At 43.0% G+C, this 288,358-nt stretch overlaps 4 protein-coding genes across 8 annotated transcripts in view; 3 read left to right on the forward strand and 1 right to left on the reverse strand.

Annotated features, from left to right (window-relative positions):
• The first annotated feature begins 3,293 nt into the window (after nucleotides 1-3,293).
• dnajb12a (DnaJ heat shock protein family (Hsp40) member B12a) lies at nucleotides 3,294-51,691 on the forward strand. 2 transcript variants are annotated; one of them, XM_063070567.1, is made up of 9 exons: nucleotides 3,294-5,011; nucleotides 26,812-26,992; nucleotides 32,184-32,329; nucleotides 35,552-35,737; nucleotides 42,318-42,394; nucleotides 45,088-45,197; nucleotides 46,355-46,527; nucleotides 50,407-50,560; nucleotides 51,331-51,691. In XM_063070567.1, exons 1-8 carry the CDS (start codon nucleotides 4,879-4,881, stop codon nucleotides 50,526-50,528), a joined length of 1,128 nt encoding a protein of 375 aa, XP_062926637.1. In that variant the 5' UTR covers nucleotides 3,294-4,878; the 3' UTR covers nucleotides 50,529-50,560; nucleotides 51,331-51,691. The 2 variants fall into 2 exon arrangements, with proteins under 2 accessions (XP_062926637.1, XP_062926636.1); XM_063070566.1 differs by having other exon boundaries at nucleotides 3,296-5,011; nucleotides 51,287-51,691.
• Nucleotides 51,692-56,763: 5,072 nt separating this feature from the next.
• anapc16 (anaphase promoting complex subunit 16) lies at nucleotides 56,764-61,460 on the reverse strand. The gene is made up of 3 exons (XM_063070573.1): nucleotides 61,257-61,460; nucleotides 58,103-58,177; nucleotides 56,764-57,144 (listed from the first exon to the last, which is right to left on the reverse strand). Exons 1-3 carry the CDS (start codon nucleotides 61,378-61,380, stop codon nucleotides 57,029-57,031), a joined length of 315 nt encoding a protein of 104 aa, XP_062926643.1. The 5' UTR covers nucleotides 61,381-61,460; the 3' UTR covers nucleotides 56,764-57,028.
• A 109-nt stretch (nucleotides 61,461-61,569) lies between these two features.
• On the forward strand, nucleotides 61,570-152,244 carry ascc1 (activating signal cointegrator 1 complex subunit 1). 4 transcript variants are annotated; one of them, XM_063070569.1, is made up of 10 exons: nucleotides 61,570-61,671; nucleotides 63,580-63,748; nucleotides 67,970-68,069; nucleotides 77,135-77,232; nucleotides 81,865-82,043; nucleotides 91,608-91,744; nucleotides 129,075-129,194; nucleotides 135,925-136,049; nucleotides 138,622-138,701; nucleotides 147,140-152,244. In XM_063070569.1, the coding sequence occupies exons 2-10, from the start codon at nucleotides 63,637-63,639 to the stop codon at nucleotides 147,254-147,256; spliced, it is 1,068 nt and encodes a 355-aa protein (XP_062926639.1). In that variant the 5' UTR covers nucleotides 61,570-61,671; nucleotides 63,580-63,636; the 3' UTR covers nucleotides 147,257-152,244. The 4 variants fall into 4 exon arrangements, with proteins under 4 accessions (XP_062926639.1, XP_062926641.1, XP_062926640.1 ...); XM_063070571.1 differs by lacking the exon at nucleotides 61,570-61,671 and adding an exon at nucleotides 61,684-61,776; XM_063070570.1 differs by lacking the exon at nucleotides 61,570-61,671 and adding an exon at nucleotides 61,808-61,878.
• A 32,676-nt stretch (nucleotides 152,245-184,920) lies between these two features.
• spock2 (SPARC (osteonectin), cwcv and kazal like domains proteoglycan 2) overlaps nucleotides 184,921-288,358 on the forward strand; it is a 112,172-nt gene continuing 8,734 nt past the window's right edge. The window contains exons 1-8 of the mRNA XM_063070574.1: nucleotides 184,921-185,199; nucleotides 227,447-227,492; nucleotides 263,778-263,892; nucleotides 267,441-267,546; nucleotides 274,942-275,056; nucleotides 279,031-279,141; nucleotides 281,156-281,374; nucleotides 285,601-285,663. Of these exons, the coding sequence (XP_062926644.1) occupies nucleotides 185,032-185,199; nucleotides 227,447-227,492; nucleotides 263,778-263,892; nucleotides 267,441-267,546; nucleotides 274,942-275,056; nucleotides 279,031-279,141; nucleotides 281,156-281,374; nucleotides 285,601-285,663 (943 nt within the window). The 5' untranslated portion in view covers nucleotides 184,921-185,031. The remainder of the gene's footprint in view (nucleotides 185,200-227,446; nucleotides 227,493-263,777; nucleotides 263,893-267,440; nucleotides 267,547-274,941; nucleotides 275,057-279,030; nucleotides 279,142-281,155; nucleotides 281,375-285,600; nucleotides 285,664-288,358) is intronic.

Below are 288,358 nucleotides of genomic sequence, written 5' to 3' on the forward strand. Positions count from 1 at the left end.
AGCCATTCCACTATCCATGCCAGTATCTTTCCTAGAACGCCATAGGATTTTATCTTGTTAAGCAGTCTTGCATGTAGCACCTTATTGAACGCCTTCTGAAAATCCAAATAAATGAAACCCACCACCTCTCCTTTGTCCACCCTGCCTGTTACTTCCTCAAAGAACTCTAACAGATGTGTTGAACAAGATTTCCCTTTACAGACGCTATACTGGCTTTCACGTACCACAAAACCTCAGCTTTAAAAATAGACTCCCAACACTTTCCCAACCACTGAGGTTAGGCTAATTGGCCCATAATTTCCTTTCTTTTGCCTTCCTCCTTCTTAGAGTGGAGTGATATTTGCAATGTTCCGGTCCTCCAGGACCATGCCAGAATCAAGTGATTCTAGAAAGATCATGAGCAATGCATCTTTTATCTCTTCAGCACCTCTCTCAGGACTCTGGGATGAGTTTGCCTCGCATCTTTTCCCTTCGTAATAGCAATAGCACTCACTCCTGCTTCCCGACACTCACAGTCCTCTTCCGCACTGAAGTACCCATTACATTCATCTACCATTTCTTTCTCCCCCATTACTACCTCACCAGCATCATTTTCCAGTGATCCAATACTCTCACCTCCCTTTTACTCTTCATATAACTGAAAATACATTTGGTACCCTGCTTTATATTATTGGCTTGTCTGCCCTCGTATTTCATCTTTTCCCTTCTTATAGCTTTTTTAGTTGCCTTTTGTTGGATCTTAAAACCTTCCCAATCATCCAACTTCCCATTCACTTTTGCTACCTTATATGCCCTTTCCTTGGCTTTTATGCAGTCCTTAACTTCCTTTGTTAGCTACAGTTGCCCACCCCTGCCATTTGAGAACTTCTTCCTCTGTGGGGCATATCTATCTTGCACCTTGTGAACTTAAGCTATCTCTACTCTACTGTCAGATATGATGGACAAGCAACGTGCAAGTGTTCTTTGATTGACTGTAAATGAACGAAATTAGCGCAGACACCTAGTGCAGATAATGGACTACCTTCATACAGTGGTTTTGACAATTGCATCCTCCAAATCTTCATTTTCATTGCAACATTCAAGATAATTGTTGATATCTTCAAATCCTCCATAGTTCCTAACTTGCTGAAGTAGTGAAATCATTTCATTTTCACTCCTGGCCGTTTTTGATCTCCAAGCCTGAATACTTGAAACCAGAATGAGCAAAATGATTCTAAATTGTCTTACTGCTTATTTCTCACCAACTATCAGTGATAAAAATCACTGCTTTTTGAATGCAACTGAAACTATTTAAAAAACTACAGAATTCATATTCCTGTCCACTTTAGCCATTCCTGGCTGCAGAGAAAGTTTTTGGTGTTTGATTTATAGACATGTTACAGAATCCTGCCTCATGTAGATAGGAACAGACTGGATAACTTCTAAAACTACGTATTTCATGGACTGGCAAAAGACAGATTTTGTCTTGAATAAATCTCTTTATAAGAAACTAAGCAATATTCCACCTTACAACATATCTAGATGGCACTTCAAAAAACATTAATCAGAAAATTCTGCTGGAAAAATTATCAATGATAATTTATTTGATTATGTTTACAAATACATCAGAGATGTTGTTCATCCATTGTCGTTGTCGATGAAGACCTCGATATCATTATGATGATGGTGTCGAGACTAGCGCATGATTTGGATTTAAGTGAGGGAGAGTTGCACAGCATCAGCCTCACTCTCTCTTCCCAATTCCCATCTGGATCCAGTGGCAAGACAGTCACGATGACTGGAGATGACCCAGATGTCTTCTGTGTCTTGTCCTGCTCTACACGTTCCACGATGCATGCAGAGACCACCTTCTTGACCGTTGGACCTTCCATTAGTCTCATCCGCTCAATCCGCCGGAGTCTGTCTTCACATGCTGGGATAGACAACTCCCTATCTCACTGAAGGTTTGAGACCCGTCAGCTACCCTCACCTGGTTTAGCCGACTTGTCGAAGCCGTTGCCCGAGGTGTGGCCACTGTCGCATGCAAACAGCTACGGGGAGCCACAGGGGAGAGCTGAGTGCCAGGTGGGGACCCAAGGTGGACTAACCGCCTTGAAAAGGACACGACATGTTTCCCCACCAGAGGTGCTATCCCTCCCTGACACCCCATACACCCCACATCAAAGATACTACATTTTTCAATGCATGGTCTTTTTCCCAGGACTGGAAGATAAAGAACCAGAGTGCATAGGTTTAAGGTGAGAGTGGAGAGATTCAGTAGGAACCTGAGGGATAACCTTTTAACATAGGGACTGATACTTATATGGAATGAGCTGCCAGAGGGAATGGTTGAAGCAGATAAAATAACAACATTTACATGATATTTTGACAAGTACATTGATAATAAAGGTTGAGAGGAACATTAGTCAAATGCAGGCAAATGGGACTTGGTTAGGTTGCCATCTTGCTCAGCAAGGATAGTTCCATGCAGTATGACTTTACATACTCGAAACATTCTTCCTCTGTTCACAAGTGCTGCCTGGACCACTGAGTGCTTCCATATTGCTATTTTTTATTTGAATAAACTATCCAGTCTTAGTCACATCATTCTTTTGAAAAAAATGTATCTCACCCAAGCTTTGAATGTTCAAACTGGCAACTAAACAAATTAAAAATATCCCGGTCATACAAAGAGAAATCTAGTTAAGGAGGAATCACAGATTTTTACTTTGTACTATAAACATAAATGAAGGGTTATTAACCTGAAACATTAACCTTTACTTACTTACCACAGATGCTGACTGACCTGCTGAGTATTTACACATTTTTTTTAAAATCTCAGACCTCCAGCATCTGCTGTTTTGAGTCCACCCAAACAGAAATGTCCTCCAAGAGGAGCATAACCTTGTCATGGTTTGGAGGCTTGTTTGCCTCACTGACCCGGAGAGCTGTGTTGGCTGGAGTCAGGGCTTTATGTTTTGGTAGTGGGGGTCACTCATGCCTAACAGGTCAAAGCGTAGAGGATGGACTAAGAGTAGTCCACTGGTTATCCAGGTTCAGGGTTCAGCTCAACACTGACTGGTAAAACAAAATTGTTATGGAAACAGCAATGAGGAACTGTTCTACATTTGAGTGCGGCAACATTCCTGAGTCTCCACCCTGGACCTGTGTGACTGACAGTAATGAAAACAGAGAAGATGCCACTGACACAATGAAGGAAGCCATTAAAACCACCAGAAATGGAGGACCCTAAATGCCAATGGTGTAACAGGCAGTAAGTAAGTGAGTACAAGAAAATGTAAACTTTTTGGCTGCATATTTATTTCCTCAGCCCTCGGAACCAGATAAACATGGAGGAGGTAAATTTTCAACAAGGTAGGATGCTGAGTTTATTGTCAGATGTGCGCACAGGTGCAATGACAACTTACTGAACTTGCAGCAGCATCACAGGCGCATAACATCATATAAGCAGCATTCACAAGAAAAACAAACATAATTTTTATAAGAATTAGAATGAAAAATAAATTTGCTGATGATACAACTATTGTTGTCAGAATATCAGATGGTGATGAGAGGGTGTACAGGAGTGAGATTTATCAGCCAGTTGAGTGCGTGAGTGGTGTTGCAGCAACAACCATGCACTCACCATCAGTAAGAACAAAGAACTGATTATGGACTTCAGAAAGGACAAGACAAGGGAAAACACACCAGTCCTCATAGAGGGATCAGAAGTGGAAAGAGTGAGCAATTTCAAGTTCCTGGGTGTCAATATCTAACCTGGACCCAATACATCGATGCAATTACAAAGGCTATATTGACAGAGGCTACATTTCATTCGGAGTCTTGGAAGACTTGGTATGTCACCTAAAGCACTTAAATGTCTACAGATGCACTGTGGAGAGCATTCTAACTGGCTGTGTCACCGTTTGGTGTTGGGGGGTGGGGTGACTGACTATTGCACAGGATTGAAATAAGTTGTAAAATTAGTCCCCTTCATCATAGGCACTAGCCTCCATAGTATTCAGGACATCTTCAAGGAGCGATGCCTCAAAAAGGTGACATCCATCATTAAGGACTCCCATCACCTAAGTCATGCCTTGTTCTCATTGCTACCAACAGGAAGGAAGTACAGAAGTCTGAAGGCACACACACGATTCACAAAGAGCTTTTTCCCCTCTGCCATCCAATTTCGGAATGGACATTGAATCCATGAACACTACCTCACTGCTTTTTAATTTCTACTTTTGCACTACTCATTTAACTACTTAATAAATATATATATATTTATAAATATATATATTTATTACTGTAATTCATGTCTTTCTATCATTAGGTATTGCATTGTACTACTGCAGCAAAGACAACAAATTTCACGACATATGCCAGCGATATTAAACCTGATTCTGAAAACAGTTCATTTCAGTGCAAAGTGACCAGAGTGGTGATAATGTAGTGATTAAGGTTTTTACGCTGGTTCAAGCATCGAATGGTTGAAGGTGATCGTTGATCATGGATTTAGCTTAAATACACAAAAATATTAAACGACTATCATGCAGTCTCAACAGAGGAACACAGCAATAAGAGCTCTTCCAGCATTTTGTGTGTGTCACTCTGGATTTCCAGCATCTGCAGAATCTCGTGTGTTTATATCAAGCAGTCATTACAATAGCCACAGGCTGCATTCTCACCGAGCACCAGTTTGCTGCTTTCTACGATTAAATGTCACTATTGCCGCTTCACAGTTCCCAGAGAGCATGCGCCGCACGAACGTCCCGAATGGGTTCGGATGTTTCCGTCGCTGACATCGCCGAGCCGATGCCGAATGCACTCGGGTTTTTCCGGCCACGAATGAGACTACTTTGAGAGCACTGACCGTGGCCGTTCAACCCAAAGCCCGGAATGGAAGGAAATCGAGATGAGGCGGAACGCTGTACGGAAATTGGTTTGAACGCGTTGAAACGTGGTAACAGGGAGGAGGCACTCAAGTTCTTGCGGAAAGCTCAGAAGTTATACCCGACGGATAAAGTTAAAGGTGAGAGTGGTGGCACTACGTGAGAGTGAGGATAAACTGCGGCCTGTCTGAGCGAACCGGCAATTCAGTGCGCATGTGTTGGAACCGAAATGGATTATAGGAGTTGTGGTTGATTTTATGTTAGGTGATGTTGTTCGGCCAACGTGTAGAACTACAACTCTCGAGATGCATCCTGGCACCCCTGACAACAAGCCCCCCCTTCCAGATAGTATCTCAAGTGTAATTACAGGGCAAAGGGCTGATGATAAATGTAGGCCGTAGATTAAGAGTTGATGCACTTTAACTTTCAATATAAAAGGAATCCCCAGGTAAATCACGTTTGACCAGTGACATTTAGTCAGTCACTTTATTTTGGATTTAGGATGTAGTTGTCAGTATCCAGATACAAAACTGTTTATAATCCCATGCTCTAATACTTTCGTCATCTTTTGGCATTATGTACTAAGCTTTGCGAATGATTTGGGAATGAATGTGATTCAGATTGTAACATTGACATGGGGTATAGATGGAATTATTGACCCCTCTCAACAGTGCCACTATGATCATAAAACCCTCAGATGATTGGGATTGGGGGTCCTTGATGCCATCCAGATGTCACTATGGGTCCTGAGCTGTTTATTCTTTAGGTTGTACAATAAAAGGGAAAAACAGGAGCAAAGCACTTAAGGCATTGCCCTTATTCTTGTGCTGAACATGTTGAGGGTGTCTTCTTAGAATGCCCCCACGTGTGACTTAATTCAGTTCAGTCCACTGAGTCTGTGCCAGCCATCAAGCACCCATTTTTACACTAATTCTCTCCTAACCTATTTTATTCTCCCCATATTCCTGTCAACATCTTTAGATTCAAATGCTCTGTCGGAAAAACATGCAGCAGCCAATTGACTTACCAATTTACATCTCAAAGTCTGCGAGTCTGGGTTGGGGATTGGAGGTTGGAAGTCTATTGTCAGACTGAATTAGAGACTTGTCAGTGTGTGTGTGAGTGGGTGGGTGTGAAGGACAACATGGGCTTGTTTTTTAGTTGTTGCTTGTGTTGTTCGGCTAAACGTTGTGGGCATGCTATGTTGGCTCCAGAATGCATGGCGACACTTGTGGGCAAATGATGCATTTTCCTGTATATTTTGATGTACTCTCAGTGGCTACTTTATTAGGTACTCCTGGGTATCTGCTTATTAATGCAAATATCTAATTAGTCAATCATGTGGCAGCAACTGAATGCATAAAGGCACGTTGACATGGTCAAGAGGTTCAGTTGTTCAGACCAAACATCAGAATAGCGAAGAAATGTGATCTAAGTGACTTTGACCATGGAATGATTGTTGGTGCCAGATGGGGTGGTTTGAGTACCTCAGAAACTGCTGATCTCATGGGATTTTCACACGCAACAGTCTCTAAAATTAAAAAAAGAAAGGCACAGAAAACAAAAAAAAACACATCCAGTGATCAGCAGTTCTGTGGGTGAAAACACCTTGTTAATGAGGGAGGTCAAAGGAGAATGGCCAGACTAGTTTAAGGCGACAGTAACTCGGATAACTACACGTTACAACAGTGGCATGCCAAAGAGCATTCCTGAATGCACATCACCTCAGACCTTGAGGTAGATGGAGCACAGCAGCAGAAGAACATACTGTCAGTGGCCACTTTATTAGATTAAGGAGGTACTTGATAAAGTGGCTAGTGTACATGTGATAAATAAGTGAATGTGAATCTGAGCTTGCATGATTTTGGGATGAGGAAGGAAACAGGCCTGATACCCTTGTTTGGTGGAGGAACAGACGACATGGGAGCTGTGTAGCCTTGATTGTAGCAAGGACTAGGCCTCAAGCCCAGGGCTTGCCTGCTGCTGCTGCAGACCAGGTGAGAGATGTGGAAGCATTTACAACGTGGCGTCCGAGCTTGGCTGGGGTGTAGCCTCCCCTGTTGGTGCTGCCCTCTCATGTTTGAGTGGTGGAATGACAGGCTGGATTGTGTGCGTGTATCTGTACAGTGCCGGGAGACTGTACTATTGCTGGTCATTGTCGTTCAGAGTCTTGGACTATACATATGTGTTTTTTTTTTGAGTGGATATGCTTCTTTACATGCTATTTTGAATTATGTTACTGCTATTTTTGAATATTTATTTGCTATTTTGAATGTTTTACACCTTGGCCACGGACGAATGCTGTCTCGTTCAGCTGTATCTATGTATGGTTTGAATGATAATTAAACTTGATTTGATTGTTTTGAGACAGATGTGCATAGAGAGAGCATCTGATGTTGCAATTGAATCCGGATGATTGGAGCTGCAAGGCAGCAGCTTTACCAGCTGTGCCACTGGGCTGCCCTGTTCTGTTACACAGTTCGTAAAACAAAGCAAATATTAAATACTACTAACACTTAGAACTGTAACCATGAATGAAGTGAGATTGTATCTGTTACTTGGTTTAGGAAAAGTAATCACTAATGAAAGGATAAAAATAATAGATAGATAGATAGATATACTTTATTAATCCCGAGGGAAATTTGTTTTCATTACAGCCGCACCAACCAAGAATAGAGCGTAAATATAACAATACAAAAAAAACCCAACAATCAAACAACAAAATGCAAACTATGCCAGATGGAAAATAAGTCCAGGACCAGTCTATTGGCTCAGGGTGTCTGACCCTCCACAGGAGAAGCTGCATGTTCGATGGCCACAGGCAGGAACGACCTCCCGTGCCGCCAAGTGTTGTATCACGGTGGAATGTGGCCGAAGTCCAACAGTAAAAAGTTCAATATCCAGTCTGCAAACACGTTCCTCGATCGTAATATGCCCCGGATTGCACCATCTGTTGTTAGCCAGAACAGTAAGCACCCAATTCCTTTACGCTTACCGCTGTCAGTGCACTTCCGGTCAGCTGGAATGGTATTACCCACCGAACTCCTCTTCTCCAAAAGTCTCTGTTGTCTCGACCCGGTCCTCTTTCCTTGGCTTTGTGATCCCCCTCTGCATCCTCTGTGTGTTTTCCTCCGGATTTCAGCAGAGGTGTCCGCCGCTCTGCTCGCTAAACCAGCCGGTATTTGCTGGTCCACGGAATACACAATGCGACCTTGCTTCTGTCCCGCATGTCGGGATGTAACCATTTCCAGCGCTAAAGAAAACCCAAATAAAACTCTCTCTACCAGCATGTTAGGGTGCAGCTTTGACGTGTTACCGTGAGAAAAAAAAACAAAAAATAACGTAAGTTAAAAAGTAAGAAGAAGAAAGTAAGAATAGATCGGAACGGCTTTACCAGGCTGCATTCAAAACCGGCGCATGTGCACTCTCTCTCTCATGCGGGGGGTGGGGGGATGGTATAAATGCTTCCAAAGGCAGAGTCCAAAAAATAATATAGATAAAGCATTGGGACAGTACTGAAGTGGCTGGTTGGTAGTGGCAGTTACATGCTATAGGCTGCTTTCTAAACAGGGAGAAAATTCAGAAAATGGAGGTGTAGAGAGACATTGGAGTCCTTCTGCAAGTCAAGGTTAACTTGCATGTTGAGTTGATGATAGGGAAGGCAAGTACAATGTTAGTATTCATTTCAAGAAAACTAGAATATAAAAGCAAAGATGTAATGCTGAGGATTTATAAGGCATTGGTAAGGCCACACTTGGATTATTGTGAGCAATTTTGGGCCCCTTATCTAAGAAAGATAAGGAGCTTTGGAGAGGGTCGAGAAGAGGTTCAAAAGAATGATCCTGGGAATGGAAGGGTTAACATATGAGGAGCATTTGGTGGCACGGGGCCTGTACTTGCTGGAGTTTAGAAGAATGAGGGAGGTTCTCATTGAAACCTGTCAAATATTGAAAGGCCTGGGTAGAGTGAATGTGGAGAGGATGCTTCCTGTGGTGGAGGAATCCGGGACCAGGGAGGGCAGCCCTATAGAATGTCCCTTTAGAACAGAGGAATTTTTTTAGCCAGAGGGTGGTGACTCTGTGGAATTCATTGCCACAGACAGTTGTGGGGGCCAGGTCGTTGGGTATATTTAAAGGGGAGGTTGATAGGTTCTTGATGAGTAAGGTGTCACAGGTTATGGGAGAAGGCAGGAGAATGGGATTGAGAGAGATAATGAATCAGCCATGATGGAATGGTGGAGCAGACTCAGCAGGCACAAATAGAGTGGCTGCCATTTGCACAATATGGCTTCAGCAAAGCCTGACGAAGGGTCTCGGCCTGAAACGTCGACTGTACCTCTTCCTAGAGATGCTGCCTGGCCTGCTGCATTCACCAGCAACTTTGATGTGTGTTGCTTGGCTTCGGCTGTCCTGATCAGCCACTTCTCGGCTTATCTAGCTGGATTAACAGGTTTCGCTCTTCATATATAAACAATATTCACTGTTTTTAAAATTCAAAAATCTTAAAAGGTGTTTGGAGCTTGTTGCTTCTGCTTAGAAAAATAGAGTTTAATAGCATGAGGCCAGCTGGCATCATTTTATTGAATTGATAACTTACACATTCAGCAAGTTGTGGGCAAGTTGAGTGCTGTAAGTGCAGGTGCTACATTTGCAATTCAGTAGATGGCTAAAAGAAACTGGGGGTAATTCACAATAAGGTTGTATTATCATAAAATAAGAGCTAGGCCTTTTGTTAGTGAAACAGTTTTTCCCACAATGCACAATGGAAACCTGGAACTTGCTTCCCCAAAAGACCATGACTGCTGAGAAACAGATGGATCTTCAAGGTTGAGATCAATTGATATTTGTTGATGAATGATTATCATCACGGGGATGTTTACTGGATTGAGGAAATTTATTGTGTTAGTTTCTACCTCTGACAATTCATTTAATGTGATCACCGTAGAGTCATGGAGCAGTACAGCACAGAAGTGGGCTGATTGTCCCAACTCATCCACGTTGACCGTGATACCCATCTGCAGAGAGGCTTTTTAATCTGACTCAATTCCATTGAAAGAGATGCTGGCAAGACCTTCAATATTCTCAACTAGTGAAGTGATGCCTAGGTGCAGAATAAAGTTTTTTATACATATCTGTTTTGATATTTAGCCTTGTATTTGGATTCATTGGTATTACATTGGTAAAAGTGGCACATGATGAGATAGTGTTAACGTTTACTGCTTTTCATTTTATGAAAGGCAAAGTCCAAGGCCAATAGCTGGAACTAGGAGCGGTATATCTCCAAGCCAGTATAGTTTATTCATAGTTTGACTTAGAAAATATGGCTTCAAGCTCCACTGCCAGAATTAAGCATCTTGTTCAAGTACAGAAGCTTCAGATATTTATTTGGGACTTAAAATAATTGAACAAACAATTTACACTTGAACCCAGTTGATTATTCTCAGAGGATGGTGGCTCTTGCAAATAATTGATAGAGTTTTGGTATGTAATCTAAAAGTTTGAGTTGTACTCTACACCCTGCACTAAAACCTTTTGCCTAAATTTCTTTCCTGGTGATTTTTTTTCTGTAAACCATATTTAAAAACTTGCTCCAATGCAGTGTTTTTGTTGCACTTCTAGTAACCTGCCCAGCTTTTCCAGATCTGGTTGTGCATTTTATCTCTCCCTCCAGAATCAACTTGCTATGTTGTACTTTAAATTAAAATTGTTAGTGACTTGGCAAGGTACAGGATCAATAACCTGAACTGTAACAAATACAGCAGAAATTACTTCCACTGCAATTTGCATACTTCTACAGCACCTTTAATATAAAATACTTGAAAGCAAGGTGCAGCAGGATTAGGTAAGATGGATAAGAATCTAGGCAGAGTGCTGTATACATTAGCACTGGCCAAGTTTGATTTCAAAGTTCTTTTCTTTGAGCATGAGCCTACCAATTATGGCACTGATCTCTGGTTTTGGTCTTTAGTTTCATTATGGCAAGTTGGGAAACTTAATTTATGTTTGGTAATAGAAAATAAACCATAACATCTGTGTATTAAAAGTATTTAAATCAAATTGGTTAACCATTATCATGGACAGGACCCTGCTGTCTTGACAGAGTTGGGTTATGTGGCTGAAGTTTATTGTCCTTGGGCCACTTGGGTTGGTCAAAAAGTATGAATTCTCCAGTGTTACTTTTGAGAACAAAGTGAGTATTTGATAACACTGTGCTTGTATTCACTGGAGTTTAGGAGAATGAGGGGGCACTTCATTGTAACCTACCGAATATTGAAAGACTTAGATAGAGTGGACAAGGAGAGTATGTTTCCAATTGTGGGGAATTCTATTACCAGCGGGCAGAGCCTTAGAATGGAATGATGTCTCCTTAGAGCAGAGATGAGGAGGAATTTCTTTAGCTAGAGGGTGGTGAATCTGTGTAATTTATTGCCACATTTGGTTGTGGAGGCCAATTACTTTGGTATATTTAAAGTGGAGGTAGGTAGGTTTTTGATTAGTAAGAGTTTCAAAGATTATGGGGAGAAGACCAGGAGAATGGGGTTGAAAGGAATAATAAATCAGCCAAGATGGAATGGCAGAGCATTTGATGGGCTGATTGGCTTAATTCTGCTCCTGTCTCTTATGGTCTTAACTGGAGGATTTAAGTTCTTTCAGTCTCTGTGGCTGAACCCAGCCACTTATACCCTCTATCCTTACAACTCTTGCCCCTTCTATATTTTCCTCTGCCTTCTGATATTCTTCTGATGTAGGGAATCTCCATAGAACATCTTCTGATCCATCCTCTAATAACTTTTGTATTTTGAGGCACCTTGGCTTGGAACTCTTTTGTGTTAAATATATAGCATAAATGCAAGTGATTGTTTTTGTGAACTGATCATCTTTAGTGATGTCTGTGTACTTTGAAAATGGTTTCAAATAGATCAGGCAGTTTTGTGTGTGATGAAACCACAAGTGTTATTGTTGGTGCACCTATGGTATTTGCTATTTTATCAATCTTTACATCCACTGATGCAGCCGTGTAGTTAGCTTTTTGTTCAATGATTTCATGCAGTGGTAACACATTAGCCAGAAACTGTTACAATTTATATTGAACTGCGAGTACCTTTGTTCAGCTGCTGTTAACCACTTTACAACAATATGTATCACAGCACCTCAAAGATTGAAACAAAGTATTCAAAACTGACTCCCAGTCCTGATGAAGGATCTAAGCCAGAAACATCAACCGTTTATTCCCCTGCATAGATGCAGCCTGACCTGCTGAGTTCAGCATTTTCTGTTGCTCTGGATTTCCAGCATTGCGTGAACCCAGGGAAATGCAGTGCAATATCAGTTGTTAACCTGTATTGTTAGATGCTACATCTGCGTACAATTCAAGTGGCATCCTAGATTCAGTGGTGCCATTTGAATAGAGACTTCTCCACACTTCAGCTAACAGCTTCAGAAAGAGTCAGAACAGGTCTTTAATGTAAAAGATTTTGAGTTACTAAGACTGGAATGCCTGGAATTAGAAATTTGTTCGTGGTCACAAACTAAATGCACAGTGGCTTAACATATTCAGTGGAAGAAAATTTCAGTATCCAAGTTCAACCGGTATATTTATTGTATTACTTATTTTGTCACATGCAATCAATTGTTGATTTTCTATCCTCTGGTCATTTTACCCTTGAAAAGGTGCACTCATAAGGTAAAGACCATTACAAGTAATGAACAGGTTTCTTTTTCTTGGCGTCCATCAATCAGAAAAAAATTCTTTCTGGTCATATCATTGTGGTGAATGTGTTGTTCCACTGATGATAAATCTGAACCTGAATGGCATCAAAATGCACTTAAGACTGATCAGAAAGAACAATACTGGAAGGAGGGAGGGAGGGAGGCTGGCTTGTTCATATGTAGGAGTGTCCATAAGACATAGGAGCAGAATTAGGCCATTCAGCCCATCAAGTCTGCTCTGTCATTCCACCATGGCTGATTTATTATCCCTCGCCACCCCGTTCTCCTGCCTTCTCCCTGCAAGCTTTGATACTCACTTTAAATATACCTATAATGACTTAAGTTGGGTGTTTGTAACCTGTGTATAAAATAATTACAAGCACAGTATGTACAGGTAAATCCAGAATATTAGAGATATAACATATACAGAGATACAGTGTGGAGTCGGCCCTTCCCGCACTTCAAGCTGTGTCACCCTGGCAACCCTTCATTCAACCCTAACCTAATCATGGACAATTTACAATGACCAATTAGCCTCCCAATGTTGGAAATGAACTCAGAACTCCGATGCCCCAAGCTGGAATACTTCATACTTTATACTTTATTGTCGCCAAACAATTGATACTAGAATGTACAATCATCATAGCAATATTTGATTCTGCGCTTCCCACTCCCTGGATTACAAATGGATAGTAAATATTAAAAATTTAAATTATAAATCATAAATAGAAAATAGAAAAGGAAAAGTAAGGTAGTGCAAAAAAACCAAGATGCAGGCCCGGATATTTGGAGGGTACGGCCCAGATCCGGGTCAGGATCCGTTCAGCAGTCTTATCGCAGTTGGAAAGAAGCTGTTCCCAAATCTGGCCGTACTAACTCCGATCCTACTGTGCAACTTTCTGTTCAGGTTCAAATACATCAGTCTTAAATTCATCCTCCACTTTGAGCAACTCTTCACGCAACATATAATCGACTCTTGGATCAGATTTCCTGATAAACAAAACAAAAATAGAATAACAGTAGATCTTTTCCTTGAACCTGTTCCACCATTTACTTGGATTGCTATCTCTGATATCTATACATGTATGTCCTCATCCAATTATTTCTATTCTGCAACCATTCAGTGGTGCATTTCTGATTTCCGTAAATTTGTTCCTGATTTCACTACTGAATTCTGTAGTTTTCATCTTAAATTAATGACATATATCTGAATTTTCTTTTGATGGAATCATTAATTCTACATTGACCCTTATTTTATATACCTTAATTAGAATTTCCCATAAATTTTGAATCTCTGTGAACACAGTAATTTACAAATCATATTGCAGCATCTGTGGAACGAGAGCAGAATTAATGTTTTGGTGCATTGTTCTTATTTAGAATAAGACATACAAAATGCTGGAGGAACTCAGCAGGTCAGGTAGCATCAATGGAAAGCAATAGACAGTTGACGTTTTGGGCTGAGATCCTTCATCGGGACTGGAAAGGAAGGTGGAAGAAGCCAGAAAAAGAGGGAGGGGGGAGGGGAAGGAGAACAAGCTGGAAGGTGATAGGTGAAGTTGGGTGAGGGGGAAAGGTGGGTGGGGGAGAGGGATAAAGTGAGAAGCTGGGAGGTGATAGGTAGAACAGGTAAAGGGACGAAGAAGCAGAAAGCTGATAGGAAAGGACATAGAAAAATGGAAAGGTGGATGGGCACCAGGGAGAGGTGATAAACAAGTGAGAAGAAGAGAAGAGGTAAGAGGGGAGCCAGACTGGGGAATAGAAGAAGAGAGACGGAGCAGGAGGGGAAAAATTACTGGAAGTTGGAGAAATCTGTTTTCATGCCATCAAGTTGGAGGCTACCCAGACTGCACACTGTACAGGCAGTCCCTGGGTTATGAACGAGTTCCGTTCCTGAGTCCGTCTTTGTAAGTCGGATTTGTACACAAGTCAGAACAGGTACATCTGGCGATATTTAGCATCAGTTAGTCAAATGTTTGTCTTAGTATATAGTATATATTTTACCTTTCTATGCATATAAAACACTTAAGAAACGTATGTATTTCAATAATGAAATCAGTGCGTTGCTTAGTAATAATTGTAGCTTTCATCAGGACAGGGCCTTTCACATGCTCCATTATTCTCACTTTATACTTTATCCTTTAAAGTTGTTCAGATCGCTGACCGACTATAGCTTAGTGCTTTTCCAGTGACCGATGGCGTTTCACCTCTTTCCAATGGCTTTATTATTTCCACTTTATTTTCAATCATAATCGTTTTCCGTCAGCAGAACAGGAGCACTGCGGATCCAGCCGTGGGCAGAGAGTCTTGACCTGAGCTCCCCGGGTCCTAAAGTCCACCCACACTGAGGCAGGTTAAATGGGACAAGTGGGGGCAGTGCTGACTGGAAAAGTGGGGGGGAGGGTCAGAGTGAATCTTGCTAAGAAAAATTTAAGCCAAATACAAAGTTACATACTCAACACAGTTAGCGGCAACGACTTAAAATGGCGGATGGCGTCGTGATCTGATTTAAAATGGCAGACGACGTTCTCCTTCCTCTGTTTGTAAGTATGAGTTGTTCGTAAGTCAGACATTCGTAACTTGGGGACTGCCTGTATTTCTCCAACCTGAGAGAAGTCTCATTATTTCTGTAGAGGAGACCACGGATTGTCATGTCAGAATGGAAATGGGGATTGGAATTAAGGTGGTTAACCACCAGGTAATCCTCTTATTATGGATGGAGCGAAGGTGCTTGTTTAGCTTTATCTGGTCTTTTTTAGCACTTGAATTATAAAAGCCATGGAAACACAAGAAAAATTTGCATTTATATAGGACCTTCCCAAACTCTGAATTCTCAGAATAACTCATGAAGAGGAATCACTGTAGTAACGCAGAGTTCACAGCAGCCCATCTGTACACTGCAAACTGCCATGGCTGTAAATGTGAGAATTTCTGGATAATTTGATTTAGAGGCAATGATCGCATGATCGTTGGTACTGCAGAGTTAAATTCCCAGATTTTCTTTAAAAAATTGTTTATTTTTCATCTTTTACTCCACTTGAGAGAATGAGTGGGACATGAGTAAACCTGATTCACTGAAAAGATCACCCTCCTTCAATACTATAATGAATTTTTAGTCTCTGCTTTGGAGCTTACAGCCACATGCATCTGACTTAACTGTGACACCTGAAAATGCTGTAGAAATGCAAACATCTTTACTTTTGTTAAATGTTGGGACATATACAATGCAGTACTTAAAATATATGAATATATAAAAAATAAATAGTGCAAAAAGAAAGCAAAACAATGAGGTAGTGTTAATGGGTTCATAAACTGTTCAGAATCTGATGTGGTGGGAAAGAAGCTGTTCCTAAAACACTGAGAGTGTCTCTTCAGGCTCCTGTATCACCTTCCCTCTGGCAGTAATGAGAAGAATGCATGTCCTGGATGGTGTTGGTCCTTCATGATGGATGCTCCCTTCTTGATGCATCACCTTTTGAAGATGTTCTCAATAGTGGGGAAGATTGTGCCCATCTGCCTGAATCTACAATCTTTTTTGTACAATCTACAATCTTCTGCAGCTTTTTCCAATCCTGCTTTGGTGCCTCCGTGGCTTTTATAATTCAAGTGCTAAAAACACCAGATAAAGCTGAAGAAGCACCTTTGCTCAATCCATAATAAGAGGATTTCCCAGTAACCACTTTAATTCCAATCCCCATTCCCATTCTGACATGTCAATCCATGGCCTCGTCTACAGAAACAATAAGCCCGCTCTCAGGTTGGAAGAGAAACACCTTATACAGTATGCAGTCTAGATAGCCTCCAACTTGATGGCATGAACACGGATTTCTCTAACTTCTGGTAATTTCCCCCCTCCTCCACCTCGTCTCTCCTTCTGTTCCCCAGTCTGGCTCCTCTCTTACCTCTTCTTTTCACCCGTTTATCTTCTCCCTGGTGCCCATTCTCCTATGTGATGCAACAGTCAGTATTCTCTCCGTGATATATCTGAGAGATATGAGGATAGATCCTCAGATGTTGACACCCAGGAACCTGAAGCCGCTTACCCTTTCCACTGCTGACTTCTCAATGAAAACTTCTGTGTGTTCTCCCGACTTCTCCTTCCTGAAGTCTACAATCAGTTCCTCAGTCTTACTGACGTTGAGTGCAAGGTTGTTGTTGCAATACCACTCAACTAGCCATATCACTCCTATGCACCACTTATCACCATCTGAGATTCTGCCTACAACAGCTGTAACATTGGCAAATATATGGATGGTGTTTGAGCTGTGCCTAGCTAATCTGTCATTGGTGTAGAGCAGAGGTCTCCAACCTTTTTTGCACTGCAGACCGGTTTAATATTGACAATATTCTTGTGGACCGGCCAACCGGCGGTGGGGAGAGTGGTGTTCAAATGAGGTTAAACTCACCTCAACATGTCTTTTACAGTTAGGGTTGCCAACTTTCTCACTCCCAAATAAGGGACAAAAGTAGCAGTCAAATCCCGGGACACTTGTGTTTACCCCAGGAAAGACTACCATGACCATGATGCCTTGCGCGGGCACCTGTGTGCGCATGTGTGTACGTGCCGGTTTTCTTCCACAAATTGGAAGAATTGGCTTAATCTTCCCTACTATACTGTGCATACATTATTTCTACTTTATAAAGGCTGTGTATTTATCATATGATTCCTGCTTTTACTATATGTTAGTGTTATTTTCGGTTTTATGTGTTATTTGGTATGATTTGGTAGGTTATATTTTGGATCTGGGAACGCTCGAAAATTTTTCCCATATAAATTAATGGTAATTGCTTCTTCGCTTTACGTCACTTCGGCACGAACAGTTTCATAGGAACGCTCTACCTTAGCGGGGGAAGTATGGGACAAGGGCGGTCCCGTATGGGACAAACCAATTTAGCCCAATATACAGGATGTCCCGGCAAATACGGGACAGTTGGCAACCCTATGTTCAAGTTCAACAGTGTGTGACAGGGAATGAGGAAAGGTGCAGCTGACTCATATCGTTTCCTCGCGGCCCGGTAGCAAATGCTATGCAGAGAGTAGAGCAGTGGACTAAGAATATGTACTTGAGGTATGCTTGATTGTCAGCAAGGAGTAAGAGATCTAGACTAATAATAGGGTTTCAAATTAAATAGTGATGCATTAGCTGCTTTCATCTGAAGTCATGATATTTGCCTTATTGCAAGGCTTTGCTCTCATTATGTGGGCTGTACAATCTACAGAATCTGCACTTGACGCACACAGGATGCTGGGAATATGTCAGTGTTTGTCCTTTATTTTGGAAACTCTAAAACCTGAGCTAAAATTCCAAAATTAATTTTTAGGCGTAGTTTTTTTTGTTGTAAATGGATGGGTGTATGTATAGGTCAGTAAGCATAATTCATTTTGTTTTTCTATGTCTACAAGGCCCTATTCAATTAAGTCTGGCTTAGATTGCACACATAAGTCAGTGAGTGACTGTGATTGTTTTTACTTAATTTTATTTTTGGAAACCACCTCCTTCATTGAAATCTAGAGCCTCAGTTGCACTTGTCAAAGGTAAGGGAGATTTGAGTACAGTAGGTTCTGGTTAATTGGGACACATTTTGACCCAATAAAGTGGCTGCCCAAATTAGCCAAAGTTTCTTGGAAATTGTTAAAAAGGAAAAAGGTATTTAAAAAACAAGACTAACTAATTTTGCATTTAAATGAAATACAGAACAATACCAATACTACTACAGTACTATAAAACTGTGTATTGGTTCCTAATAGTTATTAACAGAGGAATTCATTCAGTGTATGTTCCTGTGTTCTTTTGATTGACTTTAAATGAACAAAATCCACACGGACACCTGTGCAGAATACAGAGTGCCTTCAGACAACGCTTTTAATGAATGCATCTTCCACATTTTCATTTTGATTGTAACATTGAAGGTGATTGTTGATACCTTCAAATTCATCATAGTTCCTAACTTGTTGAAGTAGTGAAATCGTTTCATTTTCACTCCTGGCTATTTCTAGCATCTCCAGGCCTGAAAACTTGAAAGTGCAGTGATCGAAACAGTTCTGAATTGTCTTACTGCTTATTTCTCACCAACTATCAGTGACAAAAATCATTGCTTTTTGAACACAAACACACACAACTGATGCTATTTATAAACTGATTGCTATAAGCACAGTGTAGTGTCTAATGGCCACACATGTGCACACAGACTCACTCTAGTCTGAAACTGTTGGGCAACTGTCTCCTGTCCCAATTAAGTAGCATATTGTCCCAATAAATGAAAAGAACCCTGGCTATTTTCTCTATTAGTTTTTGTTCTTTAAGAGTTGTCCAAAATAAGCGGCTGCTCCAATTAACCAACCAATGGCCCTGTTAACTGGAATCTACTGCATTCAGATCTGCTAATGATCTCTGGCTTACAAGTATTCCTGGCAGTGAGGCTCAAGCCTAACCATTAAAAATCAGATGAGTATGTTTGTCTGATCACTAACTATTGACTGCCGCACACATGCTCAAATATCTTGCTACTTAGAGACCATGGTTTAGTATCCATTTTCTAGGCTGTTCAGGGTGCTGCTTGAACTATTCAACTTCTGACTCAGTCAGAAGTGCTTATGCAAGCAAAGTGCCTATTCCTGCATATATAAATGCTGTTCCTTCAAGAATCGTTTTATATATGTAATTTATATCTATCATAGAAAGCACAACAGTGCCCCTCCTTCCTTAGGAATCTGCGGAGATTTGACGTGTCATCAAAAATCTTGGCAAATTTCTGTGGAAATTGTGCTGACGGGCTGCATTATGGCCTGGTAGGGGAACACCAATGCCTTTGAGTGGAAAATCCTACAAAAGGTAAAAACCTTCCCAACCATTGAGCACATCTACGTGAAACATTGCCTTAGAAAAGCAGCATCCATCATCAAAGATGCTCACCAGCCAGACCCTGCTCTTTTCTCACTGCGCCATCAGGTAGAACGTACAGGAGCCTCAGGACTTGCACCATATTCAAGAACAGTTACTAATTCCCAACCATCAGACTCTTGAACAAAAGAGGATAACTACGCTCACTTAAGGACTCTTGTTATTTCATGCTTGTTACTTATTGCTATTTATTTATTATCTGCACTTATACAGTTTGTTTACAGTTTACAGATCTTGTTCATGGTTACTGTTCTATAAATTTGCTAAATATGCCTGCAGAAAAAGAATCACAGGGTAGTGTGTGGTGACATGTATGAACCCTGAAAATAAATTTCATTTTACTTTGAAAGACAGTCTTATTAATTTTAATAAAGCTACTTATGAATTGTAACAGTTTCTGGCTAATATGTTAACACTGTACCATAAACATCAAGCAGAAAACAAAACCTTCCAGTGAAGCAAAATGTCTTATATAGGAATTTGGCCAAACAAGGTTTGATACCAAACGACAAAAGCTGATGTTAAGAGAGAGGACTAGAGTGATCAAGAAACAGCTTTTAGTAGTGCCTTAAAGCAGGAGAGAAAGGAAGGGAGGGAGGGGGAGGGGTTTAGGAAGGGAAATCTTGGAGCTGGTGATAAATCTGAAGATAGAACAATCAAATCCATAGACGACTGAGATGTCAGTATTGGAGACAAAAGTGTAGCATAGCGGTTAGCGTAACGCTTACAACGCTAGCGATCTGGGCTCAATTCCCCCTGCTCCATACCAGGGCATAATGCAGCCAGTCAGCACAATTTCCACCAGACATCTATAGAGTTTGTACATTCTCTCTGTGACCATTTGGCTTTCCCCTGGGTGCTCCAGTTTCCTCCCACATTCCAAAGATGTATGGGTTAGTAGATTAATAAGTCACATGGCTATAATTGGATGGCATAGACTCATTAGGCCAGAAGGGAATGTTACTTTACTGTATCTCTAAATAAAATACTCTCACTAGGTTGTAGGACTACATGAACACAGCAACTGGGACCCTATTGTTGATCTATTTTAAATCTATTGTAACGTATTGATTGTGTAGTAACTAACTCACAGCTTTGATAACATGCTGTATTCACTATACCCTTTATTCTAATGAAGCTACTTTTGAATTGTAATATTTTGGCTAATATGTTAGCCAAGTGTTAAATATAGCGAGGAATCCAATTATCAGGGATCCAGTTTTGCTGTGGAACCTTTGCATTGTTCTAAGCTTTACAATGTTACAGTTACAATCATAAATGCCACGTAGTGTAGCAGTCAGCGTGACGATATTACACCTTGGGGCATTGGAGCTCTGAGTTCAATCCTCACATCCTCTGTAAGGATTCTCTGCACGTCCTCTCACAGTACAAAGAAGTGCCAGGTAGGAGAGCTGGTCATTGTAAATTGTCCCAAGATTAGGTTGGTGTTAAATCGGGGTTGTCAGAGTCTGTGGGGTAGCGTGGCTTGAAGGGCCAGATGGGCCCATTCCTCACTGTATCTCTAAGTAAATAAATGTTTTGAACTATTCATATGGTATGTTTTAGCTCTGAGCATATAACTTAAGAATTGAGTGCAAATTGTAGTTCGAACCCAAAGCAGGGTTTCAAAGATGATTCCTTTTGGGATTACTTTTACTGTCTGCAGTTTTGATAGTTTATCTTATATCTGGTGCTTTCAAGAGGGAGCTGAGCGTTCCACACTGTAGAGATTTCAGCAATATGTTGAATAACTATTAAGTGGTAATGATCTAGCTGTAATCTCTATGGTGGTCCTTGCACCGAAGTACAAAAGCTATTCTTCCTGATCTTTTCACACACACCCTTCATTCTGAAACCCCTACCATTTCTCCCTTCCCATACTCAGTTTCTTTTCTCTCTACCACTTGCTTCCATCTGCCAGTCACCCACACACAAACTATTGGGGCCCTATTCCTATATCTTATTATCCCCATCTGCTCACCATCTCTCCCCGATCTAGTTCCACTTCCTTTCTTATCAGATTCTATCACCCACAGCCCTTTGTTACCACTTTTCTGCTCCTAGTCTCTCCCTTCCCTTCCTCACCAGTCTTCATCTGCCCATCGATTCCTCCTCACCTGGATCTACCTATCACTCGCCAGCTCCTGACTCACCCCTCCACCCCCCCCCCCAGCTGGCCCTTTACTGTCTGTCGTAATACTGGGTCTGAACCCAAAATGTTGACTATTCCACTGTCAGACCCATTGAGTTCCTCTAGTGTTTTTCTAAACTCCGGATTCCAGTATCTGCAGAAAGAATAGTATTGTGTTTTCACCAAGAGAATTATTAAACGCCCCACTCCTGTTGTTTTGTATGTCTAAAAATAGATTAGGTGACTTTTTTTAAAAAAAAAAGTAGGTCAGATATCATAGTTGTTTTGTGGTATGAGATTCAATTTCAATTTTAAAAATTAATGGGAGAGGTAATTTATTACCTTGCTGAGAATTCCACAAAGGCCAAGATTTTCCTTCCTGGACCTCTGTGATTCTGATGTTCTAACACACAGAAGATCCAGACATGCCAGTAACGGTCGGTGGTGTGCATGCGCAGCAGTGATTTTGGTCATTATCTGCATGTCTGGGGATGTCCGAGGCTGTTGAATGTCATGGAGAACGCTGGGGGGTGGGGTCTGATTTGCTTCCTCATCGAGACCATGTACCTTGAGGCTTGGTTCTTCATAATTACAGGGATCTGCCTGTACTGCTTTCTCTACTGAGTATATTACCATGTGCTGCCGCAAGAATGCAGCATCCATCATCAAAGACCCGCTCCCCCCCCCCATCCAGGCCATATCCTCTTCTTATTACTGCCATTGGGCAGGAGGCACAGAAGCCTTGGGTCCCACAGCACCATGCTCAGGAACAGTTATTACCGTACAACAAACAGGCTCCGGAACTGCCATGGACAACTTCATACACCACTGCTTTGAACTGATTCTATGACCTACAGTCTCACTTTCAAGGGCTCTTTGCAACTCATGTTCTCAGTATTTTTTTATTTGCACAGTTTGTCTTTTGCACATTGGCTGTTTGTCAGTCTTTGTTTATGTATAGGTTTTCATAAATGCTTTTGTATTTATTTTTCTTCCTGTAAATGCCTGCAAGAAAATGAATCTCAAGGTAGCAAATGGTAGCATATGTATTTTGATAATAAATTAATGGGCCTAAAGTCTGACAAGTCTCAAAATTCAAGATTGTATACAAATGTAATGGAGAACCAAATAATTGTTATTCTATATCTGACGCAGCAGAGGGGAAAAACACAAGGTAAAGAACACAATAATATAAAAAAATACAGAGCCTATAAAAAGTATTTACCCTCCCCCCCCCGGGACATTTTCATGTTTCATTGTTTTACAACATTGAAACAGTGGATTTAAATTGGGTTTTTTTGACACTGGTTAACAGAAAAGGCTCTTTCATGTCAAAGTTAAAGCACATTTCTACAAATTAGTTTAAATTTATTACAAGTATTAAACAGAAAATAATTGATTGCATAATTACTCACCCCCTTCAAGTTAGTAGATGCACATTTTGCTGCAATTACAGTCTTGAGTCAGTGTGATAGGTCACTGTCAGCTTTTCACATCTGGACACTGCTATTTTCCCCATTTTCTTTACATACCTGCTGAAGCTCTGTCAGATTGCATGGGGATTGTGAGTGAACAGCTCTTTTTCAGTCCAGCCACAAATTCTCAATTGGATTGAGGTCTGGACTTTGACTTGGCCACTCCAGGACATTAACTTTGTTGTTTTTAGCTTTGGCTTTTATACTTGGGGTCATTGCCTTGCTGGAAAACAAATCTTCTCCCAAGTCGCAGATCCCTTGCAGACTGCATCAGGTTTTCCTCTAGGATTTCCCTATATTTTGCTGCATTCATTCTACCTTCTATCTTCACAAGCCTTCCAGCACCTGCAGAAGTGAAGCATCCCTACAGCATGATGCAGTCACCACCATGCTTCACAGTAGGGATGGTGTTTTTGATGATGTGCAGGGTTTTTATGCCAAACATAGCATTTAGTCTGATGGCTTAAAAGCTCAGTTTTGGTTTCATCAGACCATAGAACCTTCTTCCAGCTGACTTCATTTGCCTTCTGGCAAACTCCAGCCGAGATTTCACGTGAGTTTTTTTTCAACAGTGGCTTTCTCTTTGCCACTCTCCCATAAAACTGCAACTGATGAAGGACCCAGGCAACAGTTGAATGCACAGTCTGTCCCAGAGACTGCTCCAAGGTTGTCAAAGGTCTCTTGGTGGCCTCCCTCACTAGTCCTATTCTTACATGATCAGTCAGTTTTTGAGGATGGCCTGCTTCAGGCAGATTTACAGCTGTGCCATATTCTTTCAATTTCTGGATGATTGACTTAACTCTACTCCAAGGGATATTCAGTGACTTGGAAATTTTCCTGTATCCATCTCCTGACTTGTGCTTTTCAATTATCTTTTCATGGAGTTGCTTGGAGTGTGCTTTTGTTTTCATGGTGTGGTTTTTTTGCCAGGATACTGACTCACCAGCAGTTGGACTTCCTGGATACATGTGTATTTTTACTACAGTCAATTGAAACACCTTGACTGCACACAGGTGATCTCCATTTAACTAATTATGTGACTTCTAAAACCACTTGACCGCACCAGCGATGATTTGGTGTGTCATGTTAAAGAGTGTGAATACTTGTGCAATCAATTATTTTGTGTTTTATATTTGTACTTAATTTAGATCACTTTGTAGAGATCTGTTTTCACTTTGACACAAAAAAGGCTTTTTCTGTTGGTCAGTGTCAAAAAAGGCCAAATTAAATCCTCTGTGATTCAATGTTGTAAAACAATAAAACATGAAAACTTCCAAGGGGGGAGGAATGAATACTTTTTGTAGACAATATAAATACATAAGATAGTTTATATACATAAATTGTTTGTATGTCCATTAAGTGATGCTTGTTAAAGGAGGGGACTGACAGGAAATGATAAACGCAAACACGAGGAAATCTGCAGATGCTGGAATTTCAAGCAACACACATACAAGTTGCTGGTGAACGCAGCAGGCCAGGCAGCATCTCTAGGAAGAGGTACAGTCGAAACGTCGTCTGTACCTCTTCCTAGAGATGCTGCCTGGCCTGCTGCGTTCACCAGCAACTTTTATGTGTGTTGCAGGAAATGATAAAGTAGTGGTGGTTGGGGGTGTGGAGGGGAGGGCTAGTAGGAGGAGGTGCTGATCAGCTTTGGGGAAAGTACACAGTAACTGTTTGAGTCTAGTGGTTCTGGCATGGATACTACAGAGCTTCCTCCATGATGGGAGTGGTAAAATGTACTTGCATTGAAAATTAGTTGACAGACAGGCAACATGGTATGAATAAGCCGCCCTTTTTCCAGATGGCATAAAGTATCCTGTGGATTCCTGCAGAGATCAGCACATGTTCACCATATACTCTACATTAGGGTGGCAGGGTGGCGATATCTGTCTACCACAGGAGGTGTAAGGTGCTCCTTCTGTCCGCTAGCCTGCAGGTCACCCTTGGGCAAGGTGTAGCACCTGCTTATCCCCCAGATCAGGGTCACATGAAGCCATGGGGACAGGTGGTGGATCGTCTGTGAGCAGTTAGTGCATATCACAAGTTGTGCTTATGCGACCACTGATGCCAGGCAGACAATCTCTGAAGAGTATTGATGAAGGCTGGGTTCACCCGTCTTGTAAAGACACTGCTCAGAGGAAGGCAAACCACTTCTGCAGAAAAAATTGCCAAGAACAATCATGGACGATCGCCTACGTCATACCAGACGGCACATTACGAACAAACAAACTGTACGTCAGTGATTTGAAATGGAGAACAAAATTCAGTTTACCGACCACACAAACATCAGTGGGGAAAGTGATCTGTACACAGGATGCAAAGAGATTCTAATTGATATGTATAGGTTGAGTGAATGGACAAATGCAGCTTAACATTTATAAATTGAGGTTATTCACTTTTGCCCTAAAAGCAGATAAGTTATTATCTGAATGGTGATAAATTTGGAAAGAGGAATTTGCAGCACACCTTGTACAGTTGCTGAAGGAAAGCATTCAGATGCAGCAGGTAGTTAGGAAGGCAGATATTATGTTAACATCAATTGAAGAAGATTTGAGTACAAGACAGCATGGCAGCATAGCAGTTAGTGTAATGCTATTACTGCCCCGGTGACTTGGTTCAATTCTGCCACTGTCTGTAGGGGGTTTCTACATTCTCTCTGTGACTGGGTTTACACCGGGTACTCTGGTTTCTTCCCACATTCCAAAGACAAACGGGTCAGTAGGTTAATTAGTCACGTGGATGTAATGGTGCAGTGCAGGCTCATTGGGTCGGAAGGGTGGTGCCGTGCTGTATCTCTAAATAAAAAAAAAATAAAATAAAGACCGAGGAAGTCTAGCTCGAGTTGTAAAGGGTTGATGTGAGAGTGCATCTGGAGTTTTGTCTCTCTTTATCTGATGAACAATGTTTGTACGATTAGTGGGAGTGCAACAAATTTTATTAAGCTGTTTCCTGGGATTAATGCACTGAGATATGAGGTGTGATTAAGTCAGTTACAACAATCTTCACTGAAAGTTCACTGAAAAATTCGAGGAGTTCTCACAAGAACCCTGTAAATGCTAACAGGAGCAGGCAGATTAGGAACAGTGAGAATATTTCTGATGGCTGGGGATTCCAGGGTAGGGAGTGACATCTAGGATACAGAATATACAGTTTAGAATTGAGGGCAGGAGAATTTTTTTCAGCAGAGATGGTGAACATGTGGAATTCTCTGTAATAAAGGGACTGGAAGCCAAATTGTTAAATTATTCAAGAAGCAGATTAATGTATTTCTTGATCCAAAAAGGGTTATGTGATATGGGAAGAAGGTATTGAAGTGGACAGTTACTGATGGAGCAGGCCAAAGGGCTGAACAACCATCTCCTGCTCCTTTTTTTTTTAAGTGTATTAACATTACCCTCAAAGAGCACTCATAAAAGTCTTGTTCACACTGCATAAAAGATAGCTACTCAAAAATATGATTTAACTGTCTTAATGCATTTCATTGTGACTTCAATATGGAATAGATCAAAGGCCTTGAGTTTAAAAATCATTTGTTTAAATACTGACTGAAAATCATAGGAGAATAATAGAACGCAGTTATTTTACATTCATTTTTGACTGAACATAATTAACCTGAATAATCAGTCATTTGAACTGCCTGTAAGATACTCTGCCACTTGAATGTGCAATGTTGTGGAAAATGTCTTCTGACTAATACCATATTTATTTTAATTGTCTTTGCAGAGTTGATAGAATCTTTGACACAGAATGGCTATCCATCCAGTAACTTCACACCACCAGAGGCTGCAGATTCAACAGAATGTCACCAAAGGAAGGGAAGCAAGTTCACTGGCTCCAGCTCTGGAGAGGCAGGAGGAGAATTGGGTAAAAGCTATACCACCGAACAGCTTGAGGCTGTGAAAAGGTACAAGGAAGGAAAACAACCAAGGGGAAGGAAAAGCCTATGGGCTGGTTACTTTTTGGCAAACAGTACAGAGGGTTGAGTGGTGGGGTGTGGGAACGACCAGGAATATCTCACTGAAGGCACAGACGGGTGAGTCCAGACAGAAGATGCTGTGCTCTTTTTCAAGCTTGCTTTGACCCTCACTGAACCAGTGCAGAAGGCCAGAGGCAGAAAGCTCAGAGTGGGGGTGGGATGGAGAACCAAAGTCAGGCAACAGGAAGCTCAAGGACACTCCTGTGGACTGAAGGTTTTTGTTCCATAAACTTTAAATCACTTCTTATCTTTCTTACTATTGGTATCACGTCTCAGATTGAAATGTTATCACTGTTTAACTTTGTAACCTATTGAGTGTTTTGTACTTATTTCGGTTTTCCAGAATCTGCTATTTTTAAAAATTAAACAATGTGTTATGGAAAAGGCTACTATAGACCTTGTCGCAAGTAGTAAGGAAAATTAACGATCTCTTGTCATTGATGGTGTTTAGTTTGAGAAACTTTGGTCCGAAACTAGTGACTCAAACTTAAAAACAACCACAAAGATATTAAGGTAGAATTGGCTAAGAAGGTTTTGGAAAAGTTAGATGTTTGGTAAACTGTGACAGAAGGAGGATTGGAGGGTAGCTCATGTAGTAAGGCCTTTGACAAGGTCCCACATGGGAGGTTAGTTCAGAAGGTTCAGACACTAGGCATCCATGGAGAGGTTGTAAACTGGATTCAAAATTGGCTGTGCGGGAGAAGACAAAGAGTGGTAGTGGATGATTGCTTATCAGACTGGAGGCCTGTGACTAGTGGTGTGCCTCAAGGATCTGTGCTGGGGCCATTGTTGTTTGTTGTCTATATCAGTGATCTAGATAATAATGTGGTAAATTGGATCAGTAAGTTTGCTGATGACACTAAGATTGGAAGCGTTGTGGACAGCGACGAAGGCTTTCAAAGCTTGCGGAGGGATCTGGACCAACTGGAAGGGTGGGCCAGAAAGTGGCAGATGGAATTTAATGCAGACAAGTGTGAGGTGTTGCGTTTTGAAAGGACAAATCAAGGTAGGACGTACACAGTAAATGGTAGGGCACTGAGGAGTGCGGAGGAACAGAGAGATCTGGGAGTTCAGATACATAATTCCCTGAAGGTTGCATCACAGGTAGACAGGGTTGTAAAGAAGGCTTTGGCATCCTGGTATTCATAAATCAAAGTATTGAATATAGGAGTTGGGATGTTATGGGGAGGTTGCATAAGACATTGGTGAGGCCAAATTTGGAGTATTGCGTACAGTTCTGGTCACCTAACTATAGTAAGGATATCAGTAAGATTGAAAGAGTGCAGAGAAGATTTACTAAGATGTTGCCGGGTCTTCAGGAGTTGAGTTACTGGGAAAGATTGAACAGTTTAGTACTTTATTCCTTGGAGCATAGAAAAATGAGGGGAGATTTGATAGAGGTTTACAAAATTATGAGGGGTATAGACAGAGTAAATGCGAGTAGGCTCTTTCCACTTAGATTAGGAGAGATAAATACGAGATTTGGGGGAACATTAGGGGGAACTTCTTCACTGAGAGAGCGGTGGGAGTGTGGAACGAGCTGCCATCTGACGTGGTAAATGCGGGCTCACTCTTAAGTTTTAAGAATAAATTGGATAGGTACATGAATGGGAGAGGTCTGAAGGGTTATGGACTGGGTGCAGGTCAATGGGACTAATGGAATAATATTTTGGCGCAGACTAGAAGGGCCGAATGGCCTGTTTTCTGTGCTGTAGTGTTCTGTGGTTCTAAGGAGAATTTTCTTAATTCTTAACAAAAGCAGATTTCAGTGAAAAATAAAGACTTAATGAAATAACAATCCATCAGTTCTTAACCAAGGAAGTTAAGAATTGTATTAGATTGAAATAAAAGGCATACAGTGTTACAAAGATTAGTGTTAGTCCAGAAACAATAGAAAATATATTATGAGAGTAAGGTGACATGAAATATAAAAGCAGACAATAAGAGTTTCTGCAAGTATTTAAAGCAGAAGAGTGGGAAAAGTAAATGTTGGTGTTTTGAAAGATGGCACGGGGGGAAATAATAATTGGAAATTACAAGTTGTAGAATCCATGAATAAATCTTTCTTCATGGTTGAAGACAAAAAAAATTTCAATAAAGTAAAAGTACATTTATTTTCAAAGTACATATAATGTCACCATATACTACCTTGAGATTCATTTTCTTGCAGGCATTGACAGAAAAATAAAGAAATGCAATAGAATTTATGAAAAACTATACATAAAGACTGCCAAACAACCGGTGTGTAAAAGAAGACAGATTGTGCAAATAAAAATAATTCTGAGATGAGTTGTAGACTCTTTGTAAGTGAGTCTGTAGGTTGTGGAATCAGTTCAGTGTTGAGGTGAGTGAAGTGATCCACACTAGTTCAGGAGCCTGTTGGTTGAAGGGTAATAAATCTTCCTGAGCCTGGCAGTGTGGGACCTAAGGCTTCTGTATTTCCTAATGGTAGCAGTGAGAGGAGAGCAGGGCAATGAAAAGTAAAATATCCAGTAGGGGGAAGGGAAGAATGGATCTTAAAAAATCACTACATTAGAGGATAAATGCACAACACAACCTATTGGGAGTAAAGTCTGGTGACTCCCTTGGACCTGATGGCCTGCGTACTAGGGCTTTAAAGAAGTAGCTTTTATTGAGTCCTGAAGTTACTACTTTAGGAGTTATTTCTAAAGCACTCTGGATTTTGCTGAGATTCATTGGTTTGGAAAACTTTCTAATGCCCAAATTCATGAAAGGAGGAGATTCCAGGCCCAGCTGGCATGACATATTTTTATCAAAAACTGCTAACACCCATTATTAAGGAAGTTATAGAGGACATCAAGAAAGTAAACATACAATCAGAATCAACATAAAAGGAATATTCTGTTCCACAAGTTTATTAATTCTTTTAAAAGACCAATATGGATAAAAGGAAAGCAAAAGGTGGAATGTATTTGTATTTCCAGAAAGTATTTGATAAGTTTCAGTATAAATATTTACTGCATATAGTGAGAGCTCATGGATTTGGGGATACTGTAGTGACATGGATAAAGGATCGACTAAAGAGCAGGAAATGGGGAGTTAGAATAAATGTTTTGTTTTCAGATAAGCAGCTGTAACTAGTGGAGTGTCACAAGGGTCAGTGTCAGTGTTTGCAGTCTATATAAATGATGTACACGAAGGAACTAAGTCTATTGGAGTTGAAAGTGGGATTGGTTTATTATTGTCATGTACTGAGGTTGAGTGAAGAGCTTATCTTGTTTACTGTACATATGCATCAAATCATTACAGTACATCGAGGTAGTACAAGATAAAGTAGTAATGGAATGCACCATGAAGTGCAACAGTTACAGAGAAAGTGCACTGTTGTGGACAATAAGGTGCAAGGACGCAATGAGCTAGGTCGTAAGGTCAAGAGTCCAAGAACCATTCAATGGTCTGTAGCTAATGACACAAAGAGAGATGAGTAAGCAAGATAAGAAAGGAATGCAAAAAGTCTGCAAAAAGCTGCAGAAGAGTTCAGTAGGGACCAAAAATTTGGCAAGGTAGAACAAATAAGGGGAAATATGAGATAGTTTCTTAAATAGGAAGATTAGAAATGCACAGTATTGTTTTAAGTGGAGAGAGACTAAATAATGCAGAAAGAGGAATCTGGTTGACCCCGTACATAAACACAGGATGTTAGCATGCAGGCAAATCATTTTGTTAGAAGGTAATTGGATTTTTTTTATTGGAATGAGGTGTAAAAGTAAAGAAACCTTGCCACAGCTGTACTTCGATAATGCCACATATGGAGTACAGTGATCAATGAAGGAAGTACGTACATTAGAAATATTTCACCTATGGATGACAATATTGATTTTTAGACAATGGATTATACAATGACAGATGGGTAGGCTTATACACATTAGAATTTAGAAGAATGAGAGGTGATGTTTTTAATTCTTGGTTCTGAATATCACTATTAGATCATCTCTTAATCTTCTTTCTTCTCAGAACAACAATCCTTGCTTCTCTACTCTCTGTACTTTACATGAATCCCACAGCCCTGGATCTGTTAGAGGAAATCTCTTGAACACTTTCTCTAAGCTTTGACATATTCACCGAAGTGTGATGATCACAAGCAAATGCAGTATTCTAAACATATCCTAATAATGACCAGGGTGGGAAGGGTCTTTGATTATATTGTCTGCTTTCCCAAGGCAGTAGGAAGTGTAGACAGTGTCAGTGGTGGGGTGTCTGGTTCGCATGATTGGAAAAAGTCTGCAATTTTTTATAGTTTTGGACAGAGCATTCACAAAACTAAGCTGTGATGCATCTGGATAGAATGCTCTCTATGGTGCAGCTATAAAGATTAGGCAGGGTCATCCAGATATTTCCTTAACTTTCTGAGTAGCTGCAGCCACTGGTTTTCCTGCTTTTGCATCAGGGCAAGTTATCAATAATATTCACACCTAGAAACTTGAAACTTTCGTCCATCTCCACCTCAGCACCCCTGATCATTCTCTCTTCACCTGCCTTCCAAAGGCAGAAGCTAAAAAAGTTGAAAACATGCACTAACGAGCTCAAGGACAGCTTATATCCCACTGTAAGAAGACTCCTGAATGGACGTCTTGTATGATAAAGATGAACTGTTGATCTTTCAATTGATGCATACTAGGGCGTGTATCAATTTGATACTTCAACCCTGCTTCCTGAAGTTAATGACCATTTCTTTTGTTTGCTGACATTGAGGGAAAGCTTGTTGTCTTGACACCATACCACTATGCCACTTCTTCTCCTTCCTCTACTCCATCTCGTTTGAGATTCTGAAAACTTGTGGATGAAGTTAGAGCAGAATCTGGGCATACGGTTGTGAATGTATAGGGAGTAATGTAAGGGCTATGGATGCAGCCTTGCAGGGCACCAGGGTTGAGGATAATTGTGGCAGAGGTGTTGCTGCCTAACCTTGCAGATCTGTTTGTCAGGAAGTCAAGGATCCAGCTACATATGTGGTCTAGTGCTTGGGAGATGAATTTGTACTGCCTTTCCTATAAAATTGCATCATTCCTATCAAAATGATTTTGTACTTCACATTGAAAAGGGAATTGTTTACTTACTGGGAACTGACAGATTGCTGTGCTTTCTGTCCAATGTACAGAATTAAAAAATGCAAAGATTACTATGAAATCCTAGGACTAAAAAAAGATGCCACAGAGGATGACTTGAAGAAAGCCTACAGGAAACTAGCTCTAAAGTTTCATCCCGATAAGAACCGGGCACCAGGAGCTACAGAGGCATTCAAAGGTAAGTCCTGTGGCACTGGGACGTCACACTGGCAACTAAATTCTGTTGTAAATTGTCTTAGGAAAACAGAATATAATATGCATCTACTGAACTGACAGGAAAACTACAATTTGATTTGTATTTTGTCATGTCTCACAGACATTTCACACAGTGAATTAATTGGACTATTTATTATGGACTATCAATTATGACGGAAGCAAATGAGGCATTGTTTTTCAGAATCTTAAGAAACTGGATCAGGACTAAGCCAGTTAGTACCCAAGCCTGCCTGAGCATTTATCACTATAATCCTTAACTCCATCTTGAACATATTAAATGACTCTGCCTCCATAACCCTCTAGGGTTGAAAATTTCAAAGAGTCCTTCTCTCTTTCAGATTTTTCTGAGAGAGAAATCCCTCCTCGTGTCTTAAGTAGGTGACCACTTATTCTGAAATGATACTCCCTGGATCTAGATACCCATACTAATGGAATTATTACTGTTCACTGTGTTTTTAAAAAATCTTATCCCACACATTGCCTTTATACTCCACCCCACCCTTAAAAATATGTCCTCTGGTGTTTGACAGTTCTACCCTGGAGAAAAGATATTGACTATCCATGCGTCTCATAACTTTAAAAGCCTCTATCATGCCTCCTTTATATATTATAATTATTTTTTTCAATAAGATCATCTTCCATTTTTATAAGCAATATGTACAGATGTATTTTGCTAACAGGCTTGCTGGAGGGAAGTTCTCAGAGCACTAGGAGAACTCCCTGTTGCTCTCCTGATGGTGCTGTAGAATTTTTTTCATTCACAAGGAACAGACAGGAGGGCTTTTGTTGCACTTGGATCAGGAGTTTGATCCAAGTGCAGCATCTCTGACATTGCAACATTTGAACAGTATTTGGCAGGACTATGCTAAAGTCATGGAGTGTGAATCAGAAAGAACTTCATTGCCAAGTGAATTATGTTGGCACTGAGCTACACTTCTAACCTTGCAACACATGTTTTCGGTGTCATGTAGCGTACAATGAAAATACTTTCTGGCGAGAATCATTTTTAAAAAATCTACAAGTCAGGCTTTTACACAAATGTTCTACTGACTGCCCCCAGGAGCGGAAATGGAAATCTTGCTTAGATTTGAATTGGTGGTGCCGGTTCCAGATATTGTTGCCTGTGACACTTTAGGAGACAGGAAATCTCAGAGATGGGAGCATGATGTAGTCTGGAGAACAAAAAGGAGGTCGCAGTATTACTGATGTGGGATGAGTATTTTAGTTTGGTTGTTCTTTTCCCCCTTCACCCCTAAACTGAATTATCTGTGTGTGAGTGATTATTGGAAATATACAAATTGCTGGGTGTAAAACAGTCCAGGCTTTACCTCCTGCCATATTATAACCTGGTACAATAATAATTGAGGTGTTGAATAATCACAATAATTAGTGTCTATTGATGAGTGTTTATGAGTGTTTAATATCATGAGTTGATATTAACCAGTCACCCTCATCACCCTCCCCTTACCCAGCATTGGAGAGTTTGAGAGCTGCTGAGCCAAAGTTACCTGTTGCCATTAAATGCACTACTCAAAGTGCACATCCTTACTCAGACTTACTGAACCAAGGCCATATTTCATCTGTCAGAGGAAATATCTTAAAGGTTTGAATTATAAGCACATTTTTAATGATGCATTTTAAGTACTACTGCTCAACCTCATTAAAACTTAAGAGAAATTAATTGCCTTCTCCTGAGACATTTACTCATTTCAGTTACAAAATGTTAAAGCAAGCAATTACCAGAAATCTTTCCCTCAGGCTTTTAGGATTTGCTGAAAAGAACCAATGACATAAAGAATATTTTATTTCCAATGCTCTTGGTGACACAGGGACTTTTGCTCCTTGTTTTTGCCCTCAGGAATTTTCTAATGTAGCAATTATTCCAGGAAATAAATACTTGACCCATTAGTTCTCACTCTTTGCCGTGAATGAGCTAATGACAGTCTGAACGGAATTTCCAGTTGTGAAAAGTCCTTATATATTTCCTGTGGAAGAAATACGTGATACTGAAGCAATTCTCTCTGTATAGAGCAGCAATGCCAGTCTTCAAGAGTCATCTATGTGGAGAATTTCACTGGAAATTGCTATCCTGTAGTTTTAGAAACAAATATGTTTAACTACTCCTTAATTAAGAAACTGTTAGATGCCATGAGATGGGACTTAAAGTTAGTTCCTTTCTTATTTATACCCATTTTATAACATGAAACAATGTTTTCAAATTTTGAGGTTCGCTTTCTCATTTTATTGGAAAAGAGGCACCTGGACAACTTTGTTCCATATTTTTTCCATCAGTTAAACTGTAAAGTAGATTTGTTTGATCTTCAAAGAACATAAGCTTGTGCTGAAATTCAATATGGTTGTGGTCAAATATCACATCCACTCCACTTTCTTCCCAATTCCCTTAGAACCGAAGGATCAATTAGTGAACATAACATCTGAGTATGAGCTATTCTGTGAAGTAAAACTAATTTAAAAGCTTATTAGTGCAATTAACAGTGGCATACTAACCTGCACATCTTTGGCATGTGGGAGGAAGCTGGAGCACACAGAAGAAAGACATGCCTTCCCGAGAGAAGGTGTGGCCTCTACACAGCACCAGAGGTCAGGATTGAACCCAGTACAAATGCAATCTATGAAGCAGCAGCGTCACCACAGTACTGCTCCTTTGTAAATCTCGCCCTTACTCTCCTTCTGCCCCTCCTCCTTCCCTTTCTTCCGTGGTCCACTGTCCTCTCCTATTAGATTCCTTCTTCAGCCCTTTACCTCTTCCACCGATCACCTCCCAGCTTCTTACTTCATCCCCTCCCCCTCACCTGGTTTCACCTGCCACCTGCCAGTTTGAACTTCGCCCTCCCCAACCCCTGACCACCTTATTCTGGCTTCTTCCCCTTTGCTTTCCAATCCTGATAAAATGTGGAATGTTTATTTCCCTCTATATATGCTGCCTGACTTGCTGAGATCCTCCAGCAGTTTGTGTGTATTGTCAATTTTGTAAAGGTTTTTATTATGTACCATTCTGATGTGGTGTGCAAAAATTCATGCTAAATGATAACACATTAATGGGATGTTTTGATTTGAGTTTGTCTGGCTGAATGCTGATGACAGGCTCTCCAGTGGCATGATTTCCTCTGAAGGCCCTGTACTATTTCTTGCACTTGTTCTGATCCTACCCCTTTTCTCCCAGCCATTGGAAATGCATATGCAGTGCTCAGCAATCCAGAGAAGAGGAAACAGTACGACATGTATGGCGATGAACGACAGGCTGCCAGCCGGCACAGTCACGGCACATCGGACTACCACAGAGGGTTTGAAGCAGACATCTCACCCGAGGACCTCTTTAACATGTTCTTTGGTGGTGGATTCCCCTCTGGTATGTTACATTTTTGGTTGAGAAAGTATTCCCAACAACTTCAGTAAATAAACTTACTTATTTGTAACTAGTTAATTTGTAAAATATTTACTTAACTGGTAGACTTCCAAGCAATTAGCAACAGTACCCTATCACTGCCTGTTTGCTTTTGATATTAGTTTTAATCACTTTATACCATGAGATTGAAGTTTCATAAAACATGCACATTGAAGTTAAGCTCACTCCATTAATCAGTCACATCCCCTCCAGGACCTACTGAATAAGCAGTGGAGCACACTTTTGAACTGACTCATTCAGCTCCACTGTCACAAGGATTGTTACAGAAAATCTTTCCTACCAAATGCAATAAGCATCTCTGTGTGACAGGAGATCACACATCAGAGTACAATAGTCTGTGTTTTATTATTTTGTACATTATTGTTGCACATTATCGTACATTGGTAATTTATTATTGAGTATATTATTATTCTGTACATTATTATTAGTTAAGGCTGCACACTGCTAAGTGTGTTTTTAAATGTTGCTGCTGTAACAAAATAATTTCCCACTTGGGATCAATAAAGTACTACTTATTATTATTATATAATTGAGTTTGGCCCACTCATAGCTCCTGCTCATTCAAGAGTGGTACTGTAGTAGAGCTACTAGGACTTGATGCTTCAATCCCTATGGTAAGTTGGCACTCTCGCTGTTGGCAGTGGGTTTGGAGTGGTGACAAGGAGGGAGGGTAGGTACGTCATTGGGGTCATCAGGTGGGCACCCTCCTTCATTGACGTTTTGTTGATAGGCCCACGACGTCTCCAGAGGGCTCAACGGTGCTACCTGGCGTCCCTGATACACCCCCCTCAGTCTTCATCTTGCAGCCCAGTTGTTGTCTTTCCTTTTAATCCAAATCCAATTGCTGCTTTCTTCTGCTGCATTTGACAAGGACTTGATTGCTTGTTGGAGGGAGTGACCCCTCACCCCCATCTTCTTCAATAGACTGGTCGTAGACGTAGCAACAAATCCCCTGCATCCCACTTCTACAGGGAAAATTTTGGTCTTCCAGCCATTCTGGGCAGCTTCAGTTGCCTGTTCAGAGTACTTGGTCTTTTTCCTCTCATAAGCTTCTTGGACATCATCTTCCCATGGTACTGTCAATTCCACAACATATGCCAGCTTGGCTGTTGTGGACCACAGGACCTTGTCTGACTGGAGTGTTGTAGCTGCAACGTCTGGGGGAAACACAAGCTTTTTTTCCAAGTCCATGTCCATTTTCCAATCCCGAGCAACCTGCAAAATGCTTACATCTTTTGATGTTATATGGTGCTCTGGAGGTTGGCCTGCTGGTACAAATCGTGTAATGTGGACATTTCCTACCGATGTTTGTGGGAGTGCATTTGTGATGATTCGCCTCTGTTCCAAGATTGATGCCAGCTGTCTGAGAACTTGGTTATGCCGCCAAGTGTATCGCCCCTGGGTGAGGCTCGTGGTGCATCCTGTTAAAATGTGCCTTAGTGATCCGGGTGCTTGACAATGAGAGCAAACGGGGTCTTCTCCCCATCACTGGTTCAGGTTCTGGGGTGTGGGTAGGAGGTCATAAGTGGCTCTGATGACAAAACTTAGCCGAGATCCCTCCATCTCCCAGATGTCACACCAGCTAAGTTTCCTCTTTTCCAGGCTCTCCCAATTAGTCCAGTGGCCCTGCTTAGTCATTGAGACGGCCCTGGTGTGTTGCTCTGCCTCCCCCTGTCTTCTCAACTCCTCACCACAAGTCATCTCTTCTGCACTGATGTTGCCTTGTGCCATGGAGGAACCTTTGAGACAAGCCCCAGCCCGGCTCTCCCATGTTGGACTTGGCCAACCACTTTTATTATTTATTGATTGTTATTGATGTTTATTCTTTAATCCCAACTAAAATAACTAAAAATAGAATGTCAAGATACATTTTGCATCTTGGGGAACACCATACAGAGAGGAAGAAAGTTAATACTTCAGGTTGATAATTTTCAAACAGAACTAGAAAACGTTTAAAATGTCACAAGAGTTGAATGTTACAGAGGTGGGGATGGATAGAAAGAAAAAGGACTGAAGGCAAGAGGGATTCAATAAAAAAAAGATGAGAGGACAAAGCAAAAATGATGGTAATAGGATATGTTAAAAGTCAGCTGATGATTCGAGAGGAATTGCAATTATGAAAAACAATCACTTATTTGAAATGATTGGAGTTTATGAAGGCTGAGAAGATGAATTGCCTTTGTGTTGTACAGTAGGGCAGCTGGTAGAGTTGCTGCCTCACAGGACCATTGTCCTGGGTCCAGACATGGTCTCTGGTGCTGTCTGTGTGGAATTTGCATTTTCTCTGTGTGACCATGTGGGTTTTGCCCCAGTACGCTGGTTTCCTTGAGCATCCCAAAGATGTTCCAAAAGCAGTTATATACAGGCCTCCCAACAGTAGCTGGGATGTGGATCACAGATTGTAACAAGAGATAGAAAAGGCTTGTCAAAAGGGCAATGTTAAGATAGTGGTGGGAGATTTTAATATGCAGGTTGATTGGGAAAATAAGGTTGGTAATGGATCCCAAGTGAGTGAGTTTGGTGAATGCCTGTGAGATGGCTTTTTATAGCAGTTTGTCATTGAGCCTACTAGAGATCAGCTATACTGGATTGGGTGTTATGTAATGAACCAGAGGCGATTAGGGAGCTTCAGGTAAAAGAACCCTTACGAACAAGTGATCACAATATGATTAAGTTCAATTTGAAATTTGGTAGGGAGAAAGTAAAGTCTGACATAGCAGTATTTCAGTGGAGTAAAGGAAATTACAGTGGTATGAGAGAAGAGTTGGCCAAAGTAAATTGGAAGGAGCTGCTGGTAGGGATGACAGCAGAACATCAATGGTGAGAGTTTCTGGGAAAAATGAGGAAGGTGCAGGATAGATGTATTCCGAAAACAAAGAAATACTCAAATGGCAAAATAGTACAACCCTGACTGACAAGAGGAGTCATAGTAAACACAAAATACTCTGCAGGTGCTGGGGTCAAAGCAACACTCACAACACGCCGGAGGAACTCAGCAGGTCGGGCAGCATCCGTGGAAAAAATCAGTCAACGTTTCAACTCACAACACGCTAAACTGATCGTTTCCATGGATGCTGTCCAACCTGCTGAGTTCCTCCAGCATGTTGTAAGAGAAGTCATAGCTAGCGTAAAAACAAAAGAGAGGCATACAACAAAGCAAAAATTAGTGGGAAGATAGAGGATAAGGAAGCTTTTAAAAACCTATAGAGAGTAACTAAAAGAATCATTAGAAGGGAAAAGGTGAAATATGAAAGCAAGCTAGCAAACAATATCAAAGAGGGGGAGGGGAGAGAAGCGAGAGGGAGAGGGAAAGGGAAAGGGAGAGACTTCAGACTAAGGTTTTGGAAGCTGTAGTCCTAAAAGTCTGGTATATATCTGTGTTCCTCCTTTTTGTCATTTTTACTATTTTGCCATTGTTTTTCACTGTAAATATTTTTTGCACTTTTTTCTGAAAGTTTTTCGCCTTGTTGTGCGCATAAACACCTTTGCACCAAATATGCTTTTGCGGCCTTTCGTCAGATTTGTTGAAGTCCACACCTTCATGAGGGCACGCGACCCTCACTAAAACTGGATGTTGTGACATGGGGAATTGCTGGGCAGCCTATTCCACACTGTATGTCAATGAATAAATAAATAAATGTTATATAAATGGTAGTAATAATACCAGAAGAGAAATGGGTTCAAATCTCTTTTAAACGGTGAAAATACAGAATTTAAAGTAGGTATTTGAGTTTAAAAATTAGTTACTTGTTTTTCAGAATTTGAATTGCAATGCTGAAAAACAAACTGCTGAAGGAATTTAGTTGGTTGAAATGCATCCCAGGGAGGTGGGTGCGGGGAAGAACTACTAACTTTTCAATTGAAATCCTGCATTAGAACTGAGATTGGAGAGAGGGACTAGCTGGTATAAAGAAAATTAGAGGGATCAGACAGAGAACAGAGGCCAGTAGGTGGACCAAGGAGGGGGGAAAATGATGAGAAAGATGGAATGAGGTGGAAGAAGGGAGAGTGAAGATGGAGACAGCTGCTGGAGGGCAATAAGCAGGAACATCTATAAGTGCTGAGATCTGGTGAGTAAGGACGGTGATAATGGAAACCTTTCAGGGAGAGATGAAGGGCAGACAGAACCAGATAGGGAATGGGTGAAGGAGGTGGGTTGTAGGTGGACAAAACCAGGAGGGGGTGAGAGATGAAAATGGCTAATGGGGGCTGGAGGGAAGAAAATTCAGAGGATTGGAGATGGATGGGGAAGAGAACAGAGGTCCGTTCCTTTTTCCATAACACCCAACTCATTCAGACCCCATCTTCATCTACAACTACCCATAGATTTCATCCACTAGACCTCCTTTCCCCATCTGGTTCCACCTGCCCTCCATCTACCCTGGATGGAGGTAAGAGAAGGTGGAGCAAGAATTGGTGCACCTCCTGCGGTTGCAGGGGAAGGTGCCAGGAAGCAGAACAGGGAGTCGCAGAGGGGATGATCCCTGCTGAAGGCAAAAAGTGGTGAGAAGATGTGACTAGTGGTGGGATCCCATTGCAGATTATAGGAATGACAAAGAGCGATGTGCTACATGTGAAGACCAGTAGCTTGAAAAGTGAGGTCTAGGGACCAGAGTAACATGGGATGAAGCAGTAACATGGGGAAATGGAGAAACATGAGAGGGGTCCATTGATCACAGTAAAAGGAAAGCCAAGTTTCCTACAACAGGAGGACATTTCAAATGTTCTGGAAGGGAAGGTCTCATCTTGAGAGCATTTATGGCAGAGATGGAGAAACAGGGGAAAAGAGATAGAGTGGGAAGAGGTGTTGTCTAGGTAGCTGTGGGAATCAGCAGGTTTATAGTAAATATCAGTGGGCAGTTTGTCTCCTGAGATTGAGACAGAAAATTTCAGAAAAGTGTCAGAAATAGTCCACGAGTTTGAGGATGGGGTGAAAGTAATGAAGGTGATAAAATTGATGTTTCATACAGTCAGGAAGCAATGCAGTTGTCAGTATAGTAATTCCACATATTGAATTGTAGGTCCTACTTCTGTCAGTATTTTGGTTTGTTTTTCAGGTGTTACTTTATTTTAGAGTTGACCAGGCTTTAGTATTCAATTCCAGTTATTTTTTCCTGCATTCAAAATAATTAGCCTCTTCTTAATAAATATAGAGTCTTTGTCTCTTTATTTCACAATCTCCTTATTTCATTCCCATCACTTCTTCTGGCCTCTATGCATCTAACTTTGAGCCTCAACTCATGAATATTTTCTACTTCTCAAGGGGCCATACCTGAATTGAATTTTGAGTAGTCTTACATTGGTTTCTAGGGAATGCAGGGATTTAGTCTGAACCTGTCCTTGTGCTGATTGGCATCGAGTTGGCTTTGTGACCTTAGGAAGCCTGGGGACTTGCAGAGTGGAAAATAAAAGAGTAGCTGTTGTTTTATGATTGAAGGAGCTTTCATGGACACGTTTATATGGAACAAAAAATTTCACGTCATATGTCAGTGATGATAGACCTGATTATGATTCTGAAATATGGTTGGGTGGATGGACCAGGGTTTTGCTGTATCTGAAGTATGATTCCTTGATGCTGTCACTGGCTGGCAAAGCTAGGTATGTTTCATTACCTGGCACTACTGGAAGAGCATGAAAGGTTATTTAAAATGAGGATACCTGAATTACTTGGAACGAGCTGCCAGTGGAACTGGTGGATGAAGATTCAATTTCAACATTTAAGAGAAATTTAGATATGTACATGGATGGGGAGGGGGTGTAAAGGGCTGTGGTCTGGGTGTGGGTCAGTGGGACTAGGCAGAATAATAGTTTGGTATGGACTAATTGGCTGAGGGTCTAGTTTCTGTGCTGTAATGTTCTATGATTCTTTGACCTAATGTCTTTGATGCTGTTCTGTTTTGTCGTAAAGCTTAAAAACTTGCATGTATACAGCACCTTTTAAGTCTCTGCAAAGTACTCAAAGCAGCTTTTACAGTGATTACTTTGAACTATAGTTGTGTAAGACAATCTGTTGTACTGTTTCTCTCCTATGTGTCCTTCCTGTCCTGGTCTTTCTCCTCACTCCTTGGCAGTGGTTATATGATAGAAATCATGCAAATTTTGAAAAAATTGGTAGGGGAAGGGTTGATATTTAACAGAATGAGGCACTTTTCATGACACCTGTTTTGAATATTTTGAGTAGGATTAAATTGCCTTGAATGTGCCCTAAAGGAACAGCAGCATCATTTTCTGCAGCGTGACTTTAACAAGCAAAATAGATTCTATAACTGCATTGCTGAAAGTCAAGCCATAACCCTGTGAGAGGAGATGCCATTCAACTAGCGGTCCAGTCTCTAATAAAACAGGATCAGAAGTAGGGATGCTTCTTCATTTGTATCTAATATAAATATACGTTAATTATGCTTTAATTTTATTAATAGAGGAATAATCACTCTAATCTCACTGCACATCTTGGGAGGCTGAATGTCCTCTTCATATTGTAATTAATATTTTTCCATCCACCCCTCCCAATCCCCACCCCCAGGTAATGTTCATGTATATAGTAATGGGCGAATGCGTTACACGTACCACAGACCCGAGCGACGAGAACAGCATGGTGATGTGAGTATATAGAACTGTAGAATGATGCAGCCACTCATCTTTTTGTGCCTGTGAGAGCTGTTCACACAGTCCCATGCCATGCCATTGAAATATAGCTTTAAATCCCATTTTCATCCTATCTCCTTAGACAGATTTTGACCCCACCACTACTTCTGAGTGCCAACAATTCTCTGCATAAACAGAATTATACTTCTCGCCTCTCTCTTCATTCTTTTAAATTCATGCCCACATTAGCTCCCTGACCAATGCTTTTATGTTTGAACTCATAATTTTAAATAGCTGTATTGTCCACAGAATTTGTTTACTGTGTGTTGCCTTGGAATTTGATTAAACGCCAGACATAGATGTTTTTGTCTTTAGTCTTTGGACCACTATTCAGGAAAGACTGGCTATTAAGTTAAGGCAATGAAATCCCACATTATGCAACCTATACGTATCATTGCATCCTTTTCCTGGCTCTTTTCCTTCCTCCGTAGAGAGGCAAATCCCCCATTCAATTTAGGAGAGACAAAGTGGGCTATTTACTCTGAGTCCAGAAGGTGATGGAGCAGACTGCACTACATCACCATATGCCATCATCTCCATCAGCTCTGTGTATTTAAAACTTAAAGGACTTAACTACAATTTTAATATAAATATTCTGTATCAGAAATAATAAGGCAGAAGCTAAGTTATAACTTGTAGATGACAATTATACTTCTCACCTGTCATGTGGTAAAGCTGTTTCTGCTATTTGGCATGTATTGCCATTGTAAGGATTATTGAGTTGCAATTACAATCCTTCTAGAATATTTTCAATTTTTCAATTATCAAACAAGTTCCTACCTTACTTGGCAGTGATGAGTAACTTTTGCATTTACCAGCAGCGTTTAACAATGTTCTGACCTAAATGATGGACAGAATTAAATGGTTTGCCTAAAAGGGGATTCCGTTTGTTGTGGATTTAGGTGAACAGAGCATGTGTCAAAATGCATTTGTTTAATGTGATCTGTACTTTTATTTCTTAAAAAGCCTTTGACTGCACTTCATTGCTTTGTTTTTACACTGTACATGGAGATCTATTATTGGGCTTAAGAATCTGCATTTCCCAACCTGGTGCCACCAATAAAATACCATAAGGACTATGGTGGCTTAAGTAGATACCCCAGCTGCACTACCATGTCCTCAAAACGATGAGCAACCTGTGTTCAGTGACCCATCCCCTGGGTGGATAATACCCATATAAATATGATCTAATCTGAGAGGCGTTGGGTCACCAAATGAGTAATGCTGTACAATGGTAGTACACTTATCTACATATTGCAAAGTCTGGGTTTTAATTATTAAAGTGTAGGTAAATCTCACAACAGCATTCCCTCTTGACTGGATGTTTCTTGGCAGTATGGTCATGGACAAGCAGTTAGAGTTATTGAACAAATAATCCAGTGGCCCAGACTAACAATTTGGAGACCAAGTTGGTTTTGGGAACAGAATTTGCATGATATTGGAGAAAACAACAACCAGATTTAATAATGATGTCCATATAAACCACTGAATTACCTTAAAATCCCATTACCGATGTTGTCAGAGGGGAGAAGTTTGCCATTCTTACCCACTCGAGACCTGCCCCAAATAGTTGATTCTTAAATAGCATCGTAAATGGTGGTAGACCACATAGTTCAGTTAGAGGCAATAAATGCTAGTCTTAAACAAGATGTTCAGATCCTGAAACGTGAATTTTAGAAGAATCTTCACACGTCACAGGAATTATGGTTTTATTTGTTTCCTTTAATTATTTCACTCATGCTCTTTTTTGAAAGAAAACAGTACTTGGCATGAGCTACATATGAATCTAGTCCCACACAGATGTGTTTGACTCTTAACCACCCTCAGGAAGAGGAACAGTTCAGTGAGCCACTCAGTCATATCAAACTCACTTAGTAATTCCAATAATTGTTTGTCTCCACAGTGACTTCCATATCCTGACAAATGAATAAAATAAATTATGTTGGGGTTCCAGTTGGAACTGCCAGAATACTATATATTCAGCAGCCACTTTATTAAGTAAGCTTGTACACTAATGCAAGTATCTAATCAGCCAATCATGTGGCAGCAACTCAAGGCATAAAAGTAGGAGGTTCAGTTGTTGTTCAGACTAAACATCAGAATGGGGAAGAAATGTGATCCAAGTGACTTTGACCATGGAATGATTGTTGGTGCCAGATGGGGTGATTTGAGTATCTCAGAATTGCTGAACTCCTGGGATTTTCACGCACAGCAGTCACTGGAGTTTACAAAGAAATCTGTGAAAACCAACAACCATCCAGTGAGCAGCAAAAATGCCTTGTTAGTGAGAGATGACAGACTGGTTCAAGCTGACAGGAAGGCAGCTGTAACCCAAATAACCACATGTTACAGCAGTGGTGTGCAGAACCCAGGCTGCGCTCCTGTGCCTATATAAGTGGCCTCTGAGTATGTTATTAGAAATGTTCCAAGCAATTACCATGGATAGTAAAAGGAGAAAATATTATATATGCTCAGTAAGTCAAGCACCATTCATTGAAACAGAGATTTAACATTTCATGCCGCCAAACTTTTGATAGATTTCTGGATACCATGTGGAAACATTGCGGTGCAGACTTTACATACAACATTTATTACTATATAAATGCCACAAAATCGATTCAATTGTAATTTTGTTTATTTTTTTCCAGGGTGGGTTGGCACTTTTTGTGCAATTAATGCCGATTTTAATCCTGGTCATTGTTTCTGTGATCAGTCAAATGATGGTGTCAAGCCCGCCATACAGTCTGAGCCACAGACCGTAAGTAAATCCTGAGTTCATGTCATGGGGTTGTATCTGGATAAGAGTGTATAAACTACCATTTTAAAAAAACATGTTTCTCCCGTGTAACATAAATTGTACATATTTTTTAAAAAACAGAGCACAATTAGAACAAAAAAGCAAAGTTTACCATAGTATAAAGTGATCAAAGTGGCCATATGCTACTTTGAAAGTTTTAATTAAATTGTGAAAACGAATTATATTTAACAGTCCTTGTGATCAATATTAATGGGAAGGAGACTGTGAAAGGAGAACAAGCTATTTAAAATGGAGCAAAAAAATCTCCTCATGAGCACCCTTGCATCTGGCAACAATGGCAAGTGGATGAATGACTTGAATGTTTCAGCTTGTCAAATGTGCCCAGTTGGGTTCTTAGACCCCTTCCCCCACCCAAAGCACACTTTGCTTTTGATTTCCTGCATCCTTACAGGAAGATTGACTAATTCCACCCGACAAAATAGGTTTGATTAAAAAATGTCTTCTCTCTCTGCTCCTTTTAAGCCACATTATAAAGTTCTACTGAGGTATGCACATAACTACCAGCAGGGTATTCCAATTAATGGTAGGCTAAAGTGAGTTCACACCCATTGATGCCCAAATTTATTGGGACTGAGTGGAGATGATATAAAAGATGTCCAACATACCTTCATAAACTACTGTATGTACTGTAAGTCCTGATGAAGGGTCTCAGCCCAAAATATAGACTGTTTATTCCTTCCCATAGATACTGCCTGACCTTCTGAGTTCATGCAGCATTTTTTGAGGGTGTTCTCTGGATTTCGAGCATCTGCAGAATCTCTTGTGTTTCCAATCATAAAATGCAATCGCTTATCATAAATCTTGAGATGGATATCAAATTCTCAAAAGGAGATTGCAAACAAAAAAGCACAAAGAAGAAGAACCTCGACTATACTTTTTTCCATAGATGCTGCCTGGCCTGTTGAGTTCTTCCAGCAGTTTTTGTGTGTGGCTCAGATTTCCAGCATCTGCAGATTTTCCCTTGTTTGTGAAAAGAAGAAAATGTTGTAATCACCAATCCAAATGAGAACATTTGTATGTACTGTGACCTGTTAGTAGTAATAACACTTTTGACATCTATAAAAGTATTCTAATCTCAAGATATTATTTGTTTCCAGGTCTGTTGGTCACATTTACAGACGGAAAACAGAAGTATTGGGAGTGAGTTATTTTGTGACAGATAAGTTTGCAGAAGAATATACAGGACAGAACTTGAAGCTGGTGGAACGGAACGTAGAAGAGGACTTCATTGCAAACTTGCGGAATAACTGCTGGAAGGAGAAACAACAGAGTGAGTAACAGTGGAGGTAGATGGGATAAGAGGAGTGATAGGGGAGTTCAACTTTAGGATGGGAGGAGGGTGGAGAGAAGAAGGTGCAGGGAAGGTGTACCAAGCAAGGATGATGTTTTTGAGCTCGTGGCTGGGATTATTTCTCCTGAGTCGGGCCATTAATGCTTCAAGATGTGTCAGACCCACTCCAGTGTTTGGAACTGCCTAATTCAGGGTGATGTCATACTTTAGTTGAAAGGTTAAATGGAGGTGAACATCTTATATTCTGCATGGGTAGCTTTTAATCCAGGGTTGTGAACATTGGACACCTACTGGCCTTTATCCCACACCATGTTGTACTGCTTTATATAGGCAATCTTTCCTCTCCCCTTTCTGCCTCATGTAGGGTCTTGACCCGAAACACTGACACCCTGAGTTTTTCTCAGCATTATAGTTTTTGTTCCAGGTTCCAAATCTGCAGTTTCTTTGTCTAAATGAAGGTTACATTTACCAATTTTGATAGACAATAAAATTTCCATATCACTATTTAAAGAGCTATAACTTGTTCCACAGGTTTGACTTGTACTCCTCTTGTAATCAAGGCCACACCAACTGTTGCGCACCTTTGTTGTAGCAACTACCTTCCTGCAATTAATCCTGAGCAATACACACAAAATGCTGGAGGGACTCAGCAGGTCAATGTTTTAGGCCGAGACCCTTCTTCAGGTCTGGAAACAAAGAGGGAAGATGCCAAATAAAAAGGTGGGGGGAGGGGAAGAAGGATTAGTTAGAAGGTGGTAGATGAAGCCAGGTAGATAGGAAAAGTAAAGAGCAGGAGAAGAAGGAATTTGATAGGAGAGGAGTGTGGACCGTGGGAGAAAGGGAAGAGGAGGGGCACCAGGGGGAGGTGATAAGCAAGTGAGGAGAAGAGGTAAGAAGCCAGGGTGGGGAATAGGAGAAGAGGTAAGAGGCCAGGGTGGGGAATAGAAGAAGAGGGAAGGGGGAGGGAACAAATAAATTACCGGAAGGAGAAATCGCTACTCATGCCATCAGGTTGGAGGTTACCGAGACTCCACCCTGAGAGTGGCCTCATGTTGCAAAAGAAGAGGTCATGGGGATGGGGATAGGAATTAAAATGGTTGGCCACCAGGAAATACCACTTTTGGCGGATTGAGTGGAGGTACTCGACAAAGAGTCCCCTATTTTACGTCGGTCTCACCAATGTAGAGGAGGCCCCATTGGGAGTGCTGGATATAATAGACAACCCCAACAGATTCGCAGATGAAATGTTGCCTCGCCTTGGGGCCCTGAATGGAGGTAGGAGAGGAAATGAATGGGCAGTTGTAGCATTTCTGCCACTTGCAGAAATATGTGCCAGGGGAGAGATTAGAAGGGAGGGGCAAATGGACAAGGGAATCATGGAGGAGCAATCCCTGCAGAAAGCAGAGAGTAGTGGATAGGTAAAGATGTGTTTAGTTGTAGGTTCTTCTTGTTGAAGGTGGTAGAAGTTGCGGAGAATAGTGTTTTGGATGTGGAGGCTCATGGGGTGGCAGGTGAGGACAAGAGGAGCTCTAATCCTGTAGGCAGTGGGAAGATGGAGTGAGTGCAGGTGTCTGGGAAATGGGGAGATGCAGGTGTGGGCAGCATCATTGGTGCAGGAAGGGAACCTCCATTTTTTGAAGTAGGAGGACATTTCTGATGTCCTGGAAAGGAAGACCTTATCCTGGAAACAGATGCAGTGGAGGCAAAGGAACTGAGAAAAAAGAATAGCATTTTTACAGGTGACAGGGTGGGAAGAGATATAGTCAAGATAGCCATGGGGATCATTAGGTTTATAAAAGACAGTTTGTCTCCACAGGTGGAGAGATGTCAGAAATGAACCAAATAAGTTTAAGGTCAGGGTGTAGGTTAGAGGCAAAGTTGATGAAATTGACGAGCTCAGCATGGGTGCATGAAGCAGCACCAATGCAGTTGTCAGTGTAGCACAGGAAGTTCATGGTCTCTAAAGCCCTGATGAGGCCACACTCAGGCTGGAGGAGTGACACCTTATATTCCATCTGGGTAGACTCCAACCTGATAGCATGAACATTGATTTCTTGAACTTCCAGAAATTGCCCCCTCCTCTCCTCAAGCATTCCCTGTTCCTGCTTCCCTCTCTCACCTTATCTCCTTACTTGCCCATCACCTCCCTGTGGTGCTCCTCCTCCTAACCTTTCTTCCATGGTTTTCTGTCCTCTCCTATCAGATTCCTCCTTCTTCAGCCCTTTATCTCTTTCACCAATCAATTTCCCAGCTTTTTACTTCAGCCCTCCCCCTCTCCCTGTTCACCTATCACCTGCCACCTTGTACTTCTTTCTCCCCGCCCCAGTTTCTCCCCATCTTTTCCAGTCCTGAAGGACGGTCTCGGCCCGAAATGTCAACTGTGTACTCTTTTCCATAGATGCTGTCTGACCTGCTGAGTTCCTCCAGCATTTTGTGTATATGGCACAGGAAATGTTGGGGAGCATTACCAGTAAAGGCTTGGAACATGGACTGTTCTACGTAGCCAATGAAAAGACAGGCTTAGTTAGGCTTAGCCATTGGCCTAGTTCTGCCAGATGGAGATCGGTGGTGGTAGAGGGGAACTGGTTGGATCTTTTGTTGAAAAGAAAGCAGAGAGCTTTAAGGCTTTCTTTTTGGGGGATAGAAGTGTATAGGAACCGGACATCCATGGAGAAAATGAGGTGGTCAGGGCCAGAGAGTTGAAAGTTGTTGAGGAGATTGATAGCATGTGAAGTGCCACGGATGTAGGTGGGAAGGGTCTAAACCAAGGAGAATAGAATGGAGACAGTGAGTTCTGTGGGGCAGGAGCAGGCAGAGACAATAGGCCTACCTAGACCATCAGGTTTGTGGATGTTGGGTAGAAGTTGGAAACGAGCAGTTTGGTTTAAGGAAATTGAGTTTGGTGGCAGTGGATGGGAGTTCTCCAGAGTTGATGAGGTTAATGTTGGTGTTGGAGACAATTTCTGATGGTCCTGAGTGGGGTCCTTTTCAAGGGGTAAGTAAGAAGAGGTCTGTGAGAGTTGCCTTCTGGCCTCGGCGAGATAGAAGCTAGTTCAACTGCAACAGCGCCCCCTTTGTTTGCAGGTTTTATGGTGAGGTTGAGGTTGGGATCCCCCCTCTGTGATCTTTGCACTTAATCCTGTTTATTTGCCATTCTTGTACAATCAGTTAATTTTAATACTGATCCATCTTTGGCATAGTAGTCCCATGTATTTCAGATCTTTTTCTTGTACACCATTCTACATGGTGCATGTAAAGGCATCCTCAGTAAACCAAGGTCACCATGTTATGTGTTCAAGATGCTCTTCTGCAAATCACTGTTGTAACACATGGTTATTTGAGTTACTGAAGCCTTCTTGTCAGCTTGAACCAGTCAGGCTATTCTCCTCTAACCTCTCCCATTATCAAGGCATTTTCGCCTACAGGTCTGCTGATCTCTTTTTTTTGTTTTTCACACCATTCTCTGTAAATTCCAGAGACTGTTGTGCATGAAAATCCCAGGAGATCAGCAGTTTCTGAAATACTCAAAGCAGCCCGCCTGGCACCAACAATCATTCCACAGTCAAAGTCACTTAGATTTGATTTCTTCCCCATTCTGATGTTTGGTCTGAAGAACAACCGAACCTCCTGACCATGTCAGCATGCTTTCATGCAGTGAACTGCTGCCACATGGTCGGCTGATTAGCTATTTGTATTAATGAGCAGGCGTACTTGATAAAGTGGCTTCTGAATATATGTAATTTCAGCACCTTTTTATGATCTCAATATATAGATAGAAGTATATTTATAGTTCCCAATTTATAATGGATTACAAAAATAGATATTCTCTCTCGACTAAGTTTATTTCTTTTTCTACAGAAGAGGGATTACTGTATCGTGCCCGGTACTTTGGAGATGTAGATCTTTATCAGAAAGCCCAGAAAATGAGCACACCGAGCTGTACCAGACTTTCAGAAGTTCAGGCTTCTCTACCCGGATAGGACAGCCTGCTCCAGGAATAACCAGAGACCAGGTATGTCCAGTAGACTCCATAATTCATTTACTGTCATTCCTTTTATCTAGGTGAAGTATCTGACATACAGAGGAAAAAAGATTAGCACACTGAAAAGCCTCCAAGCCAAGTCACTGAGGAGGTTACTCAGAACAGAAACAGAAAATGCTGGAAGCAGTCAATGGGTCAAGCAACAAATGTGGGGAAACTTTTCCTTTCCACTAATGATGCTTGACCTGCTGGAGTAATTCCAACATTTGCTGAGTTTGTTTTAGATTTTGAGAGTCTGTAGTTTTTGTCTCCTGTTACTGAATCACCCTGGTCTGAAACTGAGTATCTGCCCTTCCCATTTAGAAACGTACTGGTAAATCATAGATCAGGCAGTCTGTCGCTGTTCAAGACTCCATTGTTACTGAGCTCCATCTGCAAATTAACCAACTTCAATTTGGAAACACTCTGTTGCCAAAGGCAAACAGCTTCTATTTCCTTTTAAGTTATACGTTCTTTGCCAGCTGTGTAAAGATTGGATCAAAATATTGTAACTTGCGATAGGCATTTTGTGCCCATCTGTGATTATAGAAACACTGGTAGAATAAAGAAGTGGTGTCTTCAACAAAAATATTTAAAGGAAAGAAATGAAAGAACAGTTTTTTATGCAAAGGATATAGTTGATCTAGATTTGTTGGCCAAAAACTGTTATATTTTTAAATTATTTATTTTCCTTTTTTGTCTTCTCACTTAATTTAGCGATAGACGATTACTAAAAAAAAATCTTTGAAATTTGTCTTAAGACTGGATTTTGATTAGCCAGCATCAGTGCTGAAAATACTCACAGCCTATGAGCACCCTCCTTCTGAACTTTTTCATGAACTGGATCAAAAGCCCCTGAGGTCTCTTGGGCAGCACCCTGCTGTGTAAGCTACAATACACTGGATTCGGTCAGAGACTGAGACAACTGAAAGGAGAGGCAACATGACGCATGAACCAAGTTTGTACATGTGCACTAGTCACTTCTAATGGAACAAATAAACAAATGTGTTAAATTAATGATTTGGGAATTATTTATAGTTGTATATACATTGTACTTTATGCAGGGGCTGAAATCAGTTGTAACTTATTTTGCTCTTCTATAGAAATAAATCTGTACTGTGACAAATACCTTTGTCTCTGCATTCATTTGCTCACAATTGTGGCCACTTAGTCCTTTGAGCCTGTTGTATGATTCTGATTGTATTTTACCTTCATTATCCAGCTTAGTTCCATAACCCTAAATATTATTACCTAACAAAAGATATATCGATCTTTGTTCTGAAAATTTTAAATTTTCCTTTTAGTTTCAACAGGTTTTGAAGGATGTTAATTTCAGCTTTCCAATTCTGGTTGCGTGTTTCCTTTACATTATTTTTGAACAAATTGGTTCAAATTTGGTTATGCTTTCTCTTCATCGGAAATATTTTTTATTCAAAGGAATAAAGTTTAACTTTCAAAATAAATTTATTATCTAAGTATGTACAGTACATGTCACCTTATACTACTCTGAGATTCATTTTCTTGCGAGCATTCGCAGTAGAATAAAGAAATACAATGAAATCGATGAAAAGCTACACACAGAGAAGAACTGACAGACATTCCATCTCTCCCAGAAGTTCCGGGAGTCTCCCGCATATTGATAGTGGCTTCCTGATGTCCACAAATTATATACAATATCCCAGAAATCAATTTTTTTTGAGAGTGAGAGAGGGAGAGCGCCATGACAGAGTGTTCCAAAAAAAGAAAATATAAAACGTCTGTCATCCCTGACTACACTAAAGTGTACCCCTGCCTAATAGGGGTAAAAAATAATGACTGTTGCTTGCTGCACTGTTTGCAACAGTGACTTTTCTATTGCCCATGGTGGGTTAAGACCGTAAAAAATATGTTGAGGTGAGTTTAACAGGTGTCATTCATTCATTAGCATAGCTAACGTTATTTAAACTAGCTGGCTAGCTACTAAGGAACTACTCTATTGCAGACATCCCACCTCTCCCAGAAATTGATGGTGCTACCTCCCTGAAATGAGTTTTTGCAGGGTGGGATGTCTGGACTGACATACAAAAAAGGGCTGGTCTCCACAGACTCCACAAAGAATATGGAATCCTTGGTCTTTATTGAGCGATGTAGAGAGTACAATAGGAAGGAGACTTTTATCAATCCCTGCCTGATAAGGCCTCAGCACAGTTGTAGGTACTACTCGCTGGAATGTCAATCGAAACCAGAAAGTGTGCATACGGATTTACTAGAATAGTCTCAGGGATGAGAACTGCAGAAGAGACACATTCAAAAAAGAGATTGGCTGTTGACATTTAGAAAGAGATTTGAATGATGTTCAAAATCTAAACATTTTTGATAGAGTAAATAGAAAAAGAAATAGCAACAGGGGTAGTAACAAGAAGACACAGATCTAGGGTGATTTGCAAAAGAACCAGATAACACATGGAAACCCTGAACTGAAATGCTCTGGGGGGGACAGTTGATGGAAGCAAAGTAAATTGTAATATTAGAGAGGGAAATGGGCAAATACTTTAATGAAGTAATTACTGGAGTTTGAGGATTGAGTGAGGACAGGGGTTAATTGGATTCTTCTGTCAAAATGCTGGCACAGCCATAATAGGGAGGACTGTCACTGCCTGTAAGGAGTTTGTACATTCTCCCCATGACTGCGTTGGGTTTCCTCCGGTGCTCCGATTTCCCTGATTTCCCCCACAGTCCAAAGGCGTGGGGTAGCAGATTGATTGGTCATTGTAAATTGTCCCAAAATTAGGCCTGACTAATTTTACAAGTTTCTGCAACTTACTTCAATCCTGTGCAGTAGACCCCCTGCCCCATATCAGATGGTGATGGAGCCAGTCAGAATGTTCTCCACAGTACATTTGTAGAAATTTTCACCAATTTTAGTTGAGAAACCAAATCTCTTGAAATTCCTAATATAGCCACTGACTTGCCTTCTTTATAGTTGAATCAATATGTTGCGTACAGATTAGGTATCCAGAGATATTGACGTGTAGGAACAAAATTGCTCACTCTCTACAGTTCTGATTCCTCTATGAGGATTGGTTTATGTTACCTCGTCTTACCTTTTCTGAAGTCCACAATCAGCTCTTTGGTCTTGCTGACGTTGAGTGTGAGGTTGTTCCTGCGACACCACTTAACCAACTGGTATATCTCGCTCCTGTACATCCTTATGTCACCATCTGAAATTTTGCCAACAATGGTTGCATCATCAGCAAATTTATAGATGGCATTTGAACTATGCCTAGCCACACAGTTATGGGTGTAGAGAGAGTAGAGTGGTGGGTGAAGCACACATCCCTGTGGTGCACCAGTGTTGATAGTCATTGAAGTGGAGATATTATCACCAATCTGCACAGATTGTGATCATCCGGTTAGGAAGTCGAGGATTCAGTTGCAGAGTGAGGTACATAGGCCTAGGTTCTGTAGCTTTTCGATCATGACCGTAGGCGTGATCTTACTATCTTCATATCATCCACAAACTTGGCTACAAAGCCATTAATTCCGTCATCTAAATCAGTGACTTGCAATGTAAAAAGAAGAGGTCCCAATGCCGACCCTGTAGAACACCACTAGTCACTGGCAGCCGATCAGAAAAGGCTCCCTTTATTCTCACTCTCTGCTTCCTGCCAACCAGCCAATACTCTATCCATACTAGTATCTTTCTTATCCATACTAGTATCTTTCTTGTAATATCCTGGGTTCTTGTTAAGCAGCCTCATGTGTGGCACCTTGTCAAAGGCCTTCTGAAAATCCAAGTACATTACATCCACCAATTCTCCTTTGTCAATTCTGCTTGTTATTTCCTCAAAGAATTGCAACAGATTTGGCAGGGAAGATTTTCTCTTAAGGAAACCATGCTGATTTTAGCCTATTTTATCATGTGCCTCCAAGTATCCTGAAACCTCATCCTCAACAATCTCCCAATCATGGAGGTCAGGCTAACTAGCCTGTAGTTTCCTTTCTTCCTTCTTGAAGACTGGAGTGACATTTGCAATTTTCCAGTCCTCCAGAATCTATTGATCCTTGAAAACTCATTACTGATGCCTACACAATCTCTTCAGCTACCTCTTTGAGAACCTGTGACTATAGTCCATCTGGTCCAAGCAACTTATCTACAGTACTGTGCCAAAGTATTAGGTACATATGTATAGCTAAAGGTGCCTAAGACTTGCACAGTACTGTAGTTGTCAACATGGAGCAGAGCAAAGAATGTTGAGAATGGTGAGGGTGGAACACCATAGGAGTGGTATGGGACAGGTGGCACAGAAGAAATGCCATGGGCAGGGGATGTCATGGGTGCAGACACACAGCCATGAGACACCAGGCAAGGTCATTTGATTCTGAACAATTGGTTTATTGATCATTAATGCCTCTCTGGTGTTTCCTGTTTCCTCCCCTGTCCCTTCCTCTTTTCCCAATCATGATTCCCCCTCCCCTATGCCCCCTTCCCGTTCTCCATCCACAATAGAGATCCATAATCAAAATCAGGTTTATCGTCACTCACATATGTCATGAATTTTAATTTTGCGGAAGTACAGTGCAATACATAAAATTACAGTATTGTGGAGAAAGTCCTAAGCACCCTGTGTGTGTGCCTAAGACTTTTGCACAGTACTGTACCTTCTGTGGACAATGTTGTACATCAGGTGCAGGTAGGTAAAGTGCCTTTATTTTGCAGGTAATGAGCATTGTAAATTCCCAAGATTGAGGCCCTAGCGTACTCATTTGGTTCCATTGGATAGGTCATACTGCTCACCTGTCTGAAACACAGATTAACTTATCTGTTCATGGGAGGAGATTACCAGGTAGACAGAGGAAAAGATTCAAGGATGTAATCAAAGCCTCTTTGGAGAAGATTGCAAGATCCCCACTAAATCTTGGGAATCCCCAGCCAATGACTGTACGATGTTGAGAAGTATTATTCAGGATGGTATGAAGAACCTTGTGTCCATGCATTGGGCGCACACAGAAGCCCTGCAGAAATACCTCACGATCTTTCCAGTGTCCACTCTGTCAGGTACCTCCTGTCCTATTTGCGGTAAAAGGTTGTGGTTCCCACAGTGGTTTTATCAATCCAGCAGAACTCACTGAACTAGAATTTAAGCAAGCCCTCTTGCAATTATGGTCAACATACCCACTTGTTTCCCTGATCGGGGAGGCACAGTAGAACAGTGGTTAGCGTAGCGCTATTACAGCTCTTGCGACCTGGGTTCAGTTTCCACCACTGTCTGTAAGGAGTTTGTGCGTTCTCCCCGTGACCATGTGGGTTTCCTCTGGGTGCTCTGGTTTCTTCCCACACTCCAAAGTAGTACAAGTTAGTAGGTTAATTGACTACATAGGTGTAATTGGCTGGTGCGGGCTCACTGGGCCAGAAGGGCCTGTTACTGTTCTGTACCTCTAAATAAAAAAATAATTGCATGCTGTATTTTATGCCAACTTTCAAAGTATAAGGACACCTATGGAGCTCACTCAAACCAACACTTCAATCTCTCACAAATTACAAAAGTACTTTTCATTTTTTTTTCTGCAGAAGTGGATGTGTTCAACTTATCAACCCATATGGATTGCTCAATACAGACAATACTGGATGTTAGATTTAACTTGGTTCCCTGGAGCTGTAGCAGCAGCTTTACCAGATGTATCAATATTCATAGTATCCTGTCTTCCAAATTGTGTTCCATACAAATTTGGAAATTGTGCTCTGAACAACCAAATGGGACTAACTTAGGTGGGAATTTTGGTTAGTATGGACCAGTTGCACCAAAGTGTCCGACTCTGTGCTGTATGGAACTGACTTCTGGGGAACTATACTGTGTACTTTTCTCCAGTCTAATTAACATTCCATTACTGTTTCCTCTTAATTGGGCCAATTCTATCAATGGAGAAAATACAAAACTATCAAGTTAGAGAGAGCTTGCCTTTAACAAATCCCTACTAGCTTTCTCTAATCAATCCACATCTTTTCCAATCTTGCTTCTGGTTATTGTTTCTAGAACCTTTTCCATCACTGAGTAGCCTGGAGTTGCTGATAAGGCTAACGGAGTCCAGACGGCCTTAGTTTCGAAGATGGCTTTCCTTGATAACTTAATAGAATGTCAGCTCAGATTATACATTTTTTGTCAAGTTTGTATTCAAAATCTTCACTCTACTACTGTTGTATTTAATTTTAAAAGGCATTAAGACCAAGAAATTAGTCTGTAAAAGTAAGGCCAAAATTTATTACACAGTTTAACATGCAGTTCCGTGTGTCATGAAAAAAATCATTTCAAATATATCTATTTGAACGTAGAATTCCATGTACAGTATGTCTAATAAAAACAATATTCAAAACACGTGTAGTATTTTACAGATGTAATGTCGGTATTTCTCCCAGTTTTAATCTGCCAGGAAGCATAAAGCTTTCAGCTATGAAATAAACACCATGAAGAAGTGGAAGTCTTATCCAGAGGAAGGCGTAAATCCCAGCAGCTGATCAATTGGTTTATAGCGCCATTCATCTGCCTCCAATTCATCAACCAAACTGGCAAGCTTCTCCATCCGTGAGCACTGCTGTTCTAAGTGGGGAAGAAAATTACATTACAATTAGAGTGACACACATCAAATCCTGGAGAAACTCAGCAGGTAAGGGAGCATCTTTGGAGGGAAATGAACAGTTGACATTTCGAGCTGAGACACTTCATCGGGAATGGAAAAGAAGGAAAGGGGCTGAAGTAAGAATAATGTAGTGAGAGGAGTACAAGGTGATAGGTGAGACCAGGTGAGTGAGAAGGCAGGATGAAGTAAGATGCTGGGAGAGGATAGGTGAAAGAGGTAAAGGCCTGAAGAAGGAATCTCATAGGAGTGGACAGTAGACCATGGAATAAAGGGAAGGAGGTGAACCAGAGGAAGGTAATGGGCAGGTCAGGAGTAGAGAAGAGATGAGAGGAGAACCAGAATGGAAAATGAGAAAGGAGTAGGGGAGTAAAAAGTGAGGCAAGGAGTAATAACCAGAAGTTAGAGAAATCAACGTTCATTAGAGAAATGTTTCATTTGTAATTTCATGATACAGAAATGTTTTATTTATAGTTTCAAAGTGGTTCCCATCAGGCAACATCATTCTGCTGACAGAGGCTGGATGTCGGGATAAATCTCTCAGCTTAATATATCAATATGCTTGAGTTACCTCTTCAAAGCCAATCTTAAATCCACTAATTTTTTCCAGAGAATCCTACTATCATTTCACGAGAAAGATGCAGTCCTACCGCCACTTTATCAATGAGTGAGTTTGTGGATATTTTCTAGGTACTCAGAAGTTTCAAACTCATTTTCAAACTATATGGAACTTGTGAAGTGAGAATAGAAAGTGTGGTATAAATTAAGTCATGGGGTAAGTTTCAATAACAAGGATATTTTGTCTAAAACAAAACTTACGGCTGTAGCATCAGATTATTTTCTTCAGAATATGTAGTGTACTGTTCTTGCTCTTTGTACTGCAATTCCATAGTTGCACTCGTTTTTGCACTCGTTGCTTACCTCGTTTTACCTGCCTTAACGTGTGTGCCACTTGATAACTGAAAACTGCTTCACACAGGAATCTCTCTGTGGCATCTGTAAAAGCAGAAACAAAGTGCTTAAAATCCAGTCCAGAGTATTTAAACAACACATGCATTATACTGAAAATCACCCCACTTGTATTTTTTTAAATTATTTCTCACTTCATTCCTCAACTAAGTTATTTTACAACAATGGGAAGCTTTATGGGTTGATAGCATACAGTCCACCCAGAAATAATGCACTTAAGCTTCAGACTGTGGTAATCAAAAGTTTGGTTATAAAGTTGATGATTTTAAGCAGAGACAGAAGGGGTTAATAAGAAAATTCCTCCTCTTAATCATAGAGCAAAGCAGCAGATACAGGCTTATCAACCCAATGGGTCCATGTAGCCTGCCCAGCTAGTCCCAATTTCCTGCATTCAGACCATATTCCTCCAAGCCTCGCCGCTCTATGTACCTATCTAAGTGCTTTTTAAATGATACTATTGTACCTGCCTCAACTATTTCTTCTGGCAGATCGTTACATATACTCACCAACCTGTGTGGAAAAGTTAGCCCTCCGGTCCCTTTTAAATCTTTCCCCTCTCATTCTAAATCTGTGCTGCCTAGTTTTGAACTTCTCTACCCTGGGAGAAAGACTTATCTTCCACAGTATATATGCCTCTCATCATTTTAAACATTTCTATAAGATTGCCTCTCATTCTCCTATGTTCCAAGATCTATCATCTGACTCTGCCCATAACTCAGGCCCTCTAGTCCTGGCAACTAATCATAGTACAATCACAATACAAGTCCTACACAGAACCCTCTCCAGTAACTTCTCCACCACTGATGTCAAGCTGGCCTGCCTGTAGTTCCCTGGCTTGTTCTTACGACCTTTTATAAATAACAGAATAACATTAACCACCTTCCACTCTTCAGACACTTCAGCAGTGGCTAATGATGAAATAAATATCTCCACAAGGGCCTTCACTACTTTCTCTCTAGCCTCCTACAAAGTCCAAGGATGCACTTCAGGCCCTGGGGATTTATCAACTTTAATGCACTGTATGGCTGCAACTACCACCTCCCTGACTATTCTCCAAAACATCCCCACTTGCTTCCCTTATCTCTTGAGCAACCATGATTTTCTCTGTGGTGATCATTAAAAATCTCACCTATCTCTTGTGGCTCAAGACCTACTCTGTCCCTAGCCACTAAGGGAACTTACTCTATCCCTAGTCTCCCTTTTACTCTTGAACTTCAGTTGCTCTGATATTTTGAAGTGTTCGTCTTCATTACAACTCGCCATGAAGTGCTTTGAGAGACTAGTCCTGAAACACACTGGCTCCAGTCTTCCAGGCAGCTTTGACCTACTGTAACTCAACTACCACCAAAACAAGTCTATGGCAGATGCCATCTCCCTGAGGCTACATCCATCTCAGGAGTATCCGGACAGTAAAGCTCCTGTGTCATATTATTATTTATTGACTATAACTCTGCCTTCAACATTATAATTTCAGGCAAACTTGTCACCAAATTCCAGGACATAGAGTCAATGCCTCCCTCTGCAAATGCATTTTTGACTTCGTCAGTAACATACCCCAATTACTAAAGATAGGCAACAACACCTCCACCAGGATTATTCTAAACACTGGTGCTCCACAAGGTTGCATCCTCAGTCCCCTGTACACTCATGACTGTGTGGCCAGATTCTGCTCCAAGTCCATCTACAAGTTTGCGGATACCACTGTAATGGGCCGTATCTCAAATAAGGATGATTCGGAGTACAGGAAGGAGCTAGAGAACTTAGTCGCATGGTGTCAAGACAACAACCTGTCCCTCAATGTCAGCAAAACAAAAGATCTGGTCATTGATCAAGAAAGGGAGCACTGCACATTCTCCTGTCTGCGTAAATAGTGCTGAGGTTGAGAGTTTTAAGTTCCTAGGAGTAAGCATCACCAAGAGCCAGTCCTGCTCCAAACTCATAGACACCATAGCCAAGAAAGCTCACCAGTGCCTCTGCTTCTTCAGGACACTAAAGAAATTTGGCATGTTCCTGAGGGCTCAACGATTTTTTATCAATGCACCATAGAAAGCAGCCTATCTAGAAGCATAATGGCTTGGTATGACAACTACTCTGCACAAGAAAATGCAGAGGGTTCTGGACATATTTCAGCATATCACAGAAACCAGCCTTCCCTCCATGGACTCGATCTATACTCACTGCCTCAGTAAAGCAGCCAGCATAATCAAAGACCCCACCCACCCGGTGTATTATCTCTTTCCCCCTCTTCCATAGGACAGAAGGTACAAAATCATGTGTCACCAAACTCAAGGATAGCTTCTAACCCACTTATTAGACTATTAAATAGTTCCCTAGTATGATAAATAGGACTTTTGACATCTCTATCCTACCTCGTTATGATCTTGCACATTGTCTATAGATATTAACACTTTACTCTGCTTCGTTATTGGTTCAGCTTGTTCTACCCTCAATGCACTGTGCAGATTTGGACGCACATTATACAACACATTTTCATCTGACAAGAATAAACCGATTCCAATTCATTAACCTTACCTGCCAGTCCCATCTCCACCTTTCCCCTTCTGATTTCACTAATTTCAAAGAAGATTGCTAATCTTTTTATAATCAAAGTTTAAGAACTGTTTGCCAATGATAGTGTTAGAATCTGATATACGCAACATTTCAGCTGTCAGGATGACGCGAATCGACCCGAAACGTCGACCTCCATAGATGCTACCTTGATCCACTAAGATCCTAAAGCAGTTTGTTGTTTTTTTTGGGCTCTGGATTCCAATTACCTGCCGTCTCTTGTGCAACAGTCATTCGGAATACTGGAGAGGAATGAGAGATGCAGGGGAGTGAAAACAGGGTCAAAGTTTTTAAACCCCCAGGCACATCTCCTGCAGGAGAGAGTGTATATCAACAACTGAGGTGCGAAGTAAATACAGCCCGGTGCTAGTTGTGACAGGGACGGAGATGTGGATGCCTTTAGATATGGCGAGAGAATGAAGACAGATCGACCAGCAAAGTACAACTGGAGACCTGAGAAGACGCTGGAGTTGATCAGCGGGTCAGGGGTGTCTGTGGAAGGAGGAACACGTGGATTGAACCAGGCCCCTACTCTCACCTTCCAGCAGCTCGCCCGCTCCCTTGGGCGATGTAAAGAGCACCTTCCGCGGCGGCGACAGCTCGGACACATGGAAACCCCCACCCGCCGCCGAGGACGACGAAGACGACGCTGAGGCGGCCATCGCCGACACACTGCCGTAAACCGCACCGCAGTTACACTTTGCGGTGTAAGGTCCGTCGTCACGACACCCACGCTCCCCATTCTCGAAGGGAGCAGGAAGACAGGCGGACGACACACAGCCGTAATCCGTCACACTTTATGGGATAAGGTCCAATCTCACGACACCCGCCCGCCTTTCTTGGAGAAAACAGGACAACTAGGCGGTACGCTTTACGGCAGAAGGGTCGTCTTTACGACACCAAAGCCGGGATGAATTTTCTTTTGGAGTGGACCATTATTGCTGCATTTTAATGTAAGACTATTAAACATTAATTTAAAATGTATTAATTTGCTATACTAGTATATCGTGGTGGAAACATATTTGTAGAAACACTCCATAGTGTAGCGGTGTTTTCAGGTACAGTACCTGCTGCTCTCGTCCTTCTTGGTGGTTGCGGTGGAAGGTTTGTGATGGCCCGGTAGACTGTCCTGGGCGAGTGACTACTGCATTTTGTAGATGGTACATACTGAAGTCGCTGTGTGCTGGTAATGGAGAGAATCAATGCTCACGGTGATGGATATTGTTTCTGTGTGCATGATTTGTCAGGTTGTTGCTCTGCCAGTTTATATTCCAGTCAAGATGTTTACAAGGGGTGTTTTGGAAGGGCTGGGAGAGACTTTGCTGTGTCTAGCACCAGGTAGCCCATTGTGTCTGGTCAATTGTGCTAATTGCTAGCCCACTTCAGAGGACATTTATGAGTGAACCACATTGGGGTGGATCTGAAATCACATTTAAGACAGAACACATTAAAGATAGTGAAATTCCTCCCTAAAAGCATTAGTGAACCGGAACACTCACAACACGCTGGAGGAACTCAGCAGGTCGGGCAGCATCCGTGGAAAAGATCGGTCGACGTTTTGGGCCGGAACCCTTCGTCAGGACTGTAGGGGGAAGGGGCAGAGGCCCTATAAAGAAGGTGGGGGGGAGGGTGGGAAGGAGAAGGCTGGTAGGTTCCAGGTGAAAAACCAGTAAGGGGAAAGATAAAGGGGTGAGGGAGGGGAAGCAGGGAGGTGATAGGCAGGAAAGGTGAAGAAAGAATAGGGGAAAACACAATGGGTAGTAGAAGGAGGCAGAACCATGAGGGAGGTGATAGGCAGCTGGGGGAGGGGGCAGAGTGACATAGGGATAAGGGAAGGGAGGGGGAGGGAATTACCGGAAGTTGGAGAATTCTATGTTCATACCAAGGGGCTGGAGACTACCTAGACGGTATATGAGGTGTAGCTCCTCCAACCTGAGTTTAGCCTCATGGCAGTAGAGGAGGCCATGTATGGACATATCTGAATGGGAGTGGGAAGCAGAGTTGAAGTGGGTGGCTACTGGGAGATCCTGTCTGTTTTGGCGGATGGAGCAGAGGTGCTCGATGAAGCGGTCCCCTAATCTGCGTCGGGTTTCACCGATGTAGAGGAGGCCGCACCGGGAGCACCGGATGCAATAGATGACCCCAACAGACTCACAAGTGAAGTGTTGCCTCACTTGGAAGTACTGTTTGGGGCCCTGAATGGTGGCAAGAGAGGAGGTGTAGGGACAGGTGTAGCACTTGCACTTACAGGGATGTGCCAGGTGGGAGATCAGTGGGGAGGGACCGATCCCTGCGGAAGGCGGAGAGGGAAAGATGTGCTTAGTGGTGGGGTCCCGTTGAAGGTGGCGGAAGTTGCAGAGGATAATGTGCTGGATCCGGAGGCTAGTGGGGTGGTAGGTGAGGACAAGGGGAACTCTGTCCCTGTTGTGGTGGCGGGAGGATGGGGTGAGAGCCGAAGTGCGGGAAATGGAGGAGATGCGGGTGAGGACATCATTAATGACAGCAGAAGGGAAACCACGATCCTTAAAGAAAGAGGACATTTGAGATGCCCTGGAACGGAAAACCTCATCCTGAACCGGATACTGTAGTTCTTTTGCAATACTGCAGTAGATTTTGCATTATTGTACTTCCAAATTCCAAGCTATGGGTTGTTAATTGAATTTAAATTCAGCAGTTACCGTGGCAGGATTTGAACTCAGAGGCTCTATATTGTTGGTTGTTAGTCCAAGCCTCTGGCTTACTAGTCTGACAACTGCTTGCCTTGTGCAATAAATGGGCTTATTACTGAGGATTCAGTATCTTTTAATGTGAATGTTTTTTAGGTTTCTGATTTGATACCAGTCTTTTTTATTGATCAACAGAACAGTACAATATTTCACTTACTGCCAGCTGTACCTTTCGGGTGAGGAAGCATTACAATGGAAGTTCTTCGGCCGACACTCATTAATATCGATGGACGCATTTACCGCAAAAACTATGTTAAAGAACAAGTGTATCAACATGAGGAAGAAGATGACTTTACGTATTCAGGTATTTGCAAGTATTGAATATACATTCAGTGGCCACTTTGTTAGGTAACCCTATACACTTACTCTTTAATGCAAATATCTAATGAGTCAATCATGTGGCAGCAACTCAGTGTGTAAAAGCATGCAGGCATGGTCAAGAGGTTCAGTGGTTGTTCAGATTAAATATCAAAATGGGGTAGAAATGTGATCTTAGCGACTTTGACCCGGAATAATTGTTGGTGCCAGATGGGGTGGTTTGAGTATCTCGGAAACTGCTGAACTCCTGGGATTTTTATGCACAGTCTGTAGAGTTGGCAGAGAATGGTGCGAAAAGCAAAAAAAAAATCTGAGCGGCAGTTCTGTGGGTGAAAATGCCCTGTTACTGAAAGAGGACGGAGGAGAATGGCCAAACTGGTTCAAGCTGACAGGGAGGTGACAGTAGCTCAGATAGCCACGCGTTACAACAGTGGTGTGCAGAAGAGTGCTATGAATGCACACCATGTCGAAACTTGAAATGGCTGCCGCAGCAGAAGACCATGAACATACACCCAGTATCCACTTGGTTAGGTACAAGAGGTACCTAATAAAGTGGCCACTGAATGTAACTATACTTGTAAAATTGACAGACGAAATTACTGATGTTTTTATTTCTATTGACCTTTATGAAGGACTGCATCGTATTGCTGTGTATGTACAATTGAAACGAATAATAGCTGGCATCACATCACTGTTTCAGTTAATTATTTTGCATGCGCCTATAATGGTTTGCCACAACCCTGTGTCTCAGTTGTTGGCCACCCTATGTCAAAATAAGTAATTACTGACATCTCTCCCTAACTTTATTTCCCTGAACTTGTGTATTATGACAGGAGTACAAAATTAGACAAGAGAAACTTTCTCAGTCCCTATTCTGTATTTTCAGTGTTGCTGTATGATCCTTCCTAGAATTTCTTTTAAGATCAACACAAGCACACCTCAAGAATGTGTGCTAAGCCATCTGCTCTACTCTCTCTACACTCATGACTAGGTACAGCTCAAATGCCCATCTGTAAGTTCACAGATGACACCACAGAATCTCAGATGGTGACGAGGAGGTGGGAGGTAGATAATTTGGTTGAGTTGTGCCACAACAACAATCTTGTACTCAACATCAGTAAGACAAAGGAATTCGTTGTGGACTTCAGGAAGGGGAAGTTGAGAGGACACGTACGAGCCATCATTGAAAGGTCAATGGAGGAAAGAGTGAGCAGCTTCATGTTCCTGAATATCAGTGTATCGGATTCAGAATCAGGTTTAATATATGTAGCAGTACATTGCAATACATGATTCTAATAGCTATAAATTACAATGAGTTGTGACGAGAATACACATAAAATTAAGATGTTTGCTGGCCTGGGCTAGCATCAGTGGCATCAGCAGTTGGTCTGCCACCTGCCCTCAGGGGAAGGAGAGATAAGGAACAATGGAGCAGCGTCTGGAGATGTGTAATGAAGGGACGTGGGAGAGAGAGAGCTGTCTGGAGCGGCTCCCCCCTTTGAACCTTGAACTGTTTGAAGTGATGGACAGGCGATACCCCAGCAGGGGGATAAAAAGGGACAGGTTCGCTAAGATACACACACACGCCACCCGAGGTAACGAGACCCTGGAAGCGGTGCGCCTCTCACGAGTGGGTGAGAAGTACCAGACAACGACCAGGGTGGAAAGGTACAATCAGCGGGAACCCGGTGTGTGTCCGCCCTTGCCTGGGTGCCGGGTTCACTGCAGAGGATCGACCACATCTGGAGGAGGGGTCACAGTCGGTGACCTCAGGTGACATCACCAAGGACCCGCCCAAAAGTTGCTTGTGAGCAATCTCGCCGGTCTGTGAGTAAAGCCGTTCTGAATGATGTTGTTCCTGTTCTATCTCTCTCTTCCCCCACGTTGTCCATCGCCATGGCAACGATTACTGCGAACTGAACTTTGAGTCACTTTGAAATTTGGTCATTTACCCCTAGACAACGATAGAGCTTGATTGATGCTGTTATCTTAATTCTGTGCACATGAGTGGTTATCATTGCCGAACTGTTGCATTTATTATCCTTTCGATTACTGTGTTGCTTATTTCTTTAATAAAACTTTCTTAGTTCTAGTACTCCAGACTCCAACTGAGTGATCCATTTCTGCTGGTTTGGCAACCCAGTTACGGGGTATGTAACAGAGTATATTAAAAAAATAAATTAAATAGTGCAAAAAGAGAGGGGAAAATGTTGAAGTAGTGGTCATGAGTTCATTGTCCATTCAGAAATCTGATGGTGGAGGGGAAGAAGTTGCTCCTAAAATGTGTGTGTGTGTGTGTGGTGTGTGTGTGTGTGTGTGTGTGTGTGTGTGTGTGTTGTGACGGGGTCCTGAATTACCCCTATGAACTGTGCTTTTTGAAAAGAGAGAGAGAGAGTTATTTAACACCAACATGTTGTTTTGAAAAGAGAGAGAGAGAGACGAAGACTAACTGTTGGACTGTCACTTTAAGGAACGAGAAAGAACTGGTTAACTTTTGGATTTCTGCTGAGTTGGAGAGAGACAGCACCAAGCAGCTCGTAAGTTGCTATGATGACCAAAGGCGGTGTTATTTAATGGACACTCGATGTAATGATTTTCGGCAGGTTGTTGAGACTTCGCAAGGACTTTTGCCTGCTTGCATTTCTTCACAGAGAGAGGAAGGAGGAGTGATTTGAATGACAGTTGATGCTCAGTACGAGAAGATAAAGTAGGAGGTCAGATGATAGACCTCAGACACATATTTTGGACACTGAATGAGCATTGTTGTGCCTGCAGAAAAGTGGGTTTTGGAGGATCGATCAGGCGGATCGATCCATCGCTCTTGCAGTGGAAAGGAAAGGGGTTGACTGGTGGGGAGTTGTCCATGTGTCCACCCTCGCCTGGGGGATAGCTCCACCACAGAAAACCAGTCCCCTTTGTTAAAGTCACAGTCGGTGACTTTTAAAGGATTTCGAAGGACAACGAGAAGATCGACGGTGTCAGCTCACCTGAAGACTCAAATCTCTCCCTCTTTCTCTCTCCATCACTATTCAACTCAATACCACGAACTGAACTGAACTGAACTTTACTCATCATCGTAAGACTGTATCTTTTTACCCCTAAACTTAAAGAAGCTTGGTTTTTCATACATGTATTTCCACACTTACTGATATACTTACTTATGTATATAATCATTGCTAACCTGTTTGATTTATCTACATTTATATTACAGTATTGCGTAGTTACTAATAAATATTATTAGTGTATAGCAATACTGGACTCCAAACTGTTTTCCATCTCTGCTGGTTCTTTATTCCCGTCACAGAGTATGTGACTCTGTGTGTGTGTGTGTGTGTGTGTGTGTGTTTGTTTGTTTGTTTATATCCAGGCTTCTGTTCCTCCTCCCTAATGGTAGTTATGAAAAGACGCCATGGCCTGGCTGATGGGTGCCCATAATGGATGCTGCCTCTTGGAGGTATTGCCTTTTGAAGATGTTCTCATTGCCGGGGAGGCTAGTGCCCATGATGGAGCTGACTGAGTTTGCAACCCTCTGCAAGCTTTTCCCAATTCTGTGCAGTGGCCCCTCCATGCCATGCGACAAACTAGAATGCTCTTCACGGTACACCTATAGAAGTTTGTTAGAGTGTTAAAGCTGGAACCTCCTTAACTTCTTAAGGAAGTAAAGACGTGGGGGGCTTTCTTTATGATTACATATAAGGGAAAATAGACAAGTTATGTGAGTGGCAAATGTGGTTTAGTGTGGGAAAATGCTTACTTGAGCATGAAAATGTTTAACGAAGTACTTTTATAGTGAAAGATTAGTGAGTGATCTGGATTTCCTATTGTGTGTTGTGCAAAAGGTTAGAATACAATTAGGAAAACTAACAAAATGCTTTTTGCTATTAATGGAACTGAATAAAAAAGTGGAAGTTTTTCTTCAGTTATGTATGGTATTGATTGTATACAGCATTGATCTTTTTTAAGGAAGGATGCTCATGCATTTGAAACACTTCAGGTAAAGTTTACTAGACCATTGTGTGAAATAGATGGGTAATCTTACAACGAAAGGTTAGGTAGATGAGGTTTGTATCTGCTGGAGAAAGAAGGCATGTGATATTTTTCCTCCTGCATCAATCACAATTTTGGTAGCATTTCCATTGCGATTCATGGAATTAGATATCACTAACTGTGAACTGAATGTTTGCCATTTGTTTCTTCTCTCCTGCAGGAGTTGTGGACAGTATGGATGAACCTTGTGACTCTGTACTTATAGAGCAGACAGACCAGGGCTATCGATGCACCATGGATGTACCCAGTGCCCTTTACAAGTGAGCTATGGTCATTTTGAATTTAACAAGCATGTTTGTACATGTGAGAACTTTTAACTTTGCCTTTTTCACACATATTTTGGTGATGCAACAGGTAATTTACCAGACTGGTGATCCATAAACCTAGATTAACTATTGAAGAAACTGGTTTCAAATTCCACAATGGTAGCTCTGAGATTTAACTTTAATTCATTATATGAAATTTCAATTGGTTCTATGGGTACATATAATGTCAGAGAAATGTATATAATATGCATCCTGAAATTCTTTTTCTTCGCAAACATCCACGAAAACTGAGGAGTGCCCCAAAGAATGAATGACAGTTAAATGTTAGAACCCCAGAGCCCCCCCCAGCTCCCCTCCCTCCCATGTATAAGCAGCAGCAAAGCAACGACACCCCCCCCACCAGCAAAAAAGCATCGGCACCCCCCACCAAGCACTCAAGCCTGCAGCAAAGCATCAATAAAGACACAGACATGCAGTACCCCAGACTAATTGTTCACCTGGTAATTCGACATACCACAGGTCTCACACAGCCAGGTCACTGCTTCCGATCTTCCAAATACTCCCTCGACACACCAGGCAGTGGCACCGGCCTTCAATCAGCCCTTCTCCAGACCCACGAAAATCTGGCACCCTGAAGGTGCGCTAGTCTTCCGGGCCACGCCCTTGGCATATTGAAACACTGCCGATCGTGAGGCCCTGAGAGTGGGTCCCATTTCCGCAAAGAACTAAAGTCAGAGTGTAACTCTAGGTCAGCGTCTTCAAAAGAACTTTGAAAGGGTAAAAAGGGTCATCAAGGGAATGGCGGCGTAAGGAAAAGGTCTCTCGGCCAAAAAGAAGGTAAGCTGCCCCAAAATCGAATTTAGACGAATACTTAATATTGTATAACTATATTAATAAAAGGGGCAAGGATGATGTCTAAGAACAAGATTAAAAAGTCTGCTCCGAAGGCTGATAAACATAAAGAGACGCAGCAAGGCGACGGGCCTAGCTCCCCCACGGCAAACCAGACGGAGATAATGATCAGGAATCAGTGACTCTGTCTTTGATTCTCGAAGAGATTCGCGAGTTCCGACAAGGTAACAACAAACAGCTGGAAGATATTAAAGGAGAAATAGTAAAAACTAACTCGAGGATAGATGAAGCCGAAGCGAGGATTGTTGGAATTGAAGAGAAGCTACAAAACGCCGAGGAAGTGATAGCAGAAATGCTGAAGCTGCAAGACCAGCTCCAGTGGAAACTAATAGATCAAGAAGGCTGCTCAAGAAGGGAAAATGTGAGGATTTACGGAGTTCCCGAAGGAACTGAAGGTAAACCCGGATTGTGGAGAAGCTGCTTAGAGAGAACCTTGATATACCTGCCGCAAAAGACCTACAGATAGAAAGGGCTCACCGCGCGTTGGCACCACAGCCTCCGGCAGGTGCCCAGCCCAGATCGATTCTGGTCAGATTTCTCAGTTACAGAACGAAGGAAGAGATGCTTAAACGGGCATGGCAAAAGAAAGGTTTCATGTGGAGCAACTGTAAAATCAGTTTAGACCACGACTACGCACCGGGGATTCTTGCCAGACAGAAGGAATATATGGAAACACGGAGGGTCCTGAAGGAAAACAACATCAGATTTCAGACCCTGTATCCAGCTCGTCTGAAAGTCTTTTACGATGAAGGGACAAAATCTTACACTATGGTGGAGGAGGCAACGTTGGACCTGGCGGACCGGGGACGACCTATTAAAGTTATCACCCAACCAGAGTCGCTACTGGAGAGGATTCGGCAGAAGTTGTGGCAGTTAGTGGGGCGAGGACGCTCCACACGAACCAGAGTGTCAAACTACAAGAAAAAGCTGCAAATATTCAGACGCGAATGTACTGAGAATACAGACTAATTAAGAGAAATGACTGAAAAGAGCAATTCGGATTTAAAGGTAAAATGAAGGCTGGTATCTGAAAATAAACTAGACGGAATAACTTGAATGATAGCAATATGGTCGAGACATAAATAGGAGAAAATTCTCTATGATTATTCAAACTGCTGAGGGCCCTCTAACACAGGGTGAAGATAGAGGTTATCCCTCTGAACTGAGGCGAGTCGGTGCTCAGGCCTCACTGTGGGAAGTCAGGAAAAATTTTCAAATGTTATACGTTCAAAAATGTCGGGTGTGGTTATATATTTTGGTTTACTGTTGAGAAGGGACTGCTTACTGTTTGGTTAGAAAAGGAGTGTGTTTTTTTTTCTACTAGAGAAAAATGCAAATTGAATTGGTAAAAATAATTTCCTATAATGTTAATGGGGTTTTGAATCCAATTAAAAGAAATAAGATTATGTCTAAATTGAAAAAAGAGAGGGCACAAATAGCTTTCCTCCAGGAAACACATATGAGCCAATCTGAACATGGAAAATTAAAAAGAATGGGCTTTAAGCATGTGTTTTATTCATCTTATAAATTGAGCCACAAAAGAGGGGTAGCTACTTTAATATCAAGTACTCTTAATTATGAACATATTTCAGAGACTAAAGACAAAGATGGAAGATTTGTAAAAATTACAGGAGGAATAGAAGGTACAGAAATAACACTGCTGAATGTTTATGCTCCTCCAGGTAGTGAATGGTCATTTTATAGACACATTTTTGACCTAATGGTCAGTTCTCAAGGGGTAGTAATTTGTGGAGGGGATTTTAATATTAGATTAAATCCTATATTAGATTCTTCAAGAATAGTTACTCAGAATAAACCTCTGACTCGGAAAATGAATTTATTGATGGAGGAGTTGGGAATTATAGATGTGTGGAGGGAATTACACCCCACTAGTAAAGATTATACACATTACTCTTTCCCTCATTCAGCCTATTCAAGGATAGACTATTTCTTTATCTTTAACACAGATAGATTCAGGATAAAAAACTGTAACATTGCAACAATTGATCTGTCAGATCATAGCCCAGTCTCTATGTCTCTAATCCTGGAAAGGAAAATGAGGAAAACCCTATGGAGGCTAAACTCAAATATACTCAATAACCCGAAAGTAATGGAGAGATTAAGGGGAGAAATCAAAGAATACCTAGACCTTAATGATACGGGAGAAACATCACCAGTGATCTTATGGGATACATTGAAAGCTGTACTGAGAGGGAAAATTATTTCCATTACCACTCACATGAAAAAAATCAATACACAAAAATTAGCAGACCTTCAAGGAAAATTAAAACAACTTCAAGTTGTAGATAGCAACAAAAGTAATTCAAATTTAAAACAGGAAATTAGGAAATTGCAAAGTGAAATTGACGATATTTATATGTTGGAAACTCAAAGAAATTTTCTTTACCTGAGACAAAAGAATTATGAAGTAGGAGGTAAATCAGCTAGATTACTAGCATATAAGTTACGAAAACAACAAGCAGACAATACAATTCATAAAATAAAGAATCCAAAGACAAAGCTTGTGGAGAGTACAATAGGGAAAATGTACTCCCAACCCCGGGCCTCCAATGAACCCTATATAGACAGTTTATTGAATTCTTTAGATCTACCTAAATTTACAGATTTACAAAATGAAAGTCTATTAGAACCAGTAACTGCCAAAGAACTGAATGTGGCCATCTCTAGGTTAAAGGCTGGAAAGTCCCCGGGTTCAGGTGGGTTTACCTCAGAGTGGTACAAATCCCTGAAGTCACAGTTAGCCCCATTACTACTTAACACCTTTAATTGGATCTTACAGAGAAGAGAAACTCCACCTTCCTGGAGAGAAGCGATTATTTCAGTTATTCCTAAAGAGGGTAAAGATAAATTAGAATGTGGCAATTATCGGCCAATTAGTGTTCTTAATTTAGATTACAAACTATTTACATCTATATTAGCGCGCAGATTGGAAAAGCTCTTATCTGGCCTAATCCATTTAGACCAGACTGGATTTATTCAACAAAGACAAACACAGGACAACATAAGGAGAACTCTACACATATTAGAACAGGTTAATAAGAACGAGACAGAGACAATGGTAGTAGGATTAGACGCTGAGAAAGCTTTTGATTCGGTTAGTTTGGCTATACAGAGTGTTAGGAAGATTAGGCTTTCAAGAAAAGTTTATTAAAGTAATCCAGACTCTATCTGACAGCCCTACAGCTTGAATTAAGATAAATGGGGACCTCTCGGTCTCCTTTATTTTAGAGAGAGGCACTAGACAGGGATGCCCAATTTCTCCTCTCCTTTTTGCGCTATATATTGAACCGCTTGCCCAACTAATAAGACAAAGCGAAATTGTAAGAGGTATCAAGGTGGCAGGGATTGAACAGAAAGTGGCGTTATTCGCAGATGATGTTTTAGTCTATCTGAGTGAACCATAAAAATCATTTATAGGATTGTTTACATTGTTGGATGACTTTGGGAAAATATCAGGTTATAAATTAAATGTAAAGAAAATGCAGGTTATGTCCCTAAATTATACACCATCCAAAAAATTGCAGGATACATATGATCTTAAGTGGGAAGCTAAATCATTAAAATATTTAGGAATAACCCTGCCAAAGGATCTTTCAACGCTGTCACAGGTAAATTATGGGCCATTAATCTCAGAGATAAAAGCAGATATGCATAGATGGAATCTTATCGCCTTTTTAAGTTTAAATTCAAGGATAAATACTATAAAAATGAATATTCTTCCTCCATTACTGTATCTTTTCCGTACTTTACCTGTGGAGGTGGATGATAATCAATTCAGGGAATGGGACAAATGGATTTCCCGCTTCATTTGGCAAGGAAAGAAACCTAGAATTCCATATAACACCTTACAGTTAGGGAAGGAAGGAGGAGGTATGGTTCTTCCTTGCCTGAGAAATTATTTTTATGCCTCACGGATAACCCCTCTGTTATATTGGTGTAATAGGGAATATAAGGCTAGATGGAAGGAAATAGAATTTGGATTGGTTGACAGTTTTCCTCTACAGGCCTCAATAGCTGACAAAGGATTGATGGCCCAATTGGAAAAATTTAAAAACAGTTAGATAAATCTTACATTAAAAATATGGCAGAAGGTGGTTAATTCATGTGGAATTAATAACATGCTAAAACTCTTCAGATGGTGTGCATATGATACCGAATTCCTTCCCAACAGAGGAGATAAAAGATTTGAATTATGGATAAAGAAAGGTCTTACAACCTACCTCTCATTTATACATAAAAGAGTATTACAAAGTTTCCAAATCCTGCAGGACAAACATGGCCTAGAACACAATGACTTTTTTAGGTACCTTCAAGTACGAAATTATGTTAACCAGAGTTGTAGATATACAGACCTATCAACAGTAGAATTAGAATTTTTCAAGATTCTTAATTCGGCTTGCGGTTCAATACCTAGTAAATCAGTTTCTCGATTATATAATGCACTCTCCCATGCTAAAAATGTAAACACATTGTATATTAAAGAGAAATGGGAGAAAGAAGCGGGGTTGGTACTTTCAGAGGAGGCTTGGGGGAAAATATGCAGCTTTCAGTGGTCTTCGACTAATTCTTTGACTTGGAGAGAACATTGTTGGAAAAATATTATAAGATACTTTAAGACCCCATATCAGGAAAAATATAAAGATACAAACGTGACGTGTTGGAGAAAGTGCAGCTCCAAGGAGGCAAATCATTTCCATATTTTCTGGGATTGTCCTAAATTAAGTCTATATTGGGAAGGTATTCATAGAACATTAGTTAAGGTACTTAGGACCCAGATACCTCTGAACTTTGAGACGCTCTATTTGGGGCATGTATTGTTTCTTGAACAGAAGGAAGACATAAAGTTGCTGCAGGCCCTTTTAGTGGCAAGTAAGAAATCAATAACTAGAAAGTGGCGAAATCCAATACCACCTACATTAGAAGATTGGCACGAAATTATCTTGGAAATGTTTAAAATGGAAAAGTTGACTTACTCCCTGAGAATTCAAAAAGAAAAATTTTATCAAATCTGGAATAAATGGATTGAATATATAACCCCAATGCGAGCAGACTTTAGATGAATCTCCTAATGATTTATACTGCTCTTCTCATCAACACAGTAATATTGCTAATGTAAGCACCCCTAGTCTAAATGTTTACTGTTTTTGTCTTTTTTTTGTTTGGAAAATAGAGAATTAATACAAGTAAAGGAAAAGATTTGGGTAAGGGATAAAAAATGATAGAATTAAGTAAATAAGTACATAGGGATCGGATAATTATGTTTGGGGGCAGGAACAAGCATGAACAAGTTAGGATATAACCACCTATAATGGTTGTTACATAGGCTTACACACAACATTTTGGACCAGAAGAAGTGATCCAGAAGAGATGTATGGAAACTATTACTAATCCACTATTATTACTGCTTTCCTTAACAATTAACACCATTACTTAGCCTAATAGATTAGAATTTCTACTGTACATAATTATCTATTTAAGTGTCTAATTTCTTTTTATATCATCTCAATGTGTACTTAAGAATGTATAAATAATTATAGTTTTATACATATAAAAAATGGAAAAGGTTATACATGTGAAAAAAGTACATGATACTTGTGAATTCCTTATCCAAATGAAAATAAAATTTAAAAAAAAATGAAAGGGTAAAAGGGAGATATCAAAGATAGATATAGAGCTGTTTCCGAAGATGTGACCAAAGGAGTTTCCGTTAGGCGCCATCTTCCTAAGCTCCACCACTTCAACATTTCAAATAAAATACTAATTTGGGGGGAGGGGTGGGACATACTCCTGAACATGTATACATTATTTTGCTATATGTGGAGTGATTTGAGACAGGAGCTAGTGAGCTATGTTGTGTAATCTTCCCTTAATTCAAATTCACAGTAAACATCCAAATGCACATTAGAAGAACTATATCAAAACTTTGTTCCGAAGAGCAAAGACACACTGCAGCACAGCAGAGCTCAAGGATAAAGAGGAGAAACTTACCTCTTTAAAGTATGCGCACGAAATGAATACTCACATAACTTCATCCGAAGATGCCTATGAGATCAACAACACACCAATCACGAAGAGACCAGACGGTTGTCCTTCCATACATTCAAAATAGCTTGGAAATGATAGCCCGACTGCTCCAGGAACAAAGAATTCTGGTCGCGCATCAACCAACAGCAATATTGAAGAGAGTACTCTTCAGACTAAGGAACAAACCAAGTTATTGGACAAGACCAATGTGGTCTACAAAATGCAATGCGGGGACTACAGCAAATATTACTTTGGCCAGACTGGGCGAAAACTCTCCACAAGGATCTACAAACGTGAACTGGCTGTAAAGTGGCATGACCAAATCTCCCTAATATCTACCCATGGAGATCGAGAGGGGCACAAATTCGACTGGGCATCAGTGAAAGTCATGGCACAAGCAAACATGTGGCATGTAAGAGAATTCTTAGAAGCATGGTTTTCCAAAAACAATTCCATAAATGTATTTGTGGACCTCAATCCCATTTATAAGCCAATTCGGGCAAAATTCCAGACAACGCACAGAATTTGCCACGCAACCACCCCTTCCCTATATCACAATTGAGTTTCCATAGTGATAACCAATCAACTGATTGATAAGTATATAAAAGCCAAGTATTTGGAGAACACACCACATTTGAACAGGAATCTGATTGTGTTTCCTCATATAGTGATGAAATGTTTGCAAACAATTGCCAAGATTGGAGAATAGCTCAACTCAACCATCAACCGCCCGAGCTACACGTTTCTGAGTTATTTCCAACATGACCTGTGACAAAGTGGTTTCAACCACCCTGCATGTGAAAACTAAAATGCTTTAGATAATGACATTTAGATATCCCACAATGCATCATGTATGGTTGTCAGGGAAATGGAAGCAGTGGGAAATGATTTAGGCACTGTGAGCCAGGCAGAAGTGTTTAGGAGACAGTTCTAAAGTTTGATGTAGTTCCAACCTTTGGTGGTTAGAAGAGCAATGGACATGATGTGCAGCTGGAGAAATCTTTATTGCCCAGATAGAAACCCAAGTACCAAAACCTTTTGAAACATGAAAAGCAATCCATTCAACATAGAAGTGTTGAGAGACCTGTTAATGTGCAAAGGATCCAGAGAACTGATTCTTTCCAAGGTTATAATTGATCTTTAGAATTTATCAAACCATTTTAACACTTGAGATTGTACTATTGTAAGATAGTATTGGAATATTGTATTGGATTGGCCATCCATTCAAATTACCTCCAGTTTAAAGTAGGTGTGTGTTTATCTGCCGCTAAAATGATCATACTTTGCGGTATTTTAGGAATAGACAAATATCACCTATTTTATTTTGGAGGTAATTTACTCAGTTTTGTCAGTCATCACCCTCCCTAAGAGAAGTGACGCAGCTTATACAAGGAGAAAGGTTTCACATTCAGTTTACCTGCCATTGAGATGCATTCACATGTAGTTAATGTTCATCCCTTCCAATAGGGCAACTTTATTTATTTACTTAGAGACAGAGTGCATAACAGGCCCTTCTGGCCCATCGAGCCGTGCTGCCCAGCAACCTACCTATTTAGCCCTAGCTTAATCACGATGCAATTTACAATTAACCTACTAAGCAGTATGTCTTTGGAATGTGGAAGGAAGCTAGAGCACCTGCTGGAAACCCACACGTGCATGGGAAGGCCATACAAACTTCTTGCAGTTACTGAACATCTATGGAGAGGAATAAATATGTCAAAGTTTCAGGCTGAAACCCTTCATTAGCTGTCCTGGTGAAGGGATTCGGCCCGAAACGTTGACAGTTTATTCCTCTCCATAGATGCTACCTGACCTACTGAGTTCCTCCAGCAGTTTGTGTGTTGCTCTGGATTTCCAACATCTGCAGGATCTCTTGTGCTTGTGGCAGTTACTGAAAATCTTTATGATAGTTTCATTCTTTTATGAATCAATGATATCTTCACCTGATAGTTAAATACATGAAAATAACACAATCCCATACATTGCTTTGTTCTTTCAGCAGTGTGAACCACCTTCTTCTCCGCTGGGTGACACAGATCAGTCCCCTTCTCACCAGGAGCATTCCAGCTGGCTAATAATAATATGCACTTTCTTTACCACAGATATATAATTGGGAAAAAAGCAGAGACCAAACGCAGACTGGAGACTGAAACACGGACTTCCATAAGTATTCCTAAACAAGGAATGGAAGGACCGATTGGTAAGTTTAACTTGGGATGAACGGACATTTTTTGTAGGACACAAAAAATTATGAGAACATAGGAAATGGGAGCAGGTGGAGGCTGATTGGCCCTTAAAGCATGCGTTACCATTCAGTAAGAGCATAGCTGATTAATTCTTGGTCTCAAAACTAGTTACTGTATGCTTCCCAATTGCTGACTCTCTTGTGGTTCAGGCGTTTGACGTTCTCCATCCTGAATATATTCTGTGAGTCTGCCTCTACATCTCTCTGGAGTAGAAAATCCCAAGCATTGACAACCCTCTGAGAGAAGAAATTACTTCTCATCTCCATCTTGAATTCTGAAACTATGCCTCCTAGTTCTAGTAATCCCGCAAGCAGAAACATCTCTTAAACAATTAAACCCATTGGAATTTTATGAGCTACAAGAAGGTCATCTCTAATTTTTGTACACTCCAGTTAGTATAGGCACAATCTGCTCAACCTTCCTTCACACAACAACTGCTTTTCTTCATACATCAGCTCCTCCATTCCAGAAATCAGCCTAGATTATCTAGTTTGCACTTATCTCTATTGCAAGGTCCCCCCTCATCTTCTAAACTCCAACGAGTTTAGACTTAAAGCCATATTATACTCAAAATTAAACCTTTCATTTCCCAAAATTATTCCTGTAAACATCTCCAATGCCAGCACATCCTTTCTTAGATACGAGGCCCAAAACTGCTCAAAATACACCATAATGACTATCGCCCGGTAGCACTCACATCAACAGTGATGAAATGCTTTGAAAGGTTGGTTATGACTAGACTGAACTCCTGCCTCAGCAAGGACCTGGACCCGTTTCAATTTGTATATTGTCACAATAGGTCAACGGCAGACACAATCTTCATGGCTCTTCACACGGCTTTAGACCACCTGGACAACACAAACACCTACGTCAGGATGCTGTTTATTGACAATAGCTCAGCATTTAATACCAGCAGTCCCACAATCCTAATTGAGAAGTTGCAGAACCTGGGTCTCTGTACTTCCCTCTGTAATTGGATCCTCGACTTCCTAACCGGAAGACCACATTCTGTGCGGATTGGTGATAACATATCCTCTTCACTGATGATCAACACTGGCGCACCTCAGGAGTGTGTGCTTAGCCCACTGCTCTACTCTCTGTACAGACATGACTGTGTGGCTAGGCATAGCTCAAATACCATCTATAAATTTGCTGATGGTACAACCATTGTTGGTAGAATCTCAGGTGGTGATGAGAGGGCGTACAGGAGTGAGATATGCCAACTAGTGGAGTGGTGCCTCAGCAACAACCTGGCACTCAACATCAGTAAGACGAAAGAGCTGATTGTGTTCTTCAGGAAGGGTAAGACGAAGGAACATGTACCGATCCTCATAGAGGGATCAGAAGTGGAGAGAGTGAGCAGCTTCAAGTTCCTGGGTGTCAAGATCTCTGAGGATCTAACCTGGTCCCAGCATATTGATGTAGTCATAAAGAAGGCAAGACAACAGCTATACTTTATTAGGAGTTTGAAGCAGTTTGGCATGTCAACAAATACGCTCAAAAACTCCTATAGTTGCATCGTGGAGAGCATTTTGATAGGCTGCATCACTGTCTGGTATGGAGGGGCTACTGCACAGGACTGAAAGAAGCTGTAGAAGGTTGTAAATCTAGTCAGCTCCATCTTGGGTACTAGCCTACAAAAAACCCAGGATATCTTTAGGGGGCAGTGTCTCAGAAAGGCAGTGTCCATTATTAAGGACCTCCAGCACCCAGGACATGCCCTTTTCTCACTGTTACCATCAGGTAGGAAGGAGGTACAGAAGCCTGAAGGCACACACTCAGCGATTCAGGAACAGCTTCTTCCCCTCTGCCATCCGATTCCTAATAGACTTTGAAGCTTTGGACACTACCTCACTTTTTTTTAATATACAGTATTTCTGTTTTTGCACATTCTTTAAAATAATCTATTCAGTATACGAGGGGTGATTGATAAGTTCGTGGCCTAGGTAGAAGGAGTCAATTTTAGAAAACCTAGCACATTTATTTTTCAACATAGTCCCCTCCTACATGTACACACTTAGTCCAGCGGTCGTAGAGCATACGGATCCTTTCTTTGTGGAAGTAGTCCACAGTAGGGGTGATTGCTAACTTCATGGCCTAAGATAGAAGAAGATGAGTTATTAACTTCAAACTTTCTGCATTATCACGCAAAGAGGTGAACTGCACGTGCATGTAACGAGAGCGTCTTGGACCTCCAGGTGGTCCACAGCAGAGGTGATTGATAAGTTCGTGGCCTTAGGTAGAAGGAGATGAGTTATACAGCTCTCGTTACATACACGTGCAGTTCAACTCTTTGAGTGATTATGCAGAAAGTCTGAAGTTGATAACTCATCTCCTTCTACCTTAGGCCACAAACCTATCAATCACCCCTGCTGTGGACCACTTTCTGGAGGTCCAAGACACTGACTTCTACAAAGAATGGATCCGTATGCTCCACGACCGCTGGACTAAGTGTGTAAATGTAGGAAAAATAAAAGTGCTAGGTTTTCTAAAGTTGACTCCTTCTACCTTAGACCACGAACTTATCAATCACCCTTTGTACATAATTGATTCACTTGTTTATTTATTATGTTTTATTTTATTTATTTATTTCTCTCTCTCTCTCTCTCTCTCTCTCTCTCTCTCTCTCTGCTATATCATGTATTGAATTGAACTGCTGCTGCTAAGTTAAGAAATTTCAGGTCACGTGCCGGTGATAATAAACCTGATTCTGATTCAGTAGTTTATAAGCTATTTTAAAATTACTATTATATATTGCAATGTACTCCTGCTGCAAAACAACAGATTTCCAACAGCAAAGCCTCCAGACGCCAGGGAATGGGGAGCAGAGACAGGGTGAAGGATTCCAGTCCTTTCCCCAGGGTTAGAGATTCGAGGTGAGGTGGTGGAGATTTCATTGGGAACCCGGTGAACAACTGCTTCACCCATACTGTGCCCCGTGTGGGGAACGAGCGGCCGGAGCAGGAACAGTCATCAATTCCGTCATCCATATCATTAACATAGAACATGCAAAGTGAAAACAAAACAACACCAACCCCTGGGGAGCTCCACTAATTACCAACAGCCAACCAGAAGAGCCTCCTTTATTCTCACTCTTTGCCTTCTGCCAGTTGGCCAATCTTCTATCTGTGGTAATATCTTTCCTGTAATACCATGGGCTCTTACCTTCTTTAGCAGCCTCATGTTTGGCACCTTGTTAAAAACCTTCTGAAAATCCAAATAAACAACATCCACTGACTGTTCTTTGTCTATCCTACCTGTTAATTCCTTGAAGAATTCAAACAGATTTGTCAGGGAGAATTCCCCTTAGCAATGCTGACTGCGGCCTGTTTTATTGTGCCTCCAACTACCCCAAAACCTCATCTTTAGTAATGAACTGTAATATCTTGTCAGCCACTGAAGTCAGGCTAACTGGCCTATAATTTTTGCCTCCCTCCCTTCTTAAAGAGTGGAGTGATATTTGCAATTTTCCAGTCCTCCAAAAGCATTCTACAATCAATTGATTCTTGAAAGATCCCTACTAATGCCTCTATAATCTCTTTAGCTACCTCATTTGCTGTAATGTTTTATGTACTAGGTAATTAATCTGAGACTGTAAACACCTCTGGAGATTTAATACCTCTTCAAGGCATTATCTTGGTTATAATATAACCTAGACAGAGTATTAATTTTTTTCCTTTGGATGGGAAGTTACACAAAGGCATGCCTGCTCGGTCCAGAGATTCAAAACAATGTGAAAAATCCATTTTACCAAATGAAGAGGACGAAAGCTTCTTTCAGTGTGCTGATAAGCACCTGCTTAAATCGCCATTATGAGTTTCTTATTTATTGTGCCTCTTATTGTAACAAAATATTGCAAGGCCCATCACAGAATTATTATAAAAAAGTTTACCTCAAGTTTCATAGGGAAATATTTGACCCCATAATCAAAACCTTGACCAAAGAAGAAGATTTTAAGGAGCACCTCAAAGAAGAAAAGAGCAATATATCTGTTCAAGGAGAAAAATTAAAAGCTTAGGACCTTGACTGCTGAAAGCTCGGCTATTGATGGTAGAGCTATTAGATTCTGGAATGATTAGGAGGACAATACTGGAGGAGCTAGGATACTGTTTCTCTAAGGGTTGTGGGATTAGAGAGAGTAAGGAGAGATGATGCAATTAAGTGATTTTAAAACTAACTTGTGAATGTTAAGAATAAGGTGAGGTGAACTACAAGGCATGTTAGGCTGAGCAAGCAAAAAATATGATTGATGACAAGAGCAGTACAGTTTTAATTGATTGTATGTTTACAGGTAGTTGTATGTGGGAAGTAGTCAAATTTAAAAGTAACAAAGACAGATATTGTTCAGTAACTTACAGCCTCATGTGAGTCATTTTAGTGCATGCTTTTAATGGAATTAGTGTCGTAGGGACTGCATCAGGGAAAATGCTCACACCACTCCAGTGCATCAGATGCTCATAAGTCAGTTAGCAGACTTCGGCTAATCCAGAAAATGTTCTATCCTGTTTCTGATTAGTGGTTGCATCAGATTTTCACATAGTACAAGGTGGGGAAGCACATTCTGACCTCAAGCATTCTTTTTTCAGTTATCACTGGGCAGCAGCGAGCAGGAGTGGCATCAGCCCAAACACGGATTGAGGTGATGCTGGACAGTTTCCGTCGGAAGCAGCCCTTCACCCATTTCTTGTCCTTTGCTCTTAATCATGCCACAATTCAGGAACGGTTTGCGAAGTTTAAAGAGGAGGTGTTGAAAAGCCACTCACAGGTATAGTACTCAGGCTGGGGACCAAACGTCATCCTATTTTTAGACAAGACAATGTGGGAGAATTTAAAGATAAAGACCCTTCGGTATGACGTAATCAGGGTTCTTCAAGAAGCTTGTTTTTTTTTGTGAATTTCCTACAGCATAGACTTTTGGTATCAGTTTATGAAAGGACTTGACAAAAAATTGTTTTTTTCATGTTCTTGGTTCACTCTTCAGCAATTTACAACCACTCAAGAAGTGTTAAAGAGTAAACACAACACATACTGCAAATCCTGACAAAGGGTCTCGGCCTGAAACGTCGACTGTACCTCTTCCTAGAGATGTTGCCTGGCCTGCTGCGTTCACCAGCAGCTTTGATGTGTGTTGCTTGAATTTCCAGCATCTGCAGAATTCCTGTTGTTTACATTCTGCAAATGCTAGAAATCTTGAACAACACACTCAAAATGCTGCAGGAACTCAGCAGGTTAGGCAGCATCTATGGAGGGGAATAAACAGCCAACATTTTGGGTCGAGACCCTTCATCAGGTCTGGAAAAGAAGAGGGAAGAAGCCAGAATAAGGAAGTGTGGGGTGGGGAAGGAGAAAAGGCTGGCAAGTGATAGGTGAGACCAGGTGAGACGGAGTGTACATGGGTGGGGTAGGGGGATGAAGTGGGGAAGCTGATAGGTGGAAGAGATAAGGGGCTGAAGAAGAAGGATTCTGATAGGAGTGGAGTGTGGACCATGAGAGAAAGGGAAGGAAGAGGAGAACTACAGCGAGGAGGAGGGCAGGTGAAGAGAGGGGAAGGGGTAAGAGGGGAGCCAGAATCAGGAATAGGAAAAGAGAGAAGGGGGAGGGAGGAGAAATTGCTGGAAGTTAGAGAATTCGATGTTCATGCTGTCAGATTGAAGGCTATATTGCTTGTATGAATAAATGTTTTCAGGATATTGGGAAGAACCTACTCCACCCACCCACATTCTTCCAAATATAGACCAAAGAGCTGAACGATTGCCAGAGCTGAGGTGATAGCGACTGCCTCGACAATGAGGCATTATTTGTCTAACTGTGACATTAACTAATATTAATGGGTCTCAAGAAGAACACTGGGGAAAAGGGTTGTGGTTGTTGGATGTCAATCATCCTACCCCCAGGACATCATATTTCAGGGAAGGTCCCAGGCACAGCTGCTTCATCATCGACTTTCCTTTCCTCTTAAGCTGAAACGTGGAGAATGTTTGCTGATGATTGCAGAGTTAAATTATATTTGCAACTCTTCAGCAAATGAAGCAACCCACTCCCTGCACACAGCAAAAGCTAAACAACATTCAAGCATGGGATGATAAGTAACATTAGCGCACTAAAGTGGCAGGCAATGACCATCTTTATCAAGACTAAGACATGCTGTAGTACTATAGGAGCCCTTGCTAATTAAGAACCTGTCAACCTCCATTTTGACTATACCCAATGACTTGGTCTCTATAGTCATCTGTAGAAATGAATTCAACAGATTCACTACCCTCTGATAAAGAAATTCCTCCTCATCTCTGTCCTAAAGGAACATCTTTCTATTCTCAGGCTGTGTCCTCTGCTCCTAGACTCCCACTATTGGAAGCATCCTCTCCATCTCCATTCTATGTAGGCCTTTCAATATTCAGTAGGTTTCCATGAGATCTCCCCTCATTCTTCTAATCTCCACTGAGCACAGACCCGCCATCGAACTTTCCTCATGCATTAACCCTTTCATCAGAATTAGGTTTAATAATACCGGCTTATGTCGTATTCCCAGAATCATTCTTGCAAGCATCCTCTGGACGCTGTGCAATGTCTGCACACCCTTTCTTAGATATGGGGGCCACAACTGCTCACAATACTCCAAATGTAGTCTGACCAATGCCTTACAAAGTCTCGGCATTACATCCTTGCTTTTAAATTCTTAACCTCTCAAAATAAATGCTATGGGTTACATTTGGAATCCTTCGGACTGAGTCAGTGTTTAATCACTTACCGTCGACCTACAATAACATTATGATGCTCAGTCCCCCACTATTAATATTCTGAAGGTCAGAAGTTCAACTGGTCCAGCTACGTACATTTGCAAGAAAGAAGTTTGTGAACCCTTTGTAATTACCTGGTTTTCTGCCTTAATTACTCATAAAATCTGGTTTGATCTTCATCTAAATCACAATAATAGACAAACACAATCTGCCTAAGCTAATAATATACAAATAATTGTTGTACTTCTCATCAATCGTTTAAACAATCACAGTCTAGGTTCAAAAAAGTATGTGAACCTGTGGTTCTCCAAAAGCAGTTTGGTGTCAGGTGTTCCAGTCAATGAGGTGAGATTGGAGGTGTGGTTTGTAGAGGTGCCCTGCCCTATTAAAAAAAGACAGTCAGGTTACTGATAGAGCCTGCTCTCCTCAAGAAAGAACTGTTTATATGCACCATGCCTTGATCAAAACATCTTTCAGAGAACCTTATAAGAAGAATTGTAGAGATGTATGAAGCTTAAAAAGGCTACAAAAGTACCTCTAAAGACCCAAGTGTACACTTCCTCTTCAGTCCACAGGAAGAGAAATTCTTTATAAATGAAGCAAACTCAGTACTGTTGCTACTCTCCCTGGGAGTGGGTGTCCTGCAGAGTTCACACCAAGAGCACAACATGCAATGCTGAAGGAGGTGAAAAAGATCCCAAGGGTAACAGCAAAAGACCTGCAGAAATCTCTAGAACTTGCTAAAGTCTCTGTTCATGTGTCCATCATAAGAACACTGAACAAGAAAGGTGTTCATGGAAGGACACCACGGAGGAAACCATTGCTCTCCAAAAAAAAAACATCCCTGCACATCTCAAGTTTGCAAAAGACCACTTGGATGTTCTACAACACTTCTGGGACAACGTCTGTGGACAGATGAGACAGAAATTAAACTTTTCAGCAAAATTGCACACTGATATGTTTAAAGGAAAAACGGCAGTGAACACCAACAGCAAAACCTCAACCCCAACTGTGAAGCATGGTGGAAGGAGCATCATGGTTTGGGGCTTTTTTGCCTGGACAGCTTGTAATCTTTGAGGGAACAAAGAATTCAAAATTGTATCAAGACATTCGACAGGAGAATATCAGGGTAGCGGTCCGTCATCTGAAGCGAAATAGAAGTTGGATGATACAACGATGATCCGAAACACAAGAGTAAGATCAGCAACAGAATGGTTTAAAAAGAAGAGAATTCATGTTTTAAAATGGCCAAGTCAGAGTCCAGACCTTAACTCAATTGAGATGCTGTGGCATGACCTGGAGGGCTGTTCATGCAAGATATCACAGAAGTATTGATGAAATGAAACAATTTTGTTTGGAGGAATGGTGTAAAATTCCTCCTCACCATTGTATAAGTCTGATCAGCAGCTACAGGAAATATTTAGTGGAAGTTATTGCTGCTAATGGAGGTTCTCCCAGTTATTAAATACAAGACTTCATGTACTTTTTCTAACTTGGACTGTGAATGGTTAAACAATGTGTTCAATAAAGACATGAAAAGTACAATTATGTGTGTTATTAGTTTAGGCAGATTGTGTTTGTCTATTATTGATGAAGAGCAGACCACATTTTATGAGTGATTAATGCAGAAAACCAGGTAATTGCAAAGGGTTCACAACTTTTTCTTGCAACTGTAAATTCAAGTACAAGAGCAGATCAGAGGCAGAGTACCCTGCAGCAAGCAGTTCACCTGCTGACACTCCAAAACATTTCTACCATCTGTAAGGCACAAGTGACACATGTGATGGAGTACTCTTCACTTCCAGCATCTGCGGAATCCCTTGTATTTATATTCTCCACTTGCCTGGTTAAGTGCAAGTCTAATGATTGTCAATAAGGCAGGGCTAAACAACCCCTTTGTTTCGTACCTCAGGATAGGGCATCACAGGGGTGCAACAGTGTATTGGTTAGTGTGATGCTATTACAGCTCAGGGTGTGGGAAGTTCAATTGCAGTAAGATGTACGTCCTCTCTTGGGAATGCGTGGGTTTTCTCCGGGTGCTGTGGTTTTCTCCCACAGTCCAAAGACATACTGGGTATATTAATTGGTCATTGTAAATGGTCCCGTGATTAGGTTAGGGTTAAATCAGGGGTTTGGGGTTCCTGGAGCAGTGTGGCTCGAAGGGACAGAAGGGCCAATTTGACCTTGTAATGCGAAAATAAACAAGTAGACCCAGGTTCAGTTTTAATCTGGGGTTTTGTCTAGTTTGAGTTTGCAAGTTCTCCTGGTGAATAGGTTTCTTTCAGGTGCTTCACTTTCCTCCCATTTCCCGAGGATGCATGATTAACTAATGACTGTGTAAAATGCCCCTGGTGTATAGGTGAGCGGTGGCATCGGGGGGAAGTTGAGAGATGTGGGGCAAATAAAAAAACTGGGATGTAAGTAGGACTCATATAAATGGGTGGTTGATGATGGGTGTAGATTTGGTGGATCCAAGGCCCAGTTTCTGTGCTGTATCGTTCTATCTACCAGCCAAAAAGCTTTAATTTGCTCTATCACCAGCTGTTCAAAAGGGAGCTGGATATGTAGCTGAAAAGGAAAAACACAGAGAGCTATGTAGAGAAGGCAGCAGAGTGGGACTCGCCGAGTCACTGTGCACCAGGCAGGTCAGGGAGCTACCTCAGACTTTGTAAGTTTTCTGTGAAATTAAGCCTCTTGTTTATCCTCTCAAATGTTCTTTCATCTGGAAAATTTCCTGAACTTGTTATTGTTAAGCAAAACAATAACAAGTCATCAATCTGGAGAATGAACTTGAAAGCTAGTTATCCTTTAACCCAAGCAGGTTTGAAATTGTAAAAGTAAAACTATTCAGATTCAAGATGTGTTTGGAATACTGGCCTTGAGGGATGTAAAATTAATAGTTAAATGTTACAATCATGATGCAGACAACTTGAACCTAACCGTGGGCGATTAGCTCTTGTATCTAATTACCAGTAGGTGATGATATAAATATTTAAGAGAATATCAAGGATGAAAAAAAACACTTTGTATATCTATATCAAAAATGCAAATAATTACAACTGATCAAAGCTTTTCTGATCAAAAGAGCATTACCGCAAATTGAAATAAGACAACTACATTGATCTTTTGATCAAAGAGGCACTGTATTATAATATTTATGAAGTAAGCAATTTGAGCTCTGCTACACATGTAAAAATTGATCTGGATGAGTCCTGAGGCCATTGTGTTTATGTTGCACGTCAAACTGCAAGAAAACCTGAAACTTGTGTTGTGCAAACTGATATAATCACAGCAAGAGCAGCTTGTAGTCACATATCAATGGCTGCCACTTATGTCAGCATTATCATTGGGGTCTCCAAACCTGCAGTGATAAGTAGAATCAGGGATCAACGTTGTTTGCCTGTACCTAACGAAGTGGCTACTGAGTGTATGTTCGAGGTCTTCTGCTGCTGTAACCCATCCACTTCAAGGTTCAATGTGTTGTGCATTCAGAGACGCTCTTCTGCACACCACTGTTGTAACGTGAGGTTATTTGAACTTCTCTCGCCTTCCTGTCAGCTTGAACTGCCAGGTCTTTCACCTCTGACCTCTTCCATTAACAAGGCGTTTTTGCTCACTTAACTGCTACTCACTGGATATTTGTTGTTTTTCACACCATTCTCTGTAAACTCTAGAGACTGTTGTGCATGAAAATCCCAGAAGATTAGCAGTCTCTGATATATTCGAACTGCCCCCTCTGGCACCAAAAATCAATCCACAGTGAAAGTCACATAGATCACATTTCTTCCCATTCTGATGTTTGGTCTGAACAAGTGAGCCTCTTGACCACTTCTGCATGTTTTTATGCATTGAGTTGCTGCCACACGATTGGCTGATTAGATATTTGCATTAATAAGCAGGTGGTACAGGTGTACCTAATAAAGTGGCCACAAGTATTGGGAAATTGCTGTGATGTGTTGGTCAAGACATGATATGCAAAAAAAAAACAATGACAATATTCAACAATTATACAGAATAAGGAATTATGTAAAAATAAAATTAGAAGTACAGATATGGAATAAAATGTGCATGTATTTACAATAGAAACATCATAAGAAGTGGTTTAAAGTGGTTATACTGCAGTGCAGTGACTGAGATAATGGATAGAGGAGTGTAGGGTGGGGAGCTAACTAGAATGGTTAATCAGGTTAAATGCCTGGGGAAATAAGTTTTTTAAATGGTTGAAGTTTTTGTTTTAATAGGCCTATAGTGTATTCCAGAAGGGAGCTTTTGGAAAAGACAAGTTTGCTAGGTGGGTAGTGTCTGCAGTGATTTTGCCTGCCCATTTCTTTGTCCTGGACACAGGCATGTCTTGCAGTGTTGGTAGACTTCTGCCAATGACCCTTTCTGGTGTCCTGAGAGTTTGCTGTTATTTTTGTACATGGTAAGAGAATGCTCACAATATACCAGAAAGTAAAGGCTGATGTGATGGCCTCGTGTGCCACCTAGGCACTAAGGGTTCAGATGACGACAACGAAGGCTGATGTGAAGATGCCATTGCTGTAAAATCAGTTCACAATATATGGGGATAATGTGGAGGTAAAGTACAATCCCCAGACCCTTAGCATTTCAAAGAGGATCCAGAAGAGCACTGGAGAGTTAAACTTCTACCGACCTCATCAGAACATGGAATCTTTTAATAGTATTTATGTTCCTTTACATAGATAATACACTCAGTGGCCACTTTATTGGGTACACCTGTTTATTAATTCAAATATCTAATCAGCCAATCAAGTGGTAGCAACTCAATGCATTAAAAGCATGCGGTCATGGTCAAGAGGTTCAGTTGTTGTTCAGACCAGTTTTCACAATGGGGAAGAAATGTGATCTAAGTGACTTTCACTGTGGAATGATTGTTGGTGCCAGACGGGGTGGTTTAAGTATCTCAGTAACTGCTGACCTCCTGGGATTTTTACCCACAACAGTTCTCTAGAGTTTACAGAGAATGGTGTGAAAAACAACAAAAATCCAATAAGCAGCAGTTCTGTGGGCAAAAATTTCTTGTTAATGAGAGAGGTCAGAGGAGAATGGCCAGACTGGTTCAAGCTGACAGGAAGGTTACTTTAACTCAAATAACCACGCATTACAACAGCGTGTGCAGAAGGGCATCTCTGAATCCACAACATGTCGAACTTTGAAATGGATGGGCTACAGCAACAGAAGACCTAGAACATAAACTCTGGCCACTTTTATCAGGTACAGGGGGTACCTAATGAAGTGGTCACTGAATGTATTTTTCAGTGCAGATGCTACATTAATCTGGCAAGCTGAACAGTCCTTCAAAAATAAGTTTGAATAGTTCATTGGAACAATTCTGAAATTGCCCATGTTAGTTGACAATTCTAAATTGCCTGCAGATTTCATTGTTTAGATAAATAATTGTCTTTCATGAGAAATCTATTGAACTGCAGGGAAGGTCCTCAGGAGCATGAGAGTATTGTCATCATTCAGAATCTTATGGGAACATTCGAAAAATGAGGTTTGGCTTTGGCTGCAGTTTTCAAAGTCATTGAAGCATACTTGGTATGAAGCTTTCTTAAAACATAATAAGTTGTCTTTTTTTCCTAATTTGTATTCTAAAGGTAACTGAACACCCTTGACTACTACATTCTTCTCTCCTTTTATTTCTCTAGTTTGTTCTTCCTTGAAAAACTATACATAAACAAAGACTAACAAACAACCAGTTTGCAAAAGAACATTGAACTCAAATTGAAATTGTGTAAATAAAAAATTATTATTGAAGGCATGAGCTGTAGACTCCTTGAAAGCGAGACTGAAGGTTGTAGAATCAGACTAGAGTTGAGGTGAGTGAAGTTAATCATGCTGGTTCAGGAGCCTGATTGTTGTAGGCTAATACTGTATCTGAATCTAGTGGTATGGGACCTAAGGCTTCTGTACCTCCTATCCAATGGTGGTAGCAAGAAGAGAGCGTAGCCTGGATGGTCGGCGTCCTTGATAATGTATGTTGCTTTCATCTGGCAGTGCTCCTTGTAAATGTGCTCAGTGATGCAGAGGGCTTTGCCTGTGATGAGTGGGCTAGTTCCACCACTTTCTGTAGGAATGGGCATTGGGTGTTTCCATACCAGGCTGTGATGTAACAGTTAAGATGCTCTCCACTGTGCATCTATCAAAGTTTGTCAAAGTTTTTGATGACGTGCCGAATCTATCCAAACTTCTGTGTAAGTAGAGATGCTGTTGTACCGCCTTTGTGATGGTGCTTATGTGCTGGTCCGAGATCCTTTTATATAATAATAAAAAAGTATTTAAAGTTACTGACCCTCACCACCTCTGTTCCATTAATGAGGACTGACACATGGACCTCCAGCTTCTTCCTCATGCAAAGCTGTAAGGTAACCTTGGTCCAGGCATATTGTCACAAGGTCAAGGATGAGATAATCACACGTGCAGTGTAATTACCCCCTTAATGCAGAAATGTTTCAGTTTGTTCTGCTTGTTGCTGCTGTGCTTTTTGTGGCACAGAAAGCATCACCATCCATATTTCAGGTTGGAAGCTTTCACACACAACTGCAGAACGGAGCATCTAGAACCATACAAAAATTTTTAACATCACCTCGCATGATTACCTTCCATTACTTTATATTTACTTTATAATTACTCTGTCAATAAAGCACTGCAGCACCATAAAGCTGATTAACTAAACTACCTATTCCGGATCCTAGTAGGCATATAAAAATCATAACTGAATGAAGCTGTAATTCATAATTTATCTTGCACTTGAATTTATGTGACACCTTTCACATCAGAAAGAACCTAATGTTTTGTTGATAATGAAGTGCTTATAAAGCATAGGAACTAACCATTGTAATGTAGGAAACAGGACACATTTCAGAACCGGGTTTATTGTCACTGAAATAAGTCATGAAATTTGTTGTTTTAAACAAAGGTACAGTGCGGCCGTAACGAATTATATATTACAATAATTTAAATAAATAAAGAAATACATAAATAGTGCAAAAGTGAATAGCAAGATAGGGTTCATGAATTCATGAACCGTTCAGAAATCTGATGGCGGAAGGGAAGAAACTGTTCATAAAATATTAAGTGTGGAGCTTCAGGATCTTGTTCTTCCTCCCTGATGGTAGTAAGGAGAAGAAGGCATGTTCAGGATGGTGAGGGCCCTTAATGATAGATGCCACCTTCCTGAGGCACCACTTTTCTGAAGTTGTCTTTTGATGGTGGAGATGCTTGTCCCCGTGATGGAGCTGTCTGAGTCTACAACCCTCTGAAGCCTCATACAATCCTCTGTAATAGTGCCTCCATACCAGTATGGAGTAACAGTCAGAATGCCCTCCATGATACATCTGTGGAAATTTGTTAGTCTTTGTTGACGTACCAAAGTATGTCAGGTAAGTACAGATCAAACTGACCCTCATCACATAACATCATCCAGAACCCTGATCAGCTTGCTGATTTGTAACTATTTCTAGATAGCGGCTATTTTCCATGAGATGGGCTTCAGTGCCTCCTTCGTGTTTGTAGCTTTTCTCAGGGGAACAGGACAATGCAAAAATTCACCGATTTATCCCTTCCAGGACCGTGGGATTGATGACAGTATCTTCCAGAACCCAGCAAAGCTACACCTGACAATCGGAACACTCATTCTACTTAGTGAGCAAGAAATTACAAAAGCATCTGAGCTGCTGCAGAAATGCAAAGAGGACTTTATTGAGTGAGTAAAATCTAAGGCATTTTACAGTGTTCCTTTACTGCTCGGGCCTGAACTGGTATTATGTAAGATAGATGGTACAGAAACAGATGATATGTCACAGTTAACCCATCCCAGTGTCTATGTTCCACATCATCTAACTGTCAGCAGAGCCTTCTTTCAAGCATGGCAGTTACCCCTCAAATGCTTCTGTGCCTCATTCCCTGAAGGGTTGAGCAGTTTTGGCAGGAAATCAAAACTGCCCAGTGCATCACTGGCACCAGCCGACCTGCCAACAAGGACACATATGCAGAAAGGTGCTGGAAAAGGGCCAGTAACATCATGGAAAATCCCACCCACCCTGCTCATGGACTGTTTGTCCCTCTCCCATCAGGGAGGAGGCTACGAGGCATCCACGCCAGCACCACCAAACTCAAAAACAGTTACTTTCCCCGAGCAGTATGGCTGATCAACACCTCCACCCACTAACCCACCACTTCACACCCCCACCACCACTACTTTTATCGTTTCCCATCAGTCACCTTATGTACAGACACTCCTGTGCCAAGTATCATTTTATGGTCATACAATGAATATGTGTATAAGCTATCTTATGTATTTATATTTGTTGTGTTTTTTTAAATTATTGTGTTCTTTATTTTATTATGCTTTTTGTGCTGCCTTGGATCTAGAGTAATGGTTCTCCATTACACTTAGGTACTAGAAATAACATTAAACAATCTTGAATTGAATCTTAAATCTCAACCGTTCTCTGTGGTAGCAAATTATACATTTTCACCACTTGAACAACTAGGGTATGGTACAGTTTTAATGTATCTTCCCTACCTTCCCTTTGTAAAAACATAATTTAGTGCCTCATTTGCATACTTTATGGTCATTGCTTTTAGTGTTTGGTTTATTCAAATTCAGGTTCAAGATTGTTTAATGTCATTTCCAGTACAGAAGTGTGTAGAACAACAAAATGATTGTTGCACAAGAAAAAACACAAAAAGATAAAGAACACAGCAATAAAGAAACACAATACATATAAATATATAAGATAGCTTATTAACATAGATTGTACAGTATGTCCATAGAATGAAGCTAAACACAGGAGTGTCTGTACATAAGGTGGCTGAGAGGAAATTATAAAGTAGTGGTGCTGGGGGGTGGTGGTGTGGAGGGGTGAGTTACTTGCTGGAAGAATTCATCAGCCATACTGCTTGGGGAAAGTAACTGTTTTTGAATCTGGTGGTCCTGGCGTAGATGCTGCGTAGCCTCCTCCCTGATGGGAGTGGGACAAGCAATTCATGAGCAGGGTGGTTATAATCCTTCATGATGTTACTGCCCCTATTCTGGCACCTTTCTGTATATATGTCCTTGATGGAGGGTAGGCTGGTGTTAGTAGGCTGCCTCAAAACTCTGGTATCAGGTAAAGAACTGCCATCAACAAGCAGTTGATTGTATAATAGAGGGTAAATGTCAATTGGCAGTTTTAATTACCCATTTTAGAGCCTTCCTGTCTGCTACAGTTCAATTTCCATACCATGCAATGCTGTATGTAGCTTGTTAGGATGTTCTCTACTGCACATCTGTAGAAGGACGCAAGTATGGATGTGCCTCGTCCAGCTCTCTTCAGCCTTCTCAGAAAGTAGAGGTGTGGGTGAGCTTTCCTGATTGTGCAGAATAAAATATGTTATGGTACCATGAGATGTGTATTCCCAGGAGTTTGAAACTGCTCACAGTTTCCACTGCTGTGCCGCCAATGTACAGAGGGGTGTGAGTGGTCCAAGTTCTCCTGAAGACACTAACCATCTCCATTATCTTGTTGACAATTGAGAAAGATATTATTTTCCTTGTACCAGGCCTCGAGCTCGTCTACCTCCTCTCTGTAGGTTGTCTTATTGTATTTGTATTCTTCCCGCTGCCTGTACCAATTTTCAAGCCAAGAAAAGGAACTCAACGTGCAGAAGCTGGCTGTAATTCTGAATGTCGGTAGCTAGAAGCTCAGGCTTTAATATTGCTCATCTGTTCAGATCTCCCACCGTGGCTATATGCAGAAGGTTTATTCCATAAATGTTCATGTGGAGTCACAGCTCCATTGCCTGACATTAACATGACATAGCAGTGTAACTAGTCGTGCTACTGCCTCAAAGTTCCAGTGTCAGGTAAAGAGGGGCCATCAGCAAGCAGTTCATTGGACAAATGGAGGGTAAATATCAATTGGCAGGTAATTTGTGTCATTTGCTCCCAGTATATATAATCAGGGTGGCATAATGGCACAGCTGGTAGAGTTGCTTCCTAACAACTCCAGCAGCCTGGGTGCTCTCTGTGTAGAATTTGTGTTTCCATACAGATGCTCCAATTTCTTCCCATATGTTTGGATTATTAGTTACTGTAGCATGATCTTGATCTGCTGAGAAAATCAGTGAAAAATGGCAGATGGAAATTAATACAGACACGTGAATTATTGCTCTTTAGGAGGACACATCAGGGTAAGACTCACACAGTGAATGGTAGGGCACTGAGGAGTGCAGTAGAACAAAGATCCATAAGTCCTTGAAAGTGGGATCACAGGATAATATGGTCATAAAGAGAGCTTTTGGCACATTGGCCTTCATAAATCATAGCACTGAGTACAGCAGTTGTGATGTTATGCTAAAGTTGTATAAGATGTTGGTGAGGCCAACTTTGGAATATTGTGTAGATTTCCAGTTACCTACGTACAGGAAAGATTTCAAAAACTTGAAAAGTGCAGAGAAAATTTCCAAGGAGCTTGCTGGGAGTTTGGGAGTTGAGAACTTGGGTTATAGGGAGAGCGCTAGTCCCGATGTGTCCCAGTTAACTGCGAATCCATTGTATACAAAATTATGAGGGGTATAGATAGGGTAAATGCTTGCAGGCTTTTTCCCCTCAAGTTGGGTGAGACTAGAACCAGAGGTCATAGGTTTAGGTGAAATATTTAAGGGAAATTTTAGGGGGGGACTTTTTCACTCAGAGGAGTGTGGAACGAGCTGGTAACAGATGCGGTGGATCCAGGTTCAGTTGTAATGTTTAAAGAGATGTTTGGATAGTTACTTGGATGAGAGAAGTATGGAAGGATATGGTCCAGGTACTGGTAGATGGCACTAGGAGGAAGACCAGTTTGACAGAGTAGATCGACTGAAGGGACTGTTTCCATGCTGTAGTGCTCTACAACTTTATCATTCTACTGTATCAGCTACTGTAAATTACCCTGTGTGTAGTTGAGAAGTAAAATCTAGGGAGAGTTAATGGGATTGTAGGAAGGATAGGTTAAAGGGAAAATTAGTGGGGAATGGGATTGCTGTGCGAACCGGCGTAAACTTTGGGTCAGAAAGGTCTCTCCATCATTGACACAAAAATCTATGGACTGCCTGTCTGCCATGCAATAAGAGGTTAGATGTACTCACCACTAGGTGTCATTAAACACTTGAAAATGCTCTGTGAATCACTACGTGTGGCGTCCTTTCTCTTCAATCTGGATTGGACCAGTTTAGATCCGCAGTAGAACAATTGCATTCTGTCTGGGTTGCTACTAAGCAAAGTAGCAAAGAGGGAATTCTCTGCCTCCAATACAAATTCCAAATTGTTAAATCCACTGATAATATTGGTGGTGAGCTGCACTAAATTAACAAAATTAGGGCTGAGGATCTGTACTATTTTAATTCGTATTTATATGCTAACAATTTTCAAACATTTCAGTGCAGGGAGCTGCTTGAAGCTAATGGCACAATTCAAATTACAATCCCAAAACTCAACAGATTTAACGACTCCAGCACATATTGGGGAAAACAAAACATTTGATGGCCTCTTGCAAAGATTGAAAACTGAGAGGAATCTCATGTAATTGGTGATGTGCTCTGGGGACTCCCACAAATGCTGACACATCCACCGGGTTCTGGTTCTAATTTCATAAAGATGGTGCTGGTAAAACAAAGGAAAATTGTGCTATTGCTATGGCCAAATGTATTATTAATGCATAGCAGCAGAAGTAAGACAACAGTAACTGAGTCAGAGAAAAACACAATTATGAGAAGCTAGTGCATTTGGTATATCCAGGAGATGTATGAGAACAGTGATGGGACCGGAAAATTTCAGCTATGAGGAAAGATAAAGTTGCTTTCTTTGGAACAGAGGAGCCTGAGGGGAAATTTAATTGAAGTGTTTGTAAAATTATAAGAAATCTAGGCAGAATAAATAGCAAGGAGCTATTTCTTTCAAATGAGGAGCTGAGGGGGATTGAAAACCAGGGGGTTTAGATTTAAGGTAATTAGTAGAAAAATTAGAAGTGAGATATGGGGGCCAAAAGCTACCTGTGGGAACCTGGAACTCACTGCCTGAAAGAAATAATCAGATAGAAATAATCACCATATCTAAAAACTGGCTGGATATCTCCTTGAGAAGTTGTGACCTGCAGGTCTATAGATATAGTTGCATGGTGGAGTAGGTTTTGTAACTTCCTTTTAATGAGTGGCTAGAGCATTAAAGAGCTGGTTGGCCGCTGCATGTGTCAGAAGTTAGCTGTCAACCAGATCAACAGCGTTCTTTTTAAATGTGGCTGGCAAGGCAACCGGTATTGCTAGTCCCTAGTTGGTTGTAAGTACCAGGCTGTTATGAGTCAGTCACATTGTTGAAAGCCGGTCATAAGCAGGCTGTGCTGGGTCAGGATTGTGGATTTCTTATCCTGTAGTAAATTGGTGAATCAGATGGGTTTTCAATGTATTTTATTGCCATTCTTCGTACACGTGGCTTTTTGCTCCTGCTTTATATATTTAATTGACTGCATTAAAATTTCTCAGATGTTTTTGTGAGACATTTGGACTTGCGGCTCTACCTTATTTATTCAGTTATTTACCAACTGTACAATTATACTCCCGAGATTGTGATTTTCCTATCATCTACATGGTTGTATTAATCCATTTTGTTCTAAATTGTTATATTCTAGAATTTGATGTTTGGCAAATCTATCTTTTCTAATGGGTAACTGTAGTTATCGAACTACATACGAGAAGGAATGCAGTTAAAATTAAACAGATTTGGAAATTGCCAAATTTTATTTGTTGTAAAAAGACCAAACATGCCTTTGCAATGACTTGCAATAGTTTATGTTCCATGGATAGCTTTTAACTATCCCCTCAGTATTTTTCTTAATAGATTTGAGTGAATTTGTATGTAAAATATTTTTGGTATGCAATCCAGTCATTTAGTCCAAAAGATCTCCACCAGAGTTTAAACTCCATGTGATGCTTCTGTATTTAACCCCTTCTTCATATCCTTTTCTCTATCATGGGCTTCTCCATGTTCTCAGAGAGATGGAATAGCTATTTAATGCCAACTTAACTAAGGAGCGGATCCACACTTCAACTGCGGAGGCAAAGGGATTGTTGATGTTTGAAGCTGAGTCCCTTCATCAGGAGCAGTGTAAAGAGGTGATAGCCACTATGAAGAGGTGGGGAGTAGAGGGGTGAGACAGGAGCCAGCAAGCAATAGGTGGATCCATGTGAGGAGAGGTTGAAGAGCAGGCAGAGCCTGGTGTGAGCAGGAAGGATGGACTTAGCAACAGAGGTTGGGAGATGATAGTTGTCTCAACAAAGGGCTGCAGATTACAGTCAGTGTGAAGGAGGAATACCACACAAAAGGAGAGGAGTTGGGGGAGTTCAGGTTTATTATCACTGAATTATATGATGTGATATATGTTGTTTTATGACAGTAGTACAGTGTAAAAACATAAAAATTATATATTACAAAATAAATAAATAATGCAAAAATTAGTTTGGGTTCCTGGGTTCATGAACCATTTATAAATTTGGTGGTGGAGGGTAAGAAATTGTGTCCGAATCATTGAGTGTTAGTCTTTTGGCTCCTTTACCTCCTCCCCCATGGTAGCAACCTGAAGAGGACATGTCCTAGATAGCAAAAGGCTTTAGTGATGGATGCGGCCTTTTTGAGGTATCACTTCTCACAAGATGTCCTCGATGGTGGGGAGGCTTGTGCCCATGGTGGAGCTGCCTAACTCTACACCACATACAGCCTCTTACGATCTTTTCCATTGGAGCCTCCATTCCAGGCTGTGATGCAACCAGTCAAAATGCTCTCTACCATACATCTAGAGAAATCTGTGTGTCTATAGTGATATACCAAGTCTCCTCAAATTCCTAACAAATCACAGCCACTGGCATTCCTCCTTCATGATTACATCAGTGTGTGGGATCTAGCACAGATCCTCTGAAACGTTAGCACCTATAAACTTGAAGTTGCTGACCTTTCCCACTGCTGACTCCTCAATAGGACTTGGTGTGTGTTCTCCCAACTTCCCCTTCCTGAAGTCCACATTCAATTCCTTGATCTTGCTGATGCTTTCGTTGTTGCAACACCACTCAACCAGCCGATCTGTCTAGTCATGTACGCCTCCTTATTGCCACCTGAGATTCTGCCTGGTAGGTTGAATATGTGGGTGAAAGGTAGACCAGGTGAGGAAGGGGAAAGAAACAGGGGAACTAGGGCTGGGGGTTTGAGGGTTCTGGGTGGAAGTGGGTGTGCAAGAAGTCTTGGATGGATCAGCAGGCTGAAGATGGCCATTTAAACAAAGTATGTTGAGGAGCAAATAGAGACAGGTCTGACTAAAGGGATGAGAGACCTGTTCTATAATATCGGTCTTTATGCATTCATTTTTATAGATTAGTTTTATTCATCACATGTACATCAAAACATGCAGTGAAATGCATTGTTTACGTCAGTGACCAGCACTGTCCGAGAATGTGCTGGGGGCATCCCATGACTGTCACCTCACCTCTGGTGCCAACACAGTGTGCCCAAACAAATTAACCCTAACCCATACTGTATGTTTTTGGAATGTGGGAGGAAACAAGAGCACATGGAGGATACCCACGCAGCCATGGGAAGAGCATATAAACTCCTTACAGAAAGCCAATCAGTGATTGATGATGCTGCACTAATCACTACATTACCATTTTTATGTAGTTTTTATTATATGCAGTAATAGGCAGAAACTGAATTTCCTGATGCCATATTTAGGAGAGGAGCAATAGGAAATGTTAATGAAGTTTGCAACTCATTACATTTAATAGGGAGCAGCTCTTCATATTTAAAATCAAAAAAAAAACATAGAAGACTAGTGACATACATCAAAGTTGCTGGTGAACGCAGCAGGCCAGGCAGCATCTGTAGGAAGAGGTGCAGTCGACGTTTCAGGCCGAGACCCTTCGTCAGGACTAACTGAAGGAAGAGTGAGTAAGAGATTTGAAAGTGGGAGGGGGAGGGGGAGATCCAAAATGATAGGAGAAGACAGGAGGGGGAGGGATGGAGCCAAGAGCTGGACAGGTGATTGGCAAAAGGGATACGAGAGGATCATGGGACAGGAGGTCTGGGAAGAAAGACAAGGGGGGGGGGACCCAGAGGATGGGCAAGAGGTATATTCAGAGGGACAGAGGGAGAAAAAGGAGAGTGAGAGAAAGAATGTGTGCATAAAAATGAGTAACAGATGGGGTACGAGGGGGAGGTGGGGCCTTAGCGGAAATTAGAGAAGTCGATGTTCATGCCATCAGGTTGGAGGCTACCCAGACGGAATATAAGGTGTTGTTCCTCCAACCTGAGTGTGGCTTCATCTTTACAGTAGAGGAGGCCGTGGATAGACATGTCAGAATGGGAATGGGATGTGGAATTAAAATGTGTGGCCACTGGGAGATCCTGCTTTCTCTGGCGGACAGAGCGTAGATGTTCAGCAAAGCGGTCTCCCAGTCTGCGTCGGGTCTCGCCAATATATAAAAGGCCACATCAGGAGCACCAGACGCCGTATATCACCCCAGTCGACTCACAGGTGAAGTGTTGCCTCACCTGGAAGGACTGTTTGGGGCCCTGAATGGTGGTAAGGGAGGAAGTGTAAGGGCATGTGTAGCACTTGTTCCGCTTACATGGATAAGTGCCAGGAGGGAGATCAGTGGGGAGGGATGGGGGGGACGAATGGACAAGGGAGTTGTGTAGGGAGCGATCCCTACGGAATGCAGAGAGAGGGGGGGAGGGAAAGATGTGCTTAGTGGTGGGATCCCGTTGGAGGTGGCGGAAGTTGCGGAGAATAATATGTTGGACCCGGAGGTTGGTGGGTTGGTAGGTGAGGACCAGGGGAACCCTATTCCTAGTGGGGTGGCGGGAGGATGGAGTGAGAGCAGATGTACGTGAAATGGGGGAGATGTGTTTAAGAGCAGAGTTGATAGTGGAGGAAGGGAAGCCCCTTTCTTTAAAAAAGGAAGACATCTCCCTCGTCCTAGAATGAAAAGCCTCATCCTGAGAGCAGATGCGGCGGAGACGGAGGAATTGCGAGAAGGGGATGGCGTTTTTGCAAGAGACAGGGTGAGAAGAGGAATAGTCCAGATAGCTGTGAGAGTCAGTAGGCTTATAGTAGAAGACTAGTGGAAAGATCCTGATTGAGAAGTTGCAGAACCTGGGCCTCTGTAACTCCTTCTGCAATTGGATCATCAGCTTCGTAACCAGAAGACCATAATCTCTGCAGATTGGTGATAGCATCTCCTCCACGCTGACGATCAACTCTGGCGCACCTCAGGGGTGTGTGCTTAGCCCACTGCTCTACTCTCTATATACACATGACTGTGTGACTAGGCATAGCTCAAATACCATCTATAAATTTGCTGGTGATACAACTATTGTTGGTAGAATCTCAGGTGGTGATGAGAGGGCGTACAGGAGTGAGATATGCCAACTAGTGGAGAGGTGCCGCAGCAACAACCCGGCACTCAACGTCAGTAAGACGAAAGAGCTGATTGTGGACTTCAAGAAGGGTGAGACAAAGGAACATGTACCAATTCTCATAGAGGGATCAGAAGTGGAGAGAGTGAGCATTTCCAAGTTCCTGGGTGTCAAGATCTCTGAGGATCTAACCTGGTCCCAACATGTCGATGTAGTTATAAAGAAGCCAAGACAATGGCTATACTTCATTAGGAGCTTAAACAGATTTGGCATGTCGACAAATACGCTCAAAGCTTCTGTAGATGTACATGGAGAGCATTCTGACAGGCTGCATCACTGTCTGGTATGGAGGGGGGCGGAGGGGAGCTACTGCACAGGACTAAAAGAAGCTGCAGAGGGTTGTAAATCTAGTCAGCTCCATCTTAGGCACTAGCCTACAAAGTACCCAGGACATCTTCAGGGAGCGGTGCCTTGGAAAGGCAGCGTCCATTCTTAAGGACCTCCAGCACCCAGGGCGTGCCCTTTTCTCACTGTTACCATCCAGGTAGGAGGTACAGAAGCCTGAAGACACACACTCAGCAATTGAGGAACAGCTTCTTCCCCTCTGCCATCCGATTCCTAAATGGACATTGAACCCTTGGACACTACCTCACTTTATTAAAAAAATACACTATTTCTGTTTTTGCACATTTTAAATCTGTTCGATATATGTACACTGTAATTGATTTACATTTTTTTTCTCTTCTGTATTATGTATTGTACTGAACTGCTGCTGTTAAGTTAACAAATTTCACATCACATGCTGGTGATAATAAACCTGATTCTGATTCTGAAAGAGCAGGAGAGTGGGACTCATTTGGATGATAGTTGTACAGAGCAAGCGCAGGCACAGTGAGTTGAAGAATCTCCTGTAATGAATGATTCTAATCATTTTCAATGCGATGCTGCTTTGAAATGCAAGGCCGTTGTGCTTTTAAAGTCAAGTTGAGAGAGCCACAGCTTTATTTCCATAGGAATTTAGCAGTCCAAAACAAAACGGTGAACCCAGCTAGCAATGAGTTGTGATGGAACTGAGTTTAATTTGTCTCTTCACCAGTTAGCAAGGCTTTGTCAAGTAAATTAACCAGTCCACAAAATATAAACAAGGCTTTTCTTTGCCACAAATCTTTGCTAAAGCAAAATCTGTAAACAAGTGCGGTTTTAAAGGAGCAGCCATGGATTACGTGTGTTTCTGAACTCTCAGAGAAATGTGCCAAGGCACTCTGTGGCACAACATGATGTTTCAGCAGCTGCACTGCCAACCACAGATTGACCTTGTTGCCCAATTCCCCTTGATAGTTGGAAGCACTGCTCCAGGGCTGATTTAAACCAGAAACAAATTGAGGCTTTGTTTTAGAATGAAAAACTGATTATTCAACAGAAAAGATTTGTGCATTTTAGTATAATGAGGTGCTAGCTCATCACAGGCGTGATAAGGTTTACAGCCATGCTTTCAGGAATCCCAGGCTGCCTGCTTGTATTAATCCTCTATCCTGAGCAGCTTTAGAGATTTCTGCTCTTGAGGTAACAGAAAACGTGATATTTATGTAACATAAGGAAGTAGGTACTTTACAATGTAAAGTGTATGTTGTTGTGCATTTAACTGTTTTAGTAAATTGGAGATAAAAGTGATAAACAGTGAAAATGGTGATTCAACAGCATTTGTGGGGAGGAAAGATTCATCTGTTTTTCCTCTTACAGGACACACACGAAGTGCTGGAGGAACTCACCTGAAGAGTCTCGGCTTGAAATGTCGGCTCTTTATTCATCTCCATAGAAGCTGAGTTCCTCCATCATTTTGTGTGTTTTACTCTCGTTTTCCAGCACCAGCCGAATCTCTTCCATCTTTCCTCTTTATACATGATGGTAGGTGTGCTGCGTATAACAATTGATGTTTCAGTTTTATTATTTCACCTTTGCAACTTGCTTTTAATCTGTGCAGCTACAAACCTCAGGTTTCTTTTGGCACTCAATTTTAAAATGCTTATGTTTGATTACCTTCATGATTTCACTTCTCCTTTTGACCCGTTTTGGCCCCTTTCAAACATTGTCTTCCCCTGACTCTAGCCTCTAGTGTAAAGCACTCCTCGTTTAAATCACAGTCTGTGGGAATAGTGGCCCTGAAGCCTCAGGTTTCTCCACCTCCTTTTAAAACAGGCTCATACCTACTATTTTGCCTTGGTGTTCCTTTATTATTTTATGTATTGTATTTATTTATTTAGAGATACAGAGGGGAATAGGCCTTTCCGGCCGTTTGACCCACACCACCCTGTAACCCCTAATTTAACCCTAGCCTAATCACTGGACAATTTACAACGGCCAATTAACCTACTAACCAGACTGGGAACACCCAGAGGAAAGCCATGTCTTCCATTAGGAAGGCATACAAATTCCTTTCAGTGGACATCAGGGTTGAAGTCAGAACGCCAGTGCCCTGAGCTGTAATAATGGCATGCTGGCCGCTATGCCATCGTGGTGCCCATGGTACACATTTTCAATTTGTAATAGGAACTTTTCTATCTTAAGGACTCTATTTTAAGGAAACTTGCTTTTATTTTACATTTGTTTAGCCCAGGGGTTCCCAACCTGGGACACCTCCATTAACGGTAAGGCTGCATGGCATAAGAAACGTTGGGAACCCCTGGTTTACGCAAACTATTATGACAGCTGTTTAAAAGAGATGCTTGGTGAAGATCCAGATGTTCATTTGTCATAATTGAAGCCTTGGTTGTCCATAGCTGAATTAAAGCTCGCAGGCAAAAATAAATGTGAGTTTAGGTTTGTGGAGGTAAAAAGCCAATCTGGATAGCAATGGAACTGTTTAGAAGCAAATCGATAGTTCAAGAGCAAATGATGATACACTGAGAATGGATTTCACTTGGAGAGGAGTTAAGGAACTAATAAAACAAGAACTGGCAATGGCCACTTAAAAGTATTATACACTCCATACAAAAACTTATCACTCTGTCCAGCATTCCATTCTGAAGTAATCTTGCAAACTAAAATGGCAAGATGTCCGATTTCTCTTGTTATGTGTTTATTTTGAATATAATCTGCTGGATTTTCAGTTGTGGAGGAAAGACATTAAACTGTCATAAACTACAAAGATCATTAATGGGCCTATCCTTTTAATAAATCTGATAGATTTTCTTACTGTGTGACTTCATAGTAATACTCAGACATAGCAGATAAACAAGCATTTTTCTTACTTAATGTAATATAAAAACTGATATTATTGATGTGTTTGGTCTCTTTTTAATTTGGATTCATACACTAAAAGTTTGAGCCTATCTTATATCAGTACTCTGCTTCTTGCCAGATTGCGAGATAAGACTGACATTCTTAATTTTAACCACAGCGTTTTGTAGCAAGGTACAGGAAGACAGAAAAAAGTGGTATGTTTCACAACTGTGTCCCCTCAGTTCTGTGCTTGCTAACTTATATTGGCATTGATTTGTTTTTTTATCATTCTCACTCCTTTATTTCAACTCCTTCCATATTTTTGTTGCCCTGCTTGAAGCCAAGCATCTGTGATCTCTAGCAGGAGAAAATCTGCAGACACTGGAAATTCGAGCAAGACGCACGAAATGCTGGAGGAACTCAGCAGGCCAGGCAGTATCTATGGAAAAAAAGTACAGTCGACATTTTGGGCCGAAACCCTTTGATCTCTTCTCATTTCTATCATCAGGGAGGACAAGAGTCTGAAGACTCACTGACGATCAACACTGGTGCACCTCGGGTGTGTGCTTAGCCCACTGCTCTACTCTCGATATACCTATGACTGTGTGGCCTGGCATAGCTCAGATGCCATCTGTAAATTTGCTGATGATACAACCATTGTTGGTAGATTCTCAGGTGGTGACGAGAGGGCGTGCAGGAGTGAGATATGCCAACTAATGGAATGGTGTCACAGCAACAACCTGGCACTCAACGTCAGTAAGACGACGGAGCTGATTGTGGACTTCGGGAAGGGTAAGACGAAGAAACACATACCAATCCTCATAGAGGGATCAGAAGAGGAGAGAGTGAGCAGTTTCAAGTTCCTGGGTGTCAAGATATCTGAGGATCTAACCTGGTCCCAACATATCAATGCAGTTATAAAGAAGGCAAGACAGCGGCTAAACTTCATTGGGAGTTTGAAGAGATTTGGTATCTCAACAAATACACTAAAAAAACTTCAATAGATGTACCGTGGAGAACATTCTGACAGGCTGCATCACTGTCTGTTTTTGGTGGGTGGTGGGGTGGTGCTACTGCACAGGACCGAAGGAAGCTACAGAAGGTTGTAAATCTAGTCAGCTCCATCTTGGGTACTAGCCTACAAAGTAACCAGGACATCTTCAAGGAGCAGTGTCTCAGAAAGGCAGCTTCCATTATTAAGGACCTCCAGCACCCAGGGCATGCCCTTTTCTCACTGTTACCATCAGGTAGGAGATACAGAAGCCTGAAGACACACACTTAGCGATTCAGGTGAACGCAGCAGGCGAGGCAGCATCTATAGGAGAAGGTACAGTCGACGTTTTGGGCCTAGACCCTTCATCAGGACTAACTGATAGTAAGAGATTTGAAAGTGGGAGGGGGAGGGGGAGATCCGAAATGATAGGCGAAGACAGGAGGGGGAGGGATGGAGCTAAGAGCTGGAAAGTTGATTGGCAAAAGGGATATGAGAGGATCATGGGACCAGCACCTGCAGATTTCCTCGTGTTAGTGATTCAGGAACAGCTTCTTCCCCTCTGCCATCCGATTCCTAAATGGACATTGAACCCTTGGACACCACCTCACTTTTTTAAATATATAGTATTTCTGTTTTTGCACAATTTTTAATCAATTCAATATACATAAACTGTAATTGATTTATTTATTATTATTTTATTTTGTGTTTTTTTTCTTCTATATTATGTATTGCATTGAACTGTTGCTGCTAAGTTGACAAATTTCACAACACATGCCAGTGATAATAAACCTGATTCTGATTCTGATATTCAACATTTTAAGATTAACTTCTCTCCCTCTACTATCAGATTTCTGAATAGTCCATGAGCACAACCTCACTATTCTTACTTTGCTCTATCTATCTATCTGTTATCTATCTTTATCGTGATTGTTATGTATTGCACTGTCCTGCTGCCACAAAACAACAAATTTTATTAAATATGACTGAGGTAGTAAACCCAATTCTGTTCTTCTCCAATCCTAATTTTTTAACCTCGCTTAGTAGCGCACACACACAAAATGCTGGAGCAACTCAGCAGGTCAGGTAGCATCTATGGAGAGGGAGAAACAGTTGACATTTTGCACCAAGATCCTTCATCAGGACAGGCTTCACTTTAATTTTTCTCCCATTCTCACTGCCTCTTAGCCTCATCAGTATGTTTCCGTTCGTGAAACTGCACTTTTCCATATCCTCCCCTTTCGAACTCTGCCTGAGAAAGTTTTTGATTTCCTGACCTTGCATAATTCAGCTTTATACATTGCTGTGCAGTGGCTACACTAAATGCAAGTTTTTCTTGAGATTGTCAATGTAAAAAAAACCTGAAGCTTGAAGCAGGAAGGAAGTGATAAAATTAGTCATGTGGTTTGTGGGGAGGTCAGATTAGAAACTCCATTTTCCATTCAGCTGTTAAAGCTGCTGTAACCTTTAAAATTGTGTTACGTGGGAGAGAAAGGTAGGGGAACGAGTGGAGTGAAGGTGATAGATTTTGTGCAGAACCGAAAAGCAAAATGTCGCGGATGTTGGAAAATTGAAAATTAGCCAGCAGTTGTGGAAGGAAGGAAAGAGTTAACATTTCAGGTTGATGAGCTTTCGGAACAGCATCATTTATTAGATAACAGATACAAAAAGAACTGCAACACACAACTAAATACTGGAGGAACTCCATGTATAGTTGAGTCGCTGTTAGGACAAGGAACTCAGATGATTCACGTGCGAAAGTCTGCAGATGCTAGAAATCCAAAGCAACACACACAAAGTGCTGGAGAAAGTCAGCAGGTCAGGCGGCATCCATGGAAAAGAGTAAACAATCGACGTTTTGGGCCGAATCATGAAGAAGAGTTTAGACCTGAAACGTTGACTGTTCATTCATTTCCAAAGATGCTGCCTGACCTTCTGGGTTCCTCCAGCATTTTTGTGTGTTGCCAGGGAACTCAGATCATTCAGCACATTAGTTGACAGCACATGAACCTTTCTAGCACCAGCATGTTTAGTTAGTTTTACATTCTTTCTCTTGTTTCTGTCACGTAGTCATTGGGTTTCTCTCCATTGTACGAATAACAATACAGCAGCAGTCAGCTCAGAATCACCAGAGGACATGAATATAAATGAGTACCAATGAATTCAGCCTTCTGCTTGAGTAAACATGTTTAAATGGTTTCTTTCCAAGGCCAGTGTAAAGATTGGAACATTGTTCCTCAGGAGATCATGACTCATCTCGAAATGATGCTTGTTAAGAAAGGATCCTTTGGTTTACATTCAAGTATCTTTGAAAAATTGTTTATGTTAGTTTATCCCTGCAAGCAGCCTAAATGCTACACCTGCTCATTCCCCTCCATTCCAGGCCCCAAACAGTCCTTCCAGGTGAGGCAACACTTCACCTGCGAATCTGCTGGGACCGTCTACTGTGTCCGGTGCTCCTGATGCAGCCTCCTCTGCATTGGTGAGACCCGTCGTAAATCGGCAGACCGCTTCATCAAGCACCTTCGCTCCATCCACCAAAAGCAGGACCTCCCAGTGGCCAAACATTTTAATTCTGATTCCCATTTCTGTTCCGACATGTTGGTCCATGATCTCATCTTGGTACAAAAGGAGGCCACCCTCAGTGTGGAGGAGTAACACCTTATATTCCATCTGGATAGCCTCCAACCTGATGGCATGTACATCGATTTATCCTTGCAGTTAAAAAAAAATCTTCCCTTCTCCTCCCACCTTCTTCTATTCCCCAGTCTGGCCTCTTACCTTTTCTCACGAGCCTATCGCCTCCCTCTGGGTCTCCTCCTTCCTTTTCTCCTATGGTTCACTCTCCTCTCCTATCAAATTCCTTCTTCTCCAGCACTTTGTCTTTCCTATCCAACTGGCTTCAAAGGATTCAAAGTACATTTATTAGCAAAGTATGTACACTTTTTTAATACACAGTATTTCTGTTTTTGCACATTTTTAAAAAATCTATTCAGTACACGTAATTGATTTACTTGTTTGTTTATTATTATGTTTTATTTTATTTATTATTGTTTTTTTTCTCTCTCTGCTAGATTATGTATGGAATTGAACTGCTGCTAAGTTAACAAAATTTTACATCACATGCCACTGATAATAAACCTGATTCTGATTCTAATTCTGAATTATTCAACCTTGAGGTTTGTCTGTTTACAGGCAGCCACCGAACAAGAAATACCTTCTAGCTGTCCTCCTTCTCCTCCCCCAGTGGTGTTTTACCCCTTCCTTTCCAGTTCTGAGGAAGAGTCTCGACCTGAATCGTCAAATTATTCATTTCCATAGATGTTGCCTGACTTGCTGAGTTCCTCCAGCAGTTTTTTGTGTGTGTTGTTTTGGATTTCCAGCATCTGCAGACTTTCTTGTTTATATATTAGTTTCACAGTGTCTTCTTCATATGCACTGTACACGTGACAGTAGAACTATGGCCACATGGCCAAGTGGTTAAGGCATCGGTCTAGTGATCTGAAGGTCGCTAGTTCGAGCCTCAGTTGAGGCAGTGTGTTGTGTCCTTGAGCAAGGCACTTAACCACACATTGCTCTGCGACGACACTGGTGCCAAGTTGTATCGGCCCTAGTGCCCTTCCCTTGGACAACATTGGTGGCATGGAGAGGGGAGATTGCAGCATGGGCAACTGCCAGTCTTCCATACAACTTTGTCCAGGCCTGCGCCCTGGAAACCTTCCAAGGCGTAAATCCATGGTCTCACGAGTCTAACAGATGCCTATTCAGAATTAGGAAATGTTTTACATTAGAGTCAAAGAGTATTACAGCATGGATTAACACAAAAGATTCTGCAGGTGCTGGAAATCTCAACAACACACATCAAAATGCTGGAGAAGCTCAGGTAGCATCAATAAAGGGAAATATACAGCTGACGTTTTGGGCTGAGACCCTTCCTCAGGACTGGAAAGGCAGGAGGAAGAAGTCAGAATAAGAAGGTGGGAGGGATGGAAAGCAGTTACAAGCTAGAAGATGATAGGTGGAGATGGTGAATTTTAATCCCCACCATAGATGCTGCCTGACTTGCTAAATTCCTCCAGCACTTTGCGTGTGTTAATACAGCATGAAAATGGGCCCTTCAGCCCATCTGGTCCATGCCAACAACAGCATCCTCCCTGCTAGTTCCAGTTGCCTATGTTCAGCCCATAACTCTCCATGTCCCTATACAAATGCTTCTTAGATGTTGCAATTGTACCCACCTCTACTACCTCCTCTGGCAACTATGCTCACTGATAGTGGTGTGCTGCAGGGATTGGTGCTGGGTCAGTCATTGGTTTTTATTTAATTTTTATTTTTGTTGAGATACAGCGTGGAGTAGGCCCACCAGCCCTTCGCACCCTGCTGCTCAGCAACCCACCGATTTAACCTGACCCTAATCACAGGACAACTTACAATGACCAATTAACATACCAACTGGTACATCTTCGGACTGTGGGAAGAAACTGGAGCACCTGGAGGAATTCCACACGGTCATAGGGAGAACGTACGAATTCAGAAGGCACAGAATATGTGCATCCCAAAGAAGAAGTGGTGGCAGGAATTGAATCCCGGTCGCTGGTTCTGTAAAGTGTTGTGCTAACCACTATACCACCATGTCACTCCATCATTTCTATTAAAGATTTAGATGATAATCATTAGTCATGAGGGATTTCAACATGCAGGTAGATTGGGAAAATCAGACTGATGCTGGATTCCAAGAGGAGGCATTTCTGGAATGCCTATGAGATGGCTTTTTAGAGCAGCTCATGGTTGAGCCCACTAGGAGATCAGCTATTCTGGATTGGGTGTTGTATAATGAACCAGAATTGATTAGAAAGCTCAAGGTAAAATAACCCTTAGGGAAAGTGATCATAATATGATTGAATTCACCCTGAAATTTGAGGAGAAGCTAAAGTCAAAATGTATCAGTATTACAGTGGAGTAAAGGGGATTACAGAGGCATGAGAAAGGAGATGACCAGAATTGACTGGGGGAAAAAAACACTGGCAGGGATGACAGTAGAGCAGAAATGGTTGGAATTTCTGGAAGCAATTCAGAATGCACAGGATATATACATCCCAAAGAAGAAGAAGTACTCTGAAGGTAAGATGACATAACTGTGGCTAACAAGAGAAGTCAAAGCTAATAATAGAGCAAAAAATTAGTGGAAAGTTAGAGAAGTTGAAGGCTTTCAAATTACCAACAGAAGGCAACAAAAAAGCCATTGTGAAAGTAAAGATGGAACATGAATGTAAGGAAGCCAGTAATATGAAAGAGGATACCAAAAGTTTTGTCGGATACATAAAGTGTAAAAAAAGAGGCAAGAGTGGAAAACGTTGCTGGAGAGGTAGTAATGGGGGACAAGAAATGGTGGGTTGAACGGAATAGGTATATTGCATCAGTGTTCACTGTGGAAGACACTAGCAGGATGGTGGAAGTTCCAGGTGTCAGGGGACATGAAGTGTGTGAAATTGCAAAATGTGTGAAGTTTCTTGGGAAACTGAAAGGTCTGGGGTAGATAAATCACCTGGACCAGATGGTGCACACCCCAGTGTTCTGAAAGAAGTTGGCTGGAGAGATTGTGGAGGCATTAGTTATGATCTTTCAAGAATCGCTAGATTCTGGTATGGTTCCAGAAGATTGGAAAATTACAAATGTCACTCCACTCTTCAAGAAGGGAGAGTGGCAGAAGAAAGGAAATTATAGGCCAGTTAGTCTGACCTCAGTAGTTGGGAAGAATTTAGAGTCGATTGTTAAGGATGTGGTTTTGGGGTACTTGGAGGCACATCAGAATCAGGTTTATTATCACTGGCATGTATTATGAAATTTGTTAACTTAGCAGCAGCAGCAGTTCAACACAAAATAAAATAATAATAAAAAATAAATAAGTAAATCAATTACAGTATACGTATATTGAATACATTAAAAATCGTGCAAAAAACAGATATATATTTTAAACCTTATATTCCGTCTGGGTAGCCTCCAACCTGATGGCATGAACATCGACTTCTCTAACTTCCGCTAAGGCCCCACCTCCCCCTCGTACCCCATCTGTTACTTATTTTTATGCACACATTCTTTCTCTCACTCTCCTTTTTCTCCCTCTGTCCCTCTGAATATACCTCTTGCCCATCCTCTGGGTCCCCCCCCCCGCTTGTCTTTCTTCCCGGACCTCCTGCCCCATGATCTTCTCGTATCCCCTTTTGCCTATCACCTGTCCAGCTCTTGGCTCCATCCCTCCCCCTCCTGTCTTCTCCTATCATTTTGGATCTCCCCCTCCCCCTCCAACTTTCTAATCCCTTACTCACTCCTCCTTCAGTTAGTCCTGACGAAGGGTCTCGGTCTGAAACGTCGACTGCACCTCTTCCTACAGATGCTGCCTGGCCTGCTGCGTTCACCAGCAACTTTGATGTGTGTTGCTATATATTTTAAAAGTGAGGTAGTGTTCAAGGGTTCAATGTCCATTTAGAAATCGGATGGCAGAGGGGAAGAAGCTGTTGCTGAATCACTGAGTGTGTGCCTTCAGGCTTCTGTACCTCCTTCCTGATGGTATAATGAGAAAAGGGCATGCCCTGGGTGCTGAGGGTCCATAATAATGAACGTTGCTTTCTGAGACACCGCTCCTTGAAGATGTCCTGGGTACTTTGTAGGCTAGTACCCAAGATGGAGCTGACTAAATTTACAACCCTCTACAGCTTCTTTCTGTCCTGTGCAGTAGCCCCCCACACCCCCAAACCAGACAGTGATGCAGCCTGTCAGAATGCTCTCCATGGTATATCTGTTGACGTTTTTGAGTGTATTTGTTGACATACCAAATCTCTTCAAACTCCTAATGAAGTATAGTCGCTGTCTTGCCTTCTTTATAACTGCATCGATATGTTGAGACCAGGTTAGATCCTCAGAGATCTTGACACCCAGGAACTTGAAACTGCTCACTCTCTCCACTTCTGATCCCTCTATGAGGATTGGTATGTGTTCCTTCGTCTTACCCTTCCTGAAGTCCACACTCAGCTCTTTCGTCTTACTGACGTTGAGTGCCAGGTTGTTGCTGAGACACCACCCACTCTGGCATATCTCACTCCTGTACGCCCTCTTGTCACCATCTGTGATTCTACCAACAATGGTTGTATCATCAGCAAATTTATAGTTGGTATTTGAGCTATGCCTAGCCACACAGTCATGGGTACAGAGAGAGTAGAGCAGTGGGCTAAGCACACACCCCTGATGCACCAGTGTTGATCGTCAGCGAGATAAAATAATCCGTAATCAGCATTGTTCCCTCAAGGGAAAATCTTGCCTGACTAATCTGTTGGAATTCTTTGAAGAAATAACAGGCAGGATAGACAAAAGAGAATCATTTGATATTGTGTACAGGTACTTGGATTTTCAGAAGGCCTTTAACATGGTGCCACATATGAGGCTGCTGAACAAGCTATGAGCCCAAGGTATTACAGGGAAGATTCTGGCATGGATAAAGCTGTGGCTGACTGCCAGGAGGCAAAGAGTGGGAATAAAGGGAGCCTTTTCTGGTTGGTTGCTGGTGACTACTGGTGTTCCACAGGGATCTGTGTTGGGACTGATTCTTTTTACATTATATGTCAATGATTTGAATGATGGAATTGATTGTTTTGTTGCAAAGTTTTCAGACAATACGAAGATAAGTGGAGGGGCAGGTAGTTTTGAGGAAGTGGAGAGTCTATCTATAGAAGGGTTTAGATTATGAGAATGGGCAAAGAAATGGCAGGTGGAATACAGTGTTGGGAAGTGTAGGTCATGCACTTTGGTAAAAGTAATGAAAGGGTTGACTATATTCTAAATGGAATGAAAATACAGACATCTGAAGCGCAAAGGCACTTGGGATCCTTGAGCAGAATTCCCTAAAGGTTAAGTTACAGGTTGAGTGTGTGGTGAAGTAGGCAAATGCAATGTTAGCATTCATTTCAAGAGGACTAGAATATAAAAGCAAGGATGTAATATTGAGACTTTATAAAGCAGTGTGAGGCCTCACTTGGAGTATTGTGAGCAGTTTTAGGCCCCTTATCTTGGAAAGGATGTGCTGAAACTGGAGAGGGTTCATAGGAAGTTAACAAAAATTGTCATATGAAGAGTGTTTGATGGCTCTGGGCCTGTATTCACTGGAATTCAGAAGAATGAGGGGTGACCTCATTGAAATCTGTCGAATGGTGAAAGACCATGATAGGGTCGATGTGGAGAGGATGTTTCCTATGTGGGAGAGCCTAAGACGAGAGGACACAGGCTCATAATAGAATGGAGATGAGGAGGAATTTCCTTGGCCTAAGAGTGGTGAATCTGTGGAATTGTTGCCACAGGCAGCTGTGGAGGCCAAGTCTATATGTACGTTTAAGACAGAGGTTGATAGATTCTTGATTGGTCAGGGCATGAAGGGATTTGGGGAGAAGGCAGGAGATTGGGGCTGAGAGGAAAACTGGATCAGCCATGATGAAATGGCGGAGAAGACTCGAAGGGCCAAATGTCCTAATTCTGCTCCTATGTCTTGTGGTCCTCCTGTCTTACAAGGTGGTAAACTGGATCACCACATATGTGGGCTGTTTACTCCCGTCCGTAGATGCTGCCCGACTTGCTAAGTTCCTCCACCATTTTGTAGGTGCCTTTCAGAAAACAATCTACTTATAAAAATGAAAGAAAGAGAAGTTGCGAATGAAGTGCAGCTGGAACAAGCCGGATATTATTGAAAAAAATTACAAAGTGGAGGACAGTAGCAGATTATGTGCTTCAACTCAGCCTCAGTCATTTAAAGCAGTGATTGATTGACCACTCTTCTTGATTTGCAGAGTCACTTAGCTGAGTTCACTTTTACTTAGAATATTGTTGCTCTATGCTCCCTTTTAAAAATGTTTAATTTTTCAAAGTCCAAAATTCTAAGTAAATTTATACTAAAAGTACATATACCATATACAACTCTGAGATTCATTTTCTTGGAGATATTCACAGCAGATACAAATAGAATTGGTGAATAAAACTACACACAAAGGCAGACAAACAACCGATATGCAAAAGACAGCAAATTATTCAAATACAAAAAGGAGTACAATAAATATATAGACAGATAACTAACTAACTAATATTGAGAATATGAGTTGTAGAATCCTAGAAAGTAAGTCCATAGGTTGTGGAACCATTTCAGTGTTATGATGAGTGAAGTTTGGTTCAGGAGCCTGATGGTTGAGGGGTAATAACTGGTAGTGTAGGACCCAAGGGTCCTGTACCTCCTTCCTTGTAGTTCCTTTTCTGTTTGGTTGCCTGTGACTAGTGGTGTCCACAGGGGTTGGTATTGGGACCACTTCTTTTTTATGGTGTATATCAGTGATTTAGATAATAGAATAGATGGCTTTGTTGCCAAGTTTGCAGATGATATGAAGATTGGTAGAGGGCAGGGTAGTGTTGAGGAAACAGGTAGGATGCAGAAGGACTTAGACAGATTAGGAGAATGGGCAATAAAGTGGCAAATGAAATACAATGTTGGAAAATGCGTGGTCTGTATTTTAGGGCTGACAATACAATACAGGTGTTTTTTAGATGCATTCCCTGACTGCAGATAACCCAGCCAGTGGAAACGTTACCTCCATATCTGTCAAACTCCTCAGGAAGTTTGTACGTTTCAATGAGATGACCTTTTATTAGCCTGAGATAAGCCTAGTCTTCTAAATCTCTCCTCATATGACAAACACATCATCCCACTAATCATCATCAAGAATCTTTACTGAACTCCTTCAAATACAAGCATATTTTCCTTCACAAAGGGAGACCAGAGCTATGCATGATATTACTGAAGCATTCTCACCAAGGCTCTGTTCTTGTATGCAGGTCCTCTTATAATAGAAGCAAATATACTTTCTGTTTATTCCAGTTGTTCCTGCATGTTAATATTGAGTGATACATGTACAAAGAAAATGGGTCCCAACACCTTTCATTATCTCCACATTGTAAAATTTACTCCTTTTCTAATTTTTCGTGGCAAAAATGAATGATCTCATATTATATTCACTTCACCTGCCTATATCCCCTGAATGATAGTCATACATGGATAACGGCCTTTGGCCCACCTTTGCTAGTCCCATTTTCCTGCATTTGGCCCATATCCATCTAGACCTTTTCTATCCATATACTTTTGAATATCATTACTGTACCTGCCTCAACTACTTTCTCTGGCAGCTCATTCCATGAAGCATCTTGAAGCTCATGCTACCAACCAGCATCCTGCCATCTGTAAATTTGGATATATTACCCGTGATCACTCATACAAATCATTGATATAGATTGTGAGTAGCTGGGACTCCAACACCAGTCCCCACCATACTTAACTTTATAGCTGCTCAAACAAGAAATTCCTACTCTCTTTCTTGGCTGTTAATTTCTTTACAAGTTTAACCAACATGATTACACTTAGACTAATTTCTTCAAGCTGCTCAGTTATATTTGACCTATATTTTTCCCACTATTTCCTGCTGATATCCTGCATCCTCTTCCAAGCATATATACACACTATTTCAATGTGCACCTTTAATTTATCTACTTTAAGACTAATGCTGAGTGTATTGATTCAGATGAAGAATCTTCATGTCTGTCTTTTTACTATTTTTTGCTGCTGTAATAAAGATGCTCCCTCACAGCTCCAGGGTTCCCACGTTCATACCTGGCCTCTGGTGGATGGTGCACAATCTCATTTTGACTTCGTGACTTTCCTCTGGTTGCTCCAGTTTCTTCGCAATTCCCAAAGATGTTTCACTGTAAATTGTTCCTGGTTTGTGGGTGAATGATAGAATCTGCAGATAGTCAAGGGGAATGTGGGGAGAATAAAATGGGATTAGTGTGAAAGATTCACAATTCTTGTCCTAGTGTGATGGCCCCGGGCCTGTTTCTTTGCTCCACAACTCTGTGAAAGTAGTACATTTGTTTGAACTATGCAACTCTGCACAATTTCTTTGCCCTGTCTTTCTAAATATTGCTTCAGCAAAGTCGTTCTCCTACAATTTAGTTTAAAGCCTTTTTCTATAGCCATAAATAATCATTTTATTCTGTCATTGCTGTGTGAAACTTCAACCAATAGAGCAGCTCCATCTTCCCCAGTCCCAGCCTAGTGTATGAATGTCTGCACATTGTTACAGTACTATGTATTCAATTATTCATACTTATTATCCCTTGTATCAATTTTCAGGTGTCTCGGGTAGTAATTCAGAGATTATCACCTCTGTGGTTCTGCCTTTTAACTTGGATCCTACTTCCTCATGTGGAAGGACTTTGCTGTTTGTCCATTTTATATTTTTGGTTCTCTATAGACCACAACAATCAGAACTTTCCCCTGAGAGTCCATTCCTCTGTGGCCATGTGGAGATATCCAAAACACTGGTACGAACATACAACATGCATGATGCTTTCAAAAAAGAGATGGATAGAGCTCTTAAAGATAGCAGAATCAAAGGTTATGGGGATAAGGCAGGAACTGGATACTGATTGTGGATGATCAGCCATGATCACAGTGAATGGTGGTGCTGGCTCAAAGGGCCGAATGGCCTACTCCTGCACCTATCGTCTATTGTCAATGTAGCTTTCGAGAATCAGGCATGGGTTTCCTCCAGTTGCTCTGGTTTCCTCCCACGTTGCAAGGCATACTGTAAGAAATTGGATTGGTGAATTGTGGGCATGCTATGAAGGCGCCAACAGCATGGCAAGACTTACAGGCTGACCCCAGCGCAATCCTGTGTTGATCATTGACTCAAAATGGCACCTTTCACTGTATTTTTTGATGAATATGTGACAAATAAAACTAATCTTTTATCTTTAACTTTATCCATTGGTTGCAGCACTGAGATTTTCCCCTCTCTGTTCAATCTATCTCCTCTTTCTTACATCTCCCCCAGAAAGATGAGCTATGATGATTGAACCTCACCACACCAACTCAGGCAGCACTGCCACCTTTTGTGCTCATCAACACCTTGATTGCCAGTCAATTGAAGATATTCCTTTAGCTTTCTCCTCCCTTGCAACTTGAAAAATGTTTGATTTCTAACCCCTTCTGGTTGGAATAAAAATTTGCCAACATAATCATAATAATTTTATATAATATCTTTCATACATTAAGATGCAGGTTCAGCATGCTTTACATAGATTGTGAGGATGAATCAATATAGTTAAAAAAAATACAAGACAAAATTAAAAATCACAAGTAAAGACAAACATTATATAGAATAAAATGTGATTATACCAAATTACAGAAATATAATCAACATCAACAGGTATTAGTTACTGTATAAGTAGGTTTGTAATCCTATAATTAAAAAGGTAAGTTTTTAGAAGTGATTTGGAATGTTCCACAGTACTCGCCCGGCATATCTCAGTCAGTAGTGTATTCCAGAATCTTGGTGCGTAAGAGCAAAAGGATTCATCACTAGTTCTTATATGCCCGGCTCTAGGAACACTAAGCAAACCAGTATTCGCAGATCTAAGATTGTGATTAGGAATGTAAGGGTATAGACACTCCAAAATATATGGAGGAGTTAGATTATTCAGAGACTTATATACAACTAAGTGTATTTTAAAATTCACCCTGAAGGACACAGGCAGCCAGTGTAATGATGCTAAAAATGGTGAAATGTGTTCAGCTTTTCTTCTTTTTTTGGTTAAGATTCTTGCTGCTGCATTTTGAACAAGCTGCAGCTGATTATGTCTTTCTTAGTGCAGAAAAGAGTGCATTACAGCAGTCTAATCAGCTAAAAACAAAAGCATGTATCAAATTTTCTACATCTTGAGATTTTATAAGAAATTGAACTTTTATGATTATGAAGACATGTAGTCCTCTTTTATTGTCATTTAGTAATGCATGCATGAAGAAATGATACATTATTTCCTCTGGTGTGATATCACAAACCACAGGACAAACCAAGACTGAAAAAACTGACAAAACCACATAATTATAACATATAGTTACAAACAGTGTAACAATACCATAACTTGATGAAGAAGTCCGTGAGCACAGTAAAGTTCAAAGTTTCTCAAATGTCCCACATCTCACGCAGATGGGAGAAGGAAGAAAAACTCTCCCTGCCATGCCGACCACAATCCGACTCTGAGTCATTCGAAAACTTCGAGCTCTGATCAGCTCTCTGACACCAAGTACTGAGCACCATCTCTGGCCGAACGATTCGACCTCCTTCTTGGTTGCCAAAAGCAGGCAAGGCCGGGGATTTTGAGGCCTATCCTCCGAAAGATGCCCGACCACACAGTATTGACAGCAGTGAACGGGCGTTTCAGAAATTTCTCCAGATGTTCCTCTGTGCTGTCACGTTCATTCTCCATCAAATCAGAATTGTCCATGGCCCCTATTTAACAGATACAATATCATTTTTCACCAGAGGACTGCACACACGCAGGCACGCTGCCATCTTCTCCTGCTTTTGCAATGTTCCTTAAATGAAAGAACACCGTCTCAGTAATATGGTTAATATGTAATTTGAAATTTAACTCAGAGTCAATGTTGTCTAAATTCTTTGCTTTTGGCTTGATTTCTAAGGCAAAAGATCTTCACACTTTTTTATTGCTACCAATAACTAAAATTTAGTTTAAGGAAATTCAAACTCATCCATTCTATAATGCTAGCAAGACACTAGACCAGAGGGTTTAGAGCCTCGGGGTCATCTGGTGTAACAGGCAAATACAGTTGTGTATTGTCTTCGTAGTTGTGCTAATTCATCATTGCTCGTATTTCTCTCTGCATTACCGTCATACATGCTGAGTGGTTTCAACAGTCTCTGCTTTCATTTATCTTTCATCAGCTGCTACTCTGTCCACGTGAGCTGAGAAATGGAGGTAGAGACTTTGAGGAGAAAGGCAAATGATGGAAAAGAAAGACTCTCCAATTATTTTTCAAACAGAATGTAGTATCAGCAGTTTGAGCCAATGACAGTTGGATCAAACTGTATTGCAGTTCTCTTGGTGAATTTTCCTGTATTTTGGCTCTGTTCTGTGTATGGGGTAAATGACTGCTATTTGTGAGAGACATGTTGATGAAAACAAATTAGGTAAGTTTGGTTCTTGCCTTCTGCGTTGTATCTTCTTACCATGTTCATTTTTGCAATATCTTTAGCTTCCTAATGTAGTTTGCTATATATTTTTTAATATAATTTTTATTGAATTTTCAAAAAGAATACATGAAAAAAAGAATCTACTCTCCCCCCTCCCCTTAACCCTCCCCCCCCCATATATAGTCCTACCTAAAAAGAAAGAAAAAGGGAAAAAAAGAAAAGAACCGCCTGGTTATTGGAAGGTTTCCACATGCTCCATGGGATTCAAAATGAATTTGGTATAATTATTTGTTACTTTCCCCAAGTGACCAAAGTCTTTATCGGAGCACTTAAATATGCCATCCTATCTTTTGTAAATAAGAGCGCCAAATATTCAAAAATGTTACATATTTATCTCTTAAATTATAAGTAATTTTTTCAAGTGGAATAGAACTAGCCATTTCATTATTCCAACAATCCATACTTAAATACGAATCAGATTTCCAAGTAACTGCTATAGTCTTCTTAGCTACTGCCAATGCAATTTTTATAAATTCTTTCTGATATTTATTCAATTTAAGTTTCGGTTTTATCCCTTCAATATCACCTAATAAAAATAATACAGGGTTATGTGGAAGTTGAATTGCAGTAATTTGTTCCAATAAGATTCTTAAATTTATCCAAAAGGGTTGAATTTTAAAACAAGACCGAGTAGAATGTAAAAAAGTACCAATTTCTTGATTACACCAAAAACATTTATCAGAAAAATTTGAATTTAATCTATTTATTTTTTGCGGTGTAATATATAATTGATGTAAAAAATTGTATTGTACTAAACTAAGTCGAATATTTATTGTATTTGTCATACTGTCAAGACAAAGTCTTGACCAATTTGTTTCATCAATAATAATATTCAGATCTGTTTCCCATTTTTGCTTTGACTTATGGGTTCCTTGTTTAATTGTCTGTTCTTGAATCAAATTATACATACAAGAAATAAATTTTTTAATTTTCCCTTTTTGGATTAAAATTTCAATTTCATTAGATTTTGGCAAAAACGTTCTTTGACCCAGCTTACCTTTTAAGTAAGCCCTTAATTGAAAGTAACAAAAGAAAGTATTATTAGATATTTTATATTTATCCTTTAATTGTTCAAATGACATCAATATACCTCGTTCAAAACAATCTCCTATAAATCTAATCCCTTTTTGGTACCAATTATATAAAAGTTGATTGTCCATTGTAAAAGGAATAAGTCTGTTTTGGAACAAAGGTCTCCTTGCTAATAGAGATTTCTGTGTTTCATTATCAACATTTATCTTATTCCATAGATCAATCAAATGTGTTAATATAGGAGATTCTTTCTTTTCCCGTATCAATTTAGATTCCCATTTATATATAAAATCTTCAGGTCTATTTTCTCCTATCTTGTCTAGTTCTATTTTAATCCATGCTGGTTTTCGATCATTGAAGAAAGATGCAATAAATCTAAGTTGATTTGCTTTATAATAGTTTTTAAAGTTTGGAAGTTGTAACCCTCCTAACCCAAATTTACATGTCAATTTTTCCAATGATATTCTTGACATTTTACCTTTCCAAAGAAATTTTCTCACACATTTATTTAACTCTTGAAAAAATTTCTGTGGCAATTGTATTGGTAATGTTTGAAACAGATACTGTAATCTAGGAAATATATTCATTTTTACAACATTGACTCTACCTTCTAATGTTATTGGTAATATCATCCATTTGTCAAGATCTTCTTGAATTTTTTTCAATAGTGGTAAATAATTAAATTTATATAAATTCTTTAGATCATTATCAAGTCTTATACCTAAATATTTTATACCATTTACTGACCATCTAAATTGGGTTACTAATCGACATTGACTATAGTCTCCTTTAGTAAGAGGTAAAATTTCACTTTTATCCCAATTTATTTTGTAACCTGATACCTTCCCATATTCATCCAATCTAGAAGATAATTTATATAACGAGTATTGTGGATTTGTTAAATAGATCAAAACATCATCGGCAAAAAGATTAATTTTATATTCCTCCTGATTAACTCTAAAAGTTTGCTATATTTTAATAATAAAGTGGTGCAGAGGGAAGAAACTCCATAGTAACTGATGTTAGTCTCTTCAACTGATTGAACTTCGTAACTGAAATCCATAATTAAATGGCACATCACAGATGGGTTTTTTTTGTTCTATCTATGCAATAGCATCTGCAGAATCTCTTGTGTTTATGAATGGCTGTCAAAGTTGTTCAAACAAAAATTTTACAATTTTGTACTGAGCCTTGGTTGCTCCTCGCCCCCCTTCTAACAACTTTCTACAGGAACACCATTGTGGGTGTCCTGTCTGCCTGCATCTTTGTGTGGTATGGAAGCTGCAAGGCGTCAGACCACAAGACCCTACAGAGAATTGCTGAGTGGATTGTTGGGGTCTCCCTCCCCTGCTCTATTTGTGACATTTACTAGGAGAAGTGTAGACAAAAGACCTGAAGCATTGTTGAGGATCCTTACCACCCAACCCACAATCTCTTTGACTTTCTACCATCAGGAAGGTGGTACAGGAGCATCAGGACTAGGACTGCCAGGCTGGCTAATAGCTTTTTCCCTCAGGTTGTGACTAATGAGTACCCTACCACTACCGAGGTCTCATCACTAGGACAGCCAGCTGTGCACCACATGCATTTTAAATGATACTTTATTAACTTATTGTATTTGCTGTGTATGATTTATGTTTTGTGGGTGCACCATGGTCTGGGGGAACTTAGTTTCATTTGGTTGTATATACAGTGCCTGTAAAAAAGTATTCACCATTCACCCCCTTGGAATTTTCATGTTTTATTATTTTACAGCATTGAATCACAATGGATTTAATTTGGCTTTTTTGACACTGATTAACAAAAAGACCACTTTCACGTCAAAGTGAAAACAGATCTCTGCAAAGTGATATAAATTAATTACAAATATAAACCACAAAATAATTGATTGTGGAGGTACTCACCCCCCCCCCCACTTAATATGACATACATTATCATCACTGGTGCAGCTAATTGGTTTTAAAAGTAATATAATTAGTTAAATGGCAATCTGTTTTTGAAGATCTGTGTGCAGTCAAGGTGTTGAATGTAGTAAAAGTACACCTGTATCTGGAAGGTCCATCTGCCGGTGAGTCAGTATCCTGGTAAAAACTACACCATGAAGACAAATGAACACTCCAAGCAACTCTGCACACAGGTTATTGAAAAGCACAAGTCAGGTCTTGGATATGAGAAAGTTCCCAAGCCACTGAATATCCCTTGGAGTAAAGTTAAGTCAATCATCAAGAAATGGAAAGAATATGGCACAGCTATAGATATGCCTAGAGCAGGCCATCCTCAAAAACTGAGTGACTGTGCAAGAAGGGGACTAGTGAGGGAGGCCAACAAGAGACCTATGACAACTCTGGAGGAGTTACAAGCTTCAGACGCTGAGATGGGAGAGACTGCACAGGCAACAAATGTTGGCCGGGTGGTTCACCAGTCGCAGATTTATGGGAGAGTGGCAAAGAGAAAGCCACTGTTGGGAAAAAAACTTGCATGAAATCTCGGCTAGAGTTTGCGAGAAGGCATTTGGAAGACCCTGAAGTCAGCTGGAAGAAGGTCTTGGCCTGTCATCAATGTGGTAAACCATATGTGTATGTTGTAACTGGGTTAACTGCCTGGACACGCCCCTCTGCTGACTGCCCCTGTGGCTCCTCCTACAGAGTCCTCAGTCCGGGGGCAGACACTCACCGTGGAGGTCGTATTGTACAGCGAATAAAAGCCTTTCAGTACTTTACCAAACCTCAGTCTTTTGGAGTTATTGAAGGTGCTTCAATTTTATTCGCTGTACATTTTAAAGCATGGAACATACACTGAGACCAGACAAATTAGACCTCGATCCACAAACGCCTGAAGCTGGAAACGCTTTCGAACTCTGGCTGGTCTGCTTTGAAGCGTACCTAGAGGAGATTAAAGCAAGCGACTGACCCCGTAGTGAAGCGCAGAGTTCTACTCTCCAGGGTCAGTCCACGGGTCTATTCGCTGATCAGAGACCAGCCGAGCTACGACGGCGCGATGAGCGCACTCAAAAGACAATACTTGCGGCCGATAAACAGCGTCTATGCTCGGCACCGCTTAGCGACACGGCAACAGCGGCCTGAGGAATTGAGTGCTGAGTTTGTCCGGGCCCTACGGACGCTCGTGCGGGCCTGCAATTGCCAGGAGCTGATGGCGGCGCAGCATGCAGAACTCCTAGTGAGAGACGCCTTCGTCAAGGGGACCAGGTCAGTGTACGTGCGCCAGCGGCTGCTGGAAAAAGCCGATCTTACCCTATGTTCGGCGATCGAGCTGGCTGATACGTTGGAGGCTGCTCTGCTCTGAGGCTCTCCAGGCACGCGATCCCCCGATGGCCTCATGGGCACCGCAGACCCCGCAACCCGCCGGCGAATCAACCTTGGCTGCCGCCAGTCGTGAGTCCACAGAAGTCTGGAGAAGCACCCCCGGAAACGCTGCCCGGCCTGACAAGCTACCCGCTCCAGCTGCGGAAAGAAGGGCCACTTCGCCAAGGTCTGTAAGGCAAAACCGCGAGAGGGATCGAGCAGCGCCGCGTGCGAGACGTGGGGGTCGCCATCTTGCCTGCCGCCATCTTCCCTGCACGCCGCCACCACGTGCGAGACATGGGGGTGGCCATCTTGGTCGGTGCCACCTCCCACCGCCTACGACCAACGGGTGCTCACGGGGCACCCCACCGCGCTGGACCAAGACAGTGACCCAACCCTGGCTTCCGTGACCCTTGACCAAAGCGCTCCCCACCAGCTCGCAAGGTCAATGATGGACATCCTGGTGGAAGGGCGCAGGACAAGCTGCCCGTTTGACACAGGCAGCACGGAGAGTTTTATCCACCCGGACACAGTGCAGCATTGTGGACTCATGATACGGCCGGTAAGTCAGAGGGTCACCATGGCTTCTGGGTCGCATACAACAGACATCCAGGGGGGTTGTGTAGCGACACTAGTGGTGCAGGGCACAGATTATCGGGACTTTACGTTACTGGTCATGCCTCAACTGTGTGCCCCTGTGCTATTGGGGCTCGACTTCCAGAGCCACCTGAAAAGCGTGACAATGAAGTATGATGGGCCCCTCCTGCCAATTACTGTCGTAAATCCCCAGTTTTGTAGAGATATGTCACGTACCCCGCTACTGACCACACACACACACCGACCCGCACATCCCACCCAACATCAAGCCAACTGCCACACTACCGACACCACTTGCGGCCTCTCCACCCTCAGGATTCCTCCCCCACCGCTGTTCGCCAACCTGACCCCCGACTGTAAACCTGTGGCAACTAAAAGCAGGAGGTACAGCGCGGGGGACAGAGCTTTCATTAAGTCGGAGGTACAGCGGCTGCTCAGGGAGGGGGTCATTGAGGCAAGCACAAGTCCTTGGAGGGTGCAGGTGGTGGTTGTTCGGAACGGGGAGAACAATAGGTTGGTCGTGGACTATAGCCAGACCATCAATAGGTTCACGCAGCTCGACGCGTACCCTCTACCCCGCATCGCGGATATGGTCAATCAGATAGCACAGTACAAGGTGTACTTGACCATAGACCTAAAATTCGCTTACCATCAGCTCCCCATCCGCCGGGAGGACCGCCCTTACACTGCCTTCGAGGCAGACGGCAGGCCTTATCAATTCCTGTGTGTCTCCTTTGGTGTCACGAATGGTGTATCTGTCTTCCAGAGGGAAATGGACCAGATAGTGGACCAGTGCCAACTGAAGGCCACGTTCCCATATCTGGATAACATCACCATCTGCGGTCACGACCGGCAGGATCACGACAACAACCTCCAAAAATTTCTCCAAGCGGCCAAAGCTATCAACGTCACCTACGACAAGGACAAGTGTGTATTGGGACCACCCGACTTGCTATCCTTGGGTGTGTCGTGGAGAATGGAGTCATTGGCCCTGACCCCGACCGTATGTGCCCCCTGTTGGAACTCCCTCTTCCCAACACCTTCAGAGCCCTCAAAAGGTGCCTGGGCTTCTTTTCATATTACGCCCAATGGGTCCCTAACTATGCAGACAAGGCCCGCCCCCTGGTCAAGTCCACCACATTTCCCCTCTCAGCCGAGGCCCATGTGGCTTTCAGCTGCATAAAAGGGGACATTGCCAAAGCAGCAATGCATGCGGTGGATGAGGCCATTCCCTTCCAAGTAGAGAGTGACGCCTCCGACTTTGCGCTGGCTGCTACCCTCAACCAGGCGGGAAGACCAGTGGCGTTCTTCTCCCGTACCCTTCAAGGCCCTGAAATTCGGCACTCTGCGGTAGAGAAAGAGGCCCAGGCCATAGTGGAAGCTATTAGGCACTGGAGGCACTATCTTGCCGGCAAGAGGTTCACCCTGCTAACTGACCAGCGCTCAGTCGCATTCATGTTTAATAACCAGCAGCGGGGCAAAATCAAAAATGATAAAATTCTGAGATGAAGAATCGAACTCTCCACCTACAACTATGACATCATGTACAGGCCTGGGAAGCTCAACGAGCCCTCTGATGCCCTATCCCGGGGAACATGCGCCAGCGCGCAGATCGACCGGCTATATGCCCTACATGTAGACCTTTGCCACCCGGGAGTCACCCGGCTTTTCCACTTCGTGAAAGCCTGGAACCTGCCTTACTCCCTTGAGGAGATCAGGATGATGACCAGGGACTGCCAAGTCTGCGCAGAGTGCAAACTGCACTTCTACCGACCCGAAAAGGCATCACTCAGCAAGGCCACCCGCCCCTTTGAGCGACTGAGTGTCAACTTTAAGGGCCCCCTTCCCTCCACAGACCGCAATGTGTACTTTCTTAACATTATCGACGAGTACTCGCGGTTCCCCTTCGCCATCCCCTGCCCCGATTCCACTACCACGTCAGTTATAAAAGCCCTGCGCAAGCTCTTCACTCTGTTCGGATACCCATGCTATATCCACAGTGACAGAGGGTCCTCGTTTATGAGTGACAAGCTGCGCCAATATCTACTGGCTAGGGGAATTGCAACTAGTAGGACCACGAGCTATAATCCCCGGGGGAATGGACAGGTAGAGAAGGAGAATGGCACGGTGTGGAAAGCCACACTCTTAGCCCTCAGGTCAAAGGGACTGCCAGTCTCCCGCTGGCAGGAGGTCCTTCCTGAGGCACTCCACTCCATCCGCTCCCTGTTATGCACAGCCACCAATGCCACCCCTCATGATCGGCTCTTTTCTTTTCCCAGAAAGTCGACCACTGGAACCACCCTACCATCTTGGCTGACGTCCCCGGAGCCAGTGCTGCTCCGGAAACATGCGAGGAGCAATAAATACTCCCCGATGGTCAAGAGGGTTCACTTACTTACACCATAAGACAAAGGAGCAGAAGTAGGCCATTCGGCCCATCGAGTCTGCTCCGCCATTTTATCATGAGCTGATCCATTTTATCCTATGTAGTCCCACTGCCCCGCCTTCTCACCATAACCTTTGATGCCCTGGCTACTCAGATACCTATCAATCTCTGCCTTAAATACACCCAATGACTTGGCCTCCACTGCTGCCTGTGGCAACAAATTCCATAGATTCACCACCCTCTGACTAAAAAAATTTTTTCGCATTTCTGTTCTGAAAGGGCGCCCTTCAATCCTGAAGTCATGCCCTCTCGTACTAGACGCCCCCATCATGGGAAACAACTTTGCCACATCCACTCTGTCCATGCCTTTTAACATTCGAAATGTTCCTATGAGGTCTCCCCTCATTCTTCCAAACTCCAAGGAATACAGTCCAAGAGCGGACAAACGTTCCTTATATGTTACCCCTCTCATTCCCGGAATCATTCTAGTGAATCTTCATGCGAACCCCCAGTATGCCTACGTGGTTTTACCTGATGGGCGGGAGGACACGGTTTCCATCCGCGACCTGGCGCCCACAGGAGCACCAGGCCCCTACCCTGAACACTCCGTGGTGACTATTGACCCCGTACCCACCGATGTATATACCCACGAGACATCGCGCACTCCAAACCCTACACAGACACCACACGACACTCCCATACCGGGCGCGACGCACACGCATGAGGGATTACCGACGCCTAACGTGCTGACACCTCAAGTCAGGCCGGAGCCAGCACAACCACCGTCGCAGATGCAATCACCACCGGTGCTACGTAGGTCACAGCGACGGACTCGACCGCCTGATAGACTTGACCTGTAAATACACTTGTTTTAAATATTGTCAGTCACTTCACCTCGCGGGACTCTTTTTAAAAAAAGGAGGGGTGAATGTGGTAAACCATGTATATATATATGTTGTAACTGGGTTAACTGCCTGGACACGCCCCTCTGCTGACTGCCCCTGTGGCTCCTCCTACAGTGTCCTGTATAAAGGTGTTCACCTTGCCCCTCCCCCTCAGTCCGGGGCAGCCACTCACCATGGAGGTCGTATTGTATAGCGAATAAAAGCCTTTCAGTATTTTACCAAACCTCAGTCTTTTGGAGTTATTGAAGGTGCTTCAATCAATTTATAGTCTGCTGAAACCAAAATGGAGCTTTTGGGGCGTCAGATTAAACGCTATGTTTGGTGTAAGCCAAAGACCACACATTAAAAACACACCATCCCTACCATGAAGCATGATGGTGGCTGCATCATGCTGTGGGGATACTTCACTGCAGCAGGCCCTGGAAGGCTTGTGAAGGTAGTGGGTAAAATGAATGCAGCAAAATACAGAAATCCTGGAGAAAAACCTGATGCAGTCTGCAAGAGAACTGCGACTTGGGAGATGATTTGTTTTCCAGCAAGATAATGACCCCAAGCATAAAGCCAAAACTACACTGGAATGGCTTAAAACATCAAAGTTAATGTCTTGGAATGGCCATGTCAAAGTCCAGACCTAAATTCAGCTGGGAATTTGAGGCTGGACTTGAAAAGGGCTGTTCACTCACGATCATGCAATCTGACAGAGTTTGTAAAGAAAGTGGGGAAAAATTACAGTGTCCAGATGTGCAAAGCTGATAGAGACCTATCCACACAGACTCAAGGCTGTAATTGCTGTCAATGGTACACCTACTAAATACTGACTTGAAAGGGGTGAATACTTAAGCAATCAATTATTTTGTGTTTTATTTTGCAATTAATTTAGATCACTTAGTAGGAATCTATTTTCACTTTGACACGAAAGAGTCTGTATCTGTTGATCAGTGTCAAAAAAAGCTAAATTAAATCCACTGTTATTCAATGTTATAAAACAGTAAAACATGAAAATTCCGGGGATGGGGTGTGGAGAGAAGTGGATACTTTTTATAGGCGCAGTATGTGCAGTCAGATGATGACAACCCTGAACTCCACAGTGATCTGATGGATGTCTGGGAATTAGAATTCTTCCTCCTGTTTGCATATATCAGCAGATGTGGTTTCTAGAGTGCTTATGTACAGTATTTCACTCTGTAATAATCATTGCATCTATATTTAATACTTTCAAATCTAGCTACTGAAGGAAAAGCTTAGTACCTTGTAGTCAGTTGCTTAACCTTAAGAACCCTTACAACAGCTTTTTCTGCAAGCATCATGCATTAAAAAGGAAGTTAATCAACACAACCTTAAAATGGAAAATAGGTTAATCATAGTCACAAGAAAAACATTAACTGGAGGATAAATATTGGCATGAGTATAGCAAAGAACTGCCCTATTTTTCTTCAAACAATGCCCCGAATGTTACACATTCAGGAGAGCTTGGGCAAATTCTGCATCTAATCAAAAAGACAGAACCTCTGGCAGTGCAGTACTTCTGGTGCTGAACTGAAATGTCAGGCTGAATTATGTAATTACATTGTAGAAGGGGCTCTGGAGGCAAGAAAGATATGACCATTCAAGACTGACACTCAAAGAAGAAGAGCCCATGAAGCACTAAGTGAACTAGGCAGTTGGTATATGTCACTTCAATTTCAGCCAGTTGGTATGTGAAGACAAGTATATTAAAATAATAAAAACTTCATTGTAATTGATATCACAAAAATGTCCGCGGAAAACACCAATAAGTAGATCTGTCGGGCTAAAGTGCTAAATAAAAAAAAGCTAAAAGTGTAAAATTATTGTATTCATCTTGACTATTTCTTGCTCTGTATATCCACATGGTGATGTTTAAATGAAGTTCATTAAACAATTCCAGGCTTTCTGAGACTGTATGTGTGAGACTATCCTGTACATTTGAGTTTTCTATTAAATCTAATATCCCATACTCTACATAGGTAACTGTGGTTGAGAGATTTATATGCCTTCTTCCTTATCGTGCCTTTCTATTTCAGTAAACTCACAGAAGGAAAGCCGCTCCTCGTGAGGGTAAAAGGGATTGAGTACATGAATGATGACCCAAGTATGGTTGATGTTCTTTATGGAAAAATTGAAATGAAAAATGGAACAGACAAGTAAGTGATGAAGATTCTCATAGCTCATTTTTGCTCACAGTAGTTCCTACAAGAAGAGTAAAATGAAATATTAACTTTATTTGTCAAATGTACATCGAAACATACTATGAAATGCATCGTTTGTGTCAAATCAGATCAGCGAGGGTTGTGCAAAGCAATTGACATCATAAAAAAGTGACACAAAGTGCCACCATGCTTCCAGCGCCAACATAGCATGCCAATTTACTAACCCTTACCCCGTCTTTGGAATGTGGGAAGAAGCTGGAGCACCCAGAGGAAACTCACACAGTCATGTGGTCACACTTAAAGACAGTGACAGGAATCGAACCCCAATCTTACAGCCGGCACTAATTGCTATGCTACCGTGATGCACACCTTTAATCTGAGGGAATCGATTCATTCTTAATAATCCCACACCACACCTTTCTCCTGCCTAATGATCCCAGCTCTAGTCCGCCCTGTCCTGTGTTCATTTATAACCGTGGTCAAAAATAGTAGAATTCTGGAAATTAATTCTCTCCTCAGTGAAATACAAAGGAAGGCAGTATGACCATGAAATAGTTATTCTTCAGAGACCCTTGATATGCACATTTTTTCTGCATAGGGTTGGGGGTTATAATCTGAGTTGCATTCCTTCAAAAGATAGTGTAAACAGTTGAATGCCATTTAATGAGGAACTGGATAGTTATTTGAGGGAGAATGATTAGAAAAATAGTATTTGAATTGGGTTGATTATAGAGTTGTTTGAAATAACTTCAGGAGCCATGATTCTGTGAAAGATCTCTTCCCGTTATTGGAATGGTTTGCTGAACAGATAACTATTTTATTTAAAAATAAGTGAGATATTTACAAGGGGCATGACAAAATGTAATGATGCTATTGTAGGTTTTCGCAATTGAAAGCGACGGAGGTGTTTTAATACCATAAGACCATAAGAGATAGGAGCAGAATTAGGCCATTCAGCCCATCATGTCTGCTCCACCATTCCATTTTGGCTGATTCCAGATGCCACTTTACTCCATACACATGCCTTTAAATATACGCACAGACGTGGCCTCCACCACAGCCTGTGGCAGAGCATTCCACCAATTTACTACTCTCTGGCTAAAAAAATTCCTTCTTACCTCTGTTCTAAAGGGTAGCCCTTCAGTTCTGAGGCTGTGCCCTTTAATTCTGGATACTCCCACCACAGGAAGCATCTTCTCCACATCCATCCTATCTAGTCCTTTCAACATTCGGTATGCTTCAATGACAGCCACCCCTCCCCCTCATATTCTTCTAAACTCCAGTGAGTACAGGCCCAAAGCTGCCAAGGTCTTCTCGTATGTTAACCCCTTCATTTCTGGAAGCATCCTCGTGAACCTGGATTTCTGTGTAAGAAAAACTAACGACTCATTTATTGTACTCCGAACACTGAACATGCAGCATGGTGAAAGCACTTTACAGGATTAAATCATCACGTCAGACCAGCCTCTTGAAGTGAACCCTAACTCAATGTTGGTGGCTGTGAATTATGGATGTTTCCACCAATTACATTACCAGTGTGATTTTCTCCATATTTCTGCATGGCCAGCTTCGGTCACTGAGTTTTGGTGTTCACTGAGCCAAGGGTGAAGTTGGGGCCATGGACAAATGTAATTTCTGGAATCTATTGTAACTGACAGGGAACTGGGTTGTTAAGGCATTGATTCTACAATTATTTAAGGCAGAATATTGAAACTAGTCAACCCAGTCAGTCACATGGTGTCAGAAGACTGCTGGTGCATCACTGATGAAGAGAATGCCAGCTGTGTATATCCATCAAATTGTGTTTTTAGTTTGCATTTTAATTATCTTTTGATTTTTGTTTTACCTTGAATTCGGGTCTTTAAACATTTTCTTTATGGAAATAAATGACAGCCATTGAAATTAGTAATTGGCTATATAACATTTTTAATCAAGCAATTAGTAAATAAAATTTATTAAAATGTGTTGGAAGCACTCCAACCACATTGGGCAGCACAGTAACAAAATGGTTTACAGGTTCATTTCCCGCAGCCTGCCTGTAAGGAGTTTCTACGTCTCCCTGTGACTGCGTGGGTCTACTCTGGTGCTCCCGTTTCCTCCCACATTTCAAAGATGAAGGTTTAGGATTAAGGTTTGTATAAATTGTTGGCATGCTACGTTGGCGCCAGAAGTCTGGCGAGACTTGCGGGCTGAACCCAAGCACATCCTTGGACTGTGTTGGTCGTTAATGCAAATGACGCATTTCACTGTATGTTTCAATACTTTGATGTACACATGACAAATAAAGCTAATCTCTAATCTCACCCGTCTGCTCACAATTCCAGGGTAGCTCTTTAGGAAACAAAGGCAGGAGCAGATACTGCATTGACTTGTGCCTTTCTCTCTTATGACTGGGTTTTCAAACCCATTATTAATAAATGCAGCATGCAAATCCACGTGTGCCATGTGCTATCAGACGTTGTCCCCTCCAGAACATCTGAGAAGGTGAGATGGTCTGAACTGAGGACTGCCATAGCTCTGCAATGTGCTAATGGCGATGAAGCAGGTGGACAAAGCTAATGACCATGAGACTTTGCTCTTGTTTGGGATTATCGCTGTCCTGATTATTGTCTACTAATCAATTCCGATCCCCGCTATCAGTAAAATCACTGAAACCCCAGCCTCAAAAGCTGTTCAAACCACTGTCGAGACAATACTGTCATTGATAAACATAGAAACATAGAAAACCTACAGCACAATACAGGCCCTTCAGCCCACAAAGCTGTGCCGAACATGTCCCTACCTGAGAACTACCTAGGCTTTACCCACAGCCCTCTATTTTTCTAAGCTTCATGTAGTCATCCAGGAGTCTCTTAAAAGACCCCATCATTTCCGCCTCCACCACCGCCGCCGGCAGCCCATTCCATAATGGCTTTTTAATTCTCCAGTACTGTATTACTGAACAGTATAATCTACATATTTTAGCCTGCCAGTGTACATATGTATATACAGTAGGTATTTATTCATCTATCTAAGTATGTCTTTATTTAGAGATACACCATGGTAACAGGCCCTTCTGGCTCAACAAGCCCCATCCAATTACACCCATGTGATCAATTACTCTAACATGTATGTCTTTGGAATGTGGGAGGAAAGTTGAACACCCAGAGGGAACCCACGCAGTCACAGGGGGAACGTACAAACTCCTTACAGACAGGCGAAATTAAACCTAGTTCACTAGCACTGTAACAGCATTATGCTAACCCCCATACTACCATTGTCCATTGAGTGAATTTCTGAGCCATTTTGTTTACTGTTGCTTATTTACATGGAAAATTAATATTCTTCTCACCTACTCAAGGGACCTGACAGCTCCTGCCTAAGTGCTCTGCATTTCTCTCTGCTCCAGAGACACTCACAGTCTAACACTGTTCTTTGCACTGGCTCCTGCTTTGTAGGATCCATGCAGTTAATACTTTTACTCTATTGTTTGTTGCCCTTCAGAAGAAAATGGAGAAATTGGTCGTTTCTGGAGCTTAATTCTAAATTGGAACTCAGATTATTGAGGGTTGTTCCTTGTCCGTAGGTCACCATTGTGAAAAACGCTTTCTTGTATGCTTCATAGATTAGCTTTATTTGTCACACGTACACTGAAACATACAGTGAAATGCACTGTTTGCGAAAACAACCAACACAGTCCAAGGATGTGCTGGGGACAGCCCACAAGTGTCACCATACTTCCAGGCTAACATAGCGTACACATAACTTTGGAATATGGGAAGAAACTGGAGCACCTGGAGGAAACCCACACGACCATGGGGAGAACAGACAGAATCATTTCAGATAGTGGCGAGAATTGAACCCCCGTTCTTCTGATCACTGGTACTCTAAGACATAACGTTAACTTCCACCTATCCACCCAAACAATTAAATTGCCACGCAACACACACAAAATACTGGAGGAACTCAGCAGGCCGGACAGCATCTATGGAAAAGAGTGCAGTCAATGTTTTGGGCAGAGACCCTTCAGCAGGACCGGAGAAAAAAAAGATGAGTTCAGTTAAAAGGTGGAGGGACGGGAGGGAGAAACACAAGGTGATAGGTGAAACCCTGGAGCCAGGAGGGTTGTAGTAAAGAACTGGGAAGTTGATTGGTGAAAGATTGGGAATGGGAATGGGAAGTGGAAGTAAACTGGGTGGCCATTCCCATTCCAATCCAGTGGCCACGCATTTTAATTCCACTTCCCATTCCCATTCCCATATGCCTATACATGGCCTCCTCTACTTTCACAATGAGGCCACACTCAGGTTGGAGGAACAACACCTTATATTCCGTATGGGTAGCATCCAACCTGATGGCATCGATTTCTCGAACTTCCAGTAATGCCCCCAACCCCTTCACCATTACCCATTCCCTTTTCCCTCTCTCACCTCAATTCCTTGCCTGCCCATTGCCTCCCTCTGGTGTTCCTTCCCCCTTTTCTTTCTTCCATGACCTTCTGGCCTCTCCTATTGGACTCTTCCCTTCTCCAGCTTTGTATCTTTCACCAATCAACTTCCCAGCTCTTTACTTCATCCCTCCCCCTCCCAGTTTCACCTATCACCTTGTATTACTCCCTCCCCTCCCCCCCACCATTTAACTCTACTCCTCATCTTTTTTCCTCCTGTCCTGCTGAAGGGTCCCAACCCAAAACGTCAACTGTACTCATTTCCATAGATGCTGCCTGGTCTGCTGAGCTCTTCCAGCATTTTGTGTGTGTCCCTTGGATTTCCAGCATCTGCAGATTTTCTCTTGTTTGTAATTAAATTGCCACCATGAGATAGACTCATTGTATTCCTAATATGGTGAGAGTTTCTATAGGAGAAGGTAAAGCCCATGTCTGTTTAAAGTAATTCTACTGTGTTGGCTGTTTTGCAGGTCTCATTTGTGTTATCTCTTTTAGAATATAATTGCATACAAAATTATCTGGCAATATAGTTAAACGAGATTGCATTCTCTACCCATGAAATATTGCCAGACTACTTGAGAAATTATCTCAAATTCTGATTTCTTGAGACTGGAGAAATGTTGTTATCGCGGAGTGATAAATTTCCTGATTAAACCAAACAAAATTTCTCATTGCTTTCTGTGTTAATTGTTCGTGTCTGCCAATATTTAAGTTTCAAAATGCATGTTTCTCTTTCATACAGAGAACAATGAGAAGTAACATAAAGGCTTTCAAAAAAAAAGCTTGTTCCTCCTCACCTTTCTTGCCTACATCTCTCTGAACCAATTTTAGCACTAAAACAAGGTTCTCTGTTGCTGTGACTTTCATCTCAGTCTAGAATCAAAGCTCAAGAACTTTTTCCAGATGCTCAACAAACTGATGTTAAATTGATAAAGGGACGCAGTTGGCCTTCCAGTTATAATGAAATTCTGATGGTAAAGCTGTGGTGGTAATGGGGTGCTGCAGAAACTTGCTGATCATCTCAGTGTCCAGGGCAAGATCACCCAAACTAATAGTTACCCTCGATGAAATCAGGTTTCGGAAGTGCCTGAAATAAGGTGAAGCCAATGGAGTATTAAAAGTATGCCTGGACTGACACCTTTTGGGAACTGAAAAACTTAAGACTAGGTAGGGGGCCATTGTTATTTTGGAATATGAACTATCTAACAAGTCAAGGTGATGATTGGTGCTGATTTGGGTTGGGATATTTGGAGGAGTAAGAACACTCGGGAATATGGTGAAAGGGAAAAGATTTAACGCTTTACAATGCTACCTGTAAGATCTGGGTTCAATTCCCATTGCTGTCCTTGTACGTTCTCTCCATGACCACATGGGTTTCCTCTGGCTGCTCCAGTTTCTTCTTACATTCCAAAGACATACAGCTTAGGGTTAGTATGTTGTAGGATGCTATTTTGGTGCCAAAAGCATGGTAACACATGTGGGCACCCAGCAATCCTCGCCATGTACAATGCATTTCACTGTACGTTTCAATAAACATAACAAATAAGGCTAATCTTTAACTGTTTAATAAGTTAGGTGTCTCACTTTCAAAAAAAATAGCTAATAAGTCTTGACGAGGTAAACATTTGCTTCTGCTGTTAGTCTTTCAGCAAATGGAAGCTCTGCTGTGCACACTAATGTGTTAAAGCACTGAGACAAATGCACAGACCTGGGGCAAGCTTTACAGCCGTTAGATCCTAACTTTCTGTTCTCCCTCCTGTCTCTTGGAGAGGAAAAGCTGGACATTGAAAGAAGGGTTGACCAAAGTCAAAAGCACTTGAGCTAGTGTAGTGGCTGACACAACGCTTCACAGTACAGACGACCCAGAATCAATTCCTGCTACTGCCTGTAAGGAGGATGTACATTCTCCCGGTGACCACATGGATTTTGTCCGGGTTCCGGCCCGAAACGTTGACTGATCGTTTCCACGGATGCTGCCCGACCTGCTGAGTTCCTCCAGCGTGTTGTGAGTGTGGGTTTTGTCCGGGTTCTCTGGTTTCCTCCCACAGTCCAAAGGTGTACCAGTTGGTAGGCTAATCGGTCATTGTAAACTGTCCCATGATTAGGCTAGGGCTAAATCGGGCGGCTTGCTGGATGGCGTGACTCGAAGAGCTGGGAGGGCCTATTCCCTGCTGCATCTCAATAAATTTTTTAAAAATTAAAAACAAGTCTGTGATCATCCGGTGGTGGTAAATGCTGCTACTTTTGCTACTTTGTCGCTTGCTTTCCTATACTGACTGGTAACTCGTTTGCATGCAGGTTACAGCTGATCGCTGATGGATTAATGGAGCGGTTTATAGCCTCTGGGCTGATGGGGAAAGAATGGAACAAGGTGAAGCTCCATGCTACTTTGATGAATACACTTTTCAGAAGAGATCCAACAGGTACGTGCAGGATCCAGTGTAATGTCACTCTGTCTCAGTCACACACACAGATTGGGATTCAATTCCCGCCACTGCCTGCAAGGAGCTTGTATGTTCTCTCCGTGACTGCTTGTGTTTGCAAGGAGTTTGTATGTTCTGTCCGTGACTGTGCATGTTTGCAAGGAGTTTGTATGTTCTCTCCGTGACTGCATGTGTTTGCAAGGAGTTTATGTGTTCTCTCTGTGACTGCACGTGTTTGCAAGGAGTTTATATGTTCTCTCTGTGATTACGCGTGATTCTTCCGGGTGCTCCATTGCCTTCCCACATTCCAAAGACATACAGGTTAGGGTTAGTAAGTCGTGGGTCTGCTATGTTGTGTCCTGAAGCAAGCAACACTTGCAGCTGCCTCCAGCACATCCTCAAACTGGATTGGTCATTGATGCAAACAATGCATTTCACTGTATCTTTCTATGTTTCAATGTACATGTGACAAATAAAACCAATCTTCATGTTTTACACAGTGTGATAGATGCTGTGCTACCCACACAACTCTGTTTATAGTATACCAACTTAGAGTAATGTACTGCATATAGGCTTTGATATTTATTATCTTTTCTGAATTTTAGATTACTTAAGATGTTTCACGGGGCTTGCATTTCAGTTCCACCAATACCTGTAAAAGGAAAATGCAGGTTAATATTTCAACACAGGTTGTCTTCCACCTGAAATACTAACCTGACCTGAGGGTAGCAGACACCAACAGAATCAACAAACTCATTCGTAAGGCTAGTGATGTTGTGGGGATGGAACTGGACTCTCTCACGGTGGTGTCTGAAAAGAGGATGCTGTCCAAGTTGCATGCCATCTTGGACAATGTCTCCCATCCACTACATAATGTACTGGTTGGGCACAGGAGTACATTCAGCCAGAGACTCATTCCACCGAGATGCAACACAGAGCGTCATAGGAAGTCATTCCTGCCTGTGGCCATCAAACTTTACAACTCTCCCTTAGAGGGTCAGACACCCTGAGCCAATAGGCTGGTCCTGGACTTATTTCCTGGCATAATTTACATATTACTATTTAATTATTTATGGTTTTATATTGCTATATTTACACTCTATTCTTGGTTGGGGCAACTGTAACGAAAATCAATTTCCCTCGGGATCAGTAAAGTATGACTATGATTTTCCATGATTAGATGTTACCAGTACAGGAAGACTTTGAAAAGTGTTTATGATTTTATTTAAAAAAAACACCAGCCTAAGGTAACACTTCCTTTTGTTGATGCAGACCTTTGCACATATTTATCCACATCCTGCGTTGATTTTGTGTGCACTGTTACACCTATAAAAGTGTCCCTTCAGCAGCTTTTTCAGGAAGGCATGCAATTTTCTTTGATGATTTGCAAGAAAGGAGAAAAAAACTACAATGGAGTTATAAAAAATAAATTATGCAGATGGCAAAAAATGAATAAAAGACACAAATATAGAACAACAACCACAGAGTCCTTGTAACAGTCTAGGAATGTTCAGTTTAGTTCAGTTCAGTTCAATTTTGCATTGTGCTGTTCCATGGTGTTTCTTTGTTTTGTGACTGTCTATGGGAAGAAGAATCTCAGGGTTAAATACTGCACACATACTTTGATATAAATGTACTTTGAATCTTTGAAGGTTCATAGATTACTGAGGGTAAATGCTGGTCTGCCAGTTTGTTTCTGACCTGCAAGAAATTACTTAAATTTTCATGTAATTTCATCTGTTGAGTTTTTGATAGAGTTGGGGTGCTCCATCTCAGGTTCCTCAGAGCTACAATAAGCCTGAATGATGAGCTTGCAGATGAACAATGGTGAGGTGCCAGTGAATAAACCTCCCTCCTCACACGTGCTGACACCTACAGGAGGCAAGAAAAAAGCTGATAGAAAAAGACTAGCTGTGATACCGCGCTGTCTAAGTTCTACCCCTGGGGTGTTGACTAATGTGAGATCCAGTGTTAGTTCTGCGCAGGATGAATTAATTACCAAAGTGCACACATACACACATGGTCTGAGTGTAGTTTTTCATTGATTCTACTGTATTTCTTCGTTTTACTGCGAATGCCCACAGGAAAATGAATCACTGGGTGGTGCATGGTGATATATAGTTACTTCTCGATAATAAATTTACTTTGACTGTGAAGTTTCCTTTGAGACAGATGTTGATGATCCAGAAAGCCTGAATGAAATGGACCAATTCCTCAAGTTAAAAATGTCAATGACTAGGAAACATAAAGTATTTAGTAAAAGGATTAGAGGAGAGTTGAGGGAAGAAAAACTGTCCAAGAATGATGGGTTTGGAGCTCTGCCTGAAAGAAACAGAAACACTCATTGCATTTAAAAAGTAAATGGATGAGCTTTTGACGTGTCAGGAATAGAGAGTGAGAGTTGAAAAGCTCGATGAGTTCGATAGCGCTTTCTCAAGTGGCGTGAACAGATGAGCTTCTGCTGTGATCTATCTGCTGTAAACTGCTGTGATTCTGTGATAAAAATGCCTTTGTCATTCTAGTTTGGTGGCTGCAGTGAACTGCCAATAATGAAAACCTCTGTTGCTTTCAGTGGAAGAACGAAACAATACTGCCTCGGGGAAGCCGAATTTTCGTGAAAGGGAGTCATTCGATGCAAGGAATGTGTTAAAGGTCAGTCATAAGCATTAATTAGAAAAATGCATCTTGTCCTTTTGTGAACAGTGCTAGCTGAGTCAATGGCATATTGACTTAACTAGAATAGTGGTGCGTTGTATGGAGCAGAAAACATCTCCCATGATTCTTGGCCTATGACCCTGGACCCAGTGATGGCCCAGCAGATCCGTGCTGAATCTCTCCAGATATATCGGTTGGAGCACACACAGAATTATGATGCAAGACCTTGGGAGGAATACATCAGTCACTGACATACTTTCACCTCTCTCTCAAAAACATTTAAGGATTTTATTCCTATTCCAGGGGTTAGAGTTGCATTCCAGCCCTTAAGTATAGATTGAACTGAGGTTCCATCTTGTCTGTAAAACATCCAATGACACAGCACTGAAGAAAGCAGGAGAGCATTGTCTCCTGTCCTGACCAATGCTTAACCGATTAACAACACTAAACCAAGAGATATTGTTATCATTTATTGCCGTATTGGGACATTATTTCCTGCAGTATTGTTGTATACTTAGTACAATAGAGTCATAGAGAGATCTATGACTAGTCATACAGCACTAGATAGAAGCAGGCTGTTCAGCACACCCAGTCCGTGCAGCTTATTGTATCTCTCCACACCAATCCATTTCACCAGCATTTGATCCATAGCCTTCTATAACTTTGCAATGCAGGTGCTGCTTACCCCTGCAGCAGTGATCCTCTTTTAAAAGTACTTCTTTAGCTGTAGAATTCTCTGTGATGCTGTGAAGCATTGAAAGATTCTGTGCAATTGCAAGCCTTTGCAATATTGTATGTTAAGAATAATTGTATTTTGGAAGGGAATGTACTGACCAGTAAAGGCAGATAGATCCTGTAGGGCATTAGCTTGACTCTGCTGGTGGCATTCCCAGTAAATTGTGTACGTTAACTGCACAGTGGACTGATGTACAACTGAGAGAGTACATTGTCTGAAGTCCTTACTTACCAGTGAAATATCCAATATCTTAAAGCTTTATTAAAAAAGGGTAAGGGGATTCTAATGGCTGGCTTAAAACTCTAAAACAGCATCAGATTTCTTAACGGTCCATGAACCCATGAACACTATCTCACTATTTTGCACTATTTATTTTTATATATTTCTTATTGTAACTTGTTTTGTTTGTTTTGCTCTGTGTTACTGCTACAAAACAGCAAATTGTAAAAGATAAATCAGTGATAATAAACCCAGTTCTGAATGTGATGCTGCACACTGCTCTGTGGCAATCTGATGTGAATCCGTGCCCTCCGCTGGTACTCATGCAGAATGAATCCCTCTCAGCTTGGTTTGTTGGGCAGGTTAAGACAAGAGATGTAGCCACTCGCTACCAAGTTGTGGGGTTAAAGGCTGCTGAGTACTGATTAACATCTGTTCCATGTGTTGACCAGGATCCATGGTTTTTCATCATTTCTTGGAGATGATGACAGCTTATGTGTCACCCTTTCTTTGGCTAGCAAGGCCAGCAGTTACTGGCCACCCTCCCCTGGGCTACTTTCTTGAACCACTGCAACTGTGCTGCTGAAGGTATGTATCCAGTGCTGTTGGGTAGGTGTTACAGGATTTAGACCTAACAGCGATGAAGGAATGGCAATTATATTCACAAGTCAGGGTATTATATAGTGCAGGGAAGTGCATGGCCAAGCGTTTTGGTAGAAGGAATAAAAGTGTAGACTATTTTTTAAACCGGAAGTGAATTCAAAGGTGTAGGATACCTTAAAGGTTTGCTTGAAGGTTGAGTTGGTAGTAAGGAAGGCAAATGCAACGTTAGCATTCATATCCAGAGGACTAGAATTTTAAAACAAGGGTGAGGCTTTGGTCAGACCACATTTGGAGTATTATGAACAGTTTTGGGCCTCACATCTGAGAAAGGATGTGCAGGCACTGGGGTGGGACCAGAGAAGATTTACAAAAATGATCCCAGGTATTAACGGTTTAGTGTGTGAGGAGCATTTGATATCTCGGCCTGTACTCACTGGAGTACAAAACCAACAAAATCTGGAGGCAAAGCTTTAGGTTGATGTCCAGAGTGTGGCTTATCCAGAGGTAGAAGCCGGAAGGTCAAAAGCCAAAGGTAGAAGCTTAAAAGGTCATTAGTGTTGGAGGTCCATGCCAGTCCAGAACTCAAAGCCTGAAGGTAAAACCATGATCACCAGTGCTGGGGTGAAGTCCAAAGTTAGAGGCCCAAAGTGTGTGACCCTGAGAATCCAGAGACAAGAACTGGAGGAGGCCTTCTCTGGGGTGAAGACCTGTCTATCTGTGTGAGTGGGAGGGATGGGAAAGGGGCCTATTTTGCTGTTGTTACCTTGTTTTGTTGTTGTTTGTGTTGTTCTGCAAAACATTGTGGGCATACTACGTTGACGCTGGAATGTGTGGCAACACTTGTGGGCTGCCCCCAGCACATCCTTGGCTGTGCTGGTTGCCTATGCAAATGAGATATTTCGCTATATTATTTTGATGTACATGTGACAAATAAATCTGAGTTTAGAAGAATGAAGGGGGAATCTCATTGGAAACTACCAGATACTGAGTGGACATGGGGAGAGTCTAGAACCAGAGTCCTCAGCCTCAGAATACAAGAACAGTTGAGGTGGAAATTTTCTAGCCAGAGGGTGGTGAGTTGGTGGAATTCATTTTTCCAGGTGGCAATGGAGGCCAAGTCATTGGATGCATTCAAAGTGAAGGTTGATAAGTTCTTGATTAGTAAGGGCATCAAAGGTTACAGGGAAAAGGCAGAAGAATGAGGTGAGAGGGAAAATAAATAAATCATTTTATCGAATGTTGGAGCAGATTCAATAGGCTGAATGGCCTAATTCTCTTCCCATGTTTTATTTTCTTAACAGTTGCAACTTGAAAGGGAACCTACATATTGTGGCTTTGCTATATAACTGAAGACCTTGAGCGTATTGTTGGTAGGGATTGCAGGTTTGCAAGGTGCTGTTGAAGTAGCCTGGCTGCAAACTGCGGTGTATTTTGTGGGCGATACGTACTGCAGCCATTGTGCACCAGTGTGTTAGGGAAGGAATGTTTAAGTTGGTTGGTGAAGTACCAATCAAGCAGGCGACTTTGTCCAGGACAGAGTGAAACTTCTTGCACTTATTCATGAAGATGTCTTGTCAAACTCTTGGTTGTGCTTTGTAGATAATGGAAGTGCTTAGAGGAATCAGGAAGTGAGCCATTCACTACAGGATACTCAGCCCATGACCTACTTTCATAGTTACATTGTAACCCTAGCTGGGTTACTTGAGTTCTGGCCAGTGGAGATCTCCTGGTCCATGGTGGGACACAGAGCAATGGACTGTATTAATGACATTGAATGATGAGGTGACATTTCACCTGTGTATCTGTCAGGGTCAGATGTTGTATCCAGTACTCCCTGTGTGGCTTCCTCTACACTGGTGAGAGCCAACATAGACTGGGTTATCTTCACTCTGTCCTCTGCAAAAGGCAGGGTGTCCTGCTTCAATTCCAATTTCGCTCTGACTTCCCATTCTGACATGTCTGTCCATGGCCTCAGTTATTGCTAGGATGAGGCCAGACTCAGGTTGGAGGAGCAATGCCTTCTATTCCATCTGGATAGTCTCTAACCTGATGACATGAACATTGATTTCTCTAACTTCCTGTAACCTAAAACCCTCACTAATTTTTATAGATGCACCTTAGAAAGCGTTCTTCTAGGGTGCATCACAACCTGGTATGGAAGTTGTCCTGTCCAAGACCAGAAGAAGCTGCAGAAGATCGTGAACACAGCGCAGCACATCACACAAACCAATCTTCCGTCCTTGGACTCACTTTACACCGCACGCTGTCGGAGCCGTGCTGCCAGGATAATCAAGGACACCACCTACCCAGCCAACACATTTTTCGTCCCTCTTCCCTCCAGGAGAAAGCTCAGGAGCTAGAAGACTCGTACGGCCAGATTTGGGAACAGCTTCTTTCCAACTGTGATAAGACTGCTGAACGGATCCTGACCCGGATCTGGGCCGTACCCTCCAAATATCCGGACCTGCATCTCAGTTTTTTTGTACTACCTTACTTTCCATTTGGCTAATTTTTCTATTTATGATTTATAATTTAAATCTTTAATATTTACTATCGATTTGTAATCCAGGGAGTGGGAAGCGCAGAATCAAATATCGCTATGATGATTATACGTTCTAGTGTCAATTGTTTGGCAACAATAAAGTATAAAGTAAAAGTAAAGTAACCTTTCCTTCCTCCCACCTCTCTTTTTCCATTCCGCGTTCTGGTTACCACTTCTCACTTGCCCATTGACTCCCTCTGGTTTTCCTCCTGCCCTTCTTCCATAATCCACTGTCCTCTCCTATTATATCCCTTCTTCATCCCTCTTCCACCTATCCCCTCCCAGCCACCTACCTTCCCCCTGATCTCACCTATCACTGCTTGTACTCCTTCCCCTTCCCCCCACCTTATTCTGACCAGCCCCCTGCCTTTCCAGTCTTAATGAAGGGTCTCAGCCTGAAATATCGACTTCATTCCCTTCCATAGATGCTGCCTGACCTGCTGAATTCTTCCAGCATTTTGTGGGCGTTGCTCAAGAAATCCAGCAGCTGCAGAATCTCTTGCATGATGAGGATAGTTGGTTAGAGTCTCCCTTCTGGGAACTAGCCATAGTCCGGTAACACTCTTCCTTCCTACTCTTTCCCAGACTGGGCTTGAGGCAATAACCTGTTCTGATCTTCCATCATCTGTCAAGCAACGTTCCCAACTCCCCACTCTGAATTATCTGCCCTCTTTTATGTTCCTCTCTAAGTTTCCTTACCCCTTTCTTTCTTTACTCCCTGCAAATAAAGCGTTTCTCCCCTTGTCAAGTGCTTGGACATTTAATTACCCCAACCAATTTTCTCTCCAATTGGACAATAATTCAGATAAACCACTTTAATTTCATCAGATCACCTTAGTCTGATTTTTGTCTATTTGCTGCATCTGATGAAAGGAGCTATTACCAAGCTGAAGCTGTCTGTGAGGTAGCCGGTCCATTAAGTAGACCAGAATCAAAATCTGCTTTTCTGCCTGCCTACCTACTCTGTTTGAAGAACTGCTATAATTAGAAGCACACTGGGGTCCTTTGGAGGCTAATTGCTTTGAGGAAAATGTAATCTAGTTTAGAGCAAATGTATAAGTAATTTTCTTTTAGGTTCAATGTGAATGTGTTATGAACATCAGAGAAAGCAGCAGGATCACCTGGTTTCACTTTTTAATGTTTAGTTTTCAAGGTGGACGGAGACCCGTGACTGGAGGTGTTCTGCAGGGATTCACCCTGGTGCCTCTTCTATGAGTGGTATATGTAAATGACTTGGATGGAAACGTGGATGGGTGGATTAATAAATTCAGTAACGATACAATGATTGGTGGAATTGTGGATAGTGTGGAAGATTGTCAAAGGATACAGCAGGATAGAGATGATTGCGGATGTGGGCAAAGAAACAGCAGAAATGGCAGTTTAATCTGGCCGGGTATGACTTGTTGCACTTTGGGACATCAAATGTAAATTTATTGTATAGATAGATCTTGGAGTCCAGGTCCATAGCTCCCAGAAGATGGCCGCACAGTTTGATAGGGTGATAAGAAAAGGTGAATGCTTGCTTTAATTAGTCAAGGCATTGATTTTAAGGCTCGCCAAGTTACATTGCAGATTTCTGTTTAGGCTGTCTCTAGAGTAATAAATACCATTCTGGTCACCCCATTATGGGAAGAATGTGAAGGTTTTACAGAGTGTGCTAAAGAGGTTCACACTAGTTCCCTGAATTGGGGGAGAGGTTGGACAAACTTTTTATATTCTCTCGAGCAGTGACGGCTGAGGGGAGATCTGATAGAAGCAATCAATGCCATGGCTTCACTCCCTTTGTCCCTTTGCAACTCTAATTTCTGAATTTGCAACTCCCCCCCTCCAGTTTTGAAAATAGTGTACATCTTTATTCCTTCTACCAAAGTGCGTGATCATAAACTTCCCTGCACTGTATTCGATCTGCCACTTCCTCATAATGCCAGTTCCCCTAATCTGTCCAAGTTTTCTGCAGACTTCCTGCTTCTCCAACACTACCTACCCCTCCACTTATCATTGTATCATCAGCAAACTTGCCCTCAAAACCATCAATTCATCTGTTAACTAACAACATATAACATGAAAAGAAGCGGTCCCAACACCCAACCCTGCAGAACACCACTAGTCACTGGCAGCCAGGCAGAAATGCCCCCCTTTATTCCCACAGTTTGCCTTCTACTAATCAGCCAACCTTTTAATCCATTCTAGTATCATTGCTGTAATACCATAGATTTTTATCTTATTTAGCAGCCCCATGTGTGGCACTTTGTCAAAGGCATTCTGAAATTCCAATTAAGCATCCACTGACTCCTCCTTCCCTGACTCCAACAGTCACCTACACCCCCTCCCTCCCTCACTCCTCCCTCCTTCACTCCCTTCTCCCTCTCTTTCCCATTCTCTTCCTCTCTCTCCCGCTCTCCCTCTCTCCTGCTCTCCCTCTCTCCCCCACACCCTTTCCTCCCACTTTACCTTTTCCTCGTTTCCCTCCCACCTCTCTCCTTTCCCCCTCTCTTTCTGACTCTCTCTCTTTCCCTTTCCCCTCTCTTTCCCTTTCCCCCTCTCCCTCCCACTCCTCCCCCTTTCCCCTTCCTCCCAATTTCTCAAGCTCCCCCCCCTTTCTCCCTCTCATCAATTTCACAATATCTTGAACTGTTCAATAAAATTATCTGTTAACCTTCTAAGTAGGTAACCGGTATTATTTTCTGGTCATGCAAGACAAATATTCTCCACCATGCCTCCGATTAGCGGAAGAGTGAATACTTTTTCTTCTAATGAAGACAAACATGTACTACAGCAATAAAATTGCTGTGGTTGGAGAACAAATTGACCTCCAAGCTGTGTGAAGAAGACTTCTGGCTTTTTATTTGCACTGCTCTGTAGGTGGTCGAATACTGTCTCTGTGGGATGTGTGGCAATTGGCTTTGAATGTGTTCAGGCACCACAGCTCTGCAGTCTCAAATTGACCTTGAGTTTAAATGATACTCAGTTGAAATAGCAGCTAAAGTCGAGTTCACCTCTTTCTGTTTCTGTTGTAGATTGCATTAAACTGTGTTTTGTTATTTTTTTTATAAAAAAGCCCTCTATCAGTCCCATTAAACTTGTGGGACAGAAGTACAGAATTAAATTAGGAAGCTTGTGTCATGATACTCTTATGGAGAAAAGCCACAGGATGCAAACATTTCCACTGACAGTGTAAAGACAAAACAATATTTTGGAATTACATACCAGTCCCTGCGGTCTCCATTTGTCCAGACACATGTCCAGTTATCTCTTTCTGAAACCCCTGTAATCTTTGGATGGGCAGCATAGTTAGAGTAACTCTATTACGGTGCCAGCCACCCGGATTCAGTTCTGTCACTGTCTGTTAGGGGTTTATACATTCTCCCCGTGACCGCGTGGGTTTCCTCCCACGTTTCAAAGTACAAGTTAGTAGGTTAATTGGTCACATTGGGTGGCGTGGGCTCACTGAGCCAGAAGGACCACTTACCGTACTGTATCTGTAAACAATACAAATAACTAATCTCTTATTGTACTACCAAATTCCACATTTTAATTCACATCACTTGATATTTGAGCTCCAGAAGTTTTCATCATCAAACATTCCTTTTCCAAAGGGATTGCCCCGTAGGATAAAATCTGGATTCACCTACGCTCTGCTCAAAATGTGCCTTATTTATTATTACGTGGAATATACAGCATAGAAATGAGCCACTCAAGCCCCTGGTCTGTAATCCACATGGGTCACTTCTGGCACCGTTTAACTTTAACAAAGTTATCCATGTATCTTTACTGCTCAGTTCAACCACCCCCTACGACAGTGAGGTTTACTCTCCAAGTGCTCGTTAGATAATAGCCCCTATTGGACTATTACTGTATTACAGTTACTGTTTTTTGTCTTGTTTATGACCCCTTAGCTTTGGATACCTCACTGTGAGAACTATGTCGATCCTCATCCAACTCTTTCATAATTATAATTTTAAATAAAGTAATGAGGATTTTTGTAATCCACGAGGTAACCAGTAGATTAGTGCATTTACCTTGGTATTCTCCCTCACTTTCTGTTGCAGGGAGAGAAACAGCAATTAACTGCTGCTCCTTCATGGGATGTTAAGTTTAAACTGCATTGTACATTGGTATGAGGGTTAATGAGAGGAAGTGAGAGAATGGGATTGGAAAGAAATCAATCATGATTGCAAGGCAGAGCAGACTTGATGGGCCAAACGGCCTTATTCTGCTCCAGATCTTACAGACATTGCATAGTGAGGTATGCCAACGTAACAGGCACCTCCAACAAAAGGTGGAAGAACCAGCTCCCTTGTAGGTAAAATACTAACATCTTCCTTTCCTTTACAGAAATTTGAAGACTACTTATTTGGTGAAGTGGAGCTGAACATGGTCCATGTCTCCCAGAGGTTCTCAGCTGACAATTCTGGCTTCTATTCGTCTTCTGCCTCCATCAGCTTTTCTTAAGAGTGGTGGAATTGTTGAGCCCTGACAGTTTTGACAGGATGCGTGCAAGATCAATCAACCCCCTCACCCAAGCCGAAAGAGAATGACAATAGATCAGCCTTGCTGCTGAACTTGGAAACCACGGCAGACCAGACTGACCTGGTGTTCGATAGCAAATGAACCAGGGTTTCAATAGGAACCATTTAACCACCTTTTTCTGAAAAAAGAACTGAATTGTTGGGACTTTTTATGGTCTCAAGATAAAATGCTGATATTGAAAAATGGAGTATTCTTTTATTTGTCAGAATCGGGTACTACCAAGTCTAGGGTTTCAGAGTCAGGTGCTAAATAAAATTCCATGTTTTCTTTTACCTCAGTGTTGTTCCTCAGCAGGTAATGTCCTTTTGTGCCAGTTTTTCCTTCTCCATGCCAATTATCCAGTGCTGGGTGATTGCCATTTTGGGCAGATTGCCATCTTTCATTCTGACATACACTGCCACAGACTGCTGATGTGTGTTCTGCAAATGACCCATGGGATCAGTAGGCAGAGGAGACTCTTAATTCCATTGGCACTCCAGACCCAGAATCGAGAGATCAGCGTGCTCTGGCCTACCCTTCGATTACTAGGAATGTCTCAGTCTGTCAGACAGTTTCAGGGATTATTTGGTTGCAACATGTTGTGGTGAGTTAATAGTAGAACAGAGCAGATTTATGGATCATATAACAAATATGAAGCTTGATGTGTCCAGGAATTCCCTGCAGAATATTGTCTGTTTGGATTGACTTTTCTTTGCAACAGGCACAGATGAAAATCCAGGATTAAATGCAGGATGGAGCCACTTCAAACTTGCAGAGTGATACAGCCCAGGAACCCATTCAGCCCATCAGGTTTGTGACTGCTCCTCAGCGAGCTGTCAAGAGAGTTATATACGCACAGAAGTGGGCCGTTTGGCTGCACTCACCGTGTCAATCAAGTTGCCTAACTGAGTTAGTCCCATTTATATGAGTTTGGCCTTAAAGCTTTCCTATCCATGTCTTCTAAATGTGGTAAATGTGCCCACCTCTACCAATTCCTCTCGCAGGTTGTTCCATATTCAGCACACATCAAAATTCTGTGAAAATGTTGCTCCTCAGATCCCTTTTGAATCTTTCCCTTCTCACTCTAACTCTATGCCTCCTAATCTTGAATTCTCAGCCATATACAGGAATGATGTTACACAATGAGTCCAATGGACTGAGTATGAATCTAGCTTCCCATCCAGGGATCGATGGTGATGAACCTCTGAGCACCATATAGGAATTTAGTGCGGCAACATCTTCAACTTTTAAATCCAAATTTCTGACTTGGGCTGAAAATGCTACCAGTCTTAGTGGATTCATTTAAGATTTATTCACCGAGGAGAATTTGCTTTTAAAATAGCTCTTTCTAAACCATCCTTACTCATGACTCAACCATCTTGCTTTCCACTGGTGAGTTCCGGGAAATCTATCGAATTGTGAACACTCCATTAAATTGTATTTTAAAAAGTTAATATTATTGCAACTGATGGATTAACATATGAAGTTGGCAACTCGTTCCTCCTGAGCTTCACACACTGCTGAACACTGGAATTAAATCCAGAAGTCAGTGAGTAGGAACCAACTTCCTCACGTTCAGTCAATTTCTCTAGTTTTAACTTCCTTTCCTTACATTAAAGTGCGACTCTTTCTTCTCTTTATGCTATTTTAAGAAAGTGGCAGTGTGCAGGGACGCAGCGACTTCTCCAGCTCCTACCGAAGGGTTTCGGCCCGAAACATCAACTGTACTTTTTTCCATAGGTGCTGCCTGGCCTGCTGAGTTCCTCCAGCATTGTGTGTGTGTTGCTCAGATTTCCAGCATCTGCAGATTTTCTCTTGTTTGTTCCCAATAATGGTGTTAGCTTTAAATTCTTAGATAGTGTTTTAAAGTTTCTAGTCGGGGATTTCAATCAACCAAAGCTCCATGAATACAGCACCACTGAACTCCTAGACAAAGTTACTTTTAAACTGCCGTTAGCAGTATTAGCAGCAGACTAGAGGTTCCATGGACACCAGACCTGGCGATAGTGGTTAGCCGAGGAATCTGCAGGCACAGGTGGTGTGAGAGGAAACAGAAAAGTGGCAAGAGAGCTGGGGCACTAGCTCAGCTGAGAGCTAAATCAACCAGACCGGTGGTACCATTACTTTTCCTGGCGAACGTCCACTTGCTAGATAATAAAATGGACTCACTGAGCCTGAGAAGGAACACAGAAAGAAATGAGGACATGTTGCATTCTGGTTTTCACCAAACTGTTGTTAAACAGCAACATACCCAAGTTGACATTTCAACTCAATGGGATGACTGTGTTCTGAGGAGACAGAAACTCCCCGTCAGGGAAATCCTAAGGAGGTGGAATCTGTGTGTACATTAACAAAGATTGGTGTGCAAACTTATCTATAATTAACAGTCACTGTTCTGGGCAATTGAATATCTTACAATTAAATGCCGACCACATTTCCTGCTCTGGGAGTTTACTGTTGTGCTCATCACCACTGTCTCTATCCCCCTGAGCGTGAACATCAAGGTCACACTTGGAGAGCTTTCGAGTATCATCAGCTCTCTCCAAAACAAGCATCTGGACGGTCTCTTCATAAATGCAGGAGACTTCAAACAGGTTGACTTGCAGGACATTTTACCCAAATTGCAACAGCATGTCACCATGGCCACTAGGGGAACAAACAGACTCAACCATGTTTATACAGACACACATAGTATTTACAAAACCATCCCATGTCTTCAACTTGGCTTCTCTCTGACCACATCTCCATAATGTTAATCCCAGCATACTGACTGCTGTTCAAAATGGAGAAACCAGTCAAGAAGATCATCACTGTGTGGCATAATGAGGCAATCTCTATGCTTCAGGACTGTTTTGAACAGACTAACTGGCAGATGTTCACAAATGGAGAAGAGATAGACCTTGAGGAATATGCCTCATCTGTCATCAGCCACATCAGTAAGTGTGTAGATGATGTTGGAACCTTAAGAACGGTCATCTCATGGCCCAGTCAGAAGCCCGAGGTGAACACTGAGGCGCACAATGTACTAAAGGGAGTGCACCTACTAAAGAAGCTACCTTCAAGTCTGGTGGCAGAACAGCTCTCAGAGCAGCCAGAAAAAAAGGTCATCTTAGGCATTAAGAGGGCAAAGACCGAATAGACTCAAAAAATTCTGCTAACAATCCCCGGCGTATGTGGCTGGGTGCTGAGGACGTTACTGACAACGCAAGGAAAGACAGCATTATCTGTACCGGTGACACCTCCATTCTTGATGCTCTAAACAACTTTTATGCACATTTCAAGGCATGCAACAGAGCGCTGGCCACATCCCGAGTGAGCAGCCACCATCTGTAACAGCAACAGATGTGAGAAGGACTCTGCAGAGAGTCAACCCCCCTGCCAGACGACATCCCAGGCTGAGAACTCAGATTGTGCACACCAGCTCATTGATATCTTCAACACATCACTCACCCAGGCTGCTGTTCCCACATGTTTCAAATCAGCCACCATCATCCCTGTTCCAAAGAACTCCACACCTTCAGAATTTAACGCCTCCTGCCCAATGGCAGTGATGCCAATCATCATGAAGTGCTTTGAAGAACTGATAAGGACACATATCAAAAACTTCATTCTTGCCACATTGGACACTCACCAAGACGCTTACCGACAGAGCTACTCTGTGACAGATGCAGTAGCACAGCATCTGTCATGCACCGGGCCCTGACACACCTAAAAAACAAGGACACTTCTGTCAGCAAGCTGTTTCTGGATTTCAGTTCAGCATTCAACACAATTATCCCTCAGACCTTGGTGAACAAACTCCTGCTCCTCGGTCTAAACACACCACTGTACAACTGGGTGTTGGATTTCCCAACAAATAGACCTCAGATAGTCAGGATACACAACTGCTCCTCTCTCCCCATCATCCTTAATGCAGTTGCCCCACGACCCCTCCCTCCCAGGCTGTCTGCTAAGCCCATTGCTGTACACTTTGCTCACACGTGACTGCATGGATGAACACCCAAGCAATCATATCATCAGGTTCACTGATGACACGACAGTGGTGGGGCCCTTTACCAATGATGATCAGACAGCTTACAAAGAGGAGGTGGAAGCTCGAAGCCTCGTGCCATGCAGATAACCTCTTCCTCATGTCAACAAGAGATGGTTATCGACTTCAGGAGAACTTGCACCACTCTTAGTCCTCTTTACATCAAGAAACTATCAAAGACACATATGCAGAAAGGTGGCTGAAAAGGGCCAGTAACATCATGAAGGATCCCACCCACCTTACTAGTGAGACTGTTCCACTCCCATCAGGGAGGAGGCTACATACCATCACCAGTCTCAGAAACAGTTACTTTCAGCGAGCAGTAAGGCTGATCAACACCCCCACCCTCTAGAACCCCAAACAGCATTAGTTTATCATTTTCTGTCATTTACCTGATGTACAGACACTCCTGTACTGAGCAGCACTTTATGGACATACAATCAATGTATATAAGCTACCCTATGCATTTATATTTATTGTGGGTTTTTAATATTATTATTGTGTTTGTGTTTTTCCATCAGAATCCGAGTAACAATTATTTTGATCTCCTTTGCACAATTGTACTGGGTATGACATTAAACAATCCTGAATCTTGATTTAGGCAGACCACTGTTTGGCAGTAAAGTGCTGAGAGCAGAATCACTTAAAGGAACTCGGCACATCAGCTAGCGTAACACAGCCTTAGCAACCAGGTTCAATTCCACCAACGTATGAAGTTTGTATGTTCTCCCCGTGACCACGCGGGGTTTCCTCCAGATGTTCCAGCTTCCTCCCACGTTCCAAAGGTGTACGGGTTAGTGGGTTAATTGGAACTACTAACTAGGCAATGTGGCCCTGTTAAGCCGGAGGGGCCTGTTACTGTGCTGTATCTCTAAATAGAAATAAATAAAACATCACTGATTTGAACACAGTACAGCACCTTGTCTTTCCGCTTTCATCTCATCATCATTTCTCCTGTTTCTTTTTGGAAGGACCGCAACTGTCAGATTGCATTCAGTTGGGGCCACTTAACTTCAGGAAGGGTATGAATGTCCCAGAAAAGGTAGAGGAAAGATTCCAGCCATAAGGAAAAGTTTCAAGGATGAGGGTTTTCAGGTACAAGGTTAAAATGGAGAGGTCCAGTTGTTTGGAAGACAATCTGCTGTGAATAAGTTTTTCATTGCACCTGTGCATGCATATGACAATAAACTTGACTTTGGCTTTCTCTTGGGACAAAGATCGAGACTGCTCAAGGAGAAAAACAGTAAGCAGCTGGAATTACACAGTGGGTGAGGCAGCATCTGTGCAGGCAGAGGGGATGATGGATTGTTCTCATCAAGACCCTACATCAGGACAGAGTAGAGGGATGTCAGCCAGTGTAAGAAATGAGGGGGTAGGGTGAGGCAGAGGCTGGTAGATGATCGGTGGAACTGGATTGGCGGGGCAGGAAATGATGGGCGGATGAGCCCAAGTTGGGGGGGGGGGGAAGGTAAAGGCAGAGGCTGATGGGTGATATGTGGAACCTGAGAAGGGGCCGATGGGCGATGGAAGTATTAGGATTGGGGATAGGGAGAAAACAGACAGATATGTACGTAGGTGAAGGGTGATGAGTGTAGGTAATGTGGCAGGGAGTGGAATGGAAATGGTGAACCCGGGATGAACTGCTGGGAAAAGGAAAGGAACACAGGGGAAGTGGGTTATCTGGAACTGGGAAACAGTGTTCATTGGGAGAGATGTTTCCATTAAGACAAGGTTCAAGAACATGGTCAGAGGAAGGTACAATAGTATCACTAAGAAGCACTTGGATAGGTATATGAAGGGGGAGCCTGGAGGGATATGGGCCAAAGCAAGTTGAGACTAGTTAGATGGAGGTGGTCAGCATGGACTCATTGAGCCTGTATTGGTGCTGTAATCGTCTATGACTCTAAGGCAGAGGAAACTACCTCCAGTTTAGGCAGACTTACCAAGCTGCTGTCGGAAGCAATGAGGCAGCTGGAAACAGCTGGAGGAAGCTTCTTTATCTTAAATGCTCCAGTGGCTTTGCAGCAACGTGTGTCTTAATGATGCGTTAGAATTGCAAAGTGCAGTACGAATTGCCTCCACAACAGTGCATCAGATGCCTGGTACCCCAGCAGCGCTAGAAGCCAGAATGACCCATGCAGTCGTGATGCTCAACCTGGTGTCTAGCCAAGAAACCTGTCTCATTCCAAAAAAAAAGCAACAAATTGGATTCATACAGCAACTTCAACACAGCTATGCTTCCCAGGATACTTTGGAAGAATATTATCACAACAAAAGAGATAGGATTTGGGAGAAGGTTTTAAAAGTGCAGAGGTAGTGAGACGGAGGGGCTTAGGGAGGCAATTCCAGATATTAGGGCAGTCAGTGATGGCAGGATTGATATAGGCAATGATATTAGGTTAGAATTGGAGAAAAGATAGAGATATCTATCTGGTAGTTAAAGGTTGGGTAGAGGACCAGAAAACAAGCAAATTGAAGAGCTGCAGTCCAGGAGGGCATTCAACCTACATGCATCAAAGTCCAGATCGAATCCCAAAAGTTGAACCTCCAGACGTCGAGGCCCAATGGCCGAAGTCCCAAGTCTCTGAATCTCCGTGAATCCACAGGGGAGTTGAAGGCCCAATGTCTGAACTTCACAAGTACACTACAGGCTGGGGGCTGATGAAGACGACCTTTCATAGAGTTGGAGGACTGTGTATGTGTATGGATATGTGGGGTCTTTTAAAAAATACTCTTGTTTTGTTCTCAATGGCTGTGTCTGAGTTGCTCTGCCGAGCATTGTACGAGCTATGTTGCAGCTGGAATTTGTGGCAACCCTTGTGGGATGCCTCCAGCACATCTTTGGGGGTGTGTTGGTTGATACAGCCCTGTCCATCACACATAAAGCCCTTTCCACCATTGAACACATCTATAAGGAGCATTACCACAAGAAAACAGCATGCATCACCAAGAATCTCCACCATCCAGGCCATGGTCTCTTCTCACTGATGTTATTGGGAAGGGAATAAAGAGCATTAGGCCCCACACAGCCTGATGGTTGAATGGTAATAACTGTTATCACCCATTCAACCATCAGGCTCCTGAATCAGTGTGAGTAACCTCAACACTGAACTGATTCCACAACCTGTGGACTCACTTTCAAGGACTCTACAACTCATGTTCTCAGTATTGTTTGTTTATTTATTTATTTATTATTTTTGTACTTGCACAGTTTTATTTTACACTGGTGGTCAGCCTTCATTTGTGTGTAATTCTTCATTGTATTGCATTTCTTTGTTCTACTGTTAATGCCTGCAAGAAAACAAATCTCAGGATGGTATATGGTGACATATATGTACCTGGATAAAAAATTTACTTTGTACAACTCCCACTTTTTCCTGCATAAGGTGCTGGCAAGGATTTTGTTGTTGCCCTTTATGGCTTCTTTTAGCTCAGTTCTCTCTTCCGCCTAAAAGCACCAGCCCTTTTGTTATTAAATCTCTTTGCTTCTACAAAGCTTTAATTTTCTACTTTCCTCTTCTCCCACATACCCGTGCTTCTTGATGTGCTCAAAACCTTCTCCATCTTATATCAGTTCTGACAAGGGGTCTCCGACTTTAGCATCAACTTCGTTTCTCCTTCCACATATTTGACTTGCCGAGCATTTTCAATATTTTACTATGCTAGAATTTTTAATTTTCTTTAATGTGATGTTATCATTCATTTTGAGAGGACTAGAATATAAAAGCAAGGATATGATGCTGAGGCTGTATTAGACATTGGTCGGATCACATTTGGAGTATTGTGAGCACTTTTGGGCCGTATATCTAAGAAAGGATATGGTGGCGTTGGAGAGCGTCCCAGGGGAGGTTTACGAGAAGTATCCTGGGAATGAAAGGGCTAAGATGAGGAGCACTTAATGATGCTGAACCTGTACTCACTGGAATTTAGAAGAATGAGGGGTGGGGGGGGGGATCTCATTGAAACCTACCAAGTATTGAAAGGCCTGGATAGGATGGACATTAAACAGATGTTTCCAATTGTGGGAGAGTCTAGGCTCAGAGGGCACAGCCTCAGAATACAAGGATGTCTCTTTAGAACAGAGATTGGGAGGAATTTCTTTAGCCTGAGGGTGGTGAATCTGTGGTATTTATTTCCACAGACGACGGTGGAGGCCAAGTCATTGAGTACATTTTAAGTGGCAGTTCATACAGTAGGTTCTTGATTAGTAAAAGGTTATGGGAGAAGGCAGGAGAATGGGGCTGAGGTGGAAAATAAATTGGCCATGATCAAATGGTGGAACAGATACAATGGGCTAAATGGCCTGACTCTGCTTCTATGTCTTATGATCTTATGCTGTTACATTGCAACTAAGGATCCAAAGGCATAATAAGCAAAGTTGTGAATAGCGTACTGACTTCTGCCAGCTGCCTTCCCACCAACTTCTGTGAAAACCTTTAATCATGATTTTTGTGGCGAGGGGTTACTCTGACACCTATGTCTGTCTGTCAGCTTGACCGGCTCTTTGGGAAGTTACTCAGATGTTGCCACTGATCTTGCCCTTTTCATTGGGATCTCTCATGAGGACCAAGCTATCCAGTAGTATCAGCTGTTCACAGACCAGCTGCTCCAAATGAATACAACTCTTACGAGGACATTCGCAGTGCACCGCGTCTGCGGGGAGTGGTTGTGATCCTTGGACCTGTCAGGACACTAGTGTTTCAGGGGTCAGGTATTGTATCGGATGATAGCAGGCAATTCTGACTTGCTGGAATGAGACCTAGTGTCAAGTGAATCTGATGATCATGGGTTACCAGTAACTATCAATAGAACTCAGATACATCAGTTCCCTGAGTTCATCTGGAACTCATGGCTCATAGAGCAGCAGACCCAGAGTACTTAAAATTAACCGAGCACCACAAGAAGAACTTTATATGTACAAGGACTGTAAATAACCTGACATAAAATCAGTAAGTGCTGGTCAAAGACTGAATTCGAGGCCCCTGGGTCAGAGGTTCTGGAAGTCAGGAACCCTATGTCTGTGAGTTCAGGCCAGGGACTGTAAATGGGAGGCCTGGAGGTGACCTGTCCTAGGGCTGGATACCTGTCAATATGAGCAGACTCCTAGGTTCACAACTGTAGCTGATATTCCACTAGGAGAGTGTTTGTCATCAAAAGACACCCCACTGTCATTGTGCAACTGCAGGATTACCAGAGAGCAAGAATCTCTGACGGCTGTAATTATGCTTTCCTCCTCAGATATTCCACTTTCCTAAAACAACACACACAAAATGCTGGAGGAACTTAGCAAGTCAGGCAGCATCAATGGGAAAGAATAAACAGTTGATGTTTCAAACTGAGACCCTTCATTAACACTGAAGAAGGAGGAGGAAGAGGCCGGAATAAAAAGATCGGGGGAAGGAAGGAATACAAGCTGGCAGATGACAGGTAAGACTGGGTGATGGGGAAGGTGATTAGATGTGTGGGTGGGGGTGAAGTAAGAAATTGGGAAGTAAGGGGTGAAGTAAGAAATTGGGAAGTAAGGGGTGAAGAAGAAGGAATCTGATAGGAGACAGTGGACCATGGAAAAGTGGGGAAGAGGAGGGACACCAGAGAGAAGTGAATGGCAGGTGAGGAGAAGGGCTGAGAGGGTAACCAGAATGGGAAATGGAAGAAGAGAGAAAGGGAGAAATTGAAATTGATGTTCATACAATTGGGTTGGATGCTACCCAGACGGAATATGAGGTGTTGCTCCTCCAACCTGAGTGTGGCCTCATTGTGGCAGTGGAGTTCCTCCAGCAGTTTGTGTGTGTTGTGAAAGATCTTCAGCATCTGTAGAATCTCTTGTGTTTATGATTCCACCCTCCTTGACCTCTTAACACTTCAGTCCACTGGCTCACCGTTCAGGGATGAGGGACATTCTGCTTAAAATGATTAGCAAGTCAAGCAGCATCCGGAGAGAGAAGCAGAGTAAATATAAGTCAGTGACCTTTCATTAGACGTTATCTGACCTGTGGAGAATTTCCAGTATTGTCTGTTTTATTTCACATCTGTATTATTCTGCAGCATCTTCACAATGTTTGATATACACTCAGTGGCCACTTTATTACATACAGAAGTAGATCTTCTGCTGCTGTAGCCCATCCACTTCAAGGTTCGATGTGTTGTGCACGCAGGTGTGTTCTTTTGCACACCATTGTTGTAACATGTGGTTATTTGAGTTACTGTTGCTTTCTTGACAACTTGAATCAGTCTGGCCATTCTCCTCTGTCCTCTCTCATCAACAAGGCATTTATGCTGACAGAACTGCCGCTCACTGGATGTTTTCCATTTTTCACTCCCTTCTCTGTAAACTCTAGAGAATGTTGTGCATGAAAATCTCAGACTATCAGCAGTCTCTGAGACGCTCAAACCAACAGTTGTTCCAAGGTCAAAGTGATCACATTTCTTCCCCATTCTGATGTTTGGTCTGAACAACAACTGAACCTCTTGACCATGTCTGCATGCTTTTATGCATTGAGTTGCTGCCACATGATTGGCTGATTAGATATTTGCATTAATGAGCAAGTGTGCAGGTGTACCTAATAAAGTGGCCACTGGGTGTGTATACCAACCTAAAATGTGCTTGATAAAAATTGTGACAATATAGCCCTGGAGGAATAATAGAAAACTCCATGTCTCACTGAGCTTGTTGAAGTTGGGGAGGGCAGATTGATGCATACCTCCCCAACTTGTGTCGTCGAGAGCAGAATACTACTGGATCAAGGACTACAGAGTACTGTCAGGGAGTTCAGTTGCATCGTGCATGCTTGCTGTGGCATAGTTCTTGGTGAAGGTAAGCGGCTGAAAGGATGTGAAGAGTCTTTTGCACATTGTCGTCAGGCGAGTAGACCAGATGAATCGAGGTGAACTTGCAACACTGTGGATTGATGTAGGCATCCTGTTCTACCTCCTCCTTGTCGATGGAATTGTCTAAACAGCATCGTTTCCTCCTGCACGTCCCACTTTTGATCCTTTACTGCATTGTTCGGAGGATATAAAAATGTTGCAGAAATGGCACATACACATCCCCCAGCCTTCTCTGCCAGTTGACAAGGTCGTGCCTCTGCCTTATCCATTTTCCTAGCTGATCAGATTCCTAACATATCAACTGCCCTCCGGGGCACAGAAACTCAAAATCTTTACTGTTCTGTGTGAAAAGAAATTTCTCATCTCAGTCCTAAATCACCAACCATTTTATACCAAGAGTCAGTGCACCAATAGCAAAGCAAAGCAGTCTCTCAGCATCTCTTCTGCCTTTCACACACTCTCCTTTCCAGCTCCTGCCTTCGCCATCTGCTATTACTCCCTTGCTACGTATGAGTCAGCAGGTGAAAACCAACCACTTGTCTGTTCCCAGCTAGAGAAGATGCTCAGTGACTTTCCTGAAGGGCATTTTGATGAATATTTGAACTTTTAGGATATTTAAGCTGCTTTTACAGTCTTGCAGGAGCCATTTCACTAGTCAACCAGATTACAATTTACCACGCTATGATCCAGATTCCTTATTTATAGTTTGGTAATTATATAGAATAACCATATTGCCAGATAACCATCACCATAGTGAATGCATATTAATGTGTATCTACCCTCACCGACCACTTTATGAGATACACCTGTACACCTGCTTGTTAATGCTAATCAGCTAATCACATGGCAGCAGCTCAATGCATAAAAGCATATAGACATGTTCAAGAGGCTCAGTTGTTCAGACCAGATATCAGAATGGGAAGCAATGTGATCTAAGCAACACACACAAAATGCTGGAGGAACTCAGCAGGCCGGGCAGCATCTATAGAAAAGACTATCGTCAACGTTTCGAGCCATGGCCGTTCAGCAGGACCTTCAGCTGAAGGGTCTCAGCCCAAAACATTGACTGTACTCGTTTCCATAGATGCTGCCTGGCCTGCTGAGTTCCTCCAGCATTTTGTGTGTCTTGCTTGGACTTCCAGCATCTGTAGATTTTCTCTTCTTTGAGAAATGTGACCTAACTTTGACCATGGAATGATTGTTGGTGCCAGATGGGGTGGTTTCACACACAACAGTCTCTAGGGTTTACAGAGAATGGTGCAAAAAAAAAACAAAAAAAATATGCAGTGAGTGACAGTCCTGTGGGCAATAACACTTTGTTAATGAAGGAGGCCAGGAGAGAATGGGCAGACTTGGTCAAACTGACAGGAAGCTGACAGTAACTCAGATAACTACCCATTTCAACAATGGTGTGCAGAAGAGCGTCTCTGAATGCACAACACATCAAACCTTGAAGTGGATGAGCTATAACAGCAGAAGACTACTAATATATCAAAATACACCCAGTGGCCATTTTTAGGTACTTCCTGTTCCTAATAAAATGGCTGCTTAGTGGCCTGGCTGCAGCACTGGAAATCCCCCTATGGTATTTCAAATACTCACTGGCTGTGGAGCTTTTTGGACATTTCTTACCTGGAATTATCATCAGCAAGAGTAAATGATGCAGGACCAAACACAATCTTAATGTGGGCAAATTTGATATCTAACTTAAAATATCTTCTGTTAAAATAGGAATGCTCTGTCTGTGTATTCACTACTATTCAGTTGGTTGGTGGAGGGGAGCGGGGTGGGGGGTGGAGAGGGAGGAGGAGTGGAGAGGGGGTGGGGATGAGGATGAGGGGTGGAGGGGGGATGGCGATGAGGGTTGGGGGGGTAGCTGGGTTAAACAGTCAAAATGTAATCAGCAACTGGTTGTATTGAATGTAATTTGTTGGTGTTGCAATAAAAATTAGTGATGTATAAAAAATGGCTACTTGTATATTACTTCTTCCATGAATAAAGGAAACAGTTCATGACCTCTAGAGTGATTTCACAGAACAGCCTAAAAAATTGTCTTCTTTACCACTATAGTGTCAACATTAATTAATTCTGTGCCATTTTCACCACTTGATCATAATCAAATCTGTTGAAAATCTGTGTTGAGTCCAATGGAGCCAACTATGGTCTGGAGCTGTCTTCATAGCCACGATAATTGTAAACCCAGCTTCTTTCCCAGTGCTCCAGTAGCCCTTTAGATTGATGTCCACTGGAATCAATTATTAAGACATTATTGGCAGGAAGAAGAAAAAAATCAAACCATTCAGCCTGAAGTAATTTGAGTTATTTACTGCACTGTACAAACGGATGACAGTCACAAATCAAAATGCCATGTTCCACTTATGTAAAGAAATAGTAATTTTACTTCTCCTTGGCTTGATACATGGTAGTGTGGGCACTAGTTCAGGATAACAGCCATGTGAGTGTGTTACCAATGGAGTCCTACATTATTGCAGGGCCATTCTGCAGGTGAGGCATTGAACAGTGCCCATACAGGAAAGTGAGGCCATTCAGCCCATTAAACTGTGCCCATCCATCAGGAAAGTGGGGAGGATATTCAGTCCATCAGGACTAGTTTCTGTTTCAATAGTGAGATAATGACTACTTCACTTTTGAAAGTAGTATCAGTTACCTGCATTTTATTTATTTTTAAGATTTATTTATTGAGATACAGCGAAAAACAGGCCCTCTCAGCACTTCGAGCCACGCCGCTGAGCAATCTCCCGATTTAATCCTAGCCTAATCAGGGGGCAATTTACAATGACCAATTAACCTACCAACCAGTATGCCTTTGGAATTTGGGAGGAATCACACGCAGTAACGAGGACAACATACAAACTCCTTGCAGGTAGTGTCAGGAATTCAACCCAGATCGCCTATACTGTAAAATGTTGTGCTAACCACTACGCTACAATGCTGCCCTATTTAACCTTTTATTCTTTAGACCAGGTGCTCCCAGTCTGGGGTCCACAGACCCCTCGGTTGATAGTAGGGGTCCGCGGCATAAAAATGTTTGGGGACCCCTTTCAAACAAACTTTGGCACCAAGCCTCCTGCTTTCATTGTTTTTTACTAGCGAAGTTAATTACAACTTTTTGTTCTGTAGGTGGATTGAATACGTGGCAATCAACACAAGGCAATAGATTTGCTCTGCAAATATCTGTCTGTCATTGACACTGACAAAGTGCTTCTGCCTACCATGTTGGATTAAGTATTTATTTCCAGTGATCTGCGGAAGAGATCTTCAATTAAAGATTGCTCTGAAAGAGTACAAACTTGTCTGGTACAGAAACTGCAGCGAATTCTCAAAAGTTTGGAGAATTTGGGATGCCCAGATGGAAGAGAGATAACCAGGCAGAAATAATTAAGGTTATCAGTAGAAGCATTAGAGGAGAATTAAGGAACAAGTTATTTACCTACACTCAGATGGACGCAGAACGCCTCATTCAATTTAAAAGGTATGAAAAAGAGTACCTCACAGAATCGTAGAAAAAAACAGCACAGAAACAGGTCCTTTTGACCTATCTTGTTCATACCAACCATGTTACCTACCTATGCTAATGCCAGTTTGCCTCATTAGGCCTGCATCGCTCTGTACCTTTCTCATTCGAGTGCCATTTTAAGCATTGTAATTGCATCTGGCTCCATTACCTCCTCTGGAAGTTCAATCCACGTAACCACCACTCTGTGTGAATCACTTACCCCTAAGATCTCCTTCATACTTCTCACCTTAAACCTGTGCCTTATGGTCGTAGACTCCCCTGTCCTTAGAAAGAGATTTCTGTCTGCCTATCGAATCTATCCTATCTTATTTTATGAACCTCTGTAAATTCACCCACATCTTCCTACATTTCAGTGAGGATAAACCCAGCCTATCCAATCTCTAGTGCAATCTGTTATTGCTTTTCCATTGTGCTATGCCAATGCACAGATATGACTAAATGGCCCCCTGTATGGATTAGATTATTAGATTAGATTATGAGAACACGCAGTCCTCTTTTATTGTCATTTAGTAATGCATGCATTAAGAAATGATACAATATTCCTCCGGTGTGATATCACAGAAACACAGGACAGACCAAGACTGAAAAACTAACAAAAACCGCATAATTATAACATATAGTTACAACAGTGCAACAATACCATAACTTGATGAAGAACAGGCCATGGCACAGTAAAAAAGTTCAAAGTCTCTCGAAAGTCCCACATCTCATGCAGACGGGAGAAGGTAGAAAACTCTCCCTGCCATGCCCAACCACAGTCCGACTCTGAGTCGTCCGAAAACTTCAAGCTCCGATCAGCCCTCCGACACCGAGTACCGAGCGCCATCTCTGCCGAATGCTTCGACCTCAACCTCAGTCGCCAGCAGCAAACAAAGCCGGGGATTTTAGGGCCATCCCTCCGGAGATTCTCGATCGCACAGTAGCAGCGGCAGTGAACCGGGCATTTCAGAAATTTCTCCAGTTGTTCCTCTGCTTCTCACGTCTGCCTCCATCAAATCAGAATTGTGCACGGCATTCTACTTAAAAATACGGTATCATTTCACCAGAGAGCTGCGCGCACTGCGTCGCACCGCCATCTTCCCCTCCCACATGCAAAACAAAGTTTCTCACTGTACATCAGAATCAGGTTTAATATCACTAACATATATCTTGAAATATGTTGTTTTGCAGCAGCAGTACAGTGCAATACATACAAAGTACTATAAATTGCAATAAGAAACAGATAATTAAATCAATAATGCAAGAAGAGAGCAAAATGATGAGGTAATGTTCATGGGTTCATTGTCCGTTCAGAAATGTGATGGCCGAGGGGAAGAAGGTGTCCTGAAAACATTGAGTATGTGTCTTCAAGCTCCTTTACCTCCTCTCCACATCTCTGTACATAAACAATTTACCAACTAACTACAGCACTCCATTCCAGGCAACATCCTGGAGAATCTCCTCTGCATTCTCTCTGTTGCTTCCACACCATTCTTTCTTGTAGTACAGTCAAACAATGTGTTGGACTTGTTTTGCTATAAGTCTGAAGATGACTATTTGAAAGTGGGATTAGTCTTAGCGCTACTATTCAGTTATTCTAGGCATGATGGGTCCAATTGCCACATATTACGCTTCAAATTTCTTTGATTCTATTTGTAGCCATGCTCCCTATTACTGCACTAGCTTCCTTATCTAAAACTCCAAATGCATTAATTTCCATTGCCAAATGTCTCCCAGAAGCAATTGCACATTAGAACTCTAATCTCTTTGTGCAAAGTGTATGTTTCTGTTGGGTGTTATCTCTTGTTTTCGTGTAGCATTGATGTTTGAATGAATGTTGAGAAATTGTAGTGAGAAGATTTGCTAATTGATCAATTTCAGCTTAAGTTTATAGAAATTCTGATCCAATTGCCACTTAGTGCCAAGAGCACACTGCATTTCTTGGCAAAGAGGCTGTGTGTTCAGCAACATGATCATAATTTGTATAACAATCAGAAGCTTTGCTCAGTCTTGGGATCTTTTCCATGCTTTTAAATCTTAAATGAAAAAGACACGATTTTTTAGGCTTCCAAGTGCTTCCCCGTATGCTTTAAGGAAAACACAAAAATAGATGGATCCAGCAATGCTGCTGAAGTTGTTAGGTAGATAAGTGATTGGCTCCATTTTTCTAAAGGATATCATGTTAAATGTACCATGCTATGATCAGGCTGCACTTTGAATACTGTGTGCATTGTGGGTCACTGATTTGCAACACCGATTCTCGACCTCAGTCAATTCAGATACAAAGAAACCTGGAATATTTAACCCCTGAAAGTGGGCAACTGAAAAATACGTACAAGATTAAAAAAAAAGGTGAAAAACCGTACCGAACATGAAATCCAAAACAAAATGAGCAAATGCGGCAAGTATATAGCAAGAATGACAACAACTGTGGAGAGAGAGTGAGTCAACAGCTCAGGTTAGTAAACTCACTGGCCCAAAACAGGCTCAAAGCCAAGCACCTCATCCTCCACTGGGTATGCTGCAGTCGTCAGGGCTCGGAATTAGAATCAGAATTAATACCACTGACTAAAGCATAAGATATGAAATTTGTTTTTCAGCAGCAGGACAGAACAAAGACATTAAATGATTATAAATTACAAAAATAAAAAGTGCACAAAAATGAGATAGTGTTCATTGGTTACTAGACAGTTCCTTTCTTTCCGAGGTTGCTGCTTGGACTGCCGAGTTCCTCCAATACTGTTGCTCCTCCATCTGGACGGTCGTGTTGAAGGGCCTCGGCCCAAAATGTTGACTGTCCATTTCCTTCCCTAGATGCAGTCTAACCCACTGAGTTCCTCCTGTGCCCTTGTGCGTTGTTCCAGAGTTTCAGACCAAAGTCCTTAGTGATGGATGCTGCCTTCTTGAGACACTGCATCTTGAAGATGTCCTCAATACTGAAGAGTGTTGTGCCCGTGATGACTGGCCGCGCCTACAGCTCTCTGCAGTCTCTTGCAGTCCATTGCACTGTAGCCTCCATACCTGGCTCAGCATAAGTTCAACAATTTCAGATAAACTCGCCTCCTCTTTTTTGATGGACATTTGAGTTTCAGCTTGTTCCTTTGTTTTCAGTATTTAAGTTGTTCACGTGACGACCTTGGTCTGCAGACAGAAGACTAAGGAATCTACAAAAACCAAATCTCTGGAAGAATTCAATAGGACAAGCAGCATCTGTGGGGGCAAAAGAAATACATTGCCAATTTTGGGGTGATACCCTGCATCAGGCTGAAACTCTGGAGCAACGCACAAAGGCGCAGGAAGAACTCAGTGGATCAGACAGCATCAGTGGAAGGAAATGGATAGTCAAATCAAATCAAATCTAGTTTAATTGTCATTCAAACCATGTAGGAATGAGACGGCGTTCCTCTGGGGCTATGGTACAAAAACATACACGCGCATTCAAAATAACGAGAATGGGGGGAAAAAAAGAACATAGTCATATAAAAAAACAAATTTTTAGTCCAAGTCCCTGAGTGACAAGTCCCGCAAATGTATAGTGCCCGGCAGTCCACCTGTAATTCCACCAATCCAACAGTGGAGGGCAGCACCGATAGGAGAGGCCACCCCCAAACGAGCCCAGAAGCCACGCTACAACGTGAGCCCAAGAACTGAGGCCTAGTCTGCTGCCTCGCTGTCAACATTGTGGATCGAGACCCTTCATCAGGAGCAACAATCTGTCGGAGGATCTTGGCAGGCCAAGCAGCATCCATGGGAAGAAAGGAAAAGTTGATGTTCCAGGTCAAAACCATGCATCACGAGCTGACCCACTCCAGCAGATATTTTGTTGCTCCAGATTCCATCATCTGCAGTCTCCAGTTCAGATGAGGGGTCCTGACTTCAAATGTTGACTGTCCGTTTCACTCCACAGGTGCTGCCTGACTCACCAAGTCCCTCTGGCAATTTTTTTCTATCTTCAGATTCCAGCATCTGCAGACTTCTGTGCCTTCACTTGTGTTAAACTGTAATACACTGGCATCTTCTGCATTTTGTCAAAGTGACCATACTTTGTGCCACTGCTTTAACAAAGAGCCAGAATGTTATTTAACTGTGTAAAGCAATACAGCTGAACTGTGAAGTTCTCTCTTAGCTCTCATGGGTTGGAGGATTCAGTTCAAGAACTGTGAGGTAATGTAACTCTATAAAACTCCGCTTAGACCACACTTGGAGTATGGTGTTCATACCATCAACCCCTCAAATCCCTCAAAACCAATCAATAAGCTTCAAGACTTGATTTGATTATGGGGAGCAAGGACATGGCAGACCAATTGAATAATTACTTTGGTTCTGTCTTCACTAAGAAGGACATAAATAATCTTCCAGAAATAGTAGGGGACAGAGGGTCCAGTGAGATGGAGGAACTGATCGAAATACATGTTAGTAGGGAAGTGGTGTTAGGTAAATTGAAGGGATTGAAGGCAGATAAATCCCCAGGGCCAGATGGTCTGCATCCTAGAGTGCTTAAGGAAGTAGCCCAAGAAATAGTGGATGCATTAGTGATAATTTTTCAAAACTCGTTAGATTCTGGACTAGTTCCTGAGGATTGGAGGGTGGCTAATGTAACTCCACTTTTTAAAAAAGGAGGGAGAGAGAAACCGGGGAATTATAGACCAGTTGGCCTAACGTCGGTGGTGGGGAAACTGCTGGAGTCAGTTATCAAGGATGTGATAACAGCACATTTGGAAAGCGGTGAAATGATCGGACAAAGTCAGCATGGATTTGTGAAAGGAAAATCATGTCTGACGAATCTCATAGAATTTTTTGAGGATGTAACTAGTAGAGTGGATAGGGGAGAACCAGTGGATGTGGTATATTTGGATTTTCAAAAGACTTTTGACAAAGTCCCACACAGGAGATTAGTGTGCAAACTTAAAGCACACGGTATTGGGGGTAAGGTATTGGTGTGGGTGGAGAATTGGTTAGCAGACAGGAGGCAAAGGGTGGGAATAAACGGGACCTTTTCAGAATGGCAGGCGGTGACTAGTGGGGTACCGCAAGGCTCAGGGCTGGGACCCCAGTTGTTTACAATATATATTAATGACTTGGATGAGGGAATTAAATGCAGCATCTCCAAGTTTGCGGATGACACGAAGCTGGGTGGCAGTGTTAGCTGTGAGGAGGATGCTAAGAGGATGCAGGGTGACTTGGATAGGTTGGGTGAGTGGGCAAATTCATGGCAGATGCAATTTAATGTGGATAAATGTGAAGTTATCCACTTTGGTGGCAAAAAAAGGAAAACAGATTATTATCTGAATGGTGGCCGATTAGGAAAAGGGGAGGTGCAACGAGACCTGGGTGTCATTATACACCAGTCATTGAAAGTGGGCATGCAGGTACAGCAGGCGGTGAAAAAGGCGAATGGTATGCTGGCATTTATAGCGAGAGGATTCGAGTACAGGAGCAGGGAGGTACTACTGCAGTTGTACAAGGCCTTGGTGAGACCACACCTGGAGTATTGTGTGCAGTTTTGGTCCCCTAATCTGAGGAAAGACATCCTTGCCATAGAGGGAGTACAAAGAAGGTTCACCAGATTGATTCCTGGGATGGCAGGACTTTCATATGAAGAAAGACTGGATGAACTGGGCTTGTACTCGTTGGAATTTAGAAGATTGAGGGGGGATCTGATTGAAATGTATAAGATCCTAAAGGGATTGGACAGGCTAGATGCAGGAAGATTGTTCCCGATGTTGGGGAAGTCCAGAACGAGGGGCCACAGTTTGAGGATAGAGGGGAAGCCTTTTAGGACCAAGATTAGGAAAAACTTCTTCACACAGAGAGTGGTGAATCTGTGGAATTCTCTGCCACAGGAAACAGTTGAGGCCAGTTCATTGGCTATATTTAAGAGGGAGTTAGATATGGCCCTTGTGGCTACGGGGGTCAGGGGGTATGGAGGGAAGGCTGGGGCGGGGTTCTGAGTTGGAGGATCAGCCATGATCATAATAAATGGCGGTGCAGGCTTGAAGGGCCGAATGGCCTACTCCTGCACCTATTTTCTATGTTTCTAAGACCTTGGCCTCAACACATCCTTGAGCAATTGGATTCTTGATTTCCTCACTTGCAAACCCCAGTCAGTTTGGATTGGCAACAATATCTCCTGCACAATCTCCATCAGCTCAGATGCACCACAAGGCTGTATGCCTAGCCCCTGCTCTACTCACACTTGTGACTGTGAGGCTGAGCACAGCTCCAAAGCCACATTCAAGTTTGCTGACGAGACCACTGTCATAGGCCGAATCAAAGTGGTGATGAATCAGTATACAGGAGGGAGATTGAAAATCTGACTGAGTGTTGCCAAAACAACAAACTCTCACTCAATATCAGCAAGACCAAGGAGCCGACTTTTGACTTCAGGAGGAGGAAACCAGAGATCCATGAGCCAGTCCTCATTTGAAGATCAGAGGTGGAAAGGGTCAGCAACTTGAAATTCATCTGTGTTATCATTTTGGAAGACCTGTCCTAGGCCCTGCACATAAGTGCAATTACGAAGAAAGCACACAGCGCCTCTCCTTCCTTGGGAGTTTGTGAAGATTTGGCATGACATCTAACACATTTACAAGCTTCCGTAGATGTGTGGTGGAGAGTATAGTGACTGGTTGCATCACACCCTGGTATGGAAACACCAATGCCCTTGAACAGACAATTATACAAAAAGTAATGGATACAGCCCAGTCCATCACAAGTAAAGCCCTCCCCACCATTAAGCACATCTACACGGAGCATTGTCACAGGAAAACATCATCAAAGACCCCCACCACCCAGAGCATGCTCTCTTCTCGCTGCTGCCATCAAGAAGGTGGTACAGGAGCCTCAGGACTCACACTATGAAGTTCAGGAACAGTAAATACCCCTCAACCATCCCCAACCAAAGGGGATAACTTCACTCAATTTCACTTGTCCATCATTGAAATGTTTCAAGGATTCATCATCTCATGTTCTCAATATTTATTGCTCATTTACGACAGTTTGTTGTCTATTGCACACTAGCTAAGTACCCAAGTTGGTGTGGTCTCTTATTGATTCTATTATGGTTGTTATTCTTTTACGGCTTTTTGAGTATGCCCACAAGAAAATTAATCTCAGGGTGATATATGGAGACATATATGTACTTTGATACTAAACTTACTTTGAACTTCTGTGTTCAGTTCTGGTCACCTCATTATACAAGGATGTGGTGAAAAGACCATGAACGCTACCTCACTACATATTTTTCTCTTTTTGCGCTATTTATTGTAATATAACTTTTTAAATATAAATATATACAGTTGAAGTCAGAAGTTAACATACACCTTAGCCAAATACATTTAAACTTAGTTTTTCACAATTCCTGACATTTAATCCTAGAAAACATTCCCTGTCTTCGGTCAGTTAGGATCACTACTTTATTTTAAGAACGTGAAATGTCAGAATAATAGTAGAGAGAATGATTTATTTCAGCTTTTATTTCTTTCATCACTTTCCCCATGGGTCAGAAGTTTACATACACTTTGTTAGTATTTGGTAGCATTGCCTTTAAATTGTTTAACTTGGATCAAACATTTTGGGTTCCCTTCCACAAGTTTCTCAGAGTAAGTTGCTGGAATTTTGTTCCATTCCTCCGGACAGAACTGGTGTAACTGAGTTAGGTTTGTAGGCCTCCTTGCTTGCACATGCTTTTTCAATTCTGCCCACAAATTTTCTATCGGATTGAGCTCAGGACTTTGTGATGGCCACTCCAGTACCTTGACTTTGTTGTCCTTAAGCAATTTTTCCACAACTTTGGAAATGTGCTTGTGGTCATTGTCCATTTGGAAGACCCATTTGCCACTGAGCTTTAACTTCCTGGCTGATGTCTTGAGATGTTGCTTCAATATATCCACATAATTTTCCTTCTTCATGATGCCATCTATTTTGTGAAGTGCACCAGTCCCTCCTGCAGCAAAGCACCCCCACAACATGATGCTGCCACCCCAATGCTTCACGGTTGGGATGGTGTTCTTCGGCTTGCAAGCCTCACCCTTTTTCCTCCAAACATAACGATGGTCATTATGGCCAAACAATTCAATTTTTGTTTCATCAGACCAGAGAATATTTCTCCAAAAAGTAAGATCTTTGTCCCCATGTGCACTTGCAAACTGAAGTCTGGCTTTTTTATGGCGGTTTTGGAGCAGTGGCTTCTTTCTTGCTGAGCAGCCTTTCAGGTTATGTCGATATAGGACTCGTTTTACTGTGGATATAGATACCTGTCTACCTGTTTCCTCCAGCATCTTCACAAGGTCCTTTGCTGTTGTTCTGGGATTGATTTGCACTTCTCGCACCAAAGTACATTCATCTCTAGGAGACAGAATGCGCCTCCTTCCTGAGCAGTATGACGTTGCGTGGTCCCATGGTGTTTATACGTGCGTACTGTTGTTTGTACAGATGAATGTGGTACCCTCAGGCGTTTAGAAATTGCTCCCAAGGATGAATCAGACTTGACATCATTTTCTGACCTCAATCTGACAGAAGATTTGTGGGCAGAACTGAAAAAGCGAGTGCGAGCAAGGAGGCCTACAAACCTGACTCAGTTACACCAGTTCTGTCTGGAGGAATGGAACAGAATTCCAGCAACTTACTTTGAGAGGCTTGTGGGAGGCTACCCAAAATGTTTGACACAAGTTAAACAACTTAAGGGCAATGCTACCAAATACTAACAAAGTGTATGTAAACTTCTGACCCATGGGGAAAGTGATGAAAGAAATAAAAGCTGAAATAAATCATTCTCTCTACTATTATTCTGACATTTCACGTTCTTAAAATAAAGTAGTGATCCTAACTGACCGAAGACAGGGAATGTTTTCTAAGATTAAATGTCAGGAATTGTGGAAAACTAAGTTTAAATGTATTTGGCTAAGGTGGATGTAAAGTTCTGACTTCAACTGTACTTGCTGTAATTTATAGTTTTTATTATTGTGCATTGCATTGTATTGCTGCTGCAAAACAACAAAATTTCATGACATATGCCGATGGGATTAAACCTGACTTGGATTCTAAGATTTATCATGACGCTGCCTGGATTGGAGATCATGTCTTATAACGAAAGGGTGAGCAAGCTAGGGTTTTTCTCTTTGGAGTGAACGAGAATGAAAGGTGTCTTGAAAGAGGTATATAAGGTGATAAGATCCATAGATAGAGTAAACAGCCAGCATCTTTTTCCCAGAGCAGAAATGGCTAATGCAAGGGGGCATAATATCAGACCGCTGGAAAACAATGTTGAAGAAGCAGTTATGGGAACAATGAAATAGCGGATGATCTGAATATGTATTTTGCATCAGTGGTCACTGTGGAAGACAGGTGTCAGAGGGCATGAAGTGTGTGAAGTTACCATAACTAGAGAGAAGGTACTTGCGAAACCGAAAGGTCTGAAGGTAGATAAGTCACCTGGACCTGATGGTGTACACCCCAGAGTTCTGAAAGGGGTGGCTGAAGAGATTGTGGAGACATTAGGAATGATTTTTCAAGAATCACTAGAGTGTGGAATGGCCCTGGAAGACTGGAAAATAGAAAATGTCACTCCACTCTTCAAGAAGCGGGAGGAGAGAGAGCAGCACACCGTGTGTGCGCAGCCCTCCGGTGAAAATGATATCGTATCCGTTAAATAGGGGCCGTGGACAATTCTGATTTGATGGAGACAGCAGTGAAAGCACAGAGGAACATCTGGAGAAATTTCTGAAATGTCAGTTCTCTGCTGTTGTTACTGCGCGGTCAGGAATCTTCCGGAGGGAAGGCCTCAAAATCCCTGGCTTTGCCTGCTGTTGGCGACCGAGATTGAGGTCGAATCGTTCGGACAGAGATGGCGCTCAGCACTCGGTGTCGGAGCGCTGATTGGAGGCTCGAAGCTTTCGGATGACTCAGAGTCGGACTGTGGTTGGGGCATGGCAGGGAGAGTTTTTCTTCCTTCTCCCGTCTGCGTGAGATGCAGGACATTTGAGAGACTTTGAACTTTTTACTGTGCTCATGGATTTCTTCATCAAGTTATGGTATTGTTGCACTGTTGTAACTATATGTTATAATTATGTGGTTTTGTTAGTATTTTTAGTCTTGGTCTGTCCTGTATTTTGTGATATCACACTGGAGGAAATACTGTATCATTTCTTAATGCATGCATTACTAAATAACAATAAAAGAGGACTGCGTGTCTTCATAATCTAAGAAGGGAGAGAGGCAGAAAAACGCAAACTATAGGCCAGTTAGTCTGACTTCAGTGGTTGGTAAGATGTTGGAGTTGATTAGTAAGGATGAGATCTCAGAATACTTGGAGGCACATGATAAAATAGGCCGTAGTCAGCATGGTTTCCTCAAGAGAAAATCTTGCCTGACAAATCTGTTGGAACTCTTTGAAGAAATAACAAGCGGGATAGACAAAAGAGAATCGGTTGATATTGTGTACTTGGATTTTCAGAAGGCCTTTGACAAGGTTCTGCACATGAGGCTGCTTAACAAGTTATAATCACATGGCATTACAAAAAAGATTCTAACATGATTAAAGCAGTGGCTGATTGTCAAGAGGCAAAGAGTGAGAATAAAGGGAGTCTTTCTGACTGGCTGTCAGTGACTAGTGGTGTTCCAGAGGAGTTTGTGTTAGGACCAATTCATTTTACATTGTATGTCAATGATTTGGATGATGGAATTGATGGCTTTGTAGCAATGTTTGCAGACAATATGAAGATAGGTGGAGGGGCAAGCAGCTTTGAGGGAGTAGAGAGCATACAGAAGGTCTTAGATAGATCAGGAGAGTAGGCAAAGAAATGGCAGATAGAACATGGTGTCAGGAAGTGTATGGGCATGCTCTTTGGTAGAAGAAATGTAAGGATTGACTAATTCCTAAACTGCCAGAAAATACAAAAAAAAACTGAGGCGCAGAGGAACTTGGGAGTCCTTGTGCAGGATTCCCTAAAGGTTAATTTGCAGGCTGTGTCTGTGGTGAGGAAGGCAAATGCAATGTTAACATTCATTTGAAGAGGACGAGAATATATAAGAAAGGATGTGATGTTGAACCTTTATAATGCACTGGTGAGGCAACTTGGAGTACTGTGAGCAGATCTGGGCCCCTTACCTTAGAAAGGATGTCCTGAAACTAGATAGGTTTCAAAAGAGATTCACAAAAATGATTCCAGGGTTGAATGGCTTGTCATATGAAGAGCATTTGATGGTTCTGGGCCTGTATTCACTAGAATTCAGAAGAATGAGGGGTGACCTTATTGAAACCTGTCGAACGGTGGAAGGTCTTGATAGGGTGGATGTGGAGAGGATGTTTCCTATGGTGGGAGAGACCAAGACCCAAGGACACAGCTTCATAATAGAGGGGCTTCCTTTCAGAACGGAGATGAGGAGGAATTTCTTTAGTCAGAGAGTGATGAATCAATGGAATTCTTTGCCATAAGCAGCAGTGGAAATCAAATATTTATATATACTTAAGGCAGGGGTTGATAGATTTTTGACTGGTCAAGGCATGAAAGGATATGTGGGGAGAAGACAGGAGATTGGGGCCAAGAGGAAAATTGGATCAACCATGATGAAATGACAGAACAGATTCAATGCGACAAATAGCTTAATTCTCCTCTATCTCTTATGGTCTTATGGTAATTTTATGGTGACTGGAGGAAACTATAGTGGGGATGTCAAAGGTAGGAATGTAGAATGCGTTGCCAGAGGTAATGGTTGAGGCAGATACATAAGAAACGTTTAAGACACTCTTAGATAGGCACATGCATGAAAGAAAAATGGAGGAGCAAAGGATTAGATTGATCTTGGGTAAGTTGAAAGGTCAGTACATCATGGACCTAAGCACTGTACTGTTCTATGTTCTAGTTCCAACCCCAAAAATTATTATTTTACTCTACCTGTAACAACAAGGAAGCAGGCACAGGGCCTGCTGAACATGACAACCACCAGATTTTCAATTTGTCAAAGAAGGTACCCAGTCAATAGTGTGTACGTGATGAGCTTTCAACATGAAAAAATTCAGCAAAGAATGCCTAGAGCAATTCCACAAGGAATAGGTTTGGATGAAAGCCTTAGGTCCTATCATTGCTGTAGAAAAAAGATTTACTGACAATCTTCACAACAATGATTGTTAATGTCAATTAAGGCAAGGAAGTCATTCAGCCTGAGAACAAAAACTTGACAATGGAACCACACGTATCACCACCTTTGGGCAGAGCTGAGAGTTGAATACTTTTTCCCAAACAATGGAGCAAGTTCCCAGGAATAGTAGTTCAATTGTGAAATACTGCTGCCAAGTCTATCGAGGAACTGTATTGAGGGTAATAGAGATACTGATAGCAATAAACATCTTGCTGGAGGAGGCTGATGTTTTAGTTCGAGACCCGGCGTTACTCTTGGACAGTTGTATCAAGATATTAATAGATCCATTTTGCTCGGCAAAGGTTTAGATAACTGTACTAAGTTAGATGGTGGAGGGACTGAGTTTTGAGATGGTCAGAGAACAACCTGCATTTATATAGTGTCCTAACATTTGTTAAAAAACATCCCTAGGACCATCAAGGGAATGATTTTTAAATAGAATTGGATGCCAAGCCACGAATGATGTTAGACTAGGTGGCTTGATCATAAAGGTAAGCATCAAAGAGCATTTTATAAGAGGAGGGAGAGGAAGAGGGTGAAGTGTAAGAAGGGAATCCCAGATCAGAATCAGGTTAACATCTCAGGCATATGTCATGAAATCTGTTGTTTTTTTGCTGCAGTACTTTGCAATACATAATAATAAAAACTATAAATTACAATGAGAAGTGTATATAAAAAAGAAAAATTATATTAAATCAGTAGTCCAAAAAGAGAGGAAAAAAATACTGAGGTAGGTTCATGGATTCATTGTTCATTCAGAAATCTGGTGGCAGAGGGGAAGGAGCTGTTCCTGACTGTTTGAAAGTGTATCTTCAGGCTCAGGTACCTCCATCTATGTGGTAGCAATGAGAATAGGACATGTCCTGGGTGATGAGGGACCTTAATGACGGATGCCACTTTCTTAAGGCATCTCCTTATGAAGGTGTGCTGGACATTGGGAAGACCTGTGCCCACGATGGAGCTGGCTGAGTTTATAACTTTCTGCAACTTTTTCCGATCCTGTGCAGTAGCCCCTCCATACCAGACAGTGATGCAATCAGTTAGAATGCTCTCTAAAGTACATCTGCAGTAATTTGTGAGTGCCTTTGGTGACATAGCAATTTTATTCAAACTCCTAATGAAATATAGCCGTTGCCATACATTCTTTGTAATTACATTAATTTGTTGGGCCTAGGATAGATCCTCAGAGTTCCTAGGTCTATCCTAGGATAGACCCAGGAACTTGAAACTGCTCGCCCTTTCCACTTCTGATACCTCAAAAAAGATTGGTGTGTGTTCCCTCGACCTCCCCTTCCTGAAGTTCACAGACAATTCCTTGGTCTTACTGACATTGAGTCCAAGGTTGTTGCTGTGACACCACTCAACCAGCTGATCTAGCTCACTCCTGTGCACCTCCTCATCGCCATCTGAAATTCTGTAAACAATAGTGTGTCATCAGCAAATTTATAGATGTTGTTTGAGCTGTGCCTAGCTACACAATCACGGGTGTAGAGAGAGTGAAGCAGGGAGCTAAGCACGGATCTTTGAGGTGCGCCAGTGTAGATTGTCAGCGAGGAGGAGATGTTATTTCTGATCCGCACAGAGTGTGGTCTCCTGGTGAGGAAGTCAAAGATCCAGTTGCAGAGGGAAGTACAGAGGCTGAGGTTTTGGAGGTTGTTGATTAGAAATGAGGGTGTGATTGTTTAGAACTCTGAGCTGTAGTCAATAAACAGCTAGCCATTGTGGGTATTACTGTTGTCCAGGTGATCCAAGATCGAGTGAGATTGCATCTGCTGTAGACCTATTGTGGCAATAGGCATATTGCAGTGGGTCCAGATCCTTGTGTCGGCAGGAGTTGATTCTAACCAAGACCAACCTCTCGAAGCACTTCATCACAGTAGATGTGAGCGCCCTGGGTAGTAGTCATTGAGACAGCTCACGCTGCTCTTCCTGTGGGGACTAGGTGTGAGTGCCTCTGGGTGACAGTTATCACTGAGGCAGGTTATACAAGCTCTCATGGTGAAACCTCACAGCACACCAACTACAGGAAAAATACCGTGAACAAAAGCCTCCTTTGTACCTGGTTTTTGTAGATTTGACAAAGGCATTTGGTACAGTAGACTGCCGAAGCTCTCTGGCATAAACTATCAAGAAATGGCTGCTCTGACAAGTACTTATGAATACTGAGGCTTCTGCATGATGGCATGTCAGCCACAGTACTCAGCAACTGTGGCACTGAATAAGAAACCTTCTCTGTCAAGGTAGGAGTCAAATGGGGTTGTATCTTTGTGCCCATATTATTTGCCAATGTTATTGCTCCAGTACTTCACCTCACTGGCCAAGACCTGCCACAGGGAATTCCGTTTATGTACGGAATGGACAACAGGCTTTTCAACCCCATCTGGTTCAGGGCCAAGAACAACGTCATGGAGCTTCAGTATGCTGTTGACAGCACCATTGCAGCAACTCTGAAGAAGACCTTCAATGTATCCTGAATGCTTTTCCCAAGGCACTTAGAGCCCTTGTTTTCAATATAAAAAAGACACAGGTCCTATACCAGCCACCGCCCAACCAACCATTTATCCAGCCCTCCATAAAAGTTGATGATGTCGCCCCTGAAAATGTTGACCACTTTCCCTACCTTGGCAGCATTCTCTCCTCAAAAACAGACATCAGCTCAGAGATCAACCACTGTCCGAGGGGTACTGGTAGAGCCTGTGTAAGATTAAGGAAAAGAGACACAAAAGACTTTAGATGCTGGAATCCAGAGCAAAACAAACAGTCTGCCAGATGAGCTGTGCAGGTCAGGGCCTGACTCAGAGTTTCAGCCTGAGACATTGACAGGTCCTTCCTTCCCATGGATGCTGCTAGAAATGATGAGTTCTTCCAACAGATTGCTTATTGTTCCTGCATCGGGTCTCGACCCAGAAGATTGACTGTCCATTCCTTTCCATAGATGCTGCTTGATCTGCTGAGTTCCTCCCAGTCATTAATGTGTTGTTCTAAACTTTCAGCCTCTCGGTATCTTGTGTAGCCCCCCGGCCAGCCTCAGGGTCGTTTGGCTCACTGTCGTCTAGGGAAACAGCAAAGAACAAAGAAGCCATTTTAATTAGACTACACAGTGACATAAGAAAAAGAAACCCCTTACACTTGCATATACAGTAATTGTTTTCCTGATTTACTGAAGGAGTGTTGTTTTTCTGAAGGTACCATCCTATTGCTGAGCTATTGAGATGAGACTCCATTTGTACCTCTGGATACTTGTAAAGGATCTCATCGCCAAAGAGCAACAGAGGAGTCCTCCCAGGTGTCTCAGTCAATGGAACAGCTGTAGTTTTATATAAATAATTTAAGTCTACAAAGACTTACTGTACATTCCCAAACCAAAAGCCATGGTTGCTGAAGGCTACATCTGGCGACCCTGGCCTGTACCAGAAAACCAGATATGATTTACGGAGGGCTATTTCAAGGGCGAAGAGACAATTTCGAACAAGGTTGGAGGCGGTATCGGATGCACAGCAATGCTGGTAGGGTTTGCAAGACATTATTTTCTACAAAGCAAAACCCAATAGCATGAATGGCAGTGATGCTTTACTACCAGATGAACTCAACACCTTCTATGCACGCTTTGAAAGGGAGAACACAACTACAGCTGTGAAGATCCCTGCTGCACCTGATGACCCTGTGATCTCTGTCTCAGAGGCTAATGTTAAGCTGTCTTTAAAGAGAGTGAATCCTTGCAAGGTGGAAGGTCCAGATGGAGTAACTGGTAAGGCTCTGAAAACATGTGTCAACCAACTAGCAGAAGTATTCAATTACATTTTCAACCTCTCACCGCTACAGGTGGAAGTTCCCACTTGCTTCAAAAAGGCAACAATTATACCAGTGCCTAAGAAGAATAACGTGGGCTGCCTTAATGACTTTTGCCTGGTAGCACTCACATCAACACTGATTAAATGCTTTGAGAGGTTGGTCATAACTAGAATGAACTCCTGCCTCAGCAAGGACCTGGACCCATTGCAATTTGCCTATCGCCACAATAGGTCAACGGCAGATGCAGCCTCCATGACTCTACACATGGCTTTAGACCACTTAGACAACACAAACACCTATGTCAGGATGCTGTTCATTGACTATAGCTCAGCATTTAATACCATCATTCTCACAATCCTGACTGAGAAGTTGCAGAACCTGGGCCTCTGTACCTCCCTCTGCAATTGGATCCTCGACTTCCTAACCGGAGGACCACAATCTGTCGGAGTAGTGATAACATATCCTCCTCGCTGACGATCAACACTGGTGCACCTCAGGAGTGTGTGCTTAGCCCACTGCTCTACCCTCCATACACATGACGGTGTAGCTAGGCATAACTCAAGCACTATCTATAAATTTGCTGATGATATAATTATTGTTGGTAGAATCTCAGGTGGTAACGAGAGGGCGTACAGGAGTGAGATATGCCAACTAGGGAAGTGGTGCTGCAGCAACAACCCGGCACTCAGTGTCAGTAAGACAAAAGAGCTGATTGTGGACTTCAGGAAGGGTAAGACAAAGGAATACATACCAATCCTCATAGAGGGATCAGAAGTGGAGAGAGTGAGCAGCTTCAAGTTCCTGGGTGTCAAGATCTCTGAGGATCTAACCTGGTCCCAACATATGGGTGTCATTATAAAGAAGGCAAGACAGTAGCTATACTTCATTAGGTGTTTGAAGAGATTTGGCATGTCAACAAATACACTCAAAAACTTCTACAAATGTACCATGGAGAGCATTCTGACAGGCTGCATCACTGTCTAGTATGGAGGTGGGGGATACTGCACAGGACCGAAAGAAGCTGCAGAGGGTTGTAAATTTAGTCAGCTCTATCTTGGGTACTAGCCTACAAAGTACCCAGGCCATCTTTAGGGAGCAGTGTCTCAGAAAGGCAGCGTCCGTTATTAAGAACCTCCAGCACCCAGGACTTGTCCTTTTCTCACTGTTACCATCAGATAGGAGATACAGAAGCCTGAAGGCACACACTCAGTGATTCAGGAACAGCTTCTTCCCCTCTGCCATCCAATTCCTAAATGGACATTGAACCCTTGGACACTATCTCAATTTTTTTTTAATATACAGTATTTCTGTTTTTTGCATGTTTTTATATCTATTCAATATACGTATACTGTGATTGATTGATTGGTTGATTTATTCATTCTCTTCTATATTATGTATTGCATTGAACTGCTGCTGCTAAGTTAACAAATTTCACGTCACGTGCCGGTGATAATGAACCTGATTCTGATTCTGAAGTCCAGGGCATTTCCGGGAATCTACACAGTATTCATTATGATTGCCTCTAACCTTGTGTTATAAATTTCTGATCCTGTGCACTGGCCCCTCCATACCAGACATTGAAGCAACCAGTTAGAATGCTGCAGTAAATGTCTACAGATGTACTGTGGAGAGCACTTTAACCTGTTGCATCACTGCCTGCTATGCAAGTTCGCAGGAGGGTCCTAGGCTCAGCCAGCTCCATCACCGGCCCTCCCCCACCATCGAGGAACTCTTCAAAAGGTGATCCCCCAAAAGGCTGGCATTCATCATTAAGGACCCCCACCACCCAGGACATGCCATCTTCTCATTACTACCATCAGGAGCCTGAAGGCACACTCTCAGTGTTTTAGGAACAGTGACTTCTCTTCCGTCATTCTGAGTGGTTCATGAACCCACGAGTGTTACCTCACTACTTTTGCTCTCTTTTTTGCACTATTTATGTTATACATACATATATAAATACTAAATATATTTCTTATTGTAATGTGGAGTCTATTTTATGTATTGTACTGTACTGCTGCCAAAAGCAATAAATTTCACAACATATGTCAGTGATAATAAACTTGTTCCTGATTCTGATTCTAATTATTTATAATATATCAAAATGTTAACTGCTGTTTTGGCATTCATCTGTAATTATTACCTTGAATTAATTAACTTCAATGTCTAAAGTGCAACATGTAACTACCTTGAATCAGTATAATCTACTGTTAGCCTCTTCCCCGTCCCTACTCACCTACACAACCTGCGCCCCCCCCAGTAGTAACACAGAGCAAAATCTTGCCTCAGGTCCATTTACCAGGTTGACTGACACCAAAGACATGGATAAAAGATTCTGCAAGTCCTGAGCAATGCACACAAAATTCTGGAGGAGCTCATCAAATCAATGGAGAGGTCCTGATGAAGGGTCTTGGCCTGAAATGTCAACTGCTTATTCCCCTGCTGTGTCCCTCCAGTATTTTGTGTGTGTGGTGCTCAAAGATAGGAAAATGTGGATATCTACAGGAAGGGCTGCTTCATCGAAAATCTTCACCACCTGGTCCGTGCTGTCTTCTTGCTACTACCGTCAGGCAGGAAGTACAGTAACCTGTAGGTTCTCACACCAGGTTCAAGTGCCATCATTTCATTTCAGCTGTCTGGCTCTCAAACCAAGGGCTGCAACCCTAATCACTAGAGTTTAACAACACTATCCACTTGGATCACCTCACACCAAAATGGACTTTGTAGTTTTTAGCAACACTTGCAAGTTTTGCTTGGGTTTCCAGCATCTGCAGCTTTTGTCTTGTTCCAATTGTGTCCTGTCTTGTAAAGATTATATTTGAATTATATTTTCTTGTGAATACCACGTATCTGATACCATGTGTCTGTGATGCTGCTGCAAGTAAGTTTTTCATTGCACCTGTGCAGATGACTTTCCTTCTGTTAAATTAGCTTCTAGCTATTGGGGGAGAAAAGTTTTTAGCTGTGTTGGGTTTTCCTGGTGATTATAGAGAAAAGAGGTGTTGCAGATGTTAGGAATCTAGAGCAATGCACATAATGTGCTGGAGGACATGAGCACATTGTGTGTATCTACCCAGCAATTATTTTCACACTAATAGATAAATTGTTCCAGCATTTTCTGCCTTGAATCAGGCGGGAGCTGTTTTCAAAAACCTCATGTTAAGTCTATAGTTTATACAATGGACAGTTTCAAAACCAGAAAAATTTGAAAATAAAGAGTTAGCTCTGAGCTTTACCTGTGGTGGGAGAGCTGAACAGTAGATATCAGGGTATCAGAAAAGTCTGCATTTATATTGCACCTTTCACAGCCTCAGGCTGCAAAGTTACACAGTGCAATTGTAGTTGTTGCAACACAGTAAAAATTGCTGCCAATTTGGGAGCAGCAAGCTTCCACAAACAGAGAAGAAATAATGAACAGATTGCTGTATGGCTAATAACAGATTATATCTAAATGAGAGTAAGATCTGTGACTTTCAAAACCTTGGGACGTTTAAAGCACTTCACAGCCAATTTAAGTACTCTTGCCAGTGCAGTTACTGTTGCAATGTAAGAAAATTAAACATTTTATTTTCAGACCTACTTAATCCAATTAGACCTTATGGCATGAAAGAACTAGGCCTGATTATGCACCATCTTAATGTTGCTTCTGGGTAATATATTACACAGAATAGACTAGTTGTGCACACAATCATCCACAGAAGATTGTGTAATACTTAAATATAAAACGTAAAGCAAATGTTTCTCATTTCTATTCAGTGCCAAAGTCAAAATCAAATTTATAGCCATACCTACCAGTACATGAGTGCACAGATGAAATGAAAAACTTGCAGCAGAGTCAGACACATAACATCATATAAGCAACATTTGCAAGAAAAACAAGAATTAAAAATTGTACAAAATTACACCAGAAAGAACACAATTAGAACAGAAAATATGAAGTCCATTGTAGAGCAACGTAGTCATAGTGTAGCTATACTGAGGTGGTGATTAGGATTGAAATGGTTGGTTGAAGAAGTACCTGCTCTTGAAGTGGTGGTGTGGGACTTCAGGCTTCTGGACATCCCACTCAGTGGTAGCTGCAACAAAAAGGCGTGGCCCAGGTGGTAGGGAGTTTTGATGATGGATGTTGCCTTCTTGTAGATGGTGGGTAGGAATGTTCCTGAGTCTATTATTCTATGCAGGTTGTATGCAATGTTTGTAAAAGATTTTTCTGATTTTGATCCAAAATGTCAACAGTTCCTTCCCCCCCCCCCAAGAGATGCTGCTCACCCCACTGAATCCCTCCAGCAGATTGTTTGTTGCTCTAGATTCCAGCATCTGTAGCCACTTGAGCCTCACCTCCTAGTATTTTGCCTCCAAATGAAACAAGAGTGATGGGTATGAAAGTGATTGACAGCAGCCTTCCAGTTGCTTATCTCTGAGGGTTGGTGAAAAGAGGTGAGTCCTTAGCTGGTTCTATTCAGTCATCGACACAATGACCAACTATTCTCCTCCGCTCTATTTTTGCATGTTCCTGGTTTAGCTGGAGTATTTCAATAGTGATGCAAATAGCTCTTATAGACATATTCTAAGAACTATTTAATCCCTTCTACATACAATCAGTGGCCACTTTATTAGGTACCTCCTGTGACCTCTGTGTGTATGTTCGTGATCTTCCACAGCTGCAGCCCACCCCCTTTAAGAGACTTACTCTTCTGCACACCACCGTTGTAATGCATTGTCACTTGAGTTACTGTCGCTTTCCTGTCAGCTTGAACCAGTCTGGCTATTCTCCTCTGACAGAACTGCTTCTCACTGGATGATCTACTTTGCACCATTCTCTGTAAACTCTAGAGACTGCTGTGTGTGAAAATCCCAGGAGATCAGCTGAGGTACTCAAACCACCCCTTGTGGCATTCCATGGTCAAAATCACTAAAATCACATTTCCTCCCCATTCTAATGTTTGGTCGAAAAACAACTGAACCTCTTGACCATGTCTGCTTGCTTTTATGCATTGAGTTGATGCTACATGATTGGCTGATTAGATTTATTCTCTTTCATTTATTTATTTGGAGGTACAGCATGGAGCAGGTCCTTCTGGCTCAATGACCTGCACTGCCCCAGCAACCCACCTACTTAACACTCGCCGAAACACAGGACAATTTACAAGGACCTATTAACCTACTAACTGGTATGTCTTTGGACTGTGGGGGAAACCCAGGCAGTTCACGGGGAGAACGTACAAACTCCTTACAGATGGTGCCAGAATTGAACTCCAAACTTCGAAACTCCCTGAGCTGTAATAGCATCATACTAACCACTACACTACCGTGACCCCCCCCAACGCAACCATGGTGGGCCACGGTATTGGGATAGTTGCATTAACGAGCAAGTGTACCTAATAAAGGGACCACTAATTGTAAATCATATTTTATGTTGAAGTTGTATAAGACATTGGTGAGGCCTAATTTGGAGTATTGTGCACAGTTCTGGTCACCTACCTACAGGAAAGATGTCAATAAGATTGAAAGAGTGCAGAGACACTTTACAAGGATGGTGTCAGAACTTGAGGACCTGAGTTTTAGGGAAAGTTTGAATAGGTTAGGACTTTATTTCCTGGAGCGTAGGAGGATGAGAGGAGATTTGATAGTGGTAAGGGGGTAAACAAAATTATGAGGGTTAAAGATTCGGTAAGTGCAAGCAGGTTTTTGCACTGAGGTTGGATGAGTCTTGAACTAGAGGTCACGGGTTAGGGGTGAAAGGTGAAATATTCAAGGGTAACATTGGGCGTGGCACGGTGGCATTGCAGTTAGTACGATGCTTTTACAGCTTGGACATCGGAGTCTGGAGTTCAACTCCAGCACCGTTTGTGAGGAATTTGTTCATTCTCCCCGATCATGTGCTGCTCCAGCTTCCTCCCGCACTCCAGAGACGTACCAGTTAGTGGGTGAATTAGTCATCGTAAATTGTCCTGTGATTAGGCTAGTGTTAAATAGGGAGGATGGGTTGCTCGGCAGCTTGGCTTTTTTGGGCCTATTCCACTCTGTATCTCTAAACAATAAAAAATAAATTGATTAAACTTCTTCACTCGGATTGCAGGTGCCAGTGTGGAACAAGCTGCCAGCGGGAGTGGTAGGTGCAAATTTGGTTTCACCATTTGAGAGGTCTGGATAAATACATGGATGGGAGGGGTGCGGAAGGCTATGGTCCGGGTGCAGTTTGATGAGACTGGGTAGAGTAATAGTTCAGCATGGACTAGATGGGCTGAAGGGCCCATTTCTGTGCTGTAGTGCTCTGTTACTCTATCAATTCAACTCCCATTCAGAGGGCAAGTTCACAATCAACACCACATGATATTCCAAATATAATGAAACATTACAACATTTGCAACATAATTATAGGCTTTTAATGTTAATGGAACTCCTTGGAGAATTCGTCCAGAAATTTGTGTCTTATTATTCTTTCCTCAAGGTTTACTTTTGATGCGGACTCCTGTTAGACTAGAATTGCATAGGTGCTGACTCATGCTGGTATCCAATGGCACAGGAAGCCTACCCGTATTGAGGTCCAGTTATCTGGATGCTGATTAGTGCTGTGGTAAGCTTATGGGCATTGATTTATTCTGCTGTTCAGCTGAAAGATTCTGATGCTGAAGTACTTAAATAATGCTGACTCATACTGGGATACTGGGGCACAGTCAAATGCTTGTAAATTCATTCCAGCATATAATGGTATTGGGCCTGACTCATGCCGGGATGCTGTTACACGTGAGTGCCCTGTGTATGTGCACATGTGTGTGAAAAAGTATGTCTGTATATGGCACACAGACATGGTACATGGAAATGAATATCTGAGAGGGTGTGATTTTATCACCTAAGTGCGTGTTGTGTGTGTGTTTATGTGTGTGTGTCTGTGTGCGCGCACACACATGTGAATGTGTGCACATATGTGCATGTTCACATGGAGCATGTATGTGTGGTATTGCAATATACCTATCTGTGTGTCTGTGTGTATAAACCTATGTATTTCAATAGTATGCATATATGTATTTGTATGTCAATATGAACACAAAAATCTGCATATCTCTCTATTTACCTGTCAGAGCACATGTATGCGTTTGTACAGGTGTCAGTTGCATAATTATAATAATTGTGCATAGATTTGTATTTATGTTCTGTAATAAATAAATGTGAATGCGTGTGTGCATGTTTCTGAATGTGTGCCTGTGCCGATGTCTGAGTGTGTATGTGCAATTTATGTGTGTACAGTGTAAGTGTGTAAAGTGAGTTAGCGGTGTGCGATGCGTTGGTGGCGCAGCCTCACACCGGCTCAGATTAAGGAGAGGGGGTGGGGAGTGTGATTGGAAATATAATCAGCTCGCATTTCTCGACAGCCAACCTGCGGAATAAGTCGCATCAGTGCGGCCTCGGACAATGTTGCAGACGCTGAACTTGCTCCTGATCCCCCTGCTACTGGCGGCGGCGGACAAGGAGAGTCAGGAGAAAGGGGCGAAGAACGGGAATTTTTTGGAGGATGAGCAATGGCTGTCCAGTGTCTCCCCGTACAGCCAGCAGATCAGAAATTGGAACCGATTCAGAGACGTGAGTTTTCGCTGCTACCGATGGGGACCCGAATTTTAAAATATCGCAGAGAACGGAAATTAATAAATGATTGGAGCTGGGGGTTAGGAGTAATGTGGGGGTTACAGTTATAACGGAAAATGCACCAATTTTTATTCCCTTAATTCACCTGTCGTTATAGTGAAGATATCGCCCATTGCACCGTCTTATCCAGGGATTCTGATGGGGTAGGGGTCATTTTAACTGCCCATTGCTGGACGATTTGGGGATCAATTTTTTCAGATTGCCAATTGAGAGGAAATATATTTATTTTACTTGCTGCAGCAGTTAAAATGTTTAGCGTATTAGCTATGTTGATATTTATTTCCCTCGCGAACTGCTGTGACGGGGTTTTGCAATTAATGTGTTTTAGGGTTCGCTCGGGGGTAAAGAGCTGGTGTCTGCAGGGAGAGAGGGTGGGGGGCTGGAATCGGGATGATACGCCTGGGAAGAACCTCGGACGGGATGGGCGGTAACGGGATCCTGGCAATCAGGTGTCCCACACAGTCTGCGTCAGTACATCGCCCACTACACAAAACAGGCCGATTGAATCTGTGAATGGATCCTTTCCGCGTGATTTATTTTTTCCCCCAAATGCAAAATTACTCTGTCTGCAGGAGTGTAGGTTTTCTGCAGAGATGCTGACTGACTGGAGCCGGATCCCAGTATGTTGAAGTGCTTGGGCAGGTCATGTTGCGATGTGGCAAGGTTGGCGTGTTTCGTTGGACCCCCGGCAACCTGCAGCGGTTCTTAAATGTTAAAAAGAATCACACGTGTTCTTTCAAATTCATTCAATGAGTTCAGATCGTGGAGATGTAATCCCCAACGAAATATCTCCACCTGGTATCTTCCTTCCATTTGTCTCGCTATCGAGGCAGATGCTTGGGATCGCGACGGACCTGCTCACTCTGGTTCTGAGGATGTTCATGCATGAATAGGTGGCTGGTGCGTTTGTCTACCACACGGACTCGTTAGGGTGAGGTCTTGATCCAATGTCAAGGCGGTCCAAGGTGTTCGGAGATGAGGACTTAGCAGATACATGTCATGTGGACACACACACAACCTTACATAGACATCCCATGTCCGTCTCCTTCCCTCACCGCCCCCACACACACACTGTGATCACATGGAAACAAGCACACATGGTCTTTGCTCCACCATTGACAGTTTTGTTCTCAGCAGCTTGGACCCTTAATTCACCAACCCTATTTCCTCCCCCAACCCCACCACAGCCCTCCCCAAAATCTTCCCTGATATGCTACATAAAAGTAGATCATGATTATCAGTCCATAGTGCAGCTGGGTGTCAGTCTGTTCTGATGCAGGATCTTGGCCTGAAATGTCGACTGTTTATTCCTCTCCATAGATGCTGCCCATCCTGCTGAGTTCCTCTAGCCTTTTGTGTGTGTGGTTCTGGATTTCCAGCATCTGCAGAATCACTTGTGCCAGTCTCATATGTTTGGTGAAGCACCACGTGGAGGACCACCCAGAGCCAGCCGGAGACTTGTGATGGTTTGATGTCCTCCCAGAATTGACCTCCAAGTAATTAATTGGATCCCATGGGGTTCAATAGTTGAGCTCAGCACCTTTAGAGACACGAATGTCTTCCTGCCTCTCCTGCTGGGTGTGGACAGTTAGATACATCACACCTTACAATACCAGTGTATACCGGAGTTTTTTTTATAATGAGCCAGCCTGACCCATTCTGATCTAATCTTTGTGTCTTCAGCCTCCTGTACATCCTCCAGGATGGTAGGAATGAGAAGAGAGTATGTCCTGGATGGTGAGGGTTCATAGTGATAGACGTCGCCTTCTAGAGGCATCACCTGTTGAAGGTGACCTTGATGGTGTAGAGTCCAGTGCCCATGATGAAGCTGACGGAGCTATAAGTCTCTTCAGCTTTTCCCCCCAATCCTGTGCCATGTCTAACCCACGTGGTGATGTAACCTGTCAGAAAAAAATATCCTCAACACACGTCCCATGTATCCTTCCAGTGTAGGAGGAGGCCATTTGGTTCATCAGTTCTATGTTGGCTCCCAATGCAATTCCATCAGTTCTATGCCCATGCTTATTTTCTCTACAACCCATTCCACCTCACATGCCCATCCACTTCCCACCAATTCTCCCACTGCCCATCCGCTCTCGGGATAGTCAACAATTCCGCTACCAGTCATTCGGATGTGAGAGGGAACCAGAGCACCTCGCGAAAACTCGTGTAGCCACAGGGAGAACGTGGAAGCTTCATGCAGATAATACTGAACCTCAGGTCTGATCATACGTCTGTATTTTGGGTCTGACCCAATCCAAACCTGATACAGAACCTTGGGATCGTTTGTTCATTTTTAAAAAATAAACTGCTGAGAGTACACAACAGAACAGTTACCATCTGTAGAATAAAACTGTTCCTTGCAATTTGCATATTTGGGATATCGGCTGTTGCCCTTTGTCTTGAGAAAAGGTGACTGCTCTGGTCTGTAGCACATGACCAGCTATTTTCTTTTACACAGCCGGCATTTGATAGTCACCTGCCTCTGAAGAGGTAAGCAGAAAGCCAAAGAAATAAAAATCTTTGCATTTATTTTGTGGTCTTCCTGAGCTCAGGATGTCCCAAAGAGCTTTGCAACCAACAGCATACCTTACAAGTGCGGTTGTTGTTGTAGTGTGCGCAAAGTAAGTTCCCTCAGGTAACAGTATGATTCAGACCGCTGAGGGATGTATCATTTGTAACAATGAAAACTCTCTCTTTTATACAGAAACTAACAAATCTCAAGGGAAATTAGGGGTTGGAAACTACGGATAGTGGACGTTGACAAAACTGAGGGAACAGTGCTTCACATGAGGAAATCTGCAGATGCTGGAAATTCAAGCAACACACATCAAAGTTGCTGGTGAACGCAGCAGGCCAGGCAGCATCTCTAGGAAGAGGTACAGTCAACGTTTCGGGCCGAGACTTCGTCAGGACCCTTCGTTAGTCCTGACGAAGGGTCTTAGCCCGAAACGTCAACAGTACCTCTTCCTAGAGATGCTGCCTGGCCTGCTGCGTTCACCAGCAACTTTGAACAGTGCTTCTTTGTCTTCAGCCCATCACCTCTACTGGGGCATTAGCCACCGACAGCAGCTCACCAGAGTTGCTGGTCCTGGGGCAGTCTTTCAAATTGACGCCAGGTATAGTCCATCTTTGTGGTCTATCCGACCTCTCCCGGGGATGAGGTCTTCGGAGCTTCTGTTTCTCTGTGTTTTTACAGGATGGAGTTACCAGCCCATGCCCAACCCTCCTCCTCTTGCAGCCAGGCTTTGGACCAGCCATGGCGGAGGCGAGGGAATGGTTGCTAATAAGACCATAAGGTATAGGAGCAAAATTCGGCCATTTGGTCCATCACATCCACTCCACCATTTCAACATGGTTGATCCAATTTTCCTCTCAGCCTCAATCTCCTGCTTTTTCCCCGTATCCCTTCATGCCCTGACCAATCAAGAATCTATCAACCTCTGCCTCAAATATACATCAAGACTTGACCTCCACAGTTGCCTGTAGCAAAGAATTCTAAATCAAATTTGCCAACTTTAACATTGATTCACAAGGTGACTGGGAATGGAATTTAAATATCTTTGGTTGGGTTAGGGAAGAGTTGGCCTAGGCTTTGCATGGACCTAATTAAATAGCTTCTTCTTACTGGGAACTTTACATTCTGATTTTGACTTTCAGTTGCCAGGGTGGTCACTGTGAAAGTCCACTGTTGCCAGGTGATGTAACATTGGAAATGCAGCACTGCTGCAGCCTTCAAAAGCTGAGTTTCAGGGTAATATATGGTGACATCTACGTACTTTGATAATATATTTACTTTGAACTTTTGCAAGTCTTCAGACTTGGTGATGTGATGGTTATGATGGAGTTTCAGCTACTGTTATTCCATGAGGATGCACAGAATAAATCTTCACAAATAATGATTCCTTTACAGTCAGAATTTGGCTCTGATACAGGGTCTTCACCCTAATCACTGACAACTCCTTCTCTTCCCACCCCCACAGATGCTGCTCAATCTGCTGAGCTCATCAGAAGATAGTTTCTTTTTCTCTCAGAATCTAGTCTTGCATCTCTTCTCTGTCCACGATACCCGATTGCTGGTGGGCTGGGACAATTCAAGCCTAGTCATCCGTTTACTCAGCACATTAAAATCACTTTGCTGTCCAAACCAGAGCAAAGTTACTGAGCCAGTAAAACTGCTGGCTCATCAGTCGAAATAATGAGAAATCACCCGCCCAGTTGCCCATCTGAGTGCTGTGTTACGTCCTGCCTTAATGTTAAAATTATAGCATTGCAGCAAGTCTCAATCTTAAATAAAAAAAGATAGATTTTTAATTAAATGCTCCAGATGGAACATTTTGCTAAAAGCTTCCTTCATTAGTTCCCTTTGACCTACAGGCAAGCCCTGTTTATACATCAGTTAATTAAAATGGTTTAAGATGTCCTATCAATGGCCCATAATTGTGGAGCAGTTAACAGAAACCTTTATTATAGAAATAATGTGAAGCTGTTGATGAATGCAAGAGATTCTGCAGATGCTGGAAATCCAAAGCAACACACACAAAGTGCCGGAGGAACTCTACGGGTCAGACAGCATCAATGGAAAGAATGAAGAGTTGAAGCTTTGGACCGAGGCCTTTCATCAGGACTCATGGTGCTTTTCTTGACCTGAGGAGCTCAGTAAACTTTACAGCTAAATGAGTGCCTTGAGTGCCTGGCAGACAGAGATCAGAATTAGAATCAGGTTCAATTACACTGGCGTATGTAATGAAATTTGTCATTTTGTGGCAGCAGTGCATTGCAATACATAATTAAAGAACTATAAATTACAATTTAAAATATAAAAAATGAAGTAGTGCAAAAAGAGCAAAAAAAAAAGGAAAAATAGAGAGGTAGTATTCATGGGTTCATTGTAGAACATAGAACGTAGAATAGTACAGCACAGTACAGACCCTTCGGCCCACAATGTTGTGCCAACCCTCAAACCCTGCCTCCCATATAAGCCCCCACCTTAGACTCCTCCACATACCTGTCTAGTAGTCTCTTAAACTTCACTAGTGTATCTGCCTCCACCACAGACTCAGGCAGTGCATTCCACGCACCAACCACTCTCTGAGTAAAAAAACCTTCCTCTAATATTCCCCTTGAACTTCCCACCCCTTACCTTAAAGCCATGTCCTCCTGTATTGAGTAGTGGTGCCCTGGGGAAGAGGCACTGGCTATCCACTGTATCTATTCCTCTTATTATTTTGTACACCTCTATCATGTCTCCTCTCCTCCTTCTCTCCAAAGAGTAAAGCCCTAGCTCCCTTAATCTCTGATCATAATGCACACTCACTAAACCAGGCAGCATCCTGGTAAATCTCCTCTGTACCCTTTCCAATGCTTCCACATCCTTCCTATAGTGAGGCGACCAGAACTGCACACAGTACTCCGAGTGTGGCCTAACCAGAGTATTGTACATTCATAAATCTGATGGTGGGGAGGAAGAATCTCTTCCTGAGCCATTGAGTGTGGCTACAGGCTCCTCTACCTCCTCCTTGATGGGAACAGTGAGGACATGTCCTGGGTGATGGGGGCCCTTAATAATGGATGCCACTGTTTCGAGGCATTGCCTTTTGAAGGTGTCATAGATGCTGGGGAGGCTGGTGCCCATGACGGAGCTGGCTGAGTTTACAACTTGCTGGAGTTTTTCTCCGAGCCCGTGCAGTGGCCCCTCCATGCCAGATGATGATGTGATCAGTTAGAATGCTCTGCATGGTACACGTATAGAAATTTGCAAGAGTTTTGGATGACATACCAATTCTCCTCAAATTCCTAATGAAATATAGCCACCGTTGTGTCTTCTTTGTAATGCAACAATATGTTGGACCCAGTTTAGATATTCAGAGATCAAAGACAAGGTGCCTGTAAGTGATAAGCTGGATCTTGGACAATAAGAATGAGCGTTCTTTCCTCAGCCTTCTTCCTCAGGTCTGCTTCCTGTGTGACTGCCAGGCTTCCGTCTCCAAGCAGACAGGGAGAGCGGCAACCTACATCTCCCGCATGCAGTTAGGGTGTGCTTGAGAAACGGTACTGTGTGAAAGTGGCTTGGCTGCAAGCACTTAACTTACAAATCTTTGTGACAAGAGTTATTCCCAGTGGTCCATGATTATGACACAAGCCTGGAAATTACTGAAGCTGATGTTAATAGAAGAACACTTAACTCGTTTGTGTGACATTCTCCCACCTGCTAGCTTAATGGGAATTATATTCTAAAGCGTTATGTGGTTCCACCACTTGTCGGCTGTGGTTCAATGGGTAGCAATATTCCTTCTCGGGCGGGGGATTGAGGATTTAGGCTCTGTTCCAGAGACGAGCATGTGATCTGCCTTAACACAAGGCAGTGGAGGAACTCAGTGAGTCAGGCAGCATCTATGGAGCAAAATGGACAGTTGATGTATCTGAGAATTCAACAGGTCTAACAGCATCCATGGAAAGGAATAAAGAGTCAACATTTCATGCCAGACTCTTCATCAGGACTCATTCTTCACCTGAAATGGGACAAAATGTCAACTCTTAATTCCTTTCCCTCGATGCTGCCTGACCTGCTGAATTCTTCCTGCAATTTGTGTTTGTTACTTTAGGTTACCAGCAGAATCTCTTGTGTTAATCAATGTTTCTGGTCCAGATGAAAGGGTCTCAACCCAAAATGTCAACTGTCCATTTTCCTCCATAAACATTGCCTGACCTGCTGAGTTCCTCCAGATTGCATCTTCTGCAGTCTCTTGTGTCTACATGATCTGGCTTGACAACTTAGTGCAGAGCATCTACTGTGGTACACTGTTGAGTTGGTATCTTTTAGACAAAATGTTCAGCAGAACTCCCAACTGTCCCATCAGGTGATTGGATGGGGTCTATATTTAAAAAAAAGCAGTTTGGGTTATTACCCTCCTGTGGTCTGACAAATGATTACCTTATAGACAACATCAATAAGACAGGTTGCCTGGAAATTTTCAAGTTGCTACTTATGAAACTGGCCGGCTGGTGGCGTAGTGGCATCAGTGCCAGACTTCGGAGCGAAGGCTCCCGAGTTTGAATCCAGCCGGTTCCCTTGCACACTTTCCATCCATACTGGGTTGAGCGTCAAGCTAGCAACTCAGCCTCATAAAAATAAGAAAGCCTTATGTCGCCTTATGTCATGTCGGCGTCCCGATGTGACGTCACTTGGGGTAAAGGGCTTTCTTCTTCCTCTTTCACTATGAAACTAGGTGCTTCATTCCCCACTACATCTCAGTGTCATAGTGGGGCGGGGGGCATTGGGAACAGACCCAAATGCAATACACAGACACTGAAGTACTAAGAACAGGACTAGGATGCAGGACCTGGGCTAGGACATGGACAAGAAACAGGGAACCCGGACAAGGAACTATGAACTAGGAGCCTGGGATTGGACCCCAAGCCAGAGACTGGACAAGGACCCAGGACCTAGGTCTTGCCTCGGGCTTTGACCCCAGAACTAGGCAAGGACATGACATGGCTACAGGACTGGACGTGGCTGGGGTCTAGAGGCTTGAGGCTGGGGTCTTGGGTCTTGCGGCTTGAGGCTTGAGGCTAGTATCTCGGAGAGTGATAACTCAGAGGCTGGAGCTCAGAGACGGACTGGGAACTGTACATCAACATAGAGCCGGGACTTATCCTTCGAAAAGCCAGGACTCATCTTTAACATGACACTAACATGAGACTGGACAGTACATAGACATAGAGCCGGGACTTATCCTTAGACAAGCCGGGACTCAACTTTATCTCCACACCAAGGTGGGACAGGTCCATCCGTCAGGTAACAGCAGGACAGCCAGACTTACCCAACAGAGGCAAAGACAAGACAAGACAGGTCCCCCCGCAGGGCAATGGCTGAACAGCCTGACTTACCCCACAGAGGTGAGGACAAGAAGAGACAAACACCGAAGAATGACAGACAGTTCCATTTCTGCATCAGGGTTGCTCCGAGACGCAGTTACAGCCAGCAACCTTGGCTAGCTACGGAAACAGCCGGATCCCTCCCTAGCTCTGAGCGGCTGATGGCCACTCAGCTGGCCCAGGAAACGGCCAAATCCATACCGCAAAGACAGCTCTGACTACCGACAGCAAGGCTCCATGAAGCAATGGCCCTCCAACGCAGCCCAGAGATGGCAAGTGGCTGCCCCAGCCTTCCACTGGCAGGTTGCTCCCAAGAAATCTTGACAAGACAAACCAATCACCCACACTCAACCCCAGGGCTACTTATATTCCAAGCCCCAAGATGGGAATCAGTGCCTAAAATTAACCCAACCGAAACAAGGGATAGCTGAAAGACCCGGAGTCCTGAGTCCATGGACCGGACCGTGAACCGGAATGCAGACTTCACAGGCCGGACCATGACACTCAGAGGTGTGCATTTTGGTAGGTTCTATATAGGTGAGGGGTAAAGTCCGCAGGGACTTGATGTGAAAGTGGGAAAATAAAATAGTTAGTGTAGAGTTAGTGTAAATGAGTGTTTGATCATCTGTATGGATTTGGTGGGCTGAAAGGTCTGTTTCTTTGCTCTGTGATGCTATGATCCTATGAATCTTGAAAGATTTTTTATTTATTAAGATACAATGTAGAATAGACCCTTCTGGCCCTTCAAACCGCCTCACCCAACAATCCCCCGATTTAATCCTAGCCTAATCATGGGGTAATTTACCATGATCAATTAACCTTCCAACTGGTAGGTCTTTGGACTGTGGGAGGCAACCAGGACACCTGAAGTAAACCTAAGCAGTCATGGGGAGAATATACAAACGCCTTACAGTTACTCTGGCTCTGGGACATGCTGGGATCATGAGAGGTGCCTTATAAATGGAGGACTTTTGTGGATTAAAAGAATTGATGGAATATGACTGTGTGTATCACTGCTATAGTAATTTGTTACTCCCATATGGCAAATAATAATGAACAATAATCGTAAAAGTGGAAAAAGAAACAGAAAATGCTGGGAAGAACTCAGCCTAGTGACATGAGAAATGTTTTAGGTGGAACATCTCTGAGGAATATTTACAGTAAATGTGACTTTCATTAAATATCCTCAGCCGTGTAATTATAGCAGGGCATGTCAGAGAATTGAGCGAGATGCCACGGTTAGGACGGGGGTTAGTTTAGACGAGTAATACTGTACAATGGACAATGTCTGTTCAGGTACCTGATACATCAGATTTTCTCATTACCTTCAACCAAAGGTAATGTTTAATTGACAGCACTTCCCAAACCCGTGCCATCTACCTGAGCTTGTTGTGTCTCAAGTAGCATCAGTGGTTGCATTCATTTTCAGTGATTGTGGTTTGGGAGGTAAATTATGCAGGATATTAGAGTCATAGAACACTAGTGTACAGAAACAGTCCCTTCAACCCATCTAATCCATTCTGTCTGGTCATATTGACCTGCACTTGGAGTGTAGCCCTCCATAATTCTCTTAACTGTTGAAATGGAACCCACACCCACCACTTCTGTGACAGCTCATTCTACAAGCTCCCCCGCAAGCCCCCCCCCTTAAATATTCCACCTTTCAATCTTAAGCTATGATCTCCAGTTCCAGTCTCACTCAACCTCAGTGGAAAAAGCCTGCTTGCATTTACTATCAATACCCCTCATAATTCTGTATACCTTAACCAAATGTCCCTTCATTTTATGATACAGGGATAAGTTCTCAAGTCCCAGCAAAATCCTTGTCAATTTTCTCTGCACTCTTTCAGTCTAATTGATACCTTTTCTGTAGCTAGGAGACAAGCACTGCACACAATACTCCAAATTTATACAACTTCAATATAACATCCCACCTCCTATACTGACTACTTTGATGTATATGCCAAGAGCTGTCTTTACAATCCTATCTACTCATGACACCACCTTCAAGGAATTATGGTAATTAGATCGTCATTCACCAAACTGTATTGCTTTACCCTTTCAAGGCAATCAGGTGAATGACCACCTACCTACCCTTCTAGTTAAGAAAGGAGTGCTGGCTAGTACACATGGTATGGTCTCTGCTTTTGTTTACATGGTGTCGCAGGACATTTAACATCAGACAGCAGTTTGTTTTAATATCTCATCTTGGAGGATATCGCCAAGGGATGCAGGGAATTCATTTCCCGCTGAGAGTTGGTTGAAAACAGGAGGGGCGTACAGAACATTTTAAGTACCAAGCTGTTCGGAATCGAAATGAGTTGCCTGAAACGTCAACAGAAACAAGTTCAATAGATGTTGTCATTGAGAGAAATATTTTTAAAAAAACATAAAAGCTTGTTGAGCTATGAAGAGGGAGTGTGATAGTGGGATTTATAGGACAACTTTTGCAAGGGGTTTATTGAGTGCATGGAGCCTCCTGCACATTGGATCCTTAGGATCTTTACAAGCCTGAGTCTTGGTTTCCAAATAGAAAAATATTCTGTCCTTTCTTGGTACCCCTTCTGATTGTGGACCTTTGGACTAGATTTGCAAGTATCTTGGTAGACACCCATCCTCCCACCTTCTTAATGTAAGGAGAGTATAACCAGTCTATTGCCATTACTATTATAGACTCACAGAGCACTCCAACACAGAAACAGTCCCATTTATTCCATGCCAACCTGTTTTCCTGTCTAGGCCCATCTACCCACACCCGGACCAGAGCCCTCCGTACCCCTGTTATTCATATACCTATCCAGACTTCTCTTAAAAGTTGCATTTGAACCTGCACCCATCATTTCTGCTGGCTGCTTGATCCACACTCACACCGTCTTCCTCTTTATTATTTCATCTTTCACCCCTAATGTATGACCTCTAGTTCTAGTCTCACCCAAGCTCGGTGAGGGGGGGGTGGGGGGAGTGGATAAAGCTTGTTTGCATTCATCCCTTCTATCCCCCTCATCATTTTCTATACCTCTACAGAATTTTCTCTCATTTTCCTATGCTCCAGGGAATGAAGCCCTAACTTGTTCAATCTTTCCCTGTAACTGGGGTCCTCAAGTCCCTTCAACATCCTTGTAGGTTTTCTCCCCCAGTTGTCCTGCAGGCAATCAGCAAACCCGGCAGAGTTGTGGAATCGAAGCACGCACAGCCCCAATCCTGCATACGTAGGTAATCTATAATTGAAGAGCCAATATGGTTGTACGTGAAGACCGTGCAAGGAATTCTACCTGGGAATTTATCCTAATTTTCCTCCCGCTGTGCACAAGTACTCTTTCCTTTGTCAGCTCCCTTGGCTCTGCTTAAGCTCAGGAGTTAGTCGTTAGTCGTTAGTCTTTGATATAAACTGAGATCCTTTGATCTGAGGCCTCCATCGTTTGTGGAGATGTTCCTCCAAGGTCACACATGGTTGCAGACACTGCAATAATGCAGCAATCCCTCTTACACCAATGTGAAGAAGACCTTTGGATTTCTTAAAATAACAGACTAATGGCACAGCGGTGATTAGTTTCCTCCAGGTACCAGTTCTGATGTTTTGGAAATGTGCTGTAGGCAAGCAGCTGTGACTATTGTTGCCACCCCCATTGTCTCAACCACTTCCATAGCAACGGACTGCAAAGATTCGCCGTGGCCTTCGTCTTTGCTAAAGCTGCAGTGTTTATGACCCTGAACTTCGATGAATGAAAGGGACAGTATGCATTGGCATTTTGGTGTTGACATTATTTTCTGTCCTGAAAATAAACACAATTTTGACTTGTGTGGCGGGGTACAAATGTGGCAGACAATTTTCACTTGACAGTCTTCCACTAACTGCAAGGAATGCAAGGATTTTTATAGCAATTTTCACATTGTTTCAGTTGAGAATACGACAGTTATCCCACATTAAATCACACACAGGATCCTTTGGCTCCTCAGCAGATGCGATTCTTAATTCCAAGGGGCTGGTTGAGAAGAAGAGGTTTCAAAGAGGCTTTATAAACAGTGTAAGATAAAGATGATCTTTTTTTGTCACAATGTACATCAAAACATTGAAGCAGACAGCGAAATATGTCATTTGCGTCAAGTCAAATCAAATCAGCAAGTCCTGTGCTGACACAGCACGCCCACAACTTATTAAACCTAACCCTAATGGTACAGCTTTGGTATGTGGGAGGAAACCCACACAACCTTCAAAGTTTAAAGTAAATTTTATTATCAGTAAAATTTACCACATACAACCCTGAGATTCTTTTTCCTGCGGGCATACTCTACAAATCTATAGAAAAATAACTATAACAGGATCGATGACAGGTCAAGTAGAGCATGGAAGACAACGAACTGTGCAAATGCTAATATAAACAAAATAGCAATATATAACAAAAAACATGAAATAACAGGATAAAGTGTCCTTAAAGTGAGACCATCGGTTTTGGGACATCTCAGTAGATATCTTATGGTCTTATGAGTGTATTTATCTCCTTTTGTTCAACAGCCTGATGGCTGCGGGTAGTAACTATTCCTGAACCTGGTGGTGTGAGACCTGAAGCTCTTGGGGAGAATGTACAAACTCCTGACAGACAGCAGCGGGAATCGAACCCCAAACAGTGGGGCATTGCAAAGCGATTGCGCTGCCCGTGTACAGTAAGAAACACTGCAATCGTTCACAGCAAGCTTTCATTAACAAGAAAGAGATCAATTCTACTTATGGTTTTAATTGTGGGATAAGCGTTGACCAAGGATAATTTACTATCTGCTGTATCGCTCTTCAACACTATGTCCCTAATGTTGTTGAGACGTATACATCTACCTGAGAGAGAGAGAAGATGAACCATTGAGTTAACATGACACACTCTCTGACAGTCCTGCATTCTCTCAGTTACCACATCAGATGGCCAACCTGGGCTTATGTACTCGGTCCTACAGAATGGTACTTGAATTCACAGTCTGCTGATTCCATTCAAAGGGGAGCAGAACATTACCCTGAGAGGGTTTCCAGAATCTGCCAATACTTATAGTCGTAACATTTTAAAAACTGAAAATGCTGGAAACACGCAGCAAGGTCACAGTGGCGCAAGTGGATGATGAGGGTTAGAATTCAGTAGAGGGAACTGATGGGATTGTGGGGAAAAGAACCGGTTAGTGTAGGATGAGGGCAGTTGGGTACTTGATGGTCATTGTAGATGCAAGAACATAGAACATAGAATAGTACAGCACAGTACAGGCCCTTCGGCCCACAATGTTGTGCCGACCCTCAAACCCTGCCTCCCATATAACCCCCCACCTTAAATTCCTCCATATATCTGTCTAGTAGTCTCTTAAACTTCACTAGTGTATCTGCCTCCACCACTGACTCAGGCAGTGCATTCCACGCACCAACCACTCTCTGAGTAAAAAACCTTCCTCTAATATCCCCCTTGAACTTCCCACCCCTTACCTTAAAGCCACGTCCTCTTGTATTGAGCAGTGGTGCCCTGGGGAAGAGGCACTGGCTGTCCACTCTATCTATTCCTCTTATTATCTTGTACACCTCTATCATGTCTCCTCTCATCCTCCTTCTCTCCAAAGAGTAAAGCCCTAGCTCCCTTAATCTCTGATCATAATGCATACTCTCTAAACCAGGCAGCATCCTGGTAATCTCCTCTGTACCCTTTCCAATGCTTCCACATCCTTCCTATAGTGAGGCGACCAGAACTGGACACAGTACTCCAATTGTGGCCTAACCAGAGTTTTATAGAGCTGCATCATTACATCGCGACTCTTAAACTCTATCCCTCGACTTATGAGAGCTAACACCCCATAAGCTTTCTTAACTACCTTAGCTACCTGTGAGGCAACTTTTAGGGATCTGTGGACATGTACCCCGAGATCCCTCTGCTCCTCCACACTACCAAGTATCCTGCCATTTATTTTGTACTCTGCCTTGGAGTTTGTCCTTCCAAAGTGTACCATCTCACACATCTCCGGGTTGAACTCCATCTGCCACTTCTCAGCCCATTTCTGCATCCTATCAATGTCTGTCTGCAATCTTCGACAATCCTCTACACTATCTACAACACCACCAACCTTTGTGTCATCTGCAAACTTGCCAACCCACCCCTCTACCCCCATATCCAGGTCATTAATAAAAATCATGAAAAGTAGAGGTCCCAGAACAGATCCTTCTGAGACACCACTAGTCACAATCCTCCAATCTGAATGTACTCTCTCCACCACGACCCTCTGCCTTCTGCAGGCAAGCCAATTCTGAATCCACCTGGCCAAACTTCCCTGGATCCCATGCCTTCTGACTTTCTGAATAAGCCTACCATGTGGAACCTTGTCAAATGCCTTACTAAAATCCATATAGATTACATCTACTACACTACCCTCATCTATATGCCTGGTCACCTCCTCAAAGAACTCTAGCAGGCTTGTTAGACATGATCTGCCCTTCACAAAGCCATGCTGACTGTCCCTGATCAGACCATGATTCTCTAAATGTCCATAGATCCTATCTCTAAGAATCTTTTCCCACAGCTTTCCCACCACAGACGTAAGGCTCACTGGTCTATAATTACCCCTATCCCTACTACCTTTTTTGAACAAGGGGACAACATTCGCCCCTCTCCAATCCTCCGGTACCATTCCCGTGGACAACGAGGACATAAAGATCCTAGCCAGAGGCTCAGCAATCTCTTCCCTCATCTCATGGAGCAGCCTGGGGAATATTCCGTCAGGCCCCGGGGACTTATCCGTCCTAATGTATTTTAACAACTCCAACCCTCCTCTCCCTTAATATCAACATGCTCCAGAACATCAACCTGACTCATATTGTCCTCACCATCATCAAGTTCCCTCTCACTGGTGAATACCAAAGAGAAGTATTCATTGAGGACCTCGCTCACTTCCACAACCTCCACCTTTATCTCTACACCGTCCTACCTTCACTCCTGTCATCCTTTTTTTCTTCACATAATTGAAGAATGCCTTGGGGTTTTCCTTTACCTTACTCGCCAAGGCCTTCTCCTGCCCGCTTCTTGCTCTTCTCAGCCCCTTCTTAAGCTCCTTTCTTGCTTTCCTATATTCCTCAATAGACCCATCTGATCCTTGCTTCCTAAACCTCATGTATGCTGCCTTCTTCCACCTGACTAGATTTTCCACCTCACTTGTCACCCATGGTTCCTTCACCCTACCATTCTTTATCCTCCTCACCAGGACAAGTTTATCCCTAACATCCTGCAAGAGATCTCTAAACATCGACCACATGTCCATAGTACATTTCCCTGCAAAAACATCATTCCAATTCACACCCGCAAGTTCTAGCCGTATAGCCTCATAATTTGCCTTTCCCCAATTAAAAATTTTCCTGTCCTCTCTGATTCTATCCTTTTCCATGATAATACTAAAGGCCAGGGAGCGGTGGTCTCTGTTCTCCAGATGTGCACCCACTGAGAGATCTGTGACCTGACCCGGTTCATTACCTGGTACTAGATCTAGTATGGCATTCCCCCTGGTCGGCCTGTCCACATACTGTGACAGGAATCCATCCTGGACACACTTAACAAACTCTGCCCCGTCCAAACCCTTGGAACTAATCAGGTGCCAATCAATGTTAGGGAAGTTAAAGTCACCCATGATAACAACCCTGTTATTTTTGCACCTTTCCAAAATCTGCTTCCCAATCTGCTCCTCTGTATCTCTGCTGCTACCAGGGGGCCTATAGAATACCCCCAGTAGAGTAACTGCTCCCTTCCTGTTCCTGACTTCCACCCATACTGACTCAAAAGAGGATCCTGCTACATTACCCACCCTTTCTGTAGCTGTAATAGTATCCCTGACCAGTAATGCCACCCCTCCTCCTCTCCCCTCCCCCCCCCCCGTATCCCTTTTAAAGCATTGAAATCCAGGAATATTGAGAATCCATTCCTGCCCTGGTGCCAGCCAAGTCTCTGTAATGGCCACTACATCATAATTCCATGTATGTATCCAAGCTCTCAGTTCATCACCTTTGTTCCTGATGCTTCTTGCACTGAGGTACACACACTTCAGCCCTTCTACCTTACTGTCTTTACACCCTTTATCCTGCTTCTCTTTCCTCAAAGCCTCTCTATATGTTAGATCTGGCTTTACTCCATGCACTTCTTTCACTGCTCTATCGCTCTGGGTTCCATCCCCTTTGCAAATTACTTTGTAGTTTAAACCCTCCTGAACCATGCTAGCAAACCTACCTGCAAGGATATTGCTCCCCCTCGGGTTCAGATGCAACCCATCCAATCTGTACAGAGGTATGGTACAAAGTTCCAAAAAGTCAGAGTAAATTTATTATCAAGTACATATATGTCACCATATACCACTTTGAGATTAATTTTCTTGCAGGTGTTTACAGGAAAATATAAAAATACAATAGAATTAAAGCAAAACTACATAAACAAACACTGACAGCCATTGCGCAAAAGACAATTTGCGGAAATAAAAAAAGTAAATAAATAACGTTGAGTTGTAGAGTGTCTGTACCGTAAGTTGTGGAGTCAGTTCAGTGATGAGTGAAGTTATCGCACCAGTTCAGGAGCCTGATGGGTTTAGGGTAATATCTGTTCCTGAACCTGTGGAGCTTAAGGTCTCTGCATCTCCTGCCCAGTGTCATTAGCAAAAAGAGATCATGACCTGGATGATGAGGATCCTTGATGACGAATGCCGTTTTCTTGTGACAGCACTCCTTGTAGATGTGCTCAGTGGTGGGGAGGGCTTCTCCTGTGATCAAGTGATTATTGTGTATTATCTGACATGGAAATCTGTAAAACCAAAACCCATTTGCCATCCAGGGAAGGCCTGTAAGGAGTGTTGGAGAAAAGCCTTCATCCTTAAATGCCTCCAGTCACTAAAACTAGAGCAGCGTCTTACAGACTCGGAAACTTGTCAACACAGTAATAGCGCGAACAAGAGAAAACCTGTGGGTGCTGGAAATCCGAGCAACACACACAAGATGCTGGAGGAACTCAGCAGGCCAGGCAGCATCTATGCAAAAAAAGTATAGTCGACGTTTTGGGCCGAGACCCTTCATCAAGACTGGAGAAAAAAAAAGATGAGGTCAGAGTAAGAAGGTGTGGGTGTGGGGATTGGAGGAAGAGATACAAGGTAGTAGGTGATAGGTGAAACTTGGAGGGGGAGGAGTGAAAAGTAAAGAGCTGGGAAGTTGATTGGTGGAAGAGACACAGGGCTGGAGAAGGGTGAATCTGATAGGAGAGGACAGAAGGCCATGGAACAAAGAAAAGGAGGAGGAAGCCCAGAGGGAGGTGATGGGCAGGTAAGGAGATAAAGTGAGAGAGGGAAATGGTGAAGGGGGGGGGGGCCGTTACTGGAAGTTCAAGAAATTGATGTTCAGGCCATCAGCTGGAATATACAAGGGGTGATTGATAAGTTCGTGGCCTATGGTAGAAGGAGTCAATTTTAGAAAACCTAGCACCTTTATTTTTCCTACATTTACACACTTAGTCCAGCGGTCATGGAGCATACGGATCCATTCTTTGTAGAGGTTGGCGTCTTCGACCTCCAGAAAGTGGTCCACAGCAGGGGTGATTGCTAAATTCATGGCCTAAGGTAGAAGAGGATGAGTTATTAACTTCAGACTTTCTGCATAATCACTCAAAGAGTTGAACTGTACGTGCATGTAACGAGAGCTGTATAACACATCTCCTTCCACCTAAGGCCACGAACTTATCAATCACCCCTGCTGTGGACGACCTGGAGGTCCAAGACGCTCTCGTTACCACACTGTCACCACACTGTTCTGACATCTGAACACAGAAATGCCATTTTCATATAAAATTGACTAGCTATTTGTCCATTTGGTAAACTGTGTATGTGTGAATGCCTTACTTGCAAGATCAGTCACCATTTACAATAGGGGTGTTAAAAGTCAGTAAAAACTACAACCTTGAAGTTAGTAAAGCAATTGTCCCTTATTTGGTGTGCTTGTGTTTTGCATTTTCCTTTTACATTCATATCTCTGCCGTGCAAAGGGAAACTGTGCTCTTCAGAGATATTTCTTGTCTGGGCCGTCTGCTCTCTACTTGCAATGTGTCCTTGTCTGGACATTATGATCATAATAGAACATAGAATTTAGAAATTTACAGCACATTACAGGCCCTTCGGCCCACAATGTTGTGTCAACTATGTAACCTACTCTAGAGACTGCCTAGAATTTCCCTAGCACATAGCCCTGTGTTTTTCTAAGCTCCATGTACCTTTCTAAGGGCTATTTCAACCCTGGGAAACAGCCTCAGGCTATCCACACGATCAATCCCCCAATGTATCATCTTATACACCTCTGTTGGGTCACCTCTCGTCCTTAGTCCCTCCAATCCAGGCAACATCCTTGTAGATCTCCTCTATAGTACTCATATCCTTCCTGTAGTGAGGTGACCAGAACTGAACACAGTACTCCAAGTTCAAATTTATTGTCATTCAAATATACCACCAAATGAAACAATGTTCCTCCTGATCAAGGTACACAACACGACACATGTAACCCACACTCAACACATCAAGTCAACTCTGGCAGGGTTGACAGGCCATTACTTCCTACAAGGTGAAATCTAACATAGTGACTGGCTGTGATACTTCACCCTTAGATGAGCTCAATGCCTTTTTATACACGCTTTGAAAGGGAGAATAAAACTACACCTGTAAGAATATCTGCAGCACCTGGTGACCTTGTGATCTGTCTCGGAGGCCAATGTCAGAACATCTTTCAAGAGGGTGAACCCTTGCAAGGCATCAGGCCCTGATGGTGTACCTGGTGGGGCTCTGAAAACCTGTGCCAACCAACTGTCTGGAGTGTTCATAGACATCTTTAATCTTTCACTGTGGCATTCAGAGTTCCCACCTACTTCAATAGGGCGACAATGATACTAGTGCCCAAGAAGAGCTGCTGCAATTTTCCTATTGCCACAATAAGTTTATACCAGATGCAATCTCAATGAGTCTCCAATTGGCCTTGGATCACCTGGACAACAGCAATACCTACATCAGGCTGCTGTTTATTGATTACAGTTCAGCGTTCAACACAATCATGCCCTTGGTTCTAATGAACAACCTCCAAAGCCTGGGCTTCTGTACCTCCCTCTGCAAATGGATCTTGACTTCCTCACCAGAAGATCATACTTGCTGCAGATTGGAAATAACATCTCCTCCTTGCTGACAATCAGCACTGACGCACCTCAGGGATGTGTGCATAGCCCACTGCTCTAATCACTCTACACCGATGACTAAGCCAGGCACAGCTCAAATGCTATCTATAAGTTTGCCGACAACACAACTATTGTGAGCAGAATTTCAGATGGCGATGAGGTGTTCAGGAGTGAGATGAGATCAGCTGGTTGAGTGGTATTGCAGCAATAATGTTGCACTCAACGTCAGTAAGACCAAGGAATTGTTTGTGGATTTCAGGAAGGGGAAATCGAGGGAACACACTCCAATCCTTATCGAGGGATCAGAAGTGGAAAGGTGGGCAGTTTCAAGTTCCTGGGTGTCAACATCGCTGAGGATCTATCCTGCACCCAACTTATTGATGCAATTACAAAGACATGACATTGGCTATATTTCATTAGGATTGTGAGGGGAATTGGTGTGTCACCAAAGACTCTCGCAAATTTCTACAGATGTACCATGGGGACCATTCTAACTGGTTGCATCACTGTCTGGTATGGCGGGGCCACTGCACAAGATTGGAAAAAGCTGCAGCAAGTTGTAAATTCAGTCAGCTCAATCATGGGCACTAGCCTCCATAGCATCCAGGACACCGTCAAAAGGAACAATGCCTCAAGAAAGTACTGTCCATGATTCAGGACCCCCATCACCCAAGACATGTCCTCTTCTCATTGCTGCCATCAAGGAGGAGATACAGGAACCTGAAGACACACAGTCTCTCTGCCATCAGGTTTCTGAATGGACAATGAACCCATAAACACTATCTCGGTATATTTTTTTTCTTCTCTTTTTCCACTTGTTCAATCATTTTTAAAAATATATCCTTCTTATTTATTTTATCATTTTTATTATTATGGATTGTAATGTATTGCTGCCGCAAAACAACACATTTCATGATCTATATTGGTGACATTAAACCTGATTCTGATTTTTATTCTGATTAAAGTATTATTACCACACATAAATTAAATATATTAAGGTGCATTTATGACACAAGTTATAAAGTGAACAGTATAACACTACTGGCACTATTTGCAGTGATATCTGGGTGGTGGCAGGGAGTTCAGTAGTCTCACAGCCTTGGGGAAGAAGCTGTTTCCCATCCTAACAGTTCTTATCCTAACGCTACGGTATCTCCTGCCTGATGGAAGGGGGTCAAAGAGATGTTTAGATGGATGGGAGGGATCATTGACAATGCTACGAGCCCTGCGTACACAGCGATCCTGATAAATATCTTGAATGGGTAGAAGAGAGAGCCCAGCAATCTTCACAATCCTTCATGGGGACTTGCAGCCAGCTGCCTTGCTTTCCCCGTACCAGACGGTGATGCAGCTGGTCAGGATGCTCTTAGTGGTGCCCCTGTAATAAGCTGATTAGAAGGGGGAGGGCTCGCTTGCCTCGGCCTCCTCAGGAAGTGGAGACACAGTGTGCTTTCTTGACTAAAGGTTGAGGGACCAGGTGAGATCATCCATTATGTGCCCTCCCAGAAACATAGTGCTCCCAACTCTGCCCACGGAGGAGCCGTTTATATGCAGTACGATAGATTTATGTTAACCCTTGCCTTGCCTCACTGTCTTGGTGGACCCACCAAACCTCATCGGCGTTGTTACAGTATGCTGCTTTTACCAAGACGACTGGTATAGCAGATATTCCCCTGGAGTCAGGCTGCAGTGAGCTCAGATCAGCAGGCAGTGGTAGCTTTTCACACAATAGCTAATTGCTTTTCCTCTACCACATTAGTGTCTGCACCTAATTGTCTGTATTACTGCTGCAGGAGATTTAATTAAATTGTCTTTCACCTGCATAAATTTGCAATTTTCAATATCATTGTGCCAAATTGTTTTGAACAATATACCATCCCACAGGCCAGGGGTATATAATCATTTGCTTTCATGTGTCACATGCTGTGTACCAAGGAGCCCGAGGGCCATATTTGATTATTAAACCCATGCTCCCATTAATTCCCCCGTATCTCAAATAGCTCACACGAACAGACCTTGATGGTTCTCACTAAGCTGGACAGGAAGAAAGCTTTGCATTTATAAAGTGCTTTTCACAACCTCAAGACATCCAAGAGTGCTTCGTAGCCAACTCTGATGTGTAATCAATATTGTAATGTCAGAAATGCAATCAATAATTTATGCTCTGTAAGCACCCACAGTAAATAGTCAGGTCATCTTAGTGGTACTGGCTGAGCTATTGATACTGCCCAGGATGCTGGGAAGAATTCCCATGTTCTTATAGAATTATTGAATCATTAGGGCAGTGCTGGAGACCATTTGGCCTGTTGAATCAGTACTTGCATTTAGGAAGCAGTGCTAAATATTAGCTTTAAAGTTTCAAAGTATACATTGAAGTGTGTTGTCTGCATCAATGACAAACAGAACATGTTGCTGGGGGACATCTGAGGTTGTGCTGGGGGTTAGCCCGCAAGTGCCGTCATTGTTCCAGCACCAAAAAATATAGGGCTTGCTCTCCCCTTCCATCATGGCTAAACCCCATTCTCCTGCCTTCGCTGATAATTTACAAACTCTAACCGATACGTCTTTGGAATATGGGCGTAAACCGGGACAAGACCCTTCCATTCCCCTGCTGTTTCTCATTGTGATCTTTCACATTCATCAGTGTTACCTAGATCAGCAAACTTAAGAAATTGTGGAAGATTTGGCATGATATCTAAAACCTTGACAAACTTCTATAGATGTGTGGTGGAGAGTATATTGACTGGCTGCATCACAGCCTGGTATGGAAACACCAATAGCCTTGAACAGAAAATCCTGCAAACAGTAGTGGATATGGCCCAGTCCATCACAGGTAAGGTCCTCCCCGCCATTGAGCACACTTATGTAGAGCATTGTTGCAGGAAAGCAGCGTCTATCACCAAGGACCCCCACCATCCAGGCCATGCTCTCTCTTCTTCCATGAAAATAATACAGGAGCTTCAGGACTCTCACCACCAGGCTCAGGAACAGTTGTTACCCCTCAAACATCAGGCTCCTGAGCCAGAGAGTGGTGAATCTGTGGAATTTGTAGCCACAGGCAGCTGTGGAAGCCAAGTCTTTATGTATATTTAAGGCAGAGGTTGATAGATTCTTGATTGGTCAGGGCATGAAGGATATGGGGAGAAGGCAGGAGTTTGGAGCTGAGAGGAATAATGGATAGGCCATGATGAAGTGGCAGAGCAGACGCAATGGGCCAAATGCCCTAATTCTGCTCCTTTGTTGTATGGTCTATGATCAGAGAGAATAACTTCACTCAACTTCACTTGCCCCATTACTGAACTGTTCCCACAACCTATGAACTCATAGAACATAGAACATAGAACATAGAATAGTACAGCACAGTACAGTACAGGCCCTTCGGCCCACAATGTTGTGCCGACCCTCAAACCCTGCCTCCCATATAAGCCCCCACCTTAGATTCCTCCATATACCTGTCTAGTAGTCTCTTAAACTTCACTAGTGTATCTGCCTCCACCACTGACTCAGGCAGTGCATTTCACGCACCAACCACTCTCTGAGTAAAAAACCTTCCTCTAATATCCCCCTTGAACTTCCCACCCCTTACCCTAAAGCCATGTCCTCTTGTATTGAGTAGTGGTGCCTTGGGGAAGAGGTGCTGGCTATCCACTCCATCTATTCCTCTTATTATCTTGTACACCTCTATCATGTCTCCTCTCATCCTCCTTCTCTCCAAAGAGTAAAGGCCTAGCTCCCTTAATCTCTGATCATAATGCATACTTTCTAAACTAGGCAGCATCCTGGTAAATCTCCTCTGTACCCTTTCCAATGCTTCCACATCCTTCCTATAGTGAGGTGACCAGAACTGGACACAGTACTCCAAGTGTGGCCTAACCAGGGTTTTATAGAGCTGCATCATTACATCGCGACTCTTAAACTCTATCCCTCGACTTATGAAAGCTGACACCCCATAAGCTTTCTTATCTACCCTATCCACCTGTGAGGCAACTTCAGGGATCTGTGGACATGTACCCCGAGATCCCTCTGCTCCTCCACACTACCAAGTATCCTGCCATTTACTTTGTACTCTGCCTTGGAGTTTGTCCTTCCAAAGTGTACCACCTCACACTTCTCCGGGTTGAACTCCATCTGGCACTTCTCAGCCCACTTCTGCATCCTATCAATGTCTCTCTGCAATCTTTGACAATCCTCTACACTATCTACAACACCACCAACCTTTGTGTCGTCTGCAAACTTGCCAACCCACCCTTCTACCCCCACATCCAGGTCGTTAATAAAAATCACGAAAAGTAGAGGTCCCAGAACAGATCCTTGTGGGACACCACTAGTCACAATCCTCCAATCTGAATGTACTCCCTCCACCACCACCCTCTGCCTTCTGCAGGCAAGCCAATTCTGAATCCACCTGGCCAAACTTCCCTGGATCCCATGCCTTCTAACTTTCTGAATAAGCCTACCGTGTGAAACCTTGTCAAATGCCTTACTAAAATCCATATAGATCACATCCACTGCACTACCCTCATCTATATGTCTGGTCACCTCTTCAAAGAACTCTATCAGGCTTGTTAGACACTATCTGCCCTTCACTGTGAAGGACTTTTCATCTCATGTTCTCAATATTTATTGCTTGTTTGTTTATGATTATTGTTTCTTTTGCTTTTGCGGTTTGTTGTCTTTTGCAAGCTGGTTGTCTGCCCTGTTGATGCGATCTTTCATTGATTTTATTATGGTTATTGGATTTACTGAGTATGCCCGCAAGGAAACGAATCCCAGGGTTGTATATGGTGACGTACAGTATATGTACTTTGATAATAAATTTACTTTGAACTTTGAAAGCAGACAGAGCTTCAGTTAAGAGTTTCATTTCAAAGGCATTATCTCTGATACTTCAACACTTCTTAGTGTTGATGCTTGTGGAGTTTATCTGAAGGTTGTGAGTTCAAACCCCACTCCAGGAACTTCAGAGTAAGAGTCAGGCCTATGTCAAGCCAGTACTAAATGAGTGCTGAATGGCTGAAGTGCTACCATTTTAAATGAGGTATTATTTACCCAGTCGAGTAGATGTAAAAAATCCCACGGCCACATTTCAAAAAATAGCAGAGGAGATATCTCCAGTGTACTGGCTGATGCTATCCATTAATCCACATTAGCAATATGATATTTAGTCATTATATGCCATTATTTGTGTTTAAATTGTTCTGTTGAGCTTCCTCTATTACACTGGAGACAGAAGAGACTGCAGATGCTGGAATCTGGAGCTACAAACAAATCTGCTGGAGGAACTCGAAGGGCTGAGCAGCATTTGTGGGAGGAAAGGAATTGTTGACATCAGACCATAAGACATAAGAGTTGAAACCGTTCATCTATCCTGGTGCTGCCAGACCTGCTGAGGCTTTCCAGCAGGTTGTTTGTTGCTTCCTGTATTAGAACACCAGTCACACTTCAAAGCAGTGCCCTGCTTCAGTACTGTTTGGAAAGTTGCTCGATCAGTGTAAGCCTCTTTTTCAATAGTGCGTGGCACTTCACCCTCAGTCACTTGCAGAAACCACTGGAGTAAGGCTTGATTTCCAGCCTTCCAAATTAGAAGTGATCCATGGTTCAGCGAGCCCTGGCTGAGATCCAGATGTCAGAGATCTGATTAACCCTCCAATGAAGCAACAGTGGTTAAAAATCCAGCCTCCTTTTGCCTCCGGACTGAGAGAATTGGAACTGGACACAGCAGCAATTAGATGTACAAAGCCAGGTGAGAGGTAGAGAGGCAAGAAAGGAATTGTGGAGATTGGATGCCTGGAAACCTGCCACCAACAAAGAAGGGATCCTGGAAGATGTTCATCACTGTTCATTATGCACATCAGAGAGGACCTTTCCCTACTGGTGTCCTCAAGATGCCTGCGTTTTCCAACAACTAAATTTGGCACCATCTTTGGTTTAATGGTTATATGATTATACCCATATTTTGATTTTGCTTTTGAAGGAAGTGCATCCACACCATGGAGAAGCATTTTCACCAGATCATCAAAACCAAGTACACAGTTCTTTTGATATGTTCTTAACCACCCAGTCCAGATGAAGGGTCTCGGCTGTTTCTTCCCCTCCATAGATACTGCATGACCTGCTGAGTTCCTACAGTATTTTGTGCTTGTTTCTCAGTACTTGATGTTCCCTCAGGATTGGTATTTCCTGTATCCTTTGTAGAATCTCTTTGCCAGTGCTCTAGAAGTCTGAGGCAGTGGGCTCATCAAAATTTTTTAATTGCTTTCAACTTTCTACCCACCCTCCCCCTTCATGAGTGACTCCTCCACACCTTAGGAAGAAACCTAGCCAAAACCTTCAATCCAGAATGCACAGAGAAAATAGAACCTTCTTTCAGTTCGTGATGTCACCAAACGTCATGACAGTCTATTTATTTAGCGATATAGTGCGGAGCAGGCCTTTCCCGCCCTTTGAGCCATGCTGCCCCAGCAACCCACCTAGATTAACCCTAACCTAATCACAAGAGACAATTTACAATGACCAGTTACCACCCAGTATGACTGTGGGAAGAAACCAGAGCACCCAGGTAAAACCCAAGTATTCCATGGGGAGGAAGACTGAACTAATCGCAAAAAGAACATTTTTTTAAAAAAACTGCAAATGCTGGACTTCTGAAGTAAAACCAGAACTTGCTGGAAACATTCAGTGGGTCAGGCGGCATTTGTGGAAAAAGAAACAAAGTTAACAATTTAGGTCACAGATGAAGGGCCTTTGACCTTCACCAGTACCCGTCTCTTTTTCCACAGATGCTGCCTGACCTGCTGAGTGTTTTCTGCTTTAATTGGGAAAAAGCTCTGATAATTTAAGGAAGAGACATTTTTTTAAGATAAAGCAAAACACTCGGTACTTGTTCCCTTGAGAAATTAAACAGAAGAACATGATTCCACCTCTTTGACTGTTAGAAAGACAAGTGTTAAATGCCACTGTATCACCTTGCTCAATATCTCAAAGCACTCCATATTTAATTAATCACTTTGAGGTTCTGTGGATAATATTAAGAGCCGTCAGAGTAGCCATTTTGGCCACAGCTAATGAATACCTAGAAGAAACAAACAGAGGGATGCTCAGTTAGTCTGCTTTTTGTGGATTCGACTGCATGAGGTAAGTTGACTCTCAAGAACAAGGAGAAATTAAACCCCTTTTGAAGGTCAAAACTGTTCTACAGCAATGAACAGGCTGTCAGGAAACGAATGAAATAACTATCACTCTCCTGTGGTTAGAGTGTGCTCTTTAACAATTAATTTAATGGTCAGTTTATTTGAGATTTTGGAACCATTTCCATTTAATAATTTAAGATCTGCTTGACCTTGGGTTTGCTCGCGAAGAATGTTCTGCCACATTTTACAGTTCTCAGCTCAAGGTGAAAGTAGTTTAAAGCAGAATGAGATGCAGTTTCTTCATCAAAGATTAATTTTAAAAGTCTATTTCTTATGGCTCCCCGATGATGTAGCAAGTCAAAGCACCACACTGTGCAGTACTGAGTCAAATCAAACAGGAATACTCCGACTACGATTGCTGAAGGAGATTCCATTTTACAATTGGAATAGGCTAGTCAAGTGTGAAATAAAGGAAGATTGTTTTTTCTCTTATTAAAGGATTCTATTAACCCAGAAAGACTGTAGATGCTTGGGCAGATAAACTATAATTGTCAAGACTGCCATTAAACTGTAAGAAAAAGGAGCAGAATTATGCCATTTGGGCCACTGAGTCTGCCCTGACATTCAATCACTCCTTTCCCCAGCCTTCTCCCCGTAACCTTTGATGCCCTTACTAATCAAGAAATTTTCAACCTCCTCTTTAAATATACCCAAAGACTTGGCAGCCACAGCTCACTGCTGGCAATGAAATCCACAGATTCACCACCCTCTGGCCAAAGAAATTCCTCCTCACTTCCTTTCTAAGGGGACTTCCTTCTACTCCGAGGCTCTGCCTTCTGGTCCTAGACTCTGCCACTGTTGGAAACATCCTCTCCATGTCCACTCTATCTCAGTCTTTTAATATTTGGTAGGTTACAATGAATTACCCCGTCTTTCATCCAAACTTCATTGATTATAGGCCCAAAGCCATCAAATGCTCCTCATACGTTAATCCTTTTATTCCTGGGATCATTCTCATAAATCTCCTCTGGACCCTCTCCAATGCCAGCAGATCCCTTCTTAGATATGGGGCCCAAAACTGCACTCAATAGTCCAATTGTCTTCTGGCCAGTGCCTTGTAAAGTCTTGGCATTATTGGGTGAGAGTATTGGAGGTGGGGATCAAAGGCAGGTAAATAGCATCCAGGTGAATCATGCTCTGCTTAAAGTTAACTGCTGGTAAATGAACGAGAGGCTGAACGGCCCACCCGTGTTCCTCTGTTCCAAAAGACTGGATTAATAAGTTCACTATTTCTACCCTCAGTAAGGACAAGGGCAGCCATGAGGAGAATGTTATTGCATACAGTTTGCTTACAAGCGGAAAGCCATTCTGACTTGGAAATACTGTTGTATATTGTTGCTTCTTCGTCATTGCTGGGTCAAAATGCTGGAAATCCCAGCCCAATGCCACCATCAAACTATCTTCACCAGAAGGACCACAGCAGCTTGAAAAGGCAGCTTAGACATCTTTCCAAAGCCTATCAGGGTTAGTCAACAAATACTGTTCTTGCCAGGAGTGCCTAAATTCTGGAAAATAGCCAGATAAAATCTACTCAACAAACATGATAAAATGCCGGTGGTGTCGTTTGAGAACATGAACTCGGTTTGAAGAAATTGGGATATGGAAAACAGGTAACACTAAAAGGGAGCATGAAGATGGCAGGTTGTTATAAAATCTCAGTGTGACCGCAAGCCCACATAACCACAGCTGACCATCAGTGACCTCTGGACTGTGGGCAGAAAATGCTGCCATTTCCAGGAGCTGAGAATAATTTTGTTTTAGAGTTGGGTGTCTGATATGCCTAACATTGTGAAGCAGAGAGAGTGCCAGAAAAATTAGGTGACATTCTGGATTGCTGGAAATATACAAAAATCCTTGGAAACTCAATGGGATAGATGAGACTTAGCTGTAATACTTTCTACAGCTGAGTGCCCTTCTCTCACTCATTGTCTTGGTTGTTGCCTGTTAATTGGACACTGGTTCAAGCTTTGAGTTGCCACTTGTGCAAAACGTTCGAAGGATTTCTCAGGGTCAGGACAGAGAACCTGTTTAAACCCTGAAGGGGGAATCCACACCTGGAAGATCCATCACAACGTTACAACTGAGATACTGAGTAATGGAACCAATAATAGTGGTTAGCGTAATGCGTCACAGCGCCAGCTGTAAGTTCACGGTTTATTTTCTGCCACTGTTTGTACGTTCTTCTTGTGACTGCATAGGTTTCCTCCGGGTGCTCGGGTTAACTCCCACATTCCAAGGAGTATGGGTCAGGGTTAGTAAGATGTGGGCATGCTGTATGGGCACCGGAACCGTGGCTGTACTTACAGGTTGCCCCCCGCACATCTCGGACTGTGTTGGTCATTGACGGAAATGACACATTGCACTGTATGTTTTGCTGTTTTAATATACAGTACTGTCTTCGGCACATATTTATAGTTCGGGTTTATAAGACTTTAGCACAGTACTGTATTTATCAACATTGGAATGGAGAGTGATTTTGTAAATTTTGCAGGAGCAAAGGATGTTGGGAATGGCGAAGGTGGAGCATCATGGGAGGGGTGAGGGGTGTGGGACAGGTGGCAGAGAAGGAGTGCGAGGGTTCAGGAGGTGGAATGGGTACAGACACACCCAGCCCTGAGACACTAGGCAAGGTCATTTGAATCCAAAGAATTGGTTTATTGATCATTACAGAATATCCCTAAGGTGCTCCCCGCTCCCTCCCCTCTCTCTTCCCCTTCCCACTTGATCCACAATAGAGAACCGGATCGGAGTCAGGTTTATCATCACTCACATATGTAATGAAATTTGTTTTTGTTTGCAGCAGTGAGGTGCAATACATTTAATTACTACAGTACTGTGCAAAAGATATACTGTATATATATGGATATATATATATAGACTTCACATGCCCAGATATAAGGCCACAGGAGGGATTTCACTTGCAGTAAATGTTGTGGCTTTTATATGGATGTTACGGTTCTCTTTTACAGCTTGCAAAATTATGAAATCACAATCGTCTTGTTAAACATGACATCATTTATTTCCCTCCTTCCTTCCCCCATTCTCTTCACCTGAAATTGCCAGCTATTTGCAGCAAAGAACAGGGTATGAACTTGGCATTGCTGGCCTCCCACCTGGCTCACGCTGTGACATGCTTCCTGTTCTTGCAGAGTCATGCATAACAGCAGTAGGCCATTCTGCCCACCGAATCCATGCCAACCAGCAAGCACCCATTTACACTAATCCTATATTTATTCTCTCCACCATCCCATCAACTCCCCCAAATTCCACCACTGGCCTACACACTTGAGTTACAGTGGCCAATTAATCTACCAACCTGAGATGTGAGAAGAAGGTAGAGCACCCATGGGTCACCCATGCTGTCTCAGAGTGGGCGTGAAAATGCAGATAGACAGCAGCAGGCTCAGCTTTGAACATGGGTTACCAGTGCCATGAGGCAGAAACACTACCAGTTGCGCCACGGTGCTGCCATCGTCCCTTATTTATTTATTTAGAGATCCCGCACAGCAACAGGCTTTTATTCATTTATTTATCGATCTACCTATCTATCTATTTATATAGAGATATGCATGGAACAGGCCCTTCCGGTTTAACAATCTGCACCGTCCAGCAACCCATCTATTTAACCCTGGCCTAATCACATGATAATTTACAATGACCAATTAGCCTACTAACCGGAATGTCTTTGGAATATGGGAGGAAACCAGAGCACCTGGAGGAAATCCATTCACACATGTGAAGGACGTGCAAACCTATTACAGATGGCGTTGGAATTGAACTTTGAACTCCAACGCCTCGAGCTGTAATGTCAGTGCATTAACTGCTATGCTGTGCTACCGCGGCTAACTTAATGTACACATTCAGCCCAACGTGCCCACTTACAGCCACGTGACTAATTAACCTCCTAGTCTGTACCTCTTTGGAATGTGGAGGAAACCAGAGCACCCAGAGGAAATCCACATGGACACTGGGGAAATATACAAACTCCTTAAAGACAGTGGCTAAATTGAACCCGAGTCACTAGTGCTGTCATAGCAATATGCTCACCACTACTCTACCGTGCAACTCCAATTGATGAATGGCTGCTCCCCCCCCATTCATCTGGGTTATGGAAACCTACTCAGCAAAAGGGCAGATGATTCTTGTTTAATTGCAGACTGTGCTCATGTACTGAAAGGATGGCTTGCTGCAGACACAAGTTTAAGGTTTGACCTGTTAGAAGTCAGCCTTGTGTACCATAGATGTGGGCTTTGTGCATTAAAAGGACTGTGTCCTGTGAGTTGAGTCCACTCATGAGTTTGCATCCAATGTAGTGTCCGATACGGTTTTTGCTTTGGTGTCACTTTCTTTTCCTCTAACTTGCATTCTTTCCATTCTTTCCTTCCTCATGCTTTCTGCCCATCTCGGGTTGTCCATCAGGAAGTGGAGGTTAGTGGTAGTTTTATTTTACTACATCACTGAATTCGGAATTGCCATCAGTACTTTTCGGGTTTGCTGTTTATCATAAATACTCTAGAATATTGTTTGTTTGTTAATCGAAACTTCATTGAGTTACACATCCTGAATTATCCCCTGGATTTTTTTTAACTTAATAGAAATACTAAGTACATTGCGGTAACAAAGAGATATGGTACCCAGAGCAACATACACACAAAATGCTGGAGGAACTCAACAGATCAGGCAGCATTTATGGAAGGCAACATACAGCATTTCTAGCATCTACACCATCTCTTGTGTCTATGATTTGCTGCTCCACTGTGAAGTCTGTCCGAGGCATGCCAGCCCTGAAGAAGCTTAAATCTTCTCTTGTTTATTCCACCCCTCCCCCCGCCCCCCGTAGCTACTGCCTGACCTGCTGAGTTCCTCCAGCATTTTGTGTCTGGTGCTCTGGTTTTCTAGCACCTGCAGAATCTCCTGTCTATGAAATAGAGCCACTTTGGATTTAAATTCAAAATGAAAACATTTGAAAGAATCAAAGTCTGGTAACTTGTCCTTACCCCATTGGAACTGGGAGGTTTTGTGCCAGAACTCCCATTTTAATCTAGATTCCATGTTCTGGAACTCCTGCCAGAGCCTCTCTGTATGTTAAGACTTTCTTTGACACTGTATCTCCTCTGATGAGAGAAAAGGGTTCTTTCTATTTACTCATTCAGGACCCCTCATACACCTCAATTAAATAACCCTTGTTCCCAAGAAAGCCCTATCACCATATCCACTGCCACCTCCTTCCCGGTGAACGTGTTGGAAGGACTTGCTGCCCAATAGAAACCCGATGCTGTTTGGATGTAAAGATACCTTCAGCTTCTTCCCCAGTGCCTATAGTGAACGGGTCTACAGGGCAGCACAAACAGTGACTGCACTATCTCCTCTAGATTAAATTAAGAGCCATATCAGTAAAATATAGGAGACCAGGAGGAATTTCTTTAGCCAGAGAGTGGTGAATCAGTGAAACCCATTGGCCATAGGTGGCTGTGGGGGCCAAGTCATTGGGTATAATTACAGCAGAGGCCGACAGGTTCTTGATCAGTAAGGGTGTCAAAGGTTTTGCGGAGAAGGCAGGAGGGGGATAATTAATCAGCCATGATGGAATTGTGGAGTGGACGCGATAGGCTGAATATCCTAATTTTGCTCTTATGTCTTATGGTCTTACAGTCAATGTAGGATCATAGAAACAGGAAGTTAGCCCTGGAGGAACTCCTCAAAACCTGCAGCTCATGACAGGTTGAGTCAATGGTAAGGAAGGTAAATGCAATGTTAGTATTCGTTTTGAGAGGACGAATACAAAAGCAAGTATGTAGTGCTGAGGCTTTATAAGGCATTGGTCAGGCACACTTGGAGTATTGTGAGCAATTTTGGGCTCTTTATCTAGAAAGGATGTGCTGGCATTGGAGAGGGGCCGGAGGAGGTTCACGAGAATGATCTCAGGAATGAAAGGGTTAACACATGAGGAGCATTTGATAGCTCTGAGCCTGTACTCCCTGGAGTTCAGAAGAATGTGGGATGGGTGGGGGGCAATGGGTGATCTTGTTGAAACCTATTGAATATTGAAAAGCCGAGATAGAGTGGATGTGGAGAAGATGTTTACTATAGTGGGCGAGTCTAGGATCTGAGGGCCATTTAGAACAGAGATGAGGGAAGAACTTCTCTAGCCAGAAGGTGGTGAATCTGTGGAATTCATTGCCATAGATGCTGTGCAGGCCAAGTCATTGGGTATGTTTAAGGCAGGTTCTTGATTAATCAGGGACTCAAAGATTATGAGAGAAGGCAGGAGAATGGGGTTGAGAGGGTTAATAAATCTGCCATAATGGAATAGCAGAGCAGATTTGATGGGCTGAACAGCCTAATTCTTCTCTTATGTCTTATATTTACGACATGGCATTTATTTCCAACTCCATCTGGAGAAGGTGAGAGTGAACTGTTTTCTGAAAGCAAGGTGTGAATCCACAGGTGTATTTATAAGGGAAGTTACCACCATCTGGGCTCAAGACCATGTATTTACTTAGTGTGTATTGATTCTGCAAGTTTCTGTTCACTTTGGCTACCCTTTAACAATTAATAGTTTTATCAGCAAGCTTTGATTGAGTTGCTGCATCATAATGTATTGGTGCATATCAGCTCTCATCTCTGGTGTCTGGCACATTCTCTTCAGACAGTAAAGGATCAATAAACTCACTTTTTCAAAGAGTGGGCTTGACCTGGAGGCCCATTAAAGAAAAAGTGAAGCACTCCAACCCCCTTGCAGTTCTGTGTTTCCCAGAAGCACAGTCAATAATGTCAAAGTATAAATCTCTACTAAGCACAGTTGCTTGGAAATAGCAGTGGGCAATATTGGTTCAAACACAAAAGATCTTTTGATGTGCACTTTGACTGGGGCAATAAACCTGCTTATCTCCGGAGCATTTAAATAGAAAACTAACCTTGTCAGGACATGCTGATGGGTAACTCTGTAAGTGGTGTTCTTCTGCTTTAAGGCCAAACTGGGCTCAAATAGGCAATATTCCACCACCTGCATATAAAACAAATTATCTGATTGAAATAAGATCTCTCTTTATGGGTGCTATTCTGTGGAAATCAGATACTGGGTTTCCCAGCTTACAACGGTGATGACACTAATGGAGCCATAGAGAAATACAGCATGCGAGCAGACTCTTCAGCCCATTAACTCCCTGTTGACCATCAACGACCCATTTCCACAGATTCTACATTAATCCCACATGCCCATCCACACCCTCCTATTGAGATATAAAGAAGGTGGGGGGAGGGTGGGAAGGAGAAGGCTGGTAGGTTCCAGGTGAAAAACCAGTAAGGGAAAAGATAAAGGGGTGGGGGGGAGGGGAGGCAGGAAGGTGATAGGCAGGAAAGGTGAAGAAGGAACAGGGGAAAACACAATGGGTAGTAGAAGGAGGCGGGACCATGAGGGAGGTGGTAGGCCGCTGGGGGAGGGGGCAGAGTGACATAGGGATAGGGGAAGGGAGGGGGAGGGAATTACCGGAAGTTGGAGAATTCTATGTTCATACCAAGGGGCTGGAGACTACCTAGACGGTATATGAGGTGTTGCTCCTCCAACCTGAGTTTAGCCTCATCATGGCAGCAGAGGAGGCCATGTATGGACATATCTGAATGGGAGTGGGAAGCAGAGTTGAAGTGGGTGGCTACTGGGAGATCCTGTCTGTTGTGGCGGACGGAGCGGAGGTGCTGGTCCTTGGTATGCGGGAGACCAGAGCCTCTGGAGCAAACCCACTTGGTACCAGGGAGAATGCGCAGCCTCCACATAGGCAGCACCTGCTGCTGAGTTTGAACCTGCGCTGTGAGACGACGAAGCACTTTGGGACACTCCGAGGGACTGTGGAAATGCGAGTCAAAACCAGCAGATGCCTGGAATCTGAAATGAAAAGAAAAGATGCTAGAAACACCGAGCAGGTCGGATAGCATCCACGGAAAGTGAAACTGTACAGTGATTCTTCTCCAGACCTACATTTTCTTAAAAAAAGATTAGCTTTATTTGTGACATGTACATCGAGGCGTTTGCATCAACAACCGACACAGTCTGAATATTGCGCTGGGAACAGACCACAAGTGTCGCCATGCTTCTGGTACCAACATAGCATGCCCACAGCTTACTAACACAAACTCGTATATCTTTGGAATGTGGGAGCACCCAGAGGAAATCAACACATTTATTGGGAGAAGGTACACACTCCTGACAGGCAGTGGTGGAAATCGACCCCCGATTGATGATTGTGTCATCCCGTGGTATTGAATTCCTTAAACCTTCTCTCTTAATCGATCCTCCTGTTAATCACTCCATCACTGACAGCCGTTGCTAAGTGCTTAAACCGTGTTACTCCTACCCTAAATCCCCCTGCATCCTGTTTTCAGTCTTGTTTGACTCCTGCTTTGCTCTTACTATTGACACATTTTGTTTGACTCCAATCATAAAATACAGAAAAAAATTTCAAACCTTGGGCCTCAGTAAATCTCAGAAAACCACTGCCTCAGTCAAGCAGCAAGCATAATCAAAGATGACTCACTCTCTTCTCCCCAGGCAGAGTTCAGAGTTCAAAGTAAATTTATTATCAAAGTACATATATGCCAGCATACAGAGGCCTGAGAGCCATTTTCTTGCAGGTATTCACAGTAAGTGCAATAGAAATAATGAAAGACAGCCCCCAACAGGATGGGCAATCAATGTGCCAAAGACAACAAATTGTGCAAGCACAAAAAGGAAAAAAAATCAGCAATATATATTGAGAACATAAGGTGAAGAGTCCTTGAAGCTGAGTCCCTAGGCTGTGGGAACCATGCAGTGATGGGGTAAGTGAACTTGAGTGAAGCTATCCCCTCTGATTCGAGCCTGATGATTGAGGGGTAGTAACTCTTCCCAAACCTGGTGGTGTGGGTCCTGAGCCTCCTGTACCTCCTTCCTGATGGCAGGAGCAAGAAGAGGGCGGTTCTTGATGATGGAAGATGGGGGTTCTTGATGATGGATGCTGCTTTCCTGCGTCAACGCTCCTTGAAGATGTGCTCATTGGTGGGGAGTGGTTTACCTGCGATGGACTGGGCTTTATCCATTACTTTTAGAGGCTTTTCCATTCAAGGACATTGGTGTTTCCATACCAGGCTGTGATGCAACCAGTTAATATACTCTCCACCACACATCTGTGGAAGTTTGTTGAAGTGCTACATGACATGCCAAATCTTTGCAAACTTTTAAGAAAGTAGAGACACTGCTGTGCTTTCTTCATAATGTCACTCATGTGCTGGACCCAGACAGATCCTCTGAATTGGTAACACAGAGGAATTTAAAGTTGCTGACCCTCTCCACTCTGATTCCCTGATGAGGACTGGCTTATGGACCCTCTGGTTTCCTCCTCCTGAAGTCAGTAATCAGCTCCATAGTCTTGCTGACATTGACTGAGAGGCATTTTTGTGGTACCTCAGCCCAATTTTCAATTTCACTCCTTTATGCTGATTCATCACCACCTTCAACTCAGCCAGCGACAGTGGTGTCGTCAGCAAACTTGAATATGGCATTGGAGCTGTGCTTAGCCGCACAGTCATAAGTATAAAGCGAGTAGAGCAGGGGACTAAGCACACAGCCTTGTGGTGCACCTGGGCTGATGGTGATTGTGGAGGAGATGTTGTTGCCAATTCAAACTGACTGGGGACATCAAGTGAGGAAATCGAGGATTTAATTGCACAAGGTGGTATTGAGGCCAAGGCTTTGAAGCTTATTGATTAGCTTTGAGGGGATGATAAGATTGAATACCGATCATTAGGCAGGAGAGTGGGGTTGAGAGAGTTAATAAATCAGCCATGATAGAATGGTGGAGCAGACTCGAAGGGCCAAATGGCCTAATTCTGCTCCGATATCTTATGGTCTCTCTGACTGGGCAGAAGATACAAAAGATAAAAGCTCATACCATCGGGCTCAAAGGACCTGTTATCAGGCTCCTGATAGGACCTCTTGTACAATAAGATGGTCCCTTGACCTCACAATCTATCTCATTATGATTTTGTATTTTATCGTTTGCCTGCACTGCATCTTCTCTGTAGAGCTTGCACTTTATTCAGTGTAGTTATTGTTTTATCTTTTCCTACCTCAATACACTGTGTAATGATTTGATCCAAATCAGAGGTTCCCTACTTCTTTTTAATGCCATGGACCCCTACCATTAACCAAGGGGTCCGTGTCCCCCAGTCTGGGAACCACTGAACTGAAGAGTTTGCAAGACAGCCTTTTCACTGCACCTTGGTACATGCGACAACAGTAAACCAAGACCAATAGATTATGTAGATCGCATGATAGCGTAGTGATTAGCACAATGCTTTACAGTACCAGTGACCCGGTTTCAATTCCCACCGCTGTCTGTAAGGTCTTTGTGCGTTCTCCCCATGACTGACTGAGTGGGTTTCCTCCCTCAGTCTAAAGACATACCGTCACCAGGTTAATTAGTGATTATAAATTGTCCTGTGATTAGGCTAGGGTTAAATCAAAGGTTGGTGGGTGACGCAGCTATTCCACCCTGTATCTCAATAGATAAACAAATAATCAGCAAATGAGCTAAGGCTAACAATTTTATGCCCAGATTTCCAATTAATTTTGTACACAATTATTTATGGTCAAGGTATTGTACTTCATAAATGTAGGTCCTTGTTGTAAAGGACGTTAGAATATTTACTGCCCTTACACATCATAGGGAGAGCCATGTAGATCCCAACATCTGGAAGGTGATTCATAACTTAGAGTAACTTAGAGTCGTAAGCAGTATTATCTGTTTGCCAAGAGTACAGTGATTTTTTATATATCAAAAGTCTTTATAAGAAATTGTGCAATGCCTTTTCATTCTTTACACTCATAGTCAATGCGATCATGTTTGCTGTTGTGTGCTGGGGCAGCAGGCTGAGGGTAGCAGACACCAACAGAATCAACAAACTCATTCGTAAGGCCAGTGATGTTGTGGGGATGGAACTGGACTCTCTGACGGTGGTGTCTGAAAAGAGGATGCTGTCCAAGTTGCATGCCATCTTGGACAATGTCATAATGTACTGGTTGGGCACAGGAGTACATTCAGCCAGAGACTCATTCCACCGATGCAGCACAGAGCGTCATAGGAAGTTATTCCTGCCTGTGGCCATCAAACTTTACAACTCCTCCCTTGGAGGGTCAGACACCCTGAGCCAATAGGCTGGTCCTGGACTTATTTCCTGGCATAATTTACATATTACTATTTAACTATTTATGTTTTATTACTATTTAATTATTTATGGTGCAACTGTAACGAAAACCAATTTCCCCCGGGATCAATAAAGTATGACTACTACCACTACTACTACTACTACAATGCTTTCAGTACTGTTATATGACATTCCTACACATCAGTAGCATTCCTGCCACTCATAAAGGCAGGAGTGACAGGCCATTTTGGGTGGTACACTCCTACAATAATTGTGGGGGCTTCCTCATCCAACCTGACCCCTCCCTCTCAAGTAGCAGAAAAACCCTACAATGTGGTCCTTCCCCACCGAGCCCTTGCGGTGGCTGCTCCAGGCTTCAGTGCGTCCCTCAGCACGTGCCCGTGCAGCCTGGGGTGGTCATCTCAAGGTGCTGGCAGACAGGTAACTTTCGGGCAGAGCAAAGGGCCTCGTTCACTGAGCTGATGGTCTCCTAGCAGCACTTGATGTCCACCTCTGTGCATGTCCCTGGGAAGAGCCTGTAGATTAGAGAGTTCTCTGTCAGACAGCTACTGAGGGTGAACTGTGGCATGGCCCCTTGCATCTTTATCATTGCTCCATTCCCCTGAAGCTTGATAGAGTTGTACACTTGATTTCCCTTGTACGGCAGGACTACCACATGTTGTAACGGAACTCAGGGCACTTCCGACTACATTTATTGTACTTGAAGGTTAATTAACCTTAGGCCTGAAATAATGTTGAGCAAATAATAGCACATTGAGAGCTTAACCTGTTCATTTCAATTTCCTCCAGATGGTTATTTTAACAGAGTGAATTGGTTTGCTTAAGACCAATCAGCACACTGTTGAAATGCACTGAAGGATTGCAGGCAGCTTTAAGGGTGAGGTGGAATACTGATGAAGTGTTGAGGATCTACGAATGAAGCTTTTGGTTTTTCCAAATTACTGCTATCCCCGGACTCATTCTCTCGCTCACTGTTCCACCCATTCATAAGGCTATAAGACATAGGAGCAGAATTAGATCATTCACCTGATTGAGTCTACTCTGCTATTCGATCATGGCTGATTTATTTTCCCTCTTTACCCCATTCTCCTGCCTTCTTTTCATAGCCTTCAATGCCCTCACTAATCAAGAACCTATAAACCTTCACTTTAAATGTAACCAATAATTTGGTCTGCACAGCCAACTGTGACAATGAATTCCACAGATTCACCACCCTCTGGCTAAAGAAATTTTTCCTCATCACTGTTCTAAAGGGACGTCCTTCTATCCTGAGTCTGTGTCCTATGGTCCTAGGCTATCCCACTAATGGAAACATCCTCTCCAAGTGTACTCTGTCTAGTTTTTCAATATCCAGTATGTTTCAGCACAGTTCAGTACATTCAGTTAGCCACTTTGCACAAGGGGTTATCTCCAACTTCCTTTACCTCTCATGAACATTACATTTGGTAACCTCAGCTCTCAGCTTTGGTATTCTCCTTTAAGACAATCTCTCGCTTTGAAAATATGAGTTAAATTTTGATCACTGGGCACTAGTGATGCTGCATGTTAATCTAGATGCTGCATGCTAAGATCTCAAGGCACTGATGAGGCAATTAATTTATTTTCGATGTATTTCTAATATTAGTTGAATTTGAATCATTGCAGTCAAAGCCTTGGATTAACATTTGAACTAAAAGAGGCACCTTTAGTAATTCAGCACCCCTTCCGTCGTGCACTCACTGTCAGCTCAGATTAAGTCCAGACACATTAAAGCAGTTGTTCTCAGCTTTATTTGCTGTGAGGGCTAAATTAACAATCCAAATCATTTACGGTAGCCACTTGCTTGACTACGTAAGTCCTAACTTCACAAGAGGACTTGACTGCGACCTGATGTTGGGTTCCTCATGAAGTCAAGTAATAGGGGTCCTGCAATTTCTCAGGGGGATCCACCCTTTGCATACAGGATCATGCTGAGAGACGGATCACAGGCATTCAAGTCTGGTGACCAAGAAAGTTTTGAATTGAATGATGATTGACTTCATGAGAAGGAAAACGGAAGTCTATAAGCCAGTCCTCATTGGAGGATCGAAGGAGTAGAGGGTTAGCATCTTGAAATTCCTAGGTGTTAGTATTTCAGAGGACCTGTCCTGGGCCCAGAAAATATTTGGCAAGACATCTAAAACTTTGTCAAACTTCTTTAGATATTGGAAATTATATTGACTGGCTGCATCACAGTCCGATGTGGAAACACCGATGCCCGTGAATGGAACTCCCACAAAAAGTAGTGGATACGGCCCAGTCCATCACAGGAGTACTGTGTCCAGTTCTGGTCGCCTCACTATAGGAAGGATGTGGAAGCATTGGAAAGGGTACAGAGGAGATTTACCAGGATGCTGCCTGGTTTAGACAGTATGCATTATGATCAGAGATTAAGGGAGCTAGGCTTTTACTCTTTGGAGAGAAGGAGGATGAGAGGAGACATGATAGAGGTGTACAAGATAATAAGAGGAATAGATAGAGTGGATAGCCAGTGCCTCTTCCCCAGGGCACCACTGCTGAATACAAGAGGATATGGCTTTAAGGTAAGGGGTGGGAAGTTCAAGGGGGATATTAGAGGAAGTTTTTTACTCAGAGAACGGTTGGTGTGTGGAATGCACTGCCTGAGTCAGTGGTGGAGGCAGATACACTAGTGAAGTTTAAGAGACTACTAGACAGGTATATGGAGGAATTTAAGGTGGGGGGTTATATGGGAGGCAGGGTTTAAGGGTCAGCACAACATTGTGGGCTGAAGGGCCTGTACTGTGCTGTACTATTCTATGTTCTATGAAAGTGGTTCTTTCACTACAGTGGAGAGGAATGGCTCCAATGGGGATGGGTAAATTTCAGGTTAACTCAATTTTTTACAATAATTGAGCTAATTTGAATCGTGTTCATTGTTTGTAAATATACTTAAATTATTTTATGTTCTAACAATTACATAAGCCTGTGCTTTATAATTGTTGAATGTTGATTTTTGTTGGTTTTTACACAGCAATTTCCTAACATGTAAACATATATGGTGAATAAAGTTGATCCTTGATATTTAGTGGCTGATTCTTATATTGTACAATAGGTTTTTTTTACTTTTAAAAGGTATCTTTTAATTATTTTCACATATTTTTCATTAGTATGTTTTTCAGGCAGGGATTGAATGTTTGTCAGGAAGAAGAAGGACTCACAATCCTTAATTTCTTGTTGATCAGGAACCGTTTACAGGGACTGAGTCACTGTTGCACATTAGTGCAAATAGCAGAGTTGGCACAAGTATTAGGAACCATTGCCTCAGAGTTTTAGAAATAGCTTCTTCCTCTCAGCCACCAGATAGCTGAACCGTCCATGAGCCCACAAACGCTACCTCAGTACCTTTCCCCACCTATCACCTGCCTGCTTCTACTCATTCCCACCCACCCCCACCTTCTTATTCTGGCTTCTTTCCCCTTCCTTTCCAGTCCTGATGAAGGGTCTCAGCCCTAAACGTTGAATGTTTGCTCCACTCCATAGATGCTGACTGACTTGTTGAGTTCCACCAGCATTTTGTGTGTATACCTCACTAATTTGCTCTCTTTTTATTTATATTAATTTAAGAATATATATTTATATTATAATGTATTGTAAATATTTATATTTACTATATATAACAATATGTTCTTATTTGACTTTACTTTTATTTTATTGAAATACTGTGCAGAATAGGCCCTTCCAGCCCTTTGAGCTCTGTTACCCAACCTAGCCTAATCATAGGACAACTTACAACAACCAATTACCCTACCGACCGGTGCGCCTTTGGACTGTGGGAGGAAACCAGAGCGCCCAGAGGAAACCCATGCAGTCGTGGGGAGGATGTACAAACTCTTTGCAGAGAGTGGCGGGAATTGAACCACCATCGCTGATACTGTACAGCATTGTGCTGACCACTACGGCACTGTGCCCTGCAGTACATTTGTGTGTCGCACTGTACAGCTGCCGCTAAACAATAGGTTTCACGACATACGTCAGGGATAATGAACCTGATTCTGATTCTGGTGACTCAGAGGTACAAATGGTTCCCACTGACCCAGCCTATCATATTTTAATGAGGAAATTGTTTATTGTACATAGACACGCTGTTGGCAAAACTCAGTGGAACAGGCAGCAACTGTGGAGGGAAATAAACAGTCAGTATTTCAGGTCAAGACCTTTTAGTCAATCCTGATGAGTTCTCTTGCTGACTGTCCCTTTCCCTCCACATATGACGCCTTACCCAATGAGTTTGTCCAGCAGCTCATTTATTTTTGCTCCAGATATCAGCATCTCCTGTGTTTCTGTTTATTGTCAATAGGACAGAGAAAATTATAGACCGTAACAATGAAAATAAAATCTTCCATCTTGCTCCCATTTTCAAGCTGTAGTTTGAGTATTAACACAAAATGGGTACAGACTTAAGTTAATTCAGAATGTTCAAGAGACAGGCCAGAATCCTGAGTCATTGTTGGCGGGGGAGTGATTTATTGGCACAAGTCAGGGAAAATTAATGCCATAGCAAACATCATGACTAGACAATTCAGCCACAGGCTAACCTCTACAGAACAACAGCCGGAAAATAACTAATTATTGTTAAGATATAATAGTCTTTCATCCTTTCAGGGCTGCAAGTAGGAATTTGACTTCGGGTGCTCTGATTAATTGATGATTATTCTGTTTGCAGTTACAATATTCTTTTCTTTTGTGCAGGATGATTACATCCGAACGTGGGATCAGAATCAGGCCTTTGATGAGGGTGAGTGTTCCTTTTACCGAAAATATTGAGACTTCTTTTAACCAAATTTTTGTGCAAACTTTATGAAACGCAGGGCTTCAAACTTATAATAAACTAATTATTTCATTAGATGATTTAGTATCTCTGTGTCTCTGCTCCAGGACCATCCCCAGCATACTTATTTTGTCTATTTCTGTCCCCTTCTCCCCTTCATTTTCTTTCTCTTTCTGCCTCTCCTTCACACCCCTCAGGCTTCTAAATGCAAGTACTATGACTTTTTTTCTTAACAGGACTTGAGTCAACTGGTTGTAATTCTGAACAATATGCAAAAAAAAAGCTGGAGGAACTCAGCAGGTCAGGCAGCATCTATGGAGATGAATAAACAGTCAACAATTCACGCCCTTCATCAGAACCTTTCGGATCTCAGCCCAAAACATCAACTGTTCATTCCTCTCCATAGATGCTGCCAGACTTGCTGAGTTCCTCCAGCATTTTGCATATGTTCTAGATTTCCAGCGTTTGCAGAACCTCTTGTGTTTATGATTGTAATTCAGATCTCGTTAGCACCGAGGTTGTAGTGAACACAACCTGCTCTTTATCAGCCTGGGATGAATTGGTAACAATGTTCCCTCAGAAGGTTGTTGGATCCAGGCCCATGCCAAAGACGTGAATTCTAATACAGAAGCCGGTAGTCCCAAGAAAGAAAGTTGGAAGTGTTGCCTCTTTGAGAAGATGTTGAACTGAATCACCAGCTGCCTTCTCAATTGGATGTAAACCATTTTGTGGCCCAGTTTCAAACAACAGTCTGAGTATCCCCATTAAACAAACAATTTTTATCCCTTGTTCATCATTACTAACAAACAGATTGCCTGATCATCATTATCACAATGCTGTTTACAAGAACATGGTGTGCAAATTGGCTGCATGTTAATCCCGCATTACAGCAGTGACTGCACTTCACTGGAAGGTCCTCTAAACAGGGGCAAAGAAAATGCCTTAAAAATATAAGTCGTTAACCCATCTCCTACCTGGAGCATGTTGCTTCAAGAAGTTACTAATATTTGACCCTATTTCCCTCTCGCTGTAGTGTCTCTCAACTGCAAGAATCAGATTCAGATTTAATATCACTGACATACATATCTTGTGAAATTGGTTGTTTTGCAACAGCAGTACTGTGCAATACATAAAAAACCTGTAAATTACAATAAGAAATGTATATACATAATTAAAGTTATTAAGTAGTGCAGAAAGAGAGCAAAAATAGTTATGGTGAGGTAGTTCATTGTCTGTTCAGAAATCTGATGGCAGAGAGGAAGAAGCTGTTCCTAAACCAGTGCACGTATGTCTTCAGGCTCCTGTACCTCCTCCCTGATGGTAGTAATGAAAAGAGAGCATGTCCTTCAGGTCCTTAAAAGTATATAACTGGGGGATATGTGTAAACAACAAATGAAAATACATCCATGTTTTTTTTAATTTTGGAAGGTGGGAGAGCAAACCAGTTCATGACCAATGAAATACTATTGACATGTAGTCAGTACTGCAGAAAAACAACATGGCAACCAATCTTCATGTAGTGAGCTATATATTGATTCAAGTCAAGTTCATTGTCTTGTGCACAAGTGCAGTGAGGCACAGTTACCATGAAAAGCTGGCTTTCAGCAGCATCACACGCACATAGGTACAGACAACACACAGAATGTAAGTTATATACACTTAGTGGCCACTTTATTAGGTACACCTGCTCATTAATTCAAGTATCTTATCAGCCAATCGTGTGGCTGCCATTCAATGCCTAAGAGCATGCAGACATGGTCAAGAGGTTCACCTGTTGTTCAGACCAAATATTAGAATGGGGAAGAAATGTGATCTCAGTGACTTTGACTGTGGAATGATTGTTGGTGCCAGATGGGGTGGTTTGAGTATCTCAGAAACTGCTCATCTCTGGGGATTTTCACACACAAGAGTTTACAGAGAATGTACAAAAACAATAAAAAAAAATCCAGTGAGCGGATGTTAAATGCCTTGTTAATGAGAGAGGTCAGAGGAGAATGGCCAGACTGGTTCAAGCTGACAGGAAGACAACAGTAACTCTAATAACCACACGTTACAACTGTGATGTGCAGAAGAGAGTCTTTGAATGCAGAACATGTTGAACCTTCAAGTGGATGGGCTACAGCAGCAGAAGACTATGAAGAACGCCCAGTGGCCACTTTATTAGGTAGAGGAGGTACATTCTAGATGCATAGGTTTATGACAGTGAAGAGAAAGAGAAAGAGGACTATGCAAAATCAAGATATTAGTCCAAAAAAAAAACAAAGACATAATCAGAGACAATTCCGTGGCAACGGAGGGGGTGGTCTGTAGCCTTTCATTGCTAAAGCTGGATAAGGGTTGTGCAGCTTGGTTCAAGAGCCTGATGGTTGCAGCAAAGATGCTCTTATGGAATCTCCAATCAGTCACAAATATCACCTGGTTTCTGGAAACATCATGTGTGTTTGGTGTCATCTGGCAGTGAGACTGACCATGTGCAGCTGAACTACTACTGGGTCTTCAGTTTGAAATGGTTGGAGCATAACCACCTTCAGTATGGTGGATACAAGCTGGAGCCTGTTCTCCGCGGCTTGAGAGGTTTCAGAGCCACTTCAGTGGAAAAGTTCCTGGGCTTACCAGCTCCCAAAAGCGTCCTGACAATCTGTTTCAGCAATCTGTCCGATATTCTAGGGTCAAATGCAGAAAACAGAAGGAAGCCAGATGAGGCATTAGCATTTCTGAGTGATGAGGAATGGTTGGTGAAAGAGGTTAAAGATTGGTGACTTATCGTAGAGTCCCACAGCACAAAAATAGGCCCTTTGGCCCATCTAGTCCGTCCCAGCCAGGCTTTCTGCCTAGTTCCATCTACCTGTAATCGTACCATAGCCCTCCATAAATCTCTCATCTATGTACCCATGTAAGCTTCTCTTAAAGTTTACAATTGAACCCACTTTTACCATTTCCGCTGACAGGATCACACCACCCTCTAAGTTAAGTATTTTCCCCTTGGATTTCCCTTAAATATTTCACCTTTCACCCTAAACCTGGTTCTACTCTTACCCAACCTGAGAGGAAAAAGCCTACATATATTCACCCCATCTGTACCCCGCAAAATTTTATACACCTCTATAAGATTTCCCCTCAATATCCTGTGCTCTAGGGAATAAAATCCTAACCTATTTGACCTGTGTCTGTCAGGTCCTCAAGTCAGCAATATATGTGTAAATTTTCTCTGCACTCTTTTAAGTTTACTGATACCTTCCCTGTAGGTAGGCGACCAGATTTGCACACAAGACTGTAAACTTGGCCTCAGCAACGTCTTACACAACTTCAACAGAACACTTTAGCTCCTGTACTCAACACCATGGTGCAAGAGGGAAGTAATCAAAGATCTCTCGTCATTAGAGGGGCTTAGTCTGAAAGGACAGTTTAGAGGGCAGCAGAGAATGAAAGAAAACATTTGAACAAGTTAGGTCTTTATTCTTTGGAACGTAGAAGGTTGAGGGGGGACGATAGAAGTGTTTAAAGTTATGAGGGGGATTGATAGAGTTGACGTGGATAGGCTTTTTCCATTGAGAATGGGGGAGATTCAAACAAGAGGACATGAGTTGAGAGTTAAAGGGCAAAAGTTTAGGGGTAACATGAGGGGGAACTTCTTTACTCAGAGAGTGGTAGCTGTGTGGAACGAGCTTCCAGCAGAAGTGGTTGAGGCAGGTTTGATGTTGTCGTTTAAAGTTAAGTTGGATGGATATATGGACAGGAAGGGAATGGAGGGTTATGGGCTGAGTGCAGATCGGTGGGATTAGGTGAGAGTAAGCGTTCGGCACGGACTAGAAGGGCCAAGGTGGCTTGTTTCCCTGCTGTAATTGTTATATGGTTTTATAGTTATAACATTTAGTAAGGGTGGGGTCAGGGCCATGCTGCCCGGCGCAGGTCTCTGGTCTTCCTCTGTCAGTCGGCTGCTTCCTGACCTGACAGAGATGAAAGGAGAACAAACAGTTGCCGGCGTGATGTGGATCAGTGGTCTCAGCTGGCTGCTGGATTGCGTCATGCAGCCCGGCGTTGAGGCAGCCTGTCCCTCTTGGCTGTCAGGAATCAATTGTAAGTAGGTGTGAAATGAATCAGCCGAGCTGCTAGAGACAGCAGAGTGAAGTTGGAGCAGTGGAGCCCTTGGGAGCATTGAAGTCAGAGCAGAGCAGCTGAAGTGTTATTGATTTTGCTGCAGGAGGAGCAGATGGAGACAGGCGGTGCGGGGGGGGGGGGGGGCTGGTGGGAGCGTTTATATCCGCTGGTTCACTGGGCTGTGATTCTAAAATAAAGGACTACAAACCAGGGGCCACCAGCTTCCCAGCTGCGACAAACTTTCTATATTGCTGGCGGCCAGTGCGTAATGATGTTGAACTTTGAGGACCCTGAGATGAGGTGGCATGGTTGCACTGCGGTTAGCTCTTGTACCTAATAAAGTGGCCACTGAGTTATGTGTGTGTTCCTCTGCTGCTGTAGCCCATCCACATCAAGTTTCAACATGTGTGTTCAGAGATGCTCTTCTGCAAACCACTGTTGTAACACATGGTCATTTGAGTTACTGTCGCCTTCCTGTCAGCTTGAACCAGTCTGACTATCTCCATTAACAAGGAGAATTAACAAGTCGTTTTCGCCCACGGAACAGCCACTCAGTGGATTTTTTTTTCATTTTTCACACCATTCTCTGAAAAGGTTGTTGTGCGTGAAAATCCCAGGAGTTCAGTAGTTTCTGAGATACTCAAACATCTCCATCTGGCACCAACAATCATACCATGGTCAAAGTCACTCAGATCACATTTCTTCCCCACCCTGTTGTTTGGTCTGAACAACAATGGACTCTCTTGATCAAATCTGCATGCTTTTATGCATTGAGTTGCTGCCACATGACTGGCTGATGAGATATTTGCATTAACGAGCCAGTGTACAGGTATACCTAATAAAGTGTCCACTAAGCGTAATTAACAAAACTAACAAAGTATTGTTGTTAATTTTAAGACAATAAGACCATAAGATATAGGAGCAAAATTAGGCCATTTGGCCCATCAAGTCTGCTCCGCCATTCAATTATGGCTGATCCTTTCTTTTCCGCTTCCTCAACCCCATTTCCCAGCCTTCTCCCCATAACCTTTGATGCCATCTCCAATCAAGAACCTATCAACCTCTGCCTTAAATACACCCAATGACCTGGCCTCCACAGCTGCATGTGGCAACAAATTCCACAAATTCACCATCCTCTGGCTAAAGAAATTTCTCTGCATCTGTTTTGAAAGGACGCCACTCTATCCTGAGGCTGTGCCCTCTTGTCCTAAACTCTCCCACCATGGGAAACATCCTTTCCACATCTACTCTGTCTAGTCCTTTGAGCATTCAAAAATTTTCAATGAGATCCCCCCCTCATCCTTCTGAATTCCAGCGAGTACAGACCCGGAGCCATCAAATGTTCCTCATATGATAATCCTTTCATTCCTGGAATCATCTTTGTGAACCTCCTCTGGACCCTCTCCAATGACAGCAGATCTCTTCTAAGATGAGGAGCCCAAAACTGTACACAATACTCAAAGTGAGGCCTCACCAGTGCCTTATAAAGCCTCAGCATCGCATCCCTGCTCTTGCATTTTAGACCTCTTAAAATGAATGCTAACATTGCATTTGCCTTTCTCACCACTGACTCAATCTGCAAGTTAACCTTTAGGGTGTTCTGCACAAGGATTCCCAAGTCCTTTTGCACCTCAGATTTTTGGATTTTCTCCCTGTTCAGAAAATAGTCTGCACATTTACTTCTACTACCAAAGTGCATGACCATGCATTTTCTAACATTATATTTCATTTGTCACTTATTTGCCCATTCTCCTAATCTGTCTAAGTCCTTCTGCATCCTACCTGTTTCCTCAACACTATCTGCCCCTTAGCAACAAAGACATGTAATTCATCATCTAAATCATTTATATACAGCATAAAAAGAAGTGGTCCCAACACTGACCCCTGCGTAACACCACTAGTCACTGGCAGATGACCGGAAAAGGATCCTTTTATTCCCACTCACTGCCTTCTTCCAATCAGCCAATACTCTAACCGTGTCAGTAACTTTCCTGTAATACCACAGGCTCTTAACTTGGTAAGCAGCCTCATGTGTGGCATCTTGTCAAATGCATTCTCAAAGTCCAAAGATACAACATCCAGTGCATCCCCATTATCTATCCTACTTGTAATCTCCTCAAAGAATTCCAAAAGGTTCGTCAGGCAGGATTTTCCCTTAAGAAAACCATGCTGACTTTGTCTTATTTTGTCCTGTGTCACCAAGTACTCCATCACCTTGTCCTTAACATCTAACATCTTCCCAGCCACTGAGGTCAGGCTAACTGGTCTTTTATTTCTTTTCTTCTGCTTTCCTCCTTTCTTAAAGAGTGGAGTGACATTTGCCATTTTCCAGTCCTCTGGCACCATGCCAGAGTCCAATGATTTTTGAAAGATCATTTCTAATGCCTCCACACCTCTAACACCACTTCTTTCAGAACCCTAGTGTGCAGTTCACCTGGTCCAGGTGACTTATGCACCTTTAGGTCTTTCAGCTTTTTGAGCACCTTCTCCCTTGTAATAGTAACTGCACTCACTTCTCTTCCTTCACACACTACAACATCTGGCACACTGCTAGTGTCTTCCACAGAGAAAACTGATGCAAAATACTCATTTAGTTCATCTGCCATCTCCTTGACCCTGTTATCATTTTTCCCGCTTCATTTTCTAGCGGTCCTATATCCACTCTGATCTTTCTTTTATTTTTTACATACTTGGAAAAACTTTTACTATCCACTTTGATATTATTTGCTAGCTCACTTTCATATTTCGTCTTTTCCCTTCTAATGATTCTTTTAGTTGCTCTTTGTATGTTTTTAAAAACTTCCCAATCCTCTATCTTCGCACTAGTTTTTGCTTTGTTGTATGCCCTCTCTTTTGTTTTTACATTAGCTTTGACTTGCCTTGTCAGCCATGGTTGTACTATTTTGCCATTTGAGTATTTCTTATTTTTGGAATACACATGTCCTGCACCTTCCCCATTTTTCCCAGAAACCACAGCTGCTCTGCTGACATCCCTGCCAGCAGCTCCTTCCATTTTACTTTGGTCAACTCCTCTCTCATACCACTGTAATTTCCCTTACTCCACTGAAAGACTGCTACATCAGACTTTACTTTCTCCCTATCAAATTTCAAGCTGAACTCAATCATACTGTGATCACTGGTTCCTAAGGGTTCTTTTACCTTAAGCTCCCTAATCACCTCCGGTTCATTACATAACACCCAATCCAGTATAGCCGATTTCTAGTAGGCTGAATGACAAACTGCTCTAAAATACCATCTCTTAGGCATTCAGCAAACTCACTCTCTTGAGATCCAGATTTTCCCAATCGACCTGCAAGTTAAAATCTCCCATGATGATCATAACGTTGCCCTTTTGACACGCCTTTTCTGCTTCCTGTTGTAATCTGTGGTCCACCTCCCAGTCACTGTTGGGAGGCCTGTATATAACTGCCATCAGGATCCTTTTACCCTTGCAGTTTCTTAACTCAACCCACAAGGATTCAACATCTTCTGATCCTATGCCACATCTTTCTACTGATTTGATGCCATTTTTTACCAGTAGAACTACACCACCCCCTCTGCCTACCTTCTTATCCCTCCGATATAACATGTAACCTTGGACATTCAGCTCCCAACTACAACCATCCTTCAGCCATGACTCAGTGAGGGCCACAACATCATACCTGGTAATCTGTAATAGTGCAACAAGATCATCCACTTTAAAGCAGATTAAATATCATTGTTTATTGCAAGAGAGATTGAATACAAAAGAGGTTGTGCTTCATATATACAGTGGATTCTAGTTAATTGGGATGCATCAGTACCAGTACATTTTGGCCCATTTAAGGGGCTGCCCCAAATTAGCCAGAGTTTCATGGAAATAGTTGAAAATGTCTAAAAAAGATAAACTATCATTTAACTGAATAACAAATAATGTGCTTAAATGAAGTACAGAACAAATTAGAACATTATCAATACTACAACAGCACTATAAAACTGTGTATTAATTCTTAATAGTTATCAATGGATAACTATTGTATGTTGCCACATTCTTTTGATTGACTATAAATGATTAAAATAGGTACAGATTAAAATAGATAACGATTGTCTTCATGCAGTGCTTTTGATGATTGCATCCTCCAAATCATCATTTTCATTGTAACATTCTAGATGATTGTCAATACCTTCAAATTCTTTGTAGTTTCTAACTTGTTGAAGTACCGAAATTCTTTCATTTTCACTGCCGGCTTGAAGCAACAGTGAACAAAACAGTTCTAAATTATCATACTGCTTATTTCTCACCAGCTATCAGTGACAGAAATCACTGCTTTTTGAACATAAGCACAGGCAACTGAAGGTATTTGAAAACTGTTCGCTCTAAACCTGGTGTAAGGTCTACTGCCCACACCAGTGCACATGTCTGACACTAGTTAGAATCTGTTCAGCAATAATTTCCTGCCCTAATTAAGTAGCATAGCGTCCCAAATAAATGAAATAAATCCCAGCTATTTTCTCAATTAGATTTTGTTCTTTAAGAGTTGTCCCAAATATGCAGCTGCATATTAACCAATTAACCAATGACCTAATTAACCAGAATCCACTGTATATAGGTGAGCCCACATCTGGAGTAAAGGTAAAGAGATTTAAAAGAATAGATCTACTTGTCACATATGCATCAAAATGTACAGTGAAATGCATCATTTTTGTCAAATCAAATCAGTGATGATTGCACTGGGCAGCCTGCTTGAGTCGCCATGCATCTGGCACCAATATAGTTTGCCCTCAGCTCACTAACCCAAACCGTATGCCTTTGGAATGTGGGAGGAAACTGGAGCACCCAGAGGAAACCCACACAGTCATAGGGAGAACATACGAACTCTTTACAGACAGCGAGCGATGGGAATTGAAGCTCAATCTTACAGCTGGCTGTTGCTCTAACTGTGACACTACCATGTCTGTACCGTGTACAGTATCAGTCTCCTTATTTAAAGGAGGATGTTAATGTACTGGAAGCAGTTCGGAGAAGGCTAATTTGATTGATGGATGGGATGTCTGACCTGCTGCCTATATGCAGTCTATGTACACTCAGTGACCATTTTATTAGATACCTCCTGTACCTAATAAAGTGGCCACTGAGCGTATGTTCGTCATCTTCTGCTGCTACTGTAGCTCATCCGCTTTAAGGTACAATGGGTTGTGCGTTCAGAGATGGTCTTCTGCACATCACTGTTACAGTGTGTAGTTATTTGAGTTACTGTCACCTCCCTGTCAGCTTGAGCCTGTCTGGCCATTCTCCTCCGACCTCTCTCATTAACAAGGGACTTTCACCCACAGTACTGCCAATCACTGGATTTTTTATGGTTCTTGCACCATTCTTGAATGGTAAGGGTTAAGGAGTTGTGGGCATACCATGTCGGCGTCAGAAGTGCAGCAGTACTTGCCCAGCACAATCCCTGTTGATCGGATTTGATGGAAAGGATGCATTTCATTGCATGCTTTGATGTGCCTGTGTCAAATAAAGCCAGTCTCATCTTTGCCATAAATCAGGTTCATCAGAAAGCAGAGGGCAAACTGAACTTTAATCTCTATTTTGCATGATCTTTTTTTGCTCTGTTCCATCTCCTGATGAAAGGTTGGTGGAATTGCTGAATCTAACATGATGCAAGTTAATAAAATCAGTTTCACACCACAGCTCCCTTGTCCGTTTGTCCCTCCCCTCCAACATCGCTCCTGACATATATCCCTGCAGACAATAGAAATGCCCATTCACCTCCTCCCTCACCCCTGATCAGTCCTTCCAGGTGAGGTGAGACTGTTGTGCGTGAAATTCCCAGGACAGCTGCAGTTTTTGAGATATTCAAGCCACCCTGTCTAGCACCAACAGTTGTTGCACAGTCAAGGTCACTTATATCACACTTCGTCTCCATTCAGATGTTTGGTCTGAACAACAACTGAACCTTCTGACCATGTCAGCAGGCTTTTATGCATTGAGTTGCTGCTGCCTGATTGGCTGATTAGATATTTGCATTAATGAGCAAGTGAACAGGTGTACCTGGTAAAGTGGTCACCGAGTGTAGATTGTATTGGATATGTCTATATCTGCACATGGCCAAGTGGTTAAAGCGTTCGTCTAGTGATCTGAAGGTTGCTAGTTCGAGCCTCAGCTGTGGCAGCGTGTTTGTGTCCTTGAGCAAGGCACTTAATCACACATTGATCTAGTGTCTGTAGCTCTAGCGCCCCACACGGACTTCCAATCTGTGCCTTGTGAGGCATGAAAATGCCTGACGCAGGCCTCTCAGGGAGAGTTGACATTCCCTCCCTCCCCTCCTTGTACCTGCTGTAATTTGGTAGAGTGAAAGATAGCTTATTAAGATCCTAAGGGATCTTGGGGAGTGGATATGAAGAGAGTATTTCCTTTTGTGAAAAAATTCAGACCTGTAAGTCACCATTTAATAGTCAGGGTCACCCACTAAGACAGGGAGAGGGCAACACTACCTCACTGCTGGTCAAGGTCATTGTCATGAGTGCTTGGATCTCTCTTTCCCAAACAACTGTTCTGTTCCCCTTTACAACTCATGAACTGAAAAATGACAATTAACAATCCTGAATCTCAAAAAAGGTAATGGAACCGAAATTTATGAGCGTTTTTTATGCAGAGGTAGACGGATTCCTGACAAGCAAGAGGGGTGAATGAGGAAGACCAGAATGAGGAGCTACGCAGCAAATTTATTAAATGTAGAGAGGAAAATATAGAAATGGAGAGAATCAAGTGACCTACATCTGTTCCTAATTTGCACGTGTGTATATTCATTAGGAGAAGTAATTATTGAAATTGTGAATATCCTCACATGAGAGATTAAGAGATAACTGATTGGCACTTCTAGTATCCTCACAGACCGGCTGAAATTAGTGATGACACACTGATACACCTTGTCCAGAGCAGAGCACCTGAGGGTATACCTGCATCAGAACAGCATTCAGATGACATTAAGCTCAAAACTAACCCAAGGCAATTACCTTTCAGTGAGTGAATAAGTGCTCTGTGGAAAAGCATATGATTTAGCATTGATTGGCCAATGCAAATTACATAGATTTCCTTGAAGATCAATATGAGCCAAGATATATAGTCATTCACTAACATGTAACTTTGACCTGAGGCTCGCAATGCTTTCAGTCTCTGGGTCTGTTGTAAACCCAGGGAAGGGGATTGATGGCAGTGATTGGTCAGCAACAATATTACCGTTGTTGCTGGGCAACATGGTAATGTAGTGGTTCACACAATGCTTTGCAGCGTTAGCTGGAAGATCAAGGTTCGATTCCCGTTGCTTTTGTAAGGAGTCTGTATGTTCTCACTGTGACAATGTTGTCTCCCTCTGGGTGCTCCAGTTTCTTGCCACATTCTAAGTATGTATGGTCAGGATTTAGTGAATTGTGGGTATACCTTGTTGTCATCCAAAGTGCCGCAGCACTTACAGACTGCCCAGCACAATCCTCACTGATCTGATTTGACGGAAATAATGCATTTCATTGCATGTTTTGATGCACCTGTGTCAAATAAAGCCAGTCTCATCTTTGCTATAAATCAGGTTCATCAGAATGCAGAGGGCAAACTGAACCTTAATCTCTATTTTGCATTATTTTTTGTTGCTCTGTTAACACCTCCTAATGAAAGGTTGGTGGCATTTCTGAATCTAACATTATACAAGCTAATAAAATCAGTTTCAAGCTGTGATTCCCTTGTCCATTTGTCCCTCCCCACAAACCTCCCTCACAATTCAGGGCCCCAAACTGTCCTTTCAGATGAAGCGACACTTTACCTGCGAATCTGTTAGGGTTGTCTATTGTATTCGGTGCTCCCAATGCAGTCTCCTCTACATTGGTGAGACTTTGCGTTAATTGGGAGACTGTTTTGTTAGGTACTTCCTCTTCATCTGGAATTTCCCTATGGCCAGCCATTTAAATTCCTATCCCCATTCCCGATCTGACATGTCAGAAACATAGAAAACTCACAGCACAATACAGCACAACCCTTCAGCCCACAAAGCTGTGCCAAACATGTCCTTACCTTAGAAATTACCTAGGGTTATCTATAGCCTTCTATTTTTCTGAGCTCCATGTACCTGTCCAGGAGTCTCTTAAAAGACCCTATTGTATCCACCTCCACCACTGTCACTGGCAGCCCATTCCACGCACTGACCACTCTCTGCATAAAAAACTTACCCCTGACATATCCTCTGTACCTACTTCTAAGCACCTTAAAACTGTGTGTGCCCTCTCGTGCTAGCCATTTCAGCCCTGGGGAAAAGCCTCTGACTATCCACACGATCAATGCCTCTCATCATCTTATACACCTCTATCAGGTCACCTCTCACCCTCCGTCGCTCCAAGGAGAAAAGGCCAAGTTCACTCAACCTATTCTAAAAAGGCATGCTCTCCAATCCAGGCAGCATTCTTGTAAATCTCCTCTGCACCCTTTCTATGGTTTCCATGTCCTTCCTGTAGTGAGGCGACCAGAACTGAGTGCAGTACTCCAAGTGTGGTCTGACCAGGGTCCTTTATAGCTGCAACATTACCTCTCGCTCCTAAATTCAATTTCACTATTGATGAAGGCCAATACACCATATGCCTTCTTAACCACAGAGTCAACCTGCGCAGCTGCTTTGAGCATCCTATGGACTCGGACCCCAAGATCCCTCTGATCCTCCACACTGCCAATTAATACTATATTCTGCCTTTGTATATGACCTACCAAAATGTTGGTCCATGGCCTCCTGTTTTGCCATGATTAGGCCACTCTCAGGGTGGAGGATCAACACCTCATATTCTGTCTAGGTAGCCTCCAACCTGAGGGCATAAACATCGATTTCTTTTTCGGTAATGTTTTTTTCCTTTTCCCATCCCCTTCTGTCTTCTTCTGTTTCCCTTTCTGGCCTTGTGGTAAACCATATATGTATGTTGTAACTGGGTTAACTGTCTGGACACGCCCCTCTGCTGACTGCCCCTGTGGCTCCTCCCTTAGACCCCTGAATAAAGGCGATTTTGCCTTGCTCCTCCTCCTCAGTCCAGGCACAGACACTCAGCATGGAAGTCATATTTTACTGTGAATAAAAGCCTTTCAGTACTTACCCTACTTCAGTCTTTTGGAGTAATTGAAGGTGCTTCAGGCCTCTCACCTCTTCTCCTCACGTACCTATCACCTCCCCCCTGGTGCCCCTCCTTCTTCCCTTTCTCCCATGATCCATTCTCCCCTCCTATCAGATTCCTTCTTCAACAACTTCTTCACCTGTCACCTTTCTAGCTCCTTCCCCTCCCCCCACTTTTTAATTCCGGTTCCTTTCTGGCCCTGATGAAGGGTCTTGGCCAAAAACATTGACTGTTTAATCATTTTCATAGATGCTGCCTGACTTGCTGAGTTCCTCCAACATTTTGTGCGTGTTGCTCTAGAATTCTCTTGATTTGGATCACAGGACCATAAGATGAGAAGGCATAGGAGCATATTTTGGGCATTTAGCCCATCGAGTCTGCTCCACCATTCCACCATGGCTGATTTATTACCCACCCCCCCCCCTTAACACTATTCTCCTGCCTCCTTTGGTGCCCTTACTAATTTAACAAAACAAAGAATAAGTTGGTTGATTGACCTTCTGATTCATCCTATACAACACTGCTCTGACCCATTGCTAATCAGACTTCCCTGGGTTAAATTGTTGCTTCAATAAGCCTTTCAGTCTTGGGTTTAGAAATAGATTTGTGTATATGGGAGGCTCCACACTTCAAAGTAACTCATTGTAGGGGAGGTGATTCATGAGACGAGATACAGGCGAGTCCCTCACACACTGTGAGCCTTTGAGAACTGAGGGATACGTGTGTGTATCTGTGCAAGCACAGCAATTCACAGTGGGCTTGCCTGATACAGAGGGTGACTGATGGTGGCAGATTGTTAATTTTTACCTGAGCTTAATTTACAGATTGAGGACTCCTGTCATGAGAACCACCATCAACAGCAGACATTAATGTTGTTCTGCCTCGCTTCTTGTGTGCAAGCGTAACCCACAAGTACTCCTGATATACGTAATTAAGTAGATATGGCGCAGTTACTGAACACATATGAGACGCAACTGTAAAATATAAGCTATTAAGTCCCAGCTGAGAGAGCACAATGATTATCGATGACAGGCTCTGTGAACATGCAGCAGGCTGGATAACAAAGTGCTCCGTTATTTATTACTACTGATCGTAGGCCTGTAGCCCAATAAATTAATCGACAGAACCCAAATGGGAACTACAGGATATCTGCTACTGCTAACGCTCATGGGAAGAATTATAGATATGCTCAGCAACAAGCATTGATTTTCTTATTGGGCATTTTTCTCATTAAAAATTAATTTACCATTCCCTTTCCACCCTCTGTCTAAATGCTTTTGATTCCACTGAGTTCTATTGATGCCAAGCATCCTGCAGTCTTGCCTCTGAGTCAGAACGTTGTCCAGTGAATTTGCAATAACTCGGGCCGATGCTGCAGCAAGCTCCTGGAGGACTGTAGCACTGTCAGGGAATCAGTCGTTCGGGCGAGTTGCTAAACCAAGACCCCTCCGTTTTTTTCATGCCAATATAAAAGTTCCCAATGGAGCAGTTTTGAAAAAAGGAAGAAAGGCTCTGTTCACTGTTATGCTGGGAAATAGCAGAGAACCCAGTCACTAGCACAGTTGGTTTGTGGGAACTAGCTCTTCATAAATGGCTTCGGTGTCTCTTGTGTAATTAGCAATGACCACAGTTCAGAAGTAGAGTGTTGGTTGTAACTAGGATGCGTTGGACATGAAAGGTGCTACGTAAATGCAAAGTAACTTACACAAAGATGAGAAAATCTGCAGATGATGGAAATCCAAGCAACACGCACAAAAGTGCTGGAGGAGCTCAGAAGGCCAGGGAGGGGAACAACAGTCGATGTTTACCTGGGGCGCAAAGTAGCTCGGCGGTTAGCATGACACTATCACAGCTCTGGGAATTCCAGAGTTCAGAATTCAGTTCTGGCACTGTTCTGTAAGGAGTCTCTGTACGTCCTCCTCCTAGAATGTGTTTGCTTTCCCCTAGGTGCTCTGGTTTCCTCCCACAATTCAAAGACGTACCAGTAGGTTAATTGGTCATTGTAAATTGTCCTGTCGGGGTTGCTGGGGCCTAGTCCACGCTGTATCGATAAAATAAATAAATATTTCAGGCGGAGATCCATCATCAAGCCTCTCACCTTCTTCCCGAGGAAGGGTCTCGGCCTGAAATGTTGACCTTTTATTCCTGTCCATAGGTGCAGCCTGACCTGCTGAGCTCCCCCAGCATTATGTGTGTGTTTTGCTGGGTTTCCAGCCTCTGCAGAATCTCCTGTGCTTCGGAAATGCAAAGTCTTTATTTCTGAGAGGGAGTCTGGTGGTTTTCTAATGCTCATTATTGGAAGAGAGCTGGCCTCAAACCTGTATGACCTTTCTCAACAATCAGTAAGACTCTTAACAGAACATTAACTTCTTAACTGACCCTGACAGTAACATTTAGATACCATGAAGGCATTACATGGAGCAAAATATGCTTTTGAAGATCTAACTTCCTGAAAATTGGGCTACATTTGTAAAAACAAAGTTGTATTACTAAGTGTTCTTTATAACCTCAGGCTGTCCCAGTGTACTTAAAGGTAATTAAATACTTTTGAGATGCAGACCCGGTTATAAAGCGGGAGTTATAGCAGCATGTGTACAGCCAGCGAGCTCCCACAGTCAACAATATGGTAATGACCAGACTGTCTGCATTCTGTGCACTAGTTAGAGATAAAATATTGGCTTGGATGACCGGAAGAAATCTGATCAGGAGAAGAAAGGATTAAGAAGGTGGATGGTCTGTATGACATAGAACATTGAACATTACAGCACAGCAAGACCCTTCAGCCCACAATGTTGTGCTGACCTCTTAACCTACTCTTAAGATTAATCGAACCCTTCCCTCCTACGTAGCCCTCCATTTTCTATCACCCATGTGACTTTTTAAGAGTTTCCTCAATATCCCTGATATACCTATCCAACTGCTTCTTAAATGATACATTTGTATCTGCCCCAACCATGTCCACTAGTAGTTTGTTCCATGTACTCACCACCCTCTGTGTGAAAAAGTTGCCCCTCAGGTTCCTTTTGTGTGGGCACGTGGCCAAGTAGTTAAGGCATTGGACTAGCGTCTTGAAGGTCGTGAGTTCGAGCCCCAGCCGAGGGAACGTGTTGTGTCCTTGAGCAAGTCACTTAATCACACATTGCTCTGCGACGACACTGGTGCCAAGCTGTATGGGTCCTAATACCCTTCCCTTGGACAACATCGGTGTCGTGGAGAGGGGAGACTTGCAGCATGGGCAACTGCTGGTCTTCCATACAACCTTGCCCAGGCCTGTGCCCTGGAGAGTGAAGACTTTCCAGGCGCAGATCCATGGTCTCACAAGACTAACGGATGCCTTTACTTTCTTTACAGGTTCCTTTTAAATCTTTCCCTTCCATTCACCCTAGGACCAATTCTGAAAATTGTCCTTTTTTTGCCCGATAGAAGGTAAAATTGATCTTTATTGGATAACACAGGGTCTATTAGATGATGGGCTATTTCACCTTGCCTGGAACCCTTGGGTCCAGAGGGCATGGCTTGTGTTTGAAGGGGTTAAATCTAAAACTAAAATGATGAGAACATTTTTCTGATAATAAGTGAAACTGACTACCCAGGGAGTAGGGTGCTCACATTTAGGGTTAATTCATTCAAAACCAATGTGATAAATTCTCCTCCAAACCTAGTGGCAATTCAGCAGCATGTCATGGAAATGTGTGAGCACTTTCACCCCATCTGCAACAACTAGGAATTCACAGTGGCCAACCTTTTAAATTCCACCACCTATTCATATTCTGACATGTTGGTCAATGGCCTCCTCTACTGCCATGACGAGGCCACTCTCTGGTTGAAAAGCACCATCTCTCATTCCATCTGGGTAGCCTCCAAGCTGACAGCACGAACATCGATTTCTTTAGTTTCTGGTCCTCCTCATTATATTTATGTGGAGGTTCAAAGTTTGAAGTACATTTATTATCAATGTGTACTATATACATTGAGCCTTGAGATTCATCTCCTTACAGGCAGCCACAAAACAAGGAAACCCACAACCTCAGTTCAGCGCAGACATGAGTAAACCTTGCAGAGCAGCCAGTTGAACCTGCTGGTCCTTCACTTCCAGACCCAACACCCTGACCTTTTCAATCTGGCCTGCCGCTTAAATTGGCCAAAACCTCAGGCCGGTCCTCACTCTCAATCCTGGGCCTTGCCACTTTGATACAGTCTCAGACCTGAGCCCTGCCACTTTGATATGCTCTCAATCCTGGGCCCTGCCACTTTGATATGGTCACAGACCTGGGCCCTGCCACTTTGATACGGTCTCAGACCTGGGCCCTGCCACTTTGATACGGTCTCAGACCTGGGCCCTGCCACTTTGATACGGTCTCAGACCTGGGCCCTGCCACTTTGATACAGTCTCAGACCTGGGCCCTGCCACTTTGATATGCTCTCAATCCAATCTTTCTAATTAGGCCCAGTGCATAAATCAATCAGACCTCATGTCTTTCCTCTCTCTCAGGCCCTAGGCCTAGGCTCCACTGCCTCGAGGTAAATGAAGAATTAAATGAGTGGCTCAATGTGCATTCAGCCAGATAAAGGTAAAACATGGTCTCTAGTGTGGTAGAGAAATTCCTGAAATATCAACTGTTTATTCCTCTCCATAGATACTGCCTTACTGGCTGAGCATTTTGGATGGTTGCCATATTTACTTTAATTCCCTACCCTATCAGAGACCATGTTTTAACGTATTTTAGCTCAATGTGCTGTGCAATGACTTGACCTGTATAAACAGTGTGCAAGACCAGCTTTTCACCGTATCTTGGTACATGTGACAATAATTAACCAATTTCAATACCAATACCATTTGGCCCATTGAGCCGATGCCAGACATCCCACCCTGCAAAAACTCATTTCAGGGAGGTAGCACCATCAATTTGCGGGAGAATTCCGGGAGAGGTGGGATGTCTGCAATAGAGTAGCTGCTTAGCAGCTGGCCAGCTAGTTTAAATAACGTTAGCTATGCTAATGAACGCTCTCTCTTGCTTTTCTCTCGCTTGCTCTCAAAAAAATTGATTTCCGTGATATTGTATATAATTTGCGGGCATCAGGGAGCCACTATTAATATGCGGGAAACTCCTGGAAGTTCCGGGAGAGGTGGGATGTCTGCGATGCCAGCTCTCAGAAATCCTATCCCATTCCCCCACTTAATTCTTGTACTCTACTCTCACTTGTTGGAGGGTCTCAGCCTGAAATGTCGACTGCTTATTCCTCTCCATAAATGCTGCCTGACCTGCTGAGTTCCTCCAGCATTTTGTGAGTGTTAATCTAATCCCTCTTCTATGCCCATTAACTACCTGCAGTTTTCTTACACCCCACCTGCATTACTGGTCGTTTGCAGTGGCCAATCAATTTAAGAACATGTGTTTGGGATGTGGGGAAGGAAACTCGAGCACTGGAGGGAAACCCATTTGTTTGCAGGGAGAACGTGTAAACTCCACACAGACAGTTCAGATCGAACCAGGGTTGTCAGAGCTACAAAGCAAGAGCATACCTGCTGTGCTTCCCTCGTGAAGTTTCACCAGACTCAGAACCAGATTTAATATCACCAGCATTCATTGTGAAATTTGTTGACTTTGTGGCAGCAGTGTACTGCAATACATGTTAATATAGAGAAAAAACTGGTGAATTGCAGTAAGTATATCAAATAGTTAAATTAAATAAGTAGTGCAAAAACAGAAATAAAAATGTACTGAGGTAGTGTTCTTGGGTTCAATGTCCAGTTAGAAATCGGATGGCAGAGGGGGAGAAGCTGTTCCTACTTCCTGATGATAACAATGAGGAGGAATGGCATGTCCTGGGTGGTGGGGTCCTTCATGATGGATGCTGCCTTTTTGAGCCATTGTTCATGAGGATGTCTTGGATGCTACAGAGGCTAGTGGCCATGATGGAGTTGACTAATTTTACAACTCTCTGCAGCTGACTTTGATCCTGTGCCGTAGCCATTCCGCACCCCGCCCTCCCATACCAGGTGGTGATGCAGCCAGTTAGAATGCTCACCACAGTACATCTGTAGAAATTTTTGAATGTTTTAGACGGCATCCCAAATCTCCTCAAGTCCTCAAGTTCCTAAAGTTCAGCCGCTGTCTTGCCTTCTTTACAGCTGCGTCAATATGTTGGGACCAAGTTAGCTCCGCAGAGATATTGACACCTATGAATTTGAAATTGCTCACTCTCTCCACTTCTGATCCCTCTATGAGGGATTTATGTTCCCTCATCTTACACTTCCTGAAGTCCACAATCAACTCTTTGGTCTTGCTGACATTGAGTGCCAGGTTGTTGCTGCGACACCACTCAACCAGCTGGTGTATCTTATGCCCTCTTGTCACCATCTGAGATCCTGCCAACAATGGTTGTATCATCAGCAAATTTATAGATGGCATTTGAGCTATAGCTAGCCATACAGTCATAGATGTAGAGTGAGTAGAGCAGTGAGCTAAGCACACATCCCTGAGGTGCGCCAGTGTTGATGGTCAGTGAGGTGGAGGTGTTATTTCCAATCTGCACAGATTGTGGTCTGCCAGCTAGGAAGTCAAGGATCCAGCTGCTGAGGGAGATACAGAGGCCTAGGTCTGTAGCTTTTCAATCAGGACACAAGGACTCAAACCCATGACCTTTGGTTTCTGAGACCAACGCCTTACCACTTGGCAACCATGCCCTGAAATGGTGCAAACTCCACACAGACAGTACCCAAGCTCAGGATTGAACCCGGTGTTTTGAGGCAGCAGCTCTGCCAGCTGTGCCACCGTGTCACCTACTGACTCATTCAGTTGTACTATGGCAAATGCCACAACCAATTTGTGTAGATTAGGGCACCACAGAGAACATCTTGATAATGACCAGCTGACTATTTATGGTAGGATTATTTGAGGATAGTTATTAGCCAGGATGTTGGAGAAGAGCTCCCTGTGACTTTTGTGATGCCTGGGAGCGAAGGTGAGGTTGTTATTATGGTATTTTATCCAAATGATGGCACTTCCAGATGTGTAGCATTCCACCCGCAGTGTATTGGGACTGGCAGGCTGGATTTTGTGGTGGGGTCCCTGGAACAGGAGTCAAACCTATTACAGTAACTTGTGTCTCAGTAGCTGGAATGGTTACCAGACGATAACTAGCATTGCTGAAGAAATGATCCTCAGTTTCTGACCTACGCAAAGGGATATATTTCTTCAGAGAGCACAGGGTTACAGAAGGACGCATTAGATGCCTTAAATCTCTGGACTGGGAAATACATTCCCAGCAACTGTGCTATTAGTGAGAATTTAATGATTATTTAATGACGTCATTAAAGGTTATGGACTACAGTTCCTCAATGGCTTTTAGACAGCTCCTGCGTTTCGCGGCAATGCTTTTTAGACTAGCAACGGTCCAACTTGGCTAAAGACTGAGAGCTAATGCACTCCCAGAGAGCGGCACTTAGGGAAGTGGACTGCAGTGATGGACTATCCTGGCGAATTTTGACAGGAGCTGTTTGTGATTATGTAGCTTCAAGGCACTTAACAGGCATGTAACTGGATCAGGGTAAGGCTGACAATGAACAAAGAACCAGGCATTAGAATAATAGTTGGTCAGGAGTATCTTGAGGGAAGAGGGTGGACTGAGTTGGAAAAAGACTCCAGAAGTTTCAGGATGAGATGATTAGAATGTAGAACCTAGAATACTACAGCACAGTACACCCTTCAGCCCACGATGTTGTGCCAACCTTTGAACCTACTGTACTGTAAGTACCATCTAACCCTTCCCTCCTAAGTAGACCTCCATTTTTCTATCATCCATCTGCCTATCTAAGAGTTTCTTAAATACCCCTCATGCATTTGCCTCTATCACCACCCCTGGCAGGGTGTTCCATGCATGGTTGATGATGAGGTGAAGATTAGAGGGACCCATTTTTAGTAAGTTTTAGAGCTGGTAAGAATTGCAGAAATTGGGAAAAGAAAGGCCACACTCGTGGCCTCACCTCATCCAAAATGATAAGGCAATGTTAAGGAAAATTAACCTCAAAGTAGTATAGAATGAAACATTCATACTTTGATACTAAATTTACTTTAAGATTTTGGGTCTCGCTTTACCCCCAGACAAATTGATCCTTCGGTATTAAGGATGCTCAAACATAAGACTTGAGGACATGGGAGCAGAATAGGCCCATGGGGCCCATCGAGCCTGCTGCGCCATTCCATCATGGCAGATTTATTATCCCTCTCAACCACATTCTCTCAACATACCGTTTTATAAGTGGTAAATCTATTTTCACTCTAGGCCCTGGCTAAGACATAGGACGGAAAAACAGTCCATGGGGAAATTTTTCGGGGGTAATGTGGCTGTGTGGGTCAGTGAGTTCGAGGGTGAGGAACCTAGTGTGAGGGGTCACTGATGAATAACAGGGGATCAGCAATTTAAGGCAGTGATAGGCATCATTTTTTTTCTCCATCCTCTGTTACCAATTTCCACCATCGGCAGCCCTTTGTTGCCTCCTTCCATCAACTTCTGACCTCTGTTGTCATTTCCATTCTTTCCTTCTCCATTAAGTGGATCCAACTATCACATGCCTTGCTCCACCTCTTCTCACCATCTCTCTCTTTCAGACAGCATTGCTATTAGCATTGGATTATTCTTTTCGTATGTACCAAGATACTGTGCAAGGCTTTTGTTTCATGGGCCGTTCTGATAGATCATGCCATACATAATTACAACACAGAAGTGAAAAGAGTAACAGATTGCAGAGCTACGAGGCATGGACAGTATGATACAAGGGCCACCAGAAGGTAGGTTGGGAGATCAAGAGTTAATCTTTCTATCTTCCTGTAGCACTTACATCCACAGTGATGAAATGTTTTGAGAGGCTGGTGTTGAAGCATATCAGCTCCTGTCTGAATGGTGACTTGGATCTACTCCAATTTGCCTTCCGAAGCACCACAGTAGATACCATCTCATTGACTCTTCACACAACCCTGGAACATCTGGACAGCAAAGATGCAAACATCAGGATGCTCTTTATCGACTACAGCTCAGCATTCAATACCATCATCCCCTGAAAACTAATCAATAAGCTCCAAGACCTGGGCTTCAATACCTCCTTGTGCAATTGGATCCTGGATTTCCTCACTTGCAGACCCCAGTTCGGATTGTCAGAAACATCTCCTCCACGATCTCCATCAGCACAGGAACACCACAGGGATTTGCTGTAAGCCCCCCGCTCGACTCGTTTTACACCTATGACTGTGTGGCTAAGTACAGCTCCAACACCATATACAAGTTTGCAAATGACATCACTGTTGTGGGCTGTATCAAAGAGGGTGACAAATTAGCATATTGGAGGCAGATTGAAAATTTGGCTGCATGGTGTCATAACAACCACATCTCACTCAATGTCAATAAGCCAAGGAACGGATTGTAGACTTCAGGAGAGGGAAACCAATGGTCCATGAGCCAGTAATCATCAGAGAATCAGAGATGAATTTGAATTGACTTTGCTTCTTACATCCTTCATATACGTGAGGAGTAAAAATCTTTACATTACATCTCCATCTGAGTCGACAATGTGCAAGTTATAGTAATTTGTAATAATTAGTATATACAGTAAAATATACAACAGGAAAGACAATATAGCTTAGAGGTACAACTGTATCAGTGTGAATTAATCAGTCTGATGGCCTGGTGGAAGAAGCTGTCCCAGAGCCTGTTGGTCCTGGCTTTAATGCTGTGGTAACATTTCTCGGATTGTAGCAGATGGAACAGTTTGTGGTTGGGGGTGACTTGGGTCCCCAATGATCCTTTGGGCCCTTTTTACACACCTGTCTCTGTAAATGTCCTGGATAGTGGGAAGTTCACATCCACAGATGCGCTGGTCTGTCCACACCACTCTCTGCAGAGTCCTGTGACTGAGGGAAATACAGTTCCCATACCACAGCCAGTCAGGATGTTTTCAATTGTGCCCCTGTAGAAAGTCCTTAGGATTTGGGGGCCCATACCAAACTTCTTCAACCGTCTGAGGTGAAAGAGGCGCTGTTGTGCTTTTTTCACCACTCACCCGGTATGTACAGACCAAGTGAGATCCTTGATGATGTGTATACCTAGGAACTTGAAGCTGGTCACCCTCTCAACCCCAGATGCATTGATGTCAATAGAGGTTAGTTGGTCTCCATTCCTCCTGTAGTCCACAACCAGCTCCTTTTTTTTTGTGACATTGAGGGAGAGGTTGTTTTCTTGACACCAATGTGTCAGGGTGATGACTTCTTCTCTGTAGGCTGCTTCGTTATTATTTGAGATTAGACCAATCAGTGTAGTGTCGTCAGCAAATTTAATCAGCAGATTAGAGCTGTTGGTGGCAACACAGTCATGGGTATACAGAGGGTAAAGGTGGGGGCTTAGTACACCGCCCTGAGGGGCACCTGAATTGAGGGTCAGAGGTGAGAGAGCCCACTCTTACCACCTGCCGGCGATCTGACAGGAAGTCCAGGATCCAGCTGCACAAGGTAGGATGAAGGCCGAGGTTTCTGAGCTTCTTGTCAAGCCTGAAGGAAATTATGGTGTTGAATGCTAAACTGTAGCCCAAGAACAGCATTCTCACATAAGCATCCCTCTTCTCCAAATGTGTAAGGACGGTGTGCAGAGCAGTGGCTATTGCGTCGTCTGTCGATCAGTTGTGTCGGTAGGTGAATCGTAGGGAGTCCAGTGTGGGTGGCAGCATGCTGCAGTTGTAGTCCTTGACCAGCCTCGCAAAGCATTTACTTATTATTGAGGTGAGTGCAACAGGACGCCAGTCCTTCAGACATGTTACCATGGTCTTTTTAGGTACAGGGACAATGGTCCATGTTTTGAAGTAAGAGGGTCAGTAATATTAAGTTCCTTCATGTCACTATTTCAGAGGACTTGCCCTGGACCCATCATATAAATATACTTACAAAGAAAGCGTGACAGGAGTCTGCAGAGATTTGGCATGTCATCGAAACCTTTGGCAAACTTCTGTAGATGTGTGGTGAGAAGTGTGCTGACAGGCTGCATTACGGCCTAGCATGGGAACACCAATGCCTTTGAGCGGAAAATCCTATGTAACGTTCCGTTATATTGGCTCGTGTATGTCTAGGGGAAATCCTGCCCAGCACCTGCTTCAACACTCCCCTCAGGGTCAGTCGCCGCCCGAATCAATCACAAACATCAATCATCAGCCAGCACACCCAGTAAATTTTAACAAATACACTTTATAGATATTACTAATTCTATGACATTAATATACATTTGATACAGAGAGGAAAGTAATGGAAAAAAAAGGCGCCAACACTTATCAAAGTCCAAGTTCTTCGCGCGCTACCGTTGGAGCTTAATTCAACGTCAGACGACCACCCGAATTCCATCGACTCACGGCTCGGGACCACCCAGAGTGATCGACCGGAGCCTCTCTGCATGTCCGCCGTCCTCCTCGTCTCTCCTCCCGACTCCCCGCCAAAACTCAGTCCACAGTCATATCATACGGCATGGCATCCGAAAACAAAACGATACATAACCACCCATTGGCTAATAGAACCTGGTTATCTCATTTAAAGTAAAATAAACTGTTAGCGCAAACTCTCTTCAGCGTTAAACACAACAAAGCCGCATTCCCCAGATTAACATAACAAAATCGCCATTTTAAATGTAACAAAAGAAAGACCCCATACACTCTCCCCCCACCTCAAAAAGTCATGCCCTCATGACGTTAACAGAGTTCACCATTACTCCTTGTAAAACACAAAACCCAACCCAGGTGCATAAAGCAGTGACATCACTTTGCAGGGCAGTAGAGATCACACCCTGCTCTCCCGGCGCTATATAAGTGAGTCTTTCCGGGGGATGCCTACTCCTCTGAGGCCTCTGTACTTCCTCTGCTGACTCTCCCTGTTCAGACACCCCAGTTGACCCCTCGAGCCTATCTGTCGGACCTTCCCCTTCACCGGGATCCCTCTGCCCCTCTGAGCCCTCTGGCTCGGGTTCTGCCTCCACCCTCTCCTCCCCCAATGCCGGCTGTAATACAGGCGGCTCTGCAACACCCTCCCCCAATCCCGGCTGTAATACAGGCGGCTCTGCAACACCCTCCCCCAATCCCGGCTGTAATACAGGCGGCTCTGCAACTCCCTCCCCCAATGCCGGCTGTAATACAGGCGGCTCTGCAACACCCTCCCCCAATCCCGGCTGTAATACAGGCGGCTCTGCAACTCCCTCCCCCAATCCCGGCTGTAATACAGGCGGCTCTGCAACACCCTCCCCCAATCCCGGCTGTAATACAGGCGGCTCTGCAACACCCTCCCCCAATCCCGGCTGTAATACAGGCGGCTCTGCAACACCCTCCCCCAATCCCGGCTGTAATACAGGCGGCTCTGCAACTCCCTCCCCCAATGCCGGCTGTAATACAGGCGACTCTGCAACACCCTCCCCCAATCCCGGCTGTAATACAGGCGGCTCTGCAACACCCTCCCCCAATCCCGGCTGTAATACAGGCGGCTCTGCAACACCCTCCCCCAATCCCGGCTGTAATACAGGCGGCTCTGCAACACCCTCCCCCAATCCCGGCTGTAATACAGGCGGCTCTACCTCCACCCTCTCCTCCCCCAATTCCGGCTGGAATACAGGCGGCTCTGCAACACCCTCCCCCAATTCCGGCTGTAATACAGGCGGCTCTGCAACACCCTCCCTCGGTTCCCCTAACTCAGTGATGGAAGGGCCAGGAGTCTCTTCTCCCGGCACCGGGGAATCAGCGAACGGAAGCAGGTACCACACGTCTGAATCATCATCTTCCAATGACGTATCCCTTCTCGAGGTGGGGACTGGCCCCGTTTTCCTTGCAGCGGGCTCTTCCCACGCCCCGCGCCCTCGCAGAGTCCTCGTAATAGGAGTAAACTCGCATTCGGGCTCTGGGTCCATCTTCACCTCTCGACACAGAGGCAACAGGTGGTTCCGATGAGTACCTTGACAGGTCCCTGCCCGTCCTCAGGTCTCACCTGGTAAACCGGGAGATTCGGCATCTGACTCTCTACCACATAGGGGGTGGCTGCCCAATGGTCCGCCAAGTTGTGCTTACCCTGTAGTCCTAAATTCCGGATAAGGACTCGGTCTCCCGGCAATAGCTGGACGAACTTTACCTTCTGATCATACCTCCTTTTATTCCGCTGGTTCTGCTTGGTGGCTGCCGCCTCAGCCAACTCGTACGCCCTTTTCAACTCTCTCCTCATATCGGACACGTACTTCAGACACGGCTTCGAAGGTATTTCCCCCGCTTCAGTCCCAAAACACAGATCAATGGGCAACCTCGCTTCCCGTCCGAACATCAGATAGTAGGGCGAGTATCCCGTAGCATCATTGCGAGTACAATTGTAACAATGAACCAAATGGGCAATGTGCTGACTCCACTTACTCTTCTGTCCAATCTCCAAGGTGCCGAGCATGTCCAGCAGGGTCCGGTTAAACCTCTCGGGCTGAGGATCACCCTGCGGGTGATAGGGGGTGGTTCTGGACTTTTCAACCCCAAGCATATCCAGCAATTCATGTATAAGCCTGCTCTCGAAGTCCCGTCCCTGATCACTGTGGATCCGCCGGGGAAGGCCATAATGAACAAAGTACTTCTCCCATAACACCTTCGCCACTGTAGTCGCTTTCTGATCCTTAGTAGGAAAAGCCTGCGCATATCTAGTGTAGTGATCCGTGAGGACCAAGACATTCGCGGTATTGCTGGTGTCTGGCTCAATAGACAGGAAATCCATACACACCAGGTCCATGGGTCCCGCACTCTGCAAGTGGGACAACAGAGCCACCTGCGCAGGCAGGGTCTTCCTCCTGACGCAACGACTGCAGGTCTGACAGTATTCTTCCACCTCCCCCCTCATCCGGGGCCAGTAAAACAGGTCCTTGACTAATCCATAGGTCTTCTCTACCCCTAAGTGCCTGGAGTCATCATGTAGAGCCTGGAGCACAGCCTTTCGATACTTCTCAGGCATGACCAGCTGCCAGCGCCGGGGGTGGTCCGGAGGCGACGTGACCCGGTACAGGACGTGGTTCTTCAGCTTCAACCGAGGCCACTCCTTCAGTAGTAGGGGAACGGAGGCATGTTTCGCCTTCTCCACCTGCCCCATATCACCCTGGCTAACCGCGTACCAGGTAGTGCCAATGCTCGGGTCATCACGCTGAGCCGCCTCCACTTCCTGGGGACTCAACTCCGGCAGCTGCCTGTTCCTCAGAGCAGTCACATTACAGTAAACAGTGGGCAGTGCGTCATCGTCAGCCCCCAGATGATCTACTGCCCAATCCGTTCCCATCTGTGCTCCTACTTCCCCGTCGCTCCCAACCTGACACATGGCCTTTACTCCCGGGGCAGGGACACTCTTCCACTCCTCAGCCGTGCCTGACTCGTCGTGCGCCCGATGAGACAGGGCATCTGCATCGATGTTCCGACTCCCCGGCCGGTACTTCAGGCTGAACTCATAGGCAGACAAGGCTGCTAACCACTGGTGCCCAGTAGCGTCCAGCTTCACCGAGGTCAGGATATAAGTGAGGGGATTGTTATCAGTTCTCACCTCAAACTGGGCCCCGTATAGGTAGTCACTCAACTTGTCCACCACCGCCCATTTCAACGCCAAGAACTCCAGCTTGTGAGTGGGATAGTTTCTCTCAGATGGCGACAAGCTCCGACTGACAAATGCCACCGGCCTCAATCCATTGCCCTGTTCCTGGTACAGGACAGCCCCCAGACCCTCGTGACTGGCATCAGTGTGTAGAACATACGGCTTCCGGGGATCAGCAAATGCCAACACTGGGGCCTGCGTCAGCGCCCTTTTCGGAGATTGGAACACCTCCTCACATTGAGCATCCCACCTCAATCCAAAAGGCTCCCCCGGGTTCAAGTATCCTCCTACCTCCGACCCTCGGTCTCCCTTCCTCCTCCTCCCCACAGGTGGATAGCCACACAGCAGCTGGTTCAATGGATGACTCATTTTCGCATATCCTTTCACGAATCGCCAGTAATATCCGCAAAACCCCAAAAACGAGCGTAAGGCGCTCACCTTCTGAGGTCTCGGCCAGGTGGTGACTGCGGCTATCTTACCCGGATCGGTGGCCACTCCATTTCGCGAGATTATGTGCCCGACATAGCTGACCGACGTCTTGCAGAACTGACATTTATCCAGGGAAAGTTTTAACCCTTCCTCCTTCAGCCGACTCAGCACCTTCAGCAGCCGTTCCTCATGTTCCTCCAACGTAGATCCAAACACTATCAGGTCGTCCAGGTACACCAATACCTCCAGCAGGTTCATGTCCCCCACTGTCCGCTCCATGAGCCGCTGGAAGGTGGCTGGGGCCCCCACGATACCTCGGGGCATTCGTTCGAACTGGAAAAACCCCAGGGGACAGATAAAGGCTGTCTTCTCCTTATCAGTCTCGCTCATCGGAATCTGGTAATACCCACTCCGCAAATCCAATACACTGAACCACTGTGCACCACTCAGACATGCCAAGGCATCTTCCACCCTCGGGACCGTATATTGGTCGGGAACAGTGCGGCAGTTCAGGGTCCTATAGTCCATGCACATGCGTATCTTCCCATTTTTCTTCCTTGCCACCACTATGGGGGACACATAGGGGCTTCGGGACTCCGCAATAATCCCTACGTCTTTCAACTGCCGCAAGTGCTGCCGCACATCTTCCACCTCTGCTGGGGCCAACCGCTGCGACCTCTCCCTAAACGAGGTGTCATTTGTTACCCGAATGGTGTGCTGAGTGCTCTTGGAACATCCCACATCAAACTCGTCCTGAGAAAAGACACCCCCTAACTTCAGCATCTTCTCCACCAGCCTGCTCTTATACTCCGGAGGTACAGGGGAGTCTTCAAAATTAAAGGCCTCCTCGGTCAGCCGCCCCCCGTTTCCCAATAGTTTCCCTCCAGTAGGCTGGACATCACCGTCACCGGGAACAAGTGCGCGAGGGGCATCCCGCGCTTAAAGGTGATCTCCCTCTCCGTTATGTTCCTTACCATCACCCCCATCCGCCGTGCCTGTACAGCTGAGGGCCTCTGCAATTCAGGTCTCACCAGCGCCCCAGCCGGGAACTGGGACTCCCTTTCCAGGTCGTCGGGGGCGTCTACTAGCAGGGCCTCTCCCGGCGGTAATCCAGGGAATCTGGGGGTCCCCATCACTAATGCCGCCTACCCTGGCCGTATCACCTTAGGCCTCGCCTGAGTGCACCACACCGTCCCTCGTATGCACTCAGGATCCAGCCCCTGGGGGTCACTCACTCCTTCGTACACTGCTCGGAACACGGGGTGTACCGAGAGGGTCTCCAGAAAGTTCTCCCCGCCCTTCTTCTTACAGGCTCCCAAGAGCCGTCGCACCAGAGGGGAGTTAGTCCCCACCAACAGGGCAGCACCACCGGTCTCCACCGGGTCCGGACAAACCAACACCAGCGTCTCAAAGGCTTCCGATACTCCCACATCTCCCTCCGAAAATTCCAATCTCACTGACAAGTATCCATCGTACGGGTAATCACCATAACTTATGCCCCATATCTCCAATGCGTTAAATGGAGTTACTGCCAAATGCTTCAGATATTTGTTGTAGAACGACCGGTACAGTAAGGTAACCTGCGACCCGGTGTCAAGGATGGCTTTCGCAAAGATTCCCTCTATCCGTAGGGACACGCTGGAACGGGGTCCCACCAGTCCATCAGGAATTTGGGCTTGTTCTTTCCGGGGTTCCATAGCGGTTTTCTGGGAACGTGTTCCTCCCGAGACTCCAGTCCATTCCCTCACTGAGCCTCTCTTAAGTTTCCCGACACCTCTCCCTTTTTGGTGGCCCGGGGGTCCTCCCCCCTCAGCGCATCTCGTCTCTCACAATCCTTCCGCAAGTGGCCAGCTTCCCCACAGCGGTAGCACGCCCCCAGCCACTCACATTCCTGGCGGAAATGCCCCTCTCTCCCACAGTTATAGCACCCACTACTCGCCGCCTCTCTCCTCCCGATACGGGCCCCCGGGGACCCCTTGGATTTCTCTGGTCTCACCCCAGCTACCGCCTCCTGAACCGCTGAAGACCATCCCTGAGGGTCCGAGCCCCCTGGTCGGCCCAAAGCACACTCCTCAGCCCGTACCTCTCAGATCAGCTGTCCGAATGGTGGAGGGGGGCTCCGCTTAAATGACTGCCGTACACTCCAAGCCACCCTGTCATCCTCCCGGGAACCGCTACATATCTGGCTCATCCTTAACTCCGCCACATCGTCCTCCCTCACTATCCCTCGTCGCAGCAACCCCGTAAGCTTTCCTTCCAGCCTGAAAGCATAGTCTGAGAGCTTTTCCCCTCTTCTCTGCCCCATCCGTTGAAACTCTGCTAAATGCCACCAGGGATCCCCTGACAGTCCAAACACTTCCACCAAAGCGTCCAAACACTCCGATAGGGAAGCCAAGGGGCGTGCCGCTCTCAGATCGCGGATCACCCGGGCCGCCCCGCCCCTTAAACTTTCCACCAATCGCTGTCTCTTTTCCTCATCCGAAACTGGCCACACCTCTAACAATTGGGATGTATCTTCAACCCAGGTATCATAGTCATCCTCCCCTTCCGAGGTGGGCTTGGCTCCCGAGAAAATTCTCAGCTTCAGGCGGGGCCCCTCAACCCTTCTCGCCAGGGAGGTAATGGCAGCCGTTAACTCGGCAGTCTCATCCCGCCCATGGGAGCGGGGCCTGGCCAAACCTTCCCACTCCACACCTCTACCTCTTGCTACGGGCACCCGGCCGGGGCCTCATCTAGCTCCTCCTCCTCCGGCACCTCTTCACTTGCGTCCTCGGGGAGAGTGTGGAGACCCCACGGCCCCGCCTCCCCCTGGACGTGGACTGTCGCTGGTAATTCTAAAGTCATGACGTCGGCACTCGTCCGCACCAACATCCAGCTAGCCTCCAGTTCTTTCCCACCCCTTCTAGCTACAAGTTCTACCTGCCCGATACCTTTAATCAAACTCAACCCTCGCACCAGTACCTCTGCCGGAATGCGATAACCGACCCCGCTTACCACACACGCATGATTCACCGGTACCTCCTCCAATTCACACCAACTTTCAATCTTATCTCGATCCATCTTCACACCACTTACCACAACGACAAGTACAACTTTCCCGAAAAAGTCCAAATCCCGGACGGTAGCCCCCACTTGTAACGTTCCGTTATATTGGCTCGTGTACGTCTAGGGGAAATCCCGCCCAGCACCTGCTTCAACACTCCCCTCAGGGTCAGTCGCCGCCTGAATCAATCACAAACATCAATCATCAGCCAGCACACCCAGTAAATTTTAACAAATACACTTTATAGATATTACTAATTCTATGACATTAATACACATTTGATACAGAGAGGAAAGTAATGGGAAAAAAAGGTGCCAACACTTATCAAAGTCCAAGTTCTTCGCGCGCTACTGTTGGAGCTTAATTCGATGTCAGACGACCACCCGAATTCCATCGACTCACGGCTCGGGACCACCCGGAGTGATCGACCGGAGCCTCTCCGCATGTCCGCCGTCCTCCTCGTCTCTCCTCCCGACTCCCCGCCAAAACTCAGTCCACAGTCATATCATACGGCATGGCATCCGAAAACAAAACGATACATAACCACCCATTGGCTAATAGAACCTGGTTATCTTATTTAAAGTAAAACAAACTGTTAGCGCAAACTCTCTTCAGCGTTAAAGCACAACAAAGCCGCATTCCCCAGATTAACATAACAAAATCGCCATTTTAAATGTAACAAAAGAAAGACCCCGTACACCTACAAAAGGTGGTGGATTTGGCCAAGTACATCACGGGTAAAATCCTCCCAAACATTAAGCACATCTACACGAAACATTGCTGTAGAAAAGCAGCATCCATCATCAAAGGTCTTCACTACCCAGGCCATGCTCTTTTCTCACTGCTGCCACCAGGGTGAAGGTACAGGAGCCTCAGGACTCGCACCACCAGGTTCAGGAACAGTTACTACCCCTGAACCATCAGGCTCTTGAGCCAAAGGGGATAACTACACTCATTCTACTTCCGGTGTTCCCACAACCAATAATCTCACTTTAAGGGCTCTTTATTTTGTTTTTCATACCCGTTATTTATTGCTATTTATTTATATTTTGGATTCGCACAGTTTGTTGTTCATTGATCCTGTTTACAATTGCTGTTCTATAGATTTGCTGGGTATGCCCACAGGAGACAGAATCTTGGGGTTGTATGTGGTGACATGTATGTGCTGTGATTATAAGTTTTACTTTGAACTTTGGACTTTTTCTCGACATATGAGAGGTTCATTTAAGACTTGGACAACAGTGGATAAAAGCCGTTCTTGTGCCTGGTGTTCTCCAGCTTTTATATCTTCTGTCTGATGGGAGGGGTGAGAAGAGAGAAGGAGGGTGGGAGGGATTGTTTGATTATGTTGGCTGTCTTCTAGAGGCTGAGGGAAGCCTAGACATCGTCCTGAAACGTCAACTGTCCATTTCCCTCCCCAGAAGCTGCTTGACCCACTGGGTCAAAGTAGAAGTAAATTTATTATCAAGGTATGTATAAGTCACCATACACTACCTTGAGGTTCTTTTTCTTGCAGGCATTACAGGAAAATAAAGAAATACAAAAGAATTTTTAAATAGCATACATAAACAAAGACTGACAAACATCCATTGTGCAAAAGAAAGCAAATCGTTCAAAATAATAAGAAAAGTAAATGAGTAATACTGAGAACATGGGTTGCAGGGTCTTTCAAAATGAGTTCCTTCAGCACTTCATTTTTTTGCCAGATTCCAGCATCTGTAGTCTCCTACATCAACAGGTTTTTTGCTCTCTGTGATCCCAGCTATGCCTTGATACCAGCAAGGCCATGCAAAAGGTCCATCGTCAGGCTCCTGTACCTTCTCCCTGATGGTAGTAATGAGGAGAGGGCATGTCCTGGATGGTGAGGGTCCTTAGTGATGGATGCAACCTTCCTGAGACATCACCTTTTGAAGGTGAGCTCGACGGTGGGGAGGATGATGGCCGTGATGGAGCTGCCTGATTCGACAACCCTCTGCAGCTTTTTCTGATCCTGTGCATTGGTGCCTCCATACCAGATGGTGATCCAACCAGCCAGAATGTCCTCCACGGTACATCTGTAGAAATTTGCTAGAGTCTTTCACGTTTTGACCACGCAGGCCATTTGGAAAATCTCTCCACTCCTTCCCCCATAACCTTTCTACCCATTGTGTTAATCCACCTATCCTACAAACCTCCTTCCACTGCCCAAAAAAATCCACTGTGAAAATATTCTCTGCCTTTTCCCTTGGATCTGTTGCCAAGAACCAGAGCTTGTAACATCTTGCACTGCCCTCCTAACAAGCATGTAACTCAAGCATCACAAGACAGGCCTGTGGCAGAAAGCCAAGGATCAAGCCTGTAACCTCTGCGGATGATATAGATAGTTAGGTTTATACTGTGAATATTATCGTGAAATGCTGCCAGAGTTTAAAATTAAGTTCCATTCCAGAACATTCTTTTAACTACAGTTCTGATATAATGCTAATTTCTATGTAGATCAGTAATAGACTCTCAGAAGGTTGGTCTCTGTAACATGTGATTATAGACAGTAGGAGATTTAAAAACCCAAGCTGTCCATTTCTTATCAGTACAAGAATTAGATCCCCTAGAGGGAGCCAGATCCTGGAAAACCATCGCCTACTGTGGAACTAAAGCTGGAATAACTTCTTCAGTTATGCCATGTTTGTCAATGGCGCAACTCCCCTTTGCCAGTGAGAGACCTCAAAGCTCCATGGGTAACCACAAATGGAAAATTACCAGTGCTCTTTGTCAGTGGGAGTCTTTGAGGAGAGAGGTGGGAAGGAGAGGAGAGGAGCTAATGGAAAGAGAGTTTACAGGGGCTAGGGAAGGCAAAGAATAGAACTGGAGTCAGAACTAGGTTTATGATCACTTATACATGTTGTGAAATTTGTTGCTCCAGATTCCAGCATTTTAAGTCTCTGTGAGTCTCCAGGGAGAAATTCATCACGTAGGCCCATCATTCCTTAAGTCACCATATACTTAAGTCAAGTTTAAGGTCAGGTTTATTGTCATCTGACTGCACATAAATACCACCAAATACAACAACGTTCCTCCAAACCACAGTGTCCCCACAATGCATATATCACACACAGCACATAAACCACAAATAAGTTAATAAAATATCATTCAAAGTACATGTGGAGTGTGCAGCATAGGTAAGCAGTAAACAGCCCGCTTTCCTAGTGATGAGACCTCGGTGGTGGCAGGGTATTTGTTCATCTCACAGACTGGGGGCAGAAGCTTTTACCCAGTACGTACCTCCTTCCTGACGGTAGTGGGTCAAAGAGTTTGTGGTCGGAATCCTCAATGATGCCTCACCATTATAATTGCAAACACTTTCAGGTGACCACATTTAGTGGACGGTATGCTCATATGCTTTTAATGCTGGGAACCCATCTCAGATAATCTGGCTGCCCATGCACTCAGCTCAAGCTATGGCATGAGGATTACTTCCCCCTCTGAGCAACCACTTCGTATCATTTGGTGCTCACCAGGAGACTAGGACTGGGTTAGTAGCAGGAGGTTATATGTTCATGAGCATGAGGTGGAGAGCAATGCTGCTTAAATACTGCAAGAGAACACGGAGGTCTGTGGTTTATTAGGCAAAGAGGGACAGAAGGGGAAAGCAAAACTCCAGGGAACTTTATGGGTGTACTGCGGAGCGCATTCTAATTGGTTGCATCACCATCTGGTATGGAGGGGCCACTGCACAGGATTGTAAGCTCAGTCAGCTCCATTATTAGAATTGGAATTAGAATTTATTTAAATCTTACATCCACCCCACAACGTGAGGGAGTTAAAATCTTTGTGTTATGACTCTGTTGCAATGTACAGACATGCAAATTTAAAAGTCTAATGGCTTGTAGAAAGAAGTTGTCCCATAGCCTGTTGGTCCTGGCTTTAATGCTGTGGTAGCATTTGCCAGATGGAAGCAGCTGAAACAGTCTATGGTTGGGGTCCCTGATGAACTTTCAGGCCTTCTTTCTGCACTTGCTGCTGTAAATGTCCTAAGGGATAGGCCATTTAGAACGGAGTTGAGGAAAAACTTTTTCACCCAGAGAGTGGTGGATATATGGAATGCTCTGCCCCAGAAGGCTGTGGAGGCCAAGTCACTGGATGCTTTCAAAAAAGAGGTGGATAGAGCTCTTAAAGATAGCGGAATCAAAGGTTATGGGGATATGGCAGGAACTGGATTGTGGATGATCAGCCATGATCACAGTGAATGGCGGTGCTGGCTCGAAGGGCCGAATGGCCTACTCCTGCACCTATTGTCTATTGTCTATTGTCCTCAGTGGAGGGACGTTCACACCCACAGATGGACTGGGCTGTCCGTACCACTCTCTGCAGTGCCCAGCAATAAGACTGGTGCAGCCAGCCAGTATGCTCTCAATAGGTGCCCCTGTGGAAGGTCTTGAGGACTTGGGGGCCAGTGCCGAATTTCTTCAGTTGCCTGAGGTGGAAGAGATGCTGTTGTGCTTTTTTTTTGTCACACAGCCAGTGTGTACAGACCAGACGAGATAATCGGTGATGTGTATAGCGGGGAACTTGAAACTAGCCTCCCCACCATCGAGAACATATTCAAATGGTGGCATCCATCCTTGACCCCCATCACCCAGGGCATGACCTCTTCTCATTATTACCATTAGAGAGGGGGTACAGGAGGCTGATGTTTTAGGAAGAGCTTCTTCCCCTTTGTTATCAGTTTTCTGATGGTCAATGAACCCATGGACACAACCTCACTATTTTTGTTTTCCTTGTGCACCACTTATTGAATTTTTAATATATATTTCTTGTTATAATTTAGAGTATATTTTATGGGCTGCTGCCACAAAAACGGCAAATTTCACGAAATATAATGAATCTGATTCTGAGAAGCACCAGGGATTGTTGATGTCTTTCTGTTCTCACTTGGAAGTAACTGCCGTATGATTCCCTCCACAGCACTGGACCCCACCAAGGACCCCTGTCAGAAGGTGAAGTGCAGCAGACACAAAGTGTGCATCTCCCAGGGGCAGCAGAGGGCCATGTGCATCAGCCGTAAGAAACTACAGCACAGGTCAGTTGTGGGCGGTGGCAAGTCTCACACCAAAGGCAGGAAACGCTGGAAATACCCAACAGTTCAGGCCACAGTCGTGGGAAGAGGAAAGGAGTTAATGTTTTAGGTCAGAGACCCATTGTCTTATATTCTGACAAATGTATCTCACCCCACAGATGTTATCTGACCTGCTGAGTATTTTCAGTTTTAGTTTTTGATTACCAGCATTTTGCCTTTTATTCCCCCCAAAGAACAGTTATATAAACTTGTTTGCATTTTAAGATCCAGAGTTGTGGCCGACATACAGATAATTACTCATTGTAGCTAGTGACATACATGCACAACTCCACACATTTTTATAATGAATCACATGCAATTGCACACACACACACGATAAAACACATCTTGATCATGTCACGCAACTGATGTTACACATCCTGATAATGGCATACAGTTTACTAATAACACACACACACCCCTTGGTAATGGATTTAAAGATCGGCTTTATGTACCAAACTTACAGTGAAACATGTTGTTTGTGTCAGTGACCAACACAGCCCAAAGGCGTGCTGGGAACAGCCTGCGTGTGTCACCATGCTTCCAGCTCCAACATAGCTTGCTCACAACTTACTAACCCTTTCTAACTCATACGTCTTCAGCTTGATGGAGGAAACCGGAGCACCCAGAGCAAACCCACGTGGTTACAGTGGGAACGTACAGACTCCTTACAGACAGTGGAGGGAATTGAACCCCAATCGCTGGCGCTGTCAAGCGTTTCGCCAGCTGCGTTGCACAGTACGCTCCCGCTAACAAGAAGGTAATCGTGACCAGATTATTTTAACCAAGTTCGCACAAGCATAAATATTGGCCAGGCCATGGGGGATAATAGTTTGCGGCCACCCGTGTAAGAACAGCAGGCCGGTGGTGTGGTGGCATCTGCACCGGACTTCGAGGCAGGTGGCCCCGGGTTCATCCATGCTGGGTTGAGCGTCGAGCTAGCAACTCGGCCTCGTAAAAACAGACAATGCAAAGGAACCGGTAAGGCTGCCGCCTAATGCACCAGAAGGCGCAGAGGGGAACTAACTAACACGTGTAAGATACACACACTCATGCACATCATCCAGTCGGTAACAATAACTTTATGATAATGATATGTTAGATATGTGCTTGTTAAGGGAAGCAGAGGCTGGATTATTGTGCAAGGGACTCGTTGGATGTAATTTCTGTCTGGAATGTTACCCCAGCAATGAAAACTGACAGAATGTTCCTATGAGAGACATTTAACTCCTTGAACTGGGTCTCAGCAACACACGATCTGCAAAACACTACAACATACAAATCCCATCAACCATCAAATAGCCACTGTCCTTGTATTTCTGAGCCACACCTGGGTACCTATGGCAACTCAGTGCATAGCACAAAATCAGGAGTTAATGATATATGTTATTTAGCAGTCGAGGGTAGTCTTCATCCATTCCATACCATTTGGCGGTGATGAATCCCAAGTTATTCTTGGTATCAGGACCTTAAGCTGCTAAGTGATTAATGTGAACAGCAATATCCCAGTCAGCAAACTCAACAAAGGTTCATTACTAGAGGGTTAAAAATTGTCCTTGAGGTCTGCACAACCAATGTTAAAATGATCCCTGATAACAAAACAGAATCCTTTTAAAACCGGGTTTTATTGATCATTGTAATTATCACTGCACAAAGTCTCTCCTGTGGGAGGTAATTGTCCTCATATACACAGACTGTATTGTTATACGTAGTTGAAGAGATGGGAAACGCTAAGGATTTCCTTCAGTTCATGTTAGGCTAAGGTGAAGGAAACTCTTTGTTGTTAACTCATAAAATAATGGAACAGGCCTCCAGAGGATGCCCTTAGAAAGTTCTTAAGTTATGATGAACTGATCCAACTTCAGCTGGGGTGTTGTATTCGGTTCTGGTTACCACATGAGGAAGGAAGAGAGGGCATTAGAGAGAGTCCAAGAGGGATTTATGAGACTTGTCCCTGGAATTGAAGTTTAAATTGCAGTGATATATTAGAGATGCTGAGACTGTTTTTTAAATTTAGAGTGTGGAATGAGCTGCCAGCGGAAGTGGTAGATGCAGGTTCAACTATAATGTTTAAGAGAAGTTCGGTTAAGTACTTGGATGGGAAGGATTTGGAAGGATGTGGTTTGGGTGCAGGTAGAAGATTGGGTCTGCATGGACAAGATGGGATGAAGGGCCTGTTTCTGTGCTGTAGTGTTCTAAAACCTATAATTCTATAAAAGCATGGGACCACCACCATCTGGAATTTACTGCTCTGATTTTATTAGATTTATTTATTAATCACATATACATCAAAACATACAGTAAAATGTGATGTTTGCAGTAACAACATAATCTGAGGGTGTGCTTAGGGCAGCCCACAGGTGTTGCCACGTGTTCCGGCGCCAACATGCCCACAATGTTCGGCAGAACAACGCGCAGCCAACAAACAACGAGGAGCAATAACAAAACAAGCTGCTTTCCCACCCCGCCACCCACACACACACACACATGGAGGGGTCTCCAACCCTGAACCATGTCTCGGTCTGGTCCCAGTCCTGGGATTATTACCCCAACAGCACTGTAGACATGACCACCCCTCAAGGACTGCAGCAGTTCAGAAGGCAGCTCACCACCCCCTTCACAAGAGCAGCTAGTGATGGCCAGTGAAGTTCTGGCCCAGCCTGCGAGGCCAATATCCCTTGAATAAATTAAAAACAACTCCATCTACTTGATCATTCTCAAAATGAGTTGCCGGAACTTTAATTACCAAGCTCCTAAATTCTGGAAATCCCTCCTGAAACATCTGTGCAATACTTATTGCTTATTTAATTATTATTATTTTTTTCAGCTCAAGCTGGTAAAACCTGAGGTACAGGCACAGCCAAGCATGCTCATTTCTCAATTGCTAGGAGCTTCCGGATGACTCTAGTGGTGTTTAGTATTGAGACTTTCTGAAGTTTTACATAGATATTACTGTGTAGGCCTAATTGTTTAATGCTATCATGTAGTGACTTTGCAATGATACTAGTTGTAGAAATTGCCTTTGGGACAATGTATGCCCTGTTCATGTTTCACAGTCTTTCAATTTTCTCTTTTAAATCAGCATATTTCTGGTGATTTCACTTCATTATTATTATTTTTTTTCCTTTTTGTATTTGCACAGTTTGCTGTCTTTTGAACATTAGTTCTTTGTCTCTTATGTCTGCTTTTACGTTGATTCTGTTGTGTTTCTGTCTATTAACTGTGAATGCCCACAAGAAAATGACCCTCAGGGTTCTATATGGTAACATATATGTACTTTGCTGATAAATTTACTTTGAACTTTACTTCCCTTTGTTGCCACTCCTCAAAGTCCACTACTTCTGTATAGGTTTTGATCATTCACAGTAATATCCTACAACATGGTTCATTATTAGTCTTCTCCATCTGTGACAGTTTTTGCGAAACGTTTTGCAATATTTCTGCTGCTTTGAGGACATTCTGAAAATCAGTGCTGTAGGCGTGTTGCTCACTGCGGACTCTGTTTTCACTAGAATCAAGCAGTCGTCCGTGGAACAAGTGGAGCGTCCTTGCAAGCCGTGCCAGTCAGCTCCAGTGTCTCCTGTTTGTGGCACAGATGGGCACACATACACTTCCCAGGTGGGTGTCTCTTCTTGTTTCCCTGTGACTGCACCACTCTACTTAATGGGGAAGCAAAGACAAATAAAATAATTATAAAATTGATAAACAACTACAAAAAAAACTGAGGAAAAAGACAGAGAGCTGAGTCAGCAGACAAAGCTCTTTCAAAGATCTAGGTCAGGTGTGGCATCTCAATATATTCTCTATCACATCTAACCAGAAATGTAAAGAATAGTGTTATTTACAAAATAACTGTGAATAAAAAGTAAGTGCTACAGCACACAAATATAAAAGTACTGAGACAGTACAATATGGGTGCAATACTGCTTAGCGCTGTGATGTGAGGTTGAGCAGGGTCACAGCCTCAGGGAAGAAGCCCTTCCTGTGCCTGCTGGTGCGGGAGCAGAGGCTCCTGTAGCGCCTACCGGATGGGAAGAGAGTAAAAAGTCCATGGTCAGGGTGAGATGTATCCTTGATAATGCTTTTTGCCCTGCCCAAGCAGCGTTTATGGTAGATGTTCTCAATGGTGGGCAATTGGGTGCCAATAATCCGCTGGGTAGTTTTCACCACATGCTGGAGTGCTTTGCGGTCCGATACGGGACAATTGCCATACCACACTGAGATGCAGTTGGTGAGTATGCTCTCAATGGTACGGCAGTAAAAGTCCGTCAGTATCCTGGAGGTGAGCTTTCTTGATGCTCCGCAGGAAATAAAGGCACTGTTGCGCCTTTTTGATCAGGATGGAGGAGTTCAGGGACCAGGTGAGATCCTCGGAAATTGGACACCAAAGAATTTGAAGCTCGATACATGCTCCACTACAGCTCCGTTGATGAAGCTGGGGACGTGAGTGTGGCTCCTAGCATGCCTGAAGTCCACAATGATCTCCTTGGTCTTCTGGGTGTTAAGGGCCAGGTTGTTGTCAGCACACCACGTGGCCAGGTGCTGGACCTTGTCCCTGTAGGCCGTCTCGTCATCCCCTCTGGTCAGGCCAACCACCGTGGTGTCGTCTGCAAACTTGATTATGGAGTTAGAACCATGTACAGGAATGCAGTCGTAGGTGAAAAGCGAGTACAGAACAGGGCTCAGCACACAGCCTTGAGGCACGTCGGTGTTCAGGGTGGGAGTGGAGGAGGAGAGGTTGTCTAACTTAACTGATCGGGGTCTGTTAGTCAGAAAGTCCAAGGTCCAATTGCAGAGGGATGAGCTGATACCAAGCTGGCGAAGTTTGGCGATCAGCTTGGAGGGGACCACAGTATTGAATGCCGAACTAAAGTCAATGAACAGCATTCTGATGTAAGAGTTGTCCAGGTGGGTCAGGCAAATAACTTGCCACTTCCCATGTAAGGCAATATATTCTACTGCAGTTGTGTGTAATATGTGGCATTCCCTTCAGTGATATTGTTCATCAGCAGGAGCTCTAGATTGATAAGAGGACGGGCTGACCGTTTTGTAATCTATTATTTAGATGTATAAATCTTGCAGTCAATTAGGAATAATTTTCTGTTGGTGGGAATTATTATAATCATTTTTTGGAGCGGGAGAATGTGGTGGGCAAGTCTCAGTTATTAAAGTAACTCCCATGAATTTGTACTCGATGAGTCTGTCTGATATACTCCTTGTTTTTACAACATGGGGAGCTGGAAACAACCTTCTCCGGCCTTTTCTCTCCCTGCTGTTACATTGCTCTTCTCCCTACCTGCCTGCATTTTTATGCTGTTTAACTTTACTCTGCCTGTCCCTTTATGCTTTTGAATTGGTGGGTGGATCTAGGCAGAACTGAAGATGTCAGATGCCATGTCAAAGTTGGATTCTGTTCCTTTTTACATCCTATATACAGGAACTCTTCCTCAGAGCGAAGAGCACCTGGATTATCTTTATAAACTATAAATCTACTTGTTCGTTTATTTTAGTGCTTCTTGTTTGTTAATTATTTTAATTCAAAGAGCAAAGTTCAAAGTAATTTTATTACCAAAGTACATATGTATATGTAAGCTGAGCTTCACATTTTTGCAGGCCTTCATAGTAAAACCAAGAAATACAATAGAATCAATGAAAAATGACACAGAAACAAAGACTTGACAAACAATCAATATGCAAATAAAAATAAATAATTAATACTGAGTACATGAGTTGTCGAGCCCTTGTACGTGTGTCCATAGGTAGTGGAATCAGTTCAGAGTTGAGTTGAGTGAAGTTGCCTTCACTGGTTCAGGAGCCTGATGGTTGTGTGGTAGTAACTGTTCCTGAACCTGGTGGTTTGGGATCTAAGGCTCCTGTACCTCCTACTTGATGGCAGCAGCAACAGGAGAGCATATGGTGGGGGATCTTGATGATGGATGCTACTTTCTTGTGTCAATACTCCTTGTAAATATGCTCAGGGAGGGCTTTGCCTGTGGTGAACTGGGCTGTATCCATCACTTTTTGTAAACCTCTTCATCCTTGGCGTTGCCATACCAGGCAACCAGTCAGGATACTCTCCACTGTGTATCTATAGAAGTTTGTCGGAGATTTAGGTGACGTGTGGAATCTGTGAAAACTTCTAAGAAAGTAGAGGCACTGTTGTGCTTTGTGATAGCAGCTTTTAGCATCTGGTTACAAATGGCGAGGCGAGCATTTATTGTCTCTCCCCAACTACCATTGAGAAATTGGTGGTGAAAAACTTTATTGAACCATTATAATCCTCCTAGAATTATCTCTGTTCCTGCAAGGTAAGTCACCACTTGAGGAGTAGTTGGAGTCAACCATCGCACAGAACACTAATAAGCATTAGTCAATTGATTGGGTATCATAATTGATCAGATTTATTCACTTCAATTGTGACGAGTTGTCTTTATTGAAATTGAACTTAACAGCAAACCTGCTGCTATACTCAGTGCTGTTTCAACCTCTGGTCACTTGTCCATCTATTGAAAAAGTCAAAATGAAATTATATCTGAAGTTGTCAGGTTTGCTTATGTTGCTTGAATTGACAGATATATCTCCAAATGTCGCTGTCAGTTTGTTGGTAGTTACAAGGGTTATGTTAGTATTCATTCCACATTTGTAGTTAAGCTATATATAGCAAATTGCAAGTGCTTTGTTCAATCTCATTTACCACAGAAAGGCTGTATTTTATTTATGATTGCCAATTATAATTTATTTCATTATACCAGACTGTTCATTCCTCAATCACCAAACTCCCCATGTGCTGATTTTAAAATTCCTCATATAATGTAAAAACAGACAACACTGTAGATACTTGGCTGGTCAGGCCACACCTATGGGAAGAGAGACAGGGTCGATGTTTTAGGCTGAAGCCCCTGTGTCAGAATTGGGAAGGAGACAAAAGAAGCGTGTAAAGCTGTAGATGTCTCTGATAGGGTAAAACTCAGGTGACCATGGGAATAGGCTGTAAACAAGATTATCTGGTCAGTGAATGAGTGGGAACAGTCAGAGTGCAATATGGACAAAAGGAAGTAGGAGGTCAATGTGAAACATTGACTCTGTTTGTCCACCAGCAGATGCTGCCTGACATGCTGAGTATTTTCTGTTTTTAATTCAGATTTCAGATTCCTATCTTCTATATTATTTTGATTTTTATTTAAAAACTCCTCCCTGACTTTTGTCCAACTCGTCAGTGCGTTGTCTCCAGTCTGAGCTCCCCAGCTCAGCTCTACATGTTAGAGGGTGATCAACAGTGTGGAGCCACCTCCTTTGGTGGAGCCTCTGATCGTCCTCCCTTCTGCTTTTCTCATCTTTGTTGCTTGGAAAAAGCTCCTCGTGCAGTCTCATGTTGACATGGATAAGACATTGGTGAGGCCTAATTTGGAGTATTGTGTACAGTTCTGGGCACCTACCTACAGGAAAGATGTAAGGAAAGAGTACAGAGAAAACTTACAAGGATATTGCTTATGTGGAAAGATTAAATTGATTAGACAATAGACAGTAGACAATAGGTGCAGGAGTAGGCCATTCAGCCCTTCGAGCCAGCACCGCCATTCACTGTGATCATGGCTGATCATCCACAATCAGTACCCTGTTCCTGCCTTATCCCCATATCCCTTCACTCCGCTATCTTTAAGAGCTCTAACTCTTTCTTGAAAGAATCTAGAGAATTGACCTCCACTGCCTTCTGAGGCAGAGCATTCCACAGATCCACAACACTCTGTGTGAAAAAGTTTTTCCTCAACTCTATTCTAAATGGTCTACCCCTTATTCTTAAACTGTGGCCTCTGGTTCTGGACTCCCCCAACATCGGGAACATGTTTCCTGCCTCTAGCGTGTCCAATCCTTTAATAATCTTACATCTTTCAATCAGATCCCCTCTCATCTTTCTAAATTCCAGTATATACAAGCCCAGTTGCTCCAATCTTTCAACATATGACAGTCCCGCCATCCTGGGAATTAACCTTGTGAACCTGCGCTGCACTCCCTCCATAGCAAGAATGTCCTTCCTCAAATTTGGAGACCAAAACTGCACACAATACTCCAGATGGGGGACTCACCAGGGCCTTGTACAACTGCAGAAGGACTTTAGGACAGATTGGGACTTTATTCCTTGGAATATAGATGGTTGAGAGGAGATTTGATAGAGGTGCTGTATACAAAATTGTGGGGGGATATAGATAGGGTAAATGCAAGCAGACTTTTTCCACTGAGGTTGTGTGGAACTTACAACCAGAGGTCATAGGTTAAGGGTGAAAGGTGAAAAGTTTAAGGGGGAACATGTTTGGAAACTTCTTCACTCAAAAGGTTGTGAAAGTGTGGAATGAGCTGCTAGTGTGAGTGGTGCATGTGAGCTTGATTTCAACATTTCAGAGAAGTTTGGATAGGTACATAGATAGTGGAGGTATAGTGCACAATGGTCCCAGTGCAGGTCGATGGGAGTAGGCAGTTTAAATGGTTCTAGATGGACCGAAGGACCTGTTTCTGTGCTGTACTTTTCTATGACTCTATGACTTCACTAGTCAGAGGGTCATAGAGTCATACGGCATGGGCCCCTTAGCCCTTTAGCTCAACCCATCCATGTTGCCCATCTAAGCCAGTCTAATGTGCCCATGCTTAACCCAAATCCCTTTGAACCTTCTCTATCCATGTACCTGTCTGAATGTAGTTTAAGTGTTTTTGTATCTGCCTCATGCATTTTCTCTGGAATTATTGGACATGGAAACTAACTCAGTATTCTAGTCTTGCCGTCTTATTATAATCTCCCGTTCGAGCCTTTATCCAGCTCCCTTGGGTGAAAGTTCATGTTTAATAAATACCGTATCGAGACTAGTCACCATGACACCAGTCTTGGAGATGCAGGCAGAATGGTCAGCCATCTCTTGATGGAGGGACATGTTTTCAAATACACCAATCTTCAGTATGAACCAGTCACCAACTTCCCCCATCCACCCCCACTTTATCCCCCAGGAATAAAGCCACTCAGGTAACGCTGGGACTACCCTTGTCTCCTTCAGCCCCATTCCTGTGCTTGCCAGTGGGGAATGCAGTGATGACGTTGGAGGGTAATCACCTTTACAAACTGGGAAACGCAACAGCTGATTTCTTAAAGATTAGCCTTTTGTTTGTCACATCTACGTCGAAACATCAAAACCTACCGTGAAGTGCATTGTTTGTGTCAACAACCAACACTGTCTGAGGATGTTCTAGGAGCAGCCCGCAAGTGTTGCCAGGCTTCAGGCGCCAACATAGCATGCCCACACGCCTAAACCATACGTCTTTGGAATGTGGGAGGGAACCAGTGTACCAAGGAGATTCCTTGTGGACAGCCGTGGGAATTGAGTCCCAGTCACTGAGGCTGTAAAGCGTTACGCTGACAGCTCTGCACATCAAGATCCCGCTGTTAGAAACGTAATCATGATCAGATCACTTTAACAAAGTTTGTTCAAGAGTAAATATCAGCGAGGACATAATCCCTCCTTCCCCTTCTCATAACAGTGATCTGAGAGATTTATCTCATCCACGGGGCAGCAGTATCGGTCCTCAGTTCCGCAGTGTTATACACCCAAGTCTCTACGTGGGATTTGAACCCATGACTTTCTAATAGTAAGGCATATGTGTGATTCACTAACCCACAAATGTCACCTGTGGGTGAAATTGGGTTACAGCATCACTCATTGGGACTCAGCCTGTGGGGGAACTGATGCAGCCTGAGAACTGGGCAGTGCTGCAGTGTAGCAGTTAGTGCAATGCTGTTACAGTGCGCTGTAAGATAGGGTTTCAGTTGTCAGCGCTGCCTGTAAGGAGCTCGTACATACTCCCCGTGCCGCATCGTTTCCTTTGGGTGCTCTGGTTTCCTCCCACAGCCCAAAGACGTACAGGTTAGGGTCAGTAGGTTGTCGGCATGCTGTGTTGGTGCTGGAACATGCCAACGCATGCGTTGCCTCCAACACATCTCAGACCATAGGGGTATTTGACACAAATGATGCATTTCACTTTATGTTTTGATGCACTTGAGTAGTGGAGAGCATTTTGACTGGCTGCATCACAGCCTGGTATGGAAACACCAATACCTTTAAACAGAATATCCTACAAAAAGTAGTGGATTCAGCCCCGTCCATCACGGGTAAAGCCCTCCCAATCACAAGCACATCTACATGAAACTCTGCCGTAGCATCCATCATCAGGGATGCCCACCACCCTGCTCTTCTCACCGCTGCCATCAGGTAGAAGGTACAAAAGCCTCAGGACTCGCACCACCAGGTTCAAGAACAGTTACTACCCCTCAAACATCAGGGTCTTGAATGAAGGGTTGAACAACATCCAACTTCACTTGCCTCCTCATTGAAACGTTCTTACAACCAACAAACTCACATTCAAGGACTCTTCATCTCGTGTTCTCATTATTTATTGCTCCTTATTTATATTTGCATTTGCACAGTTGTTGTCTTCTACACTTTGATTGATCTTTCATTGACCCCGTTATAGTTACCATTCTATAGATTTGTTGAGTATGCCTCAAGAAAATGAATCTCAAGATCTTATATGGGGACATATATGTACTTTGATAATAAAATTTACTTTGAACTTTGAACTAAAGCTAATCTTAGTCTCATTGCTCCTTTCCCTGGAAACTAATTGCAAAACTGAGTAAGTTAAGTGATCTTTGTTAAGTTATGCCATCTTATTTTTTTTGATTGGGTTCCATTTTCTGTGCTAAGGGCTCAAGAAGGTGACTTACTGTGTTTATCCATGCAGTGTTGGATGAGTACCCAGTGCCACTCATTAAACTGGAATGAAAATAAGCTTTGGAGAAGGAAAAAGAAAACTGAATGGAAATAATAAAAAGGATTAATTAGCTGACAGCTCATTCTGCAGTTAACAACTTTGGACATTGTCCAAGTGAGATCATCGCATTCACTGGTTCTAATCTTTCTTTATCTCCGGCTATCTTTTGTCCTTTCGTTTCCCTCATTCCCCCTCTTACAGTGCAAACTCGAGCTGCAGGTATGCCTGACTGGGAAACAGCTTACCCAACAGTGTGCAGGCAATTGCCCATGTCCAGCAGAGCACATGGCAACCTCTGATCCAGGCAACAAACCAGGTGAGTGTCAGGCACAGGCCCAGAGCATTAGTGATGATCGCGGCAGTCTTGGTGAAAGCATGCTCATTTTAACTTACAGCTAAACTCTGGGTGCTCAGCTGTTAAGCTTATCAAGGCTAAGATAGATAGGGTTTTGGACATTAGGGAAAATGGAGTATAGAGAATTAGGTGAGCTTCCATATTGCCATTCAGCCCCTGGAGCCCATGTCAAATCACAGCGCAATCCCCTTCTCCCACTATTTTCCCTGTAGCCTATTCTCCCTTCACCGCTTTCAGTTCTGTCGCCCACCTACTCTAGGGTCAATTGTCAATATTTAACTTACCAACCTACACGTCTTTGGGATGTGGGAGGAAACTGGGGTACCCTGAGGAAACTCTCACAATCACAGGGAGAACACGCAAACTCCACCCACAGACAGTAGCAGAGGTCAGGATTGAACCTGTGTCACCACAGCTGTGTGCCGGCCGCTCTGCCAGCTGTGCCACTGTGCCACACAAACAAAGGATGAGCATTATTTTGCTGAGTGGTGGAGAAGGTTAGAGGGACCTCAGGTTCTACTCTCAGTTCAAACCCTTTTCATCGGCTTAACTGCAGCCCAGTGGCCCAGTGTGGCATCTTTATGGGCAAATGAATAAAAACTGAAGAAAATCTCTTGTTTGATGCCAGTCCACCAGTCACGTAGTCATGATAATCACCTACATGAGGGTGATTCTCCAATGTGCTGAACCGCCTCAGCATAAACAGTAACCTGTCCACACCAGTAATGAAAGGAGGCAAATGCACCACCTTTATTTCTGATTCTCCAGCTGATGTCTGTGGTTGTCACTAAAATATCTTTTGCGAGATTGTATTAGAAACAATAAGTCTCCATCTCAGGGAAGCCAGTTAACTCCATCTTTGCTTATATATATCTGTTGATAAACACAAGAGATTCGGCAGATGCTGGAAATCCTCCTCACTGATCTCCCATTTGGCACAGATCCCTGTAAGTGTGACAAGTGCTACACCTGCCTTTACACCTCTTCCCTCACCACCATTCAGGACCTTAAGCAGTCCTTCCGGGCGAGGCAACACCTTGCCTGAGAGTCTGTTGAATCCGATGCTTTCGGTGTAGCCCCCTCAACATTGGTGAGGCCCAGCACAGATTGGGCAACAGCTTTGTTGAGCACCTTTGCTCTGTTCTCCACAAAAGGCAAGATCTCCCTGTGACTATCCATTTCAATTTGCCTTCCCATTCCCATTCTGCCATATCTGTCAATGGTCCCCTCTATTACTATGATGAGGCTAAACTCAGGCTGGAGGAGTAACACCTCATAATTCGTCTACGTAGCCTCCAACCTGGTGGCATGAATAATGATTTCTCCAATATCCAGTTTTCACTTCCCCTCCCTCTTACTCTCTTGTTCCATTCACCATTCAGGATACCCTCTCACCCCTTTTCTTCTCACCTGCCCATCACCTCCCTCTGCTTTCCCCCCTCCTTCCCTTTCCTCCATGGTGCACTGTCCTCTCCTATTAGATTGCTTCTTCTTCAGCCCTTTACCTTTTCCACCTATCCCCTCCCAGCTTCTTGCTTCATCTCCCCTCGTCCACCCGCCCACCTCCCCCTCTCCTGGTTTTACCTATCACCTTCTAACTTGTATAACATCCCTTCTCCCCCCTTCCTTTCCAGTTCTGATAAAGGATCTCGGCCCAAAACGTACACTACTTATTCTTCTCCGTAGGTGCTGCTGAGTTCCTCCAGCATTTTAAATGTGTCATCGAGCTTTTGAGCCATCTATCTAAACAAATGCTAATTTTACACCTTGGCCAAATACTCTTTGACTAGCAAAGCAAATGGCCTCTATCTTTGTCATTAAGTGTCCGTTTGCCTGTTGGTGGCCAGCACACAGAAAGGATAAGGCCACTCAGAGCCCCGAGCCCACACAGACTCCCCATTCAGGTAGACAGCACCCTTTTTGCTTCATATCCCTTAAGCTGCGGGTTGACAGATACCTATTTAAACTTAACAATCACCCTACCACCATTTGCTATTGCAGCAAGTTTCAATATCTACCACTCTGGGAGTTAATAATTGAATATAAGATTGTAGCTTCAAGTTGCACTTTGGTTGGGGAAGAGGGGATCGTCTTTGATTTGGATTTTTTTTTAGATTTAGATTTATTTATCACATGTATATTGAAACATACAGTGAAATGTGCCAACACAACCAAGGAAGCGCTGGGGGCAGCCCGCAGGGGTCGCCACGAATTCATGCATGCCCACAATGCTTGGCAGAACAACACAACATACCAAATGACAACGGCAGAACAAGCCCCGTAGCTCCCTCCCATCTGACTACACAAATACACAGTTCTCTAACCCCAGGACAGGCCATCTTCTTTGGCCTCCAGCCTCCAGCCTCCGACAGACTGGTGGATTTGTGACCATTAGACCCCCAGAGGACTCGCAGAGATTTGCAGACCCAGGCTTCAGCATTCAGGCCTCAACTTCTGGACTTCCAACTGACTTTTGGGCTTCGACCTGGACTTTGGCCATTCATGAATATTGAATGCCAACAATTGCCATCTGCGCACATTCACTTCTGTTAATGTCAGTGGAATGCAGTCTGTTGGACTGAGTACAGATGGCAGCCAATATTATGTCACAGGATTAACCCCAGTAACTGAAGAATTTCTCCTCTGTGAACTTATTTCCCCAGGATTTTATGCTCTAGAGCTGATCATGACTAATGTGTTTTTATAGATGTTACATTCCATTTCCTAATAAGTTTATACATGAAATAATTAACCTGACCTTTTCTTTATTGTTCCAGTGTACTTTAAACTTCAGGGTACTAATGAATTTAGATTTGTGCTGTATGAGTACTATTTAATTAACAAAGTATTTTCCCTTTTCTTCCTTACTAAAGAAGGTCTTTGGTAATGTTAGTTGGGGAAAAGGCCCAAGGACTCTCTGATTGGCCCACCATGTGACAAAAAGATACTGATGTTATATAACAGTCATAGCTGTGGACCGTAAGGTGTAGGAGCAGAATTAGGCCATTAGGCTCATTGAGACTTCTCCGCTGGTCTCTGCTTGTCTGCCTGCAGCAGTTTTAGATGTGAGGCAAGCCTATACCCGTTACTGTGGACCTTCAGAAAACAGGACAGTCCGATAAAACAGCCAGAGGTATGTTCAGTGTTCGTTGCAAGATCTTCCTGCTTCTGAGGTCATTGATTAGGTCAGACAGGCAGCCAATTGGTCTGCTTTGTGTCCTCACCAGTTTTAAGGTCAGTTTTATTTGTCACATGTACATCGAAATGTGTCAGTTGTGTCGAGGATGTGCTGGAGGTAGCCCACAGGTGTTGCCATGCTTCCAGCACCAAAATAGCCTGCCCACAGCTTACTAACCCTAACTCCTTGGAAAGTGAGAGACAATAAACAATAGGTGCAGGAGTAGGCCATTCGGCCCTTCAAGCCAGCACCGCCATTCACAGTGATCATGGCTCATCATCCACAATCAGTATCCAGTTCCTGCCTTATCCCCATAACCTTTGATTCTGCTATCTTAAAGAGCTCTATCCATCTCTTTCTTAAAAACATACAGAGACTTGGCCTCCACTGCCTTCTGGGGCAGAGCATTCCACATATCCACCACTCTGGGTGAAAAAGTTTTCCCTCAACTCCGTTCTAAAGGAGAGGAAACCAGAATGCCCAGAGGAAGCCCACATGGTCACAGGACAATCATAGAGACAGTGTCAGGAATCGATCTTAGAGCTAACACTGTAAAACACTGCCTAACCACGCTGCTACCATGGCACACAGTTGCCCAGCTTTGTCCTCAAATTTCCATGCAAAGAGCCTTTCTTACCACCCACCATGTCTCCAATCAATGAACAAAGGTTTCACTGTCCCCAGTCCAAAGTCCTGCGTCACCATAATGTGGGGGCAATTCCAAATGTTCATATCAACTTTCTCTCTCTCCATCTAGCTGGATGCACAGGCCAGGACCTCGCAGATCTTGGCGATCGACTCAGGGACTGGTTCCAACTGCTGCATGAAAACGCCAAACAGAACAGCTCAGGCAGGAACACGGACGGCGGTAAGATTCTGAGCAGACCTGTGGTTGATATTAATCAACCTGAAGGTGCTGCTGCTGATAGGACAAGGCATCAAATGGCACATCGCACAAAGCCCTGAAGGAGCTCAGCAGGTCAGGCAGCATCAGTCGAAGGAAATGACAGTCAGTGTTTCAGTTTGAGACATCAACTGCCCACTTCCCTCAATAGATGCTGCATGAACTATTGAGTTCCTTCAGCTTTTTGAATGTTGTTCCGGATTCCAGCATCCGCAGTCTCTTGTGAATCAGACTGTACATTCCTCCAATATACAAATGAAACATACCAGGGCATGCTAGACCGGTTTTGTATGTAACAGTCCCAGAGCTGAGATCACTACAGGCTTGGTGGTGGCTCATTGGTTAGCACTCTTGCATCTTAATCAGTAGTTTCTTGATTCAGATCCTGCTCCAAAGTCAAGGTGGATGCTCCTGCTTTGTTGGAGAAACGATCTTGTGGATGAAATGTGAAGTGGTTTCTGCACTGTACAAGACATCACCACACACTTCTGGACATTATTTATCTCTCAAATAATTTTTAAAAATAATTGAAAGGAAATATACACACACACACACACACACACACACACACACACACTTCTTCTTTGGTTCTCCATCGAAATCCGATGATGACGTCCACTCCTTTAATGGTGAGATCTTTGATGACCACACACACACACACACACACACTCTCTCCAATAATCTGGCCTCCGACCGTTCAGAAATCCAGCTGGTCCGGCGTTGGGCTCATTGATTAGTTTGGAGTGTGAGCCAGCGGTCCAGACTCTGGGCTGAATGTGCGGCCAAAGTTCGGCTTGGAGTACAAAATACCAGAGATCAGGAACATGAGTAGGTTTGTAACTTGTACCAGAGTCTAGAGTGTTTGTATAATTCCTGCTTCTTTTAAACTCACAGGGTCTATTGGAAAAATCATTATACCACTATGTAAATGGGTTTGAAATAAAAGTATGTATGGTATTAAAAGAAGTAACACCCAATAGGCCAGCCAATCTACTGGTGTGACATTACTGAAGTCCAGTAGGTGCCGGGTATTGGAGCTTTACTTGTCATGTTATCCAGGGAGTTGCTCTGAACAATTGTAGTCGTGCTTTTGATGTTGTACGATGAAGTACTCGATTGGCTGTACATTATGTACAACATACATTAGATTGTAGGTAATGTGCATTCCTTACAATTCAGGAATGTACAGAGCTATTTCTGTTTGTGAAAGTCATTGTATTAATACAAGTCTTTCCACACTGATAAACACAAGAGATTTTGCAGATGCTGGAAATCTTGGACAAGGCACAGAAAATGCTGGACGAACTCAGCAAGATAGGAAGCATCTATGGAAATGGAGACTGACGTTGACTTTTCCGACAGACACTTGATCAGGCCCTCAATGCTGAGTGTTAACTTCACTCTATAAATACTGCCTGACTTGCTGAGTTCCTCCAGAATTGTGTGTGTGTGTGTGTGTGTGTGTTGCTTTTGTCACTGATATTTATCTGTGGTTGGTGCAGCAATGTGGCCAGGAACATGCAGTGCCAGTCTTGGCAGAGCACTGGACTGGTCCACACACTAACTGTCTCAGTTCAACGCACACAAATTGCTGGAGGAAATCAGAAGGTCAGGCAGCATCTATGGAAATGAGTAAAGAATTGACATTTTGGGCTGAGGCCTTCCGTTGGGATGGAAAGGAAAGAGGAAGAAGCCAGAACAAGAAGGTGGGGGGGGGGGGAAGGGGAGGAGTACAAGCTGAAAGCTGATCCAAGCTAAGCTGAAAGCTGATAGGTGAAGCCAGGTGGGTGGGTGTGGGGGGGGTGAAAATATTGGGCCAGTGCCAATCCTGAGAACCAGAGTAGAAGTTCCCTCACTTTTCAGAAGACGATCCCAATAGAAAAGTAACACCCTGGATGCCGTAAAGTTAATTTATTGTTTTAACTAACTCTCGCTCTCTTTTTCTGTTAATTGTAATCTCTGTTCCTTGTTTCCTAAGTGGTGGATAAGAACTTGGTGTCCAGCTGCAGGGATTCGATTGGCTGGATGTTTTCCAAGCTGGATACGAACGTGGACATGTTCTTGGATGAGACAGAGCTTGCAGCGATCAACCTGGATAAATATGAAGTCTGCGTGAGACCGTTCTTCAACTCCTGTGACACCTACCGGGATGGGCAGGTTTCCATGGCCGAATGGTGTTTCTGTTTCTGGAGAGAAAGTACGTTGCTGTAGGCATTTGTGGGTGCTTCCTTACTTCAGGGATCATCTGCTCTCTGTGGTGATGAAAGTGCAGATATTCTTTATAAGTTTGTATGTTCTTCCCGTGGCCACATTTGTTTCCTGCACGTGCTCCGGTTTCCTCCCACATTCCAGTGACGTAGAGGTTAATTGGTCACATGGATGCAGCCTCATTGGCCTGGACGGGTCTGTTACTGTGCTGTATCTCTAAAATATATGGCCATATTCTGCGCTCTGAATAGCGTGAACATTTGTAGACAGTCCATTACTTAACGAGTGACTTTTCCTGTGTCATCATGCTGTGAGTGTTTGTGACTGGCTTTAGTATGCATCATTTCCTCTACTGTGAAAATAAGGTGAACATGTGTTTATGGTTCTTTCTGCTCGTGTATGGGCGACTATTTGTCGATTGTCTTACTTCAGTATCTGTCAAATTCTGCACTGAGGTAAAGGCCCAAGCACCCTTATTAATACACCGCCACCCTTCAAAATTCAAGAAAATCTGCAGATGCCGGAAATCTAGAGCAACACACACTTAATGAGGAACTCAGCAGGTCAGGCAACATCTATGGAAAAAGTAAACAGTCGACTTTCCGGGCCAAGACCCTTCCCAGTAATCAAATTTTCTTTAAACAACTTTTCAATCTCTCCCATAAATTTCTTTTCTTTCCATAACCTGATATCTTCAAGATATTAGTCTTGGGACAGGACCTCACTGGAAGATCAGCATTTATTGCCCACCCATACTTGCCTTCTGAAGATGGTGATGATCTTCAATCTTGGACGAAGGACTCTTACTGTTAAAGGTGCTCCACGGTGCTATGCATTCAGGGGTTCCTGGAGTTACTCCACTTGTCTTTTTAAAAAAGATTAGCTTTATTTGTCACATGTACGTCGAAACATCAAAACATACTCTGAAATGTATTGTTTTGCGTCAATGACCAACGTAGTCCAAGGGTTGTACTTCTGGTTAACACATTTCAAAATGATGTGTAACTGGGAGAAATATCTCCTTCTTAGAATCTATTGCTTAATCATTGTTACCTGGAATAAATTGCTGATTGATATTTATTTTCATTTGTTTTGGAGCCAAGAAGCTGTAATTATAACGTATGTCCCAATACTTATCTGGCTGTATTAACTTGGGCTCCTTTACTGGTTTCTGCAGAAACACTGAATCCAAATTGTCCAAACTGTATCCTAACTTCTACCAACCCATTCATCTGCTGCTCCTGCACTCCTTTCTTGCATGGGCTCTCAGTTCAGCAAAGCTGAAGATTTGAAATTCTCACTGACGTGTTGAGATCTCCCCACACCCTCATCTCTCCCGATCCCATAGCATCATCCAGCATGGAAACAGACCTTCCAATCCACGTCAACCATCCTGTGCCCATTCACCCTAATCCCGTTTTGGTTCTTCACTGAGCTGTACAACTGATCTGCACATCTGGGAAAATTTACAATGGAGAATTAACGCTCCAATCCATGTGAATTTTGATGTGGGAGCACCCGGAGGAAAAGCCTGGGGTCACAGGGAGAGCGTGCAAACTCCACACAGACAGCAACAGGAGTCAGGGTTGAACCCAGGTTGCTGGAGCTGCAAAGCAAGCGGTTCCCCTAACTGTGCCACAGCGCCAGTCCACTGCAGCCTCCCACAAAACTGTACACCTTTGGTTTCTCAGATTTCCTCCACCTCTGACCTCTCGCACATCTCTGCACAACTGTGATCTGCTGCCAGCATGTTTGTCCTTGTACCAGAAGTTTAGCTTTGTTTGTCACATGAACATCAAAGCATACAGTGAAATACATCAATGACCAATGCAGTCCAAGGATGTGCTGGGGGCAGCATGCAAGTACCGCTTCCAGTGCCCATATAGCATGCCCACAACTTACTAAGCCTAACCTGTAGGTCTTTGGACTGTGGGAGGAAACCAGGGCACCCGGACGAAACCCACCTGGTCACAGGGAGAATGTACAAACTCCTTACAGGTAGTGGTGGGAATTGAACCTAGGTTACTGGTGCTGTTAAGTGTTAGGTTAACCTCTCCAATACCATTCCCTCACCACGCTTGTGCATATGAAAAGAAACTCGGCTTCCATTTCTATTCTCTGATTTCTATTGCTGATTCTGCTTTCAACTAGCAAGCCCTTAATCTGTTGAATTTATTCCACTCTCTCCCCTCCTGAAAGTCTGCCAAACCATTTAGCAACAGCTCCATAGAACACTACAAGCCCTTCAGCCCACAATAAATGAAAGAGTTACCGTATGAGGAACGTCTGGCAACTCTTGGGTTGTATTCCCTGGAGTTCAGGAGAGTGAGGGGGGAACTCATAGAAAAAGCCCTGAACAGATTAGATATGACAAAGTTATTTCCCATGGTAGGGGAGTCTAGGACAAGAGGGCACGACTTCAGGATTAAAGGATGTCCATTTAGAACAGGGATGTGGAGAAATTACTTTAACCATAGAAACCATAGAAACTACAGCACAGAAACAGGCATTTTGGCCCTTCTTGGCTATGCCGAACCATTTTCTGCCTAGTCCCATTGACCTGCACACGGACCATATCCCTCCATACACCTCCCATCCATGTATCTGTCCAATTTATTCTTAAATGTTAAAAAAGAACCCGCATTTACCACCTCGTCTGGCAGCTCATTCCATACTCCCACTAGTCTCTGTGTGAAGAAGCCCCCCCTAATATTCCCTTTAAACTTTTCCCCCCTCCCCCTTAACCCATGTCCTTTGTTTTTTTTCTCCCCTTGCCTCAGTGGAAAAAGCCTGCTTGCATTCACTCTATCTATACCCATCATAATTTTATATACCTCTATCAAATCTCCCCTCATTCTTCTACACTCCAGGGAATAAAGTCCCAACCTATTCAACCTTTCTCTGTAACTGAGTTTCTCAAGTCCCGGCAACATCCTTGTAAACCTTCTCTGCACTCTTTCCACCTTATTTATATCCCTCCTGTAATTTGGTGACCAAAACTGAACACAATACTCCAGATTCGGCCTCACCAATGCCTTATACAACCTCATCATAACATTCCAGCTCTTATACTCAATACTTTGATTAATAAAGGCCAATGTACCAAAAGCTCTCTTTACGACCCTATCTACCTGTGACGACACTTTTAGGGAATTTTGTATCTGTATTCCCAGATCCCTCTGTTCCACTGCACTCCTCAGTGCCTTACCATTAACCCTGTATGTTCTACGTTGGTTTGTCCTTCCAACGTGCAATACCTCACACTTGTCAGTATTAAACTCCATCTGCCGTTTTTCAGCCCATTTTTCCAGCTGGTCCAAGTCCCTCTGCAGGCTCTGAAAACCTTCCTCACTGTCTACTACACCTCCAATCTTTGTATCATCAGCAAACTTGCTGATCCAATTTACCACATTATCATCCAGATCATTGATATAGATGACAAATAACAATGGACCCAGCACTGATTCCTGTGGCACACCGCTAGTCAGAGGGTGGTAGATCTTTGGAATTTGTTGCCACAAGTGGCTGTGGAGGCCAAGTCAATAGGTGCATTTAAGGCAGAGATAGATAGGTTTTCATTAGCCAGGGCATCAAAGGGTACGGGGAGAAGGCAGGGGAGTGGGGATGACTGGAAGAATTGGATCAGCCCGTGATTGAATGGTGGAGCAGACTCAATGGGCCAAATGGCCTACTTCTGTTCCTATATCTTATGGTCTTAACATTGTGCTGACCCTTTCGCCTGTTCTAAGATCAATCTAACCCTCCCTTCCCACATAGCCCTCCATTTCTCTTCCATGCATGTGCTTATCCAAGAATCTCTGAAATGTCCCTAATGTACCTGCACCTACCACCACCCTTGGCAGAGTTTTCCACGTGCTCTTCTCTCCCTGTGTAAAAAACAACTTCTGACATTCCCTCCCCCCCCCCCGTATAGTTTCCTCAATTACCTTAAAATTATGCCCCATCTTTTTAGCCATTTCTACCCTGGAGAAATGTCTCTGCCTGTCCACTCTATCCGTGCCTCTTATCATCTTGTATACCTCCGTCAAATCACCTTTCAGAACCGAATTTCAGAGGTGAAGTTTAATATGGGATCAGGGACAAATATGTACCCCTAAACTCTGACCCAGCATTTGGTTGTCTACCCCTGTGTTGCCTGATAACATTGTTATAAATGTGAGCTGCAGGTGAACGTTCTCTTTTGTGTCTTTGCAGAGCCCCCCTGCCTGGTTGAGCTGGAAAAGATCCAACTGCAAGAGGCAGCACAGAAGGTGCCTGGTGAGTCTCAGCTGGAAACTGTAAGTTTCCTCACACCCTTGGGGATTCTGTAACTAGCAGCCTGCAGAATTGGAATCACTGCCAAATGAACCCTTCTGTGCAAATAGCAACTGCAGCAGTCTCTATCTGATCGTTAGAAAATCAGGAGTGACAATGTAGCAATCTTTTTGATGGACACATAAGCATTAGGTAAATAATCCAGTGATGTGAATCCCATCCAATGATAGGAAATTTAAATGAGGTTAATTAAATAATTTTCAAGAAATATGATATCATTAATATTAACTAGTGTGAAATGATGGGTGACACAGTGGTACAGCTGGAGAAGCTGTTGTCTTGGAGCTTTAGGTTCAATCCTAACCTTGGGGGTGGTCTGTGAGGAGTTCGCACTTTTCCCTGTGACTGATAAACACAAGGAGATTCTGTAGATATTGGAAACCCAGAGTAACACACACACACACACACACACACACACACATAGCATCTATAGAGGAGAAAAAACAGTGGACGTTTTGTGCTGAAACCCTTCGTCAGGTCCCCACGAGGGATCTTGGCCCAAAACATCGACTTTTTATTCCTCCCCATAGATGGTGCCTGCCTTGCACCATTCTGTGTGTGTTACTCCCAGTGACCATGTGGGATTCCTCTGGATTTCCGGGTTTCTTCCCACATCCCAGTTTTGGGCCACATATCTCAGACAGGTTGTGTTGTCATTGGAGAGAGTCCAGAAGAGGTTCACGAGGATGATGCTGGGAATGAAAGGGGAATGAAAGGGTTAACATGAATGTTTGGCAGCTTTGGCCCTGTCCTCACTGGAATTTAGAAGAATACATGGCAATCTCATTGAAGCCTACTGAATGTTGATAGGGTGGGTGCGGAGAGGATGTTTCCTATGGTGAGAGTATCCAGAACTAGTGGACACAGCCTCAAAATTGAGGGGCGACCTTTTAGAACAAAGGTAAGGAGGTATTTTTTTAGCCAGACAGTGGTGAGTCTGTGGAATACACTGCCACAGGCTGAGGTGGAGGTCAAGTCCATGTGTATATTTAAGGCAGAAGTTGATCGTTTCCTGAGCAGGCAGCGCATTAAAGGAGATGGCGAGAAGGCAGGTGTATGTGGTTGATTGGGATTCGGGATCAGCCATGATGGAATGGTGGAGCAGACTTGAAAGGCCAAGTGGCCTAATTCTGCTCCTAAGTATTATGGTCTTATGGACATGTAGATTGACGGGTTAATTGACCAATAGTGTGTCGGAGAGCAGTAAAATCTTGAAGGGGCAGTAGTTGATGGGAATTTGGGGAGAATAAAAGTAGGGGGTTAGTGAAATGGTTACTGGGTGATCAGTGTGGACTTTCTGGGCTGGAAGGTCAGGTTTAGAGCTGTATGAACTCTCTGACTTCTACTAAATTGTTGTATAAAACCAAACCAAGCTTGGAGAATCTAGAACCAGTACGTTCCGCCTTAGAATATGGAGGATGCCATTTAAAACAAAGATCAGGCTCCTCATCAAGATAATGAGTTCATGTCTACATGAGATAGTATCTCAATTGCTACAGTAGTACTAGACTGAGTTATGTGATCAGGTATCTGGTGTGGGACTTGAACCCACAACTTCACATGAGGTTAAAGTTCAGAAAGAGGCCATTCAACTGAATTGCTTTGGACTAGTGTTAATATTCCTCCCAGCCCACTCCACCTTGCCTGTCAACATTTTCTCCTGGTCCTTTCTCCCTCACGTACGGATGTAACTTCCCATTGTCAGAATCTTGACAGACACTGTAGGTCCTTGATTAGTCAGGACGTCAAAGGGAATGGGGAGAAGGTAGGAGAATGGTGTTGAGAGGGATAATAAATTAGGCATGATCAAATTCTGGAGCAGGCTAGAGGGGTCAACTGGCCTAATTCTGCTCCTATGTCTTACGGTCTCAAATAACTTTGCCAGAAATCATTCCTATACCCCAGGTAAATGATGACCATTATTACCAGTAACACAAAGAAAATTATGTTAACAATTATATAAATCAATGCTTAATATATTTCTAAGTATCATATAAATTATACAATAATTATTAATGTACACTCAGCTGCTGCTTTATTCAGTACAGGAGGTACCTAATAAACGCTCGTGGTCTTAAAGTGCTGTATCCCATCCACTTCAATGCATGATGTGTTGTGTGTTCAGAGATGCTCTTCTGCACATCGCCGTTGTGATACGTGGTTATTTGAGTTACTGTTGCCTTCATTTCAGCTTGAACCAGTCTAGTCTTTCCCCTCCGATCTCTCTCATTAACAAGGCTCAGAGAACTGGATATTTTTTGGGAGTTTTTTGCACCATTCTCGGTAAACTCTAGAGACTGTTGTGTGTGAACATTTTAGAAAATCAGCTGTTTCTGAATTACTCAAACCACCCCATTTGTCACAGAAGATCATTCCACAGTGAGAGTCACTTGGATCACATTTCTTCCTCAATCTGATGTTGGTCTGAACAGCAACTGAACCTCTTGAACATGCCCGCAGGATTTTATGCACTAAGTTACTGCGACATGATTGGTTGATTAGATATTTGCATTACCAAGCAGGTATACAGGTGTACCTAACAAAGTGGCTACTCAGTGTATTATATAGTAATAAGTGTTATTAAGTATATGTTTGAGATGTGTAAGGTATATGATTGGAAAATTAACTAGGTTATTAT

Source organism: Mobula hypostoma, chromosome 18, assembly GCF_963921235.1.
Source record: "Mobula hypostoma chromosome 18, sMobHyp1.1, whole genome shotgun sequence".
Lineage (NCBI taxonomy): Eukaryota > Metazoa > Chordata > Chondrichthyes > Myliobatiformes > Myliobatidae > Mobula > Mobula hypostoma.

Excerpts from the sequence above, each read along its gene's own strand:
- dnajb12a (XM_063070567.1), top strand. The coding sequence starts at position 4,879 with ATGGAAGGAAATCGAGATGAGGCGGAACGCTGTACGGAAATTGGTTTG. Across the intron at positions 35,738-42,317 it reads TGGTGGTGGATTCCCCTCTG|GTAATGTTCATGTATATAGT; the intron begins GTATGTTACATT and ends CCCCACCCCCAG. Across the intron at positions 46,528-50,406 it reads CTGGAAGGAGAAACAACAGA|AAGAGGGATTACTGTATCGT; the intron begins GTGAGTAACAGT and ends CTTTTTCTACAG.
- anapc16 (XM_063070573.1), bottom strand. The coding sequence starts at position 61,380 with ATGGCCGCCTCAGCGTCGTCTTCGTCGTCCTCGGCGGCGGGTGGGGGT. Across the intron at positions 58,178-61,256 it reads AGCGGGCGAGCTGCTGGAAG|ATGCCACAGAGAGATTCCTG; the intron begins GTGAGAGTAGGG and ends CTGCTTTTACAG. Across the intron at positions 57,145-58,102 it reads GTTAAGGCAGGTAAAACGAG|AACAGCAGTGCTCACGGATG; the intron begins GTAAGCAACGAG and ends TTCCCCACTTAG.
- ascc1 (XM_063070569.1), top strand. The coding sequence starts at position 63,637 with ATGGAAGTTCTTCGGCCGACACTCATTAATATCGATGGACGCATTTAC. Across the intron at positions 63,749-67,969 it reads AGATGACTTTACGTATTCAG|GAGTTGTGGACAGTATGGAT; the intron begins GTATTTGCAAGT and ends TCTCTCCTGCAG. Across the intron at positions 136,050-138,621 it reads TTTCAGAAGAGATCCAACAG|TGGAAGAACGAAACAATACT; the intron begins GTACGTGCAGGA and ends TGTTGCTTTCAG.